This window comes from Salvelinus fontinalis, chromosome 24 (genome assembly GCF_029448725.1).
Source record: "Salvelinus fontinalis isolate EN_2023a chromosome 24, ASM2944872v1, whole genome shotgun sequence".
NCBI lineage: Eukaryota > Metazoa > Chordata > Actinopteri > Salmoniformes > Salmonidae > Salvelinus > Salvelinus fontinalis.
This window is the reverse complement of record NC_074688.1, coordinates 10,442,880-10,731,237: the sequence shown is the minus strand read 5'-3', so window position 1 is coordinate 10,731,237 and position 288,358 is coordinate 10,442,880. Positions and strand designations below refer to the sequence as shown.

General features: G+C 43.4%; 1 protein-coding gene and 1 non-coding gene across 5 annotated transcripts; one reads left to right on the top strand and one right to left on the bottom strand.

The window, feature by feature from the left end:
• Nucleotides 1-111,328: 111,328 nt before the first annotated feature.
• On the top strand, nucleotides 111,329-240,412 carry LOC129821904 (leucine-rich repeat and fibronectin type III domain-containing protein 1-like protein). Of its 4 annotated transcripts, none has more exons than XM_055879635.1 (7): nucleotides 111,329-112,368; nucleotides 171,887-172,095; nucleotides 187,047-188,451; nucleotides 224,847-225,523; nucleotides 226,591-226,707; nucleotides 227,260-227,687; nucleotides 240,028-240,412. In XM_055879635.1, the coding sequence occupies exons 3-5, from the start codon at nucleotides 187,070-187,072 to the stop codon at nucleotides 226,659-226,661; spliced, it is 2,130 nt and encodes a 709-aa protein (XP_055735610.1). In that variant the 5' UTR covers nucleotides 111,329-112,368; nucleotides 171,887-172,095; nucleotides 187,047-187,069; the 3' UTR covers nucleotides 226,662-226,707; nucleotides 227,260-227,687; nucleotides 240,028-240,412. The 4 variants fall into 4 exon arrangements, with proteins under 4 accessions (XP_055735610.1, XP_055735611.1, XP_055735612.1 ...); XM_055879636.1 differs by having other exon boundaries at nucleotides 226,591-226,713; XM_055879634.1 differs by having other exon boundaries at nucleotides 111,330-112,368; nucleotides 226,591-226,680.
• trnat-ugu (transfer RNA threonine (anticodon UGU)) lies at nucleotides 192,204-192,280 on the bottom strand. Its single transcript has one exon. It is a non-coding gene; the product is annotated as a tRNA-Thr (tRNA).
• Nucleotides 240,413-288,358: the final 47,946 nt, after the last annotated feature.

Below are 288,358 nucleotides of genomic sequence, written 5' to 3'. Positions count from 1 at the left end.
AGTGTTGGTGAAAAGACTTCAAAGCTTCGAAAAATCTAAATTGATTATAAACAAATGAGTGAATATTTATTTATTTATTTATTTTACCATTATTTTACCAGGTAAGTTGACTGAGAACACGTTCTCATTTGCAGCAACGACCTGGGGAATAGTTACAGGGGAGAGGAGGGGGATGAATGAGCCAATTGTAAACTGGGGATTATTAGGTGACCATGATGGTTTGAGGGCCAGATTGGGAATATAGCCAGGACACCGGGGTTAACACCCCTACTCTTACAATAAGTGCCATGGGATCTTTAATGACCTCAGAGAGTCAGGACACCCGTTTAACGTCCCATCCGAAAGACGGCACCCTATACAGGACAGTGTCCCCAATCACTGCCCTGGGGCATTGGGATATTTTTTTAGACCAGAGGAAAGAGTGCCTCCTACTGGCCCTCCAACACCACTTCCAGCAGCATCTGGTCTCCCATCCAGGGACTGACCAGGACCAACCCTGCTTAGCTTCAGAAGCAAGCCAGCAGTGGTATGCAGGGTGGTATGCTGCTGGCGATATAAGCTGACAAAGGCTTGGGACATTACTGCTTGTGTCTGTCCTTTGTCTAATTGCTTGTGTCATATGAGGACACCAATACTAGATTCCCTACCATCCTCATCTCACACTCTGTAGGAAGAGCGCGTGGGGGAGAGATTATATCAGTAGTCGGGTCACAATTCAAAGAAATCCAATGAGCTCAATCAGAGCGTTCTTATCTGGTGGACACCAAAGAGATGAATGATAACACAATCGAGTGATTCCAGCTTTCTGAATGATTCCAGCTGCAATATATATGTTTTCACAGTTCCAGTCCTTGAGAAGTAAAATCATGCTGTATAATGGTAAATGATTTGGCCTTATGCACATTACATTTAATTAGAACACTATGACATGGTTTGCACTGGTATGATCACCCTTGGACAAATAATTGTCTGGAAAAATCGTCACCTTCTGGTCTGAAAGTGGTTGTGATGGGCACCACCGCGTGAGTGATGCTGTGCGGACTTCATCAGAGGGAGGCGCCAGCAGAAACATGTCACATCTTTTCCCTTTGTCCTCTGATGGCCAGGCCCACACTGTAGCCTGTGTTAAACATAGCCACCAGTTAATACTCATCCCTCATCTCAGCCTCTCCCCAGTGTCAACATAAGGAACGAGCGTCTGATACGTCACTGTCGAGGACTGACCCTCAATTCACTTCCATTCGCTTCCTGACAGACTCTCGACGCCTCCTCGGGGCCTATCTGACCCTAGCAGACGTATTCAGGAGCCGGGACGGAAGGCAGCAGTCAATTATCTCCAGTGAAAACCTGTTTTTGTGTCCCGGCCTCTCTTTTCATACTCTGTGTGACACACATGCAGCATACTGCTGTCTGACACGGCCAGAGACAAAGGGAAATTGGATGGGTTTGCAGTCAATGACAAGGCGCCAAAGAAATTCACCTATCGCTTTCATGAAAAAATCCCCCCAACCGAATGAACACTAATGTAGGGTTGACTTTGATTGCCTCATGTTGGAATCTGGTTCTGTCAAAATACTGGGGGTTTCACCTCTGTTTTGCCAGTTAAGCTGCTTGATGTATAAAGTAAGACAGACTACGGGATAGACCAGAAATGCTACATATTCACAATACACCATGTCAATACTGGTCGGCGGTGTAGCCATACACTCTCTCTCATGACATGGATTATTTTCCAACAGTAGATAAACATAATCTTTTTTCAATCTGGTCTTTCTGATCCTGTCCCCGATTCATTGACTGACTGGCAGCCAAGTCACTAATCTCGTAGGTTTGGCTGGAGTTTCAGAGCATGTCATTGCTTCTCTTATGAGCCATATGGCACAGGTTTGACTCCCACAACCCCAGAATCTTCAGGTCTGCCAATGGGGCCAAGTAGGCTGCTTAGACTGCTCTGAGTTGGGCAAAAGGCCATGGGCCTGAGTGATTCTCTGTGTTTCAACCACTGTGGGAAACTGAATTTGTTCCCTTTTACCCCTCGAGGGGACAAGCCACACAGAGTGTATTCTGGCAATCCCTCGCAGACTGATTTGATTGTGTCCCAACATCAGCATGAGTAACTAATGAGTTCCAGTTCTAGGCCATGTTTTACAGAAAAAGCATCCTTATGGGTCATTTTATCCATGCCTAGAAGCATTCCAGAAATGTATCAAATTGTATACACTTGGCATGCTGAAGTGGTACAGCAATACCCAGCTTTCAATGATTGAAACAGGCTAAACATAACCCTTAAAGGCATGACATCTGGTAACCCCCTGAACGTATCAAATTAACCAGATTCCCTCAATTGTTTCCCTTAAAAGAGATTCCAACAAATTGATTAACCAAGTCCTATTCTGAAGGCAGATTAAACAACTGTTAGTTTGGGTTTAAATCTGTTGTAAATTGTGCTTGAGTCTTTTTCATAGGATTGCAATGTAGGCCTACCTACTGTCAGGGCCGGCACCAGAACGAATCAGTTGGACCGACCATAGGCGGGTAAAAAATAAATTCACAGGACCTGTGTACGCGCGTGGAACAGTTTAATTTATAACGTTTCGTTTCCCCAAATCATTGGCATGTGTTTAATCCTAAAAATATGAAGTAAAACGATAAAAATCTCAAAATAAAAATTAAACTAAGGCGAGAGCACAAGCCTCAGCCCTATGGACACTGACACACTGTGATCCATTGGCAGATAAAGAAATGAGTGCATAAAACTCAGCCTATAGGCCAATAAAATAGTAAGCCTATAACAGAAAATATTTCAAATTCATCTCTTCCCCTGGCTGTCTGCCTCCCGTTCTACATGTCTTGACTTGATCTATTGCGAGTGAAGTGCAACATTATATCAGATCATCAACTGGGTCGGCTGGAAGCTGTCTAGTGAACTTGTAACATATTGACTAGCCTATTCCGGGCCCTCAGAATTTCCTGCGCCAGGACATAGGGGAGGGGAGATACTGTGTGAGGAATGATTGATGCCATGAGGAGTAGGTGCTCATAATGATTGATGCCAGGTACGCGTAATGATGGTTGCCAGCACCGGTGGTTAGTAAACCGGCGACGTCAAATGCTTTGTTGACTTATGTTGGGAGGTGAAGGAAATGATGACACCGAAGAGGGGGAGCAGGAGTAGACATGACAGTACTACCCCCGATGTGTGGTACCAGCCGCAGGATGGCGCCTGCCAGGGGGACTGCCCTGAGGGTGAGGAGGGGCGAGTCCAGATGGCGAAAGAGGAAATCACAAATGATGTTGATCCAGCATGTACTCCACCAGAACTCAACACTGCTCCTCAGGACCATACTCCTCCAATTCCACCAGGTACTGAAGCCAACCCCCATGACTTCGGGAGTCCAGGAGGGATTTCACGGCATAGGAGAGGCGGGACCTCCCTCGACGTCCAAGTGAGGCGGAGGGGTGTCGTGGGGGACAGCCTCAGCCAGGTGACCAGGAACCAGTGGCCTAAGAGACATGAAAGGAGGGTGAGGTACAGTAGTTAGTGGGGAGCTGTAATCTATACGTAACATCGTTGACCCTCCGGAGAAACTTGAATGGCCCCACAAACTGGGCGCTCAGCTTCTTACAGGACAGGCAGAGTGGGAGGTTCCTGGTGGAGAGCCAGACACGATCACCAGGATGGAGCACAGGCGCCTCACTGCGGTGGCGATCCGCCTGCCCTTTCTGGCGACGGACGGCACGCTGCAGCCTTACATGAACATCATTCCAAAACTCATCTACACGCCAGAACCATTCGTCCGCCGCAGGGGCTTCGGTCCGGCTTGGAGTTCACAGAGTCAGGGCCGGCTGAACCCAGGACACACTGGAAGGGAGTAAGCCCGGTGGAGGAGTAACGTAATGAATTCCGAATCGGACCCACTCTCAAAGGAACCTCCCCAGCTCCTGGGTCATCCTCTCCACTTGCCCGTTGGACTGAGGCCGATACCCAGAAGTGAGGCTGACCGTGGCTCCCAGTTCCTCCATGAAACCCTTCTATACCCGTGACGTGAATTGTGGGCCACGGTCGGCGACGATGTCCTCCAGAAGGCCATAGTGCCGGAAGACCTGATGGAATAGGGCCTCAGCAACCTGGAGAGCGGAAGGGAGACCAGAGAGAGGAATAAACAGGCATGATTTTAAAAAATGTGTCCACAACCGAGAGGATTTTGTTTGAGCACATACTGAGCATGAGTTGATATGGCGCACCACGTCCTGCACCAATGTGGCCCACCAGTATTTCTCAGAGATGGAGTGTAGTGCGAGTGATATCCGAGTGTCCAGTGGTGAGTGATGTGTGCACCCAGATCAACAGCCTATCCCTTATGGGGAATGTAGATGCGCTCAGATGGACAGGTAGTGGGTGCGGGCTCCCTCTCCAGAGCCTGGCGAATGTCCGCATCTACGTCCCAGACCACAGGGGCTACGACTCGAGAGGGAAGGCATGTCCTCAAACATTCGGGTGCCCAGTCTGTGATTTTGTAAGCTGGAGCACTAATTAAGCTGGAGCACTAATTATTTTTGTAAGCTGGAGCACTAATTATGAAGAACGGAATGTTTTCCTGATGAGTGGACTCCACAGTGAGGGTGTGTGATGTGTGTAATGGTTCTGCATCCTAGAGGTCGATTATCCAGGGCTTGAACCGGAAACGGAGAGGAGAGCGGATATGACGTGATGTTCAGAGAGGAGGCACGGGTCTGGTCAACAAAGTTCCCCGCGGCACCGGAATCCATTAGGGCTGTAGAAACAGTACATTGGGGACAGCCAGCTATTGTGACACTGAAAAGAGTTTGGCAGAAAATTATGAAGATGGAATACTCACACCTGCCCCAGGACATGGAAGATCACGTGACCATCCCTCTGCTCTCGTGCATCCAGAGTTGGGATGTACCAGAGACTGTTGAAGCTAGTGCCCTCCTTGACCACAATAGGGACAGAGCCCTAGCTGTTTCCATCTATGTTGTTCAACTGTAGGGAGGCGTATGACCCCTACCTCTATGGATTCAGGCTCTGATACAGAGTGGTCCCTGAGGGAGGGAGAGAAGCAATGAGGGTACCGACACTCCCGAAGTAGATTATCCAGACAGATGGCAGTTGCGATGAGTGAGTCCAAGGAGAGGTTGTCCTCTTCTGAATAGCATACGGAGCGTTGGATGCTGCTACAGTCTGGAAGGTGAGCGCATACTCGGCAGTGGTCTGGTTGTCCTGCAGTAGTTGGAATAGGCGCTCAGCCCCCTCTCTGCCCTCCAGTGGATGATCGATGATACCTCTGAACAGAGCAATGAATCCCTTATACGAATTCAGCTCCTCCTTTCCTCTCTCCCAGAAGGCCGTAGCCCACTCCAATGCCCGCAAAGTCAGCAGAGAAATAACAGTGGCAACCTTGGACCTCTCAGCGGTGGGGGCTCCCATCTGGTGGGCAAAATAGAGGGAGCACTGGAGTAGGAATCCACAGCATTTAGATGGGGTTCCATCATATTTATTCGGGAGGGACAAATAGTCTCTGACCTGGGAGGACTGGTGTGCTGGCTCAATGGGTCGACTGGTGGCAGAGTATCCTCCGCTAGTTGAAGGCAACGCCACAACGAGACGTGGAAGACTGCGAAGAACCTCTTCCATAGCCTTCCCCAGTTGGGCCAGCTGGTCTTGGTGTTGATGAAGTAGGTATCCCTGTTCGTCGACCGTCTGGGAGATGTCCTGATTTCCTGCTGATTTCCTTTGTTGAGGTAGTATTCTGTAACGTAGACGCTGGTAGTCGGGAAGCAAGTGCAAGTGGTGAGTTTAATAATAAATGGAACAATGCAAGCGTAGGGTACAAACATGAAACAACATTAATACTGCCTAGGGAATAAACGTACGTGAATGCAAAATATAGATGAGGTAATGAGTGAGGAAATGGAGTAAACTTGTGCCGCCTCATGAGGAGCAGGTGCACGTAATGATTGATGCCAGGTGTACGTAACGATGTTTGCCAGGACCGGTGGTTAGTAAACAGGCGACGTCAAACGCTTTGTTGATTTACTTAGTGAGGTGACGAAAATAATGCCTGAGAAGCTCAGGTTATTACTGGTGGGCATGGTGAGTTATGACAATCAAGTCAGACATGAGCCAAATAGGCACATTCCTACTTTTGCACGCAGAAGCCCAGGTAGGCCTGCTTCTGTGTGTGCTGAGGTGTGCACGCTCCCTCAACGTATCAGGAAAGAGAAACCAGACACATGCTCATCGCTCACATGGAGCACTCCAAACAAAAGACAATGAAACAATTTACCGAACTCGTAATGGCTATGAAATAACCAAAAGTTGTTGTAGCAGGTTGTGAAACACATGTGTAGGACGTTGGTAACTCTGCAAACAACCTTTCCACTACGAGAATAAAAATGGTAAATTACTGTAAATAATACATGCATTAACAACAATTAATGTAACCAAATGACAGGGGATTAACGGTACATGTACTAGGTACACTTCTTGGTGACATATGTAATTGGGAATTGATAAAAAATTAACAAAGGGCAAACAATTCACACAATGAATGTGAATTAATTGGCGGGGGACAGTTTAGCTAATTCTAGAGAGCTGAGTGCACCCATTCTGGAGAGAGACAAGCCATATCTTTGCCACACACTTCTCCCCTTCTTCTTGTTGCAACATTTTAAACTATTCTCAAGAAACATTATCTTCACACATATTTTAGATGCTTTTCACTGACTGCCGCAACTCAATCAGCTAGACCTATTGCCATGCACACTACCCAAATTGCGGGCTTCCCAAATAGGCATATGGCATAAATAGGCATAAACAATCCACAGCTATTCTTTTTTTAAAGAAGCTAATGGTCCTCTGTGGCTAAGTCATAATCCCTGGTGAAGTATTTTGAATGATTTTATTTAGACAGGGGTAATTGTAGCCTAGAATTATGGCTAAACCTCAATTTTCTTTTGGAGAATCCAGCATCCTAACAGTGCACCTGCCAACTTTCCTTTCCAATTTGCAAGAGGCAAATTGGAAGATCTGTATATACCAGAGATCTTTATATAACGATGAGATGCCCTAATACTGGGAGTCTTTTCCCAAAAGGTGGGAAGGCAGGAGACAAGCTTAAGTCTGAATATTATGCCTATAGAAACGCATTGGGCTTAATCGTGTCACGATTTCCACCGAAGTCGGCTCCTCTCCTTGTTCGGGTGGCGTTCGCCGATCGAAGTCACCGGCTTTCTAGCCATCGCCGCTCCATTTTCATATATCCATTTGTCTTGTCTTGTTTCCATACACACCTGGTTTACATTTCCCCAATCAATCTACTTGTATTTAACCCTCTGTTTCCCATCATGTTTTGTGTGTAATTGTTTCATGTTATTATATTGTTTCATGTGGTGTTTTATTACATGCTTTACTTTTGTTATGTTTTTGTTTTGAGCGCATTTGATTTATGTAGTGCTCTCGTTTTGGGACTAAAGTAAAAGTGTGCCTGTTTACATCACTCTACTTTACATCACTTGACAAATCTGGACAGATTTTGGCGAGAGTGAGCCTTCTCGCTTCGCCTCTTCCTCTCTGCTGAAACTATCTCACTGGAGAAAGAATCTAAGAGAGCGAAACAGCTCCCCTCTAAATGTAGTCCATGTATCTGATGCTGTCTGGCCAGAAAGATCCTTTTCCAGTACATGACACGCTGATGTCACTCGACTCTTGGCCGAGGTAAGAAAGCCATCGCCATCTGCGCCCATTCAACATAGTCTAGATTTAAGTTTTTAATACTTCTAAACAAAATAACTTACAACGATGTTTTGATTCTTGCTTGAGCAGTCGCTAAAATTATATTTGGTTGATCTTTGTAAATAACTTTTGGACGCCGCAGTTGTTAGCTAGAATGCTAATGCTCATTGATATAGGCTGGAGAAAAAGCTAGCCGAAGAGCCATTTTACCGGTAGAAGTTAAATATGCAGTTGATTTGCGAATGATGACACAAATATTATATTAAGCAGGACATTCATACGAGCCTTGGAATCAAATTATAATCCAAAAGTAGTGTGAAATGCACTCATGAGCAACATGTAAATGCAGGCCTTTTTTTGCTGTCGTTCTATAAGAACTCCCCCTTGTTCTGTCACCATCTTGCACGCATCGTCCCCTTGCAGCAATGTTTGCAAACACAGAAAGGGGTCTATAGTATGACATGCCATACTCTTTTGGGCCAGACAGCATCGTATACATGGTCTATACATCAGTGGAGGCTGTTGAGGGGAGGATGGCTAATAATGATGGCTGTAACGGAGCATATGGAATGGCGTCAAACACATGTGGAAACCATGTGTTTCGATGTATTGGATACCATTCCGCTAATTCCGCTCCACCCGTTACCACGAACCCGGTCTCCCCAATTAAGATGCCACCAACCTCCTGTGCTATACATACTGAGACAGAGGAGCGCTGTCACGCTCGCTCGGATGCTTTAACTGAGATTGATGCATTTTTCTGTAGTCGCCCGTCTCAGTCAAATAAGTTATCAATATTTAAATATTGTATTTGGACAGATGAGGAGGTGCAGTAGAGCCGCCAATAACGCCGGACAAGCTGACTGTACATGCATACAAATAGCCTACTGATATTTTACAGATGCCATTGCATTTCTCGAAAACAATTTCCGGTATATGCATCCTCTTAAAATGTAATTATTTGTATGTGCAGTTGATTTAATCATGTTTTATCTGGCTGCACGACCGGTTTAACCCAAACAGATGCAATTCACTCCAGGAGGCACTCAGAAACAGACAGGTGTTATCTCTGTCTGGAGCTTAAGGCCTTGCGACCCCTGCTTACAGAACAATGTTCCCCTCAGCTCGCTGTACACATTTGCATTTGGCTGATAGGAAAAACTCATAATCCCCATTGGTCAAAAAAAAAAAGAGGGAACTGAATGTTATTATCAAAACATGGTTTGTGACCATGATTAGGGGTATTTAACAGACTGCACAATGTCATGTATTGATGTGTGCTGAAATAACCACTCCGTGGCTAACTGGTTCTGTAGATGATTCAACAAACATTGATCATGTACAATGCAAGAACAGTTCATCCATAATCATTAAACCACTGTAAAGCCTCTGTGTTATCCTGACAATCTGACAACTGGAATCCTCTAGCCTTTCTCCGTAGGCCCTCTGGTTTAGGTGGCTGGAGGACATGCTGCTTCGATTAGCAGATGTCTGTGGATGGATGACATGGCACAGGGATCACAGCGGTGTGTTTTGTCAAGCGCTCACCAGAGCAACACTCAACATTGTGTTAATTTAAATCGTTGGAGAGAGATTACTGAGCATATATAAGTAGGCATTTTGTCAAAGAAGTCCCAATGCTGGTTGGAGATGTCTTTACTTTCAGCAGGTGAAATATTGACTTCCCTTAGTCGTCTCTGAGTCCTCCATCTTTCTGTTTCAGGTGCTGGAGGATTGCCAGCTGTAAGCAAGCCTCTAAATACACCTCTGCTTCAACCAGGATCTCAGCAATCACTGCCTCACTGCCTGCGTCCGTAATGGGTCCGTGGTCAAACGACCACCCCTCATCACTGTCAAACGCTCCCTAAAACACTTCTGCGAGCAAGCTTTTCTAATCGACCTGGCCCGGGTATCCTGGAAGGATATTGACCTCATTCCGTCAGTAGAGGATGCCTGGTTATTCTTTAAAAGTGCTTTGCTCACCATCTTAAATAAGCATGCCCCATTCAAAAAATGTAGAACTAAGAACAGATATAGCCCTTGGTTCATTCCGGACTTGACTGCCCTTGACCAGAACAAAAACATCCTGTGGTGTACTGCAATAGCATCGAATAGCCCCCGCAACTTTTGCAACTTTACCAGGGAAGTTAGGAACCAAAATACACAGTCAGTTAGGAAAGCAAAGGCTAGCTTTTTCAAACAGAAATGTGCATCTTGTAGCACAAACTCAAAGTTTTGGGACACTAAAGTCCATGGAGAATAAGAGCACCTCCTCCCAGCTGCCCACTGCCATGAGGCTAGTAAACACCGCCACCACTGATAAATCTACGATAATCGAGAATATCAACAATTATTTTTCTACGGCTGGCCATGCTTTCCACCTGGCTACCCCTAACTTGCCCAAGCCCCCCCCCCCCCCCCCCCTGCTTCTCATTTACCCTAATCCAGATAGCTAATGTCCTCAAAGAGTTGCAAAAGATAGAGTTCAGTGTGTCAAATCGGAGAACCTGTTTCCCGGACCTCTGGCAGTCTCTTTGGGGTTGCCACAGGGTTCCATTCTCGGGCCAACTCTTTTCTCTGTATATATCAATGATGTCGCTTTTGCTGCTGGTGATTCTCTGATCCGCCTTTGGCGATGTCATTTACAAATTAGCCTCCAACACTCTACTCAGACTACATCCAATTTGCTATCACAGTGTCATCCATTTTGTCACCAAAGCCCCATATACCACCCACCACTTCGACCTGTATGCTCTCGTTGGCTGGCCCTCGCTTCATATTTGTTGCCAAACCCACTGGCTCCAGGTCATCTATAAGTCTTTGCTAGGTAAAGCCCTGCCTTATCTCAGCTCACTGGTCACCATAGCAACACCCACCTGAAGCATGCGCTCCAGCAGGTATATTTCACTGGTCATCCCCAACGCGAACTCCTCTTTGGCTGCCTTTCCTTCCAGTTTTCTGCTGCCAATGACTGGAACAAATTGCAAAAATCACTGAAGCTGGAGACTTATGTCTCCCTCACTAACTTTAAGCATCAGCTGTCAGAGCAGCTTACATCTGTACACAGCCCATCTGTAAATTGCCCACCCAACTACATCATCCCCATATTGTTATTTATTTTTGCTCTTTTGCAACCCAGTATCTCTACTTGCAGATCATCATCTGCACATCTATCACACCAGTGTTAATTCTACATTTTTATATTTCGCCACCATGGCCTGTTAATTGCCTTATCTCCCTAATCTTACGACATTTGCACACGCTGTATATAGATTTTCTCTATTGAGTTATTGACTGTACGTTTGTTCATCCCATGTGTTTTGCCGCTCTGCTTTATCTTGGCCAGGTCGTAGTTGTAAATGAGAACTTGTTCTCAACTAGCCCACCTGGTTAAATAAAGGTAGGCTAGTTTAATAATAATGTAAAAAATAAAAAAGGATGTTCTGTGACTTTGCTCTCAGGAAGGGAACTCGTAGAAGAAGAACAGAAAGAAGGAAATACAGTGTTACTTTGGCCCAACGCATCGATATTTTGTGTGCAAGGTCATGGTCAGCGTATTACACCCTGAGAGCAGAGATGCCTAGTTTGTGACAGAGTAGAAAGAGTGCTGAAAAGGAAGCACTCCTTCAGTGCTTCTGACAGACTTGTAATTTCAGCGTTAAGTTTATTGTAACCTCTCCGGCCGTGTTAATAAAGATCTGTTCATTTACCTTTGATTTGGAGTCCTTAGTGATAATTTCCATGACACAGTGATATTTATTCCCACAGAACTTCATTATGGAACCATCCAGTTGTGGTCAGTGGTGGAAAAAGTACCCAATGGTCATACTTGAGTAAAAGTAATGATACTGTAATAGAATATTACTGAAGTAAAAGTGTCACCCAGTAAAATACTACTTGAGTAAAAGTCTTAAAGTATTTGGTTTTAAATAAACTCAAATATCCTTAAGTAGTAAAAATATGAATAATTTCAAATTCCTTATATTAAGCAGAATTTTCTTGTTAATTATTTATTTACGGATAGCCAAGGGTGCACTCCAACACTTAGACATTATTTACAAAATAAGCATTTGTGTTTAGTGTGTCCGCGAGATCAGAGGCAATAGAGATGAGCAGGGAAGTACTGTAGATACACTACCGGTCAAAAGTTTTAGGACACCAACTCATTCAAGGGTTTTTCTTTATTTTTACTATTTTCTACATTGTAGAATAATAGTGAAGACATCAAAACTATGAAACAACACATATGGAATCATGTAGTAACAGTGTTAAACAAATCAAAATATATTTTTTATTTGAGATTTTTCAAATATTTACCCTTTGCCTTGATGACAGCTTTGCACACTCTTGCTATTCTCTCAACCAGCTTCACCTGGAATGCTTTTCCAACAGTCTTGAAGACACATGCACATTTGTGGCCTGCTGGAGGTCATTTTGCAGGGCTCTGGAAGTGCTCCTCCTTGCACAAAGGCAGAGGTAGCGGTCCTGCTGCTGGGTTGTTGCCCCCTACGGCCTCCTCCACGTCTCCTCATGTACTGGCATGTCTCCTGGTAGCGCCTCCATGCTCTGGACACTACGCTGACAGACACAGCAAACCTTCTTGCCACAGTTCGCATTGATGTGCCATCCTGGATGAGCTGCACTACCTGAGCCACTTGTGTGGGTTGTAGACTCCGTCTCATGCTATCACTAGAGTGAGAGCACCGCCAGCATTCAAAAGTGACCAAAACATCAGCCAGGAAGCATAGGAACTGAGAAGTGGTGTGTGGTCACCACCTGCAGAACCATTCCTTTTTTGGGGGTGTCTTACTAATTGCCTATAATTTCCACCTTTTGTCTATTCCATTTGCACAACAGCATGTGAAATGTATTGTCAATCAGTGTTGCTTCCTAAGTGGACAGTTTGATTTCACAGAAGTGTGATTGACTTGGAGTTACATTGTGTTGTTTAAGTGTTCCCTTCATTTTTTTGAGCAGTGTATAAGTAGTAAAATACAGAAACTTTAAAAAAACTTCTTAAGTAGTACTTTAAAGTATTTTTACTTAAGTCATAAAAAAGCTTTGCATGTTTAGTGGTGGGATATGTGAAGAGATGGGTGCACTGTCGGAGCTAGAAGCACAAGCATTTCGCTACACCCGCAATAACATCTGCTAATCACGTGTACGTAACCAATACAATTTAATTTGATTTGAAGTGAAGTGAAATGCCTTGCAAAGTTTAGAACTGTCATGAGGATGGTTAATGGGCAATCTTTAAGTGTTTAGGAGCATAGTGCGTACGTATTACCAAGCCGTAAGCAGAACTTTACCGAAATGATTACTAGGTCGTTTGGCAAAAATAAGTGTCGGGTTTGATACAGGCAATAACTTTCAGACATAAAGAAAAGGCAACAGAGAGTTGGTGGAATGATAAAGTTAGCAGAAAAATGTCTTAGTATGAAAGGGGCATAAGTGAAAATGTGCAAAACATTTTTTTGCATTCAACTACCACTGAACAAAAATATAAACGCAACATGTAAGGTGTTGGTCCAACCGGCCTCACAACCACGAACCACGCCAGCCCAGGATCCCCACATCTAGTCCTTCACCTGCAGGATCATCTGAGACCAGCCAGCCGGACAGCTGATGAAACTGTGGGTTTGCACAACCGAAGAATTTCTGCACAAACTGTCAGAAACCGTTTCAGAGGAGCTCATCTTGACCTGACTGCAGTTCAAGATCGTAACCGACTTCAGTTGGCAAAATACTCACCTTCAATGACCACTGGCATACTGAGAAAGTGTGCTTTTCAAAGATGATGTACCGGGTAGATGGCAGACGTGTACGGCGTCGTGACCTCCATACTCACCAGACATGAGCATGTTTGGGTTGTTCTGGATCGACGTGGATGATAGCTTATTCCAATTCCCGCCAATATCCACCAACTTTACTCCACCAACTTTACACAGCCATTGAAGAGGATTGGGACAACATTCCAAAGACCACAATTAACAGCCTGATCAACTCTATGTGAAGGTGATGTGTTGCACTGCATGAGCCAAATGGTGGTCACACCAGATACTGACTGGTTTTCTGATCCACACACCCTACTTTATTAAAGTTATCTATGACCAACAGATGCATATCTCTATTCCCAGTCATGTGAAATCCATAGATTAGACCCTAATGAATGAATTTAAATTGACAGATTTCCTTTTAAATTGTAACTCAGTAAAATCTCTGAAATTGTTGCATGTTGTGTTAATATTTTTGTTCTGTGTATTTTCGTCCGACTTATGAAGTGAAAGGATTTGAACAGATGACAAACGATGGAATAAGGACTATTCTACTTGGCATAAATGTATATTAAGACTGCTATGGATTTCACAGAAACACCTCTCTCTAGCACCACCTTAACTTTAATTATAACACGTCCCGCAACTATCAGTTGACAATACTTTAATCATAGAATATTTATTACGTTATATATGTATATATTAAGTAAATCCCCCATATATCCAATGTATGATTGTCTAACCGAGAAGATGATAAAAGACAGAAAGGCAGTAGAGGGATGTGGTGTGCCCGTTCGTTGGCAGCTGCTTCGAGGCACAGTTCACTCAGCTGACACAGCATATCATATTACAGTGCCTGAGAGCAGCAGCTCATATCACAGTGGCTGAGACTGAACACAGATACGGTCAGAGAAAAATAGACAGAGACGGAGAAGTAGAAGGCGAGAAAGATAGATTAGGGAGACCAGAAAATGAGAAGAGTTAGAATCTGAGAGAGAAAGGGAACGAGGGAGGGAGAGGAGTCTGATAAACTGAAAAAAGGATTCAGACAGAGATTCCGCTGGAGAGAAAGTCAGAGAAAGAACTCTGAATCAGACATGGCTGGGCTTGGCTGAGAGTATGTTGCATGCTGTCCCCTGGTCATGGTCCTGGCTTTCTCTACGTGAGCCTCTGTCAGCTGCCTGTCAGTCCCCCTTCCCCATGTGGACCCAATGGTCTCCCCTACGGTGTCTCGACCTGTCAGACCTCACATAACCCCGGCTGACTCACAGCCCGCCACCGCACAGAGATATAATTAGAGGACCAAGGAAAAGAGGCAAGTCACAAATACAACTTTAGTATAGTGTGGTAAATCTAGGACCACTGTGGCTGAACTGTATGTAGTTAAGCATGTACAGCATATTGATTGAAGTTCATGTTTTCGCTACACTATATAGATAGCAATTATTTACTAGCACAGAGAAAACATAGCCAGCTGAATGAAGGCACCCAGCAGTGGTTCGTTAAAGTACATCGCCACATCTCTCAATTATGAAACTGTCACGCCCTGGCCTTAGTATTCTTTGTTTTCTTTATTATTTTAGTTAGGTCAGGGTGTGACATGGGGAATGTATGTGTTTTTGGATTGTCTAGGTGTTTGTATGTCTATGGCTGCCTAGATTGGTTCTCAATTAGAGGCAGCTGTGGTTCATTGTCTCTGATTGAGAGCCATATTTAAGGCAGCCATAGGCATTGGGTTTTGTGGGTAATTGTCTATGTAGAACGTTTGTAGCTTTTGTATTGCACTTACGTTTGTAGCTTCACGGTTGTTTTGTTTTGTTATAAGTGTTCGTTTCGTGTTTCACTCGTCTCAAATAAAAGAGATGTATTTTTCACACGCTGTGCCTTGGTCCACTCATTATCCTCAAGACGCTCGTGACAGAAACATAACACACATCTAAAAAAAGTCACCCAATCCAGGAACAACACGACTGCTGTCTTGACCTATTGTTTTACAGTAGAAGAACATGGAATGCCGAGATAGCATCTAGGGCTGGGACAATACCAGTATCGTGACACTCATTAGTATGGTGGCAAGGAAACAAAACACAAAGCGTATTTAACTTGCAAACAAACATCACTATGCTGTCATCCAGAATCACATGTATTTATTTCCCAAGCTAAAGCACACAATGTTTTACATACAGTGGGTTTTTAAAGGACCAAAGAGTTTGGTCTGCTAGGTGTTTTCAATTTTGTCACTGAAAAATAACGCCAGTGGTGGGAAAAGAACACAATTGTCATACTTGAGTAAAAGTAAAGATAGTTTCATAGAAAATGACTCAAGTAAAAGTGAAAGTCACACAGTAAAATACTACTTGAGAAAAAGTCTAAAAGTATTTGGTTTTAAATATATGTAAGTATCAAAAGTAAATGTAATTGCTATAATATACTTAGTAGGGATGAACAGGGATGTTCTCTTGATAAGTGTGTGTAATTGGACCCTTGTCCTGTCCTGCTATGCATTCAAAATGTAATGAGTACTTTTGGGTGTCAGGGAAAATATATGGAGTAAAAAGTACATTATATTCTTTAGGAATGTGGTGGAGCAAAAGTAAAAGTTGTAAAGAATATAAATAGTAAATGTAAAGTACAGATACTACTTAAGTAGTAATTTAAAATATTTTTACACCACTGAATATCGTGATATTGGTATCGTCCTGCCATAATAGCATCACTCCTTTCATTGAGATTCTGCCATTTCAACTAGATGAAAAGTAAGCGTTCCACTTCATGAGATATCTAAGAAGAAAGTTTGCTTGAAATCTGAGACATACTATTTGTGACATGGAAATGAAACTACAATGATATGACTGAAAAAGATGACTGAAAATGACTGACGATGACTGACGATGACTGAAAATGAAAATATGACTGAAAACGATACAATCTCTCCCTCTGGCAGAGGCCTGTTACTATGTTGACAACATCCAGAGAGCTGTACTCTGTGCATGCATTGATGTTTGCTTTTCTGTTTGTTTGAGAGGGTGAAAGATAAGAAAAACAGGTTCAGTTATTCAGCCCTGCTTGGCTGACCTTACCGCCTGGTGAAGCATGGGAGTGGAAAGGTACCCGGACCTGTCCAGTCACAGAGAGAGCACCGGAGAACCCCAAAACATAAAAGGCAGAGATGCCCGTCTGTCACTGCTGCTCTGCAGCGTCTCTGTGTCTTCTGGAGCAAAAATAAAAAAACATTCCCCTCATTACCTCCTCTAGCCTCCCCTCTCTGATTCTGGGCCACCCTAGCCAACCACAGCCCAGCCTGTGGAGATTCTCATACAGCAATTAGGAAAGGAGAAGAGAGCAGTGGAGCTTAACAGTGGACCTGTCCTGTGTGTGTGTGTGCGTGCTTGCATTGAAGTTTATGGAGTCTGGGTATGCAGGATTAGGTGTGTGTGTGTGTGTGTGTGTGTGCGTGTCCGCTCAAGAGAAAGAGCTCCACGTGAGTTATTCCCTCTGCAGTATACAGTGGCACGAAATTGCTAGTGGTTCGAGCAGTTGCCCCAGATCTAATTACTGGCCAGCAGTACTGCTCTCCCTTTGCACAACAATGCTCCCAGAATATAGAGGACAGCACAGGCTGCGTGTACACAAAAAATAGATAAATCGCTGGAGAGGCAGAGAGAGGCAACATGGACATGACTCATCTGGTAGATAAGGGAGCTCAATGTCCTGTTATTACAAAGTACACATGTTGTACAACTGTACAATGTAATGTTTCAGATAAAGCAAGGTGTTGGTTAACCAATTGTAGGTTCACTTTCACCTTTTCATCTGTTTCTCAAAAATCGTTTAAGTTAGTGTATTCAAACAACTTGCACCTGTCCTTTACAAATTGGTGTGGTTATTATATATGTAAATCCAGCTGCACATGTATGGTGGAGTGAAGTGTTCCAATTTACCCCATGGTCTGGGTTAGTAACAGTGCGTGGGGTGAATTGTAACAGAATGAAAAAGTGCATAAACCATGACATGCAACTAATTATTGTACGTCTTTATTCAGATCATGAAGGCAACATTGCCATGTTCAACATTTATTTTGGCAGAAATAAATATAAATAATAAAATGTTTATTGTTTTCCCCTCGACTAAATGGTCTTTCCCAACCAAACAACAACTAGGCTAAACTAAACACCTGGACGTTTGCTGTGTGTGTGTGTGTGTGTGTGTGTGTGTGTGTGTGTGTGTGTGTGTGTGTGTGTGTGTGTGTGTGACTAAATGTTCACATAATCAGAGTCACAGCGGTATGGCTGTCCTGGGTTACAGACTTGGTGGGCCTATCATTTGCATTCCCAGCACTGCACTCAGACCTCCTTGGAATTGTTAAGTGCTCCATGCACACAATGCGGAAGAGTTTCTCGTTGGAGGAATCTGAATCTTCTGGTTCAATGTGCTTTGTTTTGGCTCTTTTCTTAAGCAGGACAGTTGTTCAGTGTGGTTTTCCTTGGCTTGCTTCTTTCCAGCTGTTTAGGCAGGGCACTTTTAATTTTGCCTTCTGAGTGCTTGAATTTTATGCTCTTCCAGTGCATGCTTGACGGGTGTATCCGTCAAAATGTTCTTACCACTTGCTGTCATTTTCCTGGGCCCTGCTTTTGGGAAAGGGCATATATCAACTGGGTTGAAATCAGAAGAGTAATCAGGTGTTTCCCAGCCACAGCCTGAAAAACTTGGGGAGATGCCCTGTGAAGTGACTGGAGAGGTGGGCTCGGAGGCAGCTGGAGAGCTGGGCTGTTATGGCCCACACCTGTCACCATCGTTATGCACACCTGCGCATCGTCAGACTCACCTGGACTGCCTCACTTCCCTGCATTACCTTCCCTATATACAGTATATCACAAAAGTGAGTACACCCCTCACATTTTTGTAAATATTTGAGTATATCTTTTCATGTGACAACACTGAAGAAATGACACTTTGCTACAATGTAAAGTAGTGAGTGTACAGCTTGTATAACAGTGTAAATTTGCTGTCCCCTCAAAATAACTCAACACACAGCCATTAATGTCTAAACCGCTGGCAACAAAAGTGAGTACACCCCTAAGTGAAAATGTCCAAATTGGGCCCAATTAGCCATTTTCCCTCCCCGGTGTCATGTGACTCGTTAGTGTTACAAGGTCTCAGGTGTGATTGGGGAGCAGGTGTGTTAAATTTGGTGTCATCCTCTCACACTCCCTCATACTGACTGGTCACTGGAAGTTCAACATGGCACCTCATGGCAAAGAACTCTCTGAGGATCTGAAAAAAAGAGTTGTTGCTCTACATAAAGATGGCCTGGGCTATAAGAAGATTACCAAGACCCTGAAACTGAGCTGCAGCACGGTGGCCAAGACCATACAGCGGTTTAACTGGACAGATTCCACTCAGAACAGGCCTCGCCATGGTCGACCAAAGAAGTTGAGTGCACGTGCTCAGCGTCATATCCAGAGGTTGTCTTTGGGAAATAGACGTTGGAGTGCTGCCAGCATTGCTGCAGAGGTTGAAGGGGTGGGGGGTCAGCCTGTCAGTGCTCAGACCATATGCCGTACACTGCATCAAATTGGTCTGCATGGCTGTTGTCCCAGAAGGAAGCCTCTTCTAAAGATGATGCACAAGAAAGCCCGCAAACAGTTTGCTGAAGACAAGCAGACTAAGGACATGGATTACTGTAACCATGTCCTGTGGTCTGATGAGACCAAGATAAACTAATTTGGTTCAGATGGTGTCAAGCGTGTGTGGCGGCAACCAGGTGAGGAGTACAAAGACAAGTGTGTCTTGCCTACAGTCAAGCATGGTGGTGGGAGTGTCATGGTCTGGGGCTGCATGAGTGCTGCCGGCACTGGGGAGCTACAGTTCATTGAGGGAACCATGAATGCCAACATGTAATGTGACATACTGAAGCAGAGTATGATCCCCTCTTATCGGAGACTGGGTCGCAGGGCAGTATTCCAACATGATAAAGACCCCAAACACACCTCCAAGACGACCACTGCCTTGCTAAAGAAGCTGAAGGTAAAGGTGATGGACTGGCCAAGCATGTCTCCAGACCTAAACCCTATTGAGCATCTGTGGGGTGTCCTCAAATGGAAGGTGGAGGAGTGCAAGGTCTCTAACATCCACCAGCTCCGTGATGTCGTCATGGAGGAGTGGAAGAGGATTCCAGTGGCAACCTGTGAAGCTCTGGTGAACTCCATGCCCAAGAGGGTTAAGGCAGTGCTGGAAAATGATGGTGGCCACACAAAATATTGACACTTTGGGCCCAATTTGGGCATTTTCACTTAGGGGTGTACTCACTTTTGTTGCCAGCGGTTTAGACATTAATGGCTGTGTGTTGAGTTATTTTGAGGGGACAGCAAATTTACACTGTCGTACAAGCTGTACACTCACTACTTTACATTGTAGCAAAGTGTCATTTCTTCAGTGTTGTCACATGAAAAGATATACTCAAATATTTACAAAAATGTGAGGGGTGTACTCACTTTTGTGATATACTGTATGTCACTCCCTTTGGTTCCTTCCCCAGCCGTCACTGTTTCTGTTTCAGTTTCATGTATGTGCACTGTTAGTGTTTCGTCTTTTGTATTATGTTCCGTTTATTTAATTAAAACACTCCCTGAACTTGCTTCCCGACTCTCAGAGCATATTGTTACAGAATGACGGCTCACTTAAGGGAAGCATCAGGAAATGTAATTTTTTTTTGTTTAGTTGGGAATGACGTCGGTTCCGGGAGCAGCTACAGGCTCTCATGCCCTCAACGAATCGCCAGGCTCCCCTGCTTCCACCGGTTCATCAGGCTCTCATGCCTCAGCTGGATCGCCAGGTTCCACTGCCTCAGACGGTCTGTCAGGTTCCCACGTCCCAGCCGGCGACAGGTTCTGCGCATCAGCAGGGGTGACCGGTCCGATCCTGATCCCCGGGATCGTCCCTTTGGTTGGCGTCCTGTGGCTGGAGCCGAACGCGCCGGGGAGGGGGTACCATCACGTATGCTCTCTCCGGCGCTCTTGGTCGCCATGCTCCCTCATCTCAGCCGGACTGGCAGGTTTCCTGTGCCTCAGCAGAGGTGACCGGTCCGCTCCTGATCCCCAGGGTCGTCATTTTGGTCGGCGTCTTGCGGCCAGAGCCGCGCGTCAGGGAGGGGGTACTGTCACGTGTGCTCCCTCTCCGGCCTCTAGGTCACCAGGCTGCTCGTTATAGTGCACACCTGTCACCATCGTTACGCGTACCTGTGCGTCGTCAGACTCACCTGGTCTCCATCATTTCCCTGATTATGTTCCCTGTATATGTCACGCCCTTTGGTTCCTTCCCCAGGCATCATTGTTTCAGTTTCATGTCTGTGTGCTGTTAGTGTTTCTTGTTTTGTATTATGTTCCGTGCATTTTATTAAAACACTCTCTCCCTGAACTTGCTTCCCGATTCTCAGCGAATATCGTTACAGCTACATCATTTGACACTCTTTTCAAAGTGTGGAGAGGTACTCCCCTGTTTGTCTTTCTTTTCCATGATCTAGGCATGCTGAACGTAAAAGAAAACGCGTACCAAAAACATTCCGTTTTACTCTGGGTTAGTTTTAACATTTTCTCACAAGTTGTTACAACTAACCATGACCCTTGCAGCCATTAGTTAGCTTACATTTCATAAATGTTAAAACTTTAGCATTACTAACTTGCATCACATATCTCTACATAGACTGGTTATAAGTTTGGTGAACAGAACTACAAAGCAGTTGATGCCATCACAAGAACGAATCACATTTCTGCCAATAGAATCTGCAGAGTTTATCACATGGACTTGCTTTTCACATTAGGGTTCAGGACTAAACGGAGCATGTGCACAGTAGAATCACATGATTCTACCTCGCTTCTGATTGGAGGAATTGCAAGTGTTACAACTATCCTGTGTTACAACCAGATATGAAAAAGTCTAGTTTCCCATAAAACTCAATCTAGTTCAATCTTAATTAATTAATTACAGTTCCAAAAGAGGAAACAGACGTGCACATTATCATGTACAGGTGTTCTCTGAGCAGCTGGAGGTGTCAGATCTAACACTTCGGAGGACACATAGAGGCGTTATATACAGACATCTGGGCCTCGCCGTTGTTGATTGTTTGCCCAGCTTCTTAAATGACTGTGTGTCGGTGATCTCTGTAAGTGGGATGCCCTGCGGCGCCAGACGTCCACGAAGCGCAGAAAGCTGCCAAAATGATGCAAAGGTTTGGCTAGAAGAAGCTAATCACACGCTTCCCGCCGAGCGTCCTCTTTCAGGTGATATTTTTCAGCCCTTTTATAATGAGCATAATTTGTTCATTGTAACAGTAATCCTTTGAGAATGCTCTTTGTTTCTCCATTTAAAAACATGTCAAGCCTGCTCCATAATCATACACTGACTGGGAGATCCTTTCTTCCAGAGGTGGCAGGTAGCCCAGCGGTAAAGAGCTTAGGGCCAGTAACTGAACGGTTGCTGGTTCAAATCCCAGAGGTGAAAGATGTGCCCTTGCGCAAGGCACTTAACCCTAGTTGCTCCTGTAAGTCGCTCTGGATAAGAACTGCTCCTATATGATTGAACTGTAAAACTGGTAACAATCTGGGAACTTTTCTGCTTATGCGTTTTTCGATGTTTCAGATGAGGCCACGGTCCAGTTCACAAGGTGACATCTATGTACAGTATCATATATAGACTAGTTATCTTGTCATTGTTAACTACTGTAACAAAATAATGTTTATCTTTTGTTTTGATGGAAGCGCTAGACAGTGTTTTGACCAGGGCAGAAAGCAGTGGTAGACAGAGTTTGTTAAACAACTGTTAGACAGAGAGAAGGCTGACGGCAGGTGATGAGGAGAGGGAGGTGGGGACAGAGTGGGAAGTTTAGCGACAAAATCATATTGAGTCGACATGATATTGTCTCTTAGTGCCTACTGGTGGCCTCTCATCCACCACAGCTTCCGTTCATGCTTTATCTAAGACATTGGAATGGTGCAGCGTGAGGCAGCTGAGCTGGTAGCTCTGGTATCCAAGTGCTTCAACAGAATACAGACATGATAATACTACTACTACCACTACTACTAATAATAGCCATAATAAAGTATTAATCTTTTATAGCCCTATTCATTAAATAAAGAAATCTCAAAGCGCTGAAAGCAACAACAAAAAACAAGCAAATTAAAAACAACAGCATCATTAATCATTATGAGAAGGTTGAGAATGTTCACGGCTTGATTGAGGTCAACAGAGGAGGTGATCAATGGGGAGAGCCAAGAGCAGGCAAGCAACACGTTGTCATCAGTGTCTCGCCGTCCACGTCGTCTGTGGCTTTGTTGTAGGAATAAGTCTGGTGAAGTTAGAGTTCCGTACTAGCCACTGGACTTCACTACTACCAAAATCAAGTGCCAGAAAGCCAAGCTCACTTCAATAGTAATTCAGGAGTAGCCTTATAACTTAGTCCTACATACAGTCATGGTCATCTGTCATCTCTGTATGCCTCTGTATTTCGGGCTTCTCTCCATCACCATCCTCCGGACAGTTGGCATAATCGAATCAAAACATTGTATGCTAGCCAGCTAACATTAGCCAGCTAACATTAGCCAGCTAGCTAGCCAAAAAAACAACCAGCAACTTCAGTCTTGAAAACGTGCTGGATTAAAGATATTCAGACTAGAATAACAAGCTAAATCAACATTCATTCATTGAACAAACGTTGTACGGAAAAATGCAATAAAAACGATATATAATTGCAAATATTTACTAAATGTACAAAATGTAAAGGCGCTATGGCGACCTCGTGATATAGATATAAAAAACAGACACATATCATGGCACAGACACAAACACAGACACATATTAATTAAGAACATGTTAAAATTCAGGGAATGTATATAAAGGTTATCAGTATGCTCTATCATCACCCCCCATGGTCCTTGAGAATGTGTCTTGCACAGAAATCTTGAAGAGACTATGCCAGACCGTGATTGCTAGTTTGATTGAGCATGCTTTCTTCAGCAGTGGCTGTGGAATACATTGACTGAGCTGATTGCTTTCAAAAATTAAAATGCATATTGCGCTGTGACAATGACCGAATTAAGTGACATTATTCCTTTTGTCTGCACCACAAGTGTGAGTGTGACCAATCTTTGAAGATAATAGAACATTCCTAATTGCCTCTTTAGATTCATCTCACATAAATGACTGTTCCAACATATAGAATAGTGTTTGCACTTCAATGTGACTAATGCATAAAATGAAAGATTGCATAATGTACCATGAGGTTATGCTGAGACCTCTACATGATGGGACTTAATAAATGGGCGAATAAGTAGAAATGCTCCACTCTGTGCAATGTGTGGATACATTACATGGTACAGCAAGAGTATGGTGACACAGCCTGTTCCATCACAATAACTTATTCTTCACGTCACTTGGAAAGTGACCTATGCTTGGTTTCGACCATTATTTCATTGTCTTTACTTATTGTTCAGTTCGTAAGAGACACCCTTTCCTGTTGCCCAAAGACAAAACATTTCCTCTCAAGTTTGGTCTTCGACGGGTACTGTAGCACTCTCTCATCTCTCGACTTCGATTTGGATTTTCGGGATGTACTTGTCGTGACTTAGGAGGAAGAATTCTTCTGAGCCTGACTAAGACAATACTTCCTGACTGCTGCGACGTTGACTCCTAACTCTTAGAATTTATGAAACTCCAGCCTTCATCTCTTTCATAGCCTATTGATCGAAAGAGATAACTGTCTGTGTCGTGATGTACTGAGCTTCTTCCTAGAAGGACATTTGAGTGACCACATCTTGCTTTGTATTCAAGTTACACAGTGAATATCTGCCACTGGTAGGAGGCTAGATAGAGTATATCAAATGTCTGTGGATTATCACAACATGGCTACAACACACTCCGACCTTTACCTGTATTCTGGAGGCGAAAGGGGTTTGAACATTGACAAAGACGAAACACTAGTGAACTTGATCGACAAATGCTCGTCCACACAATACAGTGAGTTGATGTCAGCCCAGAGCAGCTGATGGGGGAGGATCGAAGGCAACATCCTCAAGGGTTAGAGGTTAAACAGAGAGAGCTCTGGAAGGAGAAAAAGCTTCAGTGGCCCTCATTTTCCTCTCAAGCACATTGGCCAATCCTGACACCAGACACAAGCAAGCTTGACAGCCTCTAACCAGGGCCCTGGAATCCACATGCCTGCTAATCCCTCTCCGCTTCATCTGGTGGGGGGAAGTTTCCCACGGGGACAGGCACTCTACAGCAAATTTTCAACAATGTTCTCTAAGCGTTTTACAAGCATATCCTCAAATGACCAACCAGAGCCAGGGGCAGTTAATGTGTTTCTGTTGCTGGTTTTCCTCCTCCCCCCACTGACGCACACAATCTTGAGTGAAAAGCCTAGATTCAACATATGTGTATGCAATGTACCTGCTTAACCAGTTGCCAGTGTTACTGGGATTACTTTCACATAATGCTTGCCATTTGTAGGTGGTGTTGCAGAATTTAAACCTGATCGGTGGATTACGTTGAATGTATCAACCGTAAGTTTGAATGGAAATCACTGAATGTTTCATGCAAACTTGATCATACATATCTGACAAAATGCAGACAATGTCACGCGCTTGATTGTGTGCATAATGTTGATCATATAGATTTCCATATGAAAACATAAGTGACTACACCATGTTAAAATGAAGTGCTTTGCAACACCAAAACGAATGGCAACTGAGCTGCCACCAACTTGAAGGAGATGAAACCTTAACATTGCTGGAGTATCAAAACATATCATACTGAAATGTTGTGAAACATTACAAGGTGTGTTGTAACACCACAGAATGGGAAGACTAACAGAAAAGTCTGAAAACACCATCTTGGTGTTTCGAGTCCTGTTTAGTGCAGAATTAGATACCTTCTCTTTTGGTGATGCTTCCTCTCTCTAAAGCTTCTAAACACTAATGATGTGCAGTTCACATGAATTATTTTTGAACAACTCTTTTTACTGACTTGAGAGTCATGATTCGTTTTTTGGAGTGACTCGTTCATTTCAGTAGTTCGTTTGACCTGCTAGTGCTGGCCGCAATGAGTCCTACGGCAGTATTTATACACGCTCCTACGGCTCAGCGGCTCCAGAGATGTGCTCTGACCACCAACCCTCTGTCGTATGCACTCAGGAAATTAGATCGTGAGCATAGACAAGAAAAATACATGTTTAGAACAGATAATTGATCGCATGGTGCAAGAATGACTGCAATGAATTAATTATTGTTGAATGTTTTGATGGACACAACTTTGTAGAACCAAGACATACATAGCCTTTGCTCAACAAACTCGAACTCGAGAACAAATTGTTTAGGGGGCTGCAGTTTGCGAACGACTGTGTTTCTCACCTTGCCTGGCTAGCCAGACACACCCTCGGACATTAGTTTCTCCTCCGCAATAAAGTCATTAGCAAGTGACGGAGCAGCGGAAGAATTTAGTGTGAGTCGTCAGGCCACTTATCACCCTCACGGCAGTCAAGCAATGCCTTCCCGAAAACAGATGTTCACAACCTTGTCCAGTTGCGGCCACAACTAGGCATCGTTTTCAAACGTATCAAGAAATAATCTGATTTGTGTGCCTAGCAGTCAACAAATGTTCATTGTTTAAAGGCCACATTTACAAGTCTCAGTCACAAATGAAAGCTCCAATAAGCCCCCTATCGTGATCCAGATGTAAACGAGAGGCACGTAGAATCACGCCTCTTTCGAGTTTTCAGTTGATAATTGGCCAGTAGGGGATTGTGCGTGTTCTGGGCATTACTGACTCAAATGAATGAAATGAGTCGAAACATACATTATTTTGAGTGAACGAGTCGAAAAGAACAGAGTTGGCAGAAAGTCCCGAACTTCCCATCACTACTAAACACCATTATGATGTTTTGAATCCTGACTAGTGCAGAATTAGATCCATTTTTCTGAAGTGTCTTAATGTTAAACATTGTTTTATGTATTTATTCATTTGGCGTTTTATACTGTTTTGGCATGCACGGTCAAGCATCTTACTGTATCTGACTTTTACTATTACTATCTATATTACTCCTGTAATCTCTGCCTTGTTTCCTTCTGAAATATTTAGAACAACTATTGTTTTTTTGGCCCTATAGTCCATATACTCTGTTTGCGACTGATTCTAAAGCCCATCATATTAGTACATTGTTTTGCCAGCATAATCTCCATTATTCATTCATCCTGTACTTTCATTGCTTGGTTATTTTTAAGTACATTTTCTTAGTTTTTTTAATATATCTACTGTCTCCAAGAATAAATTGCCATGTCATTTTAAGAACTTAATTGTCTTCAGAATGATAAATTAACCGCAGTAATATTTTGAACTATTTTACATTTACATTTACATTTAAGTCATTTGTTTTAGACTTAATCATTTCATAGTTATAAAGTGTTACAATCATAAAGTGTAAACATTTGGAATTTGCAACAATCCTCTAAAAACAGAGTCACGTGGCAAGATATGAAGTACAAGGTGATTAAAAACCAAAGACTTCCATTGAGTTCAATCACTCTATTGTCTCTTTGTTTATCCTGATGAACAATGCTTTATTTTGGTCAAATTATATTAAGAAATCATTTAAACAACTTGCATCATTTATTTTGACACTTTATTGAGACAGTTTTGAAATTGAAGGGTTGGAGTAGGAAATTTAACCACGGTCTTCGGTGGCGAGACGGGTGATATGTGTCTGAGCCGGGTACGTTTCTGCTAGACCACAGACTCTGCACGACTTGCATTCATTTTTATTAAGTCTATGTTGTTTTTTTATGTGTCAATTTCAATTCACCTCAGAATAATTTCTTACGGTCTGGTTGAGTGAGTAAATGTTACTGCCCCTCCTGTTTCTAATCTGTCTAAATAAAGCATTGAAAAAACAATTACACAACAAATATTCTCCATTATATCATCAATCAATATTAAGGCTATAAACCATGTCCATTTCTAAACCTTGTACTGTATGTGAAACACACTTTTTGTGTTTTGACGCTACCATTCACATGCACTGAAACTCCCAAAAAGTGTTTTCACAACATTCTCTTTGAAAAACACTCTTTTAAAGAACCACTGGGTGTTTCAGAGTACTTAACCTCTGTTTTAAAACGCATTCTTTGTATTTAAACATTTACATTGGGTTAACAAACACCCTCCAAACACCAGATCTGAGCGTAGAGGAATTATCTTTCATGGTTTCGTTACACAATCGTGGTGTTTTTTAGACGTTCTATAATTACAGTGTGAATAGGAATGCCTAGCTACTTGTTTGGTCTGTGGGCTGTGTTATCCCATCCAGAGTTCGTAAGTAGCACTGTAGACTGAGTGGAAAAACCAGCAGAAAGATGCAGATCGTATTCAGTACATACTTTATCAACAACTCCCTGATGTTGGGAACCCCTGCGGCTGCACACATTGATTTAAATGAAGGTGATTATATGGTATAACGCAAATGTTCTGCTGGCAGTTTGAATGTTTCTGAAAACCTCTGAGCAGTTTTGAGCTAATGATGGTGGTAATTAACTAATTACCTTCAAAGGCTGGGGGGGAGGGGACGGGACGGGACATAAAACTCGGCACACTCAAAGCGCTCCAGGAAATGTAAAAGTCTCCAGGACACTTGCTCAAAATGAAGGGGATTTTAGTGTCACTTGTGCTGATTCATTCAACACCGTCAGTATAAACGTTACACAGTAGGTAGTGAAATGGCACAAAAAAAATGGAATGACTTTCCTCCATTTCAAATAAATGTAACTTCTTCATAAGTGCTGCTTTATCTACAGTATATCAAACGGAGATCTCTACTTGAGATCATTTATTCATTTCAATAGGAACCAGGTTGGCCCCCTATTTGTCCAGGAACCAGGTTGGCCCCCCACTTCATCTGAAATCATGTTGGCGATTTAGCATCAGCCCTCAGTCTCCCTCTCGCTCCATCTTCCGTTTCTCCCTTTCTGCTCTCCCCTGCCCTCCTCCCCTTCTCGCATGCAAGACGTTTGCTTCCCTGCACCGCAGTCTCCTCTAATTTTTCTTTGCTTGATTGCACTTTGGATTTCTCTTCCACTTGTAGAGTCTCACCGGGGTGTAGATTTGTGGAGCCGGGGGAGTGAGAGAAAAATAGCTTTTTCAGACCCCATCCTCTCCTTGGGAAGCCAGGGCCGTATTAGCAGCACTATGCACATAATTGGCCGTCCTTATTATTTGATCCCTCTCTAGAGTTAATGTTCAAAAGCAATCTCTCGTGTGTTTACTTTGCTTCAGCAATCCTTATCTAGAGCGTGTGATGTAGGTAGCTAGAGAATGGGACAGAAGGTGGCTGTACAAAGCTCCAGTCCTTGGCCAGTGTGTGGCCTAGTGCAGCACTGAATGATACTTCCACAGTTGTATAACACCCACATTCCATCTCCGGGACAACAGAAGTCATGTTACAGTTCTCTTTTATCGCTTCCAACCCATGTCTGCTCACCTTCATAACTTATTGTCCGGAAGGACTTGATCTCTGGCAGAGGTACTGCCACAAACCATCCCTCATTGCAACCCTTCCTTCTAGCTGTTCAGTCAAATCAGTTAAGGTGGTCTAGGGATCAGGACATTGCTAAATAAGTTGAGTATTTGGACATAGGCCGGAGTTTGGTGATTATTACACCTGACCCATCATTGTACTGACGAGACCAAAGCCTCCTGCTCCTCTTTATTACTTACCGATGGGAGGGAGCGCCAGATCTCACCCACCTGTAATGAAGACAGACTGAAAGATATTGTCTGGGACTGGGACGCAGACAGAGGTGTGCTGCAGAGCCTCTATTGTAGTTAGATGAGGCTGGTTTAATTAAAGATAAGATTTATGTGATGTCCCCCCCCCCCCCCCCCCCTCCCCCCCCCCCCCCCACTAACCAACTCCACTTTTGATTGCTTCAGAGAGAATTAGAGCTTTGAAGCCCCGTACCACTGCAGAGATTGGTCTGGCATGCCATGGGAGTGATTTGTTTGGAGTGTTATGAGGAATATATGTGTTGTGATGGAAAAGGAATCATTATTGCAACTTAGCTATTTCTCTCAGCTTGTTGTTGGTAAATGCTGTGTTTGACATTATTTCTGACCGTACTATACAGTGTTGAAGTAATGGATCTTCATCACAGAACATCACATTAAAGTTTCACACTTTTAACATAAGTGGCTGTTTGTCCTTTCACAATCCACTGGACCATTTACGAATGTCACCTTACAAATGCTGTGGAGTAATCCCTGAGGTCTTCAGAGGACTGAACACATGAACACTGGCCCTTTGGCAAAGGCGACAATTCCTGATGGGCTAAAAAGCATCCAGAAAATATACAAAATGTGGGTGTACAGTGCACTCACCATGGTGTCACAGACCGTTCCAATTAATCTTGACTTGTTTACAACTACCTAATTAACAAGATGGTAATTTATCAAGGGGAGGTGAACACACTAACATTTAACAGAAAAATAGTATGCATGTTTATACTAGTATGATCTATTCATTTGTACATTAATTGACTGCACACATCAGTTGAAATGCATCAACCATGGCCACAACAATCTACTTTGATGGGGTTACTGTCAATACATTTTGTTAATTGCCTGGCATAGTATGCGCAGACACACTTAAAAAAATAATTGCAGTGTATAATAATAATAAACCTGGTTTATTATTAATGGAAAATTGTCACCAAGTACAATGACACGCTATTCCATTTCTCCTAATCTTGACTCATATTTGTTAGTGGATGTTTTTTTCAAAGAACATAAAATTGGTGTTTGTTTTGAAATATGCTTTTTTGGGGGGAGGATTTCCAAGCCTTTAAAGGTCAGGGGTCATGCAAAACAAACTTGTTTTTGTTGAAATAAAAATCCCTCTCTGGTGATCTGACATTCTGTTGTTTACTCTAGCCCATTTAGTCTGAGCTGAAGAGCCTATGAACTCACTAATTAGGTCTGTGGTAGTGGTAGATGCTAATTGTTCATGACAATAAAATAATCTGAACACGACTCCTGGACCGAGGTGTTACCTGATTCTCTCAGATGTGTCTCCAACATGGGCGAGTGACTGTGAGGACGGTATCTTGGCTAAAAGGTGGGTCCACAAAAGGCTAATCTTCTCACAAGAAAGGTCACTGTCATTTTCCACCAGCCCATAAGTCTGATCAAGTGTCGGGGCCCGGAGATGAAAGCCTGGACTGATTGCTACATTAAGATCTTTACTGATGGCAAGACTAATGGCACACAGACGTTGTCTGTAATTAACTGGCCCCATGCATAACGAAGCAACAAATGAACCACAGAGGCCCTGCTTCCTTCTCTGGATCTACAGAAGATGTACTGTTTGTGGGAACAGGACATGTTAAATTGATTAGGCAGTTCTCAACATTTTACAGTTGTTAGGTTCCTAAATGAAAGAGCCAAATCAAGGATTTGATGTTGTATTTTTGCTTTCGTTCAATGCAATGTGAGCCATGTCCATTATAGTAACATTGATTAAACAAAAATGCAGCGTGTGTTACTGTATCAAATTTATCCTCGACAAGAGAGCCTGTTGTTATGGCTATTTTGTTCCCCTTTGATCCATGTGGACACTCTCCTGCGCTCCACCACTAATGGTGTAGGCTTTCAGGACAGACGGGGAGATACTGTAGCTTAGTTGCAGAGCGAAGAGCAAATTATTAAGTGAATGGCCTGCTACAACTCTGTGGATTCAGACTAATGGGGTGGTTGAGGAGAAAGGTGGCGAAAGCATGAACCACACACACAGAGACACAAACACTCATCCATTAAGACACACCATGTGATATCAAAGCCTTTCCAGCCTGCCTGCATGGATTTATTTCTCAAATTCTGGCACTGATATTTTCTTGCTACAAAACAACAATACAACAAAGAAACCTCCCGAAACTTCATTATCTTCTCATTACAAACGGTGGAGAAGGGGGCAATAGTGATCCTCTGTCAGCCTGCCGATGACAAAATGCAAATCCTTAAACAAGGGAAGATTATTCACATTCACATTTACAGGACCAAGATATTGTGCAATTTCACTCTGAGCTGTGCCGGCAGTATAGTGTTGTTTAATATCACTGTTGCTGAGGCACATAATGTGATTAAGCCATCAACTCCATTGCTGTTTAGATACATAACAATAAAACAGAACTGTACTCCAGAAGCTTGACTTCGTCCTAGAATATAACTGGTATTAGAAAGCTATTTCCTTGCTATTTGTTTTTGCTAAAGCATCACCAACTTCTGATTAGGAGGAATCCTTTCAGGGAGTCGTCTTGTGTTGTCAACTCAAACAAATGGAACTAATGACTGTTAAAGGGAACTTTAGCGTTGAGTCTTGATATGTCCTCTCCCGCCTAAGACAGTCTTTACTAGCTGTACAGCTTTGCTGTCTTCGGGAAATTGCTTGGCACACTTCACACAGAAGGTTTTCGAGGAGAAGCCAGTTATTCTAACCCAACCTCTGGAGGAATAACTGAGTGGCTGCTTTTAATTCCTCTTCTCTCCTCTCTCCTCCTCTCTGCTTTTACCACACTGTCCCAAGCGTGGCTAATGCACATTCTCATGCATCATTGTAACGGAGGAGTCATATCATCAGTAAAGGACACGGCGCCTGGACACCGCCTCTCAATGTCGCCCTGTTACATAATGGAGAGGTCTGAAATGGAGGTGTCTAGCCCTAGACATACTACAAAGTCACTTACACGGTGTTAGCAGTTTCACAGCAAGCTCTTTACAGGCGGATTAAATATATATTTATGCCCTTTTTACACACAGTTGCCGTCCAGCTCCGGCTCTCTTGAACTGCCTGTCTCTGAAAAGTGCACTAAAAGCAACCTGGACGTATTGTTTCACACACAGGGCAAGATCAGAGAACCACTTATAGCATATATGAGAGCATCACTTTTTGTCTGGTGAAGTTGACAGAATTGTCATTGGGACATAAGGTTAGATTTCCTCCACCTACTCTTCCCACTATGAGTGTAACACTTTTGAGATTTTTATAGATTTAAATGGGATGTTTTGGCTGCGCTCCACAGACGTGGGGGTTAAAATGGTTCAACTAGCAGTGTTTTCTCTCTGCTCTAGCTTTGGATTGAGAAAGGGTTGGAGGTGAGGGGTGGACTGGAATAGCAGACTCTGCATAAGGATATTATATGCACCTACTCTCCGACTGGCTAGATAGAGAAGACAAATGTGTTTCTCTGTTCATATCATCCAACGACAGAGAGGCGAACCGTGGTATCTGTTTTTTTGATCATTCCTAGATAAGTCCTCAATAAACTAAGGTACTGGGGGTGTTTAGGAGAAAGTTAATACACAGAAACTTGGAGAAAACATCCTTTATGTTTAAATTTTCCTATCATGTAGTTCAAACCCGTCAGAGCCAGAAACATCGGTCAAACTCTTTCTTCTTCTCTCTTTGTCCACATGGGCCAACATCAATCTTGTGCTAAAAAGGAATCTTCTGTCAAAAGAAAACAAAGTCAACATCTACTGACACTTGTCGTAATGATTTATAGTATTTGCAATATTAACTATGTACTGCAAAAAAACAAAGCATATTAGTTGAATTTTTTTCATTCACCATCTTAACAATAGATATTCCACCTTGTATGACTATGGTAATTAAATGTTGGGTTTGTGTTAGGGGTCTTAGCCACTAATGTCTTTATTTCACCTTGGTTAAATTTGACAGTATTACTGAACTTGGCTTCCTCTTCTATTACCTGACATGTTTGGCTATGCTGGTTCAATGATAGTACGCTGTAGGAACTCAAATTAACATGCCTACATTACTTGACGGAGACACAGCGGGGCTTTTTATAATTTCAAGTATTTTAAAGCTAGAATTAGCCCCCTGGAGCTTAACTATGTTTCCTGATAAGCCGTCATTGTTTCACAAGTTGTACATTTAACACTTTTGTCTGTATGGAACTTTCATAGTGTTGAGTGCCTTATTCATTGAGTGTTCATTGTAGATTTCACCATGTCACTGTTGTCACATCATGTGTTCAGTATTCAGTGTTCTCCTCATTTTTACAGCATCTTCCTCAGTAATTAGCTATAAATGTTTCAGGGACACGGGTAGCCTGGGGCTCAGAGGCCCATTCCATCACCACAGAGGTCAAACACACTAGAGCAGCCAGATACACAAAGCAGAGCAGACACATATTCTCCATTCAGCGGGTGCACAGTACTCTGTTTAAATCTACTGGAACTAATAAGTAATTAAAGGACACAGGCATGTTTAGCTACAGGCAGTAAGACTGAGAAGGAGGTTACAATGGTTCAGCACCAAACAGAAACCAATCTCTCTTTTCTTAACATAGAATATCCCAGACAAGACTTCATTGTACTCAACTCAAGTCTACTCCCCTGATGCTCTCATTCTTCTTTTTTTCACATGAAATCAACATTTAAAATTCCATTTGCAGAGTTCAAAATAAGGTGAGAAAAAGTACAATGAAGTCACCTGGGAGACTAAAACAATGGCTGAGACTGTAAAGGATTGAGCATGGCCTATGGCAGTGAGGAACTCTGATGCGCCGCAAAAATTATTCTGGGGACACTCACAAATAAATGTGCCCTGTGGAATGCACATGGAATTTTGACTTGGTAGCACCAGTGTCGCTCAGATAATACATTGAATGGCACATGGTTACATCATCATTGTTGTTTTACGTCGGGTGCACTCTAGCTGTTATTTCGTTTGCATCATTCGAGGGACGTGCATCACGACGTCACTTGTATCATTATACTTTGCCTCTGAGCGAAGTATAATAGCTTATAATGTACAAAACATTAAGAATACTTGCACTTTCCATGACATAGACTGATCAAGTGAAAACTATGATCCCTTATTGATGTCACCTGTTAAATCCACTTCAATCAGTGTATGAAGAGGAGGAGACAGGTTAGAGAAGGATTGTTAAGCCTTGAGACAATTGAGACATGGATTGTGTATGCGTGCCATTCAGAGGGCGAATAGGCAAGACCAAAAATGTAAGTGACTTTGAAAGGGGTGGGGGGGTCTGGCTATCCTCAAACATTTGCCTAGCTGATGGGTCCTTCTTGATCCCCACAAAGGAAAGAGTCGTGACAATAGTTAGCACAGGCAAGGCAAGTCTTACTAGGCTAAGCGCTACCAAAGCCTCTGCCATATAAACAAACTGGGCATGGCTTTCTGTACATTGGTTGTTCCTTTAAAATGCAGAAAACAGCTGCTCTGTTGCCCAAATTGTTTAAAAATACATATTTCTAGCTCAATTTACAGGATGCTCTTAAAGGGATACACACAAATGAATCATCATGAGCAAGGAACTATGAAAATAGATCAAATAAACACTATGTAATCTATAAAAATGTTTGTCTCAGAAAATTGATGATTTGCAGTAGGATCAGATGAAATGGAGGTCATTAACATTAATTCATTAATTGGGACATTTTAGATGTGCCACAGAATTTTGTATCCCGTCAAGGTGTGCCACGCTTCAAAAAAGGTTGTGAGGTATGGCTGCCATATTTGAAAGCACTCATAAGACGATACAGCCTACGGTCTGTTGCATTTTCAGATGTTCCCCATTGATTTTGTTACATCACATTTCAATCAAATGTATTTATAAAGCCCTTCTTACATCAGCTGATGTCACAAAGTGCTGTACAGAAACCCAGCCTAAAACCCCAAACAGCAAGCAATACAGGTGTAGAAGCACGGTGGCTAGGAAAAATTCCCTAGAAAGGCCAGAACCTAGGAAGAAACCTAGAGAGGAACCAGGCTATGAGGGGTGGCCAGTCCTCTTCTGGCTGTGCCGGGTGGAGATTATAACAGTACATGGCCAAGACGTTCAAATGTTCATAGATGACCAGCAGGGTCAAATAATAATAATCACAGTGTCGGGAGTGAGTATTCTATGTTCTAAGTTTTCTATTTCTTTGTGTTTGGCCGGGTGTGGTTCTCAATCAGAGGCAGCTGTCTATCGTTGTCTCTGATTAAGAACCATACTTAGGTAGCCCTTTTTTCCAACTGTCTTTGTGGGAAGTTGACTTTATTCAGAGCACATAGCCTTTAGCTTCACGGTTTGTTTTGGTAGTGTTTATCGTTTTGTTCGGCGTAATTTTTATTAATAAAAGGAAAATGTACGCTCACAATGCTGCACCTTGGTCCTTTTCTTTTAACAGCCGTGACAGAACTTCCCACCAACAACGGACCAAGCAGCATGGTAAGGAGGAGCAGCGTGTCCAGGATTCCTGGACTTGGGAGGAGATCCTGGACGGTAAGGGACCCTGGAGGCAGGCTGGGGAGTATCGCCGTCCACAGGAAGAACTGGAGGCAGCAAGAGCAGAGCGGCAGCGTTACGAAGGGACACAGCTGGCAAGGAAGCCCGAGAGGCAGCTCCAAAAACATTTTCTTTGGGGGGGAAAGGGAAGTGTGGCTGAGTCAGGTTGGAGACCTGAGCCAACTCCCCGTGCTTACCGTGGTGAGCGTCGTACTGGTCAGGCACCATGTTATGCGGTGGAGCGCACGGTGTCTCCAGTGCGCATGCATAGCCCGGTGCGCTACATTCCAGCCCCCCTCATCTGCCGGGCTAGGGTGAGCATCCAGCCAGGAAGGGTTGTGCCAGCCCTGCTCTCCAGACCTCCAGTGCGTCTCCTTGGCCCAGGAAATCCTGCGCCGGCTCTGCGCACTGTGTCTCTGGTGCATCTGCACAGCCCATGGGGTCCTGTGCCTGCGCCCCGTATCTGCAGGGCGAAAATAACCATCCAGCCAGGACGGGTTGTGCAGGCTCCTAGCTCAAGACCTCCAGTGCGCCTACACGGCCCAGTGTGTCCGGTGCCTCTGCCAAGGACAAAGCCTCTTGTATGTCTCCCCAGCTTGGTGAGCCCTGTGCCAGCTCAACGTACCAGACTTCCCATACGTCTCCTCCCTCCAGTGATGATCCATGGCACGAAGCCTCCAGTGATGATCCATGGTACGAAGCCTCCAGTGATGATCAATGGCACGAAGCCACCAGTGATGATCCATGGCACGAAGCCACCAGTGATGATCCATGGCACGAAGCCTCCAGTGAGGAGTCATGGCACGGAGCCTCCAGCGACGTTCTCCAGTCCGGAGCCTCCAGCAACGTTCTCCAGTCCGGAGCCTCCAGCAACGTTCTCCAGTCCGGAGCCTCCATTGACGGTCTCCAGTCCGGGGCCCGCAGCGAGGGTGCCCAGTCCGGGGCCCGCAGCGAGGGTGCCCAGTCCGGGGCCCGCAGCGAGGGTGCCCAGTCCGGGGACCGCAGCGAGGGTGCCCAGTCCGGGGACCGCAACGAAGGTCCCCAGTCCGGGGTCGACGACGAGGGTCCCTGCACCTGAGGTGCCACCAAAGTAGGGTGAGCCAGTGTTGGAGCGGGGTCTGCGTCCCGCACCTGAGACGCCACTGCGGATAGATGCCCACCCAGACCCTCCCTTATAGGTTAAGGTTTTGCAGTCGGAATCCGCACCGTGGTGGGGGGGGGGGGGGGGGGGGTACTGTCACCCCCTGACCTTAGAGAAACTTTTTTTGTCTCTATTTTGGTTTGGTCAGGGCGCGAGTCGGAGTGGGTATTCTATGTTTTGTATTTCTTTGTGTTTCTTTGTGTTTGGCCGGGTGTGGTTCTCAGAGGCAGCTGTCTATCGTTGTCTCTGATTTGAGAACCATACTTAGGTAGCCCTTTTTTCCACCCGTCTTTGTGGGAAGTTTACTTTGTTTAGGGCACATAGCCTTTAGATTCACGGTTTGTTTTGGTAGTGTTTATTTTTTGTTTGGCGTCATTTTTATTAATAAAATGAAAATGTACGCTCATCACGCTGCACCTTGGTCCTCTTCTTTTAACAGCCGTGACACACAGTGGTTGTTGAGGGTTTAACAGGTCAGCACCTCAGGAGTAAATGTCAGTTGGCTTTTCATAGCCGATCATTCAGAGTATCTCTACCGCTCCTGCTGTCTCTAGAGAGTTGAAAACAGCAGGTCTGGGACAGGTAGAACATCCGGTGAACAGGTCAGGGTTCCATAACCGCAGGCAGAACAGTTGAAACAGTAGCAGCAGCACGGCCAGGTGGACTGGGGACAGCAAGGAGTCATCAGGCCAGGTAGTCCTGAGGCATGGTCCTGGGGCTCAGGTCCTCCGAGAGAGAGAAAGAGAGAGAGATTAAGAGAGAGCATACTTAAATTCACACAGGACACCGGACAAGACAGGAGAAATACTCCAGATTTAACAGACTGACCCTAGCCCCCCGACACAAACTACTGCAGCATAAATACTGGAGGCTGAGACAGGAGGGGTCGGGAGACACTATGGCCCCGGACAGGGCCAAACAGGCAGGATATAACCCATGATATGACAAAGATACATACAAAAAGAGCTTTAGGCAATAGCTGCTTACCATACAACCCTCCATACTTCAGCCATTTGCAAGGAATTAATGTAGTAGCACATCTTTCACCCACCCCCACACGATCCTGCTACTGTGTTGGTCCAAGCCCAGTTTCTCTGTTACAGCACCTCTCCTGTCTATACTCCCATCCAAATGTGTCTGACCTGTTGAGGATCCAGAATCCTGTTGTCTGGAGCTGGCAGATCCATTCTCTCCTCACATTCACCTGGGGCGACCGGTCTCCCGTTCCTCCACTGCTGCCCAGTCTCAGAGCTGTGATGTTGCAACCAGTGAACAGTTGAATCATATCCTAAAACAAGGGTAGTCAACTCTTACCCTATGAGGTAAAGAGCTGCGTTTATGGGTCCTAGAGGATACAGCCATTGTACATACCCCATCTACCTCCTTGTCCCAATGAAGTTCCAAGTAACAATCATTCACTGGCTCGCATTCCAAATGTATTCAGTCCCGTGGGCACACTGTCTACATGCAGTTTGAAATAGATGAATGCGCTACTCAGTGGGATCATTAAACCTTTGTCACCTTCCGCTAAAACTCTTTAGATTTGGGTATGTCATTTTCGGCGAAAACTGAAAAAAAGGGTACGATCCTTAAGAGGTTTTTTAAGATGTTATTCTTGTTTTGTAGCAATGCATTTTGTTTGCGACAATAAAATACCAATTAGACTCCAACAAGTTTTTGCTGTTGATGAGACAATGCTTTGTTTGTTTCATTGGTAAACAATAGATACCTTTGTCATTCAAAATGGAAATATTTTCATTTAATGAAACAATTAGTGGCGAAGGACTGTAAGGCTCCATAACATATTAGTATTATAAATGTAATTATAGTGGAGTCTTGTTCAAACAATAATACTAATCACACCATATACACAGCAATAATTGTGCATATTGAGAAGCTACTTGTTAAATCATGCGACATCATTTAGTTATTCCATTCACGCTGATTGTTTGTCGGCAAGAATCATACATATAAATATTTATATTACATAGTTATGTAGTCATAACAATCACACATTGCAATTTACAACAGCATTTTCTTCAAACCCAAGGAGCCTTGGCAATATTATCTATGAGTGAGTGCTTAACGGAAACCATCTAATGTGTGCATACAAGTTATGAATAGGAAGTGATTATACCTCAGCTGGCTTCTCCTGTGGGAACCTTCAGGGCGTCAGAACACAATTCACCACAATTTGCATTTATATGACACTTTGGGAAGAGGGCACCTGGAAAGAAGCAGCATCACAACAAAAATGCCGCGCTCAATGTGTTACATTTTGGCACTGAGATCAGTCGGTATGACAAACCTGTCAGGCACACTAGTCAATCTTCAACGTAGACCCTCTTCAGAGTCCACGTTCGTTGCTCCCCTTAAGCATTACGCTAAGTCACTGATGTTTTCAACTCGTAAGTGAATGTACCTTTTGTAATAGTGCTTTATCTGGGTGTATCCATGCCACCAGTCCTGAAAGACCTGCAGGCATCCATAAACAATTTCATATCTATACTCCCTATTAGGGAAATTAGAATATTATCTAGGCTTACCTACAATCATGGTTTTGAAAGTAATTTCCTGCTTCTTAGATATACGGGAAAACTGAGCACGTCTGTCCTGTGTATACCCTTGAGCGTGCGTGCATGTGGGTGTGCGTGCATGTCTCAGTATGTGCTTGTGTGTGTCTTAGCTCATGTGCACGTGCCTCATCATCCATGTTATTGCCCTGAGGCAAACAGGAAAAAAACTATTAAAGTGTCCAATAATAACAGTGGCCCAACTCTTCTAATGAAGGTATTTCCTAAACAAACACGAGAGGTGTCACGATCGTCTTTTGGAGAGAGTGAGGACCAACATGCAGCGCGTGGAAAAGACATCTTTTTATTTTGAAGAAGGTAAAACGAAACAAAACACTTACAAACTAACAAAACAACAAACGACTGTGAAGCTATAAACGTAGTGCACACACCAGCTACTAACGTTTAGACATAGACAATTCCCCACAACAAACTAAAGCCTATGGCTACCTTAAATATGGCTCCCAATCAGAGACAACAGAAACCAGCTGTCTCTAATTGGGAACCCATTCAGGCAACCATAGACTTTCCTAGACAACTACACACAACATAGACACAGCTAGACAACTATACTAAACATAAACCCAACTACTCTAAATAAACCCCCTAAACCTTACAACCACCCTGGACACTACAAAACCCACATAAATACCCATGTCACACCCTGACCTAACTAAAATAACAAAGAAAACAAAGAATACTAAGGCCAGGGTGTGACATAGCCCGCCCCTTAAGGTGCGAACTCCGGGCGCACCAGCACAAAGTCTAGGGGAGGGTCTGGGTGGGCATCTGACCACGGTGGTGGCTCAGGCTCCGGGCGAGGTCCCCACCCCACCATAGTCAATCCCAGTTTATATCTCCCCCTACAAATGACCACCCTCATATTACCCCCACTTAATCTTTTGGGTAACATCGACACAAGGGGCAGCACCGGGATAGAGGAATAGCTCAGGACAAAGGGATAGCTCAGGACAGAGGGATAGCTCAGGATAGAGAGGTAGCTCAGGATAGAGAGGTAGCTCAGGATAGAGGGGCAACTACGGACTGAAAGGCAGCTCCGGACAGAGAGACAGCTCTGGACTGAGGGGCAGTTCTGGATAAATAGCCGCTCTGGGCTGAGGGACAGCTCATGACTGGCTGACGGCTCTGGACGCTCATTGCTGGCTGACGGCTCTGGACGCTCATGGCTGGCTGACGGCTCTGGACGCTCATGGCTCACTGACGGCTCTGGCAGATCCTGTCTGGTTGGCGGCTCTGGCAGATCCTGTCTGGTTGGCGGCTCTGGCAGATCCTGTCTGGTTGGCGGCTCTGGCAGATCCTTTCTGGTTGGCGGCTCTGGCAGATCCTGTCTGGTTGGCGGCTCTGGCAGATCCTGTCTGGTTGGCGGCTCTGGCAGATCCTGACTGACGAATGGCTCTAGCGGCTCCTGACTGACTAACGGCTCTGACGGCTCTGTACAGACGGGCGGCTCTACTGGCTCGGGACAGACGGATGGCTCAGACGGCGCTGGGGAGACGGATGGCTCAGACGGCGCTGGGGAGACGGATGGCTCAGACAGCGCTGGGGAGACGGATGGCTCAGACGGCGCTGGGGAGACGGATGGCTCAGATGACGGATGGCTCAGACTGATCCTGTCTGGCGGAAGGCTTTAGCGGCTCCTGTCTGGCGGAAGGCTCTAGCGGCTCCTGTCTGGCGGAAGGCTCTGTAGGCTCATGGCAGACGGGCGGCTTTGCAGGCTCATGGCAGACGGGCGGCTTTGAAGGCTCAATACAGACGGGCAGTTCAGTCACCGTTGGGCAGACGGCAGACTCCGGCCGGCTGAGACGCACTGTAGGCCTGGTGCGTGGTGCCGGAACTGGAGGTACCGTGTTAAGGACACGCACCTTCAGGCTAGTGCGGGGAACAACAACAGGGCACACTGAGTTCTCAAGGCGCACTATAGGACTGGTGCATGGTACCAGAACTGGTGGTACCGGGCTGAGGGCACGCACCTCAGGACGAGTGCGGGGAGAAATAACAGTGTGTACAGGACTCAGGAGACGCACAGGTGGCTTAGTGTGTGGTGCCGGAACTGGAGGCACCGGGCTGGAGACACGCACCATAGGGAGAGTGCGTGGAGGAGGAACAGGGCTCTGAAAACGCACTGGAAGCCTGGTGCGTGGTGTAGGCACTGGTGGTGCTAGGCTGGGGCGGGGAGGTGGCGCCGGAAATACCGGACCGTGCAGGCGTACTGGCTCCCTTGAGCACCGAGCCTGCCCAACCTTACCTGGTTGAATGCTCCCCGTCGCCCGACCAGTGCGGGGAGGTGGAATAACCCGCACCGGTCTATGTAGGCGAACCGGGGACACCATGCGTAAGGCTGGTGCCATGTAAGCCGGCCCAAGGAGACGTACTGGTGGCCAGATATGTAGGGCCGGCTTCATGACATTTGGCTCAATGCCCAATCTAGCCCTACCAGTGCGGGGAGGTGGAATAACCCGCACTGGGCTATGCACCCGTACAGGAGACACCGTGCGCTCTACTGCGTAACACAGCGTCTGCCCGTACTCCCGCTCTCCACGGTTAGCCTGGGAAGTGGGCGCAGGTCTCCTACCTGCCCTTGGCCCACTACCTCTTAGTCCCCCCCCCCCCCAAGAAATTTTTGGGTAGTACTCACGGGCTTTTCAGGCTTCCAGCCACGTCTCCTTGCTGCCTCCTCATATCTCCGCCTCTCTGCCTTCGCTGCCTCCAGCTCAGCTTTGGGGCGGTTATATTCTCCTGGTATTTCTCGGTCCAGAATTTCCTCCCAATTCCAATAGTCCAGTGTAGGTGGGTCCTGTTGTTGTTGCACACGCTGCTTGATCCGATGTTGGTGGGGAATTCTGTCATGATCGTCTTTTGGAGAGAGTGAGGACCAACATGCAGCGCGTGGAAAATACATCTTCTTTTTATTTTGAAGAAGGTAAAACGAAACAAAACACTTACAAACTAACAAAACAACAAACGACCGTGAAGCTATAAACATAGTGCACACACCAGCTACTAACGTTTAGACATAGACAATTCCCCACAACAAACTAAAGCCTATGGCTACCTTAAATATGCCTCCCAATCAGAGACAACAGAAACCAGCTGTTTCTAATTGGGAACCCATTCAGGCAACCATAGACTTTCCTAGACAACTACACACAACATAGACACAGCTAGACAACTATACTAAACATAAACCCAACTACTCTAAATAAACCCCCTAAACCTTACAACCACCCTGGACACTACAAAACCCACATAAATACCCATGTCACACCCTGACCTAACTAAAATAACAAAGAAAACAAAGAATACTAAGGCCAGGGCATGACAAGAGGACTTTAAAGTCAAACAATGTGTAATAAACATATTTGGAACATGGCTAGAACAATCTACAGTACCACATCCCAAGTCACATTTTAAAATAGGCCTAATAATTTTAGGGAGTCGCTGGTCTTATAGTGATTTTCACTTGTCACGTTGCATCTTTGGTCCGGTGTGTTTTCCTTAAAGGGGCAGTGCAGTCGAAAATGTAGAATTTAGAATAATACTGTAAAAGTGTGAAAATTATAATAATGCACTTTTTACTGTAGGATCTGTTTGGCTTTGTGGGGCTTTTTGGTGATGTCACCAGGCGGTATAAGTTAATAGACCAAAAACAAAGAGTTTCCCTCCTCTTTGCCAATAACAGCTAGTTTTCAGTTTACTCATACAGTTGAAGTCGGAAGTTTACATACCCCTTAGCCAAATACATTTAATCTCAGTTTTTCACCATTCCTGACATTTAATCAGAATAAAAATTCTGTCATAGGTCAGTTAGGATCACCACTTTATTTTAAGAATGTGAAATGTCAGAATAATAGTGGAGACAATGATTTATTTCAGCTTTAATTTCCTTAATCTCATTCCCAGTGGGTCAGAGGTTTACATACACTCAATTAGTATTTGGTAGCATTGCCTTTAAATTGTTTAACTAGGGTGAAACATTTTGGGTAGTCTTCCATAAACTTCCCACAAAAGGTTGGGTGAATTTTGGCGCATTCCTTCTGACAGAGCTGGTGTAACTGAGTCAGGTTTGTAGGCCTCCTTGCTCGCACATGCTTTTTCAGTTCTGCCCACAAATTTTCTATAGGATTGAGGTCAGGGCTTTGTGATGGCCACTCCAATACCTTGACTTTGTTGTCCTTAAGCCATTTTACCACAACTTTGGATGTATGCTTGGGGTCATTGTCCATTTGGAAGACCCATTTGCGACCAAGCTTTAACTTCCTGACTGATGTCTTGAGATGTTGCTTCAATATATCCACATCATTTTCCTCCTCATGATGCCATCTATTTTGTGAAGTGCACCAGCCCCTCCTGCAGCAAAGCACCTTCACCTCATGATGCTGCCACCCCCATGCATCACGGTTGGAATGGTATTCTTCGGCTTGCGAGCATCTCCCTTGTTCCTCCAAACATACCGATGGTCATTATGGCCAAACAGTTCTATTTTTGTTTCATCAGAACAGAGGACATTTCTCCAAAAAGTTTGACCGTTGTCCCTATGTGCAGTTGCAAACCGTAGTCTGGATTTTGGAAGCCGTTTTGGAAAAGTGGCTTCTTCCTTGCTGAGCGGCCTTTCAGGTTATGTCGATATCGGACTCGTTTTACTGTGGATATAGATACTTTTGTACCTGTACCTTCATCTAACAGAAGCTTATAAAGCCATGACACCATTTTCTGGAATTTTCCAAGCTGTTTAAAGGCACAGTCAACCTATTGTATGTAAACTTCTGACCCACTGGAATTGTGATACAGTAAATTATAAGTGAAATAATATGTCTGAACAATTGCTGGAAAAATTACTTGTGTCATGCACAAGTAGATGTCCTAACCGACTTGCCAAAACTATAGTTTGTTAACAAGAAATTTGTGGTTGAGTGGTTGAAAAATGAGTATCAATGACTCCAACCTAAATGTATGTAAACCTCCGACTTCAACTTCAACTGCTCCCATTAGGCTCCTCCAATTAGGCCCCACTCTCTGACAGTCCTAGTAACATTCTTGCTTGAGAAATCACTTTGCCAAGAAGCTATTTTTGTTCATTTTTGACACTTTTAATTGAAAACAATCACAGGTAGGTACTTCATTGTTACCCAGAAATTCTTTAATATTGAGATCAAATTGTATTGGTCACAAACACATATTTAGCAGATATTATTGTGGATGTAGCGAAATGCTCTGGGATAATAATGTAAAGAAAAGTATAGTAATATAATAAACAGCTGCATTGGACCTTTAAGACAGATCATAAGGCTGTGCTGAGATTATTTCTGGAGCTATGCTTTCAGAGTGGGCTTGTCGCCACTTATCTCATTTGCAAAATGAATCTTGATAAGTAACTGCAAATGAGAAACAGCTTGAGCATTCTGCTGACCCAAATGGCAGCTAATTTCTCTGCACTTCTCCAAGCTCTCACCACTGTAATCGACTCAATGGAATGAGAATTCGTATAACTAATGTTGCACATTAGGTGGTGAACTGTTAAAGCTGGGGTGAGATAGTGTGAAGAGCTAATGTGGAGGAAAGTAATATTCATTCCATACTATACTGTTTAATTAAAGAATTGTCCATTGTTATAGGCTAATATTTTTTACTGGTATAAACTTTTATTGTGTGACTTAGTCATAAATCTGAGCGTAGAGCTTTATGAGCCGGTTGGGTAACTACCACAGTATGTGACCTCCTGTGTTTACGACCGATAGGAATTTAGCTATGTTGGAGTTGCAGGGAGAAACAGAGCTGTTCCCATGCCCCGTTTCTGCACATCAGCTAAACTGCCTCGTAGACAAAAGAGGATGTACCTTTCTATAAAGGCTGAGACCAAATCTTGTTCGTTGGGCTTTGAGCATTGAACTACTTATTTTCTAAAATAAGTTTCTTCATGCTCAGTTAAAGAACCAAGGAGAAATAGTATATCTGGTCTCTGGAGACGTTGCAAGTTGAGTCACCTTCTTCATCCGGTGTAGTGAGTCGCTGAATCTCTCAGGTGCAGTGTGGGTAGAGTGGGCAGCTGGACGGGATTCACACAACCTGACAAACACGACTCACGTCCAATATTCATCTCCATAGAACACAGGAGAAAGCCTACTGTCCTGCCATTGGTTGAGGCAACAGAGTGAGTGGTTTAAAGAGATAAGTAACTTAATTCCCAACCAGTGAACTGCCTGGCTCTTTTAGTAATTCCTTAGTTTGGTCTACACATCTGCGTTTTGATAATAAATGCTTCATGAAGAGAGTATCATCTTCTCGTGATAAAGCATATTATCTCAGTCACTAATCCCTTGCGTTACGCGGTGAGCAGAGTGTCTCCGTACATCTTTCAAGGACAATACCGCCTCTGCTTGGCACTACAGATATACTATACATCGGGGATCCATAGATGATTGTGTTATTCCCGTTCCTTGGGGTTGATAAGACGTTGTGTCTCTCCGCACTGGCGCCAGAGTTGGCTCATGTGTCATAGCACTAGCCCGAATCTCATTTAGCGAGGAGGAAGATCACACCCTCGCTCCTGGCAATGGACCGGGGGACTCTGTGTGCGGTTCAATGCACTGGATTAATTTAGCAATTATTAATCCCTGACAAGCATAAACATACCTAATATGTTATTCCAAGCTGCTCCATTGTGAATGAGATTCATTAAGAGAGACTAGAACACATCATCCACGAGGAGACGCAACCGACACAGCTCAACGTAGGACACATTACTGTCATAGAACATTATAGGTGGGCAACGAGGTCTGGGGGGTGATGTGGGGGCAACGAGGGCTGGGGGGTGATGTGGGGTGGACTGGGAGGGGGAGTTGGAGAGGGACAAGTTTGGCTTGGGAAAGGAAGGAATTATCCATACTTCAAGTCATTATTATTCCATGTTTGCCATTATAGTTAAGATCCAATGGTAGTTATTGGCGATAGTGGAGATGGGCTCTATCCGAGGGATCGGGATCGGGTAGCTGGGAGGGCATCAGACACTTCCTTGAAATATGTGTGGCACCTCCACTCATCTCACTTATGTCTCTCGGTGGACCCATTCCCCCCAAGTAGAGCCTCACCAACCACTATACTTTGATTTAATTCACAAGGTATTACAAACTGACCACAATATTTCAGTGGCTGTCTTTCTCCATTGTGTTTACAATTCCATAATCCACCAATTTGTGGTGAATTAGGGGCAGGGTAGGAGCTTAAAAGCCCCGAAAAGACAGAATGCCCCATAGTACAAAAAAGTATTTTCGTTATTTTTTTGTGTGTTCTCTGTTAAATGTTTGCTCAGCCTACATGTTCACACATTATAGATGTAATGTATACAATAACTACACTGAACAAAAATATAAAGGCAACATGTAAAGTGTTGGTCCCATGTTTTATGAGCTTAAATAAAAGATCCCAGAATGTTCCATATGCACAAAAAATGTATTTATCTTAAATGTAGTGCCCAAATGTGTTTACATACTTGTTAGTACCTGGTCCAATAGACAGTGGCCCATAGACATACAGTAGCCCATAGTGTTAAGTCATTGTTACATGAGCATGTCACACCCTGATCTCTTTCACCTGTCCTTGTGCCTGTCTCTACCCCCTCCAGGTGTCGCTCATCATCCCCGGTGTATTTATCCCTGTGTTTTCTGTCTCTCTGTGCCAGTTCGTCTTCTTTGCCAAGTCAACCAGTGTTTATCTCCTAGCTCCTATTTTTCCCAGTTCTCCTGGTTTTGACCCTTGTCTGTCCTGACGCTGAACCCGCCTGCCCGACCATTCTTCCTGTCTTGACCTCGAGACCTGCCTAACGCCTTGTACTGTTTGCACTTAGACCTGGTTACTGAACCCATGCCTGTCCTGACCTCGGGACTGTCTAATGCCCTGTATTGTTTGGACTCTGACCTGGTTTATGAACTCTCGCCTGTACCCGACCTGCCTTTTGCCTACCCCTTGTGTTAGAATAAATATCGGAGCTCAACCATCTGCCTCCTGTGTCTGCATATGGGTCTTGCCTTGTGCCTTTATAGAGATTTTTTCCATTGCCAAGATAATCCACCCACCTGACAGGTGTGGGAAATCAAGAAGCTGATTAAACAGCATGATCATTACACAGTGTCATTACTTTACTTTCACTAATCTAATGACTGGTATTTATCTAATCAACTAACTGTTTAATTGTTACCCGATTTAAATTCATCATTTAACAATTAACTCATTAGGATTTAGGACACCACGAGAGTGGCTGTTTAAAGACCTACCATCTCCCGAATTAATCTGTATCTATCACATCCATAAAACAGTCAAAACCTCTTGCATTTCAAAAAACCCTGTCTTACTTATGATTCAGTAGTACACAAATTGGTTTATTTATTTACTAACTAACTAAATGGTAACACATGATAAACACACACACTTAATACATTAAAACAGGTCCCTAGTGGACTGACACAATATGGCGGCTTGTTCCAAAGGAGATCGAGAAGGAGGGGCAGAGACATACTACTTTGGTACATTTAGAAACTACTCTCACAGTAATCATATACTTTGCACACGAACAGCCACCCGTTTGGAGTAAGAAATCATGAATGTATTTATGTGTAAACGTATTGGTCCTTTGTGGATTTCTGTCGGAACCAGGATTCTTGGAAAGGTTTTTGGGCCTTTTTGTGGAATTCTCTGATTGTCCTAAAGGGGTCCCCACCCGTCTTCTTCTGTTGTCCTCTGCCGTCGTCCGGTATCCGTTGACTTAGCGTGTTGTCCTGAACAGAACTACAGAGTTTATTCTACTTTCCATTAGCTCCTGAAGCTGCCTCTGAAGATAGGCTGGCCAGCCGTGTCGATGGTTCCCATTGGGGGATGAGAGTAGTGCACTACGGTGATTTGAGAAGAGTAGTAGAATTGTCCCACTTAAATTAGCTTTCTAGATACTTTACTTAGGACAGCTAATCAGCCGTACCAGTGATTTTTCCGGGAAGTGACGTTATCATCTCTACCTCGAGTTGAGATTTCAGAGTTCAAACCACTTTGGACATGAGCTGCAGCTACACACGTCTCTCGTCTGATATGTTCATTTTTAACCCTTCATTTTGTACAGTTCATTCAAAAGGGGTGGTTCATGAGGCTGACACCCTCTCTGACCTCACTCAGGGGGCGGTGACTACTTGCTTGTACAACGTTATAGAAAACCTTCCTCTTATAGTTTCTAAGATTCCATCCCTCTCTTAACAAAAACATTTTCATCATTTTGCATATTTCATACACACCGTAGAGGATGGAGACTTCGTACTTGTAGTGCGTATACTTTTCAAGTTACAGTATTTCCTCTATAACATGTTTAATGACGTCACAAAATAACCAACAATATGACATTAGTTTTCTATAGCTCACCTCTGACCATTCCGCAAATTCTCTGTTAGAAATATTGTTCCAGTATTCGCTTTTGAACGTGTTAAAGTTTCAGCGGGAAAACTCTCTGGACAGTATGAAAAAAACAAGCCAGAGCTCGCAGCTCAGCTGTTGAATACACGGAAGAGGCCTATCAATTCCTCTAAGTTTGTGTTCACGGCACGTCCCTAGTGTCCTATGTGCCAAAGAATGGCAAAACAATGTGGTATTCATGAGTACGCTGCATAGGGATAGGAGACTCTTTGGCCAGGAACATCATAAACCAGAAATCATAATGGATTACAGTGCCATAAATGTATACAATTTAGACAAGCTGGTGACTGGCTACAGCTGCAAAATAGGAACCCTATGCTGGCCACTCGTGATATTCTTCAACATCTTGGACATCTCGGCGTACAATGCGCGTGTCATCTGGATGGCATTGAACCCATATTGGAACACTGGGAAGCTCCAGAGGAGACGACTCTTTCTCGAGGAGCTGGGCAAGGCATTGGTAAGACCTCAAATTCAAAGGAGGCAACATATCCCAAGAACCCCAGCTTCTGCAGCCATCGTGAGGAGGATTCACGAGGAGGATGCTGGTGCCCCACCCTCCCAAACCACAGAACCAACAACTCCAATACCGGAAGTAAGTGATGTTGTTGCATGTCGGTGTGTCTGACTCTCCTACCTTGGCCTGCTGTAACTATATATGTGAATGAGATGTTAGTAAAAGTGTTTTCATCATTCTAGATTGCAGCTGGTAGCAACAAGAAGAAGCGATGCGATGTGTGGACCCAAGAAGGACAGGAAGATACAGTACACATGCATCAAGTACAAGAAATACATTTGCAACACACACACAGTAAAACTCTGTCCCTCATATGGTGTGTAGACTGGCCTTAATTTGTGTTCAATGGGGCTCATTTGTGATTCACCACCTGGATTCGGTCATATGCAAAATTTTTACTTGTGTTTTTTACATTGGATAAAAGTAGAGACTAAGAGCAACAAAATGGTATGTCATACACTGCATTTTTAAGGAACAATGGGAAAGTAATTCTGTTTTGAAGTTGATAAACTTGTAAACTCACTTTTGAGAAAATGGCCTTTGAATGTTTTAGTATCCAGTGAAGAGCTCTTCTTTGTCTACACCCATTCAGCATCATTCACACCCTCTTCAGCTTTAGCCCCACCCATCTCGTTTCCCTCTCGGAGCATTCAGAGCGCACACTTGATGCTCTGGCCGATAATTCATTCACTTCTGGATAACATAAAAACAGCTTAACCAGCTCTGCTGGCAACAATTTCATTACGCTTTTTTGCCGACGTTTACTGACACCGGCCATATTCAACAGGTGTTGTACACTTTAGTTTAAGACATGTAGCTAGCTAGCTAAACAACATGTAAGATCACGTACATCAAGTAACGTTAGCTAACGTTAGCTAGTTAAACAAAAATGCACATAGTGCCAAATGATGTCATTACTACCCTGCATGAATCTGCTGGGAGCTAATTAACCAGGTTCAATGTTAGCGAGCTAACATTAGGCTCTAAATAGCAAAGCAAACGGCTCTGGGATACGAATAATAACGTCATAAACGTAACAATAGCTAGGGAGCCAGCCAGCTAACGTTAGTGAGCTAGCTAACAGTACCCCTGAACCTATAGCGCCTCCGCCAACGTTTAGATTGACCATTGCGTTAGGTTTGTTAAAATAGAGCCCCCGATGTCACATATGCAGAAAATATATACTCCTCTGTCCATGAGAACCAGGGCTACAGCTCAATGCAAACTATTTATATTTACGGTGTCCACAGGTTGATTTATAAGCAAAAATGTTGTTTGGAACAGGTACCAGAACCACGCAGGTCCCCTAAACACACACCTCAAATATATCCACTCCTCCCTCAGCGCAAGCATGCTGATGTTAAACAGGTAAATTGACGAACCTGGTGTTCGGGCTGGAAAATGCCAGTGCACCAGTTTTTACATGCTGAAATTACAAACTAAATTGCGTTTGACACTTGCCCCTCCTTAGTGCAAAAAGACAAAAATAGAGCCCCAAGTGTGACTAAACTCTCTGTGGCACATATATTCTCTCTATAATGTTATTGAGACATGCTTGTGACTTATAAGTGTTTAAACCTGGGCTTTGGAAGAGTTTAGGTGGTTCATTAAATACATTTAATAAGGGAAGCAATTAAATCGGCTATGGAGTTAGCTGACGGATTTGTCAATAATTACATTACTTCAACCTTGATTTTATCATGGATATCAAACGGCCCATAAGAACATTAAACGTGGATATATTTGTCAAATGTATTTCCTTTATTAAATGCTTACCTTAAATTTGCCATCCGTTTCACACATTCCCTTCACTCGTCAGTGTCCATCCAATATTTACATGAATCCTGGACCACCCACACTTTTACCAAATGACCTTGCTTTCATCTTCTTTTTATCTTTATGTGAGAGAAATTGTCTCAAAGAAAATTGCTGTGTCTTACTGCATGGAAGGAAAATGTTAACCATTTATTTGTTGATCTTGTCTGTCAGATGTAGGCCTGTAGAACATGTAGGCCTATAGTACATCATCCAACTAATGGAACCTGTCCACTAAATAATCATAGCATTCATTTACAATGACCCGTATGGTACTGTGTTTCATGATATATACCATAATTATATTCAACAGTGGATTCGTAAAGTATTCAGACTCGTTGACATTTTCCTCATTTTGTTACGTTGCAGGCTTATGCTAAAAGGTATTACATTTTTTTTCTCCTCATCAATCTACACACAATACCCCATAATGACAAAGCAAAAACTGTCTTTGTTGATTTTTTAGTTTTTTTAATAAATGGAAATATCACATTTACATAAGTATTCAGATCCCTTTACTCATTACTTTGTTGAAGCACCTTTGGCAGCAATAAGTCTTCTTGGGTATGGTGCTACAAAATTGGCACACCTGTATTTGAGGAGTTTCTCCCATTATTTTCTGCAGATCCTCTCAAGCTCTGTCAGGTTGGATGGGGAGCGTTGCTGCACAGCTATTTTCAGGTCTCTCCAGAGACGTTAGATCGAGTTTAAGTCTGCGCTCTGGCTGGGCCACGCAAGGAAATTCAAAGACTTGTCCCGAAACCACTCCTCTGTTGTCCTGGCTGTGTGCTTAGGGTCGTTGTCTTATTGGATGGTGAACCTTCGCCCATTGTGAGGTCCTAAGCACTCTGAAGCAGGTTTTCATCAAGGATCTCTCCGTACCTTACTCCGTTCATCTTTCCCTCGATCCTGACTAGTCTCACAGTCCCTGCCACTGAAAAACATCCCCACAGTGTGATGCTGCCACCACAATTCTTCACTGTAGGGAAGGTATTGACCAGGTGATGAGCAGTGCCTGGTTCCCTCCAGACTTGATGCTTGGCATTCAGGCCAAAGAGTTCACTCTTGATTTCATCAGAGCAGAGAATCTTGTTTCTTATGTTCTGAGAGTCCTCTAGGTACCTTTTGGCAACTCCAAGCGGGCTGTCATGTGCCTTTTACTGAGGAGTGGCCACTCCATCTGGCCACTCTACCATAAAGGCCTGATTGGTAGAGTGCTGCAGAGATGGTTGTCAGTTTGTCCGGGTGGCCAGCTCTAGGAAGAGTGTTGATGGTTACAAACTTCTTCCATTTAAGAATGATGGAGGCCAGGGCCTCCCGAGTGGTGCAGCAGTCTAAGGCACTGCATCGCAGTGCTAGCTGTGTCACTACAGATCCTGGTTAGATTCCAGGCTGTGTCACAGCCGACCACAACCAGGAGACCCATGAGGAAGTGCACAATTGGCCCAGCGTCGACCGGGTTAGGGGAGGGTTTGGCCGGCCGGGATGTCCTTGTCACATCGCGTCCTAGCGACTCCTGTGTCGGGCCAGGCGCATGCATTCTGATACGTTCGCCAGATGTACGGTGTTTCCTCTGACACATTGGTGCTTCTGGGTTATTAAGCGAGCATTGTGTCAAGAAACAATGTAGCTTGGAGGGGATGTGTTTAGGAGGACGCAAGGCTCTCGACCTTCGCTTCTCCCAAATCCGTGCGGCAGTTGCAGCGATGGGATAAAACTGTAACTACCATTTGGATATCATGAAATTGGGGAGAAAAACAATTATGGAGGCCACTGTTCTTGGGGACATTCAAAGCTGCAGAAATATTTTGGTACCCTTCCCCAGCTCTGTGCCTCGACTCATTCTTGTCTCTGAGCTCTATGGACAATTCCTTCGACCTCATGGCTTGGTTTCTGCTCTGACATGCACTGTCAACTGTGGGACCTTATATAGGCAGGTGTTTGCATTTCCAAATCATGTCCAATCAATTTAATTTACCACATGCAGACTCCAATCAAGTTATAAAAACATTTGAAGGATGAACAATGGAAACAGAATGCACCTGAGCTCAGTTTCGAGTCTCATAGCAAAGGGTCTGAATGCTAATATAAATAAGGTATTTCTTTTGTTTATTGTTTACTTTTGCAAAAATGTCTAAAAACCTGTTTTTGCTTTGTCTTTAAAAAATATATATATATATATATCACCTTTATTTAATCAGGTAGGATAGTTGAGAACAAGTTCTCATTTACAACTGCGACCTGGCTAAGATAAAGCAAAGCAGTGCGACCAAAACAGCAACACAGAGTTATACATAAACAAACGTACATTCAATAACACAATAGAAAAATCAATGTAAAGTGTGTGCAAATGTAGAAGAGTAGGGAGGTAAGGCAATAAATAGGCCATGGAAGCAAAATAATTACAATTTAGCATTAACACTGGAGTGATAGATGTGCAGATGATGATGTACAAAAGAGCAAGTGTAACGGCAGTCCTCCTCCTCTTCATCTTCGGAAGAGGAGGAGTATTGAAGGCGCAGCGTAGTGAAAAGACATATTTTATTAACGAAACACGAACTTGAATAAACTAACAAAAACAACAAACGGTGTAGACAGACCTAGATGACGTACTTACATAAAACAAGAAAAACGCACGAATAGGAACATAGGCTACACAAACCGAACAAACCGTAAACAGTCCCGCGTGGTGTACAGACACAGACACGGAAGACAATCACCCACAACGAACACTGTGACAACGCCTACCTAAATATGACTCTTAATTAGAGAAACGCCAAAAACCTGCCTCTAATTAAGAGCCATACCAGGCAACCCAAAAACCAACACAGAAACAGAAAACATAGAATGCCCACCCAACCTCACGTCCTGACCAACTAACACACATAAACTAACAGAAATAGGTCAGGAACGTGACATAACCCCCCCCATAAGGTGCGAACTCCGGGCGCACCAGCACAAAGTCTAGGGGAGGGTCTGGGTGGGCATCTGACCACGGTGGTGGCTCAGGCTCCGGGCGAGGTCCCCACCCCACCATAGTCAATCCCAGCCTCCATCTACCCCTAAAAATGTCCACCCATATCTTACCCCCACAAAATCCTCTTAGTAACATCCATGACAGGGACAGCACCGGGACAGAGAGATAAATCAAGACAGAGGGATAGCACAAGACAGAGGGATAGATCAGAATATAGAGGGAGATCAAGATAGAGAGGGAGATCAGGATAGAGGGGCAACTCCGGACTGAAAGGCAGCTCCGGACAGAGAGACAGCTCTGGACTGAGGGGCAGTTCTGGGTATATAGCCGTTTCTGGCTGAATGGCAGCTCATGGCTGACTGACGAATCTGGACGCTCATGGCAGGCTGACGGCTCTCGACGCTCATGGCTGGCTGACGGCTCTCGACGCTCATGGCTGGCTGACGGCTTTCGACGCTCATGGCTGGCTGACGGCTCTCGACGCTCATGGCTGGCTGACAGCTCTCGACGCTCATGGCTGGCTGACGGCTCTCGACGCTCATGGCTGGCTGACGGCTCTCGACGCTCATGGCAGGCTGACGGCTCTCGACGCTCATGGCAGGCTGACGGCTCTCGACGCTCATGGCAGGCTGACGGCTCTCGACGCTCATGGCAGGCTGACGGCTCTGGACGCTCATGGCTCTCTGACGGCTCTGGCTGCTCATGGCTCGCTGGCGGCTCTGGCAGATCCTGTCTGGTTGGCGGCTCTGGCAGATCCTGTCTGGTTGGCGACTCTGGCAGATCCTGTCTGGTTGGCGACTCTGGCAGATCCTGTCTGGTTGGCGGCTCTGGCAGATCCTGTCTGACGGGCGGCTCTAGCGGCTCCTGTCTGGCGGGCGGCTCTAACGGCTCCTGTCTTGCGGACGGCTCTGTAGGCTCATGGCAGACGGGCGGCTTTGCAGGCTCATGGCAGACGGGCGGCTTTGCAGGCTCATTGCAGACGGATGGCTCAGACGGCGCTGGGGAGACGGATGGCTCAGATGGCGCTGGGGAGACGGATGGCTCAGATGGCGCTGGGGAGACGGATGGCTCAGATGGCGCTGGGGAGACGGATGGCTCAGATGGCGCTGGGGAGACGGATGGCTCTGGCCGGATAAGGCGCACTGTAGACCTGGTGCGTGGTGCCGGAACTGGAGGCACCGGGCTAAGGACACGCACCTTCATACTAGTGCGGGGAGCAGGGACAGGGCACACTGAACTCTCAAAGCCCACTCTATACCTGGTGCGTGGTACCGGCACTGGTGGCACCGGGCTGAGGACAAGCACATCAGGATTAGTAGGGGGAGAAGAAACAGTGTGTACAGGGCTCTGGAGACGCACAGGAGGCTTAGTGCGTGGTGCCGGAACTGGAGGCACCGAACTGGATACACGCACTACAGGGAGAGTGCGTGGAGGAGGAACAGGGCTCAGGAGACGTACTGGTAGCCTAGTGTGTAGTGTAGGCACTGTAGGTACTAGGCTGGGGCGGGGAGGTGGCGCCGGAAATACCGGACCGTGCAGGCGTACTGGCTCTCTTGAGCATTGAGCCTGCCCAACCTTACCTGGTTGAATGCTCCCGGTCGCCCGACCCGTGCGGGGAGGTGGAATAACCCGCACCGGGCTATGTAGGCGAACCGGGGAAACCATGCATAAGGCAGGTGCCATGTATGCCGGCCCGAGGAGACGCACTGGAGACCAGACGCGTTGAGCCGGCCTCATGACACCTGGCTCAATGCCCAATCTAGCCCTACCAGTGCGGGGAGGTGGAATAACCCGCACTGGGCAATGCACTCGTACAGGAGACACCGTGCGCTCTACTACGTAACACGGCGCCTGCCCGTACTCCCGCTCTCCACGGTAAGCCTGGGAAGTGGGCGCAGGTCTCCTACCTGCCCTTGGCCCACTACCTCTTAACCTCCCCCCAAGAAATTTTTGGGTGTTACTCACGGGCTTTTTGGGCTTCCGTGCAAGACGCGTTCCCTCATAACTCCGGTTCCTCTCTCTCTTTTCCTCCACTCTCCGAGCTGCCTCCAGCTGTTCCCATGGACGGTGATTCACTTTAGCCCATGGTCCTTCTCCGTTAAATATTTGCTCCCAACTCCACAAGTCCTGTATACTTCCCCGTTGCTCCAAATTACGCTGCTTGGTTCTGGATTCTTGGTGGGTGATTCTGTATCGGCAGTCCTCCTCCTCTTCATCTTCGGAAGAGGAGGAGTATTGAGGGAACCAAGGCGCAGCGTAGTGAAAAGACATATTTTATTAACGAAACACGAACTTGAATAAACTAACAAAAACAACAAACGGTGTAGACAGACCTAGACGACGTACTTACATAAAACAAGAAAAACGCACGAATAGGAACATAGGCTACACAAACCGAACAAACCGTAAACAGTCCCGCGTGGTGTACAGACACGGACACGGAAGACAATCACCCACAACGAACACTGTGACAACGCCTACCTAAATATGACTCTTAATTAGAGGAACGCCAAACACCTGCCTCTAATTAAGAGCCATACCAGGCAACCCAAAAACCAACACAGAAACATAAAACATAGAATGCCCACCCAACCTCACGTCCTGACCAACTAACACACATAAACTAACAGAAATAGGTCAGGAACGTGACATAACCCACCCCATAAGGTGCGAACTCCGGGCGCACCAGCACAAAGTCTAGGGGAGGGTCTGGGTGGGCATCTGACCACGGTGGTGGCTCAGGCTCCGGGCGAGGTCCCCACCCCACCATAGTCAATCCCAGCCTCCATCTACCCCTAAAAATGTCCACCCATATCTTACCCCCACAAAATCCTCTTAGTAACATCCATGACAGGGACAGCACCGGGACAGAGAGATAAATCAAGACAGAGGGATAGCACAAGACAGAGGGATAGATCAGAATATAGAGGGAGATCAAGATAGAGAGGGAGATCAGGATAGAGGGGCAACTCCGGACTGAAAGGCAGCTCCGGACAGAGAGACAGCTCTGGACTGAGGGGCAGTTCTGGGTATATAGCCGTTTCTGGCTGAATGGCAGCTCATGGCTGACTGACGAATCTGGACGCTCATGGCAGGCTGACGGCTCTCGACGCTCATGGCTGGCTGACGGCTCTCGACGCTCATGGCTGGCTGACGGCTTTCGACGCTCATGGCTGGCTGACGGCTCTCGACGCTCATGGCTGGCTGACAGCTCTCGACGCTCATGGCTGGCTGACGGCTCTCGACGCTCATGGCTGGCTGACGGCTCTCGACGCTCATGGCAGGCTGACGGCTCTCGACGCTCATGGCAGGCTGACGGCTCTCGACGCTCATGGCAGGCTGACGGCTCTCGACGCTCATGGCAGGCTGATGGCTCTGGACGCTCATGGCTCTCTGACGGCTCTGGCTGCTCATGGCTCGCTGGCGGCTCTGGCAGATCCTGTCTGGTTGGCGGCTCTGGCAGATCCTGTCTGGTTGGCGACTCTGGCAGATCCTGTCTGGTTGGCGACTCTGGCAGATCCTGTCTGGTTGGCGGCTCTGGCAGATCCTGTCTGACGGGCGGCTCTAGCGGCTCCTGTCTGGCGGGCGGCTCTAACGGCTCCTGTCTTGCGGACGGCTCTGTAGGCTCATGGCAGACGGGCGGCTTTGCAGGCTCATGGCAGACGGGCGGCTTTGCAGGCTCATTGCAGACGGATGGCTCAGACGGCGCTGGGGAGACGGATGGCTCAGATGGTGCTGGGGAGACGGATGGCTCAGATGGCGCTGGGGAGACAGATGGCTCAGATGGCGCTGGGGAGACGGATGGCTCAGATGGCGCTGGGGAGACGGATGGCTCTGGCCGGATAAGGCGCACTGTAGACCTGGTGCGTGGTGCCGGAACTGGAGGCACCGGGCTAAGGACACGCACCTTCATACTAGTGCGGGGAGCAGGGACAGGGCACACTGAACTCTCAAAGCCCACTCTATACCTGGTGCGTGGTACCGGCACTGGTGGCACCGGGCTGAGGACAAGCACATCAGGATTAGTAGGGGGAGAAGAAACAGTGTGTACAGGGCTCTGGAGACGCACAGGAGGCTTAGTGCGTGGTGCCGGAACTGGAGGCACCGAACTGGATACACGCACTACAGGGAGAGTGCGTGGAGGAGGAACAGGGCTCAGGAGACGCACTGGTAGCCTAATGCGTAGTGTAGGCACTGTAGGTACTAGGCTGGGGCGGGGAGGTGGCGCCGGAAATACCGGACCGTGCAGGCGTACTGGCTCTCTTGAGCATTGAGCCTGCCCAACCTTACCTGGTTGAATGCTCCCGGTCGCCCGACCCGGGAGGTGGAATAACCCGCACCGGGCTATGTAGGCGAACCGGGGAAACCATGCGTAAGGCAGGTGCCATGTATGCCGGCCCGAGGAGACGCACTGGAGACCAGACGCGTTGAGCCGGCCTCATGACACCTGGCTCAATGCCCAATCTAGCCCTACCAGTGCGGGGAGGTGGAATAACCCGCACTGGGCTATGCACTCGTACAGGAGACACCGTGCGCTCTATTACGTAACACGGCGCCTGCCCGTACTCCCGCTCTCCACGGTAAGCCTGGGAAGTGGGCGCAGGTCTCCTACCTGCCCTTGGCCCACTACCTCTTAACCCCCCCCCAAGAAATTTTTGGGTGTTACTCACGGGCTTTTTGGGCTTCCGTGCAAGACGCGTTCCCTTATAACTCCGGTTCCTCTCTCTCTTTTCCTCCACTCTCCGAGCTGCCTCCAGCTGTTCCCATGGACGGTGATTCACTTTAGCCCATGGTCCTTCTCCGTTAAATATTTGCTCCCAACTCCACAAGTCCTGTATACTTCCCCGTTGCTCCAAATTACGCTGCTTGGTTCTGGATTCTTGGTGGGTGATTCTGTATCGGCAGTCCTCCTCCTCTTCATCTTCGGAAGAGGAGGAGTATTGAGGGAACCAAGGCGCAGCGTAGTGAAAAGACATATTTTATTAACGAAACACGAACTTGAATAAACTAACAAAAACAACAAACGGTGTAGACAGACCTATACAACGTACTTACATAAAACAAGAAAAACGCACGAATAGGAACATAGGCTACACAAACCGAACAAACCGTAAACAGTCCCGCGTGGTGTACAGACACAGACACGGAAGACAATCACCCACAACGAACACTGTGACAACGCCTACCTAAATATGACTCTTAATTAGAGGAACGCCAAACACCTGCCTCTAATTAAGAGCCATACCAGGCAACCCAAAAACCAACACAGAAACAGAAAACATAGAATGCCCACCCAACCTCACGTCCTGACCAACTAACACACATAAACTAACAGAAATAGGTCAGGAACGTGACAGCAAGAGGATAAGTAACAATATGGGGATGAGGTAGTTGGGTGGGCTATTGACAGATTGGCAAGTTGTTCTGACAGCTGATGCCTAAAATTAGAGAGGTTAGGAACTTTCTTACGTCTATTAATTGACCCATCTGTCCCCAACCAACAACTCTGCGTCTGGTTGTTCAGAAACCAGTGTATTGATACCGTCTATTGCTCAACACATGGACGAGACTAAACACTTCTATTAGCTTCTGACATCACCTCCCTTTTTTGAAAAGAGAAATAACTATTGTTCTGATCTCAGTGAGGCGGCAGCACACCGTGCCGTGACTGACTGTTCTACTGAACCCAACAGAACAGTGGCAGCAGGTGTAATGTATTATTCATAAGACTCCAGCTTCAGTTATTTTTCAATTGGTTCCAGTCATTGGCAGCAGAGAACTGGAAGGAAAGGTAGCCTAAGTAAGTGTTGGCTTTGGGGGTGACCAGTGAAATATACCTGCTGGAGCGTATGCTACAGGTGGGTTTTGCTATGGAGACCAATGAGCTGAGATAAGGCAGGGCTTTAATTAGCATAGACTTATAAATGACATGGAACCAGTGGGTTTGGCGACGAATATGTGGTGAGGGCCAGCCAATGAGAGCATACAGGTCGCAGTGGTGGGTAGTATATGGGGCTTTGGTGACAAAACGGATGGCACTGTGATAGACCACATCCAATTTGCTGAGTAGAGTGTTGGAGGCTATTTTGTAAATGACATCACCGAAGTCGAGGATTGGTAGGATGGTCAGTTTTACAAGGGTATGTTTGGCAGCATGAGTGAAGGAGGCTTTGTTGTGAAATAGGAAGCCGTTTCTAGATTTCATTTTGGATTGGAGATGCTTGATGTGAGTCTGGAAGGAGAGTTTACAGTCTAACCCGACACCTAGGTATTTGTCGTTGTCCACATATTTAAAACCATTCAGAGTTGTGACGCTAGTCGGGTTGGAGGGTGCGGGCAGCAATCGGTTGAAGAGCACCTATGACCAGCTCGAAAACCAGATTGCATAGTGGAGAAGGTACGGTGGGATTTGAAATGGTCTTTGATCTGTTTGTTAACTTGCCTTTCGAAGATTTTAGAAAGGCAGAGCAGGATGGATATATAGGTCTATTACAGTTTGGGTCTAGACTGTCTCCCCTTTTTAACCTGTCTAGGATCAGCGTGGCGCTAGCGGCACCCCCCCCCCCCCCCCCACTGAAAAACCAGTGCCGCGAAATTCAAAAAAAATATTTTTTTAAAATATTTAACTTTCACACATTAAAGTCCAATACAGCTAATGAAAGACACAGATCTTATGAATCCAGTCAACATTTCCGATTTTTAAAATGTTTTACAGGGAAGACACAATATGTAAAGATGTACATCTATTACCTAAAAACACATTAGCATAATCCACCATCTTTTATTTGTCCACCAACACCAGTAGCCATCACCAATTCGGCTAAACTAAGATATTTATAGCCCCTAACCAACAAAAAAACTCATTAGATGACAGTCTGATAACATATTTATGGTATGGGATAGGTTTTGTTAGAAAAAAGTGCATATTGCAGGTATATGGCATAGTTTACAATTGCACCCACCATCACAAATGGACTAGAATAATTACAATGAGCAACGTGTTTACCTAACTACTAATCATCAAACATTTCGTAAAAATACACAGCATACACGAATCGAAAGACACAGATCCTGTGAATACAGACAATATTTCAGATTTTCTAAGTGTCTTACAGCGAAAACACAATAAATCGTTATATTAGCTTAGCACATAGCAATTAGCAGCCCAGCATTGATTCTAGCCAAAGTGAGCGATAAAAGTCAACATCGCCAAAAGATATTAATTTTTTCACTAACCTTCTCAGAATTCTTCCGATGACACTCCTGTAACATCACATTACAACATGCATATACAGTTTGATCGAAAATGTTTATATTTAGCCACCAAAATCATGGTTAGACAATGTGAAATGTAGACAAGCTGGTAAAGAAAACGTCCTTGCGCCACTTAGACAGTGATCTACTCTTATACATAAATACTCATAAACGTGACTAAAAAATATAGGGTGGACAGGGATTGATAGACAATTTAATTCTTAATACAATTGCGTTATTACATTTTTTAATTTATCCTTACTTTTCAATACAGTTTGCGCCAAGCGAAGCTACGTCAAAAAACATGGCGTCCTAAGCCACTAAAATGTTTCGACAGAAACACGATTTATCATAATAAAAATGTCCTACCTTGAGCTGTTCTTCCATCAGTATCTTGGGCAAAGGATCCTTTCTTGGGAGAAATCGTCTTTTGGTGGAAAGCTGTCCTCTTGCCATGTGGAAATGTCAACTACGTTCGGGATGAACTGAAAAGCGTGCCCAACTTTTCACATCGTTGCAAAAATAAATGTCCCAAAATCGCACTAAACGGATATAAATTGCTATAAAACGCTTTAAATTAACTACTTTGTGATGTTTGTAACTCCTATAACGAGTGAAAAGATGACCGGAGAAATATAACAGGCTAAACTAACGCTTGGAACAGGAGAGGGTCGGTGTCTTCCACGCGCGTTACGCAGCAAGAAAAGACTTGCTAGCTAAAGGTTTTTTTCATTTGTAGGGCCTGTGAACGAGCAATCGAGCCCGTTGGAATCGTCATCACGTAAAGGCATCCAGGGGAAGACGTAAGAAGTGTCCGTATAGTCATAGCAACGACAGAGCCCTTTTAAATGACTTCAGAAAAGTGGCCAACGTTTCTCAAATCTGACTCCATGTCAGGGAAATTGCTGTAGAATGGGCTCTGTTCCACTTAGAGACAAAATTTCAACTCCTATAGAAACTATAGACTGTTTTCTATCCAATAATAATAATAATATGCATATTGTACGATCAAGGATTTTGTGGGAAGCCGTTTAAAAAATTAGCCACATTAGCATAAATAGTCTAAACAGCGCCCCCATCCCCAACAGGTTAAGAGGGGGATGACTGCATCAGCTTTCCAATCTTTGGGGATCTCAGACGAAACAAAAGTGACGTTGAATAGCCTAGTAATAGGGGTTGCAACAATTTTGACGGTATTGTGGGGTATTGTGTGTAGATTGAGGGGAAAAAAGTATTGAATCCATTTTAGAATAAGGCTGTAATGTAACATGTGGAAAAAGTGAAGGGGTCTGAGTACTTTCCGAATGCACTGTATACAGTGGTGTCGGAAATGATTGCCACCTGTAACGGCTTTCATAATCCTCCTCCTCCTCGGTCGAGGAGAAGGAGTAGGGATTGGACCAAAACGCAGCGTTGTATGCAGACATAATGAATTTATTAAACTAGACGAAAACACGAAGAACACTTGAAAGATTACAAAACGACGTAGACAGACCTGAACATGAGAACTTACAAATTAACATGAAGAACGCACGAACAGGAACAGACTAACCAAACGAACGAAAACGAAACAGTCCCGTGTGGTGCGACAGACACAGACACAGAACAATCACCCACAAACAAACAGTGAGAACAGGCTACCTTAATATGGTTCTCAATCAGGAGAAACGTAAAACACGTGTCCCTGATTGAGAACCATATCAGGCCAATAGGCAAATAACCTAAACATAGAAACACATAACATAGAATGCCCACCCCAACTCACGCCCTAAGTTCTTCGTTAGGTTTCAGCCTCCTGGCAGAGTATAAAAGTTGTGTAAAGTTGATGATGCCGTTGACCTTAACAAGGGCCCTAGGACCAGTGAAAGCAAAATAGCCCCATAACATCAAAGCTCCACCACCATATTTTACAGCAGAAATTGGGTTATTTTCTGCTTATGGATTCTCATTTCAAAGCCAAACACAACACTGGTGTGCGTTGCCAAAAAGCCCTATTTTCATGTCATCCAACAAATGTAAACACATGGAGTTTGCTATATGGGAAGGAACTTTGATTGAAACTGGTGCTTTAAAAAAATACCTCTTTGGCCACGCAAACCAGTGGTCGGTTTGGCGTCAAATTTAGTTTATTACATGTATAAAACATTAATATACAGTGCCTTGCAAAGTATTCATCCCACTTGGCGTTTTTACTATTTTGTTGCATTACAACCTGTAATTTAAATAGATTTTTATTTGGATTTCATGTAATGGACATACACAAAATAGTGAAATGAAAAAAAATTATTGTTTCAAAGAATTAGAAAAAAAAAAAACGGAAAAGTGCTGTGTGCATATGTACTCACCCCTTTGCTATGAAGCCCCTAAATAAGATCTGTGCAATCAATTACCTTCAGAAGTCACATAATTAGTTGAATAATGTCCACCTGTGTGCAATCGAAGTGTCACATGATCTCAGTATATATACACCTGTTCTGAAAGACCCCAGAGTCTGCAACTCCACTAAGCAAGGGGCACCATGAAAAAAAGGAGCTCTCTAAACAAGTCGGGGACAAAAAAATATCAGAAACTTTGAACATCCCACAGAGCACCATTAAATTGAAAGAAAATGGCACCACAACAAACCTGCCAAGAGAGGGCTGCCCACCAAAACTCAGGGCCAAGGCAAGGAGGGCATTAATCAGAGAGGCAACAAAGAGACCAAAGATAACCCTGAAGGGGCTGCAAAGTTCCACAGCGGAGATTGGAGTATCTGTCTCCACAGAGCTGGGCTTTACGGAAGAGTGGCCAGAAAAAAAGCAATTACTTAAAGAAAAAAATAAGCAACCACGTTTGGTGTTCGCCAACAGGCATGTGGGAGGCTCCCCAAAAATATGGAAGAAAGTACTCTGGCCAGATGAGACTAAAATTGAGCTTTTTGGCCATCAAGGAAAACGCTATGTCTGGCGCAAACCCAACACCTCACATCATGGCGAGAACACCATCATGCTGTGGGGATGTTTTTCATCTGCAGGGACTAGGAAACTGGTCAGAATTGAAGGAATGATGGATGGCGCTAAATACAGGGATATATTTTTGAGGGAAACCTGTTTCTGAGATTTAAGACTGGGATGGAGGTTCACCTTCCAGCAGGACAATGACCCTAAGCATACTGCTAAAGCAACACTTGGGTGGTTTAAGGTGAAACATTTAAATGTCTTGGACAGGCCTAGTCAAAGCCCAGACCTCAATCCAATTGAGAATCTGTGGTATGACTTAAAGATTGCTGTACACCAGCGGAACCCAACCAACTTGATGGAGCTGGAACAGTTTTGCCTTGAAGAATGAGCAAAAACCCCAGTGGCTAGATGTGCCAAGCTTATAGAAACATACCCCAAGAGACTTGCAGCTGTAATTGCTGCAAAAGCTGTCTCTACAAAATATTGACTTTGGGGGGGTGAATAGTTATGCATGCTCAAGTTTTCTGTTTCTTTGTCTTATTTCTTGTTTGTTTCACAATATAAAAATATTTTGTATTTTCAAAGTGGTAAGGCATGTTGTGTAAATCTATTTTAATTCCAGGTTGTAAGGCAACAAAATAGAAAAATGCCAAGGGGGTGAATACTTTCGCAAGCCACTGTATCTTGACGTCTTCAGCCGCCTGAGTCAATAATCCCAAGTGGCGCAGCGGTCTAAGGCACTGCATCTCAGTACTAGAGGTGTCACTATAGACCCTGGTTTGATTCCAGGCTGTATCACAATCGGCCGTGATTGGGAGTCCCATATGGCGGCACAATTGTCCCAACTTCGTCCGAGTTTGGCCGGGGGAGGCTGTCATTGTAGATAAGAATTTGCTCTTCACTGACTTGCCTGGTTAAATAAAATAAATATAAAAAATATTACAAACAACTTTGGCAGCAATTACAGCTGTGAATGTTTTTGGGAAAGTCTGTAAAAAAGTATTGTACACTTGAATTGTATGGTATTTTCCCATTATTCTTAAAAAAAAAAATTCAAGCTCTGTCAATTTGGTTGTTGATCATTACTAGAAATCCAATTTCAAGTCTCGCCTTATTTGAAAAGATTTGGCATTTGTCCCCAAATCTTCAAAATTATACAGCTGCGCCATCAAGAGCATCCTTACCGATTGCATCACCGCCTGGTATAGCAACCGCTCGGCATCTGACCAGAAGGTGCTACAGAGGGTAGTGCATTTGGCCCAGTGCATCACCAGGGCCAGGCTTCCTGCCATGCAGGACTTAAATAATAGGCAGTGTCAGAGGAAAGCCCCAAAAATTGTCAGAGGCTCCAGTCACCCAAGTCATAGAATGTTTTCTCTGCTACCGCACGGCAAGCAGTAGCGGAGCACCAAGTCTAGGACCAAAAGGCTCCTTAACAGCTTCTACCCCCAAGCCATAAGACTGCTGAACAATGAATTACATTGACCCCCCACCCCTCCTTTTTACATTTTAGTACATTTTTGTCATTTAGCAGACGCTCTTATCCAGAGCGACTTACAGTAGAGTGCATACATTTTAGTACATTTTACATACTGAGACAAGGATATCCCTACCGGCCAAACCCTCCCTAACCCGGACGACGCTATGCCAATTGTGCGTCGCCCCACGGACCTCCCGGTTGCGGCCGGCTGCGACAGAGCCTGGGCGCGAACCCAGCCCAGCCTGGGCGCAAACCCAGAGACTCTGGTGGCGCAGCTAGCACTGCGATGCAATGCCCTAGACCACTGCGCCACCCGGGAGTAAGGGGGTGAATATCCCCCCTCCCTACCCATTTGTTTTGTACACTGCTGCTACTCGCTGTTTATTATCTATGAATAGTCACTTCACCACTACCTACATGTACAAATTACCTCACCTAACCTGTACCCCAGCACATTTACTCAGTACCGGTACCCCCTGTGTATAGCCTCCTTACTGTTATTTTATTGGGTTTCTTTTTATTATTTTTTACTTTAGTTTATTTGGTAAATATTTTCTTAAATCCTCTTGAACTGCACTGTTGGTTAACCTGTTGGGGATGGGGGCGCTGTTTAGACTATTTATGCTAATGTGGCTAATTTTTTAAACGGCTTCCCACAAAATCCTTGATCGTACAATATGCATATTATTATTATTATTGGATAGAAAACAGTCTATAGTTTCTATAGGAGTTGAAATTTTGTCTCTAAGTGGAACAGAGCCCATTCTACAGCAATTTCCCTGACATGGAGTCAGATTTGAGAAACGTTGGCCACTTTTCTGAAGTCATTTAAACGGGCACTGTCGTTGCTATGACTATACGGACACTTCTTACGTCTTCCCCTGGATGCCTTTACGTGATGACGATTCCAACGGGCTCGATTGCTCGTTCACAGGCACTACAAATGAAAAAAACCTTTAGCTAGCAAGTCTTTTCTTGCTGCGTAACGCGCGTGGAAGACACCGACCCTCTCCTGTTCCAAGCATTAGTTTAGCCTGTTATATTTCTCCGGTCATCTTTTCACTCGTTATAGGAGTTACAAACATCACAAAGTAGTTAATTTAAAGCGTTTTATAGCAATTTATATCCGTTTAGTGCGATTTTGGGACATTTATTTTTGCAACGATGTGAAAAGTTGGGAACGCTTTTCAGTTCATCCCGAACGTAGTTGACATTTCCACATGGCAAGAGGACAGCTTTCCACCAAAAGACGATTTCTCCCAAGAAAGGATCCTTTGCCCAAGATACTGATGGAAGAACAGCTCAAGGTAGGACATTTTTATTATGATAAATCGTGTTTCTGTCGAAACATTTTAGTGGCTTAGGACGCCATGTTTTTTGACGTAGCTTCGCTTGGCGCAAACTGTATTGAAAAGTAAGGATAAATTAAAAAATGTAATAACGCAATTGTATTAAGAATTAAATTGTCTATCAATCCCTGTCCACCCTATATTTTTTAGTCACGTTTATGAGTATTTATGTATAAGAGTAGATCACTGTCTAAGTGGCGCAAGGACAAATTCTGACCAGCTGAGTTACATTTCACATTGTCTAACCATGATTTTGGTGGCTAAATATAAACATTTTCGATCAAACTGTATATGCATGTTGTAATGTGATGTTACAGGAGTGTCATCGGAAGAATTCTGAGAAGGTTAGTGAAAAAATTAATATCTTTTGGCGATGTTGACTTTTATCGCTCACTTTGGCTAGAATCAATGCTGGGCTGCTAATTGCTATGTGCTAAGCTAATATAACGATTTATTGTGTTTTCGCTGTAAGACACTTAGAAAATCTGAAATATTGTCTGTATTCACAGGATCTGTGTCTTTCGATTCGTGTATGCTGTGTATTTTTACGAAATGTTTGATGATTAGTAGTTAGGTAAACACGTTGCTCATTGTAATTATTCTAGTCCATTTGTGATGGTGGGTGCAATTGTAAACTATGCCATATACCTGAAATATGCACTTTTTTCTAACAAAACCTATCCCATACCATAAATATGTTATCAGACTGTCATCTAATGAGTTTTTTTGTTGGTTAGGGGCTATAAATATCTTAGTTTAGCCGAATTGGTGATGGCTACTGGTGTTGGTGGACAAATAAAAGATGGTGGAATATGCTAATGTGTTTTTAGGTAATAGATGTACATCTTTACATATTGTGTCTTCCCTGTAAAACATTTTAAAAATCGGAAATGTTGACTGGATTCATAAGATCTGTGTCTTTCATTAGCTGTATTGGACTTTAATGTGTGAAAGTTAAATATTTTAAAAAAATATTTTTTTTGAATTTCGCGGCACTGGTTTTTCAGTGGGGGGGGGGGGGGTGTGCCGCTAGCGCCACGCTGATCCTAGACAGGTTAAGGGCTTGTAAGTAAGAATTTTTTGGTAAGGTCTATACTTGTTGTTTTCGGCTCACGTGACAAAGTTTGATTTGATTTTCAAGCAGATTGAAGTCCAAACTGTAACCAGGCCAATCAGCAACATTCACTGTCTTCCTGGTAAGTAACTAACAGTGTCGATTTGGCCTTGTGTTTTAGGTAATTGTCTTGCTGAAAGGTGAAGTTTTCCCCTAGTGTCTGGTGAAAAGCAGACTGAACCAGGATTTTCCCTAGGATTTTGCCTGTGTTTAGCTCAAATTCTTTTTGTCTGAAAATTTCCCCGTCCATGACAAACATACCCATCACATGATGCAGCCACCACCATGCTTGAAAATATGGAGAGTGGTACACAGTGATTGTGACGGATCCCTCTGGAACATTCATTATGCACACCTGGCAGCTATTCCCACTGATGGTATTTGTACAGTTGAAGTCAGAAGTTTACATAAATCTGAGCGAAATACATTTTAAAATTAGTTTCACAATTCTTGACATTTAATCCTAGTAAAAATTCCCTACCTTAGGTCATTTAGGATAACCACTATTTTAAGAATGTGAAATGTCAGAATAATAGAGAGAATGATTTATTTCAGCTTTTATTTCTTCCATCACATTCCCAGTGGTTCAGAAGTTTACATACACTCAATTAGTATTTGGTAGAATTGCCTTTATTAACTTGGGTCAAACGTTTCGGTTAGCCTCCCACAAGCTTCCCACAATAAGTTGGGTGAATTTTGGTGCATTCCTCCTGACAGAGCTGGTGTAATTGAGTCAGGTTTGTTGGTCTCCTTGCTCATACACACTTTTTCAGTTCTGCCCACAAATGTTCTATATGATTGAGGTCAGGGCTTTGTGATGGCCACTCCAATACCTTGACTTTGTTGTCCTTAAGCCATTTTTCCACAACTTTGGAAGTATGCTTGGGGATATTGTTCATTTGGAAGACACATTTGCGACCAAGCTTAACTTCCTGACTGATGTCTTGAGATGTTACTTCAATATATCCACATCATTTTCCATCCTCATGATGCCATCTATTTTGTGAAGTGCACCAGTCCCTCCTGCAGCAAAGCACCCCCACCTCATGATGCTGCCACCCCCATGCTTCACGGTTGGGATGGTGTTCTTCGGCTTGCAAGCCTCCCCCTTTTTCCTTCAAACATAACGATGGTCCTTATGGCAAAACAGATCTATTTTTGTTTCATCAGACCAGAGGACATTTCTCCAAAAAGTACGATCTTTGTCACCATGTGCAGTTGCAAACCGTAGTCTTGCTTTATTATGGCGGTTTTGGAGCAGTGGCTTCTTCCTTGCTGAGTGGCCTTTCAGGTTATGTTCATATAGGACTTGTTTTACTGTGGATATAGATACTTCTGTACCTGTTTCCTCCATTATCTTCACAAGGTTCTTTGCTGTTGTTCTGGGATTGATTTTCACTTTTCGCACCAAATTACATTCATCTCTAGGAGACAGACTGTGTCTCCTTCCTGAGCGGTATGACGGCTGCGTGTTCCCATGGTGTTTATACTTGCGTACTATTGTTTGTACAGATGAACGTGGTACCTTCAGATATTTGGAAATTGCTCCCAAGGATGAACCAGACTTGTGGAGGTCTACAATTTTTTTCTGAGGTCTTGGCTGATTTCTTTAGATTTTCCCATGATGTCAAGCAAAGAGGCACTGGGTTTGAAGGTAGGCCTTGAAATACATCCACAGGTACACCTCCAATTGACTCAAATTATGTCAATTAGCCTATCAGAAGCTTCTAAAGCCATGACATAATTTTCTGGAATTTTCAAAGCTATTTAAAGACACAGTCAACTATGTGTATGTAATCTTCTGACGCATTGGAATTGTGATACAGTGAATTATAAGTGAAATAATCTGTCTGTATACAATTGTTGGAAAAATTACTTGTGTCATGCACAAAGTACATGTCCTAACCAACTTGCCAACACTATAGTTTGTTAACAAGAAATTTGTGGATTGGTTCAAAAACAAGTTTTATTGACTCCAACCTAAGTGTATCTAAACTTCTGACTTCAACTTTTGTTTCCATCGGGTGGTTGACTATTGTTACAATGTCCGTTTGTGCGTGTGAGTACCTGTGTTGTGTGTTTTGGCTTTCGTGCCATTGTGGATTGCGCATATGATTACGGGTCTCGTCCCATGAGTTAATCATTCTGAGCGTGAGATATTTATTCGAGGTACACCTCGCTCTTTTGTTTGGGTTTCAACCCTGTGTTTTTGTATAGTGTTTGTTTGGTCACCCCGAGAGCTTCTGGTCAGCGGGGTGGTGGCACTGGGATCCTCATCTCTCCCAAGTGGACATTCTCTCTTTCTCCCCTGACCCATCTGTCTATTGCCTCCTTTGAATTCCATGCTGTCACAGTTACCAGCCCTTTCAAGCTTAACATCCTTATCATTTATCGCCCTCCAGGTTCCCTTGGAGAGTTCATCAATGAGCTTGACGCCCTGATAAGTTCCTTTCCTGAGGATGGCTCACCTCTCACAGTTCTGGGTGACTTTAACCTCCCCACGTCTACCTTTGACTCATTCCTCTCTGCCTCCTTCTTTCCACTCCTCTCCTCTTTTGACCTCACCCTCTCACCTTCCCCCCCTACTCACAAGGCAGGCAATACGCTTGACCTCATCTTTACTAGATGCTGTTCTTCCACTAATCTCATTGCAACTCCCCTCCAAGTCTCCGACCACTACCTTGCATCCTTTTCCCTCTCGCTCTCATCCAACACTTCCCACACTGCCCCTACTCGGATGGTATCGCGCCGTCCCAACCTTCGCTCTCTCTCCCCCGCTACTCTCTCCTCTTCCATCCTATCATCTCTTCCCTCTGCTCAAACCTTCTCCAACCTATCTCCTGATTCTGCCTCCTCAACCCTCCTCTCCTCCCTTTCTGCATCCTTTGACTCGCTATGTCCCCTATCCTCCAGGCCGGCTCGGTCCTCCCCTCCTGCTCCGTGGCTCGACGACTCATTGCGAGCTCACAGAACAGGGCTCCGGGCAGCCGAGCGGAAATGGAGGAAAACTCGCCTCCCTGCGGACCTGGCATCCTTTCACTCCCTCCTCTCTACATTCTCCTCTTCTGTCTCTGCTGCTAAAGCCAATTTCTACCACTCTAAATTCCAAGCATCTGCCTCTAACCCTAGGAAGCTCTTTGCCACCTTCTCCTCCCTCCTGAATCCTCCTCCCCCCTCCTCCCTCTCTGCTGATGACTTCGTCAACCATTTTGAAAAGAAGGTCGACGACATCCGATCCTCGTTTGCTAAGTCAAACGACTCCGCTGGTTCTACTCACACTGCCCTACCCTGTGCTTTGACCTCTTTTTCCCCTCTCTCTCCAGATGAAATCTCGCGTCTTGTGACGGCCGGCCGCCCAACAACCTGCTCGCTTGACCCTATCCCCTCCTCTCTTCTCCAGACCATTTCCGGAGACCTTCTCCCTTACCTCACCTCGCTCATCAACTCATCCTTGACCGCTGGCTACGTCCCTTCCGTCTTCAAGAGAGCGAGAGCTCCACCCCTTCTGAAAAAACCTACACTCGATCCCTCCGATGTCAACAACTACAGACCAGTATCCCTTCTTTCTTTTCTCTCCAAAACTCTTGAACGTGCCGTCCTTGGCCAGCTCTCCTGCTATCTCTCTCAGAATGACCTTCTTGATCCAAATCAGTCAGGTTTCAAGACTAGTCATTCAACTGAGACTGCTCTTCTCTGTGTCACGGAGGCGCTCCGCACTGCTAAAGCTAACTCTCTCTCCTCTGCTCTCATCCTTCTAGACCTATCGGCTGCCTTTGATACTGTGAACCATCAGATCCTCCTCTCCACCCTCTCCGAGCTGGGCATCTCCGGCGCGGCCCACGCTTGGATTGCGTCCTACCTGACAGGTCGCTCCTACCAGGTGGCGTGGCGAGAATCTGTCTCCGCACCACGTGCTCTCACCACTGGTGTCCCCCAGGGCTCTGTTCTAGGCCCTCTCCTATTCTCGCTATACACCAAGTCACTTGGCTCTGTCATATCCTCACATGGTCTCTCCTATCATTGCTATGCAGACGACACACAATTAATCTTCTCCTTTCCCCCCTCTGATAACCAGGTGGTGAATCGCATCTCTGCATGTCTGGCAGACATATCAGTGTGGATGACGGATCACCACCTCAAGCTGAACCTCGGCAAGACGGAGCTGCTCTTCCTCCCGGGGAAGGACTGCCCGTTCCATGATCTCGCCATCACGGTTGACAACTCCATTGTGTCCTCCTCCCAGAGTGCTAAGAACCTTGGCGTGATCCTGGTCAACACCCTGTCGTTCTCAACTAACATCAAGGCGGTGACCCGTTCCTGTAGGTTCATGCTCTACAACATTCGCAGAGTACGACCCTGCCTCACGCAGGAAGCGGCGCAGGTCCTAATCCAGGCACTTGTCATCTCCCGTCTGGATTACTGCAACTCGCTGTTGGCTGGGCTCCCTGCCTGTGCCATTAAACCGCTACAACTCATCCAGAACGCCGCAGCCCGTCTGGTGTTCAACTTTCCCAAGTTCTCTCACGTCACCCCGCTCCTCCGCTCTCTCCACTGGCTTCCAGTTGAAGCTCGCATCCGCTACAAGACCATGGTGCTTGCCTACGGAGCTGTGAGGGGAACGGCACCTCCGTACCTTCAGGCTCTGATCAGGCCCTACACCCAAACAAGGGCACTGCGTTCATCCACCTCTGGCCTGCTCGCCTCCCTACCTCTGAGGAAGTACAGTTCCCGCTCAGCCCAGTCAAAACTGTTCGCTGCTCTGGCACCCCAATGGTGGAACAAACTCCCTCACGACGCCAGGTCAGCGGAGTCAATCACCACCTTCCGGAGACACCTGAAACCCCACCTCTTTAAGGAATACCTAGGATAGGATAAAGTAATCCTTCTAACCCCCCCCCCCCCCCCCCCCCTTAAAAGAGTTAGATGCACTATTGTAAAGTGGTTGTTCCACTGGATATCATAAGGTGAATGCACCAATTTGTAAGTCGCTCTGAATAAGAGCGTCTGCTAAATGACTTAAATGTAAATGTAAATGTAATGTAAATGTCTTCATCCCCGTGCCATTACACAGCACTCCGTAATTTGGGTACAATATAAAAATATTACGTATTCCTGCGTCTGTGTCCCGACTCATTTATACCAGCGTGACAGTGATGTGTTGTGTTAGATTTGCCCCAAACATAACCCCTTGTATTTAGGAAAAAAAATAAAATGCATATTTTTTTGCTGTATTACTTTAGTGGATTGTAGCCAACAGTACACATGTTTTAAAGTATTTTTAAACTGTACATGCTTCATTCTTTTCACTCTATCGTTTCGGATTGTATTGTTGAGTAACTACAATGTTTTAACTACAATGACCCATCCTCAGTTTTTCCTATCACAGCAAATTAACTACTTAACTATTTTATAATCCCAATTGGCCTCATGGTGAAATCCCTGAGTGGTTTTCTTCCTCTCCGCCAACTCAGTTAGGAAGAGCACCTATATATTTGTTATGACTGGGTGTGTTGATACACAATACAAAACATAGTTAATAACTTCACCATGTTTACCTACTTACCAATAAGTGACCTTCTTTGCGAGGCATAGGAAAAGCCCCCGGGTCTTTGTGGTCGAATCTGTGCTTGAAATGTATTACTCGGCTGAAGGAGCTTCCCTCTGTCCAAAAGGTCCTGCAGAAATACATAAAACCTTGTATACAGAGCACTGGTAAGGAATTATCTGTTTTTGGTCACAGCACTTTTCAAAAACGCACCACTTATTTCCATACAGCGAGCATGTAGAAGCTGGGGCCCTAGCACTAGCAATGTGCACCTCTCCTTGCCAGCATGATTTGATTTGCATCTTTATACATCGGCTCCGATATGATACAGGAACAACACTTTTGTTTGAAACGATTCAGTGCTTTTCACTTTGATTAGTGGAATGAATCGATGCGATAGGATTTGATGCACTAATAATTGTTGCACGAACATGTTCATTTTCCATTCTAAATTAAAATACTGATGGAGCTGTGTGTGTGTTTGTGTTTGTGTGTGTGTGTGTGTGTGTGTGTGTGTGTGTGTGTGTGTGTGTGTGTGTGTGTGTGTGTGTGTGTGTGTGTGTGTGTGTGTGTGTGTGTGTGTGTGTGTGTGTGTGTGTGTGAAATGTAGTGTGAGCTGAGCAGTAGGGCAGACTGAGCATCTACGACTATCAGATAGGGTTTTGTACCTCCATTTTTTAAATCTAAAATCCTCATCACCCACTGATTAACTTGTCATATAGCAGATTAAAATGTTTGAGCTTGTAATGTCAATATTTATATTTAGAAATGAGCTATGAGCTTTAGGGGAGTAATCAAAACCCTTCCCTTTTCCAATATTTTGTTACGCTACAGCCTTATTATAAAATTAATAAAATGATTTGTTTTACTCATCAATCAACACACAATACCCCATAATGACAAAGCGAAAACAGATTTTTGGAATTTGTATCAAAAATAAAAGCAGACATACCTTATTTACCTAAGTATTCAGACCCTTTGCTATGAAACTCGAAAATGAGCTCAGCTGCATCCTGTTTCCATTGATCATCCTTGAGATGTTTCTACAACTTCATTGGAGTCCACCTGTGGTAAATTCAAATGATTGGAAAGGCACACACCTGTCTACATTAGGTCACACCGTTGACAGTTCACGTAAGAGCAAAAACCAACCCATGAGGTCGAAAGAATTGTCCGTAGAGCTCAGAGACAGGATTGGGTTTGAGGCACATATCTGGGGAAGGGACCAAAACATTTCTGCAGCGTTGAAGGTCCCCAAGAACATAGTGGCCTCCATCATTCTTAAAAGAAAGAAGTTTGGAACCACCAAGACTCTTCTTAGAGCTGGCCACCCGGCCAAACTGAGCAATCGGGGGAGAAGGCCCTTGGTCAGGGAGGTGACCAACAACCTGATGGTCACTCTGACAGAACTCTAGAGTTCCTCTGTGGAGATGGGAGAACCTTCCAGAAGGACAACCGTGTCTGCAGCACTCCACCAATCAGCCTTTATGCTAGAGTGGCCCGAAGGAAACCATTCCTCCGTAAAAGGCACATGACATCCTGCTTGGAGTTTGCCAAAAGGCACCTAAAGACTCTCAGACCATGAAAAACAAGATTCTCTGGTCTGTTGAAACCAAGATTGAGCTCTTTGGCCTGAATGCAAAGTGTCAAGTCTGGAGGAAACCTGCCACCATCCATACAGTGAAGCATGGTGGTGATAGCATCATGCTGTGGGGATGTTTTTCAGCGGCAGGGACTCTGAGACTAGTCAAGATCTAGGGAAAGATGAACAGAGCAAAGTACAGAGAGATCCTTGATGAAAACCTGCTCCAGAGCGCTTAGGACCTTAGACTGGTGTGAAGGTTCCCTTCCAAGAGGACAACCACCGCAAGCACACAGCCAAGACAACACAGGAGTGGCTTCGTGACAGGTCTCTGAATGTCATTGAGTGGCCCAGCCAGAGCACGGAATTGAACTAGATCAAACATCTCTGGAGAGACCTGAGAATAGCTGTGCAGCGACGCTCCCCATCCAACCTGACAGAGCGTGAGAGGATCTGCAGAGAAGAATGGGAGAAACTCCCCAAATATAGGTGTTTCAAGCTTGTAGCATCATACCCAAGAAGACTCAATACTTTAAATCGCTGCCAAAGATGCTTCAGCAAAGTACTGAGTAAAGGGTCTCAATACTTATGTAAATGTGATTTCTAAACTTGTTTTGCTTTGTCATTATGGGGTATTGTGTGTGGAATGATGAGAAAAAAAATGATTATCAATTTTAGAATAAGGCTGTAACGTAACAAAATGTGGAAAAAGTCAAGGGGTCTGAATATTTTCAGAATGCACTGTACATAGCCAAATAATATAACACAGCTTTGGATTCACCCCTGTCTCAAAAGCGAATGGTTTTGACCGTTTGGAACTTTACAATTCTGACCAGTGTGGCTCGCAAAAATGACTGCTGTCCTTGTTATGACATTACATCTTTACCCTGTTCATGTAAAATTGACTAAAGGCACTTACTATTTAAAACAGAATTACCAAAAATGTATTTTACATTTACTGTACTTTTTGCCACATTTGTTGATAACGAAATCTGAAAATACTCTGGATACATTCAGTAACAGGATAAGAATGTTCATTGAAAATGTGTGGTAGGTGCCACAGGTGTGCCAGTGCTGAGACAGGGGCTGGGGCTTTGCTCGCTTCCCCTTGCGCTTAGCTAGCACGTTCTATGTCTCCAAAAAAACACCTAGAACAAAGTGAAACGTAACTTGCGTTCAACAGTTGGACTAGTAGCCTAGCTGCTAAGCGCAGTGCTAGCCAGAGAAACTAAACCTTTAATAATGTGAACTTATCTAGCATTGGTCACGTTGGCAAGTAGTCTAGCTAGTTACCACAAAGTTAGCCAAAAGATGAAAGCTGATAACCCTGTTCACTGCGGATTAACTGTGACGGCACACTTGTGGAACAGTTAAACAGCATAACGTGTCATAACATGTCATAACGTGGTCATAACACTGTCATGACCCATATATTTAGACATGTAATATGATGTTAATTTATGCCTGGATATGAAGAGTGTCAAAACCCACAAAAACTACCAAACAAGGTATTTTTTATGTTATATAACATTTTCTGAAATTGAGCATATTAATTAAACTGTCATTGTCATTGATGTCAAACATGCACCTACCCCAATGCTCTTTTGCTGATGACTGGGATGAATGCAGGAGCATATTTCAGGAGCAGGACTAAACACCCTCATTTTGACTGATGACTGACATAAGGGCATGTACGTTTTAGGCCTATCTGGCTTACACTGCTTCTCAGTGCTCCAGGCGTCACTACAGACCCTCTTTCAATTTCAGGCTGTATCACAACCGGCCGTGAATGGAAGTCCCATAGGCTGGCACACAATTGGCCCAGCATCGTCCGGGTTAGGGCTTGGCCGGGGTAGGCCGTCATTTTAAATAAGAATTTGTTCTTAACTGACTTGCCTGGTTAAACAATGGCTAAGTACATTTTTTAAATAGTCCAAGTGGCACAGGATGGTCATAATGCTTCTTGACAGTGTCATGAAGTGTATTTTTTTTGTCCTAGGAAAGTGACACAGGATGGCCATAATGCTTCTTTAAAATATGACGAAAACATGACTATAAATAATTCATTACAATTAAAACAAAGGATTTAAGAAACAAACTTTCAAATGAAAGGAAACTTCTTGACAGGGAAAAAATAAATTTCAATAAATGTGGGTTTATGCAATGTGTCACAATAGGTGTAAATATGGGTTATGACAGTTATGACCATATCATGACAGGTTATGACATTATGACACGGTTATGACTGTGTCATAATGTGTTATGATGCTAGGTGACAGAAACTTAGTGAACTTGGTGAATCCCACTAGTGAGATGTCAAAACTAATAATTGAAAGAGAAGCAAAAGCTTTTGCTCACAATGAAAGTCAATTGGGGTCATTCTCACAAGTAAAGCCAGCTCTCATTGAAAGCAATCCAGTTTGTAATTGTCTTTGCAACCTCATGCTTTAACCCAACTCTACTTGAATACTCCAACAAGTGGAAGCTCTCTGAGAGGGTCACTCTTCAGTGCAATTCTCATATGAAGCCCAAACAATTGATGGAGAAATGGGCTAATGACTCAAATGTTGTGATAACCCTAATAAATAATACAATTAGAAACCATTGCATGGCAATCATGTTTTTTCATAGTGAAATGTACTATTAAACCCAACCCATAACCATTACAAACCAGTGTGTGTTTGGGACTTTTACCATTGAAGATCCTTAGAGATCATTACATTGAAACCAATAGAACTGCTGTAGCTTAATGGTTTGGTTGTTCACCAAGAATGGCCTTTTTTAAGGGAATAAACTACACACACAGGAGCTGTTTCTTGGACACAGATGAAGATTATGAGAAGGACAAACTGAATTGCTTACATGGAGGATTGGCTTGAATTGTGAGGATGACCACACAATTTATTTTCATCATGAGCAAAAGCAATGACCAAAGCTGCCAAGAAAATGTTGTGTTCCATTTAATAAACACAACGAACCAGATTTTTATTTTTATGTGTAGCAGGAACAGTGGCATCTGGTGGGCAAAAACAGGTACTTTCACACTAATACATGGGGGAAAATACAAGCGACTTCAATAGGTAATTTATCTGAACAGGGGGGGAAAACATCACCAAATTCACTGAGAATACATTACATAGTATAAATAAATAATAAACAATGCAAAGCTTCATAGTACTTGTCAAACGTAGAGAACTGACACTGTATACTGGCCGCTGGGGTGGGCATGGTGTGGGGTGTGGCGGGTCTGTCGGTGGTTCTTGAAAATGTATTTGGATTAACCATTGTCAAGAAGCACTATTTTATTGAATGTTTCAAAAATCCAACAAATTGAAGAGGCCAATTTGGGTTCAATCAATTAGCTTAATTTCTCAGAGTTCAAATTATCTTTCAACAAAGTAATGTTGCTCATCTTATCTGTTTTTAACTAGAGAAACGATTTCAGAACAATTGGCGAGGGTGGGTGTCAAAATCCTCTTGTGCTTTTTAAGGTGGAACGAGTCCGTTGACATCAGAACTGTTGTACGCATACTTTGATGGGTTCACGCACAATCACAACCCCAAATACACAGTCCCAGTGTATGCACCACCACTTACTTAGATGATCATTTTGACTACAGTACTGTACATCAACACTTCACAAGCTATTTTGTCTTGATGTGCGTGACTCTCAGATTATTCACACACAGTATAGCCTTGGTAGTTGAATTAACACCTTTATCACCTCATCACCGGAGACCATCGAGACATAATCATGGTCTTGTTTCTGCTCTGTGTGGTCATCGTAAACTATTTTCCACTTCCCCCTTGTTGACGTGGTTCTTACCTCTCTCCCAGTGTGGCAGGCTCCTCTTCAGACCCTTCAGTCTGATAGTACCACTGATTACCAGCAGGCAGGCCTGAATGGAGAGCAAACAGTCAGCGATAGGCTTATAATGAACGTTTCATTTCAGAATGTATCTGCTGTTATAGGCTAAGGCGATACATGGGTTGGTTGTGTGCTCAACACATGCCTTATTTTTCTATCTCTATTCATGAAAGAAGGGTGCTTGCAATCCTAGACAGGAGTGACCATCCATTTGTCCTAGTATTTCACACTGTTGTCATGGCTACGGTGTAATATATGGCCTTCAAAAAGTTACATGTTAGAAGCTTAGACCAGTGTTTTTCTAACAAAGAAAATACATTTACTTTTCACTTTTTTTTGTTTTATTTGACTTGAAAGTGTTTTACAATTTGTTGAATGTGTTCTCCTCCTCGTAATAGGTTCTGGCGTGCAAGGTACCACTTGGTTGCCCTGCTACAGTATTTCTGTGTAAATGGCTCTCGATTGAGTGCAAATGAAATTACAGTAATGCAAATGAAATCCCACCAAATACTTCGATTTTTTTGTGTTGCTACCCCATTGTCCATCGGAGACTACAGTTGATCTAATATTATACAATAAGTCAAATTATGTCAAAGCATCATAAATGACAAATGTAATAAAAGGTATGCAGTCTGCCAAATTAGATCAAATCACGTTTATTTATAAAACCTTTTTACATCAGCAGATGTCACAAAGTGCTTATACAGAAACCCAGCCTAAAACCCCAAACAGCAAGCAATACAGATGTAGAAGCACGGTGGCTAAGGGAAAGACTCCCTAGAAAGGCAGGAACCTAGGATGAAACTTAGAGAGAAACCAGGCTCTGAGGGGTGGCCAGTCCTCTTCTGGCTGTGCCGGGTGGAGATTATAAGAGTACATGGCCATTAAGGCCAGATCGTTCTTCAAGATGTTCAAATGTTCATAGATGACCAGCAGAGTCAAAAAAGAATCACCGTGGTTGTAGAGGGAGTAAATGTCAGTTGGCTTTTCATAGCCGAGTATTCAGAGGTCGGGACAGCAGGTGCGGTAGGGAGAGAGAGGACTAGAGAGTAAGAGAGAGAGAGAGAGTGAGAGAGGGTCAAAAACAGCAGGTCCGGGATAAGGCAGCACGTCCAGTGAACAGGTCAGGGCTACGGAGCCACAGGCAGAACAGTTGAAACTGGAGATGCAGCACGACAAGGTGGCACGTCTTGTGAACAGGTCAGGGTTCCATAGCCACAGGCAAAACAGCAGAAACTGAATCAGCATGTGCACAGCCAGGAGTCATCAGGCCAGATAGTCCTGGTGCATAGGCCTATGGCACAGGTCCTCCGAGAGAGTGAGAGAGAGAGAGAGAGAGAGAGAGAGAGAGAGAGAGAGAGGGATGAGAGGGAGCATACTTAAATTCCCACAGGACACCATAAGACAGGAGAATTTCACCAGATAGGAAAGACTGACCCTTGCCCCCTGGAACATAGACTATTGCAGCTTAGATACTGGAGACTGAGATAGGGGGGGTTGGGGAGACACTTTAGCCCAAGAAAGTTTATTCTTCTTATTGGTGTCCTTTAGTAGTGGTTTCTTTGCAGCAATTTGACCGTGAAGGCCTGATTCACGCAGTCTCCTCTGAACAGTTGATGTTGAGATGCGTCTGTTACTTGAACTCTGTGAAGCAGTTATCTGGGCTGCAATCTGAGGTGCAGTTAACTCCAATGAACTTATTCTCTGCAGCAGAGGTAACTACGGGTCTTCCTTTCCTGTGGCGGTCCACATGAGGGCCAGTTTCATCATAGCGCTTGATGGTTTTTGAGACTGCACTTGAAAAATGACTGACCTTCAAGTCTTAAAGTAATGATGGACTGTCATTTCTCTTTGCTTATCTGAGCTGTTCTTACCATAATATGAACATGGTCTTTTACCAAATAAAGCTATCTTCTGTATACCACCCCTACCTTGTCACAACACAACTGATTGGCTCAAACGCATTAAGATGGAAATCATTTCCACAAATTCACTTGTAACAAGGCACACCTGTTAATTGAAATGCATTCCAGGTGATTACCTCATGTAGCTGGTTGAGAGAATGCCAAGAGTGTGCAAAGCTGTCATCAAGGCAAAGGGTGGCTACTTTGAAGAATCTCAAATACAAAATATATTTTGATTTGTTTAACATTTCTTTGGTCACTACATGATTCCATATGTGTTATTTTATAGTTGTGATATATTCACTATTATTATACAATCTAGAAAATAGTAAAAATACAGAAAAACCCTGGAATAAGTAGGTGTCCAAACTTTTGACTGGTAATGTATATAATTTACGGTAGAGTGGTCAGATGGAAGCCAGTCCTCAGTAAAAGGCACAACAGCCAGCTTGGAGTTTGTCAAAAGGAACCTAAAGGAAACCTGGAGGAAACCCGGCACCATCCCAACAGTGAAGCATGGTGGTGGCAGCATCATGCTGTGGGGATGTTTTTCAGAGGCAGGGACTGGGTGATTAGTCAGGATCGAGGGAAAGATGAACGGAGCAAAGTACAGAAAGATCCATGTTGAAAACCTGCTCTAGAACGCTCAGGACCTCAGACTGGGGCTATTTTTCCATTTCAAATTGTGTTACATAAGACCGATTTGAGCCGATCGGTCACATATTTAACTGCCAATGTAGTGTTTCTTCCCTTTCCTACATTCATACCACTCTATTACATAATTTGATTTAGTCTACCTTTGTTTCCTCTGTAAACGCTGTCACGTCCCTGTGGTTGTTGCTGATGGTCAAGAAGTAGTGGATAGTATTTAACCTGTTCAACTCTGACGCCCTCCGGTGTAATTTTCAAAACAATGCATAATATTGTATACTACCACATAAAGCACATTTCAAAACAAACAATTCTACAAACATATGCTTAGTAATGTTAGAAAGGTTAGACCTGCGGGATTTAAACAAGCTGACTATTACAGAGGCCGAGATACATCTGGCCCCAAAAACTTACATTTGTTTTTTAGTTGTTGTTTTAAAAAAATTGTGTGGGGACGTTGTCAAAATCTGATAATTTACCAAATGGCTCGCTTTTAACGGGCAAATTCCAATAGGAACACAGACATTGTAAAAGTGCAGGGCTTGTGCAAAGTCATTTTGGAAGCTTGGAACTATAAGGTTCTATTTGCAAAAATATAAATCTGAGGTAATTGCCTTTAAAAGTTCCAAACCCTTATTGGTTTGACTGGTGTCCGTGATTTTTTTGCTTGTATTCTTTTGAATTTAGCAACATGAATTGGGGTATTTAGAGTATTATATAGGTAGAGAACATTGAACAGAACAAGGCTATGTCAATAACAAGATTTTGACCAAAACGCAGATAGAACCTTATAGTCCCAGGCTCTCGATTTTTCATCTTACGGGAATCTTTTTTTTCATTTTACAGGCATGATATGCATTTGAGGAGAAAGCTGAAGTCTCTACATAGCGCATGTGCACCACACAACACTTGTAATGATGGCATTGACAGGCCTTCATTTCAAATGTGTAAAGATTTACCCAACTGTTTTCACATTTCACAGAAATTCACTTGAAGAAATGTTGGTTTTAACTGTGAGCCACATGTCTCCACAGACACCAAGGCATCCAGAGGTCAAGCTGTAAACACAACGGAATGAAATGGATAAATGTATTATTTCCATAAGTGCTTTAGACAGTTTCAGCGGACCTTTTAACAAACAAATCACTTCACACTTCCAAGTGGTGCTAGGGCGGCTCTGAGACACTAATCAAAATGTCGACAGATAATATTCATTCTTATGCACAAATCAAACGGAAAGCGTAATTTTATCCTCGAAGTGGGTACACGCTGAATATAGAATGCAAGGTAGTGAATGAGAGAAAACAGATGGGGTGTCATAGGTCAAATTAGACTGTGCATTTTTATGTCTGAAATTGTGACATGTATAGTTAAAAAGTGTCTATTTAGTGTGGATAATAATAACACTGCCAGTGCCAATAATACATATATGAAAACACTAAAGTTATGCCTACCTGTGTTGATTTCAGTCTAGACAGGCTACGGCTGGCAAAATCGAGGAAATCCTAGCTAAATTCTTTATAAAAACTGCTCGGGTCTATTAAGCTACAACTGTCCTCAAGTTTGTGAGCTAACGTAACAACTGTTTAGAGCAGAGAGGGACCGTGGCTCCCGTAGGACATACAGTATAAGGTGAGTCAAAAGGAACACACAACAATAATTCACAAGCGCTACATAGTGAACAAAACAAATACCACTCTATTATGAATTATTGTGACAATTAAGTTGGCATACGCTACGCAGTGTATGTAAATTGACGCTCTCTAGCCTGTCATATAAATAAGGTCCCCTTTAATATAGACCACATAGAAACTTTCATAAAATCAGCAGTTTGACATGTCCCTCATTATGTTTTTCTTTAACCCACAACCCCAAAATGTCTTTAAGTTTTCACCATGGTGTGGTACCTGAGGTGAGTTCAACAAGGCTTCTGTTTGCGGCGACATATTGCCAGGGTAACAATTTCAGTTGAACGATTTTCAATGAATGTTCCAAAATGTTACGATGAAACATCAAACAGCTACTTTTTGTATGAATTACCGTCTTTTTAGTGTCAATATTTAAACTGAAAATGACTTAGCTATTCCTACTACATATAGTAGAAAGGTGGAGGTGCTTTAGACCCAAAACAGACACTTCTGTTCGCCACACACTACCTCCTCACACTGTTAGCTAACATTAGCGAGCAGTCGCGGCTAACACAAAACAAATGGAATAGCAAATGCTAGCCAGCAATCGCAAACTATTTCCTTTGTTGAACGCACCTCTGGCGTGGTCGACATGAGCAGCTCTGTGTCAGTAACTGTTATCTTCATCTTAGTGTCTGGGGACTAAAGGGTCCAGCAGCTGTTTGGAACAGAGTGTATCACATACAGCAGGGAACAGTTGGTCTCAGTTGGCTGTCTAGTTTACTCATTATGGAAGTGCCACCTGACCTCCTATGATAAGTGTCTTTAAAAAGACATGGTCAGTGGGAGTGTGAACTTCAGTTGCAGTACCAGCATCCATTCCTTAACATGCCAGCCGAAGAAGCAGAGTTGAATGAGGTTAACCTTGGTCGCGCTTTTAGCAACCCTGCTACTCTATCTGTCCCCCTTCTGCAAACATGCTGGAAATAGTCTTAGACCAACTTTTCTTAATGAGAACTACCCTATCCAGCTCTGCTTTCCAAGATACATGTTGTGGTTATGATACATATTAAAGCAATAAGACAATGAGAGAATGTAATATACACCTAGACCATTATGGTCCATAAATTTGACCTGACCCTATTGGCTTTAATATGGTGGATTTAACATAAACATTCAAGATACATTGCTAATCAACATGCACTGAGTGTACAAAACATTAGGAACACCTTCCTTATATTGAGTTGCACCCCTGTTTGCCCTCAAAACAGCCTCAGTTCGCCGGGGCATGAACTCTACAAGGTATCGAAAGCATCCCACATGTTGCCAATGTGGACTTCAAAGTTTCCCACAGTTGTGTCAAGTTGGCTGGATGTCCTTTGTGTGGAGGGCCATTCTTGAAATACACGGGAAATGGTTGAGTGTGAAAAACCCTGCAGCATTGCAGCTCTTCACACTGTCAAACCTGTGTGCCTGGTTTCTACTACCATACCCTGTTCAAAGGCACTTAACTAGTTTGTCTTGCCCATTCACCCTCTGAATGGAAAACATACACATTCCCCCCCCCCAACCCCTCTTTTACGCTGCTGCTACTCTCTGTTTATCATATATGCATAGACACTTTAACTATACATTCATGTACATACTACCTCAATTGGGCCGACCAACCAGTGCTCCCGCACATTGATGACATGATCATCTGATGATTTATCACTCCAGTGTTAATCTGCTAAATTGTAATTACTCGATTTATTGCCTACCTCATGCCTTTTGCACACATTGTATATAGATTCTCTTTTTTTTTCTACCATGTTATTGACTTGTTTATTGTTTACTCCATGTGTAACTCTGTGTTGTTGTCTGTTCACACTGCTATGCTTTATCTTGGCCAGGTCGCAGTTGCAAATGAGAACTTGTTCTCAACTAGCCTACCTGGTTAAATAAAGGTGAAATAAAAAAATAAATAAAACATTGGCTAACCGGGCTATCTGCATTGTTGTTTTTTTACATTGTCACCTCCAAAATTTGACACCCTTGATAAAGGGTGTCAAATACAAATAATACAAATACTGAGCTACAGCATTATTTTATGCTAATACAATTTCTCAGAGAAAAATTGATATTTTTACAAATATTCATTTTTTCCTCAAAGATAAGTGTCAAAGTTATTGGCACCCCTAAAGATTCTTAAAAAAAACAAACCCCCAAAAATATAATCTGCACTAAAATTCAACATTTTAAAATGAATCTTAGTTTAAGGAACTGTGTTGTCGCCTTCAATTGCTTCGTATGTCCATGGGGTATAAAAATGAGGTAACAAGTCCATTTGTCATCCATGGCCATGGGAAAAGGCAAAAAACAACAGCATTGTTCAGGGAGGGTGATGATAAATTTCCACTGATAGAAACAGTATGATAATCTGGACCTACAGTATGATTAGTCTGCAGTGCCTGTATGATACACATTTTTATGAAACATATACCTCACCCTTCAAATTACCATCTCTAGGATAATGATACAACCTGTCGGACATGCAGCACTGTGTGACCCTGGGGCACTTCAAATCCTGAAGCTGTGCGCCAGAAGAGAAAATAACTCACCCCGGCCATAAAAGCTGCCAGACCGCATGATGACATTGCTTACATCCGTTATGACAGGCTCATTGTGCACCCAAACTCCCAAAAGCCTGGAAGTGATGAGAGAGCCATGCCTATGGGTTCATAGCTTCCACCCCGTAGCACACACACACACCAACATATTAATGGACTGTTGAATGATTTTTTTTCTCTTGCTTTATTTGTTCTTTTGCATATTATGTCTCTCTCTGAGAAGCTACCCAGGAAACGGCTGAAACCAGCCCATATTAATATAGGTATGCTTAGAAATAAGGTTCATAAAATCAATAACTTGCTAACATCAGGTAGCATTCATATATTTGCCATTTCTGATACAGCAGTAGCAATACAAGGATATATGATCTATAGAAGAGACAGAAATGGTTGTTTACAAAACGCTACAAGAACAAGATCATCCACATGTATTGATCACAATTTGACTAATACTGTTTAACTTTGTTCTAAAGTTCTAACCGTACCCATTGGATGCAATGATCACAATATAGTGGCTATATCTAGGAAAGCCAAAGTTTCAAAACTGGACCTAAAATTGTGTATAAGAGATCATACACCCGATTTTGCTGTGACTCTTATGTGGATACATTTTTGGGGGTCTGATATGATTAATAAGGTGCATCCAGATGCTACACTGAAATTGCTTCTTCCAATTATTGATAAACATGCACCTGTTAAGAAACGGACTGTTAGAACTGTTAAGGCTCCATGGAATTATGAGGAATTGAAAAAAATGCATGGTTGAAAGAGATGGCTACTAAGTCTGCTGCACATCTGACTGGCTGACTTACTGTGAATTAATTAATTATGTGACTAGATTCAACAACAACAAGAATAAACTGTATTATGAAGCCAAGATGAATGACATAAAGAATGAAGGAAAACAACTTGAGTACAGAAAGAGCTGAATTTGCCTATCTTTCATTGAATCAGATGGCTACCTCATCACAAAACCATTTGATGTTGCCAATTAGTTTAATGATTACTTCATTGGCAAAGTGGGTAAACTTAGGCAGGAAATGCCAACAACGAACAGCGAGTCATTATATTCATGCATACAAAAACAAATAATGAAAGAAATGCATTGCAATTTTGAATTATTGTTATGCTCAATTAATGACAAACCTCCGGGCACTGACATCGTCGATGGAAAGTTGCTGCTGGCTCTTAGCAAACTGTTGGGAAAACGGTGCTTGACCAAATACAACACTATTTCTCTGTAAACAAATTGACAACAGACTTTCAGAATGCTTATAGAGAAGGGCACTCAACATGTACTGCACTGACACAGATGACTGATGATTGGTTAAAATAAATTGATCATAAGAAGATTGTGGGAGCTGTACTGTTAAGATTTCAGTGCAGCCTTTGATATTATTGACCATAACTAGGGCTGTGAATCATGCAATTTTGTCAGCTGGTTATTGTCATGCAAAAGAGTGCCGGTCTCACTGTAATTGACCGTTAATTAACAAACATGTTTAGCATCTCCAGGCCTCCCTGTATACAAGCCGCTGATGTGCGCACCTTTGGAACATCTACATTTAAAAAAGTGTAATAAATACATCTAATATACATATTTTCACATTACATCTCTAATTTATTTTAGTCAGGTCTAAAGAAATATTATGATATGAAGAAAATGGATTTCAGAAGAACAGAATATGAGTTGGCTGACTGTAGACCTATGTTATCTGGCTTTGCTCCATGCCATAGGCTGTAGGCTTGTTCATTCAGCTGACATGATATTGCTAGTCCTGTGTTCATTTAGCTGACAAGATATATGCTACGTCCTGTGCCACGATTTTATTTTATATGATTGTATAGTAAGAAGAATATAGTTGAACTTAGCTGAATATAATGGAAAGGATATTTTTCACCTCAACTTTAGTTGTGAATGATTCAACCATTATAATGTCTTAGAAATCAAAACGCAGAAGGGCTGCAAGGTGTAGACTATAGGCTATTGATGATTGAGAAAGTAGCAAAAAAAGTTGGTGCTCTCAAGAGATCCTATTTTCACCCATCAGACTATTCTCAATATAACCTCAGCTTTACTAATACGTAAACTTAGTTTTGATTTAGAATGGCCGATTATCAAATGGGCAGTATCAGGGGCAAGCGGAAAAATACATTTCATAAAATACATTTCGATAAGCGAATGGAGGCCACGAGCTGAATAGCGAATGGAGGCCACGTGCTTTTTCACCGGTCTGTTTTGTAGGCTACTTCAGATTTATAGCGGAGGATCATGTGCTTAATATGAGCAGCTGAGAAATAAATATATAAACACTTATTTCATTCCACTCATCAACCACTGTTTGAGGAGCGTGCTCTTGCTGCCCCGACAGATGATTTTCCGCCAAAACTCTGTATACCATGGACTCGCCAACCTTGTTCCTTTAGCTACCCAGTGCTTAATTTGGGAAGCCAAGTGAAATCTGTTCGGGAACATCGCAACAAACATATTTCACTAAAGTGTTGAAAGCCTGTCTGTGTGCTCAAGAATGGAATAAAAGAGAGAGAGGAGATGGAAACGCATGGTGGTGAGATACAGTATTCTGTATAGCTAAAGGTAATGTGTAGGCTATTCAAAATCAAATGCAAATTCACCAACTGTAAACCACCCTGCACAATCAACAGCATTGCCTAGGGCTATACATTCTCTCCCAGACTCATGGATATACATTTTGGAGCATAGCATAAGGTAACCAGTCCATCCAGTGTGCGTAATAATTCAGACCACACTCAAAGGTGATTACTCAAATATGTTTAATTTTGGAGAATAGACTAGCCCAATTATGTACCGGAAACATCTTAAATTAGTTTTGTTATATGATTTATGCCATGCCTCATATGTGGTAAGCAGGGTTGGGTAGGTTAATTTCTAAATGTAATCTGTTACCAATCCAAAATTGTAGTCAGTGACGTATCTTTTGGATTACCCAAACTCAGTAACAATCTGATTACATTCAGTTACTTTTAGATTACTTTTCCCTAGAGGCATTTGAAAAAGAAAAAAAGGTATGTTACCAATTGAACGACATCTATTGCAGGATAATTGTTTGCTGGTCGTGCACAAGTGAATATTAAATTGCTATTTTGTGATTTTACGAAGCCTGTGCTGGTTGAAATATTTTGATGTGGGGCGCCGTCCTCAAACAATCGTATGGCATGCTTTCGATGTAAATCGGACAATGCAGTTAGATTAACAAGAATTTAAGCTTTCAACCAATATAAGACACTTGTATGTACATAAATGTTTAAGAATATTTATTTGAATTGCGCACCCTTCAATTTCACCGGATGTTGTCGACGGGTGTCCGCTGGCGGGATGCCTATCCAAGAGAGGTTTTGACAAACCTCCAAACGAGCTTCAATGCCATACAACACTCCTTCCGTGGCCTCCAACTGCTCTTAGATGCTAGTAAAACGTAATGCATGCTCTTCAACCGATCGCTGCCCACACCCGCCCGCCCGACTAGCATCACTACTCTGGACGGTTCTGACTTAGAATAGGTGGACAACTATAAATACCTAGGTGTCTGGCTAGACTGTAGACTCTCCTTCCAGACTCATTAAGCATCTCCAATCCAAATTAAATCTAGAATTGGCTTCCTATTTCGCAACAAAGCCTCCTTCACTCATGCTGCCAAACATACCCTCGGAAAATCCTTGACTTCGACTTCGATCCTTGACTTCGGACATGTCATTTACAAAATAGCGTCCTACACTCTACTCAGCAAATTGGATGCACTCTATCACAGTGCCATCCGTTTTGTCACCAAAGACCCATATACTATCCACCACTGCGACATGTATGCTCTCATTGGCTGGTCCTCGCTATATATTCGTCGCCAAACCCACTGGCTCGAGGTCTATAAGGTCTATCTATAAGTCTTTGCTAGGTATAGCTCCACCTTAGCTCACTGGTCACCATAGCAACGCCCACCCATAGCACATGCTCCAGCAGGTATATTTCACTGGTCATCCCCAAAGCCAACACCTACTTTGGCCGCCTTTCCTTACAGTTCTCTGCTGCCAATGACTGGAACGAATTGCAAAAATCACTGAAGCTGGAGACTTATATATCCCACACTAACTTTAAGCATCAGCTGTCAGAGCAGCTTACCAATCGCTGCAGCTGTACACAGCCCATCTGTAAATAGCCCATTCAACCAACTACCTACCTCACCCCCTATTTGTTTTGTTTTTCTGCTCTTTTACACACCCGTATTTCTACTGCACATCCTCATCTGCACATCTATCACTCCAGTGTTAATTGCTAAATTGTAATTACTTCGCCACTATAACCTATTTATTGCCGTTCCTCCTTACTTGATTTTAAACAGATTTTTATATTGTGTTATTGACTGTACATTTGTTTATCCCATGTGTAACTCTGTGTTGTTGTTTTGTCGCACTGCTTTACTTTATCTTGGCCAGGTCGCAGTTGTAAATGAGTACTTGTTCTCAACTGGCCTACCTGGTTAAATAAAAGGTGATATAGGTTTCCTATTTTGTTGCCTTAAAACCTGGATCTAAAAATTATTTTTTTGCGATTTGTATCATTTGATTTACACAAGACAACACACAACCTTGAAAATGCAAAATATTTTTCATTGTGAAACAAACAAGAAATAAGACAAAAAAAATGAAAACTTGAGTGTGCATAACTACCCCCCCCCCCGCCTCCCCCATCAATATTTGGCTTTAAGTCATTCAACAGATTCTCAATTGGATTGAGGTCTGGGCTTTGACTAGGCCATTCCAATACATTTAAATGTTTCCCCTTAAACCACCCAAGTGTTGTTTTAGCAGTATGCTTAGGGTCATTGTCCTGCAGGACGGTGAACCTCCATCTCAGTCTCAAATCTCTGGAAGACTGAAACAGGTTTCCCTCAAGAATATCCCTGTAGTTAGCGCCATCCATCATTCCTTCAATTCTGACCAGTTTCCCAGTCACTGCCGATGAACAACATCCCCACAGCATGATGCTGCCACCACCATGCTTCACTGTGGAAATGGTGTTCTCGCCGTGATATGAGGTGTTGGGTTTGCGCCAGACAGCGTTTTCCTTGATGGCCAAGAAACTCAATTTTAGTCTCACCTGACCAGAGTACCTTTTTCCATATTTTTGGGGAGTCTCCCACATGCCTTTTGGCGAACACCAAAACTGTTTGCTTATTTTTTTCTTTAAGCAATGTTTTTTCTCTGCCCACTCTTCCGTAAAGCCCAGCTCTGTGGAGTGTACTGCATAAAGTGGTCATATGGGCAGATACTCCAATCTTCGCTGTGGAGCTCTGCAGCTCCTTCAGGGTTATCTTTGGTCTCTTTGTTGCCTCTCAGATTAATGCTCTCCTTGCCTTGGCCCTGAGTTTTGGTGGGCGGCCCTCTCTTGGCAGGTTTGTTGTGGTTCTTTCCATTTTTTTATAATGGTTTTAATGGTGCTTCGTGGGATGTTTTTTTTATAACCCAACCCTAATCTGTACTTCTCCACAACTTTATCCCCGCTTGCTTGGTGGTGCCCCTTGCTTAGTGGTGTTGCAGACTCTGGAGCCTTTCAGAACAGGTGTGTATCCACTGAGATCATGTGACAGATCATGTGACACTTAGATTGCACCCAGGTGGACTTTATTTAACTAATTATGTGACTTATGAAGGTAATTGGTTGCACCAGATCTTATTTAGGGGCTTCATAGCAAAGGGGGTGAATAGATATGCACGCCCCCCCCCCCCCCCCCACCAACATATTTTTTTTTAAAGTAATTTTTTCTATTTCACTTCACCTATTTGGACTATTACATGAAATCCAAATAAAAATACATTTCAATTACAGGTTATAATGCAACAAAGTAGGAAAATGCCAAGGGGGATGAATAGTTTTGCAAGGCACTGTACCAACATTCTTTCTGGTAGTCTTTGATAAATAAATGTTTTGATTATCCTGACCTGGACACCATGTACAGTATTAGAATATCCCTCCCGATTGGCGCAGCGGTCTAAGACACAACGCAAAATGTGTTGCTACAGATACAGGTTCAATACCCGTGCTGGCTGCCACTGGGAGACCAATATGTAATTACTGGTGGTCACTATACTGTAGGCCTATCGTAAGCGACATGAGTCTCGCTGATGTTGAGTAATGTGCTGTTAAAAGTGGTGTAGGTCTTATTTATTTAAAGAGCATATTGAAGTTAGAAGCAATAGGATTTGAAGCAATAGCCTCCCCGCGTGGTCAACTATTTTAGCACCGTTTCATGCTGCTCTGAAACAGGCATGGGGACTGGTCTTGATAAATCAATGAGATTTGTATTTTCACTGAATTTCCGTTTGGGTATTGGTTAGACTACAATTATACAATTAGGGTGTGGAAATGTTATGCTCTTACTTAGTACTGTAGCCTACTCCCGACTGTCACGTTGTACAGCGCCATTTTCCCCAGTCCATCCTAATGGAAACCCCGAGGGTTTTAATTTTTATTGGAATAGAAACACCATAATATTAATCATATTAACTTCTCTGGGATATGTGGGACGCTAATGTCCCACTTGGCCAAAAGCCAGTAAAAATGCAGAGCGCAAAATTTAAATAAATTACTACAAAAATCCAACTTTCATGAAATCACACAAGAAAGACACCAAATTAAAGCTACACTTGTTGTGAATCCAGCCAACATGTCTCATTTCAAAAAGGATTTACGGCGAAGCACACCTTGCGATTATGTTAGGTCAGTACATAGCCACAGAAAAACACAGCCATTTTTCCAGCCAAAGAGAGGAGTAACAAAAAGCAGAAATATAGATAAAATGAATCACTAACCTTTGATGATCTTCATCAGATGACACTCATAGGACTTCATGTTACACAATACATGTATGTTTTGTTCGGTAAAGTTCATATTTATATCCAAAAATTGGAGTTTAGGCGGTATGCTACTGTCTCACTTGGCCAAAGCCAGAGAAAATGCAGAGCGCCAAATTCAAATAAATTACTATAAAAATCTAACTTTCATTAAATCACACATGAAAGATACCAAATTAAAGCTACACTGGTTGTGAATCCAGCCAACATGTCAGAATTCAAATAATCTTTTCGGCAAAAGCATACAATGCTATTATCTGAGTTAGCACCATAGTAAACAAAGGGAGAGAAGCATATTTCAACCCTGCAGGCACGTCACAAAACGCAGAACTAAAAATATAAATCATGCCTTACCTTTGACGAGCTTCTGTTGTTGGCACTCCAATATGTCCCATAAACCTCACAAATGGTCCTTTTGTCCAATTAATTCCGTCGATATATATATCCAAAATGTCCATTTATTTGGCACGTTTGATCCAGAAAAATACCTGTTCCAACTTGTGAAACGTGACTACAAAATATCTCAAAAGTTACCTGGAAACTTTGCCAAAACATTTCAAACTACTTTTGTAATACAACTTTAGGTATTTTTTTACGTAAATAATCGATAAAATTGAAGACGGGAGGATCTGTGTTCAATATAGGATTAAAACAAACTGTACCTAGCATTCTGGTCACGCGCCTCTGACTAACAGGACACTTCCAGTGACCCTCATTCAAGATGGCTGTACTTCTTCATTACACGAAGGAAAAAACCTCAACCAATTTCTAAAGACTGTTGACATCCAGTGGAAGCGGTAGGAACTGCAAGAAGGTCAATTAGAAATCAGTGTTCCCAATGAAACCTCATTGAAATGAGTGACCTCAAAAAATAAAAATCAGAATGGTTTGTCCTCGGGGTTTCGACTGCTAAATAAGTTCTGTTATACTCACAGACATGATTCAAACAGTTTTAGAAACTTCAGAGTGGTTCCTATCCAAATCTACTAATCACATACATATCTTATCTTCTGGGGATGAGTAGCTGGCAGTTGAATTTGGGAATGCTTTTCATCCAAACGTGAAAATGCTGCCCCCTATCCTAGAGAAGTTAATTAAGAAACATTTCTTAAAATCAGTCCCATATACTTTGTTCTTACAAAAAAAAGTTTTAAATTCTCTAGTACAGCCACTATTGAAGGCTATCAAATGCTTCTCAAAGATGCCCTCTGGTGGTCAAACTAGCACTAGTGGTCAAACTAGCATTAACATTAATGGTTACAATGGCCGACACTTAAATAACATGCCATAGAATTCTGCGGCACCATGCAAGCTGTGCTGCAGTACGCTGCAACTGTTAAAGGACGAACCACTGTAATCATGATCTTCAGTTTAGAATGCAATTTGATTAATCAGCTGTGTTTGCTAGGGATGGAGAAAAAGGGTGACACCAATCAGGCCCTCGAGGACTGGAGTTGCCCACCCCTGGGTTAGAGGGAAAATAGGGCCCTGAGTACCAGGTCAAAAGGACCTGATGGTCGTTAGAAAGTTGGGTACTACCAAAGCATGTCCAGAGTGCATTAAAGGAGATTACTGTGACTCAATGGTCACGTGGGTTTTTACTACTGACATGACTCATGACTGCCAGGGTGGTGGTAATACAGTCACTGCAACAGCCCTAACTATAACCTGTTGTTGAGAAAACATATGTTTTACGGCTTTTCAACCTCTGCCATGTTGTGGATTCAGAGCTGTCTATATAATAGAACTCAGATTTTTTTTTAATGGAAGCCACTCTTAATGTCAAATATGTAGGGTGTGTTGTACCGCAGGGCAGCTCTCTAGGCCCTTTACTCTTTTCTATTTTTACCCTTGACCTTCCACTGGCATTACACAAAGCCTGTGTGTCTATGTACGCTGATGCCTCAACCATATGCACTACCATTCAAAAGTTTGGGGTCAGTTAGAAATGTCCTTGTTTTTGAAAGAAAAGCACTTTTTTTGTCCATGAAAATAACATCAAATTGATCAGAAATACAGTGTAGACATTGGTAATGTTGTAAATGAGTATTGTAGTTGGAAATGGCAGATTTTAATGAATATCTACATAGGCGTACAGAGGCCCATTATCAGCAACCATCACTCCTGTGTTCCAATGGCATGTTGTGTTATTTAATCCAAGTTTATCATTTTAAAAGGCTAATTTATCATTAGAAAACCCTTTTGCAATTATGTTAGCACAGCTGAAAACTGTTGTACTGATTAAAGAAGCAATAAAACTGGCCTTCTTTGGACTAGTTGAGTATCTGGAGCATCAGCATTTGTGGGTTCGATTACAGGTTCAAAGTGGCCAGAAACAAAGACCTTTCTTCTGAAACTCATCAGTCTATTCTTGTTTTAAGAAATTAAGGCTATTCCATGCTGGCTAGACTGGTTCTGGAGCTGGATTAGTCATAAGCTTTTAGGGAAAACATGACCACAGATAGAAACCAGTATCTTTGACTTTGCCATATATTGTTAATGTCCAAAGTTTTGGCATCTTTCATTAGAGACATGCATTTTTGTACATTGTAGGTAGGCTGCTGACAGGCTCTATCTGTGGTACAGCAAAGCCAAGTCAGCTCCTGCTCATGGTTCTCACAGGGGAAGTGAAATGATAGGCTAAAATGACTTGATGCTCATGATGCATGTTGAAAATGACATGTAAAAACACACTGAGCACATCGGACACGAAACACCAATCAAAGCAGTGAAGACTTAAATGGTCAAAACCATTCATCTTGGGGTGATGGGGGAGCAGAGTTGCAAAATGCAATCATAACATGCAATTATACCATTTATAAAATGGTCAGATATACAGTATATATGTTTTAATACAGACTAGCTCAAAATAAGTGAACATTTACAAATTATACAATGGATTATCTTAATTTTCCTGAGAAACAAAAGTGGAGGTGGAATAACACAAGTTTTGCAACCCCTATTTTAATTTTCTCCATGGCTCAGGTGGCCAAGTCTAAGCTACAGCGAAAAGCTATTTGGCTCAGCTCAGTTGCAACTCGCGAAGCGGAAGAACTTGCAGATGTTTCTGATTAATTAATAAAAAAAACGCCATGCTGATGGGTGGTATCATTCAAATAAGACCCAGCATTGAAAATAAATGTTGACTGGAAATAATTAGCATGTTACAGTATATCACAGTCCACACTTCGGATTTTCCACTTCAAGCACAAATATATCTTTGACTTTGACTAAAACGATATTGACTTCAATCGTTGTGCAACATCATGGGTAAACTCTGGGCATTGTTTTTCACCTGAGAAAAAGTTCATTTTTGCTCTTTTGGTACTTTAAAGTAGCCTCTAAATTCCCCAAGTATTTTTGATCTTGCTATTATTGTGGTGCCATGTTCCTTTTTTTGTAATGCACTTTATCTTAGATATTATATGTTTTACCTTGTAAGTGTCCTTGTGTATCTTGAAAGGCGCAAGTAACATATATTACTCTATTTATATAAAAACATATTCAAATGAGATCCACATGGGTGATTTTCATTTCAAGAGGTGTAATCCTTCTCCTCCACCTCTCTGTTGCTGTCTCTGATTTCAACAGGCACAGTCAATCCCTCTCAGGTGGTGAAGACAAAGTTAAACATCCATAAATCACAATGGTTTGGGGTCAGCATTTTTTTTACTGGCGAGGAGGATGTAGTTAATGGCTTGTCATCAGTGGTATGATGGATTTGGAAATGTGTGGGATTTAAAACGAGAGTTTTAATCCGTCATTGGGAGACTTGTGTAACCGATTCTTTTTAATGTAGCTGCTTTTCTTACCCTCCCCTGACACCCCTCCCTCATTGACCTGTGTCCCCCCTGGCCTGCTCGACACCCTTTTGCCATAGTGTTTGATCCGAGAGTGACGGGCTGTGAAATTAAGAGTCACAATAATGCAGCTGAAAGGTTCCCTGTCTAAGAGAGATGAGTGTGGGATAATTCACAGCATTAATTTGTGTCTGCCCTCTTCTAATGGTTCTTTAAATGATGTTCATGGCTTTGAATTAACACAAAAGGAATTTCAGAATGCTTATAGGGACGTGACAAAAACAGAGCACGGTTGACACCACCAATTTCCTCAGCCGGTAAAGTCAGAAACATGGTTAAGGAGTAATCTGGCATTGATGCTATGATCGATTGTGTTCCGTTTTATTTGTTTTGCCAAATGGATAATGGAATCTTTTTTTTTATTGAGTAAACATGAAATCATTTTCTACACATATAATTAGAATGGCCCGCCTCCTATGCTGCTTGGTGATGCTGATGCCTTTTCTCACCCGTCTCTGTCTTGGCTGAATTTGCATGTCCCCAGCACTAACCAGCACTGTCAGAGCTGATACATCACCAAAAGGTCAGCATCGGGAATCTCCCTGGGCGCAGCAGTAAGTGGCGCTGACTTTACCCGGAATGCAAAAAAACTGCCAACAATACCCCGGGAAGCCTGGGAGTTACACTAAGACTGCCTTTCTCTGCCACCTAGGCTGCTGACAGCATCACAACACTGCCCCGCAGGCCCCGAAAGAGCCGACTCAGGGAATCCCATTATAAATGTAAATAAAAACAACTCGGGTCATGATTCAGTAAACCCCTGTGTCGGATTCAAATGTTCCTCATTAACATTCCCTGCATGACTGGTTTTTAGCATCCATGGCATTACTGAAATCCAACGTGAATTCTAAATATTATGTGGGACAAGAGATCATTTCAGATGTGCGGTCAAAGTTGCATTGCTAGTCCTGTGTTCGTTTTCTCTGCTCTTACCTCCTATTTGGGATCCATTCTTTGTTTTAGGTGACAGCACTGGCTTACCCCAACAGACACCAAATTGTGCATTAAATGAAGATGTAAAATCGTGACTCAGTAATTAGAGAAAGCTCAGTTTGTTATCGGATTAGGTGTTTGAGCAGTGCGTTCTCAATTAGCTGAGATAGAGGTGGAGAAGAAGCTTAGGCAAAGTGTAATCAGCTGTGGCTGTGTCCATCCCACGTCTGCCTCAGTCCCTTCACTTCCCCCCGGGATTATTCCAGAACAACGCATGGAGTGTGAACCACGGCAACACATATCATTGACTGGATGGGAATTTTGATTCAGGTAACAGAACGTTTTATATCTGACATTACTAAAGATTGCAATGGAGTAAAAGGAGAATAGGCTTCTTGATGACGTCCACCATCACAATTTTCAGAACCTATTGAACCAATTTTCAGAACCAATTTTCAGAACCAATTTTCAGAACCAATTTTCAGAACCTAACTCCAAATAAAGTGAAGTGTGTTTGTCTTGTTTACTCTGCTGTGAGAGGAAAACAAAGGCCTTTAAAAGTCCAACTAGAGCATAATGCTTAAATGAACAGGCTCCCAAAGCAGTCAAAGGTGTACACGAGAAAGCTTCCTTATTTGGTCTTAACATAACATAAACATTTTATATGTGTGTATTTTATATGTCTATTAACTGTTTTTATGGAAATGTGTGACCTGTTATCAAAGAAGGTACGCAAATTTGACTAATTAACATTGTTAAAGCCATAATACATACGCATGAAACCTTTGAGCATACCTTGAACCCTCCCAGTGACAGAACCCCCTCTGGTGTTCCCAAGCTCTTAGAGAAAGAGAGAGTTTTTGAGAGAGGCCACAGAGAGTTTTTGCATCTTATGCTCATGAACAATAAATCACAAGGGAGGTTGACAACCTTAAATAATAATTTCCACGATCACATTACTGTGAAGGCCCTTGGGGTTTATCTGGTACAATTTTCCTGCTTAAATTACCTGAGATCTTGTCAGTTGTGCATAGTCTGTGAACAAAATACTGATTAACAATGATGTATTAGTATGATGCTATGTCTGGAAATGGATACGATAACTAGATTTGTTATTCCATTCTTGCTAATCCCTGTAACCAATGACTGTCGTGATGCAACCTCCAGTAATGATACCTACTGGAAGAAAAGGTACATTTAGTCAGTGCTACCCCTTCCAGACTCTTGTTTCAACTTGTAGTCTGAACCCTTGAGATTCCCAAATTGAACCATATGGATGATTCCACGCCAGCTTGGCCCGCAAATATTTTTTGACAATTCTACAATAGAAACTTCATCAGGCGGAAGGATGTTTGATATGCTTTTTACATTTGTATCACAAACCATTTGTGGGAAAAAATTACCCAAAAACATGATGAATGTGGCTTTTTTAGACTTATAAATGCCTCCTGTATGACGCTATGATCCGTAAATCAAGATGATGCAGACAACATCTTGGTATCATTATACTCCATGTAGTGTGCTCTGAAATATGGAGTAGATTCTGAAGTAAGTAGTGTCTAGACTAGGGTCTGAAATATAATTATTCATATGGATTTATTCAACATTATGAACTCTAAAGCACCCTTTTCAATGTTTTTGAATTGTCGGCCTATTGTCGGGTTAGTGTTCTATTTTTAGACATAGTGTTTAAAACAAAATACTTTACAAGTACATCACATTTCCAGAGTGGGTGCTCTGCAACTTTTGAAGTAATTATCTATTATTTTAGCTCCACCAACACAGTGAATGGGAAAATGGATTTGTTTAATGTGCAATCCTAAAGTAGGGCTTTGATTGGTTAATGACCTATAATGTCAATTCCTATGTAAAAAATTGTTCCAAACACTATGTTTAAAAATAAGCCAAATCAAAAAGGATACTTTTGAGATATGCATATTCATATGTTTAATGTTTAATGAATGTATGTATCTTCTGAATCTAGATATACTTCATAATTTAGAGCACACTTTAAGGAGTATTATGACACCAAGATGTTGTCTGTATCATGTACGGTTCACAAATTATAGGTTCTTACAAGAAGAATGTATACAGTGCAGTCGGATAGGATTCAGACCCTTTGTAACGTCTGGAGAAGGAGAAGAGGACCAAAATGCAGCGTGGTAAGTGTTCATGATAAAATAATTTAATCACAAATGAACACTACACAAAATAACGAGGAAAAAATGAAAACGAAACAGTTCTGCAAGGTGACATACACTAAACAGAAAACAACCACCCACAAACACAGGTGGGAACAGGCTACCTAAGTATGATTCTCAATCAGAGACAATGATAGACAGCTGCCTCTGATTGAGAACCATACCAGGCCAAACACACAGAAATACAAAACAAGGACAACATAGAACACCAGACATAGAATGCCAACCCAAACTCACACCCTGACCAATTAAAAATAGAGAAATAAAAAAGAATCTCTACGGTCAGGGCGTGACACCCTTTCCTTTTTTCACGTTTTATTACGTTACATTATTCTAAAATGCATTAAATAAAAAACAATTATCATTAATCTACACACAATACCCCATAATGACAAAAAGAAAACAAGTTTAGAAAACGATTTACATGGGTATTAAGACTTGATTGGAGTCCACCTGTGGTAAATTCAAATGATTGGACATAATTGATCAATATAAGGTCCCACAGTTGACAGTGCATGTCACAGCAAAAACCAAGCCATGAGGTCAAAGGAATTGTCCGTAGAGCTCTGAGACAGGATTGTGTCCGGGCACAGATCTGGGGAATGGTCCCAAAATAATTCTGCAGCATTGAAGGTCCCCAAATGGACCTAAATGGAAGATGTTTGGAATCACCAAGACTCTTCATAGAGCTGGCCACCCGGCCAAACTGAGCAATTGGTGGAGAAAGGACTTGGTCAGGGAGGTGACCAAGTACTCGATGGTCTCACTGACAGAGCTCCAGAGTTCCTCTGTGGAGATGGGAGAACCATCCAGAAGGACAACCATCTCTGCAGCACTCCACCAATCAGGCCTTTAAGGTAGAGAGGCCAGATGGAAGCCACTCCTCATTAAAAGACACACAGATTTGCAAACATTTCTAAAAACCTGTTTTTGCTTTGTTATTATGGAGTATTGTGTGTAGATTGATGAGGGGAAAAATCTATGTAATACATTTTTGAATATGGCTCTAACGTATCAAAATGTGGAAAAAGTCAAGGGGTCTGAAAGCTTTCCAAATGCTCTGTAGCTCTGCAAAATAATTGTGATAAATGTTTTTAACGAATGTCAAACATCCTTCATCCAATGAAGTCACTATGTGAGAATTGCCAGAACGATCTGAGATACCAAAAAATATTGTCGGGCCACTTTGGGATGAAATCGCCCATATGTCCATAATGCTCAAGTAGATGTTTGGCGACAACACATTATAGTTTTCCATGTGTGCATGGTGAATGACTTGACTTCTAGATTACACGTTGGTTTTCAAACCTTCATGCTCACTAGTTAGCGGCCTGGTGCTGAACCATAAAGCTATTTCTGCTATGTACTTTGTCCTTAAGTTTTTTCCTCACATTGTTGCTGTGATACAAGCTTGGGAAATGGAAAAGTTTTGCACCTCAGGCTATTATTGTGAGCTTCAAACATCATCAAATATACAAACATGATCTTTTAAAGGCTTTAGGACATTATCATTTAACCTGTACATTTAATTGTTTCAGAATTGTTTTATCTTAGCTCTCAAGCAGAGCATATGTTGCTTGCCTGTTTCCAGTTTCTTGTTTCATTAAATATACTTGTTGGCAAATCAAGACATTATACTAGTTGTATTCTCTAGTAAATCCTGGAAAGTCTTACTGTACCTCAGTCGATGTGGCCTTATACTTTCAGATCATAGTTTGTTTAATTATGCCAGTTTATTTCTGTCATTGTACATGACTAGAAGCACTGCAGCATTTACAACTAACCAGAGAATATAGACTGTATTTTCAGTAAAAGACAACACAGATGGTACTTGATAGGGATAGTGTAGCCTTTTCAGCGAGCCTGACAAGTGTTATGGACATTGCTGTAATCAGACGGCAAACCTTGTGCAGGATGCAAAAAGGCAAGCATGCTAATTATCAGTGAAGACGCTGTTGGAGTTGGACAGGTGTGACAGGACTTGAGAACATTGGCATCGAGAGAAAGCAAGCTAACAGCCTCCACAAACGTGTCCCCTTTAATGAATCTGTCTTTCCACCTTACTGGCTCAAATCAAACACTCATCCCTTGTATCTCGAAACAATTGTTTGGAGCCTTGGTATCCTTCCCCAAAGCTCTGCCCCCAGGACATGTTCTCTGGATGCCTCAATAGCTGCGAAAGTGCCTCTCTAAAAATGTAGTAAATTAGCAAAGCTGGGAGATAAGATCAACAATGCCTTTACATCGCTCAGTTGAGAAATCAAGAGCCTTGAGCTGAAAAACAACCAGGAAAATCTACTTTGAATCTAAAGTGTAATACCAGATGAGACTGAAAGGCTAATGCTGTGAAGATATTACACTTATACTCAATTACATTTGGTTACCATATACAGGATCATCTAGCATGCTCTTTAGAGCTGAGATATGCATTGCTATTTCAGATAATGTTTGGAAAATGTGATTATCAATTAGTTTGTTTTGATTCAGAGTATGACAGTGTGCTATAAGGCTTCACCTGTGCCCTGTGTACCATTTTCTTCAAGAGACCACTCATTCAGATAGTTCCTTGTCAGTACTGACAATCAGGAGTCTTCTAAGTAGTCCCCCTGATAGACCAGCAGAGACAAACTGGGCTCTATTTTTGACTAGCGTCAAACGCACGGTCTTCGACAGTTTTTACTTGTAAAAGCAAGCGCTCTACTATTTTCCAACCCTGACGCCAGGTTTGGTAATTTACCTGCCTTATATCAGCTCACTTGCTCTTAGGTGGGAGTGGTGGAAATATTTGAGGTGTGACCCCTAAAAACGTGTGCCAATGTTCCAATTTCAGGCAGCACTGCTGATAATGATTAAGACTGGTCTTAGCACTAATGCAATTGGTTAAGGCATCTATTTTGCCACTGGAGGCACACAGTGGCTTATTAATAAGTAGCCCATAACCAATGTTTTCTTAATATATCACGAGCAGCAAAACAGTCGGACATTCTTATTTTTTCTTTATATTGGACATAAGTTTTGTCTGTGCAGCTTCTGTGAAAAGTTTGGACTCATTTGGCCTATGTGCGATGCCCTATGAATGAAAGGTGTCAGTGACTGTGGGAAGTATGTTTAAGAACAACAAGTTATTACAAAAGACTGCTTATTGTTTTTCCTTTTTCATTTTGTAATTTTCCACTTTCTTGTTGGACCTAACTGTCAAATTGCAGGAATTCCAATCGCTGTCCTTGGTGCTTGAATCAACTTGTAGCCTAGGCTATTTGCCTGTTTGTTTGTTTACGTTCTACGTGGCAAAGTCACTAACAGGGCATATCAACAGCGATGTTAGGCTAATCTTATAATATTTGGGCAATGTCCAATTGTCCATGGCTCGAACATGCAGTGCATTTTAGAAATGCGAATCCAATGTTTGTAGACTAATATTTCCATGTTGAAGGTAATAATGAAAAACTAGATTGGCTACAGGTTTGTAATAACTAGGCCTATTGTCGGGTTAGTGTTCTATTTAATAAACTATATTGGTTTAAAAAATAGACAGATTGTTTTCTGTTCAATTTGGTTAAGAAACAAAATTATTACAATGACTCACCATACATGGGTTTATGGTGAGAACGTACATGGCTCAAATGCATTGCAATTTTGTCTGCTATTTCTGGAAATTTGCAAATATGATCTGTAAGGGTTCATGATGTTTTTAAAACATTACATTTGTGAGCAGTATAACAGTGAGGGGACCTTCCCATTGTACGATGTGCGATGAGAGTCGGGAAGCAAGTTCAGGGAGTGAGTGTTTTAATAAAATAAACGGAACATAATAAAAAAAACAAGAACCTTGAACAACGCACAGACATGAAACAGAAACACCTGAGGAAAGAACCAAGGGGAGTGACAGATATAGGGAAGGTAATCAGGGAGGTGATGGAGGCCAGGTGGGTCTGAGGACGCGCAGGTGCGTGTAACGATGGAGTGCGCCATAATAAGCAGCCTGGTGACCTAGAGGCCGGAGAGGAAGCACACGTGACAGTACCCCTCCCCGACGCGTGGCTCCATCTGCAGGACGCAACCAAAAAGCTGATCCAGGGGATCAGGAGCGGACCGTTCACCTCTGCAGAGGCACGGGAAACCCGTCAATCCAGCGGAGACGCAGGAGCATGGTGACCTAGAGCACCGGAGAGAGAGCCTACCTTACGGGTACCCCCTCCCCGGCGCGTTCGGCTCCAGCCACAGTACACCAACCCAAGGGACGATCCCGGGGATCAGGAGCGGACCGGTCACCCCCGCTAATGCGCGGGAACCTGTAGCCGGCTGGGACGCGGGAACCTGACAGACCGTCTGAGGCAGGGGAGCCTGGCGATCCGGCTGAGGCATGAGAGCCTGACGGCGAAGCCGGCGAAGGCAAGGGAACCTGGCGATCTGGCTGAGGCATGAAAGCCTGTAGTGGCTCCCGGACCCGACGTCATTCCACCTGACACAAAAAAACTAAAAACACTCCCTGATGCTTCCCTTAGGTGATGCTTCCCTTAGGTGAGGGGAGTGACAGATATAGGGAAGGTAATTAGGGGGGTGATGGAGTCCAGGTGAGTCTGAGGATTCGCAGGTGCTCGTAACGATGGTGACAAGCGTGCGCCATAACAAGCAGCACGGTGACCTAGAGGCCGGAGAGGGAGCAGACATCACACCCACTTTCTCATTATATTGGATCTTTATCCAGTTTGGATTTGCGAAAAACCCTCCATAGTCTAAATTGGCTTGTCTGTATTATACGACCATAGGGAGTAATTATGAAGATTGCAACTGTATTTAAACATAGCCTAAGTTGTTGTTTCGTTTTATTAGAATTTGATTAGAATTATACACTGTTTTTAGTCCTTATCAATAACCTAGTGAATGTAATATTGCTTATTGACTATGTTTGGTATGTACATGTCCAGACTGCAATTTAGAGTAGGACTTTCCATATTGAAGCCACGCAATTAAAACAATGTAAACTACAAACAGCAGGCAATTTAATGAACTAGGCTATAATGGACTAACATTGAAATTAAAGTTGATGACAATGCAATACATAAAAGACCATAAATACACAACTTGAAGCAAGCACATATTTAGCCATGGCGCATGTTCTGATTGGCCAGTGAGGGGCCAAGCCTTGACACACCCACAACGTGTTTAATCATCAAAACCCAGCCCTTTCGCACCACTGCCAGCTACTGCGCTCATAATTCTGGTTGTGGTGAGACGCCCCCTTCACAATAGCTAGAGCTTGCTTGCCATGTATTTATGTGGGTAATCTGCCTTGGAACAGGTTCCTAAATATATGTTGTCATCTAGCCCCAAACCAGAGGTTCAGCCAGTGCCCTCAAAGAATATCTGAACGCAGATCCTTCCAGGCATTCAATTAAAATCAGCTGATGATTTGAAGACTGTGGTCTGTTGGTCTCATGAGTAGACCATAAGAAACAGAAAACAGGCCCAAGGGTTGATGGTGTTACAACTGATTAATGACACTACAACGAGCATCTCCAACACACCTGCCCCTCCCTGCCTGGCTGCTGACTCAATAGTAATATAGTCTGTCTCTGCCCTAAGGCTCCTCTCATGACCAATGATCGTCATATGACGGACTCTTTCTCATTAAAGGAATCAATCTTGAATAACACAGAAAAAAAAAAAAATTGCTGGTCTCGTGAACGTTGTCTGAATGTTATGCAAGCTAAATGTGGCAAACTCTCAGAAAGAAGCTTGTAAGAAGCTCAGAAGACATTAGCATATTGTTCTTTATGAAACTCTTTCTGTACAAAAAAAGATATGTTTACCAGGAGCAGCACTATATTTGTGCACTGTACTGTATAAGCTTCACATTTGTTGTCTGCATATAATGGATTTAGGTTTGACTGTGTTTCGCTTTAGCAATATCACCTGAGATCTGTAAAGGCACCATTCATGTGCAACATTAGCCGCACTGTTTGTCTTGCTCAGTTTATATGCTCCGCGTTGGTATTGATGGACTGTAGGCTGTGAAACTGGTTTGATTACAACTGGTGCAAACTTCAGCATGATGTCATTCTGGAAAGCCAATTTCAGCGTGCTGTGGATGATTAGTATTTTATTGCTGCAAGTTTATCATTAACCATGATCCATTCCTCAGCTCATCTGCAGCATGGCAAACACAGGCCTTGGCTGTGACACAAAAGATGCATCTAGATTTGTGTGTGTCTATGTAAATGTAAATGTGTGCTGCATCCATGTCAATCACTCAGCATGTAAGGGGATTTTCCCTGGTACTTCATGGCATAATAAAGTACCAGTCAAAAGTTTGGACACACCTACTCATTCAAAGGTTTTTCTTTATTTTTTTTGTATTTTCCACATTGTAGAATAATAGCAAAGACTTCTAAACTATGAAATAACACATATGGAATTATGTAGGAACCAAAAAAGTGTTAAACAAGTCTAAATATATTTTAGACCTTAGATTCTTCAAAGTAGCCACCCTTTGCCTTGATGACAGCTTTGCACACTCTTGTTATTTTCTCAACCAGCTTCACCTTGAATGCTTTTCTGACAGTCTTGAAGGAGTTCCCACATATGCTGAGCACTTGTTGGCTGCTTTTCCTTCCATCTGTAGTCCAACTTATCCCAAACCATCTCAATTGGGTTGAGGTCGGGTGATTGTGGAGGCCAGATCATCTGGTGCAGCACTGCACGGTCAAATAGGACTTACACAGCCTGGAGGTGTGTTGGGTCATTGTCCTGTTGAAAAACAAACAGTAGTCCCACCATGCGCAAACCAGATGGGATGGTGTATCGCTGCAGATGGGATGGTGTATCGCTGCAGAATGCTGTTGTAGCCATGCTGGTTAAGTGTGCCTTGAATTCTAAATAAATCACTGACAGTGTAACCAGCAAAGCACCCCAACACTATCACACCTTCTCCTCCATGTTTCACGGTGGGAACCATACATGCGGAGATCATCCATTCACCTACTCTGCATCTCACAAAGACATGGCAGTTGGATCCAAAAATCGCAAATTTGGACTCAGAAGACCAAAGGACATATTTTCACCGGTCTAATGTTCATTGCTCGTGTTTCTTGGCCCAAGCAAGTCTCTTCTTATTTTTGTTTTCCTTTAGTAGTGGTTTCTTTGCAGCAATTTGGCCATGAAGGCCTGATTCACACAGTCTCATCTGAACAGTTGATGTTGATGTGAAGCAACCAGTTTCATCATAGTGCTTGATGGTTTTCACGACTGCACTTTCAAAGTTGTTTAACTGTTCCGTTTTGACTTACCTTCATGTCTTAAAGTAATGATGGACTGTTGTTTCTCTTTGCTTCTTTGAGCTGTTCTTGCCATAATATGGACTGGTTCTTTTTACCAAATAGGGATATCTTCTGTATACCACCCCTACCATGGCAATGCTGATTTGGTAGCTTCCATGGGCTCCCGAGTGGCGCAGCGGTCTAAGGCACTGCATCTCAGTGCAAGAGGCGTCACTGCAGTCCCTGGTTTGAATCCAGGCTGCATCACATCCGGCCGTGATTGGGAGTCCCATAGGGCGGCGCACAATTGGCCCAGCGCCATCTGGGTTTGGCCGAATTTGTTCGTAACTGACTTGCCTAGTTAAATAAAGGATCAATTAAAAAAATGTAAATACCTTGTCACAACACTACTGATTGGCTCAAACGCATTTCGAAAAACAATTCCACAAATTTACTTTTAACAAGGCACACCTGTTAATTGAAATACATTCCAGGTGACTACCTCATGAAGCTGGTTGAGAGAATGCCAAGAGTGTGCAAAGCTGTCATCAAGGGCAAAGGGTGGCTGCTTTGAAGAATCTCAAATATAAAATATTTTTTGATTTGTTTAACACTTTTTTGGATACTACATGATTCCATATGTGTTATTTCATAGGTTAGATGTGTTCACTATCATTCTACAATGTCAAAAATAGTGAAAATAAAATAAAACCCTGGTGTGTCCAAACTTTTGACTGGTACTGTGTGTATCAAGGTTATCAATGTCATGATGTGTTGCAGCACGCACCTTGTCTTGCACTCTCCATGCATACATTTATGGATCTAAATACATTTCCGGTCCCAGGAATCTGCTGCATGATCAAAATAAATATAGTAATATTCATGTCGCTGCAAGTAATATTTGAATAACAGCAGTGTAATATACAGTAACTGCTCACCACTGAAGCGTACCGATGCTATTAGCTTGGCTCAGCTCTCCTGGCAGATACACACCCTAGAGCTCAGAGCATGCAGGGCATTGCAGTGGATTATGTGTCAAAAGTGTACAAAATTCACCATTAACAGGCATGAATTGACAAATAGATGGATAGATGAAAAAGCAGCTGTGAACGCCCCTGAACCATGGAATGACCACATCCTCCTAACAAACCCTGTGAGGATTTCAATGACCATTTATCCAGGAGGTTGCACTATAGATTAGCTATTATATCTGACACAACTGATTGACATAATTATATTTTCAGTTATATAGACACGACACAACCATTACATTGAACAACATGTATAATCATAACCTTGATCAAACAGCAGCTACAGAAACTTACTGTACGATACAGTAAGTTTGTGTTAGTATCACATTAGAAATGCAAACATACAACAATGTAATGAAAATATGTATATACTAGGAATGATGTAATCAATGTTTTTATTCTGTATTTAAAAATAATACACCTGTATCTTTTTCCCTCATACGAAATGCATTGTCAATCATCCCACTTTGTTTATAGTCTGTGCCTTCCTTCTGTCTGTGACATTCATTGGAGTGAAAAGTCCTTTGCGTCTTTGGGAGATGGGGACCAGGTTGAGAAAATGCTTTGAGACAAGGTTAGAAAATGTTCCACAGCCTGTTCTGTAGCTCTGAACTAGGACATCTCATGGGGAGTCTGTGTTAGTAGTAACATTGTGAAGGTAAACTAACAATGACATGAACCGGGCATATCTGAAGGAGACGTTGGCAATGCTGATTTGGTAGCTTCAATTTCATAAACTCAGGTAACCCTGAGAGAACTGTTCTCACTCCTACGGCATCTGCACTTCATTTTTGCTGTGCTTTACCTCATCAATTACAGTACCCTTCTACATACACCCTTGTCTGGTTCTTGGGAATGTTTTACCTTTATCTTTGTAATTCTGTTTTTCCAGGTTTCACCTTATCTTCCATGTTCTCCTGGGATAATACATAATTCAGTTGGGCTAATCTTCCTTTATCTTACTCTGGTACAGAAACAATAGTGCAGTTTCTTTTTGCCACTGTCTTGAGTCTGTCTGGTTACTCACCAGGAAACCTTGTTCTCACTTCCTGATCCCAAGTCCAGTATTGACTTTTCCACACCTTTTTTATCTTCAATCAATCACTCTTTCATGGCCCTCTCTGAGATAGACATCCGCCGGCGGAATATCTCTTCCATCTCTTCGTTCTTCTATTTGCGGATCTCAATCTTTCCCTCTGTCTCTTTTTCAATCCAACGGACTCCTTCCCAGTTCCCCAGTGGTAGAATGAATGACCTGCCTGGTGAGTTATTGAAAGGTCTGCTGAGTTCAACCTCTGTGTCACTGAAGGACACCTTTAAAACAACTATTGGCTTTTGAAAGTTGTCTGATATGCTCAACATTCCCAAAGAACAAAGTTGTCTTGTGATGTATGCAGGTACACTTGCTAAACAAATATCCAGGTGTGATAGCAAATCACAATACACTAAATGAGCCAAAATTATAGACAAGGTATTTTATTCACTACAGACAATTCCTTAAAATGTGTTTGTATAACAAAAAACCTAGTAATTCAGGAAACGTGCATCCATAAGAAAGGATGTCGGCCTCAACAACTATGTTTACGCTACAATATGTTGTTGGAACCTCCTTGAGTATGCTGCTTTCATCCCATCCACTGACGAGGCAGAAACTCCCAAAACTCGTGCAGACTACTGTGTAAATCAATGTGGTCAAACCTAACCTAGGCTAATTCTAAATTGAGTGATTTAAGAAGGGATTGATTGATTGGCATAGCACCTGATGGAGTATGCTAGAGACAGTATGCCTGCTACTAGAGACAGATAGTTAAGTACTCCATAAGTCCAACTGGGACTTGAACCCATGTCCCTCTGGTTTATCCCAAGCAAACATGTTCTCCACAAGAGTTAACTCCCTTGGGGGAGCAGATAATGCCCTTATCTAGGATGGCTACACTACTAATCCCTCTTTCTGGAGCTCATTAATTTCTGCCCGCACGTCAGATGTCCTGGCAGCCTCATCCCACTTTTAACACCAATGTAGCAAATCCAAGGAAAGGACACAAATAAAAAACTCAAGAAATGAAACTCCATTGGAGGATATTGGAACACACCTATGAGGAAGTGCTTGTATGCTTCAACTACACTATACATGAACAAATGTATGTCTCCTGACCAACAATTTGGTCAAATTCCCTAAACAAAATAATCTGATTCATTCTACTGTCCTTTTGAACTTTTGCCCTTGCTCGGACTCAGTGAGTGAAGTTAACCGGCTTACTCGCTACTGACTGTGGTTGGATTTCTGAATCATCATTGTATCATCGTCTGTCGATCAGTCCCTAAAAGCAGTCATCCCTAAAAATGACATCAAAATTGTCCGGATCCGCTCTGCCACAGAGGTAGCAAAGAGAAACGTGTCTGAGGGAGTGAGAGCTGTGATCTGATCAGACAGGATTTTCAGACCAAAAGCTTGCTGCTGTCCATGTTACTACATGAGGAAACGGTGCTGAATTTCTATCCGTCCTCGGCGCTGTCCGTGGTGATGAACTGACTAACGTTATGGCGAGTTCGGGCCCTGAAATCACAGTTTTCACTGGTGCGATTGAGTCATTGTGGTATCTAGTCTTAATCAATATTAATTTAAATATAATAGCCTATATTACATGTTCGATCTACATGTATCAGAAAGGATACTGTGTGTAGCCCCTCTCTGCACGATCCCCATCACATGGCTCTGAAAAAATAGTGGTTTGTGTGTACAACATTTCTTCAAATTAATCCTATAATTGCGTACGTTAAAATAATCCTATGAAATCTCAAACATGTCAATTGAGCACAGTAATCCACTCCCTGCTGTGGGTTGGTTAATGTAGACGCTTCATCAACGCGCACGCATCATCATCCTAAATGGTGAGCTTTTTTCTATTTGATTAGGGGTCCTCCGTTTTGTGATGAAGGCTTTAATGTCAATACGACATATTCTTTGACAGCAGTCAATACACTGTCTCCTAAAGCGGAACACCACGCTCGATGGCATGACTTGACAGTCATCGTTACCCTTATTTCCGATTTGTAATCCCATAAACGCAGTACCATTTTGCCAATAGAAGTCGGAGGTGGAAAGAGCTTGTTGGCTGTGGAGAGAAGGCTATGTTAATACTCAGTGCACAGAGGGGCGCGATAAATGCGTGAACTGGCTCAAACCTCTCCTCAAAACGCCCCTCACTTCGCAACTGGGACCGCTGCCGGCCGCTCACTGCCTGTCAGTGCTGCACCGGACTTGTCTGGCTACCCAGACTCCTTGCTCCGGCCAAACGGTACGCCACGCCCACGGACGTTAGTTTCTTCTCCGCGAACTAGTGCAGCGGAATAATGTAGTGTGGGTCGTCAGGTTAGCACTGGACACCACCGACTGAACTTCTAGGTCTTCGCTCCAAGGATGTATATCTGATACGGATATTCCTGCCTCAACAAGGCTACTAACGATCGAAATTTGGGCGCGGATATGCTGGACTCAGCAGATTAATTTACAATCACTGCCACTATATGGAAGGACGATTGTGTTCTGGAGAAAACATTTGGAAACAAGTATTTTCTGTCTGGGTCGAGTCGTTTGACGCTAAAACGGAAGAAATGTCATACTTGGATATCCCACGCATAGATGCTACTCATTTGTGTGATAATATACGTGGGAACTAATTGCAACGCAACTGCCCTCCGCGGTGCAAGTGAGTGTTCTTTGAGCACCAAGTCCAGAAATCTTGTCTGGTTGTGGTGCTTCTTCACTCTGCTACTGGGGAAGCAGACCGGCGGCAAATCGATGCATTTCTTGCTCAAATCTACTCGGGCTATTTACCTCGTTGCATAGCCTACTGGAGATTGACAGACAACGGAGAGGTAACATCGGGCTCAGGAACAGAGGTAACCATCTATCATCATGATTTCATTGTTTTCTCATATGAAAGATTTAGAAATTCGGACAAAACAGAGTAAGAGAAAATTGATAATTGTTTCTACAGATGTACAAGTATTGTCACATTGAGCTGTTGTGTGACAGTGGAGTTCCATGTGTAATTGCATTTTATGGTAGGCTAATACGAGGTGTGGATCAGGTGTGGTTTGTTTGTCGTGGTGGGGGTCTACAACAGAATGCTGTGTAACGGTCTATGGATAGGCTATTGCACCATTCAAAAGTAAAACCTCATATCATGATCCGTTAGGAGAAAGATGACTACTCTAGTCTCGTTTGATTGTCTCACCACAAACAACCACAGGAAATGTAGATGTGGTTATTATCAAGTTTTGTTTCCCCATCCAGATATTTACTCTTCACATTATTGTATCTGGTCATTCTTCTCTGTCTTGATTTGTGACAAATACTGTCTTACACCGCATCAAACTGATTTGAGACTTTGTGAAATATGCGTCTTAAGCCCTGTCCTTTTCTAAATCGATTCGATTGTGTGTCAAGTGCACTATGGCCTATCGGAGATAGTAACCAAAAAATGTGAAGACAGTATTGATTATGAAGAAAGCATTTGGAAATTATTTTCAACCATGTTGGCCGAACAGATCCTAGCCTACGTGTTTATTTATGTTGATCCTTTTCGAAAAGAAAGAAAAAGGGCGAGACCGTGTCTCTGAAATCGATCTTCAATCACGTTGCAATTCCACAAGGCTATACAGGGTTTATGTTGGGACACTTATGTGCCTCACAAAATCAATTGACACCCTGGGAGGAGGAAGTTCAGGAAATGCCTGTGCATATGAGTAATGTGATAAGTAGTGGAACAATTTAACGTCTGGTCTAGTCTTTTATTTTCTATTGCACACTGGTGGACCTGTGTTTATTTAATAATTCTAAATTACTTTTAATCATTCGCTTCCATTGGCATTGCATAACGCAAGACCACTTTTAATGAATCCGTTCCACCTGAGCTAGTTGGCTGTTCGGCTAATGAACGTAGGTGAGCCTGTGCAATTCGGCTTTTGGCCGCGGCCGAGGTCTCTCCTCCTCATTGCCCAATCATGGCAGTGTATTTTTCCACTGATGCAGCACCTAGCTCTATATCCCTTGTACCGTAAATCCAGCAAGGAGAATTCTGAATGTCAAGCTGCAGTGCCTGGGAATGTCTTATTTTGTACCGCAGGTAGGGGGCCACGGAGCACCAGCCACAGCTTGCAGGACCCTCTTCACATGAGCTATGTCCGTTATGCTTCACATGACAATGTTCTTATATCTGTGGGAACAAAGTTAACGTGCTACTAAAGAATCTAGGTCAGCTATTACATGCATGTTTGTCTGGCTAGCTACAGGTAACTGCCAAAATAATGGAAACACTTGAGTAAATGAAAGCAGATGGTTCCACAGAGGTGTGGTTCCTGAGTTAATTCATCAATTAGCATCCCATCAGGCTTATGGTCCTGCTACACTACAGCAATTGAGGGAATGCTTCCTTTGAACGTAATGAAGACTGCGTTACTGACCGTGTTGTGCTCGCGTTGCATCGCGTCCAATGGCAGCGTCCAAGCTCAAGACTTGCCCGAGGTTCCATTCTCGATAGCTGACGCGGCAGTTCATTCCGTCCAGTGAATTGAAATACGGAGAAATAAAGTGGATTTTGGTTTGCGTTATGTCCTCGGCTATAAACCACTGGTTATTTTACTAATATTTAGTCAAGAAGCTACTAGCTAACACACTCTAGCTACCTAGCTACATTGACTATGTTCACAATGTAAACAAAAGCAACTTGTGTAATTAGAAGATCATTTAGTACAAACACTAGCAACCCTTTAATGAGTACTTGCGAAAAGTTGGACCAAAGCTATTGTACTTACACATAATCGATTAATATGGTACAGAACAGTAGGGGAAAATAGAATCAAGTCACTCTTGGCTTCTGCCCCTCTCAGCTCTCAAAACAGACTCACTCTGTGTAGCAGGTAGAACGTCGCATTGACGCGCCGCTGATGGCAAAGCAACGGAATGCATATAGTATTGCTGATGTGTTATGGTCATGTATAAAAATGCTGGGCAGGCCATTCATTTAGCTACCATGGCTATGCCCCCATAGGATGACAATGCCCCCATCCACAGGGCACGAGTGGTCACTGAATGGTGTGAAGAGCATTAAAGCGATGTAAACCATACCATGGCCATCTCAGTCACCAGATCTCAACCCAATTGAACACTTACTGGAGTTATCAAGTATGGTATACACTGTCCAACGAAATTCTTACTTGCAGGTTCCTTCTTGACAATGCAACAACAATAATAAATAATAAAAGTTAAGACAACATTTTGGCATTAGTATAATACAGGAAGGCACAATTTACACCTGTTTTGGCGAAGGGGGGATTGGGGCGAAAGTGTTTAAATTATGCAGTATTTAGCATTCATAATTAGAGTCTGGTTGTGATGTGTGTGTAGCATTAGTGATGGGGGGGGGGGCATAGATACAGTTACATATCGGGATATTATTTTGGACGATATATCGTATCCTTTTGACAATTTTGCAGTATTATCTTTGCGCTAGTTGGCTTTACCTTCACCAAAACACAGATTGTTCTCCATCTTCTTTTTAAAATAGGGAGCCAATTTGTTTTCCGCACTTTGATTTCCAGCACTGATCCTAACTAGTTTTCTCTTGTCTCTCTGCAGCAGACATATGGTGACAAAATATGTTTTTATCATGGAATCCCAATAAAAAGCCCAGTATCGAATCGTGAGAATAGCAATGCATATTGCATCGGCACCTAAGTATCATGATAATATCGTATTTTGAGGTCCCTGGCAATTCCCAGCCCTATGTAGGACGAATGTATATATGTGTGTGTGTATATATATATATATATATATGTCTGTGTGAGTGTATGTGTACCAAGGTGTGGAGAATCAGTGCAGGTGGTCAGTCCAGTTCAAGTGTTCAGCAGGCTGATGGATTGTAGATACCAACCGGCTCAGAGACGGTTTCTATCAGACCTCATGCTCTGATACCCGTCTGCCCGATGGTAAGGGAATGAATAGCTCGTGGCTGGGGTGTGTGGGGCCCTTCATGTAGATGGGTGGGAGCACGGTCCCAGTGATGATTCTGGAGCGGCGCCTGAGACAGTGTTTTCCACCAACATCAACAAAACCCCAAATTATGCAATTTCTCACGGAAGAAGGGTGTCTCATTCCTCCAATAGAGTTCCAGACACGTGTAGGATCTATACCAAGGTGCTTTGAAGCTGTTCTGGCTCATGGTGGCTCAACACCCTTTTAAGACACTTTATGTTGGTGTTTCCTCTATTTTGGCAGTTACATGTTGCCCTCTGCATTCTTGTATTGATCCCCTCCCTGTGTGTGTTAATGGGTAGGCTGATATTGGCTCTGGGTTGTTTAACAGCTGCCAAGGATCTGTGTGCATGTGTGGACTGTTATCTCCCTCCTTTTATCATGCTGCTGTGCCCTTGAGGTGACAAATAAGACTTGACATCGGAATATTGAGATACACTGACCTCAAATTGACAAAGAGTGTGTGCGCTCCCGAGGTATCTCTCGGGATCTATTAGTGCTGTCTGGCGTTCTTTGTCCCGCGATGATGGATGGATTTCTGACTTTCTGCAAGATTCTCTCTCCCCCCCTCCATCCCCTCTCCCACCGTCTAACCCTCTGTCTCTAAGACAGGTGACAGGCAGGGACAAATAAAATGACAGTGCCCTCCGCCCATGTAGGACATCATGCCGCCAGTCTGTGGCTGTCAGTGCCAGCATGGCTCTATAATAAGGCACATGGCTGCACCATCTGCTCCTGGTTTCGCTATTTAAATGTGAGAATAGGCCTGGTGGAGCATCCTGGCCTTGGGAGGGTTTGTAAGGATTGTCCTGAAATCAGTTGGATTTTCCAGAAATTAGATTTACATATTTATAATTGTTTTACTCGAAGACCTTAACATGTATGCTTTCATGGAATACAAATCGTGTCAAGACAACAAGGAACTGTTGAGTTTTGTTCCTGAAATGTCCCAAAATGTATCTCTCTCTAAAATGAAGACAGTTTAACAATAGTTCATTCTAATCTGAGATCTACATCAAGATGAAAGGTGCATGCATGTTTCATGATGCATTTTGAAATTCATGTATAGTGTTATATCGCTCCTGTGTGGAGAATTAGCTCAGTCGTCATTTGTGATCGCCTGCCGGAGGGTCTCGTTAACGTTTTTGGGAAGAATTGGTTAGTTCTATGTGGAGCAGAGCCTGTAGGCTACAGTAACAATGTCCACCGAGGTGCTAGCTTTCAGCAGTTTTGGACAAATCACATGATCTGTTCATAATGCAGGTGTTGGTTCCTGCTTAGCAAGCGCTTCTTAAACGGGTGTTCTTCCATTCAGTCCGTAAGGCCACCAATCATTTTAAAGTCAAACTCAAAGTCATGGGTTTATCAATCAGGATGCCATGTTAGTGAGCACGTCAGGTGGGTAATTAAGTTTCAACTAGTGTGACACCCCACCTGTCTTCGCCCTAAGGACCCCGGTGCCAGGAAAACCAAATCACGCTCCAAGATGGAGGCAAAAAGACAGAACATCAGGAGTAGCTGTATGCTAATGTAAAATTTGGTAAAGTGATGTTATCCTCAAAATGTGCAAGGGGTTTTCATCACACGTAAAAGTATGTTGAGATGGATGTGTCAGACACTTATTAATACTTTTCCTGTTTTTTTGACGAGAGCTAGGAAAGTGCTAGAGTCTCCCGTGTTTCAGCAGCACACTGAAGTCTTATCATATACAGTACCTTGATGTAGCTGGCATCTTTGACAACGCTTCGTGCCAGCTACGCCATGAAACCTGGCCTTCATTATCTGCTCCCATGCTGAATGTTTCACAATGACTATGCTCTTACTAGCGTGTGTTATTGATTCGATCCGTGCATCAGTTCAATGAATCTAATACATTCCTTTTGGACAAGGCTTTTCCAAGTGTGTGTTATGGTAGGGTCTTCCCCAAAATAAGAAGGCACAGCACCAAATGGGTTTCTTTGAGGACATTTTTTATGCATTTCTCCCTGGGATTGAGACTGAAATCTCTACACTACAGTAGGCTTGTAGTCAGCATGGTGCTTTATGATGACGAAAGAAAGTCTTACTACCTGAGGAGCACAGGGAGCGTGATTGACAGGAAGTGTGTTTTATACATTTATAATTATGTTCAACAAAGACTAACATCCCAGCTAGCAACCAGATCCCTTACTTAATGACACTGCTTTCCCTGTTCGTCACGTATGTCAGCTCCCCAGTGCTCATAGCACCCCTCCCATCACCAGTACCACCCCTTAACCCCCCAACCCCCCTCCAATCCATCCAGTACTTAACACCACTAAGCGTAGCTCTCCACAAGCACACTAAGCATTTCCACTATACTGCATCACAATGGACCTTTTTCGCTGTGGATCCACAATCAGCCCAGCATGTAATTTACCAATTGATCCTTATCAAACCCAAATAGACTGTTGTGGAAGTGTATTTGACTAAACTCCCCCATCTCTCTATTACCCCCCACTGTGATGGAACAGATGTGAAGACCAGGCTTATGACTAAAGTGGAGGGTCTGTCGCTCCACCATCTCACTCGAGAAACCAGCCTTTACGATGGAAGCAGATTGATACTGTGCTTGAAACCTTTTGACACCTCTGAGTCTGAAAAGGCGGGCAGCAATTGCAGTGTCAATTTCTTGGACTCTATGGTTATTGTTGGACCTGGAGCTGGGGACTGTAGCCTTCTGCATCTCATGTTGGCTGTTACTGTGGCTATGCAAGAAAGGAAAGAGACCGTGGCATCTCATAGTGTATAGTTTTCTAATTTCCCCAAAACTTTTCCATTAGCGAATTCTTGTTCCATATATTGTACAACTATTATTATCTCGCTCAGACACGTCCTTTTTAATTATGCCACTTGTCTATTTGACCTTTCTTATTCGTTTGGATGACATCAAAGCGAGAGGATTACGCATCTATGGCACCTCACCGTTAAAATGTAACATTGTAATTGCAATCATTTGCTTGCAACCTTTAGGAAGGCTCTCATTTAATTCCTAATTACTAGGTAAGCAAACGAGAGTCTTTCAGTTCCATTGGGTTTGCCATTTTACACTGAGGTAGAGGTTAAGTATGGGAGTAATGACTTTGTGCTACTTATAAATATATGCTTACCTTATCTCATTAGGTCGGCTATAGAATATTAAATATCATTCACTGATGGAATATTGGGATTCAGAAAGTCCCATCCCCTGTTATTACACAAGTTAACCTTAATTTCCTGCTCCTCATTTATCTTATCTCAACAGTTCCTTCCTTTGACTTTATATCCTGGCCTGTATTCTGTGCTCTATTCTTGCCCGACCACCTGTCTCTCTCTCTCGTTCTCTCTCTCACTTTCCCTCTCTGCTGTAACCACTGGCACAGACAGAACTAATCACTTGCCGAATCCCCTCTGGAGAACAGATCTGGCTCTGTGGGACTACGCCTCCCGGCTGCCGCATTCCGAGGTGACTCAATCCTGCTGCATCCTGCCTATCGAGCGGCCAGAATCTCAATCAGCCTGCTTCTGACCTCTGCTGTCAGGCATCTGGACCGATGCCACTCACTGCCTAGTGAGATGGGGTATTAATGGATTGCTACTGTGCTGTGCCGGGCTGGGCTGAGACAGACCTCACGGCCAGGTCTGCTTCTGTGCTGTGCACGTCCAGAGTCACATATTTCTGCCTGGACCTTTATATTAGTCCTAGTGGGCACAGCACCTGGCCAGCAAATCAACCATGACACACAGAAAATATCAGTGTCCGTCCGTCCGCCCCCCCCCCCCCCCCCCCCCCCCCGCAGCCTAGTGCAGCCTGTCGAGTGGATTATATACAGTAAATAACTATGTTCTCTATAACCATCCGCGTCCTTTCCTATCAGACAGTGGGATCTATACAGACCTATCCGGGTCAATGTCACCAGGCAGTGCTGCCACATCTGGGCCTGTGTACATCCAACCAGCCGCATTAGCATTAGTGCTGCCAAGGTTAGTGTGCCAGTCGAGAGGATTCCTGAGCTGAGACTTTAGTGACACACATCAGGTTGGGATAAGGGCCGGAAAAGGAGGCAGATGGAGGCAGACGTGGTTGTGCCAGGTTCATGATCAGGATTATACAGGCAGGATCACATACCCCAGCTGACTCGCTACAAAGAGCCTCGAGCAGATTGGTCCTGATCTAAATATAAAACAAAAAGCAGAGGATCTATTCATGAGGAGAGGATGAGGGATGGACATGCACGACTAAGTAGGAGAGCTGCTGCTGTGGAAATGTCCCATCAAAGAGCAGTACTGTACTTCAGGCTGCGTTCTGTACAGTACTGTCTGTATCCCGCTTAACCCCTTCCCCCACAGTGCAACGCTCCAGGACGCTCTCCTCTCTCGTTGTTCTCCCTCCGGCTTTGCATCCAAACAGCTGTAAACATAAACAAAGCGCCTATGATTGACAGAGTCTTTATGGAACAAGATATGGTAACTGAGAGGTTCTTATCGTGACAGTCTTTTGACCCTGGCCCCGGTGAGGAATTACACGTGCTGTGTTAGCACACAGGCTGTACACCTTTACAGCAGGTTAAACAACTACACAACCCGCTCCTCAAGCAGCGGTGGAATGCATTAGTGTGGTGGAGCGGCATTGTCCAAGCTGCCTGTTTACGTCTGTTTATGCAGATCTATGTGAGGATGTGGATGCTGCGCTGGCACATTTCAGGGGTCAGGGGTTCAATGTTCTCCGTAGTATCTCTGCCACGTCATCACATTGCTCCAGCGCCCTGCAAATGATCCCTGTAACAGCTGTGTGGCTTGGCATGTGTGTGTGGGCACAGGGTGGGTAGACACTAGACCTACGTCAACCTGAGTGCTGTACGGCTTATGTTGAGAACAACTGTGGTGAATTATTCCATGCTAAACTATTATACACTAGTTTACGTGGAGTGTGGTGATTCTACTGGGTGCTGTAAATTGCACGTCTGTAATTAGGTCCCTCATGGGCCTTGACTATCAGGCAGCAGATTACTTGTCTAGCTGGTTTGAGAAATACTTTGTCATCATCTTTTTGTAATTCAAGTCAGTTGAAGCCAATAGCACTTTCTTGTTTTTTTCTTACCATTTGGTAATTGGAGAGAAGATGCAGCCCAGAGCCCTGAATTGAGTTAGGTTAGGTCAAGTTAGGCCAGGGCAACAGAGGTTAGGATGTCAGTAATGTTGATGAAGGCCTCAGGAAGTCATCAGGCGGATCCAGAGTATGAGCAGGACTAAGTTTTACTATATAGTGCATTTTTATCCATATTTTTTACTGCATTCAGAATACATTACAGTCAATCACAGATAGTGTCTGCTAACCAAGCACAACTCTAGGTTTCCCCCTGCGAGCTAAGGTGTGAAGTTTGGGGAGACCAACTCCAGGATACATCACAGGCATTGGTATGTACAGCGCGCAGTGAGTTAAGGTACTGTCAAAGTGACAAAGATCTGTTGGCAGATATCGCTCCTCACATCGATATGGGTAATGGGGGCGCATGCTTAAACAGGCTGATTTTCACATGACTTTCATGGCCAGCCTGAATGGAGAAGCCACATTCCTTCTCCCCTTGATGTGTGACAGTATGTAATGTTTTATTCTAGTTATGAATCCCACTAGTTTATTTATGTGCCCCATGAAAGCTAGTGGTGTTGTTATTGCAGTGTAAGATGCATTTAAAATAACATAGCATTTAACAAACTGAGAGCAAATAAATATTTTAACTCAGACTTATAAGCCATATTTTTGTAAGGCAAAATGGAATGTTCCTATCACGTAAGGACCTTATTTCACACGTTCACTTTTCATTTTTGTTCCCTCGGCTCAAATTAGCTGTGATAATGTTGATGGTTCATTTAAATAGGTACACCAAGTGCACTCTATCAGAAGAATACCATTTGAATCTCAAACCTTCACATCTCAACTGTAAAAGGTTCCCGCTACCTCTGGGTGGCTGTCTGCCAAGGGTAATATATGTTAATGGAGACAGTGTTACATATTTAATAAGGGCCTTGTTTTATTTATAGGGCCCTTAGATATGCATTGTTCTTGAGCAATAGGAGTGCTATTTTCTACTCGTTCTTTCTAACCCATACATACACTCTTAGAAAAAAGTTGCAATTTCTGTCTGTTGGTTTGTGTTTTTTGTTTGTCTTGACAACAACAAAAAATATAAAAACTCGATCACAATAAAATAAATTTAAAAAACTGCTATCTAGAAGGGTTCTTCAGCTGTCCCAATAGGATAACCCTTTGAAGAACCCTTTCTGGTTCCAGGTATAACCCTTTTGGGTTCCATCTAGAACCCTTTCCACATATAGTTATACATGGGACCCAAAAAGGGTTCTACCTGGAGCCAAAAAGGGTTCTCCTATGGGGACAGCCGAAGATCCCCTATAGAACCTTTTTTTTCTAAGTATATTGTTTTTTTATTAGGCCTACAGTAGTTTAACCAACAACATCCGCTCCACTCTCAATGGCTTAACTCGACTTAGATATAGGTCTCATGCTGTTAACCCCCATACTTGTTTTCTTCTTACGTCTCGTGTTTCATGGCCATAAGTGGCTGAATTAGAGCTGGGTCTGTCTGCCATTTTCACCATTTGAACTCTACTCTAAGTGCATGGTAACATATGGTCTATAATATGCCTTCCTGAGTGTGATCAGTGTGTCCTAACTGCTGTTATGTAAGAGTATGTGTGTGTGTGTGTGTGTGTGTGTGTGTGTGTACATGACAGGCTCTCCCCTTGATGTATTCTGTTGCCTGGCTTCAAGTCCCTTCTCTCAGATGGGCTTGGCACTAACTCAACTGACCTGAGTGTGTGTAGCGGTCACATGACAGTTCTAGTTGTGCTGCTAGACTAGCAGAGATGTGATTTGTTCAGAGGGTGACATCTGTCTGCTCTGCTCCCCAGTGAGAGAGCGGGAGAGGCCGTGGTGAGAGAGGGGAAAGTACACTGTGATTTATTTCTATTTGGGGGATATCTCACAGATTTGATTATTCTGTTTAATGCCCTGCCCTTTTCACAGAAATTAAAAGAAGTTTGAGAAATGGATGTTGGAATGTACACTGAGTGTACCAAACATGAAGAGCACATTCCTAATATTGAGTTGTAGCCCCCCTGTTGCCCTTAGAGCAGCCTCAATTCATCAGGGCATGGACAAGGTGTTGAAAGTCTTCCACACACGGGGATGCTGGTCCTTGTTGATTCCAATGTTTCCCACAGTTATCAAGTTGGCTGGATGGCCTTTGGGTGGTGGGCCATTCTTGATACACACAGGAAACTGTTGTGAAAAAAACGGCATCGTTGCAGTTTTTGACACAAACCGGGGCGCCTGGCACCTAATACCATACCCTGTTCAAAGGTACTTAAATATTCCGTCCTGCCCACTAACCCGCTGAATGGCACAGATACATGATCCATGTCTCAATGCTTAAAAATCCTTCTTTAACTTGTCTCCTCCCCTTCATCTACACTGAAGTGGATTTAACAAGTGACATCAATAAGGGATCATAGCTTTCACCTGGATTCACCTGGTCAGTCTATGTTATGGAAAGTGCAGGTGTTCTTAATGATTTGTACAGTCAGTTGATGTGTTAATGAGTAAATGATTAAGCGGTGTTGTCAGATGACTGGTTGATCATTCTCCCTAATGCAGCAACCTAGAAATGCATAATTACTACCATTAAATGTATAATTTAATGAGTTTGAAGAACCTCTTGACTTTTTCCACATTTTGTTATGTTAGTCTTATTTTAAAATGGATTGAATCAATCTACACACTATAATGACCAAACAAAAACAGGTTTTTAGATGTTTTTACAAATGTATCAGACGGATCCCAAACCGGCTGTGCGCGTGCGCCATCGTGCGCTATCATGCATGAATGTATTTTTCCCCCTACACCAAACGCGATCACGACACGCAGGTTAAAATATCAAAACAAACTCTGAACCAATGACATTCATTTGGGGACAGGTCGAAAAGCATTAAACATGTATGGCATTTAGCTAGTTAGCTTGCACTTGCTAGCTAATTTGTCCTGGGATAGAAACATTGAGTTATTTTACCTGAGATGCAGAAGGTCCTCTACTCCGACAATTAATCCACACATAAAACGGTCAACCGAATCGTTTCTAGTCATCTCTCCTCCTTCCAGGCTTTTTCATCTTTGAACTTATATAGTGATTGGCATCTACACCTTCAAAGTATTACCACGACGACAGGCAAAACAGTTTGTCTTTCAATCACCCACGTGGGTATAACCAATGAGGAGATGGCACGTGGGTAATTGCTTCTATAAACCAATAAGGAGATGGGAGAGGCAGGACTTGCAGCACGATCTGCGCCAGAAATAGGAATGACTTCTATTTCACCCCTTGGCAACGCAGACACTCGTTGGTGCACGCGAGCAGTGTGGGTGCAATAATTGATTAACATATATTCCTACATTTATTTTTGTGGTCAGCCTATTAGACATTTTTGCTAATTTAAAAATGAAACTTGAATATCACATTTGCATAAGTACTTAGGGTCATTGTCCTGTTTGAAGGTGAACCTTTGCCCCAGTCATAAGACCAGCGAATCTTGTTTCTCATGGTCTGAGAGTACTGTAGGTGCCTTTTGGCAAAATCCAAGTGGGCTGTCATGTGCTTTTTAATGAGGAGTGGCTTCCGTCTGGCCACTCTACCAAAAAGGCCTGATTGGTGGTGTGCTGCAGAGATGGTTGTCCTTCTGGAATGTTCTCCCATCTCAACAGAGGAACTCTGGAGCTCTGTCAGAGTGACCATCGGGTTCTTGGTCACCTCCCTGACTAAGGCTCTTCTCCCCCGATTGCTCAGTTTGGCCAGGTGCCCAGCTCTAGGAAGAGTCTTAGTGGTTCCAAACTTCTTCCATTTAAGAATGATGGAGGCCACTGTGTTCTTGGGGACCTTCAATGCTAAATCAAAACTAAATTAAAACTTCAGCTGCAGAAAGGGATGCTGGGTAATATGCAAATGTTTGTGCACATGCAAGTAGGTTTTAAATATATTTTGTGGACATTTAAGTTAAATATTTTTTCGGGAAAGTATACTTATGTATATTTTCTTGAGATATAAAAAAGTATACTCTCTGGAAGCATGTTCCTTAGCTGTGCAGTATTACGTTAGTTCCTTGTTGCATACAAGATGTACTGTATGTTGTGTAAAACACTTTATTCTGCACATTTGTCTTATTCTTTTCACTCGGTCATTTAAATCATTATTGTGGAGTCACTACAATGTTATTGATCCATCGTCAGTTTTCTCCCATCACAGCCATTGAACTCTAACTGTTTTACGTTCACAATGGCCTCGTGGTACAAACCCTGAGTGTCACGTTCCTGACCTGTTTTCCATTGTTTTTGTATGTGTTTAGTTGGTCAGGGCGTGAGTTGGGGTGGGCATTCTATGTTATGTGTTTCTATGTTGGGTTTAATGTGTTGCCTGATATGGTTCTCAATTAGAGGCAGGTGTTTGACGTTTCCTCTGATTGAGAACCATATTAAGGTAGGCTGTTCTCACTGTTTGTTTGTGGGTGATTGTCTTCCGTGTCTGTGTATGTCACACCACACGGGACTGTTTCGTTTTCGTTCGTGTATGTAGTCTGTTCCTGTTCGTGCGTTCTTCGTGTTTATGTAAGTTCTCAAGTGCAGGTCTGTCTACGTCGTTTTGTTGTTTTGTAATTTCTAAAGTGTGCTTCGTCATCGTTATTCTTTTCTTTATTAAATTCATTATGTATTCATCACCCGCTGTGCCTTGGTCCGCTCATTCACCACAAGACGACCGTTACACTGAGCAGTTTCACTCCTGTCCTGCAGCTCAGTTCAGAAGGACGACTGTGTCTTTGATATGTTTAATACATAATCCATAGTATAATTATTAACTTGATCATGCTTGAGATATTCAATGTCTGATTTCATATTGTTACCTATCTATCAACCACTTCCCTTTTATGAGGCTTTCAAAAGGCTCCCTAGTCTTTGTAGTTTAATATGTGCTTGAAATTCAATACTTGACTGACGGACCTTACAGATGTTACATGGGGGACAGAGGACTTGTTAGTCATAAAAAAAACATGTGACATATTCTGTGATTTGCTTTGCTAAATTTTACCCTTGAACTAATTTAGGCTTGCCTAAACAAAGGGGCTGAATGCTTAAGCAATGACTATATTTTAGTTATCTAATTTGTATTATACATTTTTTACTTTGACATTAAAGTAAATTACAATATAATTTTTATCCCACTTTTTAACCCAATAAAGGGGTATAAATGATTTTGCAAGGCATTGTATAGAGTTTCATTTAAGAAAAAATATCCTTCAACTTAAAAACAACTCCAAGTGTATTTTGAATGAATATACTAAATTTAAGTACAGTTTTAATTTGTGTTTTTAAGTTTAATGATAATGAGCATATAGTTTACTTAAAGACTGAAAAACAATTAATTTAAAGTGTTTTAATAAGTGTATTGAAGGTTGATGATAGTTTATTTTTAGTATACTAAAGACTGAAAAAAACTATCAAATCTAAAGAACACTTTTAATACATGTATTGAAGTGTGATGATTTAAAAAAAAATTATTTTAATATATTATAAATATGCTATGAATGTAAAGTTCACGTTTAATGAGTGTGTTAAAGTGTAATAATATTACATTTATATTATATCAATGGGGTGGCATAGCCTAGTGGTTAAAGTGTTGGGCCAGTAACCAAAAGGTTGCTAGATCGAATCCCCAAGCTGACAAGGTAAAAACCGGTCGTTCTACAACTGGGCAAGGCAGTTAACCCACTGTTCCTAGGCCGTCATTGTAAATAAGAATTTGTTCTCAACCGACTTGCCTAGTCCTTCAAGACTCGCATAATGTTTAATCTGTAGGTGCTACAAAGAAACAATTGGTTTCATATGGAGCTTTACCACTTGCTATGTAATATGATCGTTTTTTTTAATATCAATTAAAAAAAAAACATTAACTTATAAATATTGAAAAATGTAAACATTAATCAAATGTTTTATTTATTTAGATTTGGTCATTTTATTATATATTGTTGAACATAATACTCTATGGGCATATGAAAGTTCCAGAATGGGATCTCTGCTAGTTTAGAGTTATGATTCAATTTTTAAGCGTCTATGCCATTTTGTAAGCACTATGCCAATTTCTCTCTATAAAATGGGTCATAACTTTAAAACTAGCAGAGATCCCATTCTGTAACTTTGATATGCCCGTAGAGTATATTATGTTTAGGCAATTTTTTCAATATATTGTTCATCCAAAATGGTGTCTTTCAATATTAATGTTTATATTTTTCAATAGTCATAAATTAATGTGCTTTTAAAAAATCTAAATACTACTCGTGTTACAGAGCAAGCAGCAAAGCTTCACACAACATGCATATTTGCTTTGCAGCACCTACAGATGAAACACTATGGAGTTTACAGGAGGCCTGTGTAAAGCCAAAATGTCAGAAATATGCAAATTCGATTACTTATTTCTTAATTATGCCTTTAGATGCAAATGTTTAACATACGTCAATAATTCATCCTCCAAAGAACTATTCTATGGATTATATTTAGTGAAAATCCCCAAAATCATGGTCCTTTTTTGTCCTGGTTTCGTAATGAATCACTCATATATAAAGGTTAATCTGTCTGATTCAACCATTTTATATGGAGACTCTGTAAAAGGGGCACTCTGTAACTTCTGTAACATCTACTAATTAACACCATATGCGTGTCTAGTAATGGACGCGAACATTAAAGTTTGATGTGTGGCCTTTATTTTTATTGATGCACTTGATGTGGATTTAGGGTTTAGGCTGTACTTATGATTCTGAGAACTAGAATAAGCTCCAGCTGTATCTAGTTCTGTGATGGTATGACACATTCACATGAAAAGGAAAACTATGCTATCGTCTAGATGCTGAGATTGACAGGCAGGTCCAGTGTTCCCGTGATATGGTGTAAGATGTTTTTTTTACTGTGTGTATATATACAGTATATATATATATACACTGCTCAAAAAAATAAAGGGAACACTTAAACAACACAATGTAACTCCAAGTCAATCACACGTCTGTGAAATCAAACTGTCCACTTAGGAAGCAACACTGATCGACAATAAATTTCACATGATGTTGTGCAAATGGAATAGACAAAAGGTGGAAATTATAGGCAATTAGTAAGACACCCCCAATAAAGGAATGGTTTTGCAGGTGGTGACCACAGACCACTTCTCAGTTCCTATGCTTCCTGGCTGATGTTTTGGTCACTTTTGAATGCTGGCGGTGCTTTCACTCTAGTGGTAGCATGAGACAGAGTCTACAACCCACACAAGTGGCTCAGGTAGTGCAGCTCATCCAGGATGGCACATCAATGCGAGCTGTGGCAAGAAGGTTTGCTGTGTCTGTCAGCGTAGTGTCCAGAGCATGGAGGCGCTACCAGGAGACAGGGCAGTACATCAGGAGACGCGTAAGAGGCCGTAGGAGGGCAACAACCCAGCAGCAGGACCGCTACCTCCGCCTTTGTGCAAGGAGGAGCACTGCCAGAGCCCTTAGCCACACCTTAGCCAACTACATTTAAACTCAGTTTTTCACCATTTCTGACATTTAATCCTAGTAAAAATTCCCTGTCTTAGGTCAGTTAGGATCACCACTTTAAGAATGTGAAATGTCAGAATAATAGAAGAGAGAATGATTTCTTTCAGCTTTTATTTCTTTCATCACATTCCCAGTGGGTCAGACGTTTACATACACTCAATTAGTATTTGGTAGCATTGCCTTTAACTGTTTAACTTGGGTCAAACGTTTTAGGTAGCCTTCCGCAAGCTTCCCACAATAAGTTGGGTGACTTTTGGCCCATTCCTCCTGACAGAGCTGGTGTAACTGAGTCATGTTTGTAGGCCTCCTTGCTCACACATGCTTTTTCAGTTCTGCCCACAAATTTTCTATGGGATTTAGGTCAGGGCTTTGTAATGGCCACTCCGATACCTTGACTTTGTTGTCATTTGCAATTTTGCCACAACTTTGGAAGTATGCTTGGGGTCATTGTCCATTTGGAAGACCCATTTGCGACCAAGCTTTAACTTCCTGACTAATGTCGTGAGATGTTGCTTCAATATATCCACATAATTTTCCTCCTTGTGATGCCATCTACTTTGAAGTGCACCAGTCCCTCCTGCAGCAAAGCATCCCCATAACATGATGTTGCCACCCCCGTGCTTCACGGTTGGGATGGTGTTCTTCAGCTTGCAAGCTTCCCTCTTTTTCCTCCAAACATAACAATGGTCATTATGGCCAAACAGTTCTATTTTTGTTTCATCAGACCAGAGAACATTTCTCCAAAAAGTGTCATCTTTGTCCCCATGTGCAGTTGCAAACCGTAGTCTGGCGTTTTAAGGTGGTTTTGGAGCAGTGGCTTCTTCCTTGCTGAGCGGCCTTTCAGGTTTTGTCGATATAGGACTCGTTTTACTGTGGATATAGATACTTTTGTACCTGTTTCCTCCAGCATCTTCACAAGGTCCTTTGCTGTTGTTCTGGAATTGATTTACACTTTTCGCACCAAAGTACGTTCATCTCTAGGAGACAGAACGTGTCTCCTTCCTGAGCGGTATGACGGCCGTGTGGTCCCATAGTGTTTCTGCTTGCGTACTATTGTTTGTACAAATGAACGTGGTACCTTCAGGCGTTTAAATTGTTCCCAAGGATGAACCAGACCAGGTTTTTTCTGAGGTCTTGGCTGAATTCTTTTGATTTTCCCATGATGTTAAGCAAAGATGCACTGAGTTTGAAGCTAGGCCTTGAAATACATCCAAGGGTACACCTCCATTTGACTCAAATGATGTCAATTAGCCTATCAGAAGTTTTGATGTACACTAAAATACACGGTGTACAGCAAATGAAAGATAAACATCTTGTGAATCCAGCCAATATTTCCGATTTTTAAGTGTTTAACAGCGAAAACACAATATAGAATTATATTAGTTTACCACAATAGCCAAACACACAAACGCATTTATTCACCGCAAAGATAGCTTTCGCAAAAACCAGCAAAAGATATAAAATGAATCACTAACCTTGAACAACTTCATCAGATGACAATCTTATTACATCAGGTTATACAATACACTTATGTTTTGTTCGAAAATGTGCATATTTAGAGCTGCAAACCGTGGTTATACATTGTGAATATGTAGCAAAATTTCCCCAGAATGTCCGGAGCTATTTTGGACACTCACCTAATCTGACCAAAGAACTCATCATAAACTTTACATAAAAATACTTGTTGTATGGCAAATGAAAGATACACTGGTTCTTAACTTCTTATGGCTGCTGCCCGACGCCGGTACACTTTTGACAACAGCCAGCTCAAGTGGAGGGTGCGAAATTCAAAAATATATATTTTTTTAATATTTAACTTTCACACATTAACAAGTCCAATACAGCATATGAAAGGTACACATCTTGTGAATCCAGCCAACATGTCCGATTTTTTAAATGTTTTACAGGAAAGACACAATATGTAAATCTATTAGCTAACCACGTTAGCAAAAGACACCACTTTTTTTAATCCAACAGTTTTTTACTCCATCAGTAGGTATCACAAATTCGACCAAATAAAGATATAAATAGCCACTAACCAAGAAACAAATTCATCAGATGACAGTCTGATAACATATTTATTGTATAGCATATGTTTTGTTAGAAAAATGTGCATATTTCAGGTATAAATCATAGTTTACATTGCAGCTACAGTCAGAAATTGCACCGAAAGCAGCCATAAAACTTAGACACCAACGTCAAATACCTAATTACTCATCATAAAACATTTCTGAAAAATACAAGGTGTACAGCAAATGAAAGACAGGCATCTTGTGATTCCAGCCAATATTTCCGATTTATTAAGTGTTTTACAGCGGAAAAAAAATGTAGCGTTATATTAGCTTAGCACAATAGCCAGAAACACTTGGGCACCGGCGACTACGACAGATACATGAAATAACATCATAAAATGTTTCTTACTTTTGCTGATCTTCCATCAGAATGTTGAACAAGGTGTCCTTTGTCCAGAACAGTCGCTGTTTGGATTCAGAACGGCAACTTTCCCTCTTCATTTAGCAAGCGCTCTAGCCTAGTGGCACAAAACTCTCTATGTCAACAAACGGGAGGGAACGGAAAACAGTAAAACTCCTGAAAAAATGTCAATAATCTGATGAAACCATATTGAAAAAACATACTTTACGATGATATGGTGACATGTATCAAATAAAATCAAAGCCGGAGATTGTAGTCGCCTATAACGGCATCTAAACAAAAGGCAATCCGACTGTCCAGCTCGCGCTCTTCAGAGTACCGAAAATGGTGGACACGTCATTCCAAGATGATGTGTTCCATCTCAGACCAAGATAATCAACTCATTTCTTCTCTCACAGCCTCTTGACACCCAGAGGAAGGTGTATGACGTGCATGTATACTAATAAGTCTTGTGCCCATTTATAGGCAGGAAGAAGAACAGAGCATCGATTTCAGACATTCCACTTCCTAGTCAGGAAAAGTGCTGCAGAATGAGTTCTGTTTCACTCAGAGAAATAATTCAAACGGTTTTAGAAACTAGAGAGTGTTTTCTATCCAATAGTAATAATATGCATATTGTACGAGCAAGAATTGCTGAGCTTCCATCAGAATGTTGTACAAGGAGTCCTTGGTCCAGAATAAATCGTTGTTTGGTTTTAGAATGTCCTTTTCTTCTATTGAATTCGCGCCACAATGCTAGCCAAGGTTGATAACGTTCCCATCTTCTCTCGACGCAAAGAACGGAAAACTCCAAGTCCCAGTAAACGTTGAATAATCTGATAAAACTCGGTTGAAAAAACATACTTTACGATGTTATTATCACATGTATCAAATAAAATCAGAGCCGGAGATATTCGCCGTGTAAACCGAACGCTTATCAGAAGACAATGTTGAGGTACTTCGCGCGCCTTGGTAGACAAAGAAAATTCCTGACCTGCCACTCCAAAAGCTCTCATTCGACCTCAGATCAAGCTAGACACCCCATTCCACCTTCCACTGCCTGTTGACATCTAGTAGAAGGCGTATGAAGTGCATGCATATCGATAAATATAAGGCAATTGAATAGGCAGGCCCTGAAACAGAGCCTCGTTTTCAGATTTTTCACTTCCTGCATGGAAGTTTGCTGCAAAATGAGTTATTTTTTACTCACAGACATAATTCAAAAAGTTTTAGAAACTTCTGAGTGTCTTCTATCCAATAGTAATAATAATATGCATATTGTATGATCTAGAAAAGAGTACGAGGCCGTTTCATTTGGGCATGATTTTTTCCAAAGTGAAAACAGCACCCCCCTATGCAACCGCTGTGTCAGATTTCAAAAATAATGAACGGAAAAAGCACACCATGCAATAATCTGAGTACGGAGCTCAGACACAAAAACAAGCCATACAGGTACCCGCCATGTTGTGGAGTCAACATAAGTCAGAAATAGCATTATAAATATTCACTTACCTTTGATGATCTTCATCAGAATGCACTCCCAGGAATCTCAGTTCCACAATTAAATCTTTGTTTTGTTCGATAAAGTCCATAATTTATGTCCAAATACCTCCTTTTTCTTCGCGCGTTTAGTTCAAAAATCCAAATTCATGACGCGCAGGCCAGACAAAAAGTCAAAAAAATCCATTACAGTTCGTAGAAACATGTCAAAACGATGTATAGAATCAATCTTTAGGATGTTTTTACATAGATCTTCAATAATGTTTCAACCGGAGAATTCCTTTGTCTTTAGAAACGAAAAGGAACGCAGCTTCCTCTCATGGGGGCGTGCCTGAGTGAGCTCATGGCACTCTGCCAGACACCTGGTTGAAACAGCTCTCATTCCCTCATCCTTCACAGTAGAATCCTGAAACAAGGTTCTAAAGATTGTAGACATCTAGTGGAAGCCTTAGCAAGTGCAATATGACCCCATAGACACTGTATATTGGATAGGCAAACCTACAAACCTCAGATTTCCCACTTCCTGGTTGGATTTTCTCTCAGGGTTTTGCCTGCCATATGAGTTCTGTTATACTCACAGACATCATTCAAACAGTTTTAGAAACTTCAGAGTGTTTTCTATCCAAATCTACTAATAATTTTCACATCTTAGCTTCTGGGCCTGAGTAGCAGGCAGTTTACTCTGGGCACCTTATTCATCCAAGCTACTCAAGCTATACTGCCACCAGCCATAATAAGTTAATATTCCAGATGGAAACAACTTCAGAGAGAAAGCGAGCAAACGTAACGTGGAAGTCGAGTCGAAAGCTCAAATCAAATATAAACTTGTCTTGGGAAAACTAGGCTTTGTCACGCCCTGATCGGTTTCACCTCTCCTTGTGCTTGTCTCCACCCTCCTCCAGGTGTCGCCCATCTCCCTATTATCCCCTGTGTATTTATACCTGTGTTCTCTGTCAGTTTGTTGCCAGAGTGTCTTGTTTGTTCAAGCTTACCAGCGTTGTTCCTTTCAGCTCCTATTGTTTCCCAGCCTCTCTTTCCTGGTTTGACCTTTGCCTGTCCTGACCCTGTTCTCGCCCGCCTGACCACTCTGCCTGACCCTTAGCCTGACTGCCGTCCTGTACCTTTCCCTTACCCTGGATTATCGACCCCTGCCTGCCTTGACCTGTATTTGTCTGCCCCTGTTGCCACAATAAACATTGTTACTTTGACAGTCTGCATCTGGGTCTTACCTTGATCTCTGATAGTACTGTCACGCCCTGATCTGTTTCACCTGTTCTTGTGCTTGTCTCTACCCCCTCCAGGTGTCACCCATCTCCCCTATTATCCCCTGTGTATTTATACCTGTGTTCTCTGTCTGTTTGTGGCCAGTTCGTACTATCAGAGATCAACAGTTGGTTCTGTGATGAGGACTAACATTCAGCCTGGGCCCCAACTGAGCCAAGCAGTCTCTTTCTATTAGTGACAGGAGCCTAGCTCTACACATTGACACTTCTTCTCTGGTGACTTCATCACGCTTATGTACTGTAGTGAAACAACTTAACTTATCCTGAATCAGCTCTTTTTCTTTTTTTTCCGTTAATGGGCATCACCGAGTGACAGTTGAAAGAGGTTAAGAAAAACTTCAAATGAGATTTGTTGCTCTACAAAGTCTACACACTGCAAACAAAGTGTTTGACATATCTTTTCTAGGTTCTTTTGACACGGCAAACTTTGCAGAGTTCTTACATTTCTCGCTGTCACAGCGTGCCAACTGCCGTAGTACCCGTGTGATTTAAAAGGGTTCCGGGTGTTGGTGGTTGGGTGGGAGACGGGGGGGGAGAATGCTTCCATTGGCTGATCAAAGGGGAGGTGTGCGGTGACAGGGCCTCTGTTAGGAACCTGATCTGTTCCTGGATCACAGGGCTAGGAACGGGCTCTGCTTCCCCATGAGCCACATATGTGATTTGGGGCTAGCAGCTTCCATTGCCGTGACAGCAGTGAGGCTCCCAGGGAAGGGGGTCTGTGTAGACACGCTGCTGGGTATGCTTTTTCTCATACCCCCTCGGCAGCCTGACAATCTCTCCATTTTACTGGTACGCCGCCTGGGAAAGTGGATAACTTTCACTTGCTTTGCAAAGCATCATGGGCACAAACGCCTTGGTGCAGATAACGTGTTAACAGAGCAATGTGTTAATATTGTATGTGGCTGTACCTTTAACCTATCTCATAATTTTATCTTGCCCAACCAAGAAAAATAAACTGTGGACTGTCCCCTTCCTTCCTTCTCACCGTGTCCAGCCAAGTCAAATTAGATTTTGCGATTCAGATGATTTTTATCTGTCCAGTTCTTCTATTACTACTTTCAGTCTAAACCACTCAAGGTTATCTTCCATTGGCTCCTTTTAAAGTAGCACGGATGCAGGAGAGGCTACAATAGCAGTAGATAGACCACCTGTTTTCCGGTAATCTTACCATTATGAGACTGACTGCATCAGTTCTTCTTTTTATAAGAAACATGAATGTGTTAAATCCCAAATTGTTTGCATAGTCAACTTACACACAGCTCTGACACACGCACTTACCCCACAAGACATGCCACCAGGGGTCTTTTCACAGTCCCCAAATCCAGAACAAATTCAAGAAAGCCTACAGTATTATATAGAGCCATTATTGCATGGAACTCTGTTCCATCTCATATTGCTCAAATGAAAAGCAGACCTGGTTTCAAAAAAACGATAAAACAACATCTCACGGCACGACGCCTTTACCCTATTTGACCTAGATAGTTTGTGTATGTATTGTTATGTAGGCTACGTGTGCCTTTTTAAAATTAACGTAGTTCTGTCCTTGAGCTGTTCTTGTCTATTTCATGTTCAGTATTATGTCATGTGCCGTGTGGACCCCAGGAAGAGTAGCTGCTGGTTTAGCAACAGCTAATGGAATTCATAATAAAATACCAAAATAACAAAAACCTAATCATTATTGGCATCAGGAGAACCTATAAGAGCTTGAACATGAATGCAATGAGAAACCAATGTTTTAGTTTCCCATATGCTTCTTGCACCACTGGTAGGGTAGTAGTACTCAGTGGGTGGAAAAGATTGCTCAGAATGGCTGAAATGGTATGCCAGGCACAATCTTCAATTCAAAGGAACTCAAAGGCTGTATCTAACAGTTCTGACTCTTTGTGCTGTCATGCGTATGTCTGTGTGGTCTGATGGAGGCTGTGCATACGTAGTCTGATGTGATGTGTGGACTGGAGGTTGACATGGGAACAGAATTTTTCAGGATTCCATCAGGAATGGGAGTGAAGCTCTAGAGTCAAGTTTGGGACAGGATCGACGGTTCACAGGAATGGGCAGTACAGGTATGGTTAGTTTATTTGGGGGGGATAGAAATATGTAACGTGTGGAGCATTTCTGCCACACCCTGATCTGTTTCACCTGTCTTTGTGCTTGTCTCTACCCCACTACAGATGTCGCCCGTCTTCCTCATTATCCCCAGTGTATTTATACCTGTGTTCTCTGTCTGTTGCCAATTCGTCTTGTCTTGGCAGGTCTAATCTGCGTGTTTTCCCGTCTCCCTGCAATCTCTCAGGGAACCACAGCGAGGAAATATAATTCATGCTGATTAAGTCTCCTGGGAGATTTATGCTGATTAAGTCTGCCTGGGAAAAGGTTGTGGTATTGGGATTCTCTTGGCTCCAGCGACACAATCCCATCATAGATGACTGCTGGTGCCATTACGGGCTGTAGCCCGTTCTGCCATCCATTGTCTGAAGTCAGCGCAGCCTTTCCCGGGACGTCTTCCTGTGGGCTCGGAAGTTGCCCCGGATCTCTCCGCCATTCCCGCGGATTACCAGGACCCCTGGGAGGTTTTTAGTAAGGCCCGGGCCACTTCACCTCACCAACCCTATGACTGCGGGATCAATCTTCTCCCAGGCACCACACCGCCCTGGGGACGACTGTACCCTCTGTTATGTCCGGAGACCAAGGCTATGGAGACCTACATCGAGGACTCCCTAGCTGCAGGATGTATCCATCCTTCTGCCTCCCCCACCCGTACATCAACTACCGGGGCCTCAATGACATCACGGTGAAGAACCGCTACCCGCTACCACTCGTCGCCTCGGCCTTCAAGCCACTCCAGGGGGCCACCGTTTTCTCCAAGTTGGACCTGGGAACTACCATCTGGTGCGGATACAGGAAGGGGACGGGTGGAAGACTGCCTTCAACACAGCCAGTGGCCACTATGAACACCTGGTCATGCCAGTTGGACTTACCAACGCCCCTGCTGTTTTCCGGGCCCTGGTTAAAGACATTCTCTGCAACATGTTGAACCGTTTCGTTTTTGTCTACCTCGATGACATCTTTGTTTTCTCCCACTCAGCTCAATAACACATGATCCACGTTTGACAGGCCCTCCAGCGCCTCCTGGAGAACCAGCTTTTTGTGAAATGCGAATTCCATCGCTCCACAATCCCCTTCCTTGGTTACGTCATCGCTGCAGGGAATGTACAAATGGATCCTGGGGAGGTGAGAGCGGTGGTGGATTGGCCCCAGCCTACTTCCAGAGTGCAGCTGCAACGTTTCCTGGGATTTGCCAACTTCTATCGCCACTTTATCCGGGGTAACAGCACCCTGGCTTCCCCCGTCTGCACTCCGTTCACATGGTCCCAAGCTGCTGACTGGGCGTTCCGGGACCTCAACCACCTCTCACGACTGCTTCCATATTGGTTCATCCTGACCCATCCCCTCAGTCTCCCTCTCCTACTGACCAGGATCCAAGAGCATCGAGCCAGATGCGCTGTCACGCCACTATAGTCCCACGGCTACAACCTCAGACCCCGAGACCAACCTTCCCACCTCGTGTTTGGCAACGGCAATCAGCTGGGGAATATGGAAGCAGGTCCGTGAGGTTTAGCATTCCCAGCCGGATCCCGAGGGGGGGCCCAGATAACCAGATGTTTCTGCCTGACGCTGTCTGCTCCTCAGCTCCCATCGCATCCTGGCCTTTGTGCGACAACGCTTTAGGTGGCCTACCATGGTCCCGGATGTTTCCACGCTCGTCTCCGCCTGCACAGTCTGTGCGCAGAACAAGACTCCTCGGCAAGCTCCCTCTGGTCTTCTTTAAACATTGCCTGTCCCTCACCATCCCTGGTCTAACATATCACTTGACTTTGTCACGGGTCTTAACTGGTTTTCCAGAGCCGCCTACTTCATTCTTCTCCCCAAGCTATCCTCTGCCAGCACGTCTTCCCGATCCATGGACTCCCGGTGGACATGGTCTCCAACCTGGAACCTCACTTCTCATCCTGGTTCTGGAATGCGTTCTGCATGCTCATTGGGTCATCGGCCAGCCTGTCCTCCGGGTTCCACCGGCAACCCATGGCCAGTCAAAGCGAGCCAATCAAGACCTGGAAACGGCTCTTCGATGCCTTGTCTCCACCAACCCCACCACCTGAATCCAGCAACACCCTCCCCTGCTCTGCCACTGGGCTCTCTCCTTTCGAGTGTTCCCTGGGGTGTCAGCCCCCGCTCTTCCCGGAGGAAGAGGTTGGCATATCCCCTCGGCCCAGATGTTTGACCGCCACTGTCGCCATACCTGGAAGAGAGCCTGGTAGGCTCTTCTCAAGACAACCTCCGGGTATCGACGACAAGCGGACCGTCACCGGACCCTGGTTCCCCGGTATCGTCTCGGGCAGAGGGAGGGTATGGTTGTCCACTCATGACCTGCACCTACAGGTGGAGTCCCGCAAACTTTCCCCTCGCTTTATCAGCCCTTTCCTTATCTCCAAAATCATTAGCCCCTTTGCTGTTTGTCTTCTGTTGCCCCGTACCCTCCGTATTCATCCCACTTTTCATGTGTCTAGGATTAAACCTATGTCTCACAGCCCTTTGTCTCCGGTTTCCAGTAGAAGGACTGCCTTCATTGCCAAACTCTCCTAATTTGTTATCAGCTGTGTGTGCAGGCAACTGTCTCATGATCGCTGAGCAGCAGACAAACAGAGCAGTTGCTATGGCTGCTCACACACAGAGCAGACAGACAGATGAACGGCTAATGAAGGAAGTTATTTCTTATATCTGTGTGTAAAAATTTGAACAGGATGGGACTGCAGGCAGCCTAGCATAAGAGCATTGGGCCAGTAACCGAAAGGTTGCTGGTTCAAATCCCTAAGTGAACTAGGTGAACAATCATCTGTCGATGTATCCTTTAGCTAGGCATTTAACCCTAATTGCTCCTGTAATTCACTCTGGATAAGAGTGCCTGCTAAATGACAAAACATTTTAAATGACTGGAGTGAGTTTTATCAGGACGGGACAGGAAAGTTCCGGGGTTATTGAACTGATGGTTCAGGACAGTATTGGAAAACATTTCGCAGCAAAAAATGAGACAGGAATGAATTTTCACTCCCGTGGATATAGTGTTGACTAGCTCAGAGGGATTATGTTTCATGTTTTCAACGTGTGTTTACTATTGGCCTCATTTCTCAAACAAAGATATGTTGTTTGCAGTCTGCTGCAGCACTAGCCTAAACAGTTGAAGTCGGTAGTTTACATACACTTAGGTTGGAGTCATTAAAACTCGTTTTTCAACCACTCCCCAAATTTCTTGTTAACCTCTCTGGAATATGTGGGACGGTAGCGTCCCACCTGGCCAACATCCAGTGAAAATGCAGAGCGCAAAATTCAAATAAATTACTATAGAAGTTTAACTTTCATGAAATCACACATTCAATATACCAAATGAAAGCTACACTTGTTGTGAATCCAGCCAACGTGTCAGATTTTAAAAAATGCTTTACGGCGAAAGCAAACAATGCTAACAATCACAGACCATCATATCACTCCCGGCGTGACACAAAACGCAGAAATAAAGATATAATTCATGCCTTACCTTTGACGAGCTTCTTCTGTTGGCACTCCAATATGTCCCATAAACATCACAAATGGTCCTTTTGTTCGATTAATTCCGTCGATATATATCCAAAATGTCCATTCATTTGGCGCGTTTCATACAGAAGAACACCGGTTCCAACTTGCACAACGTGACGACAAAATATCCAAACATTTCAAACTACTTTTGTAATACAACTTTAGGTATTGTTTAACGTAAATAATCGATAAAATTGTAGATGGGATGACCTGTGTTCAATACTGGAGGAAAACAATGTGTAGCATGCTTTCTGGTCACGCGCCTCTATCAAACAGTACACTAACTGGAGCCTCATTCTGAACATGGATACTTATTCATTTCTCAAAGGAAAAACTTTAACCAATTTCTAAAGACTGTTGACATCAACTGGAAGCGATAGGATCTGCAGGAAGGTCCCTTAGAAATCTGGATTCCCAATGAAAACATATTGAAAAGAGAGTGACCTCAAAAACAAAAATCTGAATGGTTTGTCCTCGGGGTTTTGCCTGCCAAATAAGTTATGTTATAGTCACAGACATGATTCAAACAGTTTTAGAAACTTCAGTGTTTTCTATTCAATAATAATATGCATATATTAGCATCTGGGACTGAGTAGGAGGTAGTTTACTTTGGCACGCTTTTCATCCAAACGTGAAAATGCTGCCCCCTATCCTAGAAAAGTTAAGAACATATAGTTTTGGCAAGTCGGTTAGGATATCGACGTTGTGCGTGACAAGTCATTTTTCCAACAATTGTTTACAGACAGATTATGTCACTTATAATTCACTGTATCACAATTCCAGTGAGTCAGAAGTTACATACACTAAGTTGACTCTGCCTTTTAAACAGCTTGAAAATTCCTGAAAATTATGTCTTGGCCTTAGAAGCTTCTGATAGGCTAATTGATATAATTTGAGTGAATTGGAGGTGTACTTGTGGATGTATTTCAAGGTCTACCTTCAAACTCAGTGCATCTTTGCTTGACATCATGGGAAAATCGAATGAAATCAGCCAAGACCTCAGAAAAAACATTGTAGACCTCCACACTCCTGAAGGTACCATGTTCATCTGTACAAACAATAGTACGCAAGTATAAACACCATGGGACCACGCAGCCGTCATACCGCTCAGGAAGGAGACATGTTCTGTCTCCTAGAGAGGAACGTACTTTGGTGCGAAAAGTGCAAATCAATCCCTGAACAACAGCAAAGGACCTTGTGAAGATGCTGTAGAAAAATGGTACAAAAGTATCTATATCCTGTCACGATCGCGTTGACATGAACGAGAGGACCAAGGCGCAACATGATTTGAATACATCTTCTTTATTTCCCAAGACGAAGATGATCACCAAACACTTATACAACACTAACAAAACAACAAACGATCGTGAAACTTCAAACGTAAGTGCACACACAAACTACTTACGTCGACATATACATAAACAATGACCCACAACCAGCTAAAGCCTATGGCAGCCTTAAATATGGCTCCCAATTAGAGACAACCGAAATCAGCTGTCTCTAATTGAGAACCCATTCCGGCCACCATAGACTTCCCTAGACAACTACACCCAACATAGACACAGCTAGACACATACACTCAACACAAAACCATAAACTACAACCAACACCCCCTCTACCATATAATACCCCATGTCACACCCTGACCTAACTAAAATAATAAATAAAACAAATAATACTAAGGCCAGGGCGTGACATATCCACAGTAAAACGAGTCTTATATTGACATAACCTGAAAGGCCGCTCAGCAAGGAATAAGCCACTGCTCAAAAACCACCATAAAAAAAGCTAGACTACGGTTTGCAACTGCATATGGGGACAAATATTGTACTTTTTGGAGAAATGTCCTCTGGTCTGATGAAACCAAAATAGAACTGTTTGGCCATAATGATTGGATGTAAAAGAGGGAGGCTTGCACCATCCCATTAGTGAAGCACAGGGGTGGCATCATCATGTTTTGGGGGTGCTTTTCTGCAGGAGGGACTGGTGCACTTCACAAAATAGATGGCATCATGAGTCGGAAAATTATGTGGATATATTGAAGCAACATCTCACGACATCAGTCAGGAAGTTAAAGCTTGGTCGCAAATGGGTCTTCCAAATGGACAATGACCCCAAGCATACTTCCAAAGTTGTGGCAAAATGGCTTAAGGACAATAAAGTTAAGGTATTTGAGTGGCCATCACAAAGCCCTGACCTCAATCCTATTGAAAATTTGTGGGCAGAACTGAAAAAGCTTTTGCGAGCAAGGAGGCCTACTAGGCCTACTATCCTGACTCAGTTACACCAGCTCTGTCATGAAGAATGGGACAAAATTCACCCAATTTATTGTGTGAAGCTTGCGGAAGGCTACCCAAAACATTTGACCCAAGTTAACCTGTCCTGGACTTGGGTTCAGGGCGCCAAATTCAATCAACAGAAATCTCATAATTCAATTTTCTCAAACATACAAGCATTAGGCACCATTTTAAAGATAAAATTCTCGTTAATCCACCACAGTGTCCAATTTCAAAAAAGCTTTTCGGCGAAAGCAGAACTTATCATTATGTTAGGTCAGCAACTAGTCACAGAAAGCATACAGCGATTTTCCAAGCAAAGAGAGGAGTCACAAAAAGCAGAAATATTGATAAAATGAATAGCTAACCTTTGATATTCTTCATCAGATGACACTCCCGGGACAACATGTTACACAATACATGTATGTTTTGTTTGATCAAGTTCATGTTTATATCCAAAAACCTCAGTTTACATTTGGCTTTGCCTCCAAAACATCCAATGAATTTACACAGAGCCACATCAAATCACAGAAATACTCATAATAAACATTAATTAAGGATACAAGTGTTATTCACAGATTTAAAGGTATACTTCTCCTTAATGCAACCGCTGTGTCAGATTTCAATTTTTTTGTACGGAAAACGCAAAACAATGCAATAATCTGAGTACGGCGCTCAGAGACATACACAACCCAAGAAGATATCCTCCATGTTCGAGTCAACATAAGTCAGAAATAGCATTATAAATATTCACTTACCTTTGATGATCTTCGTCAGAATGCACTCCCAGGAATCCCAGTTCCACAATAAATGTTTGATTTGTTCCATAAAGTCCATCATTTATGTCAATTCCTCATTTTGTTAGGGCGTTTAGTGAACAAATTGAAACTCACGAGGTTTTTCGGCATACATTTACACACATACAGTACACATGCTATTATACACACACATGTATGCACACTGACACACATACACTGAGTGTTCAAAACATTGCTCTTTCCATGACATAGACTGACCAGGTGAAATCTATCATCCCTTATTGATGTCACCTGTTAAATCCACTTCAGTCTCTGTAAATGAATGTCACGATCGTCTTCGTGAGAGAGAGTGGACCAAGGCGCAGCGCGTGCAAAATACATATTTTATTTTAGAGCAAGGAAAAAACATGCAACGAACACTATTACAAAACGAACACAAAACAACAAACGATCGTGAAGCTAAAGACGTAAGTGCAAACACCAGCTACAAACGTACAACATAGACAACTGCCCACAAAAGCTTACTGCCTATGGCTGCCTTAAATATGGCTCCCAATCAGAGACAATGAATGACAGCTGTCTCTGATTGAGAACCAACCTAGGCAGCCATAGACATAACTAGACAACTATACTCTACTCTGCCCCATACACATACAACACCCCTAGACACTACAAAACACATACGTTCCCCATGTCACACCCTGACCTAACTAAAAAACATAAAGAAAACAAAGAATACTAAGGCCAAGGCGTGACAATGAAGGGATGGAGACAGGTTAAAGAAGGATTTTTAAGCCTTGAGACCATTGAGGATTGTGTATGTGAATGGGAAAGACAAACGCTGCTGGGGTTTTCACGCTCAACCGTTTCCCGTGTGTCTCAAGAATGGTCCACCACCCAACGGTCACCCAGCTAGCTAGACACAAATGTGGGATTGGAGTCAACATGACTCCAATCCCACAGCTTCCCTGCGGAACTCTTTCGACACCTTGTAGAGTCCATGCCCCGACGAATTGAGGCTGTTCTGAGGGCAAAAGGAGGTGCAACTTAATATTAGGAAGATGTGCTTCTACACCTACATTGCTTCCTGTTTGGGGCTGGGTTTCTGTACTTTGACATCAGCTGATGTAAGAAGGACTTTATAAATGCATTTGATTGATTGATGTTCTTAATGTTTTGTACACTGTGTATTTATGCAAACAGACTTGCAGAGAGGACCTGCCATCAACACAACACGTGAATTGTTATCAGCTCATGGTAACACCCCAGTCGCATTAAGGTGGTTGTTACTCCCTCAGTACCACAGAGACAAGCAAAAATAGCTTGAATAAATAGCTAGCTACAGGCTATATCCTGTTGTCGAAGGCTTGAAGTAGGTTCAAGGTTTCACATGCTTGAATGTTGAAGTGTTCCTGCTGGATACAACATCAAACCTAACAAGTAGAATGGTAGAATACATAGCCCAGTATGGTCTTCTTTTCGCTATCTACCCTATCTTTCTATTACCCTTTTCTCTCTCTTCCAACCATTCACACCTCTATATCAGAGCAGCCCTTGGACGGGAGGGGAGAGGTGTTAGGAGGTAAGGGGGAACGAGGAGGGACAGAGATGGAACAGAAACACTGCTATTGTCTCGAAACATTGTATAATGTTCAAGGCCCTTGTCGCCAAGCGGCACTTTGTGTACATCTGTCTGTCATGCGTTCCTTTCATCCTTGCATCTCCTCCCCCTCTCCCCTCTTTATCCCCCCTCTTCCCACTGTGTCTCAGACCCAGAATAACATTAACCTTTCACTAATAGTGCTCCTCCAGAACCTGGAACACATTGTCAAGCCACAGTTATTGTGTCTGACATACATTTCCACAACACTCTGTAGTCGCTTTAATATTCAGTGCGTCGCACATGCCTCTGTTGAAATTGTAGCACACTGTTTCTCCAATGCTTCTGCCATGACACATTTGGCGTGTGGAACATGCATGTGTGGACACAGAGCATTTAAGTCATTCAAAAAAAGTAACTAATTGATTCCTTTCAGGTAAGTCAATAATTTTGGATTGAAAAGGTCAAGGTAGCCTATCCAACCCAATGAAATATAAACCAAATTTGATCACATTTACATTTTCAGAAGTTTATTTATGTATTTATAGCCTATTTATTTGTGTTCCTAACCAGGTATAAATAAATCAAAAATGAATATAAGTATATAACATTACCACCTTAGCCTGGCCAAAGGGGACAAGGCACATTGGCTGTAGCATAGCAGCTGCGGTGGTAATCAGTAGTCTACAGTTGATCAGACTGAAAAAAATCTTCTTGTTTTCATCTCATACAGCATGTCAGATCGATAATGTTTAGGTGTAGGCTGCTGCAACATTTATTTTGTGGGAGTTGCTGTGCCCTACCTTTCTCCTTTTTGTGAGTCAGACATAAAGAAACAAAAGCCATGGATCCAATTAATAAATCATAGAGGAACAAGGACAAGGACAGCTCAGGGAGATTGCTAGTATTGTTGTTTTGCCATGTCTTGCCGTGGTTGCTGTCTGCATCACCACACCTTTAGTAGCAATCAAACACTTCAAATGTGATTGATCGCACCTTTTCCCACAAGCCCAGAGCTGGAGCCAGAAATATCAAAGAGAAGGAGCTCTCTACTTCAAACAACATGGTCTCCCTTCTTTGTTCAAGGGCATCTGTTGGACATGTAGTTTTAGTCAGAACTAGAAGCACAAGCACTTCGCTACACTCGAAATTTTATTGGTCACATGCAGATGTTATTGCATTTGAATAGATTTGAATGTATCTGGTGTAATTTTCGAGCAAATACAAAGGTGATTAATATTCAACACTTGTTATGGGGAAATGAAGAGGTCTTTCCGTTTGAAAGTAAATGTTAGGAAATGAAAACCGAAGGGAGATATTTATTTTGGCTTATCCAGCACTCAGTTTTCCAACTCTCTTATAATGTTGATTACAAGCTTATTATACCTACCTAGGGACATGTGAGAGTTGTATTTCACCATGGTCGGTTTTTAATGCTTTAAAAGGAAAGGTTCTCCCATTTTGAATGTTATATTGTTTTTGTGCATCTCTGAGTGATGTTCTATCGATTCCCTAGGTCATTCCCAGTGGCGATTTTAGCATGTGAATCTTGGTGGTGCAAGCAAACCCCCCAAAATGGGGATGCAGGCTAGCAAAGCCACTACAGATTGCAGACTCCTAAATTGATAGCTGTAACTTCGCCTAAACAAACTGAACTAACTAGCTACTTTACCTGCTGATATTGTCTTTGGTATTATTGTGTGTAGCTACGTTTGCTAGCTACAGCCAGCTAGCCAGCCCATAGACAGAGAGCATTGCATTGTGTTTGTATTACTTGAGCTGCAACATATTTCCAAAATGATTTTCCATGTTGCTACCAACCTTTATTATAACACCAAAATGGAACATTTGTTCACAGAAAATATTATCACATATTGGTGTTATTTAACATTGTCAATTAAAGGATTGAGTGGTTGTTCGTGGATTTCTCCTTTAAAAGGTACAGTACATTAATAGGTTTGGAGTGAAGCCGCTAGATTTGAATAAGAAGACTTATCTACCAGAGCTGTCAAAGATGGCGGCGGTTATCACGTTGCAGTTCCTCCTAGATTGCCTGTCACCTCACTGATCAGTCCCAGAAATCAGCCGGGCTGGAGGAAGATCAGGTGAGAGCTCTCATTTCCATGAGGCTCCTGTGGCTGATGGATGAGAGGGGGTGAGTAGGTAAGAGCTCCCTAGCACGGGTATCCACAGGAAAATGTTATTTACCCAACTTTTTTGTGGCGTCGGTAGGTTCTGTCGCTTTTATTTTCAATCTGGGAAGCATTGCACGTGATGCGTAATGTGTCAACTATAATCAAATGTAACCGAATGTAGTCAACTGAAGCACATTCCGTTGCAATCAGCTGGAAGTGTTTGCGGTCCGGTTAGGCTCGGCCATAATGTGCAAATGTTTGTCACTTGCGAATTGCATCAGTATTAAAGCTAAAAAACGGAAATACAAACGATATACAGACCAGCATACTGAAGGGTGGGTTGTGAACACTACTCTGTGGATATTTTGTTTCACATTCCTACCTGCGAAAGGACCAGCAATACGGACAACCAGTAAAGTATAATTTTATTCATCATTCTGCCTTGTAGAGCTTGTGAGAGCAAACTTTCCTGATCCAAATGCTCATTTCTGCCCGACGTAGAATTCTATGCAATTCAACGTCAGGTCTTCAAGCTAGGGGATCAAGATGTGGATTGTACTGTAATGGAGGGGATGCTTGGTAGGGGCGAGTAGTGCAGGGGGCAATGGTGAGAGAGAAGAGGTTATCGTAGTGTGAGTTCAAGGACAGCGGGCTCAGCAGTGTATGGTGCGTGAAGGTGAGACTGAACAGGAGGCTGCTGCTGCTACTCTTCCCTGCACATTGACACATTGACTCTGTACCGGAACCCCCTGTATCTAGCCCCACTATTGTTATCTACTGCTACTCTTTAATCATTTGTTATTCTTATCTCTTACTTTTTTGGGTGATTTTCTTAACTGCATTGTTTAAGGGCTTGTAAGTGAGCATTTCCCTGTAAGGTTGTTGTATTGTATTCGTCACTTGTGACAAATACATTTTTATTTGAAGGGAGGCAAACACACACGCGCAGGCAGAGGAGAGGCTCACTCTGACTAATGATTCTCAGATCACATGTGAATCCAGCCCCTTTGAAAGGAGATCCTCTCTCCTCTCCCCCATCCCTCACTCACTCTCACTCTCTGCTCCTCTATCATTGTGCCATAAAGGCATGCTGTTCAAACCGGTCTAGATGAGCATTTATGAAATCTCCCAAAAGAGATTGCCACTTTAGTCATTCCGAATAATTGATCCATTGCTGATTACCATAATCACATATCATTGATATTGATCGGTATCAATAGATGGGTCCAGAGTACAAGAGGATAAGATCAGACGGATGAACTATTAACATATCCACTAACAGATTACCGATCAATAATTTACTCTGCAGCCCTCATGGTACTGAAGGGGCCAAATCACAATATACAAATGAAAGTGCTTGGAAGACATGTGACGCAACGGATTAGGTAAGCATATTGAAAGTTCCAGTTGGACTTCAGTCAGTAGATGGACCCAAATCTTTCTCGCCTGCCACAGATGTCATGTCTGACAAACTGTTGACAAGTGGTCCAAGAATTAGCTCAGCAAGCTCAAGTCCCGGAGCAGCAAATCGATTAGAGGAGAAAACCCGAAACGATCCCAACGTGTCTTCTTTTGACCCATTTATCCTCTTCTCAGGGGGAAGACAAACTGTAGCCCATTTCTACATCTGATCACATAGTCGAAATAAAGAGTACAACATCTATTTTTACTTCATATCAGCCCAAAAATAATCAAACTCAACTTTTTTTCATCACAAAGGCACAGTTGGGCCTGGGATGCGTACATCTAATACACGCAGGTGTGAGCCATGCCATAGATCCACAACATTACCGCAGGTGTCACTGTGTAAGTTGCCACAGGCTATGTGTCAGATACATGTGCCTTATGTGATTGATTGCGTCATTACATGTCGTGGATTGATTGGCCCAGGCAGACCCATTGTGCATGTTTTGTTATTGAACATATTGCAGTAAAGGAGTTGCTGGATCATAGCAGGTATGTGATGCTAGCTAGTGAGTCAGGCAGGGGAGAATTTCCAATTAATGACCTAAATTAAAACATCTGTGCCTGCAGCCATCTGTATCCGTAAAGGGACAACGGTGAACCTAATAGCTCAGGAGGATCACACCGCAACTCTTTCAAAATGGTGGACAGGGTGAAGCTGCAGTCAGAAACAAATGATGTACAGTAAATTCACATATGGATGGTATGGGCATGGGGTGGTGAGTCAGATGAGTCAAAAGCCGTCAAATGGCGGCCAATGAGGGATGCAGTGTGCAATATCAACTCCTGTATTCCCATTGGAATTGCTCCGTCATGGATGTCTATTGATTTCTGTAGTCTAATGCTGTATCCAGTTTGTGCAGCGATGGAGGGACTCCCAGCAGGGTGTATTTCTGTGGTGCAGCAAGGCCCCGAGGACTGCATTAAGGAAGCTGGTGTGAAGAAAAAGAAGACGGCTGTTATGATAAAAAATATAAAATAATTGATGGATGAAACAGTCCATTGAGGCTGATGTGCTGCCGCCCTGGTTTCAGGCTTGAATAAGAGAACACGGAGTCATTATACAGTAACTTGAAGAGTCATTGTCTGCTCATTGTCTGTTTTTTTTTCAAGAACCTCTTACTATGTGGTGGAAGTATGGTCATTAGTGAAAGAAGATGTTGTCTTCAACATGCAGAAGTGTTGCGAGCCTGAGTGCACGGGACATGAACTGTAATTATTTTGTGAATGATGTTAATTATTGTGCTAATCATCTATCACAGGAGACCAGTGTTTACTTAGCACCATTTATAATGCTGTGTGAATTTCAGTACTGTATCTGTTGCATGTATACAGTGGGGTCTGAAATTATTGACACCCTTGATAAAGATGAGCAGCAATTAATGTATAAAGTAAATAATTCAAATACTGAGCTATATTGTGTGCTCCCCCAAAAAATGGGAAATTATATTATTTTATACTAATACAATTGCTCGAAAATGTAAGGGTCAAAATTCACACCCCTGTTTACAATACGTATCAATATCTCACGTTGCGAGGAAAACAGCGCAGAACCTTTTTCTTAAAGGTTTTCTGAGTTGAGGAACCCATTGGGAGGGATCTTAGCCATTCCTCCATACAAAATCCTTCCAGATCCTTGATATCCTTTGTCTCTAATTCAAACCACAGGTTTTTAAAGGGGTTGAAGTCCGGACACAATTTTTTGTTGTTGTTGCCAATTAACCATTTCTTTGTGTATTTCGATGTGTGCTTGGGATTATTGTCTTACTTTACTCTACTGACTTTATTGACCCCATGGGGAAATTTTGTTGCAGTGTCATGTACACGTTTAAAGTGTTGTTTTAAATACAAAACAAATTGACAATACAACTTTCATAACAGTTACATGCCAATAAAAAGAGACTAGCCTGCTGGCCTTACTGGGTCGATAGGAACATTAGCCCAAGCTATTTAGGAGGATTATCACACCTGGCACAAATGATTGTCTAGTTCTGTTTTTCCTGCCAAGGGGTGCCCTATACCTGCGCCCAGAGGGGAGTAGTTCAAAGTCCGGCTACAGGGGGTGGCTTGGGTCTAAAATGATTTTGAGCCTTGCAGAGGACACTGACCATAAAGATCTCATCCAGGCCTGTCTGTTTGACTCCAAGTTCCTTGCTTGCTGTGCTGATAAGCCTTCTCAGCATATTTCTCTGGCTGACAGTGGAAGTGCCAAACCAACAATCAATACAAAAAGTTCAAATACTCTCAATTAAAGATTTCAATGAAAGAGTCAGTATAGTACAATTAACATTAAAAAAAATCCCAGCGTTTTGAGAGAGTATAGTCTCTGTTGGCTCTTTTTGTAGATCAGGTCTGTACATTTACTCCACTGAGGCTTATTGTCCAAGAGGACACCCAGATATTTCTATTCGTCTACAATCTCCATGTTCTGACCTCTGATAGATGTTTCAGAGGTAGGTGTTGTATCCTTCCTGAAGTCTATGCAAATCTATTTGGTCTTATTGGTATTGAGGACCAAGTGTGATTCCTCACACCACTCTAAAAAGTTATTTAGGCCCGGGCCATGGTGTTCCTCGTCATCCTGCAACAGGCTGTTCAAGGCAGTGTCATCAGCGAACTTAACAAATCAGCGAACTTGTCTTGCTGGAAGTTTCAGCCTCCTAGCAGAGGCAACCAGGTTTTTGGCTAAATCCTCATAAGTTCATAATGATGTTGACCTTAAGAAGGGCCCCAGGGAATTATCAGGAAAAAGCAAAAGAGACCCATAACATCAAAGATCCATCACCATATTTTACAGTAGGTATGGGGTTCTTTTCTTTTCATTGGTGCGTGTGTGTGTGGCCAAAGAGCTCCATTTTTCATCTAACCAAATCACCGGTTCCAATCCAAGTTCCAATGCCTTTTAGCAGACTCCAGAAGTTTCCATTTGTTGGATGACATGAAAATCGAGCTCTTTGGCTATGCACACCTGTGGTGGGATTGGCGTCTAAATGAGAATGCATGAGCAGAAAAGAAAGCCATACCTACTGTAAAATATGATGGTAGATCCTTGATGTTATGGTGCTATTTTTATGTTATGGGACTACATCTAGAAAAATGTATAAGCATGCAGGTGTCATCTCAAAATGTAATTTAGAGGAAATTCATGCAAACATATCTTTCCTCTCTGAAAATATCTACTATCATGCAAATGAAGTGGTAAAAGGAGGATAAATATTATATCAGCAGAGGCCGGTCCCATAGAGGCACCACTCATCCTGGAAGCATGTGTTCCTTTGCCAAAGCATTCCCTCCTTCCCTCTCCGCTCATACTGTAGCTTGTTTGGAAGTGAGTAGCGGAGTTGCAGACTGTCACCGGGATGGGGATTCTCCATTGAGAGCGATCACTTGAGTGGAACACTTTCCCACTACATCTGATTTATCTCTATATCCAGCCCCTACACGCTCCACCCTCCCCACCTCTCCTCATACTTCTTCACCTCCCAGAAGAAAAAGAGGAGCAAAAAAATATTATTAGTCATGTGGCAGGAAGGTAACGGGACAGATACATAATGCAGGAAGCCTGGAGTTTGCCAGAGAGTCTAACGATGCGGGGCTGCAGTCAAACTAGTGATATTTAAAACTAGCTGGCTGCTGAGAGAGAGAGAGAGTGAGAGCCTGGCTGCTGACAGATGAAAGCTTAACACCGGCCCATCAGATGTTCTGCATGAGCCTCAGATCACCTACTGTTAGAGATGGGGCTCAGTCTCAGCCCACAGAATGGGCAGCACTGTGGCTTTTTGGGGGAGAGGGGGGGGGGGGATAAGCTTCTGACCATTATAAAAGGTGCAAGGAATTCGTATCTCTTCACAGTGAAAGGTTTGAGAAACAAAAGGAGGATAATATCTATGCTCAGAGGTTTTAGTGTTGCCACATTTGATATGTCTCCCGAGCAAGCTTGACATGGGTTGAATGTTGAACACACCAGCTAAGAACTAGCCTAAGTCTCACACAGCCTCAAACCCCCCCCCCCCCCCCCAAGCCATCCTAGCTGATATGTGAGAACACATCCCTCCAGAATAGCAGAATGGTTCAGTCCTTTCAAAGAGAATGCAGCCCAGCTGTCTGTGATGTGCATACTGCAGTCATAATCGAACTCCAGGGGGGGGGGGGGGATTTCTGGTTGTGGATTGTTTCCATCCCCGTCGGGGTCCCTTGAAGAAACAGGTTGTTTTCTCTCCGTCTGCTTCACTAATCCCACTGAGAGAAATAGTCTTGTCACCCCAGTCATTTTCACAAACGATCTAGAATTTTCTGCCCCTTTTGTCACTGACGGCAAGCAATTCTGTGACATTAGCTAACCTTGTTGTTTTGTAGACATCAGTCTAATATTGCCACTGTCACTTGTGAGCAACAAGAGCAGACAACAAGAGCAGACATGCTCTTATTACATACACCCATACACATGTTTGTGTCTGTAAAAATTGCAAAATGTTCCATCTCTTAAACATATCATTGGGTTGTCTGTAAAATTTTGCTGGGCCAAAATTGCCATTGAGCGTATTGTTGTGCTCTATTGAAGCAGTGGTTATATGTGGGAGTCGTAAGAAAATCATTATTTCTCATTGATTGCAGGTAGATGTGGGGTGAAGACCCCTGTAACTGCTTCCCATTACTCTGCTGTTGGATGAAATTTCGTAGGTTTCATGAGTTATCGACAGCTTGTGGGTATAAATATTGTCTAAATTGTGTGTGGTCCCTTACAGCCATTCTCTTAGGCGGGGGTGCTCATGTCATTCCTTTTCCTGAACTGGCTAACAATTATCATGGCCTCAGGCAAGGTAGCAGAACTCCACCGCAAAGCTGCTGAGGCATCACTACAAGTTATGTTTGTTTGTTGATGAATGGCATGTACTTTAAGGAAATAAGTACAGTCCACCGTATATGTTCAATGGGCCTATGATTCAAATTCAAGTGCTGAAATAGATTTTGACATCCACTCTCAGTCCTTTCCCGCCTCCCTCTTCATATAACAATGTCATCCCCAAGGAGCTGGACTATAGTTATGTGTGTGTACGGTAATTGGCCTTCTCACAGGGATACTGGATGTAGACACTTTTAGCGGAAGGCATGTTGATAAAGAGCTTTTCAGATGTGACAAGGTTGGAGGGTTTTGGAAGACTGTGCAATTTCAAACGGCATATTCTGTAATAGAGGTGTAGTGGATGTAAATTGTATGTGGCTTTAATGGCTGTTTTATGTATGTTCCAACACCGCAGCCCATTATCGTGTCTGCTCACGTTGCCGGTCTGTAATGATGGGGTGCCTCACCAGGGTGCCCACTCTTCTGCCTGTCAAAGTCCCTATTAGTGGAGCTGATTTTGCTGTACGTGCGGCAGAGGGCACAGAGGCAGGGGGTAGAGAGACACAGGGGTGTTCATTAAGCAACCACTTCGTTACACTGTCTAGAGCATGCCGGACTGTGAGCTGAAGTGGTCCATCAGTCAATTTCTTGGGCTACTATACTTATTTTGCCAATTGGCCTGGACCCTTTTACTACACGGACCCCTGCTGATCCACCACGACTGGTCTGCCAACGTAACCGCAGGAAGAGGCTACAACAGACTTCTTCCGTCGCAACGTCCCTCTAAGGCCCTTCTGCTAGCCCCGGTCCGCTAGCTGTCTGAATCGCCGTGTCTCTAGCCCGTCCAGCTACTCATTGGACCCTACGATCACTCGGCTACGCATGCCTCTCCTTAATGTCAATATGCCTTGCCCATTGCTGTTTTGGTTAGTGATTATTGTCTTATTTCACTGTAGAGCCTCCAGCCCTGCTCAATATGCCTCAGCTAACCCTCTTGTCCCACCTCCCACACATGCAGTGACCTCACTTTTTTTTATTGATGTCTCTAGAGACAGTACCTCTCATCGTCACTCAATGCCTAGGTTTACCTCCACTGTATTCACATCCTACCATACCTTTGTATGTGCATTATGCATTGAATCTATTCTACCGCGCCCAGAAACCTGCTCTTTTTACTCTCTGTTCCGAACGTACTAGACGACCAGTTCATATAGCCCTTAGCCGTACTCTTATCCTACTCCTCCTCTGGTGATGTAGAGGTTAATCCAGGCCCTGCAATGCCTAGCTCCATTTCCATTCCCCAGGCGCTCTCATTTGTTGACTTCTGTAACCGTAAAAGTCTTGGTTTCATGCATGTTAACATTAGAAGCCGCCTCCCTAAGTTTGTTTTATTCACTGTTTTAGCACACTCTGCCAACCCGGATGTTCTAGCCATGTCTGAATCCTGGCTCAGGAAGGCCACTAAAAACCCAGAAATTTCCATCTCTAACTATAACATTATCCGACAAGATAGAACTGCCAAAGGGGGCGGAGTTGCAATCTACTGCAAAGAGAGCCTACAGAGTTCTGTCTTACTATCTAGGTCTGTGCCCAAACAATTTGAGCGTCTGCTTTTAAAAATCTACCTTTCCAGAAACAATTCTCTCACCGTTGCCGCTTGCTATAGACCACCTTCTGCCGCCAGCTGTGCCCTGGACACCATATGTGAATTGATCGCCCCCCATCTATCCTCAGAGCTCGTGCTGTTAGGTGACCTAAACTGGGACATGCTTAACACCCCGGCCATCCTACAATCTAAGCTTGATGCCCTCAATCTCACAAATTATCAATGAACCTACCAGGTACAATTCCAAATCCGTAAACACAGGCACCCTCATAGATATAATCCTAACCAACCTGCCCTCCAAATACACCTCTGTTGTCTTCAAACAGGATCTCAGCGATCACTGCCTCCTTGCGTCTGTAATGGGTCTGCAGTCAAACGACCACCCCTCATCACTGTCAAACGCTCCCTAAAACACTTCAGCGAGCAGGCATTTCTAATAGACCTGGCCCGGGTATCCTGGAAGGATATTAACCTCATTCTGTCAGTAGAAGATGCCTGGTTATTCTTTAAAAGTGCTTACCTCACAATCTTAAATAAGCATGCCCCATTCAAAAAATGTAGAACTAGGAACAGATATAGCCCGTGGTTCACTCCACACCTGACTGCCCTTGGCCAGCACAAAAACATCCTTTGGCGTATGGCATTAGCATTGAATAGCCCCTGTGATATGCAACTTTTCAGGGAAGTTAGGAACTAATATACACAGTCAGTTAGAAAAGCAAAGGCTAGCTTTTTCAAACAGAAATGTGTATCCTGCGGCATAAACTCAAAGTTCTGGAACACTGTAAAGTCCATGGAGAATAAGAGCACCTCCGCCCAGCTGCCCACTGCACTGAGGCTAGGAAACACTGTCACCACCGATAAGTCCACAATAATTAAGAATTTCAATAAGCATTTTTCTACGGCTGGCCATGCTTTCCACCTGGTCCCCCCTACCCTGGTCAACAGCCCTGCACGCCCCACAGCAACTTGCCCAAGCCTCCCCCATTTTCTCCACCAAAATCCAGATAGCTGATGTTCTGAAAGAGCTGCAAAATCTGGACCCCTACAAATCAGCAGGGCTAGACAATCTGGACCCTCTCTTTCTAAAATTATCAGCAGAAAATGTTGCAACCCCTATTGCTAGCCTGTTCAACCTCTTTTTCGTATCGTCTGAGATCCCCAAAGATTGGAAGGCTGCCGCGGTCATCCCCCTCTTCAAAGGTGGAGGCACTCTAGACCCAAACTGCTACAGACCTATATCTATCCTACCCTGCCATTCTAAGGTCTTCGAAAGCCAGGTTAACTTCTTTGAGGTACCCCCCCTTCTCAATTTCTGCCGAAAGACATACCCTAATCTAACTGCCTGTAGCTCAGGCCCAGAAGCAAGGATATGCATATTCTTGGTATAATTTGAAGGGAAACACTCTGAATGTTGTGGAAATGTGAATTGAATGTAGGAGAATATAACACAATAGATCTGCTAGAAGAAAATACTAGGAAATAAACATACGTTTTCTGTTTTTTATTGTTGCTGCATCATCTTTCAAATGACCAAGAACAGCCAAACATACAGATATGATGCTGTGGATGATTTGAATGAAGAAGATAAGATGGCAACAATAGCTGAGCAAAGGTTTAGACAGATAACTTCGAAAATGAGCGAGAAACATGTCTTCTGCCTGGGAGTCAAAACTAGCTTCCCTGAAAGATTCATCTTCCTGAAGCAACTCGGTCTCACTGTCTCTATCAATTTCCTCTATAATTTGGGTTAAATCTGTATACCTAGACTTTGTTTTAGCTTTTCCTGATTTATTCGCCATAATTTAAATGTATAAACTTGTTGAAAATGCTATTTAATATGTAGTGCTATGCGTAACACTCGTGGCTCCGTCAAGTAGGATTTGCAATGGCGAATTAACCTCTTTTATGCCAGAGTTTACGACAAAGGCTGGTCATCGAACGTATAACCATTACAGATTGCCGTTTACCTCAGCTCATTGGCTATCTTCCACGCTAGATTTCAATTGATCATTGGGCCAAAATACAGTCAATCAACGATAGACCGGTCCTACCATTGGTGCGCAATGAGGTCATTGATTGGTGTCTTCAAACCGGTTTGTTTCGGTCAATACGTCCCGGGAAAAGGACCATCAAGTATGCTTGTGTTAGTAACAACCAGAGGATTGCAATGAAACCTACCATGACTGGATAAACGTTTGTTTAGTGTGTGGAATTACCACGAACGCTTTGTCCAAAGTTGATTGAGACGGAAAGCACGACGCAAGCGGTTTACAAATGTTTCGTGTTAGGTTATAAAAATGTATTTATCAAACAAAATGAACATTCACTGTGTAGTTAGAACACTTGGCATTGCCACCAGAGGAAGATCTTCAATGGTAAGCAATTTATTTTATTTTTTTTATTTTTTTTGTTATTTCTGACTTTCGTGACGCTAATGCTTGGTTGGAAAATGATAGTAATACTTGTGTGTGCGGGGCGCCATCCTCAGAAAATCGCAAGTTTGCTTTCGCAGTAAAGCCTTTTTGAAATCTGACACAGCGGCTGGATTAATAAGACGTTCATCTTTTAAATGATGTAAGATACATGTATTTACAAGAATGTTTAATATAACGAATGGTGTATTTAGAATGTTAGCTTTCTGCAGTTTCACCGGATGTTGGCCTGGTGGTACGTTAGCATCTGTTTCAGGCTTGTATTCTGAAAAATGAGAGAGTAAGACCACTCTAAATGAGTAGACCCTACAGTGTCCCAGAGGTTTTTCATTTGCGCGACCGAGAGCGTGCCGATCTTGTTTACCTTTTATATTGACAACGTTATTGTCCGGTTGAAATATTATCGATTAACTAGGCAAAAAACAACCTGAGGATTGATTAAAAACATGGTTTGGCATGTCTCTACGAACTTTACGGATACTGTTTGATCCTGTGGATTACTGAACAAATCGCACAAACAAAAGGGAGGTTTTTGGAAATAAACAGGGACTTTATTGAACAAAACTAATATTTATTGGGTTAATGGGAGTCTTTTGAGTGCAACCATATGAAGATTATCAAAGGTAAGTGATTAATTTTATCGCTATTTCTGAGTTGTGTAACTATTCTTGGCTGGTAACTGTTTGTAATGATTTGTCTGCTGGGCGCCGTTCTCAGATAATCGCATGGTATGCTTTCGCCGTAAAGCCTTTTTGAAATCTGACACCGTGGTTGGATTAACAAGAAATTAATCTTTAAACCGATGTATAACACTTGTATTTTTTATGAGTATTTCTGTTTTTGAATTTGGCGCTCTGCAATTTCACTGGATGTTGGCCAGAAAAACAACGAAGGGCATGCACTCGGTCACGTGCGCAAAACAGCACTTCATGATTCTACAGTCCAATGACAGAAAGGTCTCATTCTTCTTCCTTTTTCATAAAACAAGCCTGAAACAATGTCTAAACACTTTTGACATCTAGTGGAAGCCATAGGAACTGTAATCGGGGTCCTAACCCATTAGATACTCTATAGGCATTCAATTGAAAACTACCCACATCAAAAAAATCCCACTTCTTGGATGGATTTTCCTCAGGTTTTTGCCTGCCATATCAGTTCTGTTGTACTCACAGACATTATTTTAACCGTTTTGGAAACTTTAGAGTGTTTTCTATCCACATCTACCAATTATATGCATATCCACGCTTCCGGGCCTGAGGAACAGGCAGTTTACTTTGGGCACGCTTCTCATCCAGACGTCGAAATACTCCCCCAAGCCATAAGAAGTTTTGTGCATCTCCAAACCAAAATTAAATCTAGAATTGGCTTCCTATTTCGCAACAAAGCATCCTTCACTCATGCTGCCAAACATACCCTCGTAAAACTGACTATCCTGGTGATCCTTGACTTCGGCGTTGTCATTAACAAAATAGCCTCCAACTCTACTCAACAAATTGGATGCAGTCTATGTGCCATCGGTTTTGTCACCAAATCCCCATATACTACCCACCACTGCGACCTTTATGCTCTCGTTGGCTGGCCCTCACTTCATAAGTCTTTGCTAGGTAAATCCCCGCCTATCTCAGCTCACTGGTCACCATAGGTCGCGTTCCTGCAGGTATATTTCACTGGACACCCCCAAAGCCAATTCCTACTTTAGCCGCCTTTCCTTCCAGTTCTCTGCTGCCAATGACTGGAACGAATTGCAAAAATCACTGAAGCTGGAGTCTCATATCTCCCTCACTAACTTTAAGCACCAGCTGTCAGAGCAGCTCACAGATCACTGCACCTTTACATAGCTCATCTGTAAATAGCCCATCCAACTACCTCATCCCCATACTGTTATTATTTATTTTGCTCCTTTGCACCCCAGTATCTCTACTTGCACATTCATCTTCTGCATATCTATCACTCCAGTGTTTAAATTGTAATTATTTCACTACTATGGCCTATTTATTGCCTGTTATTGACGTTTGTTTATTCCATGTGTAACTCTGTGTTTGTGTCGCTTTGCTTTATCTTGTCCAGGTCGCAGTTGTAAATGAGAACTAGTTCTCAACTAGCCTACCTGGTTAAATAAAGGTGAAATTAAAATAAACAAACACCACGATGGCCTACCAGGTGGAGAGGATAGCGGCTCGTCACAAAATAAATAAATGGATAAATGAGTACAGGTGCAGCCAGAGGGGATGCTGATGCGAGGGATGGAGCGGGTGAGGGAGGGCCACGATGTCTCAAGGTCAAGCTGTTTGCTGGAATGAGAGACTGGGACCCAGGAGGGAGGGAGAGAGAGAGATGGGGGGGGGGGGGGGGCGTGCTAAAAGGAAGAACATTGTTTTGTTGTGCCAACGTTGAGGTGAAGGGGTTTCAGTCCTAATCAGCCTGAGGATGCAGGCTAGCTTAAGTCTTCCACCCTGGTGCACTCGGGCTGTCTCGGAGTGGAGAGAGTGAGGCCAAGTTTCTGGCATCCAGCGGCCACAGAGCTCCCGAAAGGTCAGGAGGATTTGCTATTAAATATAGTCCAGGCTGGAGGACCTTGTGCCCCGTCTGATCGAATTAACTCAATTTAGTGGAAAAATATCACAACACAATGGCAAAGCACCTCCCCAACAAATTCATGGCAGAGAAACTCAATGAAGAAATATAGTCCTACTTCCAAGTGCCTGAAAAGATAAATGGTTTCAAGAAGTTAAAGCTAGACTTGTTCCCAATCTCTGGTCTGTATTGTACAGATCGACTGAGTTCTCTGTGTCTGGTAGAAGTATACCCTTAATTGATTTCGAAATTGAATCTAGTTCATTCTGCTATTACAACTTAGGCGTGTCTCAACAGTAAGTTGAAAGACTGACTGAGTTCCCCAAAAATGAATTTAAAAAAACCCGGCCTATTGCTTATAGCACATAATCATCTGGTTAAAGAGCGACTGCCTTTTAAAAAGCAACAAATCCCTTTAAAACTGCCTATGTGGCATCAATATGAGTCAGAAACTGTTATCCTATCGTCACAATTGACCACAAAGTGTAAATGTAATACTTTTTGCCATAAACTCAGTCTGATCTAAAACAGAGTTTTGAACATCCGTGATTTGACGATGTCCATTTGCCCACTAACTTGGAGTGAACAGCTGCGGAGATTGCTCTCTATCCAATATCATAGACAGTGAGACAGACCTGCCCAGCAGCTCTGACTGTTTACATAAGAACACCTCACACATTTTTTTTTACTTGAACTATTGCACCAAACACCTTAGTTAGATGTAAAATTGCGCAACTAAAACTGAATGAATGACAGATTTCTTGAGTTATCTTATCATTCTGGGGATTTTGAGGAAATGAAATTGGCCTCCGCATCTACAGTGTCTCATGGAGGACAAACATCATTAACCAAATGCAGAATCGGTCAGGAAACATACCTCCAAGACTGACATTTTTTTTTTTTTAATGAGCAACAGAAAAACACGTGCCAATCGCGGTACTCAGTGGCTCTTTAAGTCTGGTTTATACTTGGTCTAACAACATGTCTGTGGACAATTAGAATGTGACAAATGTCGCTGGTCAAAACAAAATGTAATTCATACTCCAGTGGAATGACTGTAGACTGCGACTGATGGTTTTCCATGTCTCAGATGCATTAAAAAATGTCAAGTTTGACCTTGTCTCAGCGTCTGTTGTCATGGTTACCAGCAACGAGTCGGTGCACACTCATAAAGAATGATAGAGGCCTCTAATAACCAGAAGGCCGTTTTAGCATGGGCAGTACCATTGAGGGCTTCCACCATGCTTCCGCCATTTTAAAGTAGTCAACTTAGTTTGGATATCTAAGCATTGTAGCCTTAATGGTGCTGCCCATGCTGTCACAGACAGTAAAATACTTGTGTTTCTAACTCCAACAGTGCAGTAATACCTACCAATAATAATTAAAAAACAATATACCCATAACCCAGATTTAAAAAAAATAAGTTATATAGGATGAGCCATGACTAGAATAAACTATATACTGTACATATATAGTTGGTGAAACAGTATGCTAACATTATTAAATTGACCAGTGTTCAATCACTCTATGAACATAAGGCAGTAGCAGTAGTCTCTAAGGTGTAGGGTAGTGTCCCAGGTGGTAGCTGGCTGGAACAGTGACTAAGGTTCAAAGGCAGGGTACCTGGCTGAGGCTGGCTAGTGGTGACGCTTTAACAGTCTGATGGCCTGGAGATAGCTGTTTCTCTGTCTCTTGCTCCCAGCTTTGATGCACCTCTACTCTCTCCATATGCTAGATGGTAGCGCGGTGAACAGGCCCTGGCTCGGTGGTCAAGGTCCTTGATGATCTGTGACACCGGGTCCTGTAGATGTCCTGGAGGGAAGTGGTTTGCCACTGGTGTTGTGTTGGTCTGACTGCACCACCCTTTGGAGAGCCCTGCGGTTGCGGACGGTGAAATTGCTGTACGAGGCAGTGATACAGTCTGGCAGGATGCTTTCAATGGTGCAACACTATACGTTTGTGAGGGCCTTAGGTGCCAAGCCACATTTCTTCAGCCTCCTGAGTTTGAAGAGGTGCTGTTGCGCCTTCACCACATTGTCTGTGTGAAGAGACCATTTCCATTCATTATCTATCATTATCATTCGGCTAAATATGTGTATACGACCAACAGCATTTGGTTTGTTTTGATTATCTATCACTATCAGGTCATTATCATTACCTTGTAAATGATGACCTTGTTGTGATTTATTTTCCTGTAATAATTAATACAAATTAGTTAAGATGTCAGCTATGCTCTGGTCATTATTTGAACTAGCTAATGTTAGGAGATTCCCTAAAAACACGCCACTTTGATACAGCTGTGACTGGAAGTGACTTTTTTGTAACAGGTTAGGATAACTTATGCAGCACATTAGGATAAGGGTTAGCGAAAACGCTTTCCTAACCTGCTACGAACAGTCACTTTCGGTCGTAGCTGTCACAATCGTGTGGAGGATTGACGGACCAAAACGCAGCTTTAGGAAAATAAGCCATCTCCTTTTTATTAACGAAGAAGGCAAACGAAACAAAAACACTAAACAAAACAAGAAAACGATCGTGAAGCTAAACAACGATGTGCACACACTGGCTACAAACGTATCACATAGACAACTACTCACAACAAATGAAAGCCTATGGCTACCCTAAATAAGGCTCCCAATCAGAGACAACCGAAATCAGCTGTCTCTAATTGGGAACTCATTCAGGCAACCATAGACTCTCCTAGACAACTAAACATACATAGACAACGCTAGACACATGAACTCAACACAAACCCATATACTACACCCAACAACCCCTTTACCATAGAAACACCCAAAACCAACAAAAACACAAACATTCCCCATGTCACACCCTGACCTAACTAAAATAATAAAGAAAACAAAGAATACTAAGGCCAGGGCGTGACATAACCCCCCCCCCTTAAGGTGCGAACTCCGGGCGCACCATTAACCAGTCTAGGGGAGGGTCTGGGTGGGCTTCCATCCACGGTGGCGGCTCCGGCTCTGGTCGTGGTCCCCACGTCACCACAGTCCCTAACCGCCTCCTTAGCTTCCTCCAAATGACCCCCCTCCACATTAACCCCACTGCATTAAGGGGCAGTTCCGGACTAAGGGGCAGCTCCGGACTAAGGGCAGTACCAGGGTAAGGGGCAGTACCAGGGTCAGGGGCAGCTCCGAACTAAGGGGCAGTACCAGGGTAAGGGACAGCACCAGGATAAGGGGCAGCTCCGGACTGAGGAACGGCAGCTCCGGACTGAGGAACGGCAGCTCCGGACTGAGGAACGGCAGCTCCGGACTGAGGGACTGCAGCTCCGGACTGAGGGACGGCCCATGGCTGGCTGACGGATCTGGCTGCTCATGGCTGGCTGACGGATCTGGCTGCTCATGGCTAGCTGACGGATCTGGCTGCTCATGGCTAGCTGACGGATCTGGCTGCTCATGGCTAGCTGACGGATCTGGCTGCTCATGGCTAGCTGACGGATCTGGCTGCTCATGGCTAGCTGACGGATCTGGCTGCTCATGGCTGACTGACGGATCTGGCTGCTCATGGCTGACTGACGGATCTGGCTGCTCATGGCTGACTGACGGATCTGGCTGCTCATGGCTAGCTGACGGATCTGGCTGCTCATGGCTAGCTGACGGATCTGGCTGCTCATGGCTGGCTGACGGATCTGGCTGCTCATGGCTGGCTGACGGATCTGGCTGCTCATGGCTGGCTGACGGATCTGGCTGCTCATGGCTGGCTGACGGATCTGGCTGCTCATGGCTGGCTGACGGATCTGGCTGCTCATGGCTGGCTGACGGATCTGGCTGCTCATGGCTGGCTGACGGATCTGGCTGCTCATGGCTGGCTGACGGATCTGGCTGCTCATGGCTGGCTGACGGATCTGGCTGCTCATGGCTGGCTGACGGATCTGGCTGCTCATGGCTGGCTGACGGATCTGGCTGCTCATGGCTAGCTGACGGATCTGGCTGCTCATGGCTAGCTGACTGCTCTGGCTGCTCATGGCTAGCTGACTGCTCTGGCTGCTCATGGCTAGCTGACTGCTCTGGCAGATCCTGTCTGGTTGGCGGCTCTGGCAGATCCTGTCTGGTTGGCGGCTCTGGCAGATCCTGTCTGGTTGGCGGCTCTGGCAGATCCTGTCTGGTTGGCGGCTCTGGCAGATCCTGTCTGGTTGGCGGCTCTGGCAGATCCTGTCTGGTTGGAGGCTCTGGCAGATCCTGTCTGGCGGGCGGCTCTAGCGGCTCCTGTCTGGCGGACGGCTCTAGCGGCTCCTGTCTGGCGGACGGCTCTAGCGGCTCCTGTCTGGCGGACGGCTCTAGCGGCTCCTGTCTGGCGGACGGCTCTGTAGGCTCATGGCAGACGGGCGGCTTTGCAGGCTCATGGCAGACGGGCGGCTTTGCAGGCTCATGGCAGACGGATGGCTCAGACGGCGCTGGGGAGACGGATGGCTCAGATGGCGCTGGGGAGACGGATGGCTCAGATGGCGCTGGGTAGACGGATGGCTCAGATGGCGCTTGGCAGACGGGCAGTTCAGGCATCGCTGTGCAGACGGCAGACTCCTGCCGGCTGAGGCGCACTGTAGGCCTGGTGCGTGGTGCCGGGACTGGTGGCACCGGGCTGGGGACACGCATCTCAGGGCTAGTGCGGGGAGCAGCAACAGGACGCACAGGACTCTGGGGACACACAGGAGGCTTGGTGCGTGGTTTAGGCACTGGTGGTAAAGGGCTGGAGACACGCACCATATAGCTAGTGCGTGGAGGAGGCACTGGTGGTACTGGGTTGGGGCGGGGAGGTGGCGCCGGAAATACCGGACCGTGCAGGCGTACTGGCTCCCTTGAGCGCCGAGCCTGCCCAACCTTACCTGGTTGTATGCTCCCCGTCGCCTGACCAGTGCGGGGAGGTGGAATAACCCGCACCGGCCTATGTAGGCGAACCGGGGACACCATGCGTAAGGCTGGTGCCATGTACGCCGGCCCGAGGAGACGCACTGGTGACCAGATGCGTTGGGCCGGCTTCATGACATACGGCTCAACGCTCAGTCTAGCCCGGCCGATACGTGGAGCTGAAATGTACCGAACCGGGCTATGCACGCGAACAGGAGACACCGTGCGCTCTACTGCGTAACACGGTGTCTGCCCGTACTCTCGCTCTCCACGGTAAGTACAGGAAGTAGGCGCAGGTTTCCTACCTGACTTCGCCACACTCCCTTTAAGGCCCCCCCCAAGAAATTTTTGGGTTGTACTCACGGGCTTCCAGCCTTGTCTCCGTGCTGCCTCCTCATATCGCCTCCTCTCGGCTTTAGCTGCCTCCAGCTCTTCACGAGGAAGGCGATATTCTCCGGGTTGTGCCCACGGCCCCTTACCATCCAGTATCTCCTCCCATGTCCACGAATCCTGTGTAGGTGGGTCCTGTTGCCGCTTTCCATGCCGCTTGGTCCTGTAATGGTGAGTAGTTCTGTCACGATCGTGTGGAGGATTGACGGACCAAAACGCAGCTTTAGGAAAATAAGCCATCTCCTTTTTATTAACGAAGAAGGCAAACGAAACAAAAACACTTAAACACTAAACAAAACAAGAAAACGATCGTGAAGCTAAACAACGATGTGCACACACTGGCTACAAACGTATCACATAGACAACTACTCACAACAAATGAAAGCCTATGGCTACCCTAAATAAGGCTCCCAATCAGAGACAACCGAAATCAGCTGTCTCTAATTGGGAACTCATTCAGGCAACCATAGACTCTCCTAGACAACTAAACATACATAGACAACGCTAGACACATGAACTCAACACAAACCCATATACTACACCCAACAACCCCTTTACCATAGAAACACCCAAAACCAACAAAAACACAAACATTCCCCATGTCACACCCTGACCTAACTAAAATAATAAAGAAAACAAAGAATACTAAGGCCAGGGCGTGACAGTAGCTGTATCAAAGTGGCGTGTTTTTAAGGAGGGCTAGCTAGCTAACAAGCTAGAAACTAACCAAACCATCGTTTAGAACGTTGTTTTTAGTTGCCTGGCTTGCTACATTGACATATACTAAATTCAAATCCAGCAATTATGTTATTTGGACCACCATGCTGTTGACATCATACAGCCTGTCATATTTGTGTTTGTACTTTTACATAACGACAATGACAAGTTTGATGTTGGATGGCAATAGCATGTTCATGATGTCACTACGACAACTGTATACAGCAGAGATGGGAACAGTGTAACAGGAACACCCAGGTGTTTAGAAGATTACATCTGTCTCCGCCAGACGTTCTGGATTGACTGCAGTAAGACCCAGAGCCCTCTGTACTCTCTAGCAGAGGAACAGAGAAACAGGCAACTGTCTCTTTCTTTTTCAACTCTCTTTATTTTCTCTTTTAATGCACCTCCTGTGCTCACATTTTCCGTTTCTTCCTTGATCTTTGACACAATCGTCAAACTAGCAACCAGCAAAGACTGAGCCTTTCACTCAAACAGCATCAATCTTTTCTCCACACCAAAAGGTGTTATTATTCTGCCTGCTGTTGAGTTTTAATGAAATGGGGTTTAGATTCATGGGTCTGGTGTGGGGCTAGAGCAGGAGATGAGAAAAGCAGGCAGGCAGTCCAGGCAGACAGACAGAGAAAGGGGTTATATATAGACTAAATCATTAGTGGTGCAGTCAGAGTGAGAGGAGAGGCGATCTGGGCCTTGCTACAGCCACTGCTAAGACAGAGAGGGAATAAGCTGAGGAGAAAGACAGTCCACTGCTTTGTCTGAAAACAGTCCCGTACCTCATAGAGGTGTCAGAAACCATCCACACATACATCTGGCAAAGGACAGCCACAAGGAGGGAGGACATTAACTTGAGATAATCAGACCTAAAATAGACGCCAATAAGCCTAAAGTTATGCCGCTGGAATGAAGGTGTGTCAAGACCATTTTGCAGACTCGTAATGAGGAGCAAATGTGATGCCTTAAAACATAGCTAAATTGTCCCCCTGCTTGCAAAGTAAATTATTATCTGTTGGCAGTAATGCCGGGAATTGTTCCCTTGGGATTTAGCTAGGCCCACATCTGCCGGTCAGATATCAGCTGTCTTGCATCTGTCGCCTTGGTACCAAAGCTGGAAAAAAACGGAGAGAAAAGATAAGAACGGACCATTTGCATCGCATGCGTTCGTTCACAGGCTTTTTAGCGTGACTTATTTGAAGGTATTATAGGGAGCACTAACCCATCAGTTTCACACCGAGTGCCTCACTCCTCAGGTTGATCAGGCGGTAGAGGCGTCAGGGTGGTGTGACTTAGAACGCTGCTGTAATACGAGTGACTGGATTCGCATCACGCTGAGGCCATCGCTCTCCATCCCACCGATCACGAGAGTGAGCTACAATTACAAAGCCTTCGTTTTGCTCAACACAAAGTAACATCTCTGCATCTATCTCCCCGCAGTGCTTCACAATGCTTCACCCACTGTTCTGGAATAAACCATTGGACTGGCTAGAGCCCTCTCCAATCTGCAGACCCGTGTAGGGAGCCTTGATGCACTCAGAATCATAATTGTCTCACTGACTGCCATATTAGAACCAACGTGGTTTATCTTTGATGTATTTAAGTGTGTACTATGCATGGACACCAGCATTGCTTATGTGACTGACTGATTCCTTTGTATGTTAAGATCTAAATCTATAATCCTCTCCGCATGATCAGCTGTGTGAGGTCAACAAATCGGAGTTAATATCAGCACTTTCAGAGGGTACGATTCTCACACAGCGCTGCATGTCCCTATGGACAGATAGATTAACCTCTGAGAGTGCCAGGATTGGTGTCCCCCCCCGTGGGATGGTTGAGCTAACATAGGCTAATGTGATTAGCATGAGATTGTAAGTAACAAGAACATTACCCAGGACATAGACATATCTGATATGGGAAAAAAAAAAGAAAAAAAAGAAAGCTTAAATTATTGTGAATCTAACTACACGGTCCAATTTACAGTAGCTATTACAGAGTAAGAATACCATGCTATTGTTTGAGGAGAGTGCACAGTTATCAACTTGAAAATGTAGCAATACTCTTTCAAGACTGTTGGAAAAGCATTCCACATGACGCTGGTTGAGAATACCGAGAGTGCAAAGCTGTCATCATGGCATCATTGAAGATTTTCAAATATAAAATATATCCGTTTAACACTTTTTGGTTACTACATGATTCCATGTGTTATTTCATAGTTTTGATGTCTTCACTATTATTCTACGATGTAGAAAATAGTCAAATAAAGAAAAACCCCTGAATGAGTATGTGTGTCAACTTCTGACTGGTACTGTATGTGCTTTGTACACGTACCCAGTCATGCGCTCACACACACATGCACTCACACATCAGTTTTCACTACTTTACTTTATTAGAATACTTTATTTGAATCCACCAAACAAATTTACAAAAAAATGATCCAATAATTTCAAAAGTCCCTGTATGCATGGCACTCAAGGGTACAGAACGCACCTCCTTCACCAAAGAGCTAGGCTGCCCACAACAGCTAAAACAGAGCAGTACCGAGCCAATCGCTTTGCCCTAGTTTTTGTCAGGCCTGCAATGTGGAGGCCACACACTGCAAGCCTGTGTACGTGGCCGAGACTGCCGAATATCAGCGCTACCAGCTTGCACCTACACCAGAGGCTGTCCAAGAAAGCCACGAGGGGCTGGAACTTAAGCAGCTTATTGGCAACGGCCTGCTCCATATAGCCGTCAAATGAACAGCCCACTTCCAAAATGAGCACCTCTTCCTGGCCTCCTCCTCAACAACATCTGCCGTATTTGGCACACAGGAAAACACATCATCATCGAACCGGCTTCCCCTTCCCCTTATGCATATGTGCGGTTGGTGAGACCACTTTTCCCACCTTGCTGGCTATCAGGTCAACAAGATGGTCGTGTTTAGCAATGTACAAATCCTTGTAAGAACATGGGCAATGGACTCCAATACATTTCCCTCGTGTAGAATAGAAAATGGGTCAGGGTTTGCAGGGTACCAGAGTGCTAGACTATATTTTTTTGGTAGAACTTGCAGCCTCGCTTTAACAGTAAAGGTGAGAATGTCCTTGCCAATGGCAGCATTCTAGTACATGGAACGAGAGACAGAGTGGTCAGCACAGTCCACACACACACACACACACACAGTCTCCCTTCCCTACTGTGCAGTATCGACCCATGCTGAAAGGCTGCGAGACCGTAATGGAGACTCCGTAGAAAAGAAATGTGCTCGACTGGCTTAGGAGAACCAGCCGACAACCAGAGGTGCTTCTAGAAGCTTACGCTTAGCCATGGGTGGCCAGAAATCCATCAAGGCTTTTTAACCCAGCTTAATGCGGTCTCTATTTACTCAGGATTCTCGTGCCTAAGTGGATATTTTCATACTGTCTCACAGACCCATGACAGGCACGTTTACCCAACACTCTCCACCCACGCTCCTCATCCACGTACAGTAGCTGCCAGGATTTCCTGTCTGATGTTTGTGTTGTTGTGGAAAATGAACATCTTTATTGTCTGATCAAAGTAACCCACCGGCATTGTTATTCTGCTGGTTGACAGGGCTCTTGTGCTGACGGTTACATCTGATGAGCGGGTGATAAATCACTCACAGCTCCACCGTGACAGTGTGCTCATCCCGGGCTAGGTGAACGGTCCCAGATTCCTGTGTGTACCGTGTGCCAACGTTAGGCCAGGTCTGTTCAGACAAACAGAGCACACATGGCACAGACACACGGCTAGCCTGGGTATTTTAGTTCACCTGACACGTTCAGATGTTTTCAGCTACATTAGCTCAGTACATGAAGAATCAACAATTCAGGAAATGGTAGATCAGGGAAATGTGAGCTATCCCTTTACACATGGCTATAATTATGAATTATGAATAATACTATATGTAGTGTCTTCTCCCTTCCGCTCCTAATGTTGTTGTATCTCTGTAAATGATGGCAATGCTGTTTAATGGCAAACTCCTGTGACGTTGGATTGATTAATGTGACGCCTGCTGTTCATTGAATGATTGACTGTTTATAATTACGTGATTAAATGAATCAGGTAATTATTAACTCATTAACCTGGGGCTTCATGGGAAAGTTTTGGCTTTATTAAGTTTCTATTTCCCAAATTAACTCAAAGAACAACAGACTATCGATTTTTACAACAGTCGCTAATTAATTAATTTCCTCTACAGTCTCATTCTGAACGTCGCATAATCCGGGAATCTGCACAAATCCGAGACTCACTAAATAAGTCCGTACCACACCAATTGAGTTGATTATTTATTTACTAACAAGCTAAAATGATAATATAAGATACGCCTATGTAGATATTCCATAATAAATCAGCCGTTTCCAGCTACTATAGTCATTTACAACGTTAACAATGTCTACACTGTATTTCTGATCAATTTGATGTTATTTTAAAGGACCAAAAATTGTCTTTTCTTTCCAAAACAAGGACATTTCTAAGTGACCCCACACCTTTGAACGATAGATTACACAAACACACAGTCTATGATATTGATTAGAACTTAGTACAATGAAACAGGTCCCTAGCGAGCCAACACAATATGACACGTGTTACACAAAATAGGGATTTCAAAAGAGAAAGAGAGAGCGAGAGTGCACGAGAGAAAAGCACACTTTGGTACATTTGTAAACTATGCTTAGTTTAACCCTGACCTTGCCACGAACTGCCACTCTTATGGGTCAGAATATAATGATATAATTGCATTTCGTAGGTCTCCGATGGGGTCTCTCCTCATGGACCAAGTTCCCGACCTCTCCTCTGATGGCGACGCTTCTGTTGTTACCGGGTGTAACTCTCTGATTGTCCACGCGATGTCAGTGTCCTTTCTCTTAGTGGTCTGTTTCCTCGCCCTTGTTCTGAAAGAGAGGGGTCTTCTGAGGACGGCTAATCGACCATATAGGTGGTTCCAGCGTGGGAATGAAAGCAGTGTAGACACACGATTCCTTGGAGAGAATAACCGGGTGGTCCTGCTTGAATTCACCCTCTTAGACACAGCTACTCATCCGTAGCATAGATTGTTAAAAGGTTGCTTTGTCTTCTTCAACCTCGTGTTTCGTTTTGGGGTTCCAACTAATCGGACCTTGGCTGCAGCTCGTGGTCCCTAGTCATAATGTTAATTCTTAACTCACATGTTTTACACCCTCGGGTCAGAAATGGCCGTTTCCGCATTTAGGGTAAGTTCTCTGGGCGTAACTAGTTGCGAGGCAAGGTCTGGATTTTACTCAGATCCAATTTAGACAACTAACTTCACATTTCCTCTTTATTTAAATGTTCTCTTTGATCTGGACATTTTCCACACAACGTACAGTATGCAAACATCAAGTGCATATTGTGAAAACTCTTCAAGTTGCAATATTTTCGTTATAACGTCGTCATTTAACTTTTTAATAACATAACTACATTCATTTTCATATTCCATCTATCGTCATTACTACCATTTTGGCCTACAAAACATATTGTCCCAAAGTCCATTTATTGCATGATACTGTTCAGAGGTAGCTTCTCCATAGACCCATCGGGGCGGCAAGTAGCCTAGCGGTTAGCGCGTTGGACTAGTAACCGAAAGGTCGAATCCCCGAGCTGACAAGGTAAAAAGCTGTTGTTCTGCCCCTGAACAAGGCAGTTAACCAACTGTTCCTATGTCGTTGAAAATAAGAATTTGTTCTTAACTGACTTGCCTAGTTAAATAAAGGTCAAATAAAAATCATGCATTCCATACTGAGAGGACGAAGGGATTTTGTCTGCTCCCTTAAGATTTACAATGGACGTTGAGGTGACATAAAACCCACCCACCTCCATACATCTCGATCTCTCCCACGCTGGTGGGTGTGAGATATCTTTGTAGGATTATGGTCCACGGTAACCTGAGCCGCACAGGCCAGTCATGACACTCTGCAAGTACCTAGCCTCTTGTTAGATCATGAAACCAATGAGAGCGTATGGGGTTTTAATGAAAAAGGTGTTTTTTTTTATTGCAGATGCTAATGAGTGGTTGTTTAATTATGTTCATATTGATCAGAGAGGGAGAGAGGAGAGAATAAATATGGAGGGAAGGTGGGAAAGAGGAAGATAGGAAGATATTTGTAGATAAATACTCGGATTAAATCAAAACACAATTCCTTCCTGTCTAGTTTGAAAGCAGGCCAGTGATGTAAATAACCCCAGAGTTAACCATCCGTCTCTGTCGGGTTGTGTGCGAGTGAGTGTGTTATTTTCCTCTCCCTTTTTAAAGTAAGGACTTGACAGTGCATCAGTGTATTATTATGCACGTTTTTTCTGCTCTGCATATGCAAATGAGGTCTGATACCCTCGGGCATTTTCCCCCGACAACATGTGCAAAAGTTCGAAGCAGGCGTGCGAGGCGGCGAGTGGGGCTGATTTGGAGTCGCAGCAGAGTTTAACTCGGCTCTCCCGCTGAGGTCAGCCGTGAAGGAACCGTTTAGAGGGAGACGTAAATCTGTCATGTACTCTAAGATTATACTGTAAATAGAATAGAGTAAAGTTGAGAATGTTGTAGTTAAGTCGAGCATTTCATATAAATTGATCAAATAAAACAGGATTTTATACCGGCTGGTGTAGCGTTGAATCAGTTTGCTACTCCATTGTGGAATATGTTTCATCACACCGCATAGCTGTTCCCCGATCTTGATTTCACTGTTGTCTATAACCTACGCTATCTTAGCGTATTTTCTCTGAGGGGTTAGGGTTAGTGTACAAAACATTATGAACACCTGCTCTTTCCACGACGTGGACTAAGTCCAGGTGAAAGCTACGATCCCTTACTGAATACACTTCAATGTGTGTAGATGAAGGGGAGGAGACAGGTGAATTAAAGGATTTTTAAGCTTTGAGACCATTGAGACGTGGATTGTGTACGTGTGCCTTTCTGAGGGTAAATGGGCGAAACAAAAGATTTAAGTGCCTTTGAACGGGGTATGGTAGTAGGTGCCAGATGCACCGGTTTGTGTCAAGAACTGCAACACTGCTGAGTTGTTCTTGTCAACAGTTTCCTGTGTGTATCAAGAATGGTCCCCTACCCAAAGAACATCCAGCCAGCTTGACACAACTGTGGGCCAGCATCCCTGTGGAATGCTTTCGACACCTTACTAATTGAGGCTGTTCTCATTATTGGAAAGGTGTTCCTAATGTTTTGTACACTCAGTGTATATAATGCTGTGTCTCTCTCTCTCTCACCCACAGGTCAATGGACATCCTCCACAAGGGACCCAGTTGTTTCCTTTAGTCCCCAGTGCCGACACCCAGATGCTGCTTAGGTAGTCACCATTACCCCCTGCTCAGCGGCTCCCTGACCACATGTAGCTTCCCATGTCTGCCCTTCTCTGCTAGGCCAACACAGCCCACACAGTCTTCATGAGGTTCACGACCCTGCCAGACCATACCAGATAGAGGTATGTATATCAGTGCAGTGTACCTCGCTACATCTCGTATTGAACAGCGCTGGCAACCTTGAGATGTTACACAGTGTGCGTAACGGACAGACTTTCTTTTGGATATTGTAACGAGGCAGCAGTGGCTTGATGGTGGACAGCTGTCTTGGTCTTGATTTCAATGGCGTGAAGAGGCATGAAGGGGGAACGTTGACATATCCAAGACAAGATACAGCTCACTCACACTGTCAATCTGCTGGCCATCTGGCCCATCAATAGGGGTGATTTAAGTCACAATCCAAATCCACGGACCTAACCCTAAACCACCAGTTGGTTTTTCGGGATCTAATTTCCTAAGAACTGATTTGATAGAATTTAAAGAAAGCCTTTCCCAGTCCTGTTCATCTGAGGTTTAAGGGCTGATATTTACTTTTCACAACCGGTTGCCAAGGCAGCACCTGCTACACCTTCCCTCTGGGGGAAGAGCTGTCCTTAGTGTTTAGAGGCTTCGACACTGACCTTTGACCTTAAACCTCTATCAAGTACACCTGCTGTAGCCTGTCCCCTGAGACAGCTGCCCCTGTCTGGCCTGGGGTCAAAAGTCACCCTAACACAAAGTGACAGGCATTTTAACAGGAAGTAAAACCTACCACAACACCATACATAAGTAAAATCTGCTAGTCCATTTAGCACAACCTAAACTACTACTTGTAACGTTGGAAACAATACTGTAGCTGTGCCTATGCGCAGCCAGGGATTTATTTTGTGCCAGCCCATGCAGTCTTAATTCATTCAGACACTTTCAATGTTGCTTTAAAAGCCAGAAACATTGACGCTCACCCTACATTTAGCGGTGAATCGATCACTGAACTAGCTGTAACAAAGAAGAGAAATAGGGATAATGCATGAAGAAAACACAGTATGCAGTCTGAGTGAGTCATTTTGTAATTTGCCTGGATAGGTCTTGCAGAATTTCTCAGCTATTCTGAGACCTTGACATTTCTGTAAAAACAAGTAACGGACCTCAAAGTGCCCTTTTTGTATTTGCATGTTGTTACGGTTTTTAATTTAAGGAAAACACTGCGGTAGAAATGCCAACAGGTCATCTGGGGGCAGGTGGTGGTGTTAAATGTGCATAAATTGATATTTGTGCTTCTTTGAGTTAATGGAGAAAAACAGAGAAGAAAAACAGATTCCCTTGGAATGATTTGAATATTGATTTTGATATTGACATTACAGAAGGGTGGCTGGTTGGTTGGCTGGGTGGTGTTTAGGATGGATGGATGGATGGATGTATGGGTGGGTGGGTGCATAGGTGAATTGGTGGAATGGTGGATTGATTGATGTGTAGTAGGTAGGGCAGGTGATGAAGATCAGAGAGAGTAGATTAGCAGGACCCCATATGGAAAAGGTATAGAAGAATTTAACAAGATTCCTATATGTTCTACCTGGAACTTGTAAGTATGTGGCAGCAAGTACACTTAAAATATTCTTGTAATATCTGACTTATACGGGTGGTTAAAATGTAGACATAACAAAAATGTTGCATGTATTATATAAAAACAACATACATGAGACATTAAGCTAAGCCTTCTAAGGTCTCACATACATGTGTCATACACACGTCAAAGCACTTGCATACCACTGTCTGACATCATTGAAGCATGTGATGTGACACAAAAAAATAATCAGCGTCCTCAGCGAGGAGGAGCAGAAGGAGGAAAGGTGAAAGCAGGAGGGAGAGGAGCAGGAGGACGAAAGGGGAAAGCAGAAGGAGGAGAGGAGGAGAGGGGAGGAGGAGCAGGGGTGAGAAGAGGAGAGTTGGGGGAGTAGGGGAGAGGCGGACGGGAGGATGAGAGGAGGAGGAGGAGAAGCAGGAGGAGGAAAGAGGAAAGCAGAAGGATGGGGATGAGAGGAAGCGGAAAGGACGACAGAAGGAGGAGGAATTACTTTGATTGCAGCATTGAATCTATTTAGTTATGAAGTAGAGATTTCACAAAAGCCATTCTCATGATAGCACGTTGGTAGTAGTCAGTGACAAATATCAAACCTAAGTAGGGATGGGCTTGGTTAAAACCCTGGTTGGGAGACCAATGGCATAGTTGTAAACAAATCAACTGTCCAGTAGGAGGTGCTGCCTGACCTTAACCATGGAAATTCCAAACATGAAAATGTACATACAGTGGTTGCTCCTTTAGAAGTTGCGTCATACTGCAGCACACCTTGCGGGCTGCTGCAGCATTCTGTGGCACGTTATCTAATTGTCAGCCATTTTTTCTGTTAATGCAAGTTAGTGCTAGTTTGACCACCAGAGGGCATCTTTGAGAGGCATTTGATAGTCTTCCATATTGGCATTACCGGAGAATTTAATACTTTTTTTGTAATAACATAGTATATGGGATTTATTTTAAGAAATTTGCCTTAATTAATTTGATTAATATTGTGGTATTTCTATTCGGAGAAAAAGGAAACCCTCCTGGTTTCCATTAGGATGGAATAGAAAACATGGCGCTGTACAACGTGACGGTCAGGAGTAGGCTACAGCATAAGAGGATTGGAGGATTCTAAATGATTTGCCTTCATTAGACATCTTTTTTTCCAATATTTCTGTAAATCAGTTATATTTATTCCCATAGTAATTCGGTATGGATCCATAACTAAATCAACATCTGCAGAGTCTTTTTATCATTATTTTATTAACGAAAGCATGAAGATGCTGATGAAGAAATATGGTACTGGACAGTAAATGCTTTTATATTTGGATAATAAAGCATTTAAAGCCTTTTGAAGATATAAGCCACCTGCATTTGTTTATTAGGCTACTGTGCAGTCTGACACACAAACATAGCCTACAATACATACTGTAGTAAACATGGGAAAGTGCCTAATTCCAGAGAGCAAGCATGTCTGTACTACAGAATTCTGGCACGCGGGAGACCGGGGCTCAATTCCCCGACGGAGAGGAAGGGGTAGGCTGTCCTTGTAAATAAGAATGTATTCTTAACTGATTCCATATGTGTTTTTTCATAGTTGCGATGTCTTCACTATTATTATACAATGTAGAAAATAGTAAAAAATAAAGAAAAATCCTGGAATGAGTAGGTGTGTCCAAACTTTTGACTGGTACTTGCTTAATTAATTTGATTAATATTATGGTGTTTCTATTCCAAGAAAAACGATAAACCCTCTGGGTTTCCGTTAGCATGGAACGGTAAATATGGTGCTGTACAACGTGACGGTCGGCAGTACAGTACTGGGCTATTTAGCTTAAGAATTCCTGTGTCGTGCGTGCAGGGCACGCGGGAGACCAAGGTTCAATTCCCTGATGGGGAGGAAGAAGTAGGCTGTCCTTGTAAAAAATTATTTGTTCTTAACTGACTTGCCTAGTTAAATTCAATATGGATTGCCTGGGCTCATAAATTCAGAGCGTTGTCAGTTTGTAAATTCAGATCGTTTTGCTCTCGGAGCGTACACTGGACGTTTGGGCCGAGGAGTAGGTTTGATTTGAGTGTTCTGGCCTTACAACGCCAGTCAAGCACCCAAGTTAACGTTGGCTAGCTTGCTAGCTACTTCCAGACACAAATGAGACCCCTCTGACCATTGTACTCGCCCTAGCAGAGCTGGTTAGGCAGTTTTTGTGTTTACCAAAGGGTTGGTGACTGTAACTGTGCTGCTGGAAACAATTTAATTATGCTTTTTGGCGACGGTTACTGACACCAGCTATATTCAACGGGTGTTGAGCGCTCGTAAATTCATTATTCTGCGCTCTGGTACACTCAGACGAGAGTGCTCTGAAATCAGAGTACTGTAGATTGCCAGAGCGAATTTAAGAAAACACCCGAATGTCCACTGAGAACGCAAAATGACTACACCCCAAGAACACAGTGGCCTCTATCATTCTTAACTGTAAGAAGTTTGGAACCACCAAGACTTCCTAGAGCTGGCCACCTGGCTAAAGGGAGGTGACCGAGGGAGGGGAGGTGACCAAGAACCCTATGGTCACTCTGACAGAGCTCTAGAGTTCCTCTGTGGAGATGGGAGAACCTTCCAGAAGGACAACCATCTTTGCAGCACTCCACCAATCTAAGACTTTATGGTAGAGTGGCCAGAGAGAAGCCATTCCTCAGTAAAAGGCACATGACAGCCCACTTGGAGTTTGCCAAAAGGCAAAAAGACTCTCAGACCATGAGAAACAAGATTCTCTGGTCTGATGAATCCAAGACTGAACTCTTTGGCCTGAATGCCAAGCGTCACGTCTGGAGGAAACCTGGCACCATCCCTACGGTGAAACATGTTGGTGATAGCATCATGCTGTGGGGATGTTTTTCAGCGGCAGGGACTGGGAGACTAGTCAAGATCGAGGGAAAGATGAACGTAGCAAAGTACAGAGAGCTCCATGATGAAAACCTCCTCCAGAGCGCTCAGGACCTCAGACTGGGGGTAAAGGTTCACCTTTCAACAGGACAACGACCCTAAGCACACAGCCAAGACCTTCGCAGGAGTGGCTTTGGGACAAGTCTCTGAATATCATTGAGTGACAAAGACAGAACCCGGACTTGAACCCGATTGAACATCTCTGGTGAGACCTGAACATAGCTGTGCAGCAACGCTCCCTATCCAACCTGACAGAGCTTGAGAGGATCTGCAGAGAAGAATGGGAGAAACTCCCCAAATACAGGTGTTCCAAGCTTGTAGCGTCATACCCAAGAACACTCGAGGCTGTAATTGCTGCCGAAGGTGTTTCAACAACGTACTGAGTAAAGGGTCTGAAAACTTATGTAAATGAAATATTTCTGATTGATTGAGAGGACATTATTATTATTATTTTTTCATTAGAATAAGGCTGTAACCTAACAAAATGTGGAAAAAGTCTAGGGGTCTTTCCGAAGGCATTGTAAGTCAACACATATACAGATACACCGCTGATATATATATTTTTTTAATATTTAAGATATATATTTTTTTTCTTTTTTTTTCTTGGGTCACTATATCTATTTTGCCAATTGGATCGATGCCCTCTACCACACGAAACCCCACTAATCTACCGACGGAAACGAACGAGGTGACAAAAAAAAAAAAAAAAAAAAAAAAAAAAAAACAGACCTCCATCCTATGTTATCTTGCTACCGATAGCCAGCTACCTGGCCAGCTGTCTGGATCGCCGTGACCCCAACCAACCTCTACTCACTGGACCCTTATGATCACTCGATTAAGCATGCCTCTCCTTAATGTAAATATGCCTTGTCCATTGCTGTTCTGGTTAGTGTTTATTGGCTTATTTCACTGTAGAGCCTCTAGCCCTGCTCACTATATATCCAACCTTTCAGTTCCACCTCCCACATATGCGATGACATCACCTGGTTTCAATGATGTTTCTAGAGACAATATCTCTCTCATCATCACTCATTTCCTAGGTTTACCTCCACTGTATTCACATCCTACCATACCTTTGTCTGTACATTATTCCTTGAAGCTATTTTATCGCCCCCAGAAACTTCCTTTTACTCTCTGTTCTAGACGTTCTAGACGACCAATTCTCATAGCTTTTAGCCGTACCCTTATCCTACTCCTCCTCTGTTCCTCTTGTGATGTAGAGGTGAATCCAGGCCCTGCAGTACCTAGCTCCACTCCTATTCCCCAGGCTCTCTCTTTTGATGACTTCTGTAACCGTAATAGCCTTGGTTTCATGCATGTTAACATTAGAAGCCTCATCCCTAAGTTTGTTTTGTTCACTGCTTTAGCACACTCTGCCAACCCAGATGTTTTAGCCGTGTCTGAATCCTGGCTTAGGAAGACCACCAAAAATTCTGACATTTTCATCCCTAACTACAAGATTTTCAGAGAAGATAGAACGGCCAAAGGGGGCGGTGTTGCAATCTACTGCAAGGATTGCCTGCAGAGTTCTGTTTTACTATCCAGGTCTGTTCCCATACAATTTGAACTTCTACTTTTAAAAATCCACCTCTCTAAAAACAAGTCTCTCACTGTTGCCGCCTGCTATAGACCACCCTCTGCCCCCAGCTGTGCTCTGGACACCATATGTGAACTGATTGCCCCCCATCTATCTTCAGAGCTTGTGCTGCTAGGCGACCTAAATTGGAACATGCTTAACACGCCAGCCATCCTACAATCTAAGCTTGATGCCCTCAATCTCACACAAATTATCAATGAACCTACCAGGTATCACCGCAATTCCGTAATCACGGGTACCCTCATAGACATCATCCTAACCAACTTGCCCTCCAAATACACCTCTGCTGTTTTCAACCAAGATCTCAGCGATCACTGCCTCATTTCCTGTATCCGTAATGGGTCAGCGATCAAACGACCTCCACTCATCACTGTCAAACGCTCCCTGAAACATTTCAGCGAGCAGGCCTTTCTAATCGACCTGGCCAAGGTATTCTGGAAGGATATTGATCTCATCCCGTCAGTAGAGGATGCCTGGATATTTTTTTTAAATGCCTTCCTCACCATCTTGAATAAGCATGCCCCATTCAAGAAATTTAGAACCAGGAACAGATATAGCCCTTGGTTCTCTCCTGACCTGACTGCCCTTAACCAACAGAAAAACATCCTATGGCGTTCTGCATTAGCATCGAACAGCCCCTGTGATATGCAACTTTTCAGGGAAGCTAGAAACCAGTATACACAGGCAGTTAGAAAAGCCAAGGCTAGCTTTTTCAAGCAGAAATTTGCTTCCTGCAACACAAACTCAAAAAAGTTCTGGGACACTGTAAAGTCCATGTAGAATAAGAACACCTCCACCCAGCTTCCAACTGGACTGAAGATAGGAAACACTGTCACCACCGACAAATCCACTATAATTGAGAATTTCAACAAGCATTTTTCTACGGCTGGCCATGCTTTCCACCTGGCTACCCCTACCCCGGTCAACAGCACTGGCCTCCCCTCTGCTACTCGCCCACGCCTTCCCCATTTCTCTTTCTCCCAAATACAGTCAGCTGATGTTCTGAAAGAGCTGCAAAATCTGGACCCTTACAAATCAGCCGGGCTAGATAATCTGGACCCTTTCTTTCTAAAACTATCTGCTGAAATTGTTGCCACCCCTATTACCAGCCTTTTCAACCTCTCTTTCGTGTCGTCTGAGATTCCCAAAGATTGGAAAGCAGCTGCGGTTATCCCCCTCTTCAAAGGGGGGGACACTCTTGACCCAAACAGCTACAGGCCTATATCTATCCTACCCTGCCTTTCTAAGGTCTTCGAAAGCCAAGTCAACAAACAGATTACCGACCATCTCGAATCCCACCATACCTTCTCCGCTATGCAATCTGGTTTCAGAGCTGGTCATGGGTGCACCTCAGCCACGCTCAAGGTCATAAACGATATCTTAACCGCTATCGATAGGAAACAGTACTGTGCAGCCATATTCATTGACCTGGCCAAGGCTTTTGACTCTGTCAATCACCACATCCTCATCGGCAGACTTGACAGCCTTGGTTTCTCTAATGATTGCCTCGCCTGGTTCACCAACTACTTCTCTGATCGAGTTCAGTGTGTCAAATCGGAGGGTCTGTTGTCCGGACCTCTGGCAGTCTCTATGGGGGTGCCACAGGGTTCAATTCTTGGACCGACTCTCTTCTCTGTATACATCAATGATGTCGCTCTTGCTGCTGGTGAGTCTCTGATCCACCTCTACGCAGACGACACTATTCTGTATACTTCTGGCCCTTCTTTTGACACTGTGTTAACAACCCTCCAGGCGAGCTTCAATGCCATACAACTCTCCTTCCGTGGCCTCCAATTGCTCTTAAATACAAGTAAAACTAAATGCATGCTCTTCAACCGATCGCTGCCTGCACCTGCCCGCCTGTCCAACATCAGTACTCTGGACGGCTCTGACTTAGAATATGTGGACAACTACAAATACCTAGGTGTCTGGTTAGACTGTAAACTCTCCTTCCAGACTCACATCAAGCATCTCCAATCCAAAGTTAAATCTAGAATTGGCTTCCTATTCCGCAACAAAGCATCCTTCACTCATGCTGCCAAACATACCCTTGTAAAACTGACCATCCTACCAATCCTCGACTTCGGTGATGTCATTTACAAAATAGCCTCCAAAACCCTACTCAATAAATTGGATGCAGTCTATCACAGTGCCATCCGTTTTGTCACCAAAGCCCCATTTACTACCCATCACTGCGACCTGTACGCTCTCGTTGGCTGGCCCTCGCTTCACACTCGTCGCCAAACCCACTGGCTCCAGGTCATCTACAAGACCCTGCTAGGTAAAGTCCCCCCTTATCTCAGCTCGCTGGTCACCATAGCAACGCCCACCCGTAGCACACGCTCCAGCAGGTATATCTCTCTGGTCACCCCCAAAACCAATTCTTCCTTTGGCCGCCTCTCCTTCCAGTTCTCTGCTGCTAATGACTGGAACGAACTACAAAAATCTCTGAAACTGGAAACACTTATCTCCCTCACTAGCTTTAAGCACCAGCTGTCAGAGCAGCTCATAGATTACTGCATCTGTACATAGCCCATCTATAATTTAGCCCAAACAACTACCTCTTTACCTACTGTATTTATTTATTTTGCTCCTTTGCACCCCATTATTTCCATCTCTACTTTGCACCTTCTTCCACTGCAAACCAACCATTCCAGTGTTTTTTTACTTGCTATATTGTATTTACTTTGCCACCATGGCCTTTTTTATATTTCTATTTATTAATATATTTTATTTGCCTTCACCTCCCTTATCTCACCTCACTTGCTCACATTGTATATAGACTTATTTTTCACTGTATTATTGACTGTATGTTTGTTCTACTCCATGTGTAACTATGTGTTGTTGTATGTGTCGAACTGCTTTGCTTTATCTTGGCCAGGTCGCAATTGTAAATGAGAACGTGTTCTCAATTTGCCTACCTGGTTAAATAAAGGTGAAATAAAAAATATAAGGCAACACATACACATTCTTATTAGATTACTAATTAGATGTTTTACAAATCATCTTCTTCTGCCATATAAAATTCTTATTTGATTTGTATGATTCTTTTTCATATGGGATTTTATGTTGGAGATTATGATGGATGGATATGGGAGTTGAGGCAAAGGTGATAGAGGATGAGAGATATGAAGGAATGTACTGTAGATGAGGGACATGTATAGATGGGTTCAGTGGGGCAGTGAGAGGAGAGAGATATGAAGGAATGTACTGTAGATGAGGTACGTGTATAGATGGGTTCGGTGGGGCAGTGAGAGGAGGGTCTTGGAGACATGGATGAGTCTAGGCAGATATACCCAGAGAGGGAGTGTGCCTTCTACAAGGGCAATTCACTGGGAGTTGCTGTGAAATGGAGCAAGTCTGCTGAAGCTGACAGATTATTCAAACATTTTCCCGAGGAGTTGTGACAGAAGAGAGTGGTTCTGAAATCAGACTCAATCCATAATGTACTGGGTCCCATCACCGACTGCAGAGTTTTCCCTTGGGCACCCTTGCAGCACAACTATAATCAAAGAAAACAGGGAAGAAACGGAAGGATATTTGCTACTGCAGGACAGGGGAGAATTCATGCGTTCTCTATGCATTTTGTAGGTTTAGAAATACTAGTCAAATAGCATCGATTTACATACGGTAGAGCCTTGGACTCCCTGATTTCTGCTAGATTTGCATAGGAAAGTTTGATGAAGCACACTCAAGTGGATTTTATAATGCTCTGAGGCTGAAGGACTAGATGTTTTTCACATGACGGAGGGATAGGAAGTCGGCAAACCGACAGAGAAATGCCTACTTTTTAGTCCAGCGTCCCATGGATAAAATTCCCAGTTGTTCAGCCGCAGAGCAATTTGAAATGTTTGCTTGATTCCCATGTACGGTAGTTGTAATACCTCGATGGTTTAGAGCATGGGTCTGGCAACAGCAGGGTTGTGTGTTTTTGATTCCCACATGGCCTAAATACTGTATATCACATACAGTTTGTCTTAGTCTTGACAACTTGGTGAAGTGTCTGCTAAATGACCATATTTTTGGGATAGCATAGCATCATAGGCTATACACCATATGCCATATGCCACCATATTCACTGTTACTTTTTTGATCCTCACTTTATGCAAGCTGCAGTATTTTATCTGAGAGAACCATACAGTAATACAGGGCTGTGGCAGTGCAGATGAAGACTTCAAAGACTTGTGTCTTTAAAGGAACTATGAGATTTGAGGAAGGATCTGACCATTCAAAACCATTGAATATGTCTCACTATCTTTCATCCAAAGGAATAACAGTACAAGTGTAACAGATGAAACAGCACACGGATTTCAAATATAAACCTATTCAGCAGTCTGAAAAGTGTGCCAGTTACGCAAAAATTCGTATGATTGTAATATGCAAATGTGAACCATGTCTGATTCAATGTAAAACAAAAACAATATTACATATATTTCACAATTCTACTATTTTCCTCTAGTTTGTCAGCTACGTATGATGCCGATGCTGGCACATTGCGATGGAGTTGATAACCGCAACGTAATTCGCCCAAGAGGGAATAAATTAACGGAATATTCAAACGAAATAAAGCAGCATATATCTTTTAAACAGTTTATCTTATCTCTTCAAATAGAGGAGCCCTAGAGGGACAGCTGCATGCAGTGATCATGAATGGAGCTCAGTTAGTACTGCTGACTACCAAGTAGGGCCCCCGCCTTGCCTCTTCCAGCCAAAAGGGTATTTCAAAGGGAACCCGGCTTCCCAGTGTCACCACGTAAAGTCCACAGGCAACAGAATATTTTCTTGATGCTTTGATTTCACATTCATTTAAGGCTTGCTGTGATGACTCTGCAGGAAATATACACACCCATAAATTATGATCATTTATGTTAGGTTACGGTTGTAGTCTGCGTTACGGTTGTAGGATGCTTTAGAGGTGGTGTGAGACTCATTCAATCGCAGTGCTATGCGTTAGAAGCTGTAGCCCCATTAGACGCACTGAATTGCCTGTTTGGCTTAGATCTTGGTAGTGATCCCGGCCAGTGTGGGATGTGTGGCGAGGGGTCCGTCGTCTTTGAGGTATAATGCTGATTTTAGAGTTTCACAGCAAAATATTTGATCTCTAAGGCTCCAGTCAAAGCTTGTTCTTTGAAGGCTTACTGGGTTTATGGTACAGTACGTTTACTAAACCCAGAGGATGTTTGCCTTGCAATAATCAAGTAATGTTGTACTCTAACTTAACCGCTGGAACACGCTGAAAATGGCTCCAAAATGCCCTCTAGGAAAGTCTTCACAGTATCTAGCATCAAACAACACCCAGTTAATGAGCAGTCGGTGCGCTATTCCTTTTATTTGACGAGCACAGATTATTTATTTGACGAGCACAAAACGGCTCTGTTTTCCCATTCATACTGCATAATTGATGTCACACAGCAAAGTTCATGATTTAAAGGGATACTTTGGGATTTTAGCAGTGAGGCCCTTCATCTACTAGCATTAGCACAATTACTGGAAGTCTATGGATATCTACTAGCATATTGTAAATGTACTATATAGGATAGATTGGTATGTTGCCCCTCAGTGTTTGTGTGTCTCATGATATAACTCAGTAGCTGAGGCAGTGTGTCAAATGTTTGATTCTCTGCGGTCTCCCTCCTTCTGAGCACCGCCGCAGTCCGTCTCAATCCTCGCAGACCCAAGCACAAACAACACAAGTCTCCAAATGTACAATATACTGGCTTTTGAAACCCAATCTCCTTCTCCTAGACCCCTAGTCTGCCTGTTCATCTGCGGTTGCTATGAGACAAACACCTTGGAGCATGCCTTGAGGGTCACCCTGACCAATAATAGAGATGCATGGCTCAGCGTCTTGCTGAAGCACTTTGTTTTCTCTCGTTCCTGTCCATCCCTTTATCCGAGGAAGAGAGTGGTGGTGCGTAATGGGGTGTGTAAGACAGGCCTTTGGTCCAAGGCCCTAATGGATAAGCTCCAGACCAGAGCCGCCTTCTGAACAAACGCACAAACCAGAATCGTCTATTTATCCCAAAACAATTTAGAGAATATCAGCGTCATACCGTCAAGTAGGGAAAAAAACACTGCGGTGATATTTAACTCATTACTTGCCACAGAAAACAATACCATGAGCGCACATCAGTCAAAACGTCTCAGCCAGACACGCAGGATGTGGTGCCACGTTGCCATGATAAATGAACGTTTCATGCGACATGATTAATATCACGCAGCGATACGATTGTCACCGCAATTAAGTTATTGGCAAGTTGAGACGACAAACATCTGCATGTGCCAGATCTTCTCGGTCAGTGTATGTGATAGGCCCTTCTGAGAAGGAGAAAGAATCACGCTGAGTTATTCCTGTATCAGTCCTCTTTGTAAGGTTATCGGTGTACTACTGCACTACGCTCTACCAGGCTCCTTTCATCTTGCCTGATGTTTCACATTATACTGTAGGAACTTGGTAATTTATGTGATTTAAAAACGAATGATGCTCATGTTTTAACTACTTGGTATTTACACACGCCTGTAGCCTGTCTTGTACTATCAAGACCAGAATACATTAGTGCTCTTGTACAACTCTTCAGCATTAAAGTGAAAACATACTGACAGTAAGCAGAAGCCCGATTCCCTGAATAACTGAAGGACAAGCGATCCCATGTTCTGTTTATCTTAGAGTGGAGGAAACAGCAGCCATCAAGTGTTCCCCAGACGGTCTTTACCCCATGCGTAGTGAACTGCCCTGGGTCTTGCTCCTATTCCCTTCTCCCTCAGCCCAATCCCTTAGACGGCGGGGCAGCAGGTCTCATTGACTGGGCCCTCCCTGGGCCCCCGGGGCATTGCAGGCCGTTCCACTCCACAGCCGACAGCCTAATCCGTCACCATTGTGGGGAGGCATAGGAGTCAGAGAATTCTGTCTGAGCAGAGCAGAGTGGACACTCATCCTGTAAATAAGCTCTGGGATGTCGACTGTTTCCAGTCTCCACACCAAGATTCCCCAGAGAGCTGACGGCTAGCTGCTTGGCATTTCAAGCCCTCTACCTTGGAGAGTTCTAGCCCATATACTGTAACGAGGTTTCCCGCTACAGCTGACAGGGCTGTGGTTTTAGTAAACATGATATGAGAGGAGCTGGAGATCAGGCCCTCATTCTATGGGCAGATTGTTTACCTTTAGATGATGGCAGATGGTGTTGTCTTACAACAACTTAGCCTGAGTGAGATGGGGAGAGAGAGAGAAATTTAACAGCATCCATGTTATTTTGTAATTTACCTGCATTTCCTCTTATGAAGTTGAAAGTGGCCTGGCCGCCATTCATTCAACAACGGAGCAGCATGTTCCTTGTTAGTCTTTATTTTATGTACTGTATTTCTTTGTTCCTTCCCAGCGAAACGGCAATTTACAGTTGCTAATAACTGTTGGCATGTCTTGAAAAGGACAGTTTTTTTCTGTTGTCTGGCAGTACAGTTAATTCCTTTTTAATTATGAGAGCCAGCAGGTAAGTGTTTTTCAGAGCATCCATCATGCTGGCCTTTTTCATCCATTACGGTATGTACGTATGGTGGCCTATATGTCTCACACAGTGATTTGACCTTGAGAGTAACCGCACCAGTGCATACTGCCCCTCTATTCAAAAGATCAAATGCTTATAAGAACAAAACAACAACAGAAAAGGCTTCCAACGTGGCTTCCGTGGCTTTATTTTCGTTTGGTATTCATCATAGCGTTAGCCCCATAATCCAAGCTACAGCTGTGAAATGGGTTGGTGAAATGAGATGCATATGGGCAGCTGCTCTGTTTCTGTTGACGCTGCATGGCTGATGGCCACTTCGTCGCACGAGAGAAGCCATACAATAACCTCATACATCTCCATTCCAATTCCATTCCCTGGTTTTATTAAATTCACAGCACAGGCAAAGGAAACAAAAGGCCTATTTAATGGCCTATGACAAATCCCATGCAGATCCTGGTGTATTAAGTTGTAAAGCTGAAAACTGTAACCGCAGAAATGCTATCAATACAGATAGAGCGTGTGTGTTTAAGGTACTTCGGCATGAACAAGGAATTACCACGATAAAAATATTAAAGTACCGTTTCATGGATATGCTTCATATGCGAGAGAGAGAGAGGAGATATATATATATATATCTCGGCCATAGTCTGTTCATAGCACTTCAAATCTGTCCCGCTACCGCAGATATTTTTGTATTTGTAATAGGACTACCAATCTTTATTTTAAAGAAAAAACAGTATCTGCCATACCTGGAAGCAGGGTAGATATGAGACACTGTGTGTTTCTGTGTTTGCATGTGTGTGTTTTTTTGAGAGAGGATATTAAAAAAAATGTGTTCGTAAGTGTGTGGGTGGATGACTGCGTGCTTTTGCTACAATTGTATATGTATTGCCAGTTGGCGTCTTCTATGGGGATACATTTCTGTTTTCACTCATATTGGAGATGTATGCAGCTATTTAAAAGACTGGCTTTTAGAGAATCCACAGAAGGTAGACCCACTGTGATAAACCCCTTATTAAACTGTGCAGCCAACTAACTTTGTCCGGGGATTGCATGTTGAGTTAAATGATTTGCTAAGCTATAATTACACAAACCTACTATTTGTCCTTATCTCTTCATTGGGCGTATTAGCACGACATGTGTATAATTCCCTAACATCTTAAAGAAGTTCCTATGCAGAGGAAAATAAGATACAAGCTGTTAAGAAAATTGGCTCTCTTGAAACATCACCTCAACCTTATGCCTCAGTCTGTGCTAAACATTTAATTCAAGGAATTGCACATTCATTGAAATGCATTCACATACATTTACTGGCTTTAATTATCTGAATGTACTTCGAACACTGCTTTTTTTGCATCCTGATCATGGCTGATAGAGATATTTAATCACTGTGATAGCTAAACACATAGATATACATCTTGATTCACCTAGTGAATTCTCCACCTAGCGTCTCACGTCCTGACATGTTCTGACCAGTGCCTCTCTCCTTTGCCTTGCAGTTTCCCAGAAAGCCGGAGGGAGGATGGACCGGCTGATCTTCTCCTTGTTGATGCTGGCCGTCTCCACCAGGGGGCAGCTGTGCCCCAAGCGCTGCATGTGCCAGAACCTGTCCCCCTCGCTGGCCATCCTCTGCGCTAAGACGGGCCTACTCTTTGTGCCCACCGTCATCGACCGGCGCACCGTGGAGCTGCGGCTCACTGAGAACTATATCACAGCCATAAGGAGGCGGGACTTTGCCAACATGACTAGTTTGATCCATCTGACGTTGTCCCGCAACACCATAAGCCAGATCATGCCTTACACCTTCGAGGACCTAAAGCGGCTGCGGGCGCTGCACCTGGACAGCAACCGGCTGAGTGTGATCAGGGATGACCACTTTCGGGGGCTCACCAACCTTAGGCACCTGATCTTGGCCAACAACCAGCTGCACAATATCTCTCCCCATGCCTTTGATGACTTCACAGGAACCCTGGAAGACCTGGACCTGTCCTACAACAACCTGGTGGACATCCCCTGGGAGACGATAGGTCGTCTAACCAATGTCAACACCCTTAACATGGACCATAACCTTATAGAGCACGTGCCCCAAGGGATCTTCACCAACCTGCATAAGCTGGCGCGTCTGGACATGACGTCCAATAAGCTTAAGAAGATCCCACCGGATCCACTTTTTCTGCGCATTCCTGTCTACGCGAAAGCCAAAGGATCTCCTCAGTCGTCATTGGTGATGAGTTTTGGTGGAAACCCGCTCCACTGTAACTGTGAGCTGCTGTGGCTGAGGAGGCTGACCAGAGAAGACGATCTGGAGACCTGCGCCTCTCCTCCAGACCTCACAGCCAAGTACTTCTGGACCATCCCCGAGGAGGAGTTCATCTGTGAGCCTCCGGTCATGACCAGGAAGTCTGCCAAGACCTTCACCATGGAGGGCCAGCCTACCAGTCTGAAGTGCAAGGCCAATGGAGACCCGGACCCAGAGATTCACTGGATTTCCCCCGAGGGCCGTCTGATCTCCAACACGTCCCGGACTGTCACCTTCAGCAACGGGAGCCTGGACATCAACATCACCTCCCTGAAGGACTCTGGAACCTTCACCTGCATTGCCTCCAACGCAGCGGGGGAGTCCACGGGCCAGGTGGAGCTGGTGGTCAACCTCCTCCCCCACCTGGCCAACAGCACCAACCGGCTACGGGAGCCCGACCCTGGTCCGTCAGACATCCTCACCTCGGCCAAGTCCACCTCAACCACGGGCAACGACACACGGAGGAACCAGGAGGGAAGGGTGCTGATGACGGAGCTGACAGCTAGCTCAGTGCTGATCAAATGGCCATATCAGAACCACGTTCCTGGGATCAGGATGTACCAGGTCCAGTACAACAGTTCCCTGGATGACACGCTCATCTACAGGTGAGGAGGGATAGGGATCTGAACAGTGGTGATGGGGAAATGAAGAGGGGAAATAGCTTCAGTCTCTTGGTTAGAATGAGTTAATAACTTTGAACTGTTTTTTTTTTTTGTATTAATGACCTACTCAAGGTTTTCTGATTAAATACCATTTTGACTCACAGATGTACAATTACAAAATGTCTATCAGTAGCAATCATAAGAACACCAGAAACATTTCATCTTGTACAAATGTATGTCATTATAATGAGATGATAATTAGGTGGTAATTACTCATCATTATTTGCAAGAGATAAACAAGGACACTTTTTCATTTGCTTTGAGAAAATGTTTCCTCTCTTCTCTTGTTCTTATTCCAAGGTAATACTATTTTGTTTTGATGCTTCCGTCATTGCAGACGCCAGGTCCAACATCAATTTATATCAATTTGTAGAGTTTGTATCGCTCTGATGGATGCTGATGGATCGTTCTGTTCACACTCATTAATTATTTTGGTCCTCAAAAAGTATTGGTTTTCATTCAAGTCTCCTCACGTCTTCTTACGGGGCCTGGCCCAGGGCTGTATGCAGGCAACTTTTTATTTTTCTTCTCTGATCAATGACAGCAGTCACCAAGGGAGAAAATTGATTTAGGATCTCATTTAGGGCGTCCACGCCGAGATTCTGGTGGCAACTCTCAGTGACCGAAGATAGGCAGGTCTGTCCCACTGTAGAAAATGCACAGCCACAGTGAGAGAAAGGGAGAACTTTTCAATATTTGTTTCAAGGGAAACGTATTCCCCAAGCGGTGTCTGTTACCACGGGGAGTTGGAGGGATGATTTTGAATGCTGAACACGTAGAGGAGCGTTGTGCACAGAGAGGCACAGTTTGGATTGTGGATAGTTTTAGAGCAGGTACACAGTTAATAGACTGATGCTTCTGTGCTCTGATGCACTCTGTCTCAGCAGATAGTGTGGGGAGCCTAAACGAATGAACACGGCAGCTAATTAACTGAGTGGACAGGAGAGATGTTAATGTAGGTGAATTTATCTAGTACTAAGGACTTAAACCTGGCTCTCTGATTATTGTTCCTCATTGACTGATTTGTTTATTTGGTGTGGGCAAGCCTGTGAGCACACACACACATTGCACGCTCGCGCGGACATACACACATATGCGCGCACACACACACACACACACACACACACACACACACACACACACACACAGTTATGTAAACCTAGCATATTACAGTATGTATCTTGCACTTGTCTACACACCCACTGAAGGGTATGAGCACATAGTACACTCAAAGGCATTCAATACACTAATACAAACACACACCCACACAAACAAAGCAAGTACAGTACAGTACATTTCTTAAACAACTCATCATAAAAAAAAACATATTTCTTTGTTTTAGATGAATCAGAGGTTTTGTTCGACTCTAGGGCAGCAACGCTTGCTTAAATTCAGCCTCTGTCTTCCATATTGATTTGGAAGAAGAGAAGAATGTGCATAAGGGACATGTTTCGGAGGCGAGGAGCTCAAGCTAGCAACAACACCCCGAAGCTGTAATTTATAGACATTTTTCAAAAGCTGTGCAGAGCAATGGCGTAACAGCCACTGCCAGCTCCCAGTACACAACACGCCGCAGCCCAAAAATGATTACGAGCGACTCAGTATAATGCCCACAGGAACTGGGTCGACCAAACGAATGGTCCAGCCTGCCAGCTCGCTACGCATTAGGGCTATGGAAATGTCTGCCGGTACCCTTCTGCTGATTTGTCCCTTTGCAAATTAGCTGCTATGTTCACTTTGCTCTGTTCCAGCTCCTACTCAAAATGTGTCCTTGATCATTTTAGCTATTTCTGTAAAAAATAAAAACGAAAAAACATGTAATTTTGGCCCAATAGGGCTTGATAGTCCTTCCCTTCATGTCCGTGGATCTGAAATGACTTGACAAATGCATTTGATACAGTGTAAATCAATGCCCTCTTTTTCACATCAACAGTCAGAAAAAAAATGGACTATTAAAAGGAAGCCATCTGACAGTATTGGGACATGGCCCCTACCATTCCTCTGATGTAGGAAGTGATTAATAGTTTATATCAGAAGCACCCGTGGCCCGGCTGTGAGGACCATTGAGTTCCACTGTATATTTGCTGGCACAGTCACTTGGGCGGTACCCATCGATGGCATTGATAGTGCATCCATGCGGGGTGTCACCAGGAAACAATGGGACCCAGCTGGACTTATGCAGTAGTCACACTTCCTCAACTCCCCTTAACGCCTCTGATTTACAGGACTATTTGCCGCACTGACACCACCGAGCTCCTCTCAGTCCCTCTCTGGGGTGGGGCCCCGGTGAATAGAGGCCCCACCACAATAGAATAGCACCGTCGTACACACGCACACTCCTTTCATGCTCTGCTTTTTAAATCACCTCTGCATGAGGTTCTGTTAGGTATGGGCGGAAGAGCACTGTAGGGGGAGACGGGAAGAAGTGAAGAGAGAAAGAATGAGGGAACCGAGATTTTGTCGCTGTGATATCATGATTATCACCCGAACTATATTACTAAGGGATGGAAGTTTGTTCAGTCATTTTAAATCGAGGAGCAGGCTCAGAATGTGTAAGTGCTTCTACTACGTCTTCTACAGCTACAGTGTTCACAGTTGAATAGACTGCTAATCCACTTGTGAGCAAGTGGACTCATGTGAGAGGGAGGAAGGAAGGCATTTACTGTTTGCTCACTTATACCATTGGTTATTTTAATACTTCGTGATGGCCAATGAGCTCGCCGATCTACTCGCTTGACAGACTTGGGTCTGTTCATACTTGAGTGATTATTAGTATACATGCAACATTCATCACCTAATTTATTTGGAGCTTTTGTTGGCTCTCTGAGCTGGCATAGGTTTCTTAGGAGAGACAAAACCATCCCATTGGGCACACACTCGTTCAATCATCGTTTCAATGAAATGACATGGAACCAACATGGAATAGATGTTGAATTGACATCTTTGCCCAGCGGGATCATTGGTATGCAACAATTTGCCCACTTGAAGTGTATTTGCGATATCTCTCAGACAGTCCTTATAAGGACTATATATAGTCAGAACAAAATGAAAACACTAAACATTAGGGTTTCTTCTAAACAAAGGCTTGGCAAAGTTTGATGCGTGGAGCAAAACGGAGCATTGCGCAAGTCAATTCCCCAAATGATGGTTTTGACAAGACTCGGCTGTCAACAAGCTCATCTTATTTTCAAACGTGGACAGGTCATTTCATTTTGGTGTTGTACTTGAAGGCCCCCGGCAAAGAGGGCACAATGACATGTTCACAGCATTGCCTTGTGAGAAATCAAAATCGAATCAAACAGGAGAGCATTACATTGCTGTACACCCCTTCTCCTGAGCAATGGGTATACCATCAACGTAGTTGTCTCACTGTGCATGACGGTGCAGCATATCGCCTGTACAGAGATGGCTAGATAGACAAAAGGCTAAATATGTCGGTTTTGGCTGAGGGAACGAGCCGGTCTACCCTGTTCTTTTGTTGACCACTCTTTACATTGCGGTCCTCTGTGTTGGAACGAACCACCAAACTGGCCAGGGCTTTAAAGCCTAAAGGATGACTCATCCAGTCCACATAGTATGTAAGATCAGATCTCGCATGGAGGTGTCGAATAGGGATTACATTTACATTTAAGTCATTTAGCAGACGCTCTTATCCAGAGCGACTTACAACTTGGAAAGTTCATACATATTCATCCTGGTCCCCCCGTGGGAATTGAACCCACAACCCTGGCGTTACAAGCGCCATGCTCTACCAACTGAGCCACACGGGACCACAGAAAGACAACGTTGTTGCCTATTTCAACAAAGAAGGACAACGTAATAATGTTTTGTTATCAGATGCCCACAACTGTAACTTGTATAAATCGACCGTCGAAGACTGAGTCAAAACACAAACATCCCTTTAAAAGTAAATGAAATCTCTATTATTAACCTCTAAAATTGTTTGGTTTTAAGGCCAATGCAAATGAAAGCAGGCGTTGAGTTGAGAAGGTTGGTGTGGGACAGATGGTTATCCCAACCTGTTCTTCCTCGTCTACCTGCCCACTTCAACGCTTTCTTCAAGGTTATATGCCGGGACGGCATTTAAGTTATGTACAGGAAAAAGAAGGTGGGGATTCTGATAGGCTGCCATCACGTGCGATATCTCATTCGTATGCATACAGAGTGCTGAAGCTTTCAACTGGTGTTTGTGATATCACACATAATATGCTCAGCTGCACATGTGCACTACACTTAAACTCAGGGACACAGGCGTACAAGTGTGCAGACTCTCTCTCACTCTCTCACTCACTCACTCACTCACACACACACACACTGCTCTACTAACTACCATGCAACGTCGGACTCTAAATCTCTAAGCTTAGCCTTTTTTCTTTTAAGTGTTCCTTCTTCGTTGCTCCCATTTTCTATGACTGGCCTCTTAGAATCCGGTGATGTTCCCCTTTTTCCAGGTTTATCCATCTTAGTGGATTCTCCTCACGTATGTCTCTGTTGGAAAGGGCAGCAAGGGGCCGATTGGCTTTATCCCCTACCAGAAGCACCAGACATGAACCCATCTGGTTGTCTCATCACCGCCCCCCCCAAAAATCTTAGCTCCCTAAATGTATACATGCATGCTACTCCGGCTGCATATATATCAAATCAACTTACTTACTTGACTATCATTATGCTGGAAAATAAATAATAGACACCTCTCTCTGAAAATATATGATCACAAGTTGGACGACTAGACTGCCGCGGATCAAGTGTTTAAAATCAACATGAAATGAGCTGGAAATATGGACCGATTCCTTTGAATTCTGATGTGGGTGATAAAGGTCTGGCTTCAAATTGAAAATATCCTCTATCTCATGTGATATGAACTGAGCCAAGACGAAGCATGAAGACGAGGAAGTACAGTATGTCATTAGGCTCCATGTAGTAGTACTGGAAGCTGCAATCCATCAGAGGTGATTGGCAGATGGTTAATGTGTGAACCGGGATATAGCATGGAGAAGAGAATAGCCTAGATAGATAGTCTTCCCCTCCAAGCTAGTGACTCCCCCATCGTGAATGATTGATGGGATGAGAGGACTTCTCCTTGCTGGAAGGCTGCAGGGTTTGTACTATGTGGTCGGATGACCCATAACCCTAAAATCACACACTGGTATTCCTGTTTCAGCTCTGGTATGATCCAATTGTATCCTGAACTTAAGTTTATAGAAGGAATGTTGTCATTCTTAGGGTTGCAAAGGGAGGATATATTTATGGAAACATTTGAGGTTTACCAGTAAACTACCAGCATTTTTGTATCTTTCAAAGATTTTATGTAATATATCACAAGGCATCTAGCGGGCCTTTTTGGGTACGTAAGAATATTACAGGTGTCTGTATTTATCTCTGGACATCTGTGCATTCTTATCGCATGTAAAATATGTAAAATCATGAAATATTTTTTTTTAATAAACGCTTTAAAATATTATCCTAAATATAAACCATGAACTTTGTGAATGCCTTTGGGGTTTGATATGAGGGTCTCAGCATGAAATATCCTTTATTCTTTTTTACAACCTTTTATTTATTTTACTATGTCAATATGTATTTGTTGCCAATGTTTTGGCATCAAATTGGTGGCAGTTTGTCAATAGTTGGACGAGTTGCAGAGGAAATTAAAAATAATGCCATTGTTGATTAGATGATATTTTAAAACCCTCCCGTGGTGTATGCTTCATGTTAATTAATGCTGTGTTCCCGTTCTAAATTGACCTCCCCATTATAGCTGATTTATAAATCCATAGAGTATATATATTATCACCTAATGTTGTGTTAGATCTTTTTATCGACTTAAGTTCTTGTGAACATTTGTCACGACCGTCTATGGGAAAGAGAGAGAGGACTAAGGCGCAGCGTGTGAGAAATACATCTTCTTTTATTAAAGATGACGAAACACGAAACGAACACTATACACAAACTAACAAAACAACAAACGACCGTGAAGCTAAATAACGTAAGTGCACAGACAAGCAACAAACGTTCAACATAGGCAATTACCCACAAACAGCTAAAGCCTATGGCTGCCTTAAATATGGCTCCCAATCAGAGACAACAATAACCAGCTGTCTCTGATTGAGAACCAATTCAGGCAACCATAGACTTTCCTAGACACCTACACTGAACACTAACCCATCTACTCTACTTAACCCCCTAAACCATACAACCACCCTAGACAATACAAAAAAACACATACCTTCCCCATGTCACACCCTGACCTACCTAAAATAATAATGAAACAAAGAATACTAAGGCCAGGGCGTGACAACATTACAAGTTTTGAACTTCTATTTGCTATTTATGGCCTGTAGGCCTCATTGACCTGAGGTCATACAAAACGTTTTTGAGTAAGAAAAGCATAATGTATGGAATATTTTGACTATAACAAATACTCAGATGAAACTGTCAGTTTCCTGGCCTCTCTCCTCCTCACCGGTGTCATGATCAAAGATATGATTGTGAGCCTCATACAGTATATCGTTTGGTCATTGTGCTGCCACAAAATTAATTGTGAGCAAGGCCTCAAAATAGCTTTATAAACCAGGGCTGTGAGAAAAGTTCTATATACAGTGGGGCAAAAAAGTATTTAGTCAGCCACCAATTGTGCAAGTTCTCCCACTTAAAAAGATGAGAGAGACCTGTAATTTTCATCATAGGTACACTTCAACTATGACAGACAAAATTAGGAAAAAAATCCAGAAAATCACATTGTAGGATTTGTAATGAATTTATTTGCAAATTATGGTGGAAAATAAGTATTTGGGCACCTACAAACAAGCAAGAATTCTGGCTCTCACAGAACTGTAACTTCTTCTTTAAGAGGCTCCTCTGTCCTCCACTCGTTACCTGTATTAATGGCACCTGTTTGAACTTGTTATCAGTATAAAAGACACCTGTCCACAACATCAAACAGTCACACTCCAAACTCCACTATGGCCAAGACCAAAGAGCTGTCAAAGGACACCAGAAACAAAATTGTAGACCTGCACCAGGCTGGGAAGACTGAATCTGCAATAGGTAAGCAGCTTGGTTTGAATAAATCAACTGTGGGAGCAATTATTAGGAAATGGAAGACATACAAGACCACTGATAATCTCCCTCGATCTGGGGCTCCACGCAAGATCTCACCCCGTGGGGTCAAAATGATCACAAGAACGGTGAGCAAAACTCCCAGAACCACACGGGGGGACCTAGTGAATGACCTGCAGAGAGCTGGAACCAAAGTAACAAAGCCTACCATCAGTAACACACTACACCGCCAGGGACCCTGCAGTGCCAGACGTGTCCCCTGCTTAAGCCAGTACATGTCCAGGTCCGTCTGAAGTTTGCTAGAGAGCATTTGGATGATCCAGAAGAAGATTGGGAGAATGTCATATGGTCAGATGAAACCAAAATATAACTTTTTGGTAAAAACTCAACTCGTCGTGTTTGGAGGACAAAGAATGCTGAGTTGCATCCAAAGAACACCATACCTACTGTGAAGCATGGGGGTGGAAACATCATGCTTTGGGGCTGTTTTTCTGCAAAGGGACCAGGACGACTGATCCGTGTAAAGGAAAGAATGAATGGGGCCATGTATCGTGAGATTGAGTGAAAACCTCCTTCCATCAGCAAGGGCATTGAAGATGAAACGTGGCTGGATCTTTCAGCATGACAATGATACCAAACACACCGCCCGGGCAACGAAGGAGTGGCTTCGTAAGAAGCATTTCAAGGTCCTGGAGTGGCCTTGTCACGATCGTGTGGCGGATTGACGGACCAAAACGCAGCATTTGGAAAATAAGCCATCTTCTTTTATTTTAAAGACGACGAAAAATAAACACGAAACACTTAATACAAACTAACAAAAACAACAAACGATCGTGAAGCTAATAAACGTCGTGCACACACACACAGGCTACAAACGTTCTGACATAGATAATTACTCACCACCAATGAGAGCCTATGGCTACCCTAAATAAGGCTCCCAATCAGAGACAACCGAAATCAGCTGTCTCTAATTGGGAACTCATTCAGGTAACCATAGACTCTCCTAGATAACTAAACATACATAGACAACGCTAGACATCTGAACTCAACACAAACCCATATACTACACCCCATAACCCCTTTACCATAGAAACACCCAAAACCAACAAAACATAAACATTCCCCATGTCACACCCTGACCTAACTAAAATAATAAAGAAAACAAAGAATACTAAGGCCAGGGCGTGACATAACCCCCCCCTTAAGGTGCGAACTCCGGGCGCACCATTACACAGTCTAGGGGAGGGTCTGGGTGGGCTTCCATCCACGGTGGCGGCTCCGGCTCAGGTTGTGGTCCCCACGTCACCACAGTCCCTAACCACCTCCTAGGCTTCCTCCAAATGACCCCCCTCCACATTAACCCCATTGCATTAAGGGGCAGCTCCGGACTAAGGGGCAGCTCCGGACTAAGGGGCAGCTCCGGACTAAGGGCCAGTACCAGGGTCAGGGGCAGTACCAGGGTCAGGGGCAGCACCAGGGTAAGGGGCAGCACCAGGGTAAGGGGCAGCACCAGGGTAAGGGGCAGCTCCGGACTGAGGAATGGCAGCTCCGGACTGAGGAATGGCAGCTCCGGACTGAGGAATGGCAGCTCCGGACTGAAGGACTGCAGCTCCGGACTGAGGGACTGCAGCTCCGGACTGAGGGACGGCCCATGGCTGGCTGACAGATCTGGCTGCTCATGGCTGGCTAACGGATCTGGCTGCTCATGGCTGGCTGACTGATCTGGCTGCTCATGGCTGGCTGACGGATCTGGCTGCTCATGGCTAGCTGACGGATCTGGCTGCTCATGGCTAGCTGACGGATCTGGCTGCTCATGGCTAGCTGACGGATCTGGCTGCTCATGGCTAGCTGACGGATCTGGCTGCTCATGGCTAGCTGACGGATCTGGCTGCTCATGGCTAGCTGACGGATCTGGCTGCTCATGGCTAGCTGACGGATCTGGCTGCTCATGGCTAGCTGACGGATCTGGCTGCTCATGGCTAGCTGACGGATCTGGCTGCTCATGGCTAGCTGACGGATCTGGCTGCTCATGGCTAGCTGACGGATCTGGCTGCTCATGGCTAGCTGACGGATCTGGCTGCTCATGGCTGGCTGACGGATCTGGCTGCTCATGGCTGGCTGACTGATCTGGCTGCTCCTGTCTGGTTGGCGGCTCTGGCAGATCCTGTCTGGTTGGCGGCTCTGGCAGATCCTGTCTGGTTGGCGGCTCTGGCAGATCCTGTCTGGTTGGCGGCTCTGGCAGATCCTGTCTGGTTGGCGGCTCTGGCAGATCCTGTCTGGTTGGCGGCTCTGGCAGATCCTGTCTGGTTGGCGGCTCTGGCAGATCCTGTCTGGTTGGCGGCTCTGGCAGATCCTGTCTGGTTGGCGGCTCTGGCAGATCCTGTCTGGTTGGCGGCTCTGGCAGATCCTGTCTGGTTGGCGGCTCTGGCAGATCCTGTCTGGTTGGCGGCTCTGGCAGATCCTGTCTGACGGACGGCTCTAGCGGCTCCTGTCTGGCTGGCGGCTCAGTGGGCTCATGGCAGACGGGCGGCTTTGCAGGCTCATGGCAGACGGGCGGCTTTGCAGGCTCATGGCAGACGGGCGGCTTTGCAGGCTCATGGCAGACGGGCGGCTTTGCAGGCTCATTGCAGACGGGCGGCTTTGCAGGCTCATTGCAGACGGATGGCTCAGATGGCGCTGGGGAGACGGACGGCTCAGATGGCGCTGGGGAGACGGACGGCTCAGATGGCGCTTGGCAGACGGGCAGTTCAGTCATCGCTGTGCAGACGGCAGACTCCTGCCGGCTGAGGCGCACTGTAGGCCTGGTGCGTGGTGCCGGGACTGGTGGCACCGGGCTGGGGACACGCAACTCAGGGCTAGTGCGGGGAGCAGCAACAGGACGCACAGGACTCTGGGGACACACAGGAGGCTTGGTGCGTGGTTTAGACACTGGTGGTAAAGGGCTGGAGACACGCACCATATAGCTAGTGCGTGGAGGAGGCACTGGTGGTACTGGGTTGGGGCGGGGAGGTGGCGCCGGAAATACCGGACCGTGCAGGCGTACTGGCTCCCTTGAACGCCGAGCCTGCCCAACCTTACCTGGTTGTATGCTCCCCGTCGCCTGACCAGTGCGGGGAGGTGGAATAACCCGCACCGGCCTATGTAGGCGAACCGGGGACACCAAGCGTAAGGCTGGTGCCATGTACGCCGGCCTGAGGAGACGCACTGGTGACCAGATGCGTTGGGCCGGCTTCATGACATACGGCTCAACGCTCAGTCTAGCCCGGCCGATACGTGGAGCTGAAATGTACCGAACCGGGCTATGCACGCGTACAGGAGACACCGTGCGCTCTACTGCGTAACACGGTGTCTGCCCGTACTCTCGCTCTCCACGGTAAGTACAGGGAGTAGGCGCAGGTTTCCTACCTGACTTCGCCACACTCCCTTTAAGGCCCCCCCCCAAGAAATTTTTGGGTTGTACTCACGGGTTTCCAGCCTTGTCTCCGTGCTGCCTCCTCATATCGCCTCCTCTCGGCTTTAGCTGCCTCCAGCTCTTCACGAGGAAGGCGATATTCTCCCGGTTGAGCCCACGGCCCCTTACCATCCAGTATCTCCTCCCATGTCCATGAATCCTGTGTAGGTAGGTCCTGTTGCCGCTTTCCATGCCGCTTGGTCCTATAATGGTGAGTAATTCTGTCACGATCGTGTGGCGGATTGACGGACCAAAACGCAGCATTTGGAAAATAAGCCATCTTCTTTTATTTTAAAGACGACGAAAAATAAACACAAAACACTTAATACAAACTAACAAAAACAACAAACGATCGTGAAGCTAATAAACGTCGTGCACACACACACAGGCTACAAACGTTCTGACATAGACAATTACTCACCACCAATGAGAGCCTATGGCTACCCTAAATAAGGCTCCCAATCAGAGACAACCGAAATCAGCTGTCTCTAATTGGGAACTCATTCAGGTAACCATAGACTCTCCTAGATAACTAAACATACATAGACAACGCTAGACATCTGAACTCAACACAAACCCATATACTACACCCCATAACCCCTTTACCATAGAAACACCCAAAACCAACAAAACATAAACATTCCCCATGTCACACCCTGACCTAACTAAAATAATAAAGAAAACAAAGAATACTAAGGCCAGGGCGTGACAGGCCTAGCCAGTCTCCAGATCTCAACCCCATAGAAAATCTTTGGAGGGTGTTGAAAGTCCGTGTTGCCCAGCAACAGCCCCAAAACATCACTGCTCTAGAGGAGATCTGCATGGAGGAATGGGCCAAAATACCAGCAACAGTGTGTGAAAACCTTGTGAAGACTTACAGAAAACGTTTGACCTCTGTCATTGCCAACAAAGGGTATATAACAAAGTATTGAGTTAAACTTTTGTTATTGACCAAATACTTATTTTCCACCATAATTTGCAAATAAATTCGTTAAAAATCCTACAATGTGATTTTCTGGAAAAAAAATTCTCATTTTGTCTGTCATAGTTGAAGTGTACCTATGATGAAAATTACAGGCCTCTCTCATCTTTTTAAAGTGGGAGAACTTGCACAATTGGTGGCTGACTAAATACTTTTTTGTCCCACTGTATTATTGAAACAATGTTGCGATTGTTTGTGAGAATGCCAACAGGTGTGGTTCCCGCGGGGGAAATATTCTATTGGGGAAGGTTGCCATGGACGCCAAGAAGGGGAGTGAGGTGTGTGTGTGTGTGTGTGTGCTCAAACACACATGCATGTGGTGGTCTGGGAGAGGAAGTGTCCATCTGGTTAATGGGCATGTGCCTGAACTCAATTTTATACACTAATTGTAGTCTCACCCATTAATTTCTAATGACCGGTGATTTTTGACCAGGAACACCACAGGTGTACAAAAGTTAAATAAAACACCCAAAATGTAATGAAAATCATCCAAATGTATTTTATGTGTTCAGATGCTCTGTGTGGACAAAGTCATGGAACCTTATGACAATCAGATTAAATGAACTACATTTTTCAGAGCGCGAACTTGAAAATCGGTCCAATTTTGCCCGGAACACAACAGGAGGGTTAAATGAATTAGGCTATTTCCTTTTGAACCATATGGTCTATCTACTAGAAACTCATGGACAATTATGGACACAAAGTTATAGAACTATAAATTACCAAACTTACAATAGATTGCCAAAATTACCGAAGATATTCTTGTAACTTTGGTGAATTTCTAGTAGCTTTGTAACCCTAGTCATGGTAAGTTTTATTGGTCAATGGGAGAAAGCAGTGTGTTTCTCACTAACTCTTGTACTGAGCCTGAGTCCTGCCAGTTGTTAGTTCACTTACGGCTCATGCCTTCCTTATTTACTTTGTTTGTAATTCTCTACTAATATGTGTGTACACACATGTGGCATTACGCACTTAGCTAATCATTAGGCCATTGTCCTCTAATTCAATGATTCACTTAGTATTAACTAATTGGATTACACCCCCCTAGCATCAACTGGGCATTCACACAAGTACCAAATACCTGCTTCAATGACTGCCAATTATACTCAACCCATGAAAAATAATTCATGTTATCAAGCGCTACAGTTCAAAAGAGTCACTTCGCTCTAGCTAGTTACATGGGCGTGAACGAGGCCCTTTTGTAATGCACAGTTACCGCAGTACTTTTTCCATTCTCTCCTCCTCTGGTCCAAATCTAGCTGTGCTCAGCGAAAGGCCCTGTCACCTCCCCAGACCCATACTGATGTGCTGGTCCTTGGCATCTTGCTCAGAGTTTTCATCATCCTCCCCAAGCCCCAGATCATTTTTTTATTATGGGTGTTGACACGCCCCCCCCCCCCCCCCCATCCCCGGGAGTGTTTAGATTAATTTAGCAGACAGACATGCAACAGCCATAGCGATAACGAGGGAGGGAGGCGCTGGCCCAGTTAGTGATTTTAATCACCGGCAACAGGTCACTCTTTTTTTATATTAAGGAGTGAAGTCAGCAGAATGTGACAGAGATGCTGTTGAGTTACCTATTGATGGATAACGGAGGTGTCTACGTCATTGAATGAGGAGGAGGGATCGAGTTGATGCACCGGAAATGATGGGCAAAGGCCATGCGTGTGTCATTACCGTGTTGTAATACGAACACTGTTCCGTGTCTTCATGAACAGTCCATCTGAACGCAAATATCAAATTCACACACACGTGCACAAACGCACGCATGCACACACACACACACACACGCACACACACCCAGTCACATGCTTTCCTCGCTCTCTTTCTTGCTCAAACTAAGCATTACATTAATTTGGTTAGCAGGAATGTTATAAGAAGCATTAGTAAAGTATGCTCCTGCTCTTTTAAGTGCAAATCCATCACAGAAACAGTTTGATTGAAATACTAATTTCTTTGGAAGCACTCAAGCCTGCACTGTGAAGTAAAACAAACAAAAATAACTTTTAAACTGACTTTGTCCACTTGTCTTCTCCGAAAACATGTCTCACAATGATTTTAGGAAGTTTTCCAAGCAGATTTAATTCCTGAAATACTCAATTATAGGAAGGCAATGTAAGCCAATGCTCGCTGATAGTAGAACAATTCCCATAGGCTCTTTGGGGTGTTTCCGGGTGCTTTGGGGTGCTTCTTCTCAAAGCCTGTCGCTAAGCCCCTTAGTGATTGTGGATAACTGGGATTTCTCTGAAAGGCATTAAGGTGTTCTGACCCCCCCCCCCCCCCCTCTTTCTTAAACTCAGAGCCACTTCAAATAATCGGGCAGATTTGAGGAAGCGTGGCAAGTGCCATATTTATCCCCCATTTATCAAATCTATCGATCCGCAACACGTCCACAGAGAGGCGTATACTGTCACTGTGTTCTATGTGTCCGAGCGGCTCCTACTGTAGGTTTGCTTTTCATTGCGGGTTGAATCTGCCGTTTTACAGTTATGTCTCAACGTATTGTATGTTTGGAAACAATGAGAGAGAAATGGTCTCCATCTTGGGGCTCTGGTAAAATGTATGGGCAGTTTGAGATGGCTGGAAGGATTTAGTTTCAGGAAAGTAGGTTCTGTCTGGTGAACATGCAAATCATAAGACTCTGAGTGGTGGCAGGAGTGTGTACCATAGGTTGAGGGCAGCCTAGCAGGGAGTCTCTCTGCCATGTGTTAACTGATGGGCCACTTATATAGCCTAAGCCAGATGGCCATCAGTGTAAGTGGGCTGAACTAGCCCTGTGTGCCACCTGAGGACCCGACAGAGGGAAGCAGGTGGCCTGGACAATTGTGTGTGTGTGTGTGTGTGTCTGGGTGTGTGTTTTCCTGTGAGAGTGTGTGTGTGTGTGTGTGTGTGTGGCACACAACAAAGACCTTCTGTGACTCTCTCTCTCTCGCGCACACACACACACACACACACACACACACACACACACACACACACACACACACATCAAAGATTGGGGAAGAGTAGAACTGTATTAACTGCCAGAACTACTAGACCCAGTGTGACTCAGGTGCTGCAAAGACCAGGTCCTGACTTCAACCAAGGGTGGTCATATGGCGACTGTCATGTTTCCAGTTAGATGTTTCTGTGGCTTCTTGCCCCCTAGTGGTCAGATTGTCCTTCCTATAATTGACTCATGTCATGTGACAAGGTTAGAGGCCTTTTGGAGGGAGTGTGATGACACGATGGCATAATGGTGCTACTAAATTCAGAGGTTTGTCACTTGACTGCATACCTTCGTCTCCTGTATGCAATCCAAGTTATCTTACCTTTTAGGTCTTCTTGCTCTCCTGAGAATCTTGAGGCTCTTGAAATGGAGTTGGTCGGCAGTGGGTAGCGCTTTGGGGAAGAATTGGGCTGACCTGCGGTCACAGTCGTAGTGGAGGCTTCTAACGTTTGCCCTGAGAATCCTACCAGAGATTATTTTGGAACGGTTGGAGTGAGAGTTTTGGAACGAGTGCATTCCTGCTTTTAAGCCTGTCCATATGTTGTGTCAAGCTGGGTAAAGGACAAACTGGGAATGGTTACATCTGTGAAAGTGTCGGGGAATGGAATTATTTAGAATTTTTTTTGAGTATCTACCGCTTAGAGGAAGCGGGCGCTTTGAGTCACGCTGCGGGCGCTTTGAGTCACGCTGCTCGGGGCTCAACCTGTGGCATGTTTTGCTCTCCAGGGCAAAGCACCGCTCGAAGAAGTGATCCGTGGGCTAGCGTTGAGTGTTGAGGTGGATCAAATTAAATTGATTATTCCTAGTGTTTGTGAGCCCGCCGTTTGGTGAGACGTAGACCCAATGGCAAGAAGGCATAGTCAGAGGGTTGGGATGGAGAAACTACTGTGTGCCAACTGTGGGGGAGAACAAAATGTGCAATCTGCACTCCAACCTGTGAAAGGCAGCAATACGCAACACAGCGTTTATTCTGCCAGAAAGCCAAAGAAAGAAGAAGAACAAAACAAGGTTAGAGGTCATTCAAGTACAAGATGGTGCAATAATATGCACATTAAATGCATTGATTGACATGGTAATGGACCAATAGTATTCGAGAAAAGGGGACAAAACGTACCCCTCTGAAGCTGTACGTTACTTCGTGACGTCTCACGATGTAACGTACGGCACGCATAATGCAACTCATTGTGTGCCGTACAGCCTCTTTCCACCAGGAGTAGCACTTAAAAACAAGAAATGATCGATGGTGAATGTAAAGTTAAGTACTCGTTAGTTCATCGATAGTTAATTCAATCGATACATTTTCATCATGACTCTCAAAAGCCGTGACAGCCGCAGTTTACTTGTGAAGATAACTTTAGCGCCGCCCTAAAAACTCTATTCAAATTCGACACAAACCTTCAAATAGGTATATAATGACACATTATATAAGCTCTTTATGGTGTTTTATAAACATTTTAGAGGTGATACGTTTGACAAGTCGGGTGAAAAAAGTTGTTTCCCCACACGACATATCTCCCCCTTTCACTATCACTCAGTAGCTCAGAAGGCAATGGAGCTCCATTACCTTCTTCAATCATGTGGAGACGGGCAGCATGAAGGGCTCGTCATTGATTTTGCTTGATTGTGCTTTACAATGGTATTCATATTACAGTTAACCTGGAAGTATTTCATGTTTGGGGCGCTAAAATAAGGTCATATGTACAGAAGACTGCGATGTACGGAAGTTTGCTAGTTATCACCAAGTCATTGGACGAAGGTGTTTTCTGTAGGGGGGGGGGGGTGGGGGGGGTTGTTAAATCCCGGTCAGAACGTTAACATGTGTCACTTGCGGTACGGTTTTGGAAGTATAAGGACCTCATATTTCATATTAGGGAGAAATAATTTTCAAAAAACAAAAGCTTAAATGAATACACAACTTTATAGGGTTAGTTGATGTTCCCACACGGCCATGTCTCCATGTTACAGCGCTTGTTTACGGAAGACAGAGGGACCACCTGTGCTATTTAGCTACCTAGCGGGCTCCGAAAACTTGTGTGCAATGGAAGAAGGCCGTCACAAACGTGTTGTCACTGAAAAATTCTGCTGCCTTCAACTGTGATGAAGCCGTTTTAAACAGTGTAGAGCATGCGCATATTTTTGCATTGGTGAAATGATTCTGCTGTGACATGAAAGTAAAGGGCTTTATGTTTCTAGAACCGCATCGCAATTGAGAATCGATGGAGTTTTAGCTGCCAGAGCCAGTCTATCTCTGAAAATAACATAAGATCCTTGGACCTTAAGGAGTAACGGTAGGCTCCTTAAGAGTACATCTTGGGCTGTTAGACTCCATATACTGCATTGTATGATGGCTCTTTCTTTTGTATCGTGACTTTTGGGAGTTTGAATTATTTATTGCTCTGTATTTACACATGAACTTCTTAACTCTCACTCATATTTGATGGGAGTATTTTTAGTTTCCTCCGGAATCATTAAAGTGGACTGCAATGATCATGATATTGACTCCAGTATTATGATAAGGCATTTCAGTCATATCATAACGTGAAGAGGACAGAACAGACACAAGTTCTGCCCATAGCAATTACTGTACACCATGCCAACTATTCAAGTTTAAAGCTAGACATTCCCCCAACCTGCTCACTGTGCCCTCAGAGTTCTCCTGGTACATTGTATTTGTCATATGGTTTGGTAATGTCCGGAGGTTTTACGTTTCTGGAGTTGGGTTTCATCCTGCCTCTCTGGTATAATGTGTAGAAATGCACCGTGTTCACCATCTATGTTATTGTTAATTGATGATACTACTGTAAACCTATCTGTCAGACGGCGACGTATTTGGCTGGCTGGATTAACAGCGGCCAAGAAGTTGATAGCTTCGCGTTGGCAGGCTCCTCATTCTTTAAAACAGACAGCAGTGGCTGCTATTGTCACGTTCCTGACCTGTTTTCTGTTGTTTTGTATGTGTTTAGTTCACAGGTGTCAAACTCATTCCACGGGGGGCCGAGTGTCTGCGGGTTTTCGCTCCTCCCTTGTCTTTGATTGATGAATTAACATCACTAATTAGTTAGGAACTCCCCACACCTGGTTGTTTAGGGCTTTATTGAAAGGAAAAACCAAAAACCTGCAGACACTAGGCCCTCCGTGGAATGAGTTTGACACCCCTGGTTTAGTTGGTCAGGACGTGAGCTGGGTGGGAATTCTATGTTGTGTGTCTAGTTTGTCTGTTTCTATGTCAGCCTAGTGTGGGTTCTCAATCAGAGACAGATGGTAGTCGTTGTCTCTGAGACTCATATATAGGAGGCTTGTTTTGTGTTGGGATTTTGTGGGTGTTTGTTTCCTGTCTCTGTGATTGTCTGCACCAGATAGGTCTGTCTCGGTTTCTGCACATTTAGTTATTTTGTATGTTGTTTGTAGTGTTTCACTTGTTATTTTATTAAACATGTTGAACACTAGCCGCGCTGCACTTTGGTCCAATCCTTGCTACTCCTCTTCGGATGAAGAGATGGAAGAAGCCCGTTACAGCTATCATATCAATGTCTGTAGCGCGTACGCATGGGCCGAGTGAAAGAAACGTTACTGCTCTTTCATCAGCGTATGACTGTAAAAAGTTAGCTATTGTGAACTACTAGTCCTGCGGGTGGGGGGTGGGATGGGAACCGTATGTGTTGTTCCATCTTGTCACTTCTTTGTCCATGTGTACCTTACTAAAAACAACAGAAACATTTGATCACAAAAAGAACAGATACATTAGTAGTGTATGCAATGGTAACTGCATAGTAAGCAGAAAACGAGTACATGGCGATGAGGATTCACTGTAAGCCGTAAAGTGATGTTAGCTATATATTAAGAGAATATTTGCTATGCTTTAATGGCGTTGTGCATCACCTAATTCAGGGTCTGATGTGTTTACACAGCTTAATGGCATGCAAATAAAGTTTCCTCCCTGTATCGTGAAGCGAGGATAGGCAAATGCATTGTCAGCAGGGTCTCTTGCATGCAGTACGGTACATGCAGACTCTAATTGCATAAATGTGCCCTCTTACCATGACCGCCTACAGCGATTGCAGAAAGGAAAGATACATTACTTTTATACCCTCTGTTGTTCTTAATCTCTCATCCCGCCGGTATGTACTGTATTCTCCATTTTATCAGCCACCACACAATTAGCACTTACACAAATGTCCTCCTCTTCCAGTGGAATAAAAGCAGGAGATAACACCGTCGAGAGCTACCGCATTCATCACTAGCCATTACTAATATGTCATGCTGTGGTGGCGTACAATCCATTAGAGACAAGGAGCGCTACACTAACGGTTTTACAAAGGTATAATTAGTTGTTCATTTTAATGAAAACGAGAGATCATATTATTTTGCTTTTTACTCTCGCTGCGGGTGAATATGCATTAGACAATATCGAGGGTGCACGGATGACGATGGGTCTGATGAAAACAACTTTATTAATGGAGTTTTCATATGGCGGTGACGGTGACAACCAGAAGCATGACATAGATGACAGGCTTGAAAGTAGTGACTGATATCAGTAATGACATTGGCCTCTATAATTAGGATGATGACGATGGCCATGACAATTATCCCAAGGGATTACCAGCCAACTCTCTCTGACTTGCTCAGAGTCTGGCAAACCATTCTGTGATTCTCCCCTCTGTATCGGTAACCTGTCTGTCCGTGGCCGGTGACGCGTGACGTGTCTCTCCGCCCTCTGCAACATGCTTGGAAGAGCTTGCATCACACCACATTAGCGAGGGAGTAAAGTGAACTCTTATCTGCGTTGCGCGAGACCGCAGAACCTCCGCAATCTCAGTTCATACATTATTCACACGGAGGGAGGGCAGGAGTGACACTGGCAGATGGGCAGCAACACACATCCAACCACACATCTTCACCCAGATCCCCCAATTTTAAGATTAGCAAAAGCGCAATGTAAATCCTTGCCTTTGCCAAAGTCCCCTACTGTAACCAATGTGCGCTTTTGTCTTTCACTTTGTGTGCCATTGTCATCACAATCCAATCCGTGTAGCCCTGTCTCCTGGTCTACTGTGCCAGTGTGCTCTATGCCCGGGTGTTCCACGTGTTTGTCACTGAGGGGGCTTCTTTAATTCCCTCAAATGAGTCTGGCTGCCCCTGTGAAGATACGAGGCTAGTGGAGTTGACGCCACACTCTCTGCAGCTAAAAGGATCTCGCATCCTCCACAGGGGTCTTATTATCCCTTCCTCTTCCATAAAGACAATGAATTAGCCCGCCCCAACACTGGGGTGAGGGAACGCAGCAGTGCGGGAATATAAATAGCTCCTAATGCTGAGCACTGATATCAAAATTCCATTCATCCTACCTTTTGATTCTTACCCAATTCGTTTTAGCGAGATCCCCGACGGTCGGGTTTGTTTTTCGTTAGAGACAGCGACTGACAGTGTCTCATCTGGGGGATAAAACGCTGAATGACAGAGAGGCTGCTGGGTAAATGGAGATGTTTTGCTGTTAATGGTGGTAGACTGTGGGATCTCAAGGCTGCTGCATATGTGTCACTGGTCTCTGATGTTTAACACTTTCTGGTTGGTTGCATTGCAACAGCATGGAAATGGTCAAGTTCGTGTTGCATGGTCCGGTTCCCCGGGTACGCAGCGTTTCCATTGGTCCTAAAGTGAAATCTTCACCCACCTGGAGCACCGAGCCATGCAAAACGAACTCCACCACTGATTCAAAGTCTACATGGGAATGGGCCTTCCAATGGATCCCTATATATATATATATATATATATATATATATATATATATCTCTATCTCTGGTGCTTTTATCTTCTGGTGCATACTAAAGGAGTGCATAGTAGGTACTTCATCTGCACTGGGAATGGGACACACAGCGATTATGAGGTTCGTACAGATGCCACGTTAAAATCCGGTTATACCTTGGATAGATATTTACTGCAGTGTTTCCCGGTTTGAGAGTGTGTGTTTTAAGACATAAGCAGTATCTGTGTGTTTTACAGATGAGGTGAATGTTTTATTGCCGACGTCACAGGGATAGTAAAAAGAGAGACCTCTGGGTATTCATCTGAAGTCTTTTATCCACTCGGTGCGGGATGCCTCGAGTACACAGAAAAATAAGACAGACAAGGGCTCTGTCTTTTAAGATGCATTGCGGGAGAGTCAGGGAGGAGAAAGAGGTGGTGTGGAGAGAAATTGCAGCATCCTGAATAGCCTGTGGGAAGAATTAAAAACATTGCTGTTTAGGCTCATATACAATAACATAGCATTCTCACACTTACCGTCTGCATGGCCAGAGGTCTCTGACACACCACTCTGAGCCGGGCTGACAGAACCAGGTTGCAGGGCAAAGGTCATCGTGCAACCATTTTGTGTTGAGGGCTGCGGAAATTAATTATTCACACGGATTCATTTTCTAACCAGTCATGTTTATTCCTATTTACCTAAAGCGCATGTTGTTGAGCTTGAAGCGCCCTGTTGTCGACCCCTATTTAGTATCGCTCATCATATGATGCAGCTCTGAAGCGCACACTCTGATTAGCATGGTGGGGAAACCTAGCATGGTTTCCAGTGCTTCCTCTCCGCCAGGTAGAGGGCACCGAGGTTAGCTCATGAATAAATGATGAAATAATTGCTGTCTGTTTGAGAGGCTGGTCATGCCTGTCCTACTCTCCCCTTGCCACAGTTCTCTCTGCTTGGCTGAGGCGCCGGCTCAGGCAGAGAGGCCTTGGGCGTGTTCTGTGCTGGCTAATTTCTCGTGGACAGATTTCTCGTGAACGTTTAAAAGGCTAGAATCTGTCAAGACCCATGTAGAATTTTGTGATTATGAGCAGCAGTAGTTATATGTACCTATATTTGTGGTGTGGTTTTCATATGAACCCTTTTGGGCTTCCAACCTCACCTGCACACCATTTTTTATTTGTACTGTTTTGTCCTTCACTTCTTTTCTTTGGTGCGAATAAATAAAACCTAAAATCTAGTTCCTGGTTTTGTGTTTTATTCATTGATTATTTGGATGGATATGGATTAGGCAAAGGCAGTGCTTAAACTGGGGAGATGATTTCAAGCCCTGTGCGCAATAGTTATTGTACCTATGGGGAAACACTGAAGACAGACCGTTCGTTCTACATTTTATATTTTCATTAAATGTCAAGTTTCACTTAACACCCCCAAAACAATAATGTGTAGTGCATATATGTATCAATATGATGTCACTTTTTTAAAATTTTATTCAAGATTGGACATTTGAAATTAAAATGATGCGGCTGTGCCGATGAACAGCTCTGGAACACTGCACCAGGTGGCTGTAGCCCGAGTGGGTTGCTTTTTGACAATAAGGTACCAGACTGTCTACAGACATAATGTTTTTAACCTAGAAGAAGACCCAAATGACAGGAGTAGGCACGAAGGAGTCGATCGGGATTGGCAAGAAGAATGTGGAGTTGTCCTGAAAGCATGGTAAGCCAACATTAAGGAGTAAGTGTTAGGCTAGCTACAGTAGCTAACGTAAACTCACTCGCTTTTGTACATCACCTTGGTCCGTACAATTGTCCTTATTTTAGCGCCCCAAAAACGTAATACTTCAAGATCAACTGTAATGTCAACACCATTGTAAAGCACAATTTCTCCCCTTTCCAACAGAATCAATTACAGGATCCCCACGCTGCCCGCTTCTGCATGATTCAAGAAGGCAATGAGCCCCGTCTGGTCTTTTTAAAAATGGCAGGTGGGGAAGCGAAACTAATGCGTGATAGTGAGAAGGAGAGATGTTGTGTGGGAAAATTGCTTTTTTTTCACTCGATCTGTCCAACTTATCACCTTATCGCCTCTAAAATGTAAATAAAACACTATAAAGAGTTTATATAATGTGTCATTGCATACCTATTTGAAGGTTTGTGTCGATTTTGAATCGGGTTTTTAGGGCGGTGCTAAAGTGATCTTAGAAGTAAACAGCGGCTTTGAGAATGATGATCGCATGCAGTGATGACGCAAAAGATGACTAGGTATCCCCCCCTTACCCCCGTCAATGTCAATTTCTTGTTTTTAAAGGATGAGAGACGTGCTACACCTGGTGGAGAGAGATTGTAAGACAGAAATAGTTGCTTTATGCGTGCTGTACGTTACGGAGGGTCCGTTTTTTAAAACTTTTCTCCAATACTATAGAGCCATTACCATGTCGATCAACGCTTGAATAGAAACGTAGTTCACACCCCAGATTTTGAAGTCAACACAGTCGCTACTGTCCCATTAATTTTCTTTGTAGCCTCGTTTGAATGTTGTGGTTGCGCACATTTGTACGGAATGCGGTGAGTTTACGTTAGCTTATTGGTTAGAAATCTAGCTAGCTAACTTGTTGCATTTTACAGGCAGACTGTCAGCTTAACACATAACTAGCTAGATAATGAACTAATCTGCAATTATTGTAAACCATTATCTTGCTACCTACGGTAGCTATATCTGTAAGATGTATAGCAAGAAGGATTGTGGCATGTGTCAGAAGCAGTTAATGTTGATTAGCTACCTCACGTTAGCTAGATCCCGTTAGCCGTCTATATCCTACAGATGTAACTCAGAGGTGTAGCCTACTTAAGCAATAGAGTAGATACTTATAGAATTAATAGGGTTGTCACCTAGCTAGCTAGCTAGCTAGCTAGCTACCTGGGCCATATTTGAGTCAGTTTGGCTGCAAAGTTGGGTCTCACAAATCAGTTTAAGTTAACAGCTAGCTACAGTAAAATAAGGAGGAGCATGATGCTATGGTGGAATGAGTCGAGGTAGCAATTGTTAGTGATATGAGACTTGGTGCCATAATATAATTCACTTGGGTGGTGTCATCTTTTTTTTTTAAATTAGCTCTATTGTTATTTACAGACATGAATCAGGAACTAGGCAAACTGATACATGAATCCTAATTGCAGTTTCAATTTTCTTTTGTTTATCTCTGCAGGTTTGTCACCTGATGTCGTGGAGCCTGGTGGCGATAAATGCCACCATTCTACAAGGCACATATGTATATGCATCCAGGTTGAGGCTTGCTACCAGCAGGAACATGGAGCACTATGTGTTAGTTAGTCATAATATTGTTTTCCTTTACATTGCATGATTGTACTCTTATAATAGTAATTTTATACTCCTGTATAATCCTCGAGTAATTCTATGTCAGAGAGGCTGTGATTAGAGGGTTATGCAGGAGGACCTGTGCCCGTGGGAGGTCAGGGGTGAGGATTGTAATTTCAACTGTATTTCAAGCCCACCTCTATCTGTTTCTCTCCAGGTGATACAGAGACAGAATGGTCCAAGGACCTCTAGAGACTTCTGACAAATTACCTGCGATCTCTCCAGAGCGCAGAGAAGTAAGCTCGACTCATAATAGTATACTTGATGCACTCTGATCTCCTTTACTATGGCCGTCTGCCTGTGTGATCACATAGCATATTGTCCTGGGCCACTGGTTGGATTGGATTTAATGTACTCACTCAAACTCATTCTCTCTCCTCCCTGTAAAAGTCTCACAGATTTGTGTAAAAACTAACTTGTGTGTCCATCCCCCTGTCCCCAGGTGAGTCTTCTGGGCTATGGAACTCTAGAACAGCAGATCAAAAAAAACTGCCACCCTGTTGTCAGCTATCCACAGACGCTTCCTTTAAGAAGGATGCAACTAACCATTTTAATTAACACATTTTGGGATTGACCAAATGCAATAAAGTTTTGTATAAGCAATTCATTTTCATTTTTCAATTGTTAGATTAAAAACAATGACTTGTTCGTAGCATGTTTGTCACATTGGTCTATATTTTGTTTTACTCCTGTGTTAACTTCAACATCAAGATTGCGCTTAGAGTTTGAGACAAAAGGTCAAATACTTTTTAATGAATGTATATCAGACACATCACACACGTGTGTCAACTAAAATATACTGTATATCCCAGTCAAGATTGACGAATGGGTCAAATGGACGAAGTGAATATAAGTCAATGCTTTTGCCCATAGTACTTCGTATGAATTTGAGAGGAGACATACAATACATGTTGACAGAATGGCTGTGAGAGAGAGCCTGTTGCTGTGCTCCCAGGTAAGGCCCTGGCTTCCGGTAGCACTAAAGGCCCCAGTATTCAGTCAGGCAGCTTGAAGATGTGTGTCACTCTCCAGGCCCATGAGACGGCATGACAATAAATGCATGTGTACCTTTCATCAACAAAGCCATTTTAGCAATTACTGCACATGTTGCTGAACAATTCAACCCATGTGTTAGTGCCACTGATCCACTGCATATGAAAATTCCCTTCTATGCAGTTCATAAGCATGGACTGTAATACCTCTATGGTCCTGTGGTGAAACAACTGCTGTGTAAGGTATTGGGCAATGGCTTTATTCCAGGCCCCTTATTCAGTGTCTTCAGAGTATGAATGGGTGATCTAGGACCAGCTCCCCCTTGTCAGTGTAATCATATTCATTGTGATATAAAAGCCAAAACTGATCCTAAATCGGTACTGCTATTCTAAGATGCTTTCTGGATATGGGGCCCTGGTCTGCCTGCGGCATCCTGCTTTCTGTGACCCAACTCCCTCGCCACCTGAAATGCAACAACAACATGAATAAGAATTAGCCTAGTCAGTCAGTAACTTAGCTATTTAACGAAACACTAAGGGTAAATGTGCACATTCCTAGTCAGCCAAAAATCAAGCCTATTGTTAGTCAAATCTGGAGGGGCCTTTATCAGTGTTGCCAACTTTTTCAGTCTCAAAATGCATCAACAGGCAGGGGAATGAAGTAGTTTGACAAAAAGTGTTTCATAGTCAGTAACTAGTCTTTTTAAAATATAGCTAGCAATAATATAGCTAGCTAGTTATTTTCTAGAAGCCTAGCTACAGTCCACTTAGCTAGGCTAAGGTGAACCAATCTCAAAGTGATGGTGGGAATTAACGTTAGCTAGCTTTCAGCCCAGAAGTTTCAATCTAGCTAACTAGTTGAACCTCAACTTCTTTGGGGTAGGGGGCAGTATTTTCACGTCCGAATTAAAAGCATGCCCAGAGTAAACGGCCTGCTACAAAGCCATAAAAGCTAGAATATGCATATTATTAGTAGATTTGGATAGACAAATCACTCTGGTGATTCACTCTGATGACACTCTGAAGTTTCTAAAACTGTTTGAATGATGCCTGTGAGTATAACAGAAGTCATATGGCAGGCAAAAACCTGAGAAAAAATCCAACCAGGAAGTGAGAAATCTGAGGTTGGTCGATTTTCAACTCAGCTCCTATTGAAGATACAGTGGGATATTGGTAATGGTGCACTTCCTACGGCTTCCGCTAGATGTCAACAGTCTTTAGAATCTTGTCTGATGCTTCTACTGTGAAGTGGGGCCGAATGAGAGGGGATTGAGTAAGGTCTACCATGACCTGAACATGCGCTGACCATGCGGGTTCACGTTCCATCGCACTTCTGAAGGCAAAGAACTTCTCCGGTTGGAACATTATTGAATAATTATTTAAAAAACATCCTAAAGATTGATTCAATACTTTGTTTGTCATGTTTTTACGGACTGTAATATAACTTTAACTTTTCGTCTGTACTTTCCGCTGGACTTGAACGCGCGTCGTGAGTTTGGAAAGTGTACTGAACGCTAGAACAACAAGGAGGAATTTGGACATAAATGATGAACATTATCGAACAAAACAAAAATGTATTGTGGAACTGGGATTCCTGGGAGTGCATTCTGATGAAGATCATCAAAGGTAAGTGAATGACCTCAGATTATTGCATGGTTTGCTTTTTCCGTAAAGCTTTTTTGAAATCTGACACAGCGGTTGCATTAAGGAGAAGTGCATCTAAAATTCCATGCATAACACTTGTATTTTCATCAACATTTATAATGAGTATTTCTGTAAATGGATGTGGCACTGCAAAATCACCGGATGTTTTGGAACTTCTGAACGTAATGCGCCAATGTAAACTCAGATTTTTGGATATACATATGAACTTTACCGAACAAAACATACATGTATTGTGTAACATGAAGTCCTATGAGTGTCATCTGATGAAGATCATCACAGGTTAGTGATTAATTTTATCAACATTTTTGCTTTTTGTGAATCCTCTCTTTGGCTGGAAAAATGGCTGTGTTCTATGAATAGGGACTCACCTAACATAATCGTTTGGTTTGCTTTCGTCGTAAAGCCTTTTTGAAATCGGACACTGTGGCTGGATTTACAACAAGTGTATGTTTAAAATGGTGTAAAATACATGTATGTTTGAGGAATTTTAATTATGGGATTTCTGTTGTTTTGGCGCCCTGCAGTTTCACTGGCTGTTGAAGAGGTGGGACACTACCGTCTCACGTACCCTAGAGAGGTTAAGGATCGGGGTCGCGCTGGCGGGACAACTTCCGGTGAAACTGGAGGGCGCACAATTCAAATAAATTCTAAGAAATATTATGGATTTTAACCTGTCTAGGACTGGGGTTCCACTAGCCCCTCGCCAACAACCAATGAAATTGCAGGGCACCAAATTCAATCAACAGACATCTCATAATTCAATTTTCTCAAACATACAAGTATTAGACACCATTTTAAAGATACAATTCTCGTTAATCCAACCACAGTGTCCGATTTCAAAAAAGCTTTTCGGCGAAAGCAGAACATATCATTATTTTAGGTCAGCAACTAGTCACAGAAAGCATACAGCAATTTTCCAACCAAAGAGAGGAGTCACAAAAAGCTGAAATATTGATAAAATTAATCACTAACCTTTGATATTCTTCATCAGATGACACTCCTGGGACAACGTTACACAATACATGTATGTTTTGTTCAATCAAGTTCTTATTTATGTTCAAAAACCTCAGTTTACATTTGTCTTTGCCTCCAAAACATCCTGTGAATTTGCACAGAGCCACATCAAATCACAGAAATACTCATAATAAACACTGATAAAAGATACAAGTGTTATTCGCAGATTTAAAGATATGCTTCTCCTTAATGCAACCGCTGTGTCAGATTTCCCCCCAAAAATTTGGAAAAAGCAAACCATGCAATAATCTGAGTACGGCGCTCAGAGACCAACACAACCTAAGAAGATATCTGCCATGTTGGAGTCAACATAAGTCAGAAATAGCATTATAAATATTCACTTACCTTTGATGATCTTCATCAGAATGCACTCCCAGGAATCCCAGTTCCACAATAAATGTTTGATTTGTTCCATAAAGTTCATAATTTATGTCCAAATACCTCCTTTTGTTAGTGTGTTTGGTAAAGAAATCCAAACTCCCAACGCCCGTGCAAGTCCAGCGGAACGTACGGACGAAAAGTCCAAAAAGTTAAATTACAGGGTGTAGAAACATGTCAAACTAAGTATAGAATCAATCTTTAGGATGTTTTTAACATAAATCTTCAATAATGTTCCAACTGGATAATTCCTTTGTCTTCAGAAATGCAAATGGAACGGGAGCTACCTCTCATCTGACTGTGCGTGACCATCTCGTGGCTGCTGGCAAACCTCTGACTCATTCCCCTCTCATTCGGCCCCACTCCACAGTAGAAGCATCAGACAAGGTTCTAAAGACTGTTGACATCTAGTGGAAGCCGTAGGAATTGCAACATGACCGATATCCCACTGTTTCTTCAATAGTGGCTGAGTTGAAAAACGACCAACCTCAGATTTCCCACTTCCTGGTTAGATTTCTTCTCAGGTTTTCGTCTGCCATATGAGTTCTGTTATATTCACAGACATCATTCAAACAGTTTTAGAAACTTCAGAGTGTTTTCTATCCAAATCTACTAATAATATGCATATATTAGCCACTGGGACTGAGGAGGAGTCCGTTTACTCTGGGCACGCTTTTCATCCAAACGTGAAAATGCTGCCCCATATCCATAAGAAGTTACATTTAGGTACATATAATTGTCTTATATCGGCTGAAAGCTTAAAATCTTGCTAATCTAACTGCACTGTCCGATTTACAGCAAAAAACATGCCATGCAATTGTTTGAGTACGGCGCCCCACATCAAAATATTTGTCCACCGGCACAGGATTAAATATTCACTTACTTTTTGAAAAGCTTCCTCTGATTTGTCATCCAAAGGGTCACAGCTATAACATGTAGTGTCATTTTGTTAGATAAAGTCCTTCTTTATATCACATAAAGTCTGTTTACTTCGCACCATCAATTTGAGCGATCTACTTGCAGAGAAAGGAATCTAAAAATCTACCCCTAAACTTTGTTTCGCCAAGTCAAAATCTGTTTCTATTTTCTCCTCAGATACCATAACATTTTATAAAACTATAATATTTATTTCGGAAAGAAGTATGTTCAATAGGAAACCGATTTTAGCAAGTGCGTAATTTCTTCATGGCGCGCTCACACACGGATTTCCAAGACTGTGTCCTACCAAAAGTGTTATTTCTTATTTATTTTTGAAGTTACAAGCCTGAAACCTTGAACATAGACTGCTGACACCCCGTGGAAGCCATAGGAATTGTGTTCAGGGATAATTTACAATATGACCTTTCTCTTGCATTTCTAAGAGGATGGTCTCTCAAAAAAAAGTATTTATTATTTTAACATTTCTACAAACTTCAAAGTGTTTTCTTTCCAATGGTACCAATTATATGCATATCCTGGCCTCAGGGCCTGAGCTACAGGCAGTTTACTTTGGGCACGTCATTCAGGCGGAAATAGAGAAAAAAGGGGCCTAGTCCTAAGGCGTTTTAATGGCATTTTTCTCAACTTTTCTCAATCAGATGGATAGCTAGCAAATATTTTTGTTTTCCCTATCATCTACAGTAAAGTTGCCTGATACAGCGGGCCAGTTGATAGTAATGTAGAATGAATGATACAGCTAGCTAACTGCAATGCCAATGGCTAGCCAGAGTTCACCTGAAATGTGTACTTACCGGTGAACAACAGTACACGCTTCGTCCACAGCCAGTCCTTTCAACCGCTTGCTGAACATGGTTGTTTGAAGACATTTTCTCCAAACATCGCTTGGTGTATGTTGCTAGTTTGCAAGCTAGCGAAATCGTCCTCTTTGCCAGTCAAACATTTTACGCACCACTGTTGCAGTGGCTTAAACGACGGGATGGAGTGGACACTGCTACGATTCAAAATATCTGTGTTGAAAACATTCAGTACTCACTCAATCATCCATTATTACTGCTTTGCGCCTGTCCACCCGGATCATAAATACACGTAAAATTAGCATAAGGGTGGGGCGTGGCCGAGAGTTTCCTTATGCGAGGGAAGAGACTTCGCTTCTTTCCTTCACACAACGGAAATCACAATTTCACAGCACATTCCCACCAGAAGTTTAACAGGAAGTGATAACTTTTATTTCTGGGTAACCAAGATTATGTGCTGGCTAACTCTCTTCTGACTGCTCCTCACCGCAGTGGGGGCCAACCAACATCAATAATGCATCAGACCCCTGCTTATAGGTGAAGGGAGAGCTTGGCAAGCAGGAGTGGGCACTTCCCTTTCTGCAGATATTTTATCCATGACCTGCTTCCTCACCACACACAGGCCCTTTTAGTCAAACACACAACATTATGGGCAGAATTCAGTCTGTGTTAAGGATCAGGAGGTTAGAGGCCTAGTTCAGAAGGGAAACGAGGAGCAGATATAGGCTCTGCTACACACAGACTGATTGTCCATGCCTGTGCTGGGGCCCGGGGGCAGCGTTTTCCCTATTGTTCTGAGGGGAATGAATAATGGGGCGTGGCCCTGAGTCTCTGTGGCAACCAGGCTTGTCGGCACAATACAGCCACTTTCACGCACTTAGAGAAGCTGACAGGCAGCTGTGTGCGTGTGTCTGTGTATATGCATGTGCGTTCATCCGCACGTGTATCTTTATGTGTTTGTGTAGAGGTATGTGTGTAACCTTGAGAGCAGCGGCACCAACAGTATTTCATTTTTTACTATTTTATCAATCAACTTCTATTTGAATCCTTCACTCATCAGTATTAAATGGATGTTTGTAACTAATTTAAAATGCAGTGGAAATGCAGCCTGATGCGTGGAGATTTAAGAAGGGATTAGTGTTTGTGTGTTGGTTCTAATCTGTCCCCAAACAGAGCTTCTCAATGACCCCAAACTGGCTAAGGAAATACCAGGGGAAAATAAGTTCAGCCCCATGAATCAAAATGTAAATCCTCAAACTGAAACTTTGCTCAACAATTTTGATGAAGTATCTTGTCTCTCTCTAATTGAGTTCACCTCTGGCTTGTCTATTCTCCCAACCTGGTATAATGAATCCTGTCAAGCACATTTATTTTACAAAGCGCATTACATATTTCCCATCTGAATTCCATCCTGGGGCCACCTGACGCGTACCTGATATCGATGGGACAACACAAGAGAATCAGAGGAATTGACTGTCACTTATCCTCAACCTTCCTTTTGGAAAAGCCCATTTGGGGAAACTGGTAGCACAGCCTTGGGAGAGTGTGTGTGTGTGTGTGTGTGTGTGTGTGTGTGTGTGTGCAATGATTCAAAGTTGCATGCACTACCACTCTCCCGACCCCCTCAGTCAATGGGGGCTGGTTAGTAACCTATTCAGGTGTGCCTGAGACGACAGCTAGCTCTGATAATTGTATAAATAAATGAGCATGGTGTGTAAGCATACACACCTCACTAGCGATACGCCTTTAATTCCCACTGCTTCCTCGATACGCCATCATCCACCATGCAATTTTTTAGGTCAGCGTTTCTCCGCCAGACTGCATGCCAATCATTCAGGAAATTATACAGTGCATCCCTACAGATGGGATTATGTGGGAAGGAAATGTCATTTTTTGTCATATTTTTGTGTTCATACTTATTCCTCTTGAGAAAACATGGAGGCTGATTTTAGTAAGAGCTACTACCAATATTAAAAAACAGTGAATGTCACAGTTAGAAAGACTGCACCTGTAGCACAAATTAATTATCACCCCTCTAAAGATTCCAGACAAAGTACAATATATAGATATACGATACCAGTCAAAGGTTTGAACACTTCCAACTCATTCAAGGGTTTTTCTTTATTTTTACTGTTTTCTACATTGAAGAATAATAGTGAAGACATTAAAACTATGAAATAACACATGGAATCATGTAGTAACCAAAAAAAGTGATTTAGATTCTTCAAAGTAGCCATCCTTTGCCTTGATGACAGCTTTGCACACTCTTGGCATTCTCTCAACCAGCTTCACCTGGAATGCTTTTCCAGCAGTCTTGAAGGAGTTCCCACATATGTTGAACACTTATTAGCTGCTTTTCCTTCACTCTGCAGCCCAACTCAACCCAAACCATCTCAATTGGGCTGAGTTTGGGTGATTGTGGAGGCCAGGTCATCTGATGCAGCACTCCATCACTGTCATTCTTGGTCAAATAGCCTTTACACTGCCTGAAAGTCTGTTGGGTCATTTTCCTGTTAAAAAACAAATGATAGTCACACTAAGTGCAAACCAGATTGGATGGCGTATTGCTGCAGAATGCTGTGGTAGCCATTCTGGTTAAGAGTGCCTTGAATTCTAAGTAAATCACTGACAGTGTCACCAGCAAAGCACCCCCACACCATCACACGTCCTCCTTCATGCTTCACGGTGGGAACTACACATGTGGAGATCATCCGTTCACTTACTCTGCGTCTCACAAAGACACGGCGGTTGGAACCAAAAATCTTACATTTGGACTCATCAGACCTTAGGACAGATTTCCACCGGTCTAATGTCCATTGCTCGTGTTTCCTGGCCCAAACAAGTCTTTTCTTATTATTGGTGTCCTTTAGTAGTGGTTTCTTTGCAGCAATTCGACCATGAAGGCCTGATTCACGCAGTCTCCTCTGAACAGTTGATGTTGAGATGTGTCTGTTTCTTGAACTCTGTGAAGCCTTTATTTGGGCTGCAATTTCTGAGGCTGGTAACTCTAATGAACTTATCCTCTGTAGCAGAGGTAACTCTGGGTCTTCCATTCCTGTGGCGGTCGTCATGAGAGACAGTTTCATCATAGCAATTGATGGTGTTTGCGACTGCACTTGAATAAGTTATTGAAATGCTCCGGGTTGGTTGACCTTCATGTCTTAAAGTAATGATGGCCTGTCATTTCTCTTTGCTTACTTGAGCTGTTCTTGCCATAATATGGACTTGGTCATGAAGCTGGTTGAGAGAATGCCAAGAGTGTGCAAAGCTGTCATCAAGGAAAAGGGTGACTACTTTGAAGAATCTCAAATATAAAATATATTTTTGATTTGTTTAACACTTTTTTAGTTACTACATGATTCTATATGTGTTATTTCGTAGTTTTGATGTCTTCACTAATATTCTACAATGTATAACACAGTAAAAATAAGGAAAAACCCTTGAATGAGTAGGTGTGTCCAAACTTTTAACTGGTACTGTAATTTAAAACATGCTCTTTCATGCCTGTCTTAAGGGATCAAGACCTCTATTACCATAGGCCAATGTTGTATACTGTATGTTGTTTAGAGTATGCATATGTGGTGCATTTAAATAATTATATTAGGAAATTGGTTTTTAACACCTATCAAATAAGGATTTATCAATATTAGTGATCCAATGATGCATTTTGGGATCAACAAGCTGATTGTCGTAGTTATTTACCAAGAAGCAGCATTTCATTTGCATTCCATTTCAAGCTTCATTCATCTCATCAGGCTCTTCACTTAGAGATTTCAATCAGCCTCGGAAAAAAAAAAAAAGAATAGCAGTTTCATTTCTCTGCCCTAAATTTCCCACAAAGAGAATAATTTGCTTCCCTATTCACAATCGGCACCAGGCTTCATTGTGGAGTAATTAAATTTGGGGTATCTGCCGCAAGGATGTTTCATGAATCAGAAATCAGTCCCCCTGCATCGCTCCAATAACTTTTTTCTATTCCTTTTTGTAGCTATGTTCATGTGTTTTACACCTAAAGTGTCTCATGTCTGATAGCCTATTCCAGAGCTGCCATGTCCATGATAAATCCCGCAATAAACCAAAGCACAAAAACACCAGATAAAGGTCCTCTGCACAGCCCAGATCAAGGCGACTTTGTTCAGCATTGTGCCATGAGGATTCTCCGTAAAGGCAGTCTGGATGTCATCCCTATACAGAATGAGGCAGACTCTGGGCTTCCAGTCAAAAGAACAGCCAACGGTGAGGCAAATAAGAGGACTTCAGAGCACTTTTAAAGTGGCTAGTCATAGAGCTCCTCCTTCTCCCCGCCAGACTTTAATAGGATCCAGGATTGAGATCTACTTTTTCCCCTACAGACCATAACATTAACTATTAAAGGAGAGACGAAGACAAAGGGGGACAGAGACACAGAGAGAGAGAGAGAGAGCGACACACCGAGAGAGACAAACATAGGGAGAGAGAGAGAGATGGAGAAAGAGAAAATTGTCTTTGCTGACTCGTGGACTAATTTGAAGACTTTTCCGTGATCCTAGTTGGATTAGGATAATTCTTCCTCAAACAGGTGCTCTCGTTTTAGTAGTCGATAGGTTGGAGGAGTTCCCAAGCAAAACGGCCACCTCAGGGGATCCGCAATTAATAAACACACGACTTCTAGCACTGTCTTTCACCTTTTAATAGGAATACACTCAACCAATTTCCCGGCCAGTGTAATTGTGATAGTGATTCGAACACAAGAACATTGGCCAAGATAAATGGAAGAACATTATATCAGCTAAAACCTATTTATATTCCTATATTCTCCAATCCCCGTTAAGGCCTTTGTATTGCATGTGAAAGAGGAATTCCCTTGGACTCAGACATCTGATAAGATTGTCTGTAAGAGCATTAGCTACAATGACTCTTAAAAAATGGAGATAAGACCAAGGCTAAGGTTATGGTTGGTTGATTGTCTGAATGGAGAACGTGGATTTGAACCTTTCATAACCTTGTCGTTGACGCGTCACTTCTCTAGCTGGTACTGAATTGGAAAAGCCTCTAGAAGAAGATGCAAAAAATAATCTGGGTGAAAAAAGATTAGGAAGAGGTTGCAGTGGCAGCAATAACATTTCTGGCTGGATGTCAGGGTTACGATTATTGTTACTTTTCCCCATGTACTTCATTTTGTCAATTCACATAAGTGAAATCATTTTCTTGTATGCACTAGATTTTTCGGAAGTTGGTGCTAACAACTCAGAGAATATTTCCTATGTCTGGTTTGCGTAACAGCTTTCTCTGCTAGTAGAACATGTATTTGACACATGAAAATGACATTTCCATTATTATATTTACAATTTTTTTCTGTCCTTAGTGTACATGTTAAACTTCCAGCCAGAAAAGTTAGAATATTTCTTGGTTTATATTGAATAGGGGTTCTAATGATCGCAGGCTCAAACTGGAGGCACCTTGTGATTTAACACTGTACTGAGCAATGCACATTCTCAGTCACTGTGTCTCGGTGGAGGACATTTCGGGGTGGACAGTAACAAGGTCCTAGCCAAAGTCACCCATTCTTTCAACCCTGTCAACAATGTCTTCTCTACGTCTTCAAAATAATGGTTAACATTAAATGATTATAATTTATTTTAACAACTCCAGGAGTGTTTTCTTAACTTAAGTGTTCTACTGTGTTCTACCTCAAGCAAGGCGGCTTAATGAGATGACACTGGGCATTGTTTACAAACTCAGCTTTTTGAACTGTTGAAGTGAATTTAAATGTCAAGACTTGTTAGCCAGATAAGGACACACACGTAATGAAAATGGGAGATTTGGAAGCTTTTTGGGAGTTAAGCGAATGGAGACTGACATTTAATCACAGCTCAAGATGTCGCCGGCATCACTTTTAATGACCGTCATCCTCTCCTTTTTCCCTGGTGAAAGAGTTCCCGGACGTATGCGGGAAAACACCACTGCTCACGTATACTGTCAGAGATCACACGCGTGACCGCACACTATCACAGTGCATTCCAGCGGCCTGTACTACGGTGTTGACGACTTTGTCCTTTCCGTCACAACAGTCTGCATACTGTTGTCATTGCAAAGGTCGGATTCACCAGACTATTATCACAGGGAACGGTGTCTGCCGACGACTGCATGGTTTTATTGTCTCTTTGTTCATATTCTTATCCCCCCCTGACCTTGCCCTCGTGATAGTGGAATGGGAATGGGACAAGATCATTGACATAATCTAGGAAAAGTGGAGCAATCCTGAAAAATTACCTGACAAATGGAGTCCAATCATATACAGTAATTTCAGTTTGGTGCAGTAAGGGGGGATTTCAGAATGAAAAGGTATGGTACCAAAGGGAAAATGAAATGGCTTGTGTTGGAGCAAAATACAGTGCTTCTGAAGCCTACATGCACCATATTATCTGGTAGTATTGGCACCTAATGAGAACATTCTTTACTCCTTGGATGGACATTGATCTCAATATGGTCTTTCTCTACAAACTCATTGGACCAGGGTTAGATGATTGACTGTGGATGTAACTCACAAGCTCTCTGCAGAGTCAACGTTTCAGAGAATCCACAAGGGACCCTTACACGGATTACTTTCATCCATAATATATTCCATGTTATACATTTCTGGTAAATCCATTTTATGGCCCTTGAATATTGATTTTGAGGTTTGTCATTATGATGGTCCCACTCGTGAGCCCAATGGGCTGTACCAGTTTGATCGCACTACTCATCTCAAACCAAGGGGTGTACCATAACGCTATTATAATACTGTGGAACAATTTCTTAAGATAAGTATGTCTTAGCGAGTAACTATCCATATCGATTCACATAGTCCAGTATCTACACTACCTTTTGTTACTCAGAAATTGAAAATTGAAAATATGTCCCATCTACAGATTATTTGTTCCTGTATATATATCGTGTCAGTCATCAATCCTAAAACACGTTCCTCTCTCTAATCAATAGAATGATCCCGTCCACCAGTCAGGACTTCCTGGTTCGTGACCTGGTGTCAGGGCGTGAGTACGACCTGTGTGTCCTGGCGGTCTACGACGACGGCATCACCTCGTTGACGGCCACGCGGCAGGTGGGCTGCGTCCAGTTCATCACGGAGACTGAGTACAGCCAGTGCCAGGCCCTCCACAGCCAGTTCCTGGGCGGCACCATGATCATCATTATTGGTGGCATCATCGTGGCCTCCGTGCTTGTCTTCATCATCATCCTCATGATCCGCTACAAGGTCTACAGCCACCAGGGCATGGACACAGGTAAGGTGGGCACCCTGGACAACATCTGTGCCCAGACCAACGGAGGACAGGCTGGGGGACAGGTGTCCCACTCTGGGTCTAAAGTTACAGAGAGCCAGGAGGAGCAACAGGCTCATGCCTTTGCTGGGGTGGGAGGGGGGCCAGGGACAGGGGGGGGAGGGAGTGTGAGTGGAGCGGCATCGCCTAATGCCACCCAAAAGGACTCTAACACCATGGCACTGGTGGTTGACTGTGAGAAGGCGGTGCAGATATCAGACATGACTGCTGAGGACCTGCTGTCGCCTAGTAAGAGGCATCACTCCAGGACTGCCATTGAGATGAAGAGGAGAGCTTCGCTCACACCCAAAGAGGCCACCAACGTGAATGTGGGGGGAAGTAAGTACTTGAGCGATAGAGACAGATACAAATGGTTGTGAATGGGGTTAATGAGAGAGAATGGCAGTGAATGACCCCATTTTTTTACCGTTTTCAATGTGGTATCTCTATGGCATGTCTGAAACATCTGGCTTGTAATTCATTTTTATTCCTTCTGTGACCTACAGTAGGTATCGGCAGTTAGAGCTCTGCCACTGAACATGAGTCCATTGCTTAGCCCAACCCAGCAAACCTCATTGCAGCACATAAAACGCCAATTCTGAGACATGTAATTGTGCTATTCTACTGACTCAATGGGCCACAGACAAGTATATTTTAAAGAGCCTCTCCAGAGTGAAAAGCTTGGATACATTGTTCCAATTGGATAATTGCACTTTCTGAATGAATGGCCATGGATTTCCAGAGCCTTGGCATTGTAAATCACTAAATCAATATGGTGAATTAAATCAGGGTCAGGGAGAGACAGGCCCTCTCTTTCAATAGCGTCAATCACTCAGTGCAGCTGCAAAATACATTTTGGTTGAAATTAAGGGACATAATGAACCAAAATGATCAATCTAGACTGAGGATAATTTGTCAACGAAAACGGTTGAGTTTGGCTGCCCTTGAACCTGACCAAAACCTTTGCAGCCAACCACATTCTCACAGTCATTGCTGTGTAATGCACACTTTGCACTGCAATGCAGATAATGAATTCCCAAAAGGTGCTGCAGTGAACAATCACTCTATACATTTACATTCTGTAATGATCATTTACTTTCACCAGTAGAATCATATGCGACACACAACCAGTAAGTGCAAGGCTACCATGAGATCAGAGTCACTTTGCCGGATCCCATATCAGATCTGTGCCAAAAACCTGTGTAGCTCCCCTGTGTGAGACAAAACGGTGCCAATTTGGTACAGATGATACCGGGCCATGAATCACATTCCCACGGCCATGTCCGCAGGCTCCCGAGTCCTGTGTCCCTGAGACGAAGGGTGAGGGATGCACTGCGCCGCGTCCAGCCTGGCTGTCACTAACTCTACCCGCCTCATCTCTCACCTCTATTTGTCTCTTCCACCAGACACGCCGGCGCCCGCGGCTGCCGACGACGACAAGAGGGCTCACAGAGACTGGAGCGACTTTAAAATTTGATGACTCCTTCTGCTTCTCGGTGAGAAGCAGCCATCAACCTCCAAGAGTAATGGTGCCCTTCTTTCCCTGTTCCTCTCCATTAATCTACTTGAGAGAAGAAGATGAGAGAGGGGGGGGGGGGTCTTTAGTGTAAGATAGATGAATAGATACAAACTGAGACGGAGAGATGGCCGTGTCAGAGAGAAAATATCACTTAGTCAGAGCTAACATATTACTAGCCACGTTACTGCCAGAGACCTCCCTCAGGAGTCTGTTCCCACACATATGCCATATTCAGCGAGACTAATTGCAGAGGACACACCCTTAACACTCAGTGCTGCACTTTGATAGCAGCAGACATCCAAACAACATAATGCAAAAACATGAATTACAATTACTTACATTTTCATCCTACACCAACACACTGTAGCAGCAATACAAAACCGATCATAGCACAGTGGCAATTACAAACAAACACATCTGATCCACCAACCAGTCAAAATCATCATTAGAAGTCAAATTACCATTCAAACAATTGCACATTTTTTCATGATCAGTTGTGATTAATGTCATGCATTCAACTCAATCAGTAACCATCGCTCATGTTTATGTTTTTCAGAATATTCCAGGGTTCCAGGAATCAAGGAGATTAGATTATAAATCAGGAAAATTTTTAGGACTTCTGTCGGACTTCCTCCTTGCGACCCCGGAGTTCACACTGTATCCATGGACCCTTCCATGAAAACACACCTAGATGGACTCAATAAGGACTCAATTCACCATCATAATCTATGGGAGTGGAACTAGACGGGCCAAAGGCCTCGCCGGTGGCTTTTCAAACGTATTGCCTTGTATCCCTTTGTGGCTGACTGTCTGTGTATCCGCTGTCATTACCACAGCACTACTACTGTTCCTGGACCTGTACTTGGACCAGGACTTGCCAATACCTGGACCTGTTCATGCACCTGGATCTATTCCCGGACCTGCTCATACTGTACCTTACTTTACCTGACTGTCTTCAGACTCAGGATGGGGACCCAGCCTAAGGTGAGTGTACACAGGATCATGTACTCTATGTGGGTTGACCAGGAAACACTCCCTGGTCGGGTCACAAGGTCAGCAAACCCCCCAGGACTTATTCATGATTTAACCAAGTTGACCATATATTTCAATCAAGCCAGCCACAGATACAGTGGCTTGCGAAAGTATTCACCCCCCTTGGCATTTTTCCTATTTTGTTGCCTTACAACCTGGAATTAAAATTTATTTTTGGGGGAAGTTTGTATCATTTGATTACACAACATGCCTACCACTTTGAAAATGCAAAATCTTTTTTTTGTGAAACAAACAAGAAATAAGACAAAGAAACTGAAAACTTGAGCATGCATAACTATTCACCCCCAACCCAAAGTCAATACTTTGTAGAGCCACCTTGGGGTATGTCTCTATAAGCTTGGCACATCTAGCCACTGGGAGTTTGCCCATTCTTCAAGGCAAAACTGCTCCAGCACCTTGGATGGGTTCCGCTGGTGTACAGCAATCTTTAAATCATACCACAGATTCTCAATTGGATTGAGTTCCGGGCTTTGACTAGGCCCTTCCAAGACATTCAAATGTTTCCCCTTAAACCACTCAAGTGTTGCTTTAGCAGTATGCCTAGGGCCGTTGTCCTGCTGGAAGGTGATCTCTGTCCCAGTCTCAAATCTCTGGAAGACTGAAACAGGTTTCCCTTAAGAATATCTGTGTATTTAGTGTCATCCATCATTCTTTCAATTCTGTCCAGTTTCCCAGTGCCTGCCGATGAAAAACATGTGGGGTGATGAGAGGTGTTGGGTTTGCGCCAGACATAGCATTTTCCTTGATTGCCAAAAAGCACAATTTTGGTCTCATCTGACCGGAGTACCTTCTTCCATATTTTTGGGTAGTTTCCCACATGCCTTTTGGTGAACACCAAATGTGTTTGCTTATTTCTTTCTTTAAGAAATTGCTTTTTTATGGCCACTCTTCCGTAAAGCCCAGCTCTGTGGAGTGTATGGCTTAAAGTGGTCCTCTGGACAGATACTCCAATCTCTGCTGTGGAGCTTTGCAGCTCCTTCAGGGTTATCTTTGGTCGCTTTGTTGCCTCTGATTAATGCCCTCCTTGCCTGGTCCCTGAGTTTTGGTGGGTGGCCCTCTCTTGGCAGGTTTGTTGTGGTGCCATATTCTTTCCATTGTTTGATAATGGATTTAATGGTGCTCCGTGGAATGTTCAAAGTTTTGGATATTTTTTTATAACCCGACCCTGATCTGTACTTCTCCACAACTGTTTGGAGAGCTCCTTGGTTTTCATGGTGTCATCTCTTGCTTAGTGGTGTTTCAGACTCTAGGGCCTTTCACAACAGGTACACTGAGATCATGTGACACTTAGATTGCACACAGGTGGACTTTTTTAAACTAATTATGTGACTCCTGAAGGTAATTGTTTGCACCAGATCTTATTTAGGGGCTTCATAGCAAAGGTGAATACAAATGCACGCACCACTTTTCAATTATTTAAAAACATTTTTTTTTAAACAAGTAATTTTTTTATTTTACCAATTTTTACTATTTTCTGTATGTCCATTACATGAAATCCAAATAAAAATCCATTTAAACTACAGGTTGTAATGCAACTGTAACGATTCTCTAAATCCTCCTCCTCCTCAGACGAGGAGAGGAGAGAGGGATCTGAAGACCAATATGCAGCGAGGTATGATGACATGATTTATTGAATTAAACAAGACACGACATAGACAGAAAACGAACTATACTTGAATAACTACAAAACAACAAACGACGTAGACGCACCTGAACATAAGAACTTACGTATAACGAAGAACGCATGAAAACAGGAACAGACTACATAAACCGAACAAACAAAACCGAAACAGTCCCATGTGGCGTAACATCACACAGACACAGGAGACAACCACCCACAAACAAACAGTGTGAAAACACCTACCTTAATATGGCTCTCAATCAGAGGAAATGAAAACCACCTGCCTCTAATTGAGAGCCATATCAGGTCACCCTTAAACCAACATAGAAACAGAAAACATAGACTGCCCACCCAAACTCACGTCCTGACCAGCTAACACATACACAAACTAACAGAAAACAGGTCAGGAACGTGACAGCAACAAAATAGGAAAAACGCCAAGGGGGATGAATACTTTTGCAAGGCACTGTAGCTCTGAGATGAAGGAGGGTGATAAAAAAAGAAACTCAAATCAGAAAGCTAATTTAGGGTTGTGTGTGAGAGTGTTTTCTGTGTTGTATTTAGCCAACCATGTTAGAATATCCAGACAGTTCCAGTCTGATTAGCTTGTGGATACAGACAGGAGAAGGAGGGTGTTTGAGTGTAACATGTGGTTATTCTGGAGGAGGAAAACCACTCCAACCCAATCTTTCTCCCAGAGACATCTCATGTTTGCCTCCCATCTCCCCCCCCGTCTCCTCCCTGCCCATTCCTCTGGTTCCTCTGGCTTAACTAAGAACCTGGCTAAACGGACGGGAGATAATTATGGGTAGACAGGCAATTAAGGAATCAAATTTTGTAAGCGATCAGCGCAATTAGGTCCTGAACACACTGATGGAAGAACACAGTGGGAGAGAATCCTAGACGCATCACTAAATCTGTCTGGAGCTAATCCTACTTTCTCTTTCAACTCTTTTTTAAATGTATTCATTTATTAGGATGGCCATTGGTCGATGCCAATGGCGGCAGCTAGTTTTACTGGGGTCCGACCCATAACAAAAAAGACATAACAGACAAAATACTTTACAATTGACATACGTGTGGGTGTGTGTGCATCTATCAGTTACACATACATGTCAGTACATACACACAACAAGTAGGTTACATGGGGAAGAGGCGTAGTGCCATGAGGTGTTGCTTTATTTGTTTTTTGAAACCAGGTTTGCCGTTCACTTGCGCTATATAAGATGGAAAGGAGTTCTATGCACTCATGGCTCTGTATAATGCTGTACGTTTCCTTGAATTTGTTCTGAACCTGGGGCTTGTGAAAAGACCCCTGGTGGCATGTTTGGACACACCTACTCATTCAAGGTTTTTTTTAGCATATGTGTGAACTCCTTCAAGACTGTTGGAAAATAATTCCTGGAGCATGAAGCTGGTGGAGAGAATGCTAAGAGTGTGCAAAGCTGTCATCAAGGAAAAGGGTGGCTACTTTGAAGAATCTCAAATATATTTTGATTTGTTTAATACTTATTTGGTAAATGAAAATAAAGAAAAACCCATGAATGAGTAGGTGTGTCCAAAATTTTGACTGGAACTGTATATACATATCGACCTCAATTGCATATAAACCCCTGCATTTCGACTCAGTACTGGTAACTGGTAACTTTTGACTGGTACTGTACAGTCGTGGCCAAAAGTTTTGAGAATGACACAACTATTCATTTTAACAAAGTCTGCTGCCTCAGTTTGTATGATGGCAATTTGCATACTCCAGAATGTTATGAAGAGTGATCAGATGAATTGCAATTAATTGCAAAGTCCCTCTTTGCCATGCACATGAACTGAATCCCCCCAAAAACAATTCCACTGCATTTCAGCCCTGTCACAAAAGGACCAGCTGACATCATGTCAGTAATTCTCTCTTTAACACAGGTGTGAGTGTTGACGAGGACAAGGCTGGAGATCACTCTGTCATGCTGATTGAGTTCGAATAACAGACTGGAAGCTTCAAAAGGAGGGTGGTGTTGGAATCATTGCTCTTCCTCTGTCAGCCATGGTTACCTGCAAGGAAACATGTGGCGTCATCATTGCTCTGCACAAAAAGGGCCTCACAGGCAAGGATATTGCTGCCAGTAATATTGCACCTAAATCAACCATTTATCGGATCATCAAAAACTTCAAGGAGAGCGGTTCAATTGTTGTGAAGAAGGCTTCAGGGCGCCCAAGAAAGTCCAGCAAGCGCCAGGACCGTCTCCTAAAGTTGATTCAGCTGCGGGATCGGTGCACCACCAGTACAGAGCTTGCTCAGGAATGGCAGTATGCAGGTGTGAGTGCATCTGCACGCACAGTGAGGTGAAGACTTTTGGAGGATAGCTTGGTGTCAAGAAGGGCAGCAAAGAAGCCACTTCTCTCCAGGGAAAACATCAGGAACAGACTGATATTCTGCAAAATGTACAGGGATTGGACTGCTGAGGACTGGGGCGAAGTAATTTTCTCTGATGAATCCCCTTTCCGATTGTTTTGGGCCTCCGGAAAAAAGCTTGTCCAGAGAAGACAAGGTGAGTGCTACCATCAGTCCTGTGTCATGCCAACAGTAAAGCATCCTGAAACCATTCATGTGTGGGGTTGCTTCTCAGCCAAGGGAGTGGGCTCACTCACAATTTTGCCTAAGAACACAGCCATGAATATAGAATGGTTCCAACACATCCTCCGAGAGGAAATTCTCCCAACCATCCAAGAACAGTTTGGTGACGAACAATGCCTTTTCCAGCATGATGGAGCACCTTGCCATAAGGCAAAAGTGATAACTAAGTGGCTCAGGGGAACAAAACATCAATATTTTAGGTCCATGGCCAGTAAACTCCCCAGACCTTAATCCCATTGAGACCTTGTGGTCAATCCTCAAGAGGCGGGTGGACAAACAAAAACCCACAAATTCTGACATACTCCAAGCATTGATTATGCAAGAATGGGCTGCCATCAGTCAGGATGTGGCCCAGAAGTTAACTGACAGCACGCCAGGGTGCACTGCAAATATTGACTCTTTGCATCAACTTCATGTAATTGTCAATAAAAGCCTTTGACACTTATGAAATGCTTGTCATTATACTTCAGCATTCCATAGTAACATTTGACAAAAATGCGTAAAGACACTGATGCAGCAAACTTTGTGGGTATTAATATTTGTGTCATTCTCAAAACTTTTGGCCACGACTGTACTTTTCTCAAGCACCGGTTCTTGTCAATAGTACAGTACAGCACTCACAATCGTCTTGTTATCAATTTCTTTCAACCAAACATGAGTAATTTGTATCAGTGCAGTACATGTTTACTGCCCTTCTCTATAAGCATTCTGAAAGTATGTTGTTCATTTGTTTACAGAGAAGTATTTGGTCAAACACAATTTTCTTCCAACAGTTTGCTAAGAGCTGGCAGCAAGCTGATAGGGCATACTGTTAGAACCAGTATAGGCCACTTTCCACTCTTGGGTAACGGAATAACTGTGGCTTCCCTCCAGGCCTAAGGACAAAGACTTTCCTCTAGGCTGCAATTAAAGATATGCCAGATAGGAGTGGCTATAGAGTCAGCTACCATCCTAAGTAGCTTTCCATCTAAGTCGTCAATGCCAGGTGTGTCATTATTGATTGATAACAATCATTTTTCCACCTCTCCCACAATAACTTTACAAAATTCAAACTTGTAATTATTTTCTTTCATTATTAGTACAATGGCACACTGTTAGTTGTTGGCATTTCCTTTGTAAATTTTCCCACTTTGACAATGAAGTAATCATTAAAATAATCTGATTCAATGAACATTTTTGTTGAATTAGCCTTTCTGCCCCCTCCCCCCCAAAAAATCATCATTTTTTATATCATTGATCTTGACTTCATAATACAGTTTCTTCTACTTTTTATTGAGTTTAGTCACATAATTTATTAATTTGCAGTAAGTCAGCCAGTCAGATGTGCAGCCAGACTTATTAGCTACTCCTTTCGCCCGATCTCTTTCAACCATACGGTTTGTCAACTCTTCATCAAACAGGTGCATGTTAATTAATAATTGGAAGAAGCAAATTCATCAAGTGCCGTGCCTGAATGCTCCTTATTAATTACATTAGACCAACAAATATTTTGAACCTCATCCACATAAGAGTCACAGCAAAACATTTTGTATGATTTTTTACACTATTTTAAACCCAACTGTTGGAACCTTGGCTTTCCTGGATATAGCCACTATATTGTGATCATTGCATCCAAAGGGTAGGGATACAGCTTTAGAACGAAGTTCTAGAGTATTTGTAAAAATGTAATCGATAGATGTGGATGATCTTGTTCCTGTAGTGTTTGAAAACACCCTGGTAGGTTGATTAATAATGTGAACCAGATTACAGGCACTGGTTACAGTGAGGAGCTTCCTCTTGAGCGGACAGCTTGATAACAACCATCCAATATTCAGGTCCCCAAGAAAGTAGACCTCTCTGTTTACGTCACGTACACTACCAAGCGTTTCACACATATTATTTAGATACAGACTGTTAGCACTTAGTGGCCTTTAGCAACACCCCAAAAGAAAATGCTTTAGATGTTCCAGGTGAACCTGCAACCACAACACTTCAATAACACTTGATATGGCTTTGAATATATACAGCAACACCTCCCCCGTAAGCATTCCTGTCTCTTCCATAGGTGTTATTCTTGTATTGCTACTGCTGTATCATCAAATGAATTATCTAAGTGAGTCTCAGAAATGACTAATATATTAACATTATCTGATGTTAGCAAGTTATTGATTTAATGAACCTTATTTCTAAGGCTACATATATTAAAATTGCCCTTTCCTGGGTAGCTTATCAGAAATAGACATGATTTGCACAAAAAAAAATAACATTCGGCAGTCCATTAATAAGTTGGTGTATGTAAGTGTGTGTGTGCTGCGGGGTTGAAGCTACAAACCCATAGGTTTGCTCTATCATCCCTTCCAGGCATTTGGGAGGAAGAGTGTACAATGAGCCTGTCATAGCAGATGTAAGCAATGTTCCCACGCGGTCTGGAACCTTTCATGGTTGGGATAAGTTCTTTCCTCTTCTGGCGCACAGCTTCAGGATTGTTCTTGTTGAGGAAGATATACGTTTCTCTCAAGTTCTTGACTCTTTCCAGAACAGCTACCTTGTCCTTGAACTTCAGGAACTTGACCACTATCGGCCTGAGCCTGTCACCTGGACCTCAATCTTCCTGTGGTCCATATTCAGTTTCTCAGAGAATTTCCCTCACATTGTCCTTAGACTTCATCCAGGTCTCATGTGGAGATTCTGCATTTCTGTCCATAACCATGTTTATACGCCTTGATTGTCCCTCGAGATAATCTGATTTCTCTGTCATTGTTATCATGATTCACACACAGAACTGATGTCATCTCTCAATGACTTACAGATTGTTGTCATCTTGCCGTTCTCCTGTTTAAACTCACCGAGCTGACCCTGGGAGAACTGCAAACTGTTCTTCAGATCCTGGACCTCTCTGATCAAGTCCATGATTTTATTAGTTGACTCCACCGGTGTTTGGACAAAACACTTGAAGCTGTTTTGTTGTTGTTGTAAAAACTGCTTGTAGCACTATATATATTTGTTTGTTTGTTTGTTTAAAAGATCCTTCACCTGTGATAGAAAGACACCGCTGTCCTCAACAGCACTCCCGCCAGCTTTGGTCTTTGTCATGGTAGCAACGTAGGTTATGCTGTTACTCCTCGCAGTTCCAGAAGGGCAGGTTGCAGGTAAGATTGAAAACAACAACTAACAGCAGAGATCTAGACAGCCACAAGCCCAGCTTTACCGTAGCATGTTCAGTAAACCAACAAGTAGAGTTCCATGCTGAGTGCAGCTATGGCTGTGTTCATTAGGGTAATGGTGTGCTTTTTGTGTTTGGCTTTGCTGACTCGAAACGTTTTGTTTACTTAAGTCAATAAATACGTTTCTTGAAGGACATGCATGTGGTTGGTCATTTCCGGGACGCCTTACGAGATCATACTTGCTTATTCTCACATCAAACATAGGACTGTGCTTTCTAGAGATTTATCCAGCCATCTTGTCATAGCTTAGGTCTATGTTATCTTAGATCACTGCAGTGGTCATAGTATACCATTGTACAGTCAAACACAGATGAATCCCATTAACGTTTGATCCCACAACTCATTGAAGTTGATTTCTTACCCTCGCCCACCGTGTGTTCAGACAGGCTTGTGTCTCTGTGATGGCACTTCTACAATTTTGTACAACAAAGTGATTACACAGTGATCTGGCCCTATCGTGTGATGGAGAGGAGGGATGTTGCAGTAAAAGGGCCTCTGCTATTACGTATCGACTTCCTGAAACCAAGCAAGGGAGGTATGCATAATTGATAATAGCAGCTAGTTCTCGCCTCCGACGTTAACCTTGCCATCAATTCCCCTGTGAAGTCTTTCTTTTACCTGCTAACATCTGAGAGCACAGAAGCGTGTCGAGAAGGGAGGCTAAAATGAGCAGGACAGTTCTGGAGCATCGCTGTATGTCCTAACAAATAGTTTCATCATGCTCTCACTCGGATGGCTTTAGCCTTTGATAGTTGAGAGTAAACTCACCCTTAATATATTTTATCAGAAAACTAATGTTGTGCCTGTCTGATTAATAAAATGTCAGTGGCGGGTGGACAGGTGCTTTTGTTTTGTGTTCTTTGTTGGATATTAATGTGGAGAGGGTTGAGGTGTAGTGATGTGTGAATTTAGGGGACCCCATTCTTCTTAGCCCTCACCATTCCTCGAGTGGACAGGGACAAATGGAAAGGCTCAGTCGGCCGTCAGCGCCAAGGCCTGGGCCATGAAATCACTATTGATCAACCCATATCTCACCATCAAGCAGGAGTTTGAGAAATTAGACTGGTTTCAGGTTAGACTTGAAAGAGATGAGATGAGGCGAAGATAGATGTGTGTGTTCAAAGAGCCTGGTGTCGTGAATATTCTGTCTCACAAAATAACATGAGGATTGGAAAACAGAACCACTGTAAAAGGATCGTAACCCTGCTGCTGGTGTAATTTCGTAGTTAGTGTTTGCTATTCAAGCAAGGGAGATGTAGAGGCGGGCTGTGTGTGTTTTCCTACATGCATGTGTGTGTGTGTGTGTTTTGTGAGAACATCATGCCTCTCAGATTTACACAAGAGTCCATCCTACAAAAAAAAGACCACACAAACAAAAAGCAGATGATGCTTACATATCACAACCACTGCCAAATGTAATTAATTACTACTGTACCAAGAGGCCGGCAAATGTCAGCAGAGGAATTTATTTTGCTAATTTTGCAGCTTTCTTTATTGCTGTTGCTGTGTGTTTGCTTTGATCGAGGCCGTAGTTTCTGCTTTCTGTGTGTGTGAGGCACTGGGCCTCGGGGCGCACTGCAGCTCAATTTAAACTCCGCACTAATTCCAAACAATGGCAAAGGCATTGATTCTGTTTCTTTTTGTCACACAGCCCGTCTGCGCCCAGAAAAATATGTTTGTATACCGAGTGGCAATTCCATTCTTGTCTCTTCGCGTTTGTATTGAGTGAGAACAGAATTGAGTTAGGGGTTGCCGTTTTTCTGCCTCTCCTTAAAGTTGTATTTTCTAGCTACGTGTTCTATGATCCTTATTGCTCTGGAGACAACAACAAAAAATTATCACAACAACAATCAAAATTCCTCACGGATTGAGATCACAACTAGTTTTAGATTGCTATCAACATTTTACTAAAATAGGCCTTGGAGAAATCAATGATGGCTTGATGGCGCCCATCTTCCAATCCTCCCACACTTAGCATTATGTTTTGTCAAGTCTCCAGCCTCATTTCTCTGCCAATTAGAGAATAGCTACGTGGCTAATCATTGCTCCATGCTGATGACGCAGCGATGAGCATGTTACCCAATGTATCAGCAGCGGCATGGCGCCTGATGATCACAGGTCCCTGGCATCAATAAACAGGCTGTTTTGAGTGAGATCACAGAGTTCTCCCCACGAATGGAAGTCAAGAACAGTGAGCTAAATGGTATGTGCTGAACTGTCTGAAAGCTCAACTATGGCATCACTATGCAGACATTATGCAAACAAGTTCTTTGTTGTTGTTTTTGGGGAGACAGAATGATGTTCGACTCAGATATCATGGGGCAGAACCGAGGCGGCAGGGGACATTAGGTTGTAGGCTCTATTTGTTTTCACTTTGTCACTTTATCATGTTCTTCTGAGCAGGGCAAATGCAGAGGAGGCTACTGAGATTCACAATACCAGAGTTATGGTTTTATTAAAACAGACGTTGCCGGTTCTGGTGACTAAGAGGCAGACCTAAAACCAAGGGCAAAATACTGTTGATGTTATCACTCGCCCTCCCGTCAGACAATGTGAAACAGCAATAACAACATCCCATGTAAAAAGGTGAGATGATGAAAGTTGGTATGGAGAATAAATTACGGTCTCCCCCTGAACAGTTTATGGGTTGGCCGGCAGAGGATCGCAGTGGATGCCGTTCGGAGAGAGATTTGTGTGGCAGACACACTGAGGTGATTCATATCAGATGATGATTGGGTGATTGCCCCGGGGGAGGTGTTCACTCCATAGTACAGCCGGTCCCAATTGATTTCTGCTGCTCAGGCCACATTTAATTGCATAGTCGATATGTGATGATGGGAATCATAATCAGCGTTGCAAAATAAGAGTCGGACAATGTGTATCGCACTGACCCCTCCATGGAATACACTTTCTCAGGACAGGAGTGCCGCCATGCCGTGACCCTGAGACAGCAATGCTGGTCCAATATCCTTTCTCCTGGATGGTGGAGAAGATCACCTATTTAGCTCAATAGTGCATACTCAGCACGATGAAACATGCTTTGTTTGTAAATCGCTGTAAATGAAGCTATTTCACATACAATCGCTGTCAATAGCGTTTCTAGAGACCGTGTGTCATGCAACACCATGAATGGTTTGCAGAAGGTGGCAGATCTAATGGAAAGAAAGCTACAGTATGATGCTATAGTTCAGTGTACAAATAGGTCTCCTGTACTCGGTTTGATAGGTAAACTTTTAAAGTGGTTAAGGAAATACAGGACTATATATTTCTGCACTTTTGCTGCATCCAAGCGCTTCATAATATGTGGTTGTGCTTTAAGAGAGACTCTCCTGCTGTGCCAACAAGACAGTAGTACAGATGGGCAGGTTCTGCTTTGTGTAGACGCTAGCTGAATTTATCAATGCTCCCACGCTGGGAGGGAGAGGCAGAGAACGCCCATGGTCACAAAGATCCTGGAGCAGATTACATCACTCTTAAAGCAATACATTTTTCATTGGATAATACCCGCTATAGACTAGTCCTGAACATGTATTGAATGTGACTGTAGAATGTATTTTGTTCAAGTCACGTGTTACAGTACACTTTGCTATTGAAAAGCAAATTGTTTGTTTGAATGGGTTGTGGTGAAGGACTAATGGCCCTTATGTTTTCGAATGGACAATCTATTTCTGCCTTGTGAAGTCAGCATAAAGTGCCCAAAAACACTTTCATGCAGTTGTGTTTCTTTGACATAAACATCATGCTAGTACATTCAGCCAACTGAGAAGCAAAAATAAGTACCCTCTCAACTCCTCCACTTTATAGGCCTCGGTCCACTCAGGGCTTTCAGCGTCAAACATGTTAGCTTGACACAAGGGATCAGCATTTCCAAAATGGCATCCATCGTTGTAGCTCTTGCACCTGTTCAGCCTCTTCTCCTCTCCAATACAAACCACCTGCAGTGCCAGCTAGTCAGCTATATCCAGGTGCCATACATGTCCACCAGAGAGCCCATATCCAGCACCATTTGTCAACGTGCCTAGTTCCATATGTAGATGTAAGCCGAAGTATTATATTTAAAAATGTCTGCCAGGCTTGTGTTCAGCTCACCACCTGCCATGCATCCAGAGCCATGATATGCCCAACCCGAGGGAGGCTTAGTCAGGCTACCGTGAGGGCTGGGCTGTCTGAGCTGACCGGCTCAGCTCCTATCACTCTTCTGTGGACAGTGCGTGAGACATTGAGGATGAGTCTAAGGCCGAGGAGTCCCAAATGTAATCTTGCACTATACTGGAAAAGCATCTGTTCACTTCAATGGCTGTTTAATGGCACAGCGTTGTTGTTTTATAATCCTGTTTCGTTTCATGGCCACGTAGGCAGGCCAGCCACCGTTTGGCCAGTGCTGTGAGGGAGGCTGCCAGTCATTTACATTTGCATCAAACAGCAGTAGAGCAGGACACGGATCCAAACAGAGGGCATTGTCCAAGCACGGTGGTCGTATGGCTGCCAGTGTTTGTGAAGCTTCCTGTGTTTGTATTAGACACACAGGTTATTCAACTGATGTACTTTGGTCTATTGTCATTATGGGAATGTTTGAATGTTCTCTGTTTCATGAAATAAAGCCTTAGTTTGGCAGGGATTCAATGACTCGAACCCTGGTCAAGGAGAAACAGTATCATCAACATACTTCAGGGGCTACAATGTTGGCTGATCTTCATGAAGCCCTTTCAATGATCAACCTGGATTAAGTGGACTTGTATGTGTGGTCAATCGTAAACGGATGAAAGGGCAAAATAGAACATATTCCTCACTGATTTCGCTGTCTCTCTCTTCTCTCTGCAGGTATGGGCCGAGTTTACCCCATCCGGACTCCGAGGACAGAAGGATATAAAGGAGGAATAACTAACAGGAACTAAGCAAACTGAACCGCATGTCTGTGCATCACCACCACCTCTTCGTCACCATGGTCTTCATCACCCTGTGTTGCGTTTTTTTTTTCACCTTTGAGCCGAACCCAGTGAGAACGGAATCAAACAGGCAGACTGACAAAACGCTCAGTCCTGGGGACTCACCTTCTTCTGTGTTCTCCGTCACTTTTTATTTGGCTTTATCTTTTGTATCTGTACATAACGCAATTCCAAATCTTATAGTTTTGTACATGTAATTTTTATGGTGTGTGAAATTTTTCTAATAAAATATAAAAGTGGATTCATTCCCTAGAGACTAACTGGCCTGTTTGTGGCTGATGATTTACCATCTGTTACACCTACTTCTCCCCTCTTGTATTCCCCCAATACAAATCTAGTACTCTACACCCACACCCTATCCCCGCCTCACCTGTCTCTGCTTCATGGCACCACAAAGCCAACAACGTGTTACCTGGTGGTTGTAGCACAATAGCAGTCAATCCAAATTACGTTAGAGGGAGAAAGGGATCCCAGAAGTAAAAATAAATTAGGTTTGAATCATCCCATAGCGTCCAGCCCTTTATATATTACCCCACCTGTCCTACAGCCTTCCCCATATAGAGATATTCAGCATCAGAGTTAGTCTCTCTCCCCCACCTAGTAGGCTTTAAATTCTGCCAACTCAATTCCACTGACTTCTTTTTATGTTTTTCCCCCTGACCCTCAAAGCCGACATGAATTTCAACACTGCAATTTGCACAGAATCTCTTGTGGTGGTTTTCACCATCTGGTGCAGTGAATCTGATCCAGGTCAGGCATTTAACCAACGGAATGCTTTGCGTGAGTTGGATGTCTTATTGAAAGTGCTAAAGCCTGGCTTTCATGGCTGTTTATAGCTATCCCAAAGTCCTCCTAAAGGCTTGCTGGGAGATGTGTGCCATGAGAGTAATGACTGTTTGCCATTGTGCTAAATCATCAGTTTGCTGTTATTACATACATCATAAAATGGAGTAATCATCACTATTTCCTCATGGCAAGAGATCGAATGATTTCACTGTCATTAATACAGGGGAACATTGAGGTGCAGATGTTCCCAGAAGAAATTAAATGTTAACATCAGTCACTCTGTGAGTTAAAGTGAGTTTGTAAATGTCACCCTATACGTATTTCAGTCAGGAAACCCTCTTTTGGACTCTTTCGTATACACCCTATATTTTACAATTTATTCCCCCCCCCCGCCCACAGACAGTACTGGTTTCCAGTCGATGGAATGTGAGACAGAAGTGATGGTAAAAGGCCTTGTCTATTGGATTTCTTGAGTAATTCATTTTTTGGGTCAATAACAGTACTTTTGTCATGTTCACTTCTGCAAATGTTGGCAATGGTCATAGAGGAAATCTGCACTTCTCAGCTAACTGGAGAAGTCCGTCTGTGAAACGGTACATTTCATTCTTGAAAGTGATGTTACACTCGGCAGCATACCTACAGTTGGAGTCATTAAAACTCATTTTTTAAACATTCCCCAAATTTCTTGTTGACAAACTATAGTTTTGGCCAGTCGGTTAAGATATCTACTTTGAGCATTACGCAAGTCATTTTTCCAACAATTGTTTCCAGACAGATTATTTTACTTATAATTCCCTTTATCACAATTCCAGTGGGTCAGAAGTTTACATACACTAAGTTGACTGTGCCTTTAAACAGCTTGGAAAATTCCAGAAAATTATGTCATGGCTTTAGAATCTTCTGATTGGCTAATTGACATCATTTGAGTCAATTGGAGGTGTACCTGTGGATCTATTTCAAGGCCTACCTTCAAACTCAGTGCCTCTGCTTGACATCATGGGTAAATCAAAAGAAATCAGCCAAAACCTCAGAAGAATACTTGTAGACCTCCACAAGTCTGGTTCATACCTGGGAGCAATTTCCAAGCGCCTGAAGGTACCACATGCATCTGTACAAACAATAGTACGCAAGTATAAACACCATGGGACCACGCAGCCGTCATACCGCTAAGGAAGGAGATGCGTTCTGTCTCCTAGAGATGAACATACTTTGGTGCGAAAGAGAACTGAAAAAGTGTGTGCGAGCAAGGAGGCCTACAAACCTGACTCAGTTACACCAGCTCTGTCAGGAGGAATGGGCCAACATTCACCCAACTTATTGTGGGAAGCTTGTGGAAGGCTACCCGAAACGTTTGACCCAAGTTAAACAATTTAAGGGCAATGCTACCAAATACTTATTGAGTGTATGTAAACTTCTGAACCACTAGGAATGTGATGAAAGAAATAAAAGCTGAAATAAATCATTCTCTACTATTATTCTGACATTTCACATTCTTAAAATAAAGTGGTGATCCTAACTGACCTAAGACAGGGCATTTTTAATAGGACTGTAACGGGTGACGCTCTCCTCATCCTCGGAAGAGGTGAGGAGAGAAGGATCTTCAGACCAAAACGCAGGCTTAGGGAAATAAGCCATCTTTATTATAAAATATGATGGCAACACGAAACAAAACACTTTAACAAGCTTACAAAATAACAAAACGACGTTGACGCAACCTGAACATAAACTTACATAACTAAACATAAACTTACGTACAGGAAACAGACGACATCGAAACGAAACGAAACAAACAAACGCTACAGTCCTATGTGGTACGAACATAACATACGGACACAGGAGACAATCACCCACAAACAAACAGTGAGAATGCCCTACCTAAATATGACTCTTAATTAGAGGCAAACGCAAACCACCTGCCTCTAATCAAGAGCCATACCAGGCAAACCGAAACCAACATAGAAACAGATAACATAGAATGCCCACCCAACCTCACGTCCTGACCAACTAACACACAAAAACTAACATAAATAGGTCAGGAACGTGACAGTACCCCCCCCCACAAGGTGCGAACTCCGGACGCACCAGCACAAAGTCTAGGGGAGGGTCTGGGTGGGCATCTAACCACGGTGGTGGCTCAGGCTCCGGGCGCGGTTCCCACCCCACCATAATCCATCCTAACTTCCTCCCTCCAAGAATGTCCACCCTCTTTTTTCCCCCACACAATTCTCTTAATAATATATTTAATAAGGATAACACCGGGACAGAGAGATAAATCAAGATAGAGGGATAGATAAGAATATAGAGATAGATGAAGATAGAGAGGGAGATTAGGATAGAGGGGCAACTCCGGACTGAAAGGCAGCTCCGGACAGAGAGACAGCTCTGGACTGATGGGCAGTTCTGGGTATCCAGCCTTTTCAGGCTGAAGGACAGCTCATGGCTGACTGACGAATCTCGATGCTCATGGCTGGCTGACGGCTCTCGACGCTCATGGCAGGCTGACGGCTCTCTATGCTCATGGCAGGCTGACGGCTCTCGACGCTCATGGCAGGCTGACGGCTCTCGACGCTCATGGCAGGCTGACGGCTCTCGACGCTCATGGCGCTCTGACGGCTCTGGCTGCTCATGGCGCTCTGACGGCTCTGGCTGCTCATGGCGCTCTGACGGCTCTGGCTGCTCATGGCGCTCTGACGGCTCTGGCTGCTCATGGCGCTCTGACGGCTCTGGCTGCTCATTGCTCTCTGACGGCTCTGGCTGCTCATGGCTCTCTGACGGCTCTGGCTGCTCATGGCTCGCTGGCGGCTCTGGCAGATCCTGTCTGGTTGGCGGCTCTGGCAGATCCTGTCTGGTTGGCGGCTCTGGCAGATCCTGTCTGGTTGGCGGCTCTGGCAGATCCTGTCTGGTTGGCGGCTCTGGCAGATCCTGTCTGGTTGGCGGCTCTGGCAGATCCTGTCTGGCTGACGGCTCTAGCGGCTCCTGTCTGGCTGATGGCTCTAGCGGCTCCTGTCTGGCTTACGGCTCTGTAGGCTCATGGCAGACGGGCGGCTTTGCAGGCTCATGGCAGACGGGCGGCTTTGCAGGCTCCTGGCAGACGGATGGCTCAGACGGCGCTGGGGAGACGGATGGCTCAGATGGCGCTGGGGAGACGGATGGCTCAGATGGCGCTGGGGAGACGGATGGCTCAGATGGCGCTGGGGAGACGGATGGCTCAGATGGCGCTGGGGAGACGGATGGCTCTGGCCGGATATGGCGCACTGTAGACCTGGTGCGTGGTGCCGGAACTGGAGGCACCGTGCTAATGATAAGCACCTTCCTACTAGTGCGGGGAGCAGGGACAGGGCACACTGTATTCTCAAAGCCTACTCTATCCCTGATGCGTGGTACCGGCACTGGTGACGCCGGGCTGAGGACAAGCACATCAGGATTAGTAGGGGGAGAATATACAGTGTGTACAGGGCTCTGGAGACGCACTGGTAGCTTAGTGCGTGGGGCCGGAACTGGAGGCACCGGGCTAGATACACGCACTACAGGGAGAGTGCGTGGAGGAGGAACAGGGCTCAGGATACGCACTGGTAGCCTAGTGCGTAGTGTATACACTGTAGGTACTAGGCTGGGGCGGGGAGGTGGTGCCGGAAATACCGGACCGTGGAGGCGTACTGGCACTCTTGAGCATTGAGCTTGCCCAACCTTACCTGGTTGAATACTCCCGGTTGCCCGACCAGTGCGGGGAGGTGGAATAACCCGCACCGGGCTATGTAGGCGAACCGGGGAAACCATGCGTAAGGCAGGTGCCATGTATGCCGGCCCGAGGAGACGCACTGGAGACCAGACGCGTTGAGCCGGCCTCATGACACCTGGCTCAATACCCAATCTAGCCCTCCCAGTGCGGGGAGGTGGAATAACCCGCACTGGGCTATGCACTCGTACAGGAGACACCGTGCGCTCTACTGCGTAACACGGCGCCTGCCCGTACTCCCGCTCTCCACGGTAAGCCTGGGAAGTGGGCGCAGGTCTCCTACCTGCCCTTGGCCCACTATCTCCTAGCCCCCCCCCAAGAAATTTTTGGGAATTACTTACGGGCTTTTTCGGCTTCCGTGCCAGACGCGTTCCCTCATAGCTCCGGTTCCTCTCCCAGGTAGCCTCTGCTCTCCTCAATGCCTCCACCTGTTCCCATGGGAGGCGATCCCTCCCAGCCAGGATCTCCTCCCAAGTGTAGCAACCCTTTCCATCCAAGACATCGTCCCATGTCCATTGCTCCTTTCTCTCCTGTCCCTTACTCCGTTTCGTTTTCCCTTGCCGCTTGGTCCTAGCGTGTTGGTGGGTGATTCTGTAACGGGTGACGCTCTCCTCATCCTCGGAAGAGGTGAGGAGAGAAGGATCTTCAGACCAAAACGCAGGCTTAGGGAAATAAGCCATCTTTATTATAAAATATGATGGCAACACGAAACGAAACAAAACACTTTAACAAGCTTACAAAATAACAAAACGACGTTGACGCAACCTGAACATAAACTTACATAACTAAACATAAACTTACGTACAGGAAACAGACGACATCGAAACGAAACGAAACAAACAAACGCTACAGTCCTATGTGGTACGAACATAACATACGGACACAGGAGACAATCACCCACAAACAAACAGTGAGAATGCCCTACCTAAATATGACTCTTAATTAGAGGCAAACGCAAACCACCTGCCTCTAATCAAGAGCCATACCAGGCAAACCGAAACCAACATAGAAACAGATAACATAGAATGCCCACCCAACCTCACGTCCTGACCAACTAACACACAAAAACTAACATAAATAGGTCAGGAACGTGACAAGGACGAAATGTCAGGAATTGTGAAAAACTGAGTTTAAATGTATTTGGCTAAGATGTATGTAAGCGTCCGACTTCAACTGTAGCTATAGATGACCTGGCTTCCACAATTACTGGCTCTACTCAACATTGGTGCTGACTGCGTGAGCTAGATATTTATGTTGTACTATAAGTTATTCTTTATACAGATTGGGACAAGAAATGATTCCTTAAAACCCCTTGACACATATAGTACCAGTCAAAAGTTTGGACACACCTACTCATTCAAGGGTTTTTGTTTATTTTTACTATTTTCTACATTGTAGAGTAACAGTGAAGACATCAACACTATGAAATAACACATATGGTATCATGTAGTTACCAAAAAGTGTTCAACAAATCAAAATATATTGTATATTTGAGAATCTTCAAAGTAGCCAACCTTTGCCTTGATGGCAGATTTGCACACTCTTGGCATTCTCTCAACCAGATACATGAGAGAGTCACCTGGAATCCATTTCCATTAACAGGTGTGCCTTGTTAAAGGAACATTTGTGGAATTTCTTTTCTTCTTAATGCATTGGAGACAATCAGTTGTGTTGTGACAAGGTAGGGGTGGTATGCAAAAGGTGGCCCTATTTGGTAAAAGACCAAGTCCATATTTTTGCAAGAACAGCTCGAATAAGCAAAGAGAAATGACAGTCTATCATTAGTTTAATTAAAACACGAAGGTCATTATATCCGGAAAATAAAATGTAAAGTTTCTTTAAGTGCAGTCGCAAAATCCATCAAGCACTATGATGAAACTGTCTCTCATGAGGACCACCATAGGAAAGGAAGACCCAGCGTAACCTCTGCTGTAGAGCATAAGTTCATTAGAGTTACCAGCCTCAGAAATTGCAGCCCAAATAAATGCTTCAGACTTCAAGTAAGAGACAGGTCTCAACATCAACTGTTCAGAGGAGACTGCGTGAATCAGGACTTTATGGTCAAATTGCTGCAAAGAATCCACAAGTAAAAGACACCAATAAGAAGAAGAGACTTGTTTGGGCCAAGAAACACAAACAATGGTCATTAGACCGGTGAAAATCTGTCCTTAGGTCTGATGAGTCCAAATTTGAGATTTTTGGTTCCAACCGCTGAGTCTTTGTGAGACACAGAGTAGGTGAACGGATGCTCTCTGCATGTGTAGTTCCCACTGTGAATCATGGAGGAGGAGGTGTGATGGTGTGGGGGTGCTTTGCTGGAGACACTGTGATTTATTTAGAATTCAAAGCACACTTAAGCATGACTACCACAGCATTCTGCAGCGATACTCCATCCCATCTGGTTTGCGCTTATTGGGACTATAATTGGTTTTCAACAGGACAATGACCCAAAACACACCTCCAGGCTGTGTAAGGGCTATTTGACCAAGAAGGAGAGTGATGGGGCTGCATCAGATGACCTGGCTTCCACAATTACCCAACCTCAACCCATTTGAGATGGTTTTGGATGAGTTGGACCGCAGAGTGAAGGAAAAGCAGCCAAAACGTGAGCACATTTGGGAAATCCTTCAAGACTTTTGGAAAAGCATTTCAGGTGAAGCTGGTTGAGAGAATGCCATCAAGGCAAAGGGTGGCTACTTTGAAGAGTCTCAAATATAAAATATGTTTTGTTTAACAATTTTTTGCTTACTACATGATTCCATGTGTGTTATTTCATAGTTGTGATATCTTCACTATTATTATAAAATGTGGAAAATATCAAAAATAAAGAAAAACCCTTGAATGAGTAGGTGTTTCCAAACTTTTGACTGGTACCGTACGGACACGCAGGTGTGATCGTTCTTCGGTGGTCCATGCAGCGTACGCTCGAACCAGTGTGATTAGAAGACTTCAGAACATCCATTTACGATTAATGCAAGAGTCAGTGTTTGAGCTGGCCGCAACAGTTTTTTCTCATTTTGCACAAACACAGTCTTCACAACGTTATGTCCACAATGTGAGCCGTTTTTGCTTGCATGCAATGTTCAGTCATTCACAGAAGTAGCTACAGCATAACACAATTCTCATCCAAACTGGAAAATGTAGGCTGCATTAGTTGTAGCGCTAACTGAGGAAAGAGTGACTTAACACAGGTGGTCATTTTTATCTAACGCTCGGCTGGCAGAAACCATATGAATTAGGTAATAGCAATTACTTTTTACATTGTCTCACGTCACGGGTGACTGCACCAATGAGGTGATCCAGCCCTTCACCTCGTTTTGTTAAAACATCTTTGGTCTGACAGACCGTGACAACCAGAATGCATTGTATGATGTCAACAAACATGGCACCACGTATAGCCGGCAATTAGCTTATCATTAGCTCATTATAATCAGTACAACTTTCAAGAAAGTATTTTACACACGTGTGTCCATTACAATCTATGCAAGAATTGGAATGCATGATTTGTCACCAGCACTTGAAATGTGAATAAAACCGTAAATACATTGTGCTCCATACATACAGTGCCTTCGGAAAGTATTCAGAACCCTTGACTTTTTCAACATTTTGTTCGGTTACAGCCTTATTCAAAAATGTATTGAAATGTTTTTTCCCTCAGCAATCTAAACACGATACCCCATAATGACAAAGCAAAAACAGGATTTTTGGGGGGGGATAATTTATTAAAAAAATATGAAACTGAAATATCAAATTTTCATACACTACCGTTCAAACGTTTGGGGTCACTTAGAAATGTCCTTGTTTTTGAAAGAAAAGCACATTTTTTGTCCACTAAAATAACGTCAAATTGATCAGAAATACCTTGTACACATTGTTAATGTTGGAAACAGCTGAATTTTTAAGGAAAATCTACATAGGCGTACAGAGGCCCATTATCAGCATCCATCCCTCCTGTTGTGTTAGCTAATCCAAGTTTATAATTTTAAAAGGCTAACTGATCATTAGAAAACCCTTTTGCAATTATGTTAGCACAGCTGAAAACTGTTGTACTGATTAAAGAAGCAATAAAACTGTCCTTCTTTAGACTAGTTGAGTATCTGGAGCATCAGCATTTGTGGGTTCGATTACTGGCTCAATAGCCATTTACAACATAAAAAATGTCTTCACTGTATTTCTGACCAATTTGATATTATTTTAAATGGACAACAAATTTGCTTTTCTTTCAAATACAATGACATTTCTTAGTGACCTCAAACTTTTGAACTGTAGTGTAAGTATTCAGACCTTTAACTCAGTACTTTGTTGAAGCACCTTTGGAAGCGATTACAGCCTCAAGTCTTCTTGGGTATGACACAACAAGTTTAGCACACCTGTATTTGGGGAGTTTCTCCCATTCTTCCCAACAGATCCTGTCAAGCTCTGTCAGGTTGCTGCAGAGCTATTTTCTGGTCTCTCCAGAGATGTTTGATCCGGTTGAAGTTCGGGCTCTGGCTGGGCCACTCAAGGACATGATGAGACTTGTCCCGAAGCCATTCCTGCATTGTCTTAGCTGTGTGCTTAGGGTTGTTGTCCTTCACACCATTTTGAGGTCCTGAGCGCACTGGAGCAGGTTTTCCTCAAGGATCTCTCCTGTACTTTGCTCTGTTCATCTTTGCCTTGATCCTGACTAGTCTCCCAGTCCCTGCCGCTGAAAAACATCCCACAGCATGATGCTGTCACCACCACGCTTCACCGTAGGGAATGTGCCAGGTTTCCTCCAGAATTGATTCTTGACATTCAGGTGAAAGAGTTCAATCTTGGTTTCATCAGACCAGAGAATCTTGTTTCTCATGGTCTGAGTCTTTAAATGCTTTTTGGGAAACTCCAAGCAGGATGTCATGTGCCTTTTACTAAGGAGTGGCTTCCGTCTGGCCACTCCTTCTGGAAGGTTCTCCCATCTCCACACAGGAACTCTAGAGCTCTGTCAGAGTGACCATTGGGTTCTTTGTCATCTGCCTAACCAAGGCCCTTCTCCCCCGATTGCTCAGTTTGGCTGGGCGGGCAGCTCTAGGAAGGATCTTGGTGGTTCCAAACTTAAGAAGCAGGCCACTGTGTTCTTGGGGACCTTCAATGCTGCAGACATGTTTTCGTACCCTTCCCCAGATGTGTGCCTTGACACAATCCTGTCTCGGAGCTCTACGGACCATTCCTTCTACCTCATAGCTTGGTTTTTGCTCTGACATGCACTGTCAACTGTGGGACCGTATATAGACAGGTGTGTGCCTTTCCAAATCCTGTCCAATTAATGGAATTTACCGCAGGTGGACTCCAATCAAGTTGTCGAAACATCTCACGGATGATAAATGGAACTTGGATGCACCTGAGCTCAATGTCGACTCTCATATCAAAGGGTCTGAATAGTTATGTAAATAAGGTATTTCTGTTTTTTATTTTTAATACATTTGCAAACATTTCAAAAAATATATATTTGGTCATTATGGGTTATGGTGTACAGATTGCTAAGGATTTTTATTTATTTAATACATTTTAGAATATGGCTGTAACCTAACCAAATGTGGAAAAAGTCAAGTGGTCTGAGTACTTTTCCGAAGGCACTGTACATACATGCACACATACATACATACATACATACATATGCTGTGCTACACTAGAAAAGACAACACGATATAGAGAAACTATAATGATCGCGTAAAAAGGCACATACTTCGATAGGAATGTACAAAGTTATTATTAGTAGTGAAGGCAATGTGAGAGCCAGCCGGAAAATGTGCCAAGGAGGAAAACGTTTGTGCTTGGGCTCTCATCGAAGAGAAAAGTTTGTCCTGCTCAGTAAGGCCTCAAACATAAATTGTCTGCAACAGTGAAATAGGATACTTCTATGTGAATTAATAAGGAGGCGGAACACACCTCAATTCAAACTGTTGTCAGAAAATAAAACTTGTTATGGAAAGAATATGATATTGAAAAGTTTAAACATAGCCTGTACTGTAGATAATTAGCAGGCAGCGTGCCATGGTTTGAGGGCAGCGTGAGTTAACTGCCCTGTTGCGTAACAATCACATTTTGGAACAGTGAGAGCATTCTGACATCACGCACATAAAAAAAACTCAAGCTGGGGCGACCGTTCGAGATATTTGGAACTGAAGTGTGAAAAGGTTCATGGCTATCTTCAAGTTAAACCTTTATCATATTGTCACCAAATTCACTGCTCACACAACATCCCCCAAAGCTTTTTCAAAACAAGTTATTTCCTGGATTCCTTCTCAGTGAAACTGGGCCTTGAAGGTAGAGTGGATTGGTTGGCATAAAAATGGGCCATGTAATTTCCACACAGTTAAACCTCCTTGTTAAGGACCTTGGCAAACCTCTGAAACACTATCAGCCTCTCTCGTGTCCCATTTTAGGAGATTGTTTCGTTTTATTTCTAATGGAAAAAGTCTATGAAGTGTTCAAGGATGTTAGATGCTGTAACTCCTGAGTTGAAGAATGAGGTTCTTTGTGAAATTAACCAATTGTTGAGAAATTGTCAACGGTGAGAAGGGGATGTTTAGTGTAGTGAGAGTTACAATATTCTGAGGAGCCAAATGAAGAACAGGCCTGTTAAGGTCAGACATCACAGGCTGAAATGCAATTTTTGCATCTATACTGAACAAAAATATAAACACAACATGTAAAGTGTTGGTCCCATGTTCCATGAGCTGAAATACAAGATCCCACAAATGTTCCGTACGAAAAAAATGCTTATTTCTCCAAAATGTTTAGCATAACTTTGTTCACATCCCTGTTAGTGAGCATTTCTCCTTTGCCAAGAAAATCCATCCACCTGACAGGTGTGGCATATCAAGAAGCTGATAAAGCAGCATGATCAGTACATTGTGCTGGGGACAATAAAAGGCCACTCTAAAATGCGCAGTTTTATCACACAACACAATACCACAGGTGTTGTCATGCCCTGGCCATAGAGAGGCTTTTATTCTCTATTTTGGTTAGGCCAGGGTGTGACTAGGGTGGGCATTCTAGTTTCTTTATTTCTAAGTTTTCTGTTTCTTTGTTTTTGGCAGAGTGTGGTTCCCAATCAGAGGCAGCTGTCTATCGTTGTCTCTGATTGGGAATCATACTTAGGCAGCCTTTTTCCCACCTGTGTTTTGTGGGTAGTTAGTTTCTGTTAAGTGTCTTCACCTGACAGAACTGTTTCAGTTTTTCAGTTTGTTATTTTGTTCGAGTGTTTCTAAGGAATAAAATAACATTAACACTTACCACGCTGCGCTTTGCTCCATGCCTTCTGTCGAGAGATGTTACAGGTGTCTCAAGTTTTGTGGAAGCATGCAATTGGCATGCTGATAGCAGAAATGTCCACCAGAGCTGTTGCCAGAGAATGTAATGTTAATTTCTCTACATTAAGCCGTCTCCAATATCGTTTTAGAGAATATAGCAGTACGTCCAACCGGCCTTACAATTGCAGACCATGTGTAACCACGCCAGCCCAGGATCTCCATATTCGACTTCTTCATCTGCGGGATCATCTGAGGGGGTATTTCTGTTGTGTGGAAAAGTTCATTCTGAATGAATCGGCCTGGCTCCCAAGTGGGGGGGGCCTTTGCCCAGTCATGTGAAATCCATAGATTAGGGCCTAAATAATTTATTTAAATGGACTGATTTCCTATATGAAATATAACTCAGTAAAATCTTTCAAACTGTTCAATGTTGCATTTATATTCAGTGTACTTACAGTGCCTTCAGAATGTATTCACACCACTTGATGCTTTCCACATGTTGCTGTGGTACACCCTGAATTTAAAAATGGATTAAATTGAGATTTTGTATCACTGGCCTACACAAAACAAATTAATTAAAAACGAAATGCTAAAATATCTTGAAGTATTCAACTCCTTTGTTATGACAAGCCTAAAAAAAGTGCAGGAGTAAAAATGTGCTTAACAAGTCACAAGTTGCATGGACTCACTGTGTGTAGTAATAGTGTTTAACAGGATTTTTGAATGACTACCCTATCTCTGTACCCAACAGTCGAGCAGTGCATTTCGAACACAGATTCAACCACAAAGACCAGGGACGTTTTCCATTGTCTCTCAAATAACGGCACCTATTGGTAGATGGGTAACAAATAATTAAGCAGACATTGAATATCCCTTTCAGCATCAAATCAAACTTTATTTGTCACATGCGCCGAATACAACAGGTGTAGACCTTACCGTGAAATGCTTAGGTACAAGCCAATAACAATGCAGTTAAAGAAATAGAGTTAAGAAAAGATTTACTAAATAAACTAAAGTAAAATAAATAAATAAATATATATATATATACACTGCTCAAAAAAATAAAGGGAACACTTAAACACAATGTAACTCCAAGTCAATCACACTTCTGTGAAATCTAACTGTCCACTTAGGAAGCAACACTGATTGACAATAAATTTCACATGCTGTTGTGCAAATGGAATAGACAAAAGGTGGAAATTATAGGCAATTAGCAAGACACCCCCCCAAAAAGGAGTGATTCTGCAGGTGGTGACCACAGACCACTTCTCAGTTCCTATGCTTCCTGGCTGATGTTTTGGTCACTTTTGAATGCTGGCGGTGCTCTCACTCTAGTGGTAGCATGAGACGGAGTCTACAACCCACACAAGTGGCTCAGGTAGTGCAGTTCATCCAGGATGGCACATCAATGCGAGCTGTGGCAAAAAGGTTTGCTGTGTCTGTCAGCGTAGTGTCCAGAGCATGGAGGCGCTACCAGGAGACAGGCCAGTACATCAGGAGACGTGGAGGAGGCCGTAGGAGGGCAACAACCCAGCAGCAGGACCGCTACCTCCGCCTTTGTGCAAGGAGGTGCACTGCCAGCGCCCTGCAAAATGACCTCCAGCAGGCCACAAATGTGCATGTGTCAGCATATGGTCTCACAAGGGGTCTGAGGATCTCATCTCGGTACCTAATGGCAGTCAGGCTACCTCTGGCGAGCACATGGAGGGCTGTGCGGCCCCACAAAGAAATGCCACCCCACACCATGACTGACCCATCGCCAAACCGGTCATGCTGGAGGATGTTGCAGGCAGCAGAACGTTCTCCACAGCGTCTCCAGACTCTGTCACGTCTGTCACATGTGCTCATGTGCTCAGTGTGAACCTGCTTTCATCTGTGAAGAGCACAGGGCGCCAGTGGCGAATTTGCCAATCTTGGTGTTCTCTGGCAAATGCCAAACGTCAAACGTCCTGCACGGTGTTGGGCTGTAAGCACAACCCCCACCTGTGGACGTCGGCCCTCATACCACCCTCATGGAGTCTGTTTCTGACTGTTTGAGCAGACACATGCACATTTGTGGCCTGCTGGAGGTCATTTTGCAGGGCGCTGGCAGTGCACCTCCTTACACAAAGGCGGAGGTAGCGGTCCTGCTGCTGGGTTGTTGCCCTCCTACGGCCTCCTCCACGTCTCCTGATGTACTGGCCTGTCTCCTGGTAGCGCCTCCATGCTCTGGACACTACGCTGACAGACACAGCAAACCTTTTTGCCACAGCTCGCATTGATGTGCCATCCTGGATGAACTGCACTACCTGAGCCACTTGTGTGGGTTGTAGACTCCGTCTCATGCTACCACTAGAGTGAGAGCACCGCCAGCATTCAAAAGTGACCAAAACATCAGCCAGGAAGCATAGGAACTGAGAAGTGGTCTGTGGTCACCACCTGCAGAATTACTCCTTTTTTGGGGGTGTCTTGCTAATTGCCTATAATTTCCACCTTTTGTCTATTCCATTTACACAACAGCATGTGAAATTTATTGTCAATCAGTGTTGCTTCCTAAGTGGACAGTTAGATTTCACAGAAGTGTGATTGACTTGGAGTTACATTGTGTTTAAGTGTTCCCTTTATTTTTTTGAGCAGTGTATATACATACAGGGGGTACAGGTACCAAGTCAATGAAGCTGGGGAACAGGTTAATTTGTACACTTAGGTAGGGGTGAATTGACTAGGCATAGATAATAAACAGTGAGAAACAGCAATGTAGAAACAATGGGGGGAGGGGGTCAATGCAAATAGTCCGGGTGGCCATGTGATTAATTGCTCAGCAGTCTTATGGCTTGGGGGTAGAAGCTGTTAATGAGCCTTTTGGTGCTAAGACTGGAAACAGGAGACAAAGGGCTGTGAGACATAGGTTTAATCCTAGACACATGAAAAGTGGGATGTATACGGAGGGTACGGGACAACAGAAGACGAACAGCAGAGGGGCTAAGGATCTTGGAGATAGGGCCAATAAACCGGGTGGAAAATTTGCAAGATTCCACTTGGAGGGGCAGATTCAGGTGCAGCTGGGAACTTTATTGATCATTCATTTGCAATTAGATTAGGGATCCCTATTGTTCCTGTTGATGTGCCCTTCCCTGTACATGCCTTAGATAGTCGTCCTTTAGGGTCGGGACTAATCAGGGAGGTCACAGCCCCACTATGTATGATAACGCAGGATGATCATAAGGAGAGAATTAGTCTCTTTCTGATCAATTCACCTGCGTTTCCTGTGGTGTTGGGGCGTCCCTGGTTGGCCGATCATGACCCCACTATTTCGTGGAAACAGGGGGCTCTCAAGGGATGGTCACGTCAGTGCTCAGGGTGGTGTGTAGGTGTTTCCATAGGTGCAACTACGATGGAGAGTCCAAACCAGGTCTCCACCATTCACATCCCCCCTGAATATGCCGATTTGGCTCTCGCCTTCTGTAAAAAGAAGGCGACTCAATTACCATCCGATCGACGGAGGGTTGTGCGATAAATCTGTGGTAGACGCAGCACTTCCCAGGAGTCACGTGTATCCTTTTTCACTGGAGGAGATGGCGGCTATGGAAACATATGTCTCCGAATCTCTGGGACAGGGATACATTCGGCCTTCCACTTCACCTGCCTCCTTGAGTTTCTTTCTTGTGAAGAAGAAGGATGGAGGTTTACGCCTGTGTATTGACTATCGAGGTATACATCCGATCACAGTGAAGTACAGTTACCCGCTGCCTCTCATAGCCAGTGTGACAGAGTCGTTGCACGGGGCGTGGTTCTTCACAAAATGGGATCTCAGGAGCGCTTACAACCTGGTGCGTATCCGGGAGGGGGATGAGTGGAAGACGGCATTTAGTACCACCTCTGAGCACTATGAGTACCTTGTCATGCCATACGGGTTGATGAATGCTCCATCATTCTTTCAAGCCTTTGTAGACGAGATTTTCAGGGACCTGCACGGGCAGGGTGTAGTGGTGTATATAGATGACATTCTAATATACTCCGCTACACGCGCCGAGTATGTGTCCCTGGTGCGCAAGGTGCTTGGTCGACTGTTGGAGCATGACCTGTACGTCAAGGCTGAGAAACGTATTTTCTTCCAAAAGTCCGTCTCCTTCCTAGGGTACCGCCTGTCCGCGACGGGTGGAGATGAAGAAGGACCGCATTTCAGCCTTGCGTAATTGGCCGACTCCAACCATGGTAAAGGAGGTGCAGCGGTTTTTAGGGTTTGTCTACTACTACCGGAGGTTTATCCGGGGCTTTGGTCGGGTTGTGGCTCCCATTACCTCTTTGCTAAAGGGGGGACCGGTGCGACTGCAGTAGTCAGCTGGGGGCGGACAGGGCTTTTGGTCACCTGAAGGCTCTGTTTACCTCGGCTCCCGTGCTGGCTCATCCTGATCCCTCTTTGGCATTTATAGTAGAGGTGGACGTGTCCGAGGCTGGGATAGGAGCTGTGCTGTCTCAGCGCTCGGGTACGCCACCAAAGCTCCGCCCCTGTGTTTTTTATTTGAAGAAGCTCAGCCCGGCGGAGAAAACTATGATGTGGGTGATCGGGAGCTGTTGGCTGTTGTCAAGGCTCTGAAGGTGTGGAGGCATTGGCTTGAGGAGGCTCAACACCCTTTCCTCATTTGGACTGACCACCACAATCTGGAGTACATCCAGGCGGCGAGGAGATTGAACCCTTGTCAGGCAAGGGGGGCCATGTTTTTCACCCATTTTGTTTTCACCATTTCCTACAGACCAGGTTCCCAGAATGCTAAGGCAGACGCACTGTCCCGTATGTTTGACACAGAGGAGCGGTCCATGGATCCCATTCCCATACTTCCGGCTTCTTGCCTGGTGGCACCGGTGGTATGGGAGGTGGACGCGGACATCGAGCGGGCGTTACGTACAGAGCCCACTCCCAACCAGTGTCCAGTTGGGCGTCTGTACATTCCGTCTGATGTCCGCAATCGTTTGATCTGTTGGGCTCACACGTTACCCTCCTCTGGTCATCCTGGCATCGGTCGGACAGTGCGCTGTCTTAGTAGGAAGTACTGGTGGCCCACTTTAGCTAAGGACATGAGGGTTTGTTTACTCCTGCTCGGTGTGTTCTCAGTGCAAGGCACCTAGACACCTGCCCAGAGGGAAATTACAACCCCTACCCGTTCCACAACGGCCGTGGTCACACCTATTGGTGGATTTCGTGACGGATCTCCCTCCGTCACAGGGAAACACCACGATCCTGGTTGTTGTGGATCGGTTTTCTAAGTCCTGCCGTTTCCTTTCTTTGCCCGGTCTCCCTACGGCTCTACAGACTGCGGAGGCCCTGTTCACCCACGTCTTCCGGCACTACGGGGTGCCTGAGAATATATTTTCTGATCGGGGTCCCCAGTTCAAGTCTAGGGTCTGGAGGTCGTTTATGGAACGCCTGGGGGTCTCGGTCAGCCTCACCTCAGGTTTTCACCCCGAGAGTAACGGGCAGGTGGAGAGAGTTAACCAGGATGTGGGTAGGTATCTGCGGTCCTATTGCCAGGACCAGCCGGGGGAGTGGGCGGCTTTCATCCCCTGGGCAGAGATGGCCAAAACTCCCTCTGCCATTAACCTATCTCCTTTTCAATGTGTACTAGGTTATCAGCCGGTCCTGGCACCGTTCCATCAGAGCCAGATTGAAGCACCTGCGGTGGACGAATGGTTTCGGCGCTCGAAAGAAACATGGGACGCTGCCCATGTGCGCCTGAAATGGGCCATCAGGCGGCAGAAGGCGAGCGCCGACCGTCACTACAGTGAGGCCCCGGTGTATGTACCGGGTGATCGGGTTTGGTTCTCGACCCAAAACCTTCCCCTTCGCCTGCCCTGCCGGAAGCTGGATGTGCGGTTTGTGGGGCCATTTAAAGTCCTGAGGAGACTGAACGAGGTTTGTTATAGGTTACAGCTCCCTCCTGATTACCGTATTAACCCCTCGTTCCATGTGTCTCTCCTCAGGCCGGTGGTGGCTGGTCCGCTCTAGGAGTCTGAGGTGCGGGAGGTTCCTCCACCCCCTCTGGACATCGAGGGGGCCCCAGCGTATACTGTGCGAGCCATTATGGACTCAAGGCGTCGGGCGAGGAGCCTTCAGTACCTCGTGGAGTGGGAGGGGTACGGTCTGGAGGAGAGATGCTGGGTGCCGGTGGAGGACATCCTGGACCCCTCCTTACTGCAGTAGTTTCACCGTCTCCACCCGGATCGTCCTGCGCCTCGTGCTCAGGGTCGTCCCCGAGGATGGTGTGGGCGCCCGGCTGGAGCCGCGCGTCAAGGGGGGGTACTGTCACGACTTCCGCCGAAGTTGGTGCCTCTCCTTGTTCGGGCAGCGTTCGGCGGTCGACGTCACCGGCTTTCTAGCCTCCACCGATCTACATTTCTTTTTCCATTTGTTTTGTCTGTATTGTACTGTATTGTATTGTTTTAATTATTTCCCTATTTAACCCTCTGGAGCCATCATGGTTTTGTGCATGTTTATTGTTGTCAGTTGTCTCGTTTATGTGATTCTGGATTTTCGTTCTCCTTGTTAGAAGATAATTTTTGAGTCAAGTTACCATTATTACTCATCTCTGTGTCCTGCGCCTGACTCCGCCTTACCCACATCACCTAGACTCTGACAATGAAGGTGTGAAGCCCACAAGATCACCCCTTTACTTGCCCACCTTCCAGCCCAAACTCTAAACTAATCTGAAAGTGCAAGAAACTCCTACATCTTGTGGATGGATCTTCAAGAAGAGAGAAATTATGAATAATTTCTCTTCATGAAGTGAGGTCACAGTGGAAGTGCAGAGTTTTGAATTGCTCTGGTGAGTCTTTTAAAGGTGAACACCTATCAATATTTACCATCAATCTAGGGATTCCGTGGACGAACAGCAGGACGTTAATGATTAAACCTGTTGAGGATAGAGGGCGCTATTTACACTTTTGGGGGAAAATCGTGCCCAATTTAAACGGCCTCGTACTCTATTCTTGCTCGTACAATATGCATATTATTATTACTTTTGGATAGAAAACACTCAAGTTTCTAAAACAGTTTGAATTATATCTGTGTGTAAAACAGAACTCATTTTGCAGCAAACTTCCTGTCAGAAAGTGAAAAATCTCAAATCGAGTCTCTGTTCCAGGCCCTCCCTATCATTTTGCTTGAGATTTATGACTATACATGCACTTCCTATGCCTTCCACTAGATGTCAATAAGCTGTGAGTGGTGAAATGGGGTCTCAATCTCTTTCTATGGTCAAAAGAGACAGCTTGGAATGACATGACCCCAGAATTAGTTTGTTCAGGAAACGCATAAAGGTCACCTGTATTGGCTTCTGAAAAGCAATCGTTACAGACGTCTTATATCTCCGGCTTTGATTTTATTTGATACATGTGAAGATATCATCGTAAAGTCTGTTTATTCAATATAGTTTTATTAGATTATTGAAATTTTTTGGGAGTTTAGACGTGTTGCGTTCTTTGCGTTTGGTGACGAAGGAGAGCTTAGCGCCACTTAGCTAGTTTTGCTTGCTCATTCGAGAGGGAAAAATGCCATTCTAAAACCAAACAACGATTGTTCCCGACAAAGGACCCCTTGTACAACATTCTGATGGAAGCTCAACAAAAGTAGGACCCATTTATGATGCTATTTCATATATCCGTCGGAACATGTTTACTAATAGTTTTCGCCCAGATTTTGGGCACTCTCTCGCCATAACGTAAACTGCATGTCGTAATGAAGTTATTTTTAGAATTCTAACACGGCGATTGCATTAAGAACTAGTGTATCTATCATTTCCTATACAACATGTATTTTTTAGTAATGTTCATGAATAGTTATTTGGTCAGAATATGTGAGTGTCAGAAAAATATCCGGACGTTGTGGGAAAAAGATGCTACGTTAGCACAATGTATAACCACTGATTTCAGCTCTAAATATGCACATTTTCAAACAAAACATAAGTGTATGTATAACCTGATGTTATAGGACTGTCATCTGATGAAGCTTATCAAGGTTAATCAAAAATTATATATCTTTTGCTGGTTTGTTACGATCGCTAACTTTTGCTGCTGGTAAATGGCTTGTGTTTCTGGCTATTGTGGTAAGCTAATATAATGCTATATTGTGTTTCGCTGTAAAACACTTAAGAAATCGGAAATATTGTCTGGATTCACAAGATGCTTGTCTTTCATTTGCTGTACACCATGTATTTTTCAGAAATGTTTTATGATGAGTATTTAGGTATTTGACGTTGGTGTCTGTAATTACTCTGGTTGCTTCGGTGCTATTTGTGACGTAGCTGTGATGGTAGCTGCAATGTAAAACTGATTTATAGCTCAAATATGCACATTTTTCAAACAAAACATTTATTGTGTAACATGTTATAAGACTGTCATCTGATGAAGTTGTTTCTTGGTTAGTTTGGTTGGTTCTTAGTTAGTTTGGTTGGTTTTGTGCATGCTACCTGTGCTGTGAAAAATGTATGTCCTTTTCTGTATTTGGTGGTGAGCTAACATAAATATATGTGCTGTTTTTGCTGTAAAACATTTTAAATATCGGACATGTTGACTGGATTCACAAGATGTTTATCTTTCATTTGCTGTATTGGACTTGTTAATGTGTGAAAGTTAAATATTTCTCAAAAATATTTTTTGAATCGGAACCCCGGGGCTAGACAGGTTAATGAGGAGGAGTTCACAGAGTAGCTGAGGATGGCCTAATGCAGGCCTAATGCTAGCCTTTTCACTTGATTGTCTTTTGAATTCTACACAGTGAGCACTCTGCCTGACCTCTTTCTAAAGGCATAGAGTGTGTGTAGCCCTACTCCTCCACCTTCCACCCCAGGGACTCCCACCTGTGTGAAGCAACCTGGCAGCGAGGAGGGAAGGTCAGAGCAAGGGAGAGAGACCCCCCCACCATTTTTCCTCTCACTCTCTTCTCCTCCATGCAAAGGGCCAGTGGGACAGAGCCAAGCAAAATGGCTATCAAAGTCAACAAACCCCGCATGCTGATTGTCTGAGCTGACGCCAAGGAGCATGCCATTGGAGAGCTGTGCTGGGGGCAGCAGCAGAGGGATGGGGGGGGATTTAGAAATCCATCCTGGGAGACAGAACTGGACGAGTGGAGCGTTTGATCAGCCTTTGGCTGGATTCCTCTTTTTGTTGTTCCACTCAAGCCAGCAGAGAAAATCAAATGGAGGGTATGTTTATCAGGCCACCTCCCTGCTGACTATTCCCCACAAAATGAAAGAGGGAGGGAGGAGAAAGCAAAAATGGGAAGAGAGGAGGGCAGTAAAGAGTGATTGGGGAGAGGAGAAGAAGAACAACATAGATAGGAGGTCGAGAGAGAGAGAGATAGTAAGAAATGATGAAGGGGAATGGGAGAAAAGGGAGACATATAGAGGAGAGATTTGAGATGAGAGTGAGGCAAAGGGGGAAGGGAGGCAGCAAAGGAAGGAGAGCAGAAACCACAGAGTGAGAGATCTGCTACACACACCATGGTGAATCAGGGAAAATAGGTTTTTATTCTCTCTTTCGTTTCCACTAAGCACCCCGTGGAGGCCCATTCATGTAATAGAAGACACATTTTCCCCCACTGAGAAATGCTAACATTGAAAGAAATGTGACCAGGCACAAAAAGGAGTTTGTCTGAGGTTCTAATTCCTTCTCTCTGCTTTCTGCTTTTCCTTGTGCAGGGAATGGTTGAGTCAGCTGCTGAGTATGCATGTAAAGACATCCTTATTAAATTCATTTATTGTACAAAATGGGTCTCTTCTTATGTCTGTAAATTAGGGCCCAGACTCTGAACAGGCTAAGGCCATAGTGCAGTCTGACCCCTAAATGAGATGAGAAGAGAAGAGCATCTGACTCTTCAAAGTAAGATGTATTCATTTGGGCTTTTCCCCTGCACAATAAAGTGTTTTTCTGTCTCAAATTGGTAATATATTACAGTAATGTAGCTGGATAAAAGCTATAGAAGCTAGAATTCAAAACAATGGCCCAATAACAGCATCATCTAGATGAAAGAAGCAATATTTCAAATATTGTCTTTGATTTTGAAACAAATGCCCCTTTAAGCAGCATTTTTCTCACTGTTAAGCCATCTCATGAGAAACTGAACCTGTATCATGCATCAGTGACTCAAGGGATCGAAATAAAAAATTTGCCTGGACGTGTGTGTGCGCAAATGCACGGGTGCGTGCGCAAATGCACATGTGCGTGCATGTGACGGTGAGTGTTTACTTGCTTGCACTTGACAGTGATTGTACGTGCGTGCACGTGTGTGTGTGAGATAATGTGCTTGCATGCGAACACCCACTTTGATGTCTGTTAAGTCGGTACCCGTCAGTCTACCAGCACACCGACTTGTGACCTTCTCTCGCTCTCTGCCTGTAGGGACTGCATTTAAAGGACAAGAGACAGGTCCTGTTAGCCTCACTGTGATACGTGCCCCACAGTCACTCCATCATAGATGCTGCTCTGTTTCACCTGGTGCCATTACCAAACAAACCCTGGACCACACTGTACGTCAATAGAATATGTATCATCCCTGAACCAAGCCAGAAATGTAAGAAGAACTTCTTTTATTAAACACGCGGGCAGGCGGCCATCGGGTTGGTTGAGGGTATAGACTGGCAGGCTAATGCACCGCAACCTTGGGTCCTGCATTATGAAATCGATAGCCCACCTACGGGGTTATGCCAAGTTAATTGTGTCTTCTCTGAGGTTTGGCTATGCTAGCTGCTCTCTCGATGGCTGTTAAAAGGACCGTACTGGATGAATGGGATCTCATAGGCTTCTTTCTAATGGACGAGCCAAAGTAATGAAAGCAGACCCATTCCGAGTTACGGTCAATGAGTCCGCTCAGACACAATGATATCATCACATCTCGCTTTTTTGAGAATTGTATTTTTCACTGCTCATGACGGAAGGCTTTTGTGCGTATGAAATTTAATACTGAAAATAGTTTAATGCTTTGTGGATTTGTGTAGTAATGTACATAATCTGTCCTGCATCAGTTAGATTTTTTAAATGATTTATATGGATATGATGCAGTAGGAGAGTGTGTGGGGTTCAGATTGTACAACCACACTATCTTCCATGCTTTTATGAAAGCGTAATCCACCTGTTCTTAAACTTTAATTATACTTTCTGCTTTTCAGAGGTGTTCCCTCAGAGGGGACAATATATGTCCTCTTATTCAACAGAACACTGACACACACACACACGCAATGACCATGAAGGAAAACACACCGGGTCGTGAGGCCCCCTTATTCAGACAGACAAATGACAGCATTATCGATGGTGAATGAGGGGAGGGAGGACATTTCATCCCTTAACAGAGACATGGTAACCTTCACGATTGGTGCGTCACAAAGACCCACCACCACCGGGGACTATATCTCTCAGTCTGGCTTGTGTCTCATCCCTGTGCCCGAGCACACTCCAGATAAGGCAGCAGGAGTGTAAAGGCGGGGCTGGGTAAGCTAATCCGGGTGCTGCGATAGGAGCAGATTGCTCTGGGAGTTAATTGTGCGTTCGTGAGTTATGCAAACATCCCAAGTGAAGGCAGGCAGGGCAGCTTACTGATGCATCAAGGGCGATGCACAAACAACACAGGCAGATGGATGCCCCAACACACTACTGCTGAGAGGAGGCTTCTAGAATCTGGTAGAAATCTATAGTAAGTCCAATGAGATGGGACCTTGTAAAGGGCACTCATAAAGATGGCTTCACTTGCCAGTCTTTCACCATCTGCTATGAGTAGTGCTAGAAGCCTTATGGCTGTTATACCAGGCTCGAGAGAAGCAGTTTGCCTTTTTCTATAATGAAATAAATGCTTACAATTCCGTAAGAAGAAAAGAAGGGATGGTTCCCTTCTTTGGATCCCGTCAGATCATCTCAGCCTGACTGGCAAACTGCGTTCTGTGTGCTCATGTGTTGCTAAGTAGATTTCAACAATTCCCTAAAAGCTCTGATGTCACTTGATTGGGAAAATGGTGTGCATAAAGAGCTTTCTCACACATAAGCAAATGATGCTACACATCAATAACCACATTTGTATGGCGGCCATTGTCTTGTTTCGAACAAGCAACTGCTCATGATTTGAAATCCTCCTGTACATTAGCCACATGCATTAGCTCCTTACCTGATAAAGGAGATGAATAGGACAATAGTGATCATAATAAGGAGGGGCATGTGTCAGACATTAGATCATCTGAAAGGGAAGTAGCCTAATGAGCAGATGCACATTTTCCACCTGAAAGCCTAATTTACTACACATGGACAGACACATGGACACACACATACACCATGGACAAAGTAAAAGGGTATTGGAAAAAAAGTCCACCCAAAACCTACACACCGGTTGCCATGCCAACAAAGCTGTTCAGCGAGGAACAAGAGAGCTGGGATAGAACAGGAGTCCCTGTGGACCATGGCTATCATTTTCTGCCAGGTTTATCCCTATGATTAGAGGTGGTTAACGCGCTAATACCGTTGTCGCTCGTCGCTACGCTAGATCCCGCACCACCTCATTGTGAGCACCTAACTCCCCTGGACTTCGTCAGTGGGCTCATTACCTAGAGTAAAAGCAATCCGGGCTTGAGGATTCCATTTCAGAGCCCCCGCCACCAACCGTCCCCAGGGGATCTGGGTGGAGGACCTGACGAGATAATTAGTTGTTGTTTTATGTCATCATGTAGCCCATTTTAGGACCGCTATGCCTACCAAAGTGATGGGGGATGTAGATAATGTATGTAATGACTGTGTTGGTTATTGTTGAGTACAAAGGTTTATGTGAAATAGTCCGATAGAACATAGTTCTGTATTCGATTATCTTGTAGTGACTTAAGCCTAGAATGTAGGCTTGGAAACCAATGATAAAGACTGTCACAAACCCAGTATGACCCAGTATGAGGAAAAGGCATTGATGAACTTGATGATTTGGAACATGATCTGGAAAAGGGTTGATACCACCAAATGATGTACCACATATTCATGGGGGAAAAAATGTCAAGATTGCCACAGCTCTACTTCCCATTTTAACAAATTACAGAGAAAACAGTTGTCAAATCAAATCAAAATGTATTAGTCACATGCGCCTAATACAACAGGTTTAGACCTTACAGTGAAATGCTTACTCACGAGCCCCTAACCAACAATGCAATTAAAAATATATATATAGATAAGAATAAGAAATTAGGCCTACCACTGTTGTGTCACCGGCAAAATGAAAGATGGTGTTGGAGTCGTGCCTGGCCATGCAGTCATGAGTGAACAGGGAGTACCGGAGGGTATTGAGCATGCACCCCTGGGGGGCCCCTGAGGTGAGGTTCAGCGTGTTGGATGTGTTGTTACCTACCCTTACCACCTGGGGGCGGCCCGTCAGGAAGTCCAGGATCCAGTTATCCACTTATTGATGAAGCCAAAGACTGATGTGATGTACTCCTCAATGCCATCGGAGGAATCCCGGAACATATTCCAGTCTGTGCTCGCAAAACAGTCCTGTAGCTTAGCATCTGCTTCATCTGACCACTTTTTTATTGATCTAGTCACTGGTGCTTCCTTCTTTGTTTGATTGTAAGCAGGAATTAGGAAGATAGAATTATGGTCAGATTTGCCAAATGGAGGGCGAGGGAGAGCTTTGTATGCGTCTCTGTGTGCGGAGTAAAGGTGATTCCGAGTTTTTTTCCCCTCTGGTTGCACATTTAACCCTCCTGTTGTGTTCCGGTCGATTTGAACCGATTTACAATGTTTCTCTCTGAAAAATGTTGTTCATTAAATCTGATTGTCATAAGGTTCTATGACTTTGACCACACAGAGCATCTGAACACACAAAATACATTTGGATAATTTTCATTATATTTGGAGTGTTTTATTTAACTTTTGTACAGCTGTGGAGTTCCCGGTCAAAAACAACTGGTCATTAGAAATTAATGGGTGAGACTGCAATTAGTGTATACAATTGAGTTCAGGCACATGCCCATTAATCAGATGGACACACTTCCTCTCCCAGACCCCCACATGCATGTGTGTTTGAGCACACACCACACACACACACACACACACACACACACACACACACACACACACACACACACACACACACACACACACACACACACACACACACACACCTACCTCACTCCCCTTCTTGGCTTCCATGGCCACCTTTACCCAATAGAATCATTCCCCCACGGGAACCATACCTGTTGGCATTCTCATAAACAATTGCAACATTGTTTCAATAATATATAGAACTTTTCTCAAACCTCTGCTTTATAAAGCTTTTTTGAGTCCTGGCTCACAATTCATTCTGTGGCAGCACAATGACCAAACGATATACTGTATGTGAGGCTATTGATCACATCTTTGATCATGACACTGGTGAGGAGGAGAGAGGCCAGGAAACTGACAGTGAAGATGCTTTTCTCGCAGCTCTAGTGCGTTATACTCAAAAACAAGTTGTGTGAGTTCAGGTCAATGAGGCCTACAGGCCATGAATAGCAAATAGAAGTTCAAAACGTGTAATGTTCACAAGAACTTGAGTTGATAATAGATGTATTATTATGGATTTATAATCATCTATAATGAGGCGGTCATTTTGGACCGGGAACACAGAAATAATTAACATGAAACGAACACAACAGGAGGGTTATCATGCTGATGAAAATTTGGTAAGTTAAGTTTCCCTGCATTAAGTTTTAAGCTTCCCTGCATTAAAGTCCCTGTCTACTAGGAGCGCCGCCGCTGGGTGAGTGTTTTCTTGTTTGCTTATGGCGGAATACAGCTCATTGAATGCTGTCTTAGTGCCAGCCTCTGACTGTGGTAATATGTAAACAGCTACGAAAAATACAGATGAAAACTCTCTAGGTATAAAGTGTGGTCTACAGCTTATCGTGAGATACTCTACCTCAGGCGAGCAATAGCTCGAGACTTCCTTATACACTGCTCAAAAAAATAAAGAGAACACATAAAAAACACAATGTAACTCAAAGTCAATCACACTTCTGTGAAATCAAACTGTCCACTTAGGAAGCAACACTGATTGACAATAAATTTCACATGCTGTTGTGCAAATGGAATAGACAAAAGGTGGAAATTATAGGCAATTAGCAAGACATCCCCAATAAAGGAGTGGTTCTGCAGGTGGTGACCACAGACCACTTCTCAGTTCCTATGCTTCCTGGCTGATGTTTTGGTCACTTTTGAATGCTGGCGGGGCTTTCACTCTAGTGGTAGCATGGAAGCATAGGAAGAGAAGTGGTCTGTGGTCACCACCTGCAGAACCATTCCTTTATTGGCGGTGCATTGACCATCCGGATTGATGGGCGGCTATGGAAACGTAGGAGGGAGAGGTCTGCCGACTCGCCCTTCTCGTGGCCGATGCAACTCGGCAGAGCTAGGCTGTCTCCAGCCAAATGCTTACGCAGACGTACGCAGAGTTGTCCGTATGCATCCACATTTTTATGTGTCAAGGATTAAACCTATGTCTCACAACCCTTTGTCTCCTGTTTGCCCCATTATCCTCTGCGTATTTATACCTGTGTTCTCTGTTTGTCTGTTGACAGTTTGTCTTGTCTCGTCAAGCCTACCAGCGTTTTTCCCATACTGCTGTTCTCTATAGTTCCTGTTTTCTTGTGTTGACCATTCTGCCTACCCTGACCCTGAGCCTGAGCCTGCCTGCCATTCTGTACCTTGTGACACTGCTCTGGATTACTGACCTCTGCCTGCCCTTGACCTGTCATTTGCCTGCGCCCTGTTTTTGTAATAAACTTTTGTTTCTTCAAACTGTCTGCATCTGGGTCTTATCTTGAGGTCTGATATATAGCATTTTGATTCACTAACTTTTGCATAACTTCATTACAAGCAAAGAAGCAGAAAAAAGGGATCAAAACATTCATTTAATTTCAAATCCTGGGGCGTTTATCAAGTAGTTCTTGTACACTTGTATTGCTACAAAAATGGCATACAATCTGCAAAATATGTAAAGATATTCCTTTGATCATAATTCAAGGTTCTTCTGGAATTTTACAGAATGATTAAAACTGAGAAAGTTGTTTCTATTTTTTTTTACAGGAAAATGCAGTGAATCATGAAAGGCTCTACAGATGGTTACCCTGCTGTTTCTGCAGCATCATTAAGGTAGAACATTTTACCTTTCAACAAAAAGGAGGTCGTATATTAGTTGTACCCTATGTCATGTTACAATTACACAGATGATTTTGAATTGAGTGAAAATGTGAGGGAGCCAGATAGGAGTAAGGAGCTATGGATTGGACACATCTCCTAGGAAAGATTGATGGATAGAGGTTGGGACTAATAACAAGATAACAAATGTAAAACATACGGGGTCTGTAAAACGTATATAGATTCAGAACTTTTGTGAAATAGCACAGTTACAAATATATGGAAAATAGAAGTCAAACTGGATGGACATCAGAAATAGAGGTAGGCCGGGACTAAAAACAAACAAAATAAAACTATTGTAAAATAATTTGTGTCTGTATAATGTGTATAGTATGGATAAGATGGAAGTAGAAGCGTAGGTGTTATTGTTTATTAGTTTACTGCAGTTGGGGGAGGGGTGGTAGGGATTACGGGGAATAACAAAGGAAGGTATATTCTAAAAAGAGTGTGTATGTATATATGTGTACATGTATGAATGATATATAAATATATATATATATATAAATACAGTTTAAGTTGGAAGTTTACATACACTTAGGTTGGAGTCATTAAAACTCGTTTGACAAACTATAGTTTTGGCAAGTCGGTTAGGACATCTACTTTGTGCATGACACAAGTCATTTTTCTAACAATTGTTTACAGACAGATTATTTCACTTAATCACAATTCCAGTGGGTCAGAAGTATACATGCACTAAATTTACTGTGCCTTTAAACAGCTTGGAAAATGATGTCATGGCTTTAGAAGCTTCTGGCTAATTGACATCATTTGAGTAAATTGGAGGTGTACCTGTGGATGTATTTCAAGGCCTACCTTCAAACTCAGTCCCTCTTTGCTTGACATCATGGGAAAATCAAAAGAAATCAGCCAAGACCTCAGAATTTACTTTTAGACCTCCACAAGTCTGGTTCATCCTTGGGAGCAATTTCCAAACGCCTGAAGGTACCACGTTCCTCTGTACAAACAATAGTACGCAAGTATAAACACCATGGTACCACGCAGCCATCATAACGCTCAGGAAGGAGACGTGTTCTGTCTCCTAGATATGTACGTACTTTGGTGCAAAAAGTGATAATCAATCCCAGAACAACAGTGAAGGACCTTGTGAAGATGCTGGAGGAAACAGGTACAAAAGTATCTATATCCACAGTAAAAACGAGTCCTATATCGACATAACCTGAAAAGCCGCTCAGAAAGGAAGAAGCCACTGTTCCAAAACCACCATAAAAAAGCCAGACTACGGTTTGCAACTGCACATGGGGACAAAGATTATACTTTTTGGAGAAATGTCCTCTGGTCTGATGAAACAAAAATAGAAATGTTTGGCCATAATGACCATCGTTATGTTTGGAGGAAAAAAGGGGAGGCTGGCAAGCCGAAGAACACCATCCCAACCGTGAAGCACGGGGGTGGCAGCATCATGTTGTGGGGGTGCTTTGCTGCAGGAAGGACTGGTGCACTTCACAAAATAGATTGGATCATGAGGATGGAAAATTATGTGGATATATTGAAGCAACATCTCAAGACATCAGTCAGGAAGTTAAGCTTGGTCGCAAATGGGTCTTCCAAATGGACAATGACCCCAAGCATACTTCCAAAGTTGTGGCAAAATGGCTTAAGGACAGCAAAGTCAAGGTATTGGGAGTGGCCATCACAAAGCCCTGACCTCAATCCCATAGAAAATTTGTGGGCAGAACTGAAAATGCGTGTGCGAGCAAGGAGACCTACAAACCTGACTCAGTTACACCAGCTCTGTCAGGATGAATGCGTCAAAATTCACCCAATTTATTGTGGGAAGCTTGTGGAAGGCTACCCGAGACATTTGACCCAAGTTAAACAATTTAAAGGCAATGCTACCAAATACTCATTGAGTGTATGTCAACTTTTGACCAACTGGGAATGTGATTAAATAAATCATTCTCTCTAATATTGTTCTGACATTTCACATTCTTAAAATAAAGTGGTGATCCTAACTGACCTAAGACAGTGAATTTTTACTAGGATTAAATGTCAGGAATTATTTGGCTAAGGTGTATGTAAACTACTGTCTTCAACTGTATATATGAGATGTATTTACACCAAAAATATATGGGGATTTAGAAATGATGCAAAAAATTACATTGATGGAAGCAATAATCTGTCCACAATATTAAAGCTGATCCACCACCCCAAAAAATTAAGAAAAATAAGATGTTGTTTAACCAAGCAACAAGAGAAAGCTGAGCTTTTTGTGTAGCTCAATGAAATACCTTCTCAGTTAATAAGGATTTGCAGAGGGAGACTATAAATGACAATTGGCTGGATATGCCAGGGTCTTTCTGTTCACATAATATGACAAATGTATCAGTCAATCATCAACGAGGATGGTAAGACAGTACATGTACAGTACAAGATGGTATAATTCTAGTGCGGGTATGTGTGGCAGTGGGAGCATTTGTTTGGAATACTTCTTGAAGGTGTGATACTCACAACAATAGTGTATTGTCTCATTTCCCTTTGGGCATTCAGTCCATAAATGTGTACGTTATGCTCTGGGAGATTCTCTAAAAGGCTTGGTGGAACCTTCACTTATTCTAAAGTGAATGAAAGCGAGGGCATTTTTAATCAGACTGCATGTGAAATTCGATACAAGGAATGTATCTGTCATCAACCTCCCAAACTTTTTAACCCTCAAATTATTGTGATTGACGTCTTTGATGTCTTGTCGTTTTGAATGCAGTTCATTCATAATATTATTAAGTACCATGGAATTGATTGACAGTACGCACAATGGTATAGCTTGTGTGCAATAGGATAACATCTGGACATGGGGGTTGTCATAGTTCCCTTCATATTCTTTGTTTCTACAGAGTGGATGTGGGTTGATGCCTGGCTTACCTGAACAATGTAAATTGTAATTTATTCAATTGTAAATTGATATCTGCATTTGCTGTTTGCTTTATTATAAACAGTGATTTGAGGGGTGTCTGTGTGTTACTCTTAACCATGGCATTGTGAGTACTTCCTGAGAATGGTATTCTCAGTAGCTCCTACCACACACGAAACGGCTTTAACATTATGCATTCTGAAATCAGACTAGCATCGGTGAGAGCATGCACATGAATGTTAGTGTCAGTCTTTCAAATCACCAACTGAACGAAATGAGATGCTAAACTGAGACAGGCAGGACGCCATGCAATCTCATAACCTTGATGTGAATAATAAACCATTCATAGAAAGACTCAAACTCAGTTTGGTGCATTAACTGACTTATTCCGTTTTAGCCAAAAACATTCAGTGAAGGTTCTGCTTCGAACTCACATTGAACCTCAGACAACGGTCATCTTTGAATTGTATCGATGTATGTTTTATGACCAGATAAAACTTGTTTAACTATTCCCTTCTACATGAATCATGAACCTAAATGTTGTTTAGGTATTAGCCCAACCATCTATTGATGAGATGGATTCAATTTTAGATTAATCCAAGAAAGGCTTACAAAGCAATGAAGATAAAAATAGAAACTTGAAAAAGTGGTATGTACGATGGACGCAAAGAGAGTGATTGATGTGAAGTCTAGGAATAGAGCTGTGACAGCAGCACATATAGACATCCAGTCATCTGTCCAATAACTGATAAGAGACATGCATCTGGGAAAGCTCTGGCCTTAGGCACTCACATCTCAATCAAAGTATACTGTCATGGTCGTCCTCAAATAATAGATAGGCATCTCCATAGATAGACCAGGCTCGGATTATCTCAAGTTACAAGTCCTGAGATGGAGTTTAACTTTGACTAAACTCTGGTGGAGCCTTGCCTCTCCTCCCTGCATTCTCAGTTCTCTCTCTCATTTCCGTCATTCTTTCATTTGAATATAAGAGCGGTCAATATCCCCTCTGTGAATTAGGGAGGAGTGATGTTTGATCTGTGGAAGCTTGATCGGCTGGAGATCGTCGCCCAATAAGAATACATTTACATTGACCTTGTTTCATTACATTTACTTGACTCCAAAAAAAAAACAGACAGACTTGGTAAAAAAGAGATACTGCAGACAAAATGCATCATTAATTCATTTTTGATTTCCCCAAAATGCTAGGAAATAAACGCAACCGAAATGGATGATCAGCTATATCTTCTAATTGGCCTCAATTACCTTGGGACATTCCTGGCACTGGTCCACTACTGCAGGCTAGTTAGCACTACCTTGTGATGCAAGGTAATCATATCTCTATCATGGCTTCAAACCATGGAACCAGGATTCTCCTCCACTGCTACGGCCGTCTCCTCCATGAATAAGAACATGGGCGTTAGCCTTCGCAGCTCTCTGTTTTCCCGCGCGATTAGGCTAACGCTATTCACTGTAATCATTTGTGATGCAGATTGGGTATTTCTCAACCAGATTGGAATAGCTGGCAGGCAGTGATTTTTCAGACAGCGAGAAACCATTTCTCTCTTTTTCGCTTCTGTTTTAGTCAAAGCCAGTTTAGAGAATTCATTGGGTGATTAGATTCAACAGATTGGCGTGAGAAAGGGTATGTGTTGTCGAACCTGTTGGCACAGAGGTTGAAAAAAAAAACGGGAATAAGTGGGGAAACAAGATTACTGTGACAGTCAAGATACAGTAGGGACAATCTTGTTCTGAGGACTGTTATCGGAAATGTTTTGAAGGTAGTCTCAGGCCACAACAGAGCGGCATTTGGTATGGGAGGAAGATTGAAAATGGGACAAATTATAAAGGTATGCACTGCAGTTCTTTTCACACTCTGTGCCCTTGCTACAAACCTGTGATTTACTGTGGCCTACAGTATGTTGTAAAGTTGGCTCTATTTGTTGTTAGGATGACCAAAACTCTCTCTGCCAGAGATTAGCCTCTGATCCGTTCTGTTCAGTGAAACACCAGTGAAGCTCAGTGAAGGCCTAAATTTGTAAGGAGCTCCATTGCCTTTGATATCCCCAGTAAATAATAATGAAATAGCAACCTGTCATTCTAATGGCAGAGAGCCTCTTGTAAAGCACCATTGATTTATGCCTTCAGCAGGCTAGTACCAGGCTCTGAGCGTGTTTTGAGTCAATAAAATGGCCGACGTGGTGCATTATCTCATCAGCGGGTCATCAGAGGATCTCGCTTCTAATATAACTCCTTACCCAGGTGAGATGAGGCATAAATATATTACCTGAAGGATGGGGCTGAGTGCATGGGGAATGGTTTTTGGTTGTTCTTTAGCCTGGCCAGCTCTTTACATGAAATAGGTTGTACTCCTTTGCTGGAGTGTGTTTCCGTGCCATTAATTTGCCGTGTATCTGAGATGCCGGCTTGCCTGGTGTAGGAGTCTAATTGACAGATTGAAAGGCAGGGGAAGACTACCTCCTGTGGTTCCTATGGAGTCGGTGGATGACCATTCTGTCAATTATCTGTTTGGTGTATTCACAGGCTGACTTTGTGGGGCCCTTACTGCCAGACAAGGGCAGAATAAGGAGAGTATGTGTTCCACTGATATAGCAGTCTCAATGTATTTTTCTCCCTACAGAGAAATTTACTCTTGGAGTTTGGTTATTAAGAGAGGGTCAAACAACATGAAAAATACATGGTAATGTTTTTTTAGCTAATCTTTAACCAGATTTAACTTAATTATGAGTACAGTGGTTATGCTGTACATTTCCCCCCCAAAAAACAGACATTCTTAATGGATGAAAAGTAGTGAGCACTTTTCTTTACACTATTGGACATTCAAATTTGGTCTTCATTATTTCAGTGGGTTGGTGAGTCAAATAGAGCGCTCTGCAAATATTTTTTAGAAAGACTAAGTGAGTGAGTGACTGGTGTGAGGGGTTCTGGTCCTTTGCCTCCTTCCTGTCCCTGCTGAGGTTCACAGCACAGAGCGCTCCCTTTGAAGTTACACTACGTTTGATATGAGGACATTCAATCTTCCTCACCCTCTGCCTCGTTTGATTCGGTTACGCCGTACTCCTGCTCACCATGGGGTAAGAGCGACGCTCCTCCACAGCCCTGATCAAATTCCTTCAAAAGTGCCATTTCCACAAGCTGTCAATGGAAAGCAATTCGTCATAGTAATTGCTCATGTTAAAGTCATGTTTTTAAGGTAATGGAAAGGTGGGCGATATTTTCATGACGGTCACTTTAGAAAGGGAAGGAAAGAGGAAAAGCTGTGACGAAAAATAGTGTGTGAGACTGTTTTTTAGGAGTGGCTGCCAGGTGAAGTAGAAAAAGCCAATGTTGACACTAGGAGGGCTGCAATTATGACTAGTATTAACCCATTTGTCTAACCCCTAGAGGGGACCACGGGAGTCAGCACATCCACAGCATAGATGTACGGTCTGTATGTTTAATTCAAATGCATTTCAGCTTCTCACTCTGTTCCAAAACAGGCTGGCATATCAAACCTGTATGCTGGGCACATTAAGATGAAGCCTCCAAAACCTGTTTGCCCAATTACACCTTTGATCCAAACAGTCAAATTACTCTCTCTTAAACCTTTGATTCTTAAGTCAACACTAGACTCCCAACCCTTCAGGTGTCCAAATCAAGCCTTTGATTACTGGGTACACACCAGAATACCTAATATCTGCGCTTACAAATCCACTCTTTAATCCAGGAGTAAACAGTGGAAATCACAAACTATCTGAATCAAAAACCCTCAGGAGAGCCTCACCCCCCCCCCCCTCCCCCCCAGTCTGCCTCTACCTCTCTTCCCTTTCTCTCTCCTGCGAGGAGCTCCTAACAATAGGCCATGACCCTGGCCCACTCCGCCTACAGATGGTCCAACAGTCTGATGGAACCAGTAGAGGCTGTCCGTCAGCCATTGTGACTGACTGCGTGTAGCTGGGCTCGCCCACAATGTAATTACCCTTCCTTATTCACTAAGAACAGCCCCATTTATCTGTGTAAGAACACCCCTTGTGGAAGGCTACAAATAACACAGGAGCCGAACAGAAGGTCAACGTCATGACAGCTATGCCCTAATACTCCTTTCATATTTATTTTGCTGTAATGCCATAGGCCTAGATTTGCTGGACATTTCCAGCGGAGCGTGATGATGATGATTGAGGCACGTAGTAGTGGGACACATCTCAGAACCTTCAGCATTAGCAATCACTCAAAATAATTCAAATACCCAGTATTCTTTCCATTTCAATGGTTTCAACCATTGGCATTCTATCTCTCTCGCTCTCTTTTTCGACATGTAAATGTACCATCAAACTAAATGGCCTAGTTGTAACATATTTCCAGACAGATAATTGTAAGTCTCGTCATTGTAATGTTATCACATTCAATGTCCCCTAATTTTGTGTGGATCTTTTTAGTCTGTCTGCAGACTATTTGTATAGTAATTGGATCCTATTTTGCTTCAAATACAGTCCTCCTTGAGAAGTGTAAAGAGTGTTCAAAGTAATTCGCCGGCTGCCAATTTTAATCAAAGTGCCTCTTAATCACATTATTTGCTTGCATCTCTGTTTTTGTGCTGAGATTAACGTGTAAATGGGATCATCTAGGATTTTATTTTTGGGCTTCCTCTTGTTCCTCCCTGGTACCTAACTGTCAACATCTCCCAATGTCATAAAACCTCTGTCTGTGTAATTGCTGATAGACACATGAATACAGAGGGAGAGAATACTAATCTGTACTTGAGGGGGATTTATGGAGAGGTTAGCTGCTAGGACTCCATGGGAATCTTCTTGGGACAATTACTGTAGGTGTGTGGGTATAGCTTTTTATACTACCATGTCCTTGTCAACTCTATGCAATACTATCCAATTTTGCAAACAGTAATCTAAAGTGACAAGCTTGTGTGTTTGTCCAATTCACACTGTTGTACATCTATCGCCTGTCACTTGAAATTGATTTCATCCACAGTTGTAAATGAAGTTGCACCTCATCGACAGGAAGGTAAAGATAGCTTGCCAAAAGATGCATAGATTCAGAGCACAGTTAGATAATACCAGCTGTTGCGGTTTAGGTGACGAATCGCAGTCTTATGCGTTAGTCAGAGTAAAAATAGATGCCGTTCTTCACCAGATGCTGCATTCAACCATTCCAAAGCACCGCTCATACATACTGTATCAGACAGTAGATGTAACATCACAATCAAATCAATAGCCATTCAATGATGGGGGAGCAAGACAGGACCGTTTAACACTGTGCCCATAACTACCATTTGATTATTCCATTTGGTCGTGGACTGAAGTGAATCATTTCAAACGCTACCTTCCTTTGAGATGATGTGTTACCAATTGCATCTTCAAGGTTGTCAGAGCTGCTGAATGAAGCTGTTTATGAGGGTGAGCATCAACTGATGTGAGTCTGTGGTGTGTATTGAGGCTAGAGGCACACGTGGGGCAGACAGGCATAGATAATCCAGTCGACTCTAGGGGTAAGGGAGATTGGGGGGTGAAGAGGATGGGGCACACAGAGCCAACCACACATTACCCCCACCCTCTTCTGTCTCTCTCGAATTGAAGAGTAGACATTGGCAATGTTATGTAAGGTAGGGTACATTTTCTTCCAGACTTAGACAGATTACAGTTGAAAAAAAGGCCTGCTGTACTGCAAAGGATAGTGAACAGACATGGTCAGAAATCCCTGTTCTGTGCCACGTGGCCCGGTTGGATCCTACATGTTTCCTGTGAACTTCACCCTTCTCAGAAAGAAACACATTTCCCCATTTCACCCTCCTTAACTCATGGTTGTATAACGTATCACCATCAGAGGACATTTCTTCATCATTCTGAGCCATACAACAATACTTGGACCATAACATTAATAGGCATTTGCAGAATTAGTTATTGGATACCATTAAAAAGAAAGGTACCTTGATCATGGGAAATGGCCTATATGTTAGCCACACAAAATATTGCTTACAATATTTTAGTGCTCAGTTCTTGTAACGCCTTGCGTAATTGAATTATTCTTGAAATGTTCCGTGTTTAGTGACAGTTTAGCCTTGGTAACGGGTGAATACATTCTAAAGTCTACATACTCCTACTCGTCTACTTTCAATTTCATAGCACGTACTGTATTTGAGGTAAGAAATGTTCACACTCATCACATTTTTCGTCCCTTTTTTCAGCACTCAGGCATGGGTTTGTGCACTTTACAGGGTTTGAATATTCATCATGCTTCTTCCTATGGGAAAGAGGAAAAAACATCTAAGGAAAGAAACTTCATTTCATTGATTACCCTTTATTTAGTTTCAACTACAGGTGTAGAATCTTAAGTTGATCACTCTTTTGTTGCTGAGATGTTCCTGCACAGAAGGAAATGCAAACGTGTAGTGTTTTCCACGTTTAATAAGGCTTCTAAAGTTTGTGATTTCCACTTTAAAATGTCAGACTTGATTTGCTCGACCAAAAAACTGTCCATTCATTATTATCCACATAATAATTCACATTTCCTGTTGCTGAAGGATTATTTTCCTGCTGTAGCAAACTGGCTCAAATTATGATCCTACATCTGTACATGTCATCATCATGTTTTTGTCTAGGTATGAACCAGGGACCTTCCTGGATCAGGATTAGCTGCATCTTTAGAGCAGCTCCCTCAAATCCAGGTGATTAGTGGATATATCTCCCTGTAGTCCAAAGGTGGGAACAACTATACTTCTGGAGACCCCACCACAATACTGCAGTACCACAGTCACATGCTTTGCAGAAGCATCGACTGTGGTTATAAAAACACAATATAACTGACTGGCAGTGCAAAAAGACTGGGGAACACAACCTCCCACAACACAGTGACCGCTATGTGACAACATTCAACATTATCAGCCACTCACTCTACTAACGTGACTGTGGAAATGTATAGCAGATGTGTTGCCAACAGCTACGGTAGGAGGTCGGCGGAGGGTAAGCTGTTCTTTCGCTACCTTTTTTACTCCTCCCCAGAGCCATCCAGAGAGGCATGTTCTGGTCATGAATGTGTTAGGACATACAGTACAAGGCTTTTACCTATAAATACCACCACACAGCTGCAGCTGGGACAATACTGGCGCCCCTACTCCTGTGCGTAGGCGATGCATGAACCCAGCATTGACCTGGATGTACTCTCCTTGGAGCGATCGCAGGTTTTGTCACGACTGTGAGGGCCCCCTTAATTGGAACCGAATAGGCTGATGTGGCTGACCCTCTCCCACTTTCATTTCGCAGTGCAGTCAAGCTTCAAATTGAGTGATTTAACCAGCTATCTGCACAGGCGATGGGCCCAGAGATGTGCTGAGTGTTCGTCGAGAGCGACGGTGGAGCTCTCATAGGGTTAAACGCATGATTCATGTCTTGTCCGCAGGTGCCTTTCCTCTGCTCTCATCTCATTTATGAAATGAAATGTAAATGACGGTAACTCAATTAAGAGAGAGGACACTCACTGGAACAGAATAACAGACTTCCAGCCTACTCCAGATGCAAAGTAGCCAATGGGGCTCATGTTTGGATAATTTATACATTGCATTTGCATTTGAGCTAGCTCTAGTTTTAAAGTGGATCATCTCACCATTAGAACTGAGCCTCTGTGAGGAATGTTGTGGAAGAAGAATAACACACAGCTTATGTAATCCACCTAGTGATATTCGGCAGTATCTCAGAGGGCAAGGGCGTTTTTTTAATTTTACGTATATGTGTAACCTGTTGTGTTCCTTACCTATATACCAAGCTACTTATTTGAAGTTTAGAGTACTGTATGATATAGGTTCAATGTTATATGGTTAACAATGCATGCACAAGCCCCGGAGCCTAAGCCCATGCAGTACCAGGCCACTGAGCCTTAGCTGAGAAGCACTCATCCAGAAAATTGATGTAGATAGTGGAGCTCAGGTACCTGGCAGGGACGCACGGTATTTATCATTCTAGAGTGGATTAACACAGCGCTCTGCAAACCGGTTCAGGAGCAAACATTTTCTTTACACACAATAATGAATATACTGTATATATTTTTTTCAATTAATTAAATGTTACTCTGGATTTTCTTACTATTTTCAAAGTGTCATGAAGGGACTGAGGATACGCCAGATACATTTGCACACACACACAGATCTGAGATGAGCAGCCTTCTACCAGCGATCAGAGAGAGAGACAGAAATGTTCCAATCTGGAAGTCACTACTGTCACTCAGAGTCTACCAGCCTGAGTGCAGCATAATTATATTCACCAATTATATTCTTGCTTTGTGTATTAAGTGTGTAAATGTCGGTAAGATAATAGCGTTTCAGGTGTGTGTACCGCTGCACCTTGCTTTGACAACCAGACAAATGAAAGGAGTTTGAAATGTGGTACTTCAGACATAATTATGGAGTCTCTCTAACTCTGTCCCACACTCCATGAGACTCAGGCTGTGACAGAAAACCCATTAATGGTATAAAAGATTGGCAAATGCCATTACTCGCTTTGTGGACGTTTCTCACACTACTGCAATTTCACCAGCTACATTAGATGACTTTGATAAACTGACATATGACTGGATCTGGTGTGTTGTGGCTAATGAGAATCCACATGAATACGTACTCATGGGATTTCAACTTCTAATGCTGTCTTAGGAGAGTTTCTTTGAATAAATATGGCACAAACTATTTGTGCTTTCTCAAAAAGGAAAAAAGGGAGAGTTGTGACATGCCCATCCCACGCAACGAGATATATAATTGATGGGTGACATCGCGTCGATTCCCAACGGAGAAGGGATTGAGAGTTTTGTCAGGCAGACTGACATGCCTTGTGCTGAAGTCTTAACTTCCCTGATAAGGGAGGGTGTGGAAAAGCCACTGTCCTGTCACAATACATTGAAACCATCATAGCTCGACCACAGACTCCGTCTCTCAGAGACATCCCATGAATAATGGAATGTTCTCTTTTTCTCTGGGTTCTGTGTTACCCAGACCACTTCACCCTCCTCAAAGCAATTTTGTAAAACATTCCTTGCCACTTTAAAGTATTGGGGGGAAGTACTGAAGTGTTTCGAGCTCTGGATCCTGACACAGAATCTCAGACACTAGAGCAAGAGGAAGTAAATCATATGCCTGTCTCCAAGATTACTGCAGAGTGCAGTACAGTTACGATAAGTTCATAATTGTAATTTCTCACAGGTGGACGGTGGCTTCATCACTGGGAATTTAAGTGCTGACATTAAGCCAGAATTCTGCACTGACTCCAGATACAGTCATGAGAACACTTTGTTCGAAATGACTAGTGCAAAAAGCCACAGTACATAAAATGGCTTGTGTTTAATAAACAAATTACAAAGATATACAGTTTATTCGGAAAGTATTCAGATCCCTTGACTTTTTTCATATTTTGTTACGATACAGCCTTATTCTAAAATGGATTCAATCGTTTTTTCCCTTCAATCTACACACAATACCTCATAATGACAAAACAAAACCAGGTTTGTTAGAAATGTTTGCAGAAAATTTACACAAGTATTCAAATCAAATTAAATTGTATTTGTCACATGCACCGAATACAACAGGTAGATCTTGCAGTGAAATGCTTACTTACAAGTGCTTAATCAACCTTGCATTTTTAAGAAAAATAAGTGTTGAGTTAAAAATTGATAAGTGAAAAAGAAAGAAAATAACGAGCAGCAGTAAAATAACAGTAATGAGGCTGGTAGCGTTGTGGTGGTTAGAGCGTTGGACTAGTAACCGAAAGGTTGCAAGATCGAATCCCCGAGCTGACAAGGTAAAAACCTGTCGTTCTGCCCCTGAACAAGGCAGATAACCCACTGTTCCTAGGCCGTCATTGAAAATAAGTTCTTAATGCGTTTGAGCCAATCAGTTGTGTTGTGACAAGGTGGGAGGTGGTATAGAGACGATAGCCCTAGTTGGTAACAGACCAAATCCATATTATGGCAAGAACATGCTCAAATAAGCAAAGAGAAATGACAGTCCATCATTACTTTAAGACATGAAGGTCAGTCAACGTGGAAAATGTTAAGAACTTTGAAAGTTTCTTCAAGTGCAGTTGCAAAAATCATCAAATGCAGTGATGAAACTGGCTCTCATGAGGACCACCACGGGAATGGAAGACCCAGAGTTACCTCTGCTGCAGAGGATAAGTTCATTAGAGTTACCAGCGTCAGAAATTGCAGCCCAAACAAAAGGCTTCACAGAGTTCAAGTAACAGACACATTTCAACGTCAACTGTTCAGAGGAGACTGTGTGAATCAGGCCTTCATGGTGGAATTGCTGCAAAAAAAACACTACTAAACGACACCAATAAGAAGACGAGACTTGCTTGGGCCAGGAAACACAAGCAATGGACATTAGACCGGTGGAAATCTCTCCTTTGCTCTGGAGTCCAAATTGGAAATGTTTGGTTCCAAATGCTGTGTCTTTGTGAAACGCGGTGTTGGTGAACGGATGATCTCTGCATGTGTATGTCCCACCGTAAAGCATGGAGGAGGAGGTGTGATGGTGTGGGGGTAACTTGCTGGTGACACTGTCATTGATTTATTTTGAATTTCAAGGCACACTTAACCAGCATGGATACCACAGCGTTCTGCAGCCATCAGCCAGATACGCCATCCCATCTGGTTTGGGCTTAATGGGACAATAATTGTTTTCAACAGGACAATGACCCAACACACTTCCAGGCTGTGTAAGGGCTATTTTATCAAGAAGGAGAGTGATGGAGTGTTACATCCGATGACCTAGCCTCCACAATAACATGACCTCAACCAAATTGAGATGGTTTGGCATGAGTCGGACCGCAGAGTGAAGGAAAAGCAGCCATCAAGTGCTCAGCATGTTGTGGAACTCCTTCAAGACTTGGAAAATTATTCCAGGTTAAGCTGGTTGAGAGAATGCCAAGAGTGTGCAAAGCTGTCAACAAGGAAAAAGGTGGCTATTTGAAGAATCTCCATTTTGTTTGGTTACTACATGATTCCATATGTGTTATTTCCTAGTGTTGATGTTTTCGCTATTATTGTACAATGTAGAAAATAGTACAAATAAAGAAAAATCATTGAATGAGTAGGTGTTCTGAAACTTTTGACCGGTAGTGTAACAAAATGTGGAAAAAGGAAAGGGGACTGAAACTTTCAGTATGCTTTGTCAGTTAACCTGATAAGTATGCCATCTTCTCTGAGGATGCTTAAGACCACATAATGGATGGTATTTATGTACACAATGTAACAAATAATTTGTCAAGCATGTCATATCACCAATGTATGAATAAGCAAAATGTTCCTTATCTTCCTTAACGTTTCCAAAACATTCCTTGTAGTCACTTTACCTACATGTAGTGGCAGATTTAGGAGTAATCCCTCGTTTATCGCGGGGGCTACGTTCCGAAAATGACCCGCGATAAGTGAAATCCGCGAAATAGAAAACTTTTTTATCCATATAACTTTTCATATCCATATAACTTTTTTATCGCTATCCATATAACCAGCCTCTATCCATGTTTCGTCGACATTATGGGTTTAGGAGATGTTCGAAATTACAAGATAATTTGGCCAACTTAATGTAAATTTGCCAAGCTGTTTTATGTACGTACACATAACTGCACGAGACGACAAAATGATAGCACAATTCGTAGCATGTTTTGATACAAGAAGCGGGAGTGAGTTTTTAGCGAATCAGAATGCAGAGCACAATGCACCAAAAAAAAAAAAAAAATGCATTATGAAAATCCGCGAAATAGCGAATCCGCGATAAGTGAACCGCGAAGTGGCGAGGGATCACTGTATAGGCAACATGGGCAGCCGCCCAGGACGGCATCTTGCCGAGGGCGGCACAGGGCACCCGCACAACATCTTTTGGAATGGTGACATTTGCACGATTGGTTTTATATTGCTCATTTGCACGTCACGTCAATGATATCATGCCACCGTGTGGGACTATGGGTCAATTAACCTTGTCAGAGTGGGCGCCCTGATTCTAGTTTGTGAGCTTGGCAGGCTACTGCCTGGGAAGGTCTCCCACTCAGAAGTATGAGATGGGGGGGGGGGGGTTGACCTCAGGTCTCCCCACTGGAAGCCCGGGGTAGGGGGAGCGGGGGAATCTATCAAATAGCGCACCTCTAACTTCATACAGTGATAATGCAATTAGTAAAATCAGTCACACTACGAAATGCTACCAAATAAACCACAATTCATTCATAAAACTGTGAATATATAGTTTCACCGACATATTGTTGCATCTTTTTCTGGTTTGTGCGAAATAGTTAAGAATAATATAAAACCTGTCTGCACACCCTCACGGTGAATTGGTTTAGTCTTGACTCTTGGTTGACAGTGTTGGGAGATGGGTAATGTATTGATGCTCGAGTGCCAAATCAACACAAATTTGTTTCTGTTTGTCTTTGTTTGATATTTCTGAGTCATATTTTTGTATATATGTTTATATGGATATAGTTTTAAATGTCACGATTATTTATTTGTGTTGTTCCAAATGTCAGAATAAAAATTACAGTTGGTGCAGAATGGTGTTTTCTTTTGTTGACAGGGAGGTGTGTCTCTACTGTTACCAAGAGAAACGTGATTTTTGAAGATGATGATCACGTAGCTAAATAGCTACTAAATTAGCAAACCAAATGCAAAACTGCACATTTTAGACAGTTCATTTAAGAGTTATAAGATGTCTAGCTGGCAAACATCATACTACATCACCTAGATCACTTGGCTGCAAAACAGTGAGTGACTCACAAGGCTCCAGTCTCTCATCACTGTGTGCTTGTAAACAAACACCACGTGACTGGGAACTACCGGTAAGCTTCATAATGAAAAATGAAGTCACAGGTGAAATAAAGAACGCCATTTTCTTCATCTCCTCGTGTATTGCACAAGTTGACTGCAGGTACTGACTTAAAAGTAGCTACAAATATCCAAATTAAACATCAAAAGAAATGTAAAAAAACATCCTGTGGCTATTTCCAAATACCCCAGTATACAATATATACGGTATACCGCCCAAGCCTAGTCCAGACTAAATTACAATAAGGCCAGCAGAGTGGCAGTGTGCTGGATTTATGCCCATGTGTGTCTCCGGTAGCTGTTGTTAGACTGACAAATGGATGTCACTCCACCAACGACTTTGTGGGTGGTTTTCTGGGGCAGCATGGATGTCTGACTGCCTTAGCCATAGTCCCAATGGTAGGAGCCACTACATTAGAATTAAATAAGGTAGAATCCTATTACCCCATTCATGTTGTCCTCCTCATTGGTAACACCTTGTCCATTGGTAAGCCTTTAACTGTCACACCCATTGACCCTCCCATGTCATCTGTTGCACATGTGACATGCCTATGACCGAATAATACATTTTTTGTAGACGCTGAACTGACAGTAGGACATTCATCTGTCCACCTGCATCCATGGATGGATGCTGGAATACATACTGTGTGCTATGTGTTCAGTAAACTTGTGCCAACCAGTAGCACTAGTTTAAGTATCCCAAAGGTGGTTTGTGGTTGTGGGAATGGTTTCTGATGGTTCCTGATCTAGGCTATGTCTGAAATATCCTCTTATTTGTTGGCTGAAGTTGCCGGAACCAAACAGGATTTTCGGAAGTGATCGTCACGGCGCAACTGTTGAGGGCGAGATAATAGAAAATAGATTTTTCGGGAACCAATCCTTAGTTCTTTCATGTCACTATTGTCTTTGTACAATAAATATTACTGCAGGCTTAAAAATGTGCTGCTCGCAGTGAAAAAACTAATTATAGGGAACAACTCCAAAAAGCATTTTTTTCTGATCCAACAGCTTCATATTTCTGTCATGGAATTTATGAGCTCCCTTTAAATGTTGTTCAAGACCAAGTCTAAAGGACAGGGTGTTTTTTTATATTCTTCAGTTAATTAGTTGGTTCAAGTGAGCATACGTTGTCAATGCATACATTGACAACTTGCTCAAGAAAGAATCAGCACCACAAATAATGTGTTAAAGAATAACTTTCATGAAAATACTTTATTGGCTTAGTTATATTGAAACATGTCAATTCTGGTCTTCATTTTGACAATTCATTGCACGAGTGATATATTTAAGTCTTTCAGTAGTAAATCTAGTTTTTTTTCCAACTCTACGATGGAAATCGTGATGTAGAGGCACATTGACAACAGTGGAGGCTGGTGGGAGGCAGTATAGGAGGACGGGCTCATTGTAATGCCTGGAATGACATTAATGGAACGGAGTCAGACATGTGGCTTTCATATGTTTGATGTGTTTAATACCGTTCAATTCATTCCATTCCAGCCATTACAATGAGCCTGTCCCCCTATAGCCACTCGCACCAGCCTCCACTGTTTTAGAAGTTGCCTCTACCTCATCTTAAGGGAGGGGTTCAGTATGAAATACACTCCCTTCTAGATGTGCTGGGTGGTACCACCTCAAGGCTTACTATGAAAGCAGGTGACAAGCAGGTGACAGTCTTCTCCCGCTCTTCCCTTCCCCTGGCGCTTGAGGGCGCCAGATTACCCTGCGTCGCGCACTCCTGCCATCCGTCACCCACACCTGCCTTCCCTCGTCACCCGCATCAGCGTTATTGGACTCACCTGGACTCACTTATCACATGTTCATTTCCTCCCCTATATTTGTCTGTTCCCTGCTGCTGCATTGATTGTTTCTTCTCTTAGTTTCTGTTTGCTGATGCTGTGCTTGTCTTGTTATATGTCCGTTTTTTATTAAATGTTACTCCCTGTAGCGGCTTCGTCTCTTCAGCGTCATTCCGCGTGACAGACTCATACGTCAATGGTCTTGGTAAGTGGAGTGTGCCAACGTACTTGGCGTGTTGCTTCCTTGAGTAGACTACTGAATTTACACAAAATTCAAAAAGGCACCAATGCACATATGACCAAATGCAACGTTTTTGCTTATTGTTTCATACACATCTACGTATGTGCTTTTACGAAGAAACCAACATGTAGGCATTGAGGATTCTACATTTCTATTCGTATCTACATCCATTGTAACAAGAAATTGACGACACTGGTGGTCAGGTCAAGCTGTTGTAGTTTTGTCTAACTACTGTAACTGGTGACACAGTCAGCTAAGACAGTTGGCTCAAAGGTATGAGTTTTAATCCCACGTGGGGCAGGTATCACATTTTTGGATTATTCATTTTTTTTTTTTCACAAATCCTTTATTTACAATATTCATCCCGTGCCCACACACTTATACTTCTGAAAAGTGAAAGCATACCTGTGAGAGGGTTAATAGTAGTAATTTGACCATTGGTAAAAGAGCTACTGCAATGCAAGTTGGACTTCAATCACATATTTTGATTTTCAAGGTGGTGATTGCACTTTCCTTCCCAAAGCAATGAGATTTTATTTGTGCCCAATGGGGACATGAACTTAGACTGCAAGTGGCAGCAGATGTCTGTAACTCAGTGCACTACCACTGTGGGCTAACTGCCCAGAGCCAGATTATTATCAGAACGTGCAAGTGGACTTCAGGTAAGTATGCTTTAGTGAGAAAGTGTTGGGATCAGGTTCAATTATGTTTACCCACCCCCAGAATGAATATTTATGAGCAATTCCTCCCCACCCACAACTTCTCACCTGAATGTATTTTTTGAGAATTTCAAGGGGTTGGACAAAAGGCTGAAATTGGGGTTGATAGTTACCCTTTAAATTGACATTTCAGGACCACAGACAGCAGCACACAGTACAGCCAAACAGTGTTGCTGTACACTCAGAACCACCTGTGTGGCCCTATGCCTTATCGCAGCAACCCTGGACAGCCTCTAACCCTAAACTCAGCCTCTTCTTTCAACCACTCATCTGTCAGTCACATGCGATACACGTTATTTTCTTGTTATTAAGCCCCATCAAAAACTGAAACCCATCAATAACCTCTGAGATGGCTGTTAACGACATCTCATCACAGTCAAGGTCAGTGTTTAAACCCCTGTTTACAAGAGGTTTATTGGCAAATGAAGTGTTTATAGCTTCTCTGCAGTTCACTCATAATGGGATTCCTTGAGCTCCCCCTGAACCACAAACACTCTGTCATCCAGAGCATAATTGTAGCCCAAATCCTCTAATTCTACAAAGAATGTTCTGCTGATTTATGTGATTAAGCAAGCCTCTGCCTTTTTAATCCAGATCCCTAATAGAGAGGCGACGGAGGCACAATTCATGGCAAATTCAAACCTTTTTAAATACAAGAAAAAAATGGGTTAATCAGTTCAGCGGCAAAAGATCCGCATTCACTTCCATGTAGATTTGATCCGTGAGCACACAGCGAAAGATGAATTCTGCAAGCCACTGACCGCATTAGTTCAAAGCAAACTCCAGTTGAAAAGTTCTAGGGAGCACAAGACAAATAAAGTGTCTACTTGTTTGTTTTTTCGCCCAGTTGACCTTCCTTCCTATTATTTATATGATAACTGCAATGCAGCTATTTGTTTGTCGTGGGGTCAAAGCCAATTATTGTCAGACAGCGTCATGCATAATAGATTATACTACATTCCTCAATTCTGTTCATACCCTCTGGATACAAAGGTTTTCTAAATAGAGTCAGCATAATAAAAAACAATAACGATTAGGAATTGGGTGAAGTCTAAAAGTGCTGAACAAACAGTGCTGCATGCGTGTGTTTCGACGAGCGTGAGTGCGTGCGTGCGCTTGCGTGTGTATTTGTGTGTGTGCGTGTGTCTTTGTGCATCTTATCTTCATGTTTATATGCATGCGTATGACTTTTTTTTTTACTGACTCTTTGTACATGATGTATGTGGGTGGTAGCCTAGTATTGCTGGAGGCACTGTCATCCATCCCTCTCCCTGTGATAAATGGTCTACACTTGGAGTGCTCACAGGTGAGATAAGAACACAAACCCTGACCCAACCTTTCCAGCAGATAAAATGACTTTCATTGGCCTCTGTATCCCAAAGCCTGTTAAGCTAGGTCTTCACTTAGCTTTCCTTGGCTGTGGTTTAAAGGACCAGTAAACACATGGAACTGAGCTTTAAAGAGCATATGTTTTTAGATCTGCACTGTAAGCTATAACCAGGGACTCACCCCACACACGTGATTACTGGCTTTCATCATCACAGGCCATGACATTTACACTTTGGGCCAAAACCAAAATGGCAAAGGTATAAATAAAAGCTGCCACCTCGTTAATAAAATGTTTTCTGCCTATATAAATATCTTCAGGGGTCTACTTCCCCTTTGAGATTGCAGGGTCAACCAAAACCTTGGCTTGTCTGTCATGCCTTATCAGCATTTCTTCATTTAGTTCTTTTTCATATTTGACAAGATTCCCACTCACCCTCTGAACACCTGATCTGAAAACAAGGCAAGGGCAGAGAAACACCAAGTCA

Coding starts and splice junctions, on each gene's coding strand:
- LOC129821904 (XM_055879637.1), top strand. CDS start 187,070: ATGGACCGGCTGATCTTCTCCTTGTTGATGCTGGCCGTCTCCACCAGG. Junction 188,452..224,846: donor GATGACACGCTCATCTACAG/GTGAGGAGGGAT, acceptor TCTAATCAATAG/AATGATCCCGTCCACCAGTC. Junction 225,524..226,590: donor CAACGTGAATGTGGGGGGAA/GTAAGTACTTGA, acceptor CTCTTCCACCAG/ACACGCCGGCGCCCGCGGCT.